Source organism: Tripterygium wilfordii, chromosome 2 (genome assembly GCF_013401445.1).
Source record: "Tripterygium wilfordii isolate XIE 37 chromosome 2, ASM1340144v1, whole genome shotgun sequence".
NCBI lineage: Eukaryota > Viridiplantae > Streptophyta > Magnoliopsida > Celastrales > Celastraceae > Tripterygium > Tripterygium wilfordii.
In genome coordinates, this window is record NC_052233.1 from 8444987 (window position 1) to 8696533 (window position 251547).

A 251547-nucleotide genomic window follows, 5' to 3' on the forward strand; every position below is an offset into this window, starting at 1 on the left:
AAAGTTCATTGTTATGTCTTCTTAACTCTTGTAGCCACCTCAAAATGTCATTTTATTCATTAAGTTTCAATGCATCCCCCCACAAATTTACTCGACAAAAAACTATGTACTCACACCACTCCAGCTAACTAATTATGGATTTCTTGTTCTCTCAGGGAGCTTTCGTTCCAGTCGTTGAAGTTCGTCTCTTTGACTAAAGTTTTCAATAGTAAATGCGTTGAAAATTCAAATTTAACGGTCAACTGTCGTTGATCGGGGTCTGGATCCAAAAAAAGTGAGTTTATTAACGAACCTATGAATTTGTAGTGGGAGGCGATGACGGTGGCGGCGATGATGATGGGGGTGGGGATGTTTTGAAAAAATAAGAAGATTAAACCGAATCGATCGACCAATTCGATTATGCAGTTAATTTGGACGGCCCTCTATGATCCCTTACCATTTCTTTTTCTCCATAAAATTTAACTTTTAGTCATATATGGATATTTATTGTTTAAATATTTCTCAAAGTTAGTCCTTATTTTTATTCTGATTGGTATTGGTATAGTAGATGTACTTTTCAATAATGAGGTTGGTCCCGCTCTTAATGCTGCAACAGAATATCGTACGCAACACAATATCAATATGTATTCATGCCATGGTGCCATGGTGGTGTGGTGGGTCTGCGGTGGTGATCGTGACTTGTGATAGTGGCCCCGTCAGTAATATTTATTATTTTATGTGATATCAGTAAATAAACCTGATTTACGTTGTGTTGAAATCAATTATTAACTAACTGAGTTGGTTTGATTGACAATCAACTGAATTAGATATATATATATGTATATATTCAATGTTCGATTCCAATCATAAAACACAAACGTAATTCTCTGTGACATTTCCAACAAAAAACTAGTTGATTGGAATTTCACTTTTTTTTGGTAAATAACATATTTTATCTTGAACAATCATCATATTTATTCACACTTTGTTTCTTTCTTGCTTTTTTATATTAAAAAGTTAAAATATTCAAAATTTAACACAATACCAAAGGAAAGACTCCTTGAACCATCTACAACAGTAGGATTTAACTTTAATAAGCACGATGACTTGAATGTTCAAATCTACTGAAAGGCATTTGGTAGCATATGTCAACTTGGGGGACCCAGATCAGCATATAAGAGATGACCTGGATCCACAAGTAAATGCCTAATAAAAATAAATAAATAGAGCGATTAATTATTAAATAATATATTTTTTATCAAGAAAAACGAGATTGAGGAAGAACAAGAGAGGATATGACAAGCGAAGACAAGTAGTATTAGGTGGAAAAATGAGATTGAAAATATGATGGAAATACAAAATAGTCAAACAATGGGAAATTAAAAATCGTCTCCTTCACTGACGGACCCCCTCCGACGGGCCATTCCATTTTCGCTGTCTCTTTCTCTCTCTAGATCACGCTAGCTTTCTGTTTTTTTTTTCTTTGTTTCTTAATTATTTCTCTCTGCTAATCAACAACTCGCTTGAAGATCTACCTCTCTCTGCACGCGTAGATCCAATTGAAGGAGAAGGATCTAGAGGAGCTTGAATCAATAGAGGAGAGAACGAATTTTCGTTGGCAGTGGCGGCGGAGGGTTCCTGCGGATCTGTGAGAGCAGATGGCGCTTTCAGGGATGAGAGGTCTCTCCGTTTTCATCAGCGACGTTCGCAATTGTCAGAACAAGGACCAGGAGCGCCTTCGCGTTGACAAGGAGCTCGGTAACATTCGCACCCGCTTCAAGAACGAGAAGGTTAGGCTTCTACTTTTTTTCTTCCGTTTTGTTCATACATTCGCTCTTTATGTATGGCCTACGTATATTATGGATATCGTATGTTTGGATGCATGTTTAGTGCAAGTTTAACGTATTATTTGTCTAAATTGGGGCACTACTGTGAGAGAATTTATAGTCAGCTTGTCAGTTTACTCCTTGAATGAGGTTTGAGAGGTTGAGTAAGTAGGTTTATGAGCGATATTTGGTAATTTGATAACAATTTCCTAAATGAATGTGGAAAATTAGTGTGGAATAGCAATATGGAATATGTTTGATGAACATGGCAAGCAGTAATCAAACCATAGCTTACGAGTTAGGAGGTATTTTTAAGAAGTTTACATGCCATCTATTGAAGTTCAAACTTGCATTGTGCTGAATGTCATAGAAGTTTGTGGGCACAGTCTTCTGAAGATGAAACATGTCTTGAGGAGGGTTGATACTGCACGGCTTGTATTTTATGTGTGGTCATTTGATTGGGAGCTTTCGGGCTCTAGTTGGATGAAATTTGACTTGTAATGTTTGGGGTTTGAAGCATCTGTAAATTAACCAGAACTTGGATTCTTTTCTGATTGGAAAAGAAGTTAAATGAAGCAACAAGGGGATCTAAAATCAGAACTCATTTTTGGCTCATGTGTTAGTTTTCTGTGCTAAGGTTAAATAGTTTGCAGCATGGGGAAAGGAGATACCATGATCATAGACCAGAGAAACCTCTTGCACAAGGCTCCTGCAGCGCCTTCCGCTGCATGATATGTGGGGACTTATACAACCTTATTTAGTCAATAAAGACACTGATTTAGTAGTTTGAATCCATGAAACTAGGGTCATAGTGGAAAAGCCACCACCGCTGACCAGATCAAGCCCCTTTTGAGACAGCAGTAAACCAAAGGGAGCTTTATTTGCCTTTCTATTTATGTTTCTATAAATTATTTCTTATTTTGAAACAGTTGGTGGCAACTGCACGATGTAAGGTTTGGATTAAAAGGAAGGTGTCTTGATTGCTGAAATGTTGATGCAGACTGCATAGCAACTTATTAGTGTGATGGCCAAGAATAACTATGTGAATTCATTTGTCCATAATATATGATGAGCATAAAAAATGCATTATTTCACATAGAGCAATGATTGCTCAAAATTTTGATATGATAGCCCATCATGTACTATTCAAAGAACAATGATGCCTTGTTATTTGAACTTTCAGTTTGCCGTTTTGTTTTCCTTTCAATGCTTCCCTGCTGGGAAAAGTGTTCTATTTGAACTTCGGTCATTTTCATTTGTAGTAGAAGAAAACTGTTGCTCAAGAAAAAAAATTCTTATAGAAGAAACCGAACAAATGAGGTGCCACGTATTGGAACATTTGAAAACAAGATAGCCATATTCCTGATAAATTGCATTGGAGTTTCTATTCTTTCCAAAAGGCATTATGTTCCTTTATGCTGTATTCGTCCAAATTTGCCAAGAAATCGAGCAAACTCAGGCTAAGTCTTGATTCCTTGCTCAATTGTTCCAGCTACTACTGAAGTGATACCTGTTATAAATAAAATGACTTCTCATAGCATACCCACCCATTTACGATGTAAAGTAAGATGTCTTACCTTTACCTCATTTTATCTACATAGGAAACTTTTATTAAGGGAAAAAAAAAGAATAATAGTAGTTTTTCAATTTTTGATGGTTAGAAAATTTCCCATATGATCTTCAAGGCCAACAATGTTAGATCACTTGAAAGTTGAAACATTGCTTTTTCAAACCTCTTTCCATGGAAAATCCTCTTTACCCATTCTCTCGACTTTATTTTGAAGTTATGGAGTAGAAAAGTTAAAACCTTAAAAGCCCCTCCCCTCCCCTCCCCTCCATTCCGAGTGATCCTTAGTCTATTTGTGTGTAGTTACTGTAGTATCAAATTTGGGATGGTGGTAATCTGAAAATAATACTTTGGCAGATCACCTAGATTTTGATATATAAAATGCCTTTCATTGGCCATGTTTTAGGTCTTTCATTTTAGTGCGTCTTTTTGACACTCACTATGACACTGTGTTAATTACCTTTAGTCACTCCAGAGGTCCTTGAATCCTCAAACCATCTTCGTTGTCCTTCCATGTAGATTTCCTTTCGTAACATTGAACTTGTATCGGTTTCCATATTATATATTATAATGCTTTGAATACATTTTTTACTTTTGAAATTCCTGAGTTTGGTAGGTAATAACTGGCACTCTTTACTATTGAAATTCCTGAGTTTTATTGTCTTTCTCAGTGAATTTTTACTCACCTGAAAACTAAATAATGTTAGCATCCTATTAAATTGAATGATTATTTATTGGAACCTTTTTCTTTGACCAGGGTGTGAGTCCTTATGAAAAGAAGAAATATGTATGGAAGATGCTCTACATTTATATGCTTGGTTATGATGTAGATTTTGGCCACATGGAAACTGTTTCTTTGATATCTGCCCCCAAGTATCCGGAAAAGCAGGTAGAATCATTTTTGATATCCCATTTCTTGAATGTCCTTTAAACTTTTAAAAAATTAAACTGGTTTGTGCATGTAATTATGGCAGACCCATTCAAGATTACCTTTTCAGGTAGCCTAATACATTTTTGGTTTCTCATAATCTTGAACTTTGTCTTGATGATAGAAAGACAATTTCATGCATTCCTGAACAAGATATATTCCTCATATTTAATGGAAATCCTAAAACATACTGATGCATTGTCATTTTCTCTATATCTGATAACTTCACTCAAGTGCTTATTTAACTTAATTGAGCTGTAAATGCCTGCAGGTTGGGTACATAGTGACGTCAAGCTTGCTCAATGAGAACCATGATTTCTTGAGATTAGCTATAAATACTGTTCGCAATGATATTATTGGTCGGAATGAGACTTTTCAGTGCCTTGCATTGACTATGGTATGACAACAGGAGAGCTTGTAAAGTTATTTCTATTTGATTGATATGCTTTTGCACAAGCCATATGAATTTCTTGCATTCTTAAAACATAAAGTAAATGAAATATGTTTAATCTTCCTCATTCGTTTGCCTGAGCATAGATTAAGAACCTCAAGATTAGGTCAAGAAACTTAGTTTTCTCTCTTCCACTGCCTTTGGTTGCTTCACGTAAATCATGATGTCTGTCGACTTGAATATCCTTGAAAGTCATTTACCTAGATAGGTTAGATCTGAAATTACATTTCTTTTTTGATATTTGGTCAGATTTAATGGGAAGGGAGAACTTTGTGCCGATTCCTTAAATGTATCAAAGAATTTGACTTCATTTTTCTTTTCTGATTCATCAATTGTTTTCCATTTAGATTTTTTCAAGGATCTATAAACACAAATTTGACGTTGTTTGGTTTCATGTGGCACACTTGCATATTAAATAGATTTACTTTGTATGCCCAATCCCTGTTTTGGACACACTGGTCATTATTTGTACTTAATATTGTTTGCACACCTTACCTAACATGTCGGGGACTCATCTTTAAAGTTGGGATGAGGAGTGGACGGGGAGCCATTTAGGTGGTGCTATATCCTGTAAGATTATATGGTCTTTTATATAGAATATCATTGTACTTTAAGATGGCTACTTAAGAATTTTTTTGGAGAATTCTTGTCCATTTGTTTGTTACTTAGTCCTTGAATTCAGTCTCTCTGTGGTTTTATTTTTTAGTAGATCTCTTGGTATGTACCCTTGTATATCGTATTTTTGCAATCTCTCTAATCTTGTGCTGTGTACTGCCATCTAAAATTCATCCTTTAGGTTGGAAATATTGGCGGGAGGGAATTTGCTGAATCGTTGGCACCTGATGTTCAAAAGTTACTTGTAAGAGAACATGGATTTGTAAATTCCCCACTGGCATATATAGGATATTGCTTGTGTTGACTTAAATTTTTTTTTTATTTTCTCTTTTATCTGCCAGATTTCGAGCAGCTGCAGACCTCTTGTGAGAAAAAAAGCTGCACTATGTCTGCTGCGCTTGTTTAGGAAAAATCCCGATGTTGTGAACGTCGATGGCTGGTATGATTGGCAGATGAATTCCTCACAGCGGCTGTTCCCCTAATTTACTTTTTGATGGTTCTCATTTTACTCGTCTATTTTTCCTGATGGTGCAGGGCGGATCGGATGGCACAGCTTTTAGATGAACGTGATCTTGGTGTTTTGACATCTTCTATGAGCCTTCTTGTTGCTTTAGTCTCGAATAACCATGAAGCATATTGGAGTTGTCTTCCAAAGTGTGTTAAGATGCTGGAGAGGCTTGCTCGGAACCAAGATGTTCCACAAGAATACACTTATTATGGTATCCCATCCCCCTGGCTCCAGGTTTGTATATTCTATTAATTGGTAAATTCACAAATAATAGCTGCAAAATACACTTCCTGTGTGGTTCATTAAGAATGTGTGCTCATCGTATTCAGTAGTCACTGGTGTGAAGTTTTTTGTCATGATTATTTATTTCTGTTTTGGCAAATTCATTTTGTGTTGATTTTGTTTTGGTTGTTGACTAGTAACTACTAAAAATTTGTTTGGAACTACTCGTAAAAATTTGTTTGGAACTACTTGTATATTGATCTATACTTGGCACATTTATGTTGATTCTGTTTATTGTTTGGTGAACACAGGTTAAGACAATGAGGGCTCTTCAGTATTTTCCAACAATTGAAGACCCAAATACCAGAAAGGCACTGTTTGAGGTTCTACTTTCTCAAGATACAAACAGTTATTGTCATCAAATCCTTTGATTCAGATAAAAATTGAATCTATGGTTTCAGGTTTTACAACGGATATTGATGGGAACTGATGTTGTGAAAAACGTTAATAAGAACAATGCTTCTCATGCTGTTCTCTTTGAAGCCCTAGCTCTTGTAAGTTGCAACCTCAACAAGCTTTCCATTGCTTTTGATATGATATTATTTGTTGTTAGCAAATTTGTTATATGCTTTCACCATGTATAGAATAAGATACACATGTATTCTTTTTTTTTTTTCCCCGCTCTTTAAGGGGCTTGTCGTTATTTCTATTGTATCCTGAGCTATGTTTTCCAGGTGATGCATCTTGATGCTGAAAAAGAGATGATGTCTCAGTGTGTTGCCCTTCTTGGAAAATTTATTGCTGTGCGTGAACCAAATATCCGATATCTTGGCTTGGTATGTTGTGAAGAGTAATCAATTTATTTATCATATCATCATTAAGTTTTCAAAATGGAGCAAATGATACTTGATTGAACGTACATTACTCTGTTGCTCTGATGCAGGAAAATATGACTCGGATGCTGATGGTCACAGATGTCCAGGATATTATTAAAAGACATCAGGCTCAGATCATCACCTCATTGAAGGATCCAGATGTTAGGTAATGTGTCACTGTTGCTAGTCATTTTATTATGCGCATCAGTACTCTTTTATGTTTTGTGCTCCATCTATTTGGACTTGTGGAATTTACTTCTGCTAACTTACTGACTATGATTTTGCACTCCAGTATCCGTAGGCGTGCTCTTGATTTGCTTTATGGTATGTGTGATGTTTCAAATGCAAAGGACATTGTCGAAGAATTATTGCAGGTATTAGATGTTCGACTATGTTTTCTTGCTCTGTATATTTTTTTTCATTGTTTCATCTCACTAATGACTAATGAAGAGTTACACAATTATCATGCTACTGACTGTTCAAATTTCAGTATCTGAACACAGCAGACTTTGCCATGCGTGAAGAATTGTCGCTTAAAGCTGCTATTCTTGCAGAAAAGTTTGCCCCCGATCTCTCATGGTAAATCTTTCTTTTCTCTGTAACAATACAGAAATCTTTGATCAAATACATGTGGTGCAAGATATCTAGATTTACCTGCAAAAACTGTGAGAATGAAGAAGTGAGGATACAAGAGCAAGCATGGTTACTGACTAACAATAGATTCTTACATTTTAGGTGACTCTGTATAGACCTTAAGGTAATGTGGGACCTGTCCACATGTTTTTTGCATATCAGGCAGACTTATTTTAGACTTCTACCAAATATGACTGTCCGGCCTCTGTATGACCATTTTGCGTCACTTATTGCAACCTTCTTTCTTTCTGGATTGCCTCATGGACCTGTTAAACATGGGTGTTGGATTCTGAAACCATAAGCTGTTGCAACAGTCGAAATGGAAAGTCATGGTATTTCTTATTGCATGTAACATACACATGTATGTGATATTATTTTTCGTAATATTGCTAGGTATGTGGACGTGATCCTTCAGTTAATTGACAAGGCAGGAGATTTTGTCAGTGATGACATATGGTTTCGGGTTGTGCAGTTTGTTACTAACAATGAAGACCTGCAGGTACAAAAAGTTTGTTGAAATGAGATACTTGGGTTTCCGGCTCAAATGTTCATTTTATTAATATTCTTAACTAAGGTTTGGTATATTTGGTCAGCCCTATGCTGCAGCAAAAGCCAGAGATTATCTTGACAAGCCTGCTATACATGAGACCATGGTTAAGGTATTGTCTTGTGATTATGAATTTATGATAGAACTGCTGCATGAGTTGTATTACATGTTAGATAATATTATATAGGATTGTATGAACTATGAACTATTACTGGCCTCTGCAATATGCCCAGTTGAATGGACAATGTTTAGCTTGAGGAAATTCCTGAGAACTTGTGTGGGAGGTCATTGTCGACCATTATTGTGTTATGGGTGCCATGTACCGCTGTGAATGGGGGCATACCATCTCGATAGAGATTTTGCAAACTTGAACCCCACAATGGTGCAAGAAAAGTTTGGCTGCAACATCCTCGTAGAAAGTCAAATTTTTGGTATTTGTCACTGAAAATTACATTGTCGTGCACCATCTTTCACAGTGGAGAGCTGAAAACAGTTTTAGTTAAGTAACATCAGTGCTTAAATTTTCAAAACTATATTAGTTCACTAGAGATTATGTAGTTACATAAAAGAATTAAAAGAAAATTTAAATATGGGAATATTTAATTTCCTTTTGGTATTGGCCTACATGCAACAGGTAAGCGCTTATCTTCTGGGAGAATTTGGCCATCTTTTGGCCAGACGGCCTGGATGTGGTCCAAAGGAGTTATTTAGTGTCTTACATGAGAAGCTTCCTACTGTGTCGTAAGAGCGGCTAGCCCCTGCCTTTTTTCTCGTCTTCTTATCTTTGTTTTGATTCTGTTTTGCATATCTTAAGTTACTTAGATGTATCCGCAGGAGTTCTACCATTTCTATTTTGCTTTCAACTTATGCCAAGATCTTAATGCATACTCAACCCCCAGACCCTGAACTGCAGAATCAGATTTGGGCAATATTTAACAAGTAAGATTTATCTTTGCATCTTGCCTTTATTTGAACTGATATATTGTTGATTATTCACAGAATACTGCAAGTGTTTATCTAACTCTGTTTGCATCCTATTAGATATGAGAGTTGCATAGATGCTGAGATACAACAACGAGCTGTTGAGTATTTTTCCTTGAGTAGGAAGGGTGCAGCTTTAATGGATATACTGGCTGAAATGCCAAAATTCCCTGAGCGCCAGGTATGTTTATTCTTTTTTTCAATTCGTGTTGAGAAGCAGTAACTTCTTCTGTACTTCCTTGAAATCAGTCAATTCATTGATAATATCGATCTAGTGTTCAATTGCAGAGTTGGTCCCAACTAAAATTTTTTTGTTTTGAATTTAGTCTGCATTGATAAAAAGAGCAGAAGATACAGAAGTTGATACTGCAGACCAAAGTGCTATTAAATTGCGAGCACAGCAACAAATGTCAAATGCTCTGGTTGTAACAGACCAACCCCCAGCTAATGGAACACCACCTGTCGGGCAGCTGAGTCTCGTGAAAGTTCCCAGCATGAGCAGCAATGTGGTGAGTTCTTATTCTTTTGTGAAACCTAGCTTTGGATGTAGTATCCATTTGTGGTTGAATTTTTTCCCGTGTTTTGATTGGGAGTTGATGTGTGTTTGAGTATTACCACAGGATATCAGTTCAGCAGACCAAGCAATGGCCCAGGCAAATGGTACATTGAACAATGTTGATCAAACTCCTTCAGCAGATCTCCTTGGTGATCTTTTGGGACCACTAGCTATAGAAGGCCCTCCAGGGGCTGCTGTCCAATCTGATGATCATGCTGTATCTGGATTGGAAGGTACTCCAAATGCAGTTGATGGAGCAGCCATTGTACCAGTTGGAGAGCAGACAAATTCTGTGCAGGTCCCACATTATTTTTTATGGAGCTATTAGTTTTGTGTTCCCTTGATAAATTATGTTTCATTGTGGCAGTTGAAGATGCCAAGTGTTTCAGATTTTAGCAATTTTCTGTGTCCTGTCTGGAAAAGAAATAGGAGATCGAAGCTGATGGTTGTTTCTGCATATGTTTTCTGAAATTATCGTTTTATAATACTCGGTTTTATCACCAAATGCTTTTTGAGAAATGCTGCATGTTGATTTTCTTTTTGCTATTTTTTAAACTCTGAGGCTAGTGAATTATTGGTTTTAAAAGCTGACTTGTGCTTTAATATATTTGTTGCAGCATTATTATGCATCTTTTGTAATGACATTTCTTTGTTATCTTTCATACTTGCATTTCTTTATTTCTCAAAATTTCTTCCCATTTTCATGGTTTTGATGTTAAGCTTTTCCATCTTTTGTACATTGTTGGTATTTTACATCTGATTAGTCTTATGCGCTAATTATGACGTATCCAATCCACAAATTCTGAAGGAACTAGGCTTCTTATGATTGCAGTACTTTACTTAATTTTATCTCTCTCTAGATTTGTGATATACTGCAACGTCCTGCAAAATGCACTATGCATCCCTCTTCACTGACACTGATCATAAGTGGATGATAGAAGCATGGCGTCTCTATTATTTACTGGTTTCTTTATTCACTCGTGCAGCCCATTGGAAATATCAATGAAAGATTTCACGCTTTGTGCTTGAAGGATAGTGGGGTTCTATACGAGGATCCTTTTACACAGGTTCATTATTTTCTATGTTCTTCCTTGAGTTGTTTAAACTATCTGTAATGATTTTTCAAAGCAACACCTTGCTGCGGTGTTTTAGTTTGGCTTGTATTTTCTAGCTTTCAAAAGGCTCTTTGTGATTCTTCTGTGAAATTTTTACCAGATTGGCATTAAAGCAGAGTGGCGAGCCCATCAGGGGCGTCTTGTTCTTTTCCTGGGAAACAAGAATACTTCTCCACTTGTTTCTGTTCAGGCCCTAATATTGCCTCCGTCACATTTAAAGATGGAGCTCTCTCTTGTACCTGAAACCATACCTCCACGGGCACAAGTCAGGATTACGTTTCATTCTTTTAATCAATATTTTTTATTGATAATAATGGTGGGTTATATTAATATTCCTTGTGGTTGTCTAGGTGCAATGCCCACTTGAAGTAGTGAATCTCCGGCCAAGCAGGGATATTGCAGTTCTAGACTTCTCCTACAAGTTTGGTAGCAACATGGTACTTAATCTTTTTATTGTTGTTGTTATTATTGTCCTTGAGGTTCTATGTGATTCAAAACGCTGTATTGTCTTTGCCTTTGGTAGGTCAATGTCAAGCTCCGTCTTCCTGCTATAGTGAATAAATTTCTTCAGCCTATATCAGTGTCAGGTGACGAGTTTTTCCTTCAGTGGAGATCACTTTCAGGACCACCTCTGAAGCTTCAAGAAGTTGTATGTATATTCTTATTTCTAAGTAGGAATGAATTTTTAATTTATTAGAAAAATCACTTCCCAGGCAATGTTTTGTTTGGGTAAAATTTTAAAAAAATATCAATTTTTTATTTAATTTTGAGTACACGTATTGTTACCTGTATTATCGTATACATTAAGATTTCAGTTAACAGCATTGTTTACTCTAATTCCAATAGAACCTATGGGCCACAATTTCAAATCCTAGAAACAGTCTTTCCACAACATGGGGTTAAGGGTGCGTACATCTTCCCCTTCCCCTCACTTCCATTGGAGGAATGTTGTGCACATGAGTTGTTTTATCTTTTGGACGCCTTATGTGAATTTGTTTCCAGAATTAATCTTTGCTGAATTGCTGTCAAATAATTTAATTTTTGTCGTTACCTAGACCAAGTTATTGTCAAGAAACACTGTTAACTCCCCTATTGAGCAACATAATGACTTACTTTCTCACTGTTGTGGAAAAGGAGATTTGATGTTTGCAAGGAGTCGATTATCAATTTTCGCAGTTGTAATACATTTAGGGCATGAATCCCTCAAAGAAATGTGTCAATATGCATCTGTTTAAATATCTAGCTCTATATTGACATCTATTTCCCATATTTTCTTTATGATTTATGCAGGTTAGAGGTGTAAGACCGATGCCTCTCCTAGAAATGACAAATTTATTTAACAGTTTGCGATTGATGGTTTGTCCAGGGCTTGTAAGTTATTCCTCCATTACGTCTTTGTCTTCTGGCTGTTCATTATAGAAGAAATTTTCACTGTTTGGTATTGTGTTTTAGGACCCAAATCCTAATAATCTGGTTGCAAGCACAACCTTTTACTCAGAGAGTACAAGAGCCATGCTTTGCTTGGTGAGAAATATATTTCTGTTTCTAGCTGTTCATCACGATATGATAAATTCATATTTCGATAAAAATTATCTTTCATATATCGTATTAACGCATGGTACATGAATTTGAACAACTGCTACTCGAGTACAATGCCTGTTCCCCTCATCGAAAGCCAGCTGTTTTATTCAGTTTACTGTTTTATCAGTACACATTTCATCTTTATTTTTCTATTTGTATCAAGGAACTGGATTTTTACATCGCTGCAAATGTTTCTTAAGATCCGTATGCAGATAGAGAACTTAAATTCAATAATGCCTTTGTGCCATGAGCTTTGATAACAAGTGTTTAATGTGGTTGAATTTGTAAAATTTGCTGTTAACAGCCTCTTTTTTTGTTTGGATGAATTCAGATTAGAATTGAAACAGATCCAGCTGACAGAACGCAGTTGCGAATGACAGTAGCCTCAGGGGATCCCACACTAACATTTGAGTACGTGTCTCAGATTCTCAGGCCATGAACTACATTCTTTTATGTTTTTAAGACTTAATGGATTCTGTTGTCCATATATATGCAGGTTGAAAGAGTTCATCAAGGAACAACTAGTTAGCATTCCAACAGCAACACGTGCACCTGCTCAGGTGCAACCGGCTCCACCTCCAGTAGCTCAACCAACCAGTCCTGTGGCATCTTTGAATGATCCTGGAGCTATGCTTGCTGGTCTGTTGTAAGGAAGTACAAGAGAATAATATATGAGATTTGCTTATACACTTGTAAACCTGATTTATACAGCTGGTTCATCATCATTCATCTGCCTCGAGATGGAAAAGGAATTCAAATTGACGACGCAAGGGCTGGTGGAACCAAGGGTGAGCTACTTGTGATCGGCTTAATCGTTGGAGTGGAATTTCTGTAGGGCTTGTTCAGGACTTTAAATATTCTTTCAGCACAACTGCACTTGTGCTGTAATGAGTCTCTTTCGGGGTGAGGGTTTTGTTTTCAGTTTCATTTTTCGCCTTCTCTTCCCAGTTTTACAGGATTGGTTTTTGTAGTGCGATTTGATAGCCTGTATGATAAAAGCATGAATAGAGAGCCAGTTGTTGTAGTTATTTTTTTGTCAAATGGGCATTATAATTTCAGAGGAATTGTAGAGGAAAATAGAGTAGTTTCAATTTATTTATTTTCTGGTTTATATTTTACGAGTGTAGTTTAGACCTGAAAATGGACCATAGGGGACCAAAAGACCTGGACTGCCCAAAGGATGAGGCGGACTCTGATTAAAGTTTAGGCGCAATTATTTTGTACTGAAGCTTGGATTTGCTATATTAAGCATGAGCGTGTCCTGCTTGACGTAGTATTGTTTTTAACATATTTTAGAATTGAGCCCAACTTGGGCAGTGTAGGCCCAATGAAATGGACTTGGGGATGCAGTGACAAAGTAACATTTGAAGCCCGGCCTAAACCGAACTCAAGGTTGAAGCGTGGGCTCAATTGTTGGATTGGGCCATACATGGGCCAGCTCTAGATACAATTATATGGGCCCGGTGGACCCGTCCCAATACAAAACATTTGAAAAGCCCAATAACATGAGTATCAAAGCTTGAGCCCCGGGCCTAACCGATTATTATTATATATTTTTCGAATTGGGCCAGACTTGAGACTAGTGTTGGACCAATGTGGGCCCGATCGGCCCATCACGATAAAATTAGATAATAAAGTTTGAAACCCAAGCTATGCCCAGCCCAAGGTTATTTTAAGCTCAATTTTTCGGGCTGAGTTTCGATTAGTGATTTAGTGTAACAAACTTGAGCCCAGCCGACTTGACCCAGTATCACTTCTGACGTACCCTTGTAGGCCCCATAATTTAGGGCTTTAGGCCTGCCCGACAACGGCCAGATACCGTGAGATAATAATGCAAACTAAAGAACGATGTCTGAGCCCAAAATATGACCCCCAATTTACACGAAGAAGTGTTTGATGTAAAATGAGTCACAGATGTATATTTGTAATCAATGACAATGCCTACTTCACATGACACATAAATTTGGAGGTCATATTTTGGATATGTAACATTAATCCCAAACTAAATGAAAATGTCTTATTGAGTATTTTTGTATTCATAATGTTAGAATATAATCGATTTTTTTTTTAAAAATCTAAATCCTAAATCCTAAACTCTTTTTTTTTTAAAAGATCATGATTTTAACATGATTTTTGAGAGAGAATTGGAGCAAAAAATTGAACCCTATCCCTTTAAAGGCTACAAGTCTCGAACTTAGATTAGATTTTGCTTCCAACTGGGGTAGCACCAGTTCAAGAGGTCAAGCTACTCATCAGCCCATCCCCATCGAACAATTAAAATAAGTAAAAAAAAAAAAACAAATAGGAGCATTTATCACTAGCCTGAAAACATGGGTCAACAGAATCTTAAAATATATGAACCAACAAATCTAAGGGTAACACCTACCTCACATGGTTTAAGTCTGCATCATTGTGCTACTTCGACATGGAGTAACCAAAAACACCTGTCAGTTAGCAACGTAAAAATTTCAAATCACTATACGATTAGCAGCTAACAGATTCCAACGACTCAAGCGCTATATTTCCTTGCCAAATTCCAAAGAGAGCATTCATAATTAAAAAGCAGTAATGTTAATGTTTAAAAAACTGAAATGCAATCAACGGTACCTGAAGATTTAAAGAGAATCAAACAGAATTCCTTTGGGAAGTGTTACCAGATACTTGGAATGGCCTTGGCGTGAATAAATTGTTTGAGAGTTGTTTCCTCTTCATCAATAAGTTTCTTTTTTGCAGGATCCTTTGGTTTAACCTTCCTCTTCTCCTCCAACGTCCACTTGAAAAGTTCACGCTGTTTATCCTCCGGTATTGGTTCGCACCCTTGTCGGCGTAGCAGCTGGATTTGAAGGAACATCTTTTGGAACTTCTTCCTCAACACTGCTAGTTCTTTCTTCTTGGTTCTCGTGAATAGGTAACCTCCAACAGCAATATTGACAGTCAAAAGAATGGGCCAATGGAACTTATAATGGCGGGCAAAAGATTGCTTTGGAGGCTGAGGACCTGAGGTGGTGGCAGAGGTGCAGACCCCCTCAGGTTTGATGCTGCCGTTGATGATTGCGCAGAAGATGCCATAGATGGTGATGGTGAAGTGAAACCTTACCTAGCTGTAGAACTTGGCATCGCTTCAGCTGTGCTTTCTTGTGTTTGTTGGTGTAAAGCTTTGGTCCTTCGCTCATTGTTTCACTGAGATAACTTTCCTCTCTTGCACGCACTCGTCACTCTCAACTATCATAATAAACCACTTGGAAGTTACACTGCCATGATAACTAATCTGTAAAAGAATTTTGCAGGGTGAGCTAGGAACTGAAAAGCGAGACAGGACTAGATGGGAAAAACAGGCTTTAATAAAAAAATATAGAGGCACTTTGGAATTACATTTGACACAATAACTTCAAATGAAATATTAAGTACCTGGAAAACTTAGTGATTTAATGTAACGAAACACATTTCACTTTAAATCATATACAAAGCTCAAAGGTAATATTAATTTACATATAATTTGCACAATACTTTCTCTACAACCTATTATCCCGATGGCACTGGCCCGTAGTTATAATTATATCTCTAGTTGTATGAGGAGAAACTTGACCAAAAAAAGTTAACTATGGTGAAAGAGAGGGTATCTGAATCCAAAAACCGTCTACTCTTCCAAGAACTCATATCTGGAAGCAGAACTTACTTCAGCAGGAGAAAGCATAACCTTACTAAGTCGCTTGCAATTAGATATAGTAAACTTAACTGTATATTATCAGCCTCAGTTACTTGCTGAGAAGTACTTTCAACTGCTCAAGCAATAAGAGAGAGTAAACCGATTGCTAACTCGATGACAGTGAATTACTTTAAACTCATGAGTCTCAACAATGTCACACATTCTAGACCTATCCAAGAAGAACCAATACCACCTAGTAACATCGCAAAATATATATGCATCTTTTTTTCTCGAATGACAAACGATTTTATTGAAGCAACAAGAAGGTGCAGCAGAAATTACAAACAACGCAAACTAATGCCATCAAAACCACTTATCTAAGTTGTAGTTTTGAATGACTGTCTGGGACATGGCAGCATAAATGGAACTCTCTAGACCATTGAAACATAAATGAACGCTTTTCAGTAGTCTCAATCATTCTCCTACAAAATATTTCCATTTGATTTAACAATATGTTTTCACAAACATTTCTCAAGTGTAAATGAAGATACAATTTGTTTCTCAAGACATATAGAAGAACACAACAGTATTCATTTCAAACAGATAACAACTCCCATTGGATTTAATTAGGCCCTATGAGGGAAAAAGTCAAGACCAGTGGCCATGAACGGCCCACTCAAGAGAAACTTCCACATCAAGCGATGTCAGTACACTTTTTTAGAACATATAAACATAACCTAATGTGTATATCTTATTCAAGTAATATACAACAAACTTTCTCTTTTAACAAATTCCAACGAGGGTGCTCCACTACAACTCTCTCTTAATAAAATCCTATGAGTTAGAGCAGGTTAGGATCTAATTAAAGGAATAGAAGGGTTGAAAATTACAATTTAGAAGGACAACACTAATCAGAATTTCTGAAAGGATTTGACCAGCCTTAGCATGGTATGGAGTAAAACGCTCGGTCAATTGGCCGTTTGAACATCCTTTCAGAGGATTATGGAGCTATTTTAAAACAACTTTGTCAAACACTTTCGAACCCTAGGAACTCCCAATACAACACACAAATCCAATTTCAAATATCCAAACCACTAAATAGCGAGATTCCACAACGCCGATAACCATCAATCACTCACAAGAAACAAATCATTACCAATTCAATCATTAAAAAAGCAAAATCCGCAATCAAACACGCTTCACATATTTATCTAAGTTGCCGAAATCTCGATATCAAGGTTCATTTCCAACAACGCAATGCATGACTATAAGTGCGCTGATACTTTTAGGTCATAAGAAGAAGCATCAGGAATCGAAATACTTGCGCTCCAATTTGATATTTAGGGTTTTCCAGGAACAAATTTCCGATAGTTCACGCGTTTACCTGATTTCGATCCAGAATTGAGGCTCCAGTGTGGTTTAGCTGGTGATCGATCTAAAAGAATGGAACAAAAAGATGTGATTTACAGTCGCTTGGGCCAAACATACACGAAGAAATTACGGGGAGAGAGGAGTTTCAGGAGGGAAATATTTTGTTTGTTGTTTCGTTCTCTAAGAACACCTTATCAAAGATCATGGAAGTGTGTGTCGTGTACTCGTGTATGCAACATTTCTACTGGACTGAAGGCCCATTTCAGTCCAGGCCCATTCAACGGCCCATTAGCCCAATTAACTTTTCGAAATTAATTAAATCTCAAATGATTCGTAATTTCGTATATCTTAAGGTACTTCCCAGTAAAATTCAGTATTACACAGGAATACAGGACGACCCTCCCCTCTGTATAACTCCATGCTGTAATATTTCTCCTTGATGAGAGGCGGAATCAGCATTGGATTTTAAGGGGAACTTTGTGCGAGGGTCCAGAGACAACGCCAAACAAAATTTGGGTTCTAACTTTATATATATATATATATATATACACATACTTTTCACCTTATCAAACAATTATCCAATTATCTCGATTAATATTTTATTAGGTTAAGAGGGACATGTATCATCATCTGAATAAATTATTTGAATTGTGCCTATTATTATCAACCAGGGAGAAACTAAAGAGTGAGCGTGGGGTAATAATTCCATATTGATCCGAACCAACCCATATGCTCCCATTTTTAATAAGATTCCGGCTAAAAGCATACAAGTGCTGTAATGTGCCTCTCCTTGAATATCCGGTAAGCATATGTGTGGATGAGAAAAATAAATAATGCGTAGTCAGCATACCATGTGTCACAGGAACAAAGTCTATGTACTGTAACAGTTTCCTAGAGGTGCTAAGAATAAAAGATATGAGAGGATAACTCTCAACTCCCAATAAATATCTCAACCTAACATCCAGAGATGTCAAGAGATCGGGATCATGATATTTGATCCTACCATGACACTCCAGAGACGATAATATCAACATCAATAGTTAGGAAAGGCTTTGTCTCATCACAAGGTAGCTACACCTATTCTCTGATTCACACATGACAATTTTGCAATCATTAAGATTCATTGGGTTTGACACTGTCTTAAGCGGTAGAACTCTTTGAGTTTGACACTGACTTGAGAACTGAAAGGGCCGCCCTCTCTCTTTTTGTAAGGTTATATAATCAACAGCAGCGTGGGCTTGTTGACTGAACAAAGACCAGGTATATCAACAGCAGCGTCCGATATTTATTTTGTCCAATTATAATGCAGTAGAAGATGATTACCTGCTTATTGCATATAGTGGATGTATTTGGGATCACAATGCCTAATCTTTTAAGATTATCGAAAGTGGGAATCGTTTCCCAAGTGAATTCTCAAAGAAAAAACACATCTTTTGTAGAGCATTCGGAATAGCTTTACAAGGAAGAGGTATTGTGAAGCCCTTATTTTCTTCTTGTTTTCTTCTTGGTGGTTGCAGCTAGAATATGAAATGGGAAGCCCACTTCTTGGCCATTCTCCTGTTTGTGATGTATTATTTATCAGGATAGCTTATGACTGAAGTGCATAAACTCCCTTCATAGTCTGTTTTCCTATCCTTCTTGTGTTTTCTCCTTCTCCTTCTCCTTTTCCTTTTCCTCTTGGCATAGAGTAACTTGAGTCAAGCTTATGCTTTGTATTAAAATTAGTTTAGTTTTGCCCACTTCCTTAAAGCTAACTTGCTGGGATCTCTAAATGTTGAAAATATTAGAAGCTCGTGAAAAAGCGAAGCGCCACGTTGTCATATATGGACCATACCCAACGCTTAAAGTTATTTGAAATCCCACCATATACAACCAATCATATTGTCTGTGTTTCGTTTACCGATTCCCTTGGATATATTGGGTCCGTACGATTTTATTCTTCTATGGATCGTCTCACTTAATGGTACTTGAGTATAAAGAAAATGCATAGTTGATTGTAAGGAGATGGGTTTGTCCATATAAACCACTCGGTTGAGACTTACCCAACCGATATGAGATTTATGTTCATAACACAAGTTACAGATCGTCGCGGGTGTTTTCTAAAAAAATAGTATAAAAATTAAAATGCAGATTGATCTCAGCCGATAGGTGTATGGGATCCGGACATAGAGGAAGGAGTTTTATTTTCTTTCTAGTTTCAATTTGATTCATCTCAATGTTCTGCCCTTAATTAGAAATGAAACGCTCAGAGACAAATGGAAGAAAGTTATAGGCACTAGGCTTGCTTTCCCTTTGTTCAAAAGTTGAGAGATCAAGTTGAAAATTGTCTATATAAGTTCACAGACACCAACAGCCAAGATATGCCATACCCTACAAAGATGGTAAGTGGCATTCATATGTTACTGTCCGTGAAAAATTCAGATCATAAAATAAGCAAAAACTTACGATAAATATCGAAATTTATTTTGGTGCAGTAATTACAAAAATCTGGTGTGTATACAATGAATATTTGTCTTATATATATACACCACATTTAGGCTGTTTGGTGAAAATATTCAGTGGTTCTAGTATGATGTGTCGTACGTTGATGTGTTTGTACCAGAATAAATAGCATTGTCATTGTGACATTTAACTGGAGGTTGGTGTCAAAACACGAATGTTTGAGAATGATTTGAAATTTGAATTATAAACTTACTACTTTTATCCCCAACCACCCATAATTTACCATCACCACATCAGCACGTACCATAACATACCAAGACTATTGAATATGGTTGTTTGGGCTTACACGTATTTTTTTTTATAATGGCAAATAAGATTATCTCATAATTAAACTTGAAACAAATATTTAAATCAAATCTTACACATGAGCAAAATCCAACAATAAATTTTTTAGGCCATTTGATCAAGTTATATTAGGATTTGGCAATTTTGAAATAATAATTGAGACATGATTTTGGATAGCAATTATCAAGATATGATGATGTGTACAACAATCCTGAGACATGCATGGTGTTCAGTACACATATATTGAATCGTCTCTATTTATCTCAAGGAAGAACGTACATTTGATTATAGCCATATTTGGAGTGAAATCTCACAAAAATTTCAAGCATTTATGCAGCTATAATTATCTTACTCAGAACTAACAAATTTTAAATGGGAGGAATGCAATTTATTAACGAAAAATTAACAGAAAATCTGTCATTACAATCTCTTAAAGCCAATGAGGCTCGAAAAATGCTCGCTATTTGCAGGGCATTGAAATCCTTAAAGCGAATTGAGCAATAGTATGAGCAGCTTTGTTAGAGCTCCTCGGTCTAATATGAGTGGAATGGATCCTATCCACGTGAGACATGCATGGTGTACAATATATATATACATAATGAATCTTCTATATATTTATCTCAAGGAATAACATTTTATTATAGCCATATTTGGAATGAAATCTCACAAAAATATCAAACATTTATGCAGCTATAATTATGTTACTCAGAACAATTAGAAATGAACAATAATATAAAAATCATGATTCATGACTAGAAATAGAGCACCTAGGGCATTCTTGGAAGATACAAAAAGCCACCTGTAAATTAAGGGGTAGAAGTTGGATGTACATGAATATCGCCAAACAATATTTCCTTGTTGTGGTTCACTGTATTTTCTTTAAAGCCTTTCACCACACAACACAACTGCATCTCAATCGTCTATATACTTGTTATTGAGAGACAGAGAGAGATTTAGTGTTATATACATACATATTTTCACTGAGACCATAGGAGGATCAGGCTTATTGAGTTCCAAACATGACAATCCCAGTACCTCCCCGTGGTAATTTGGACCAGCAATCTTTGGTTTTCCCAGGTCAGTCATTATTTATTTTTTTGAACGGGGAGGGGGGAATTCGAATCTTGATCAATGGTGATCACTCAGGGTGATACACACCATTTTACCACTCCAACTAATGGCGTAGATTGTGCTCGATATTACAACTAATATGTATGTGAATTCAGCATATTGAAATTCTGAATAGACTCGATTTTTTTTGGAAAAAAATGCTTGTTCATTGAAATATATATATATATATATATATATATATATATTTATATATGTTATAAAGAAGTATTAAAAAAGTCAGGTATCGTGACTAAAATTAATTTTTCTCTCTTTAAAATAAATTGGATTGCTTTTTATATTATAGTTTTATACATATATTCGAGTCTTACTCTATCTTTTGCCTTTTATGATTATTAACTTGATCATCCATATGTTTTACTTGGTTCATGGTATAATTTTGTTTTGTGGACACACGCCTGTAATTGGATAGGATTATGGTTTGCGGGCCCATTCACTCTTTAACATTTGTCCTCATGTTGGGCCGGACTCGGTCCATTAAGAAAATCCAAACAACTCGATTGGTCCGAATACTATGTGAAATGTTTAAAATAAAATTACTTACCATAATATAATGTCCAGTCGTCAAGTTGTCTTTTTTCTTCTTCTTTTTTACCGAGAATGATATTATACAAATGTATCTTTTAAACATTCGATGTGGACCTAAACTCTAGTCGTTAGACCCACACGCATAGAAAATTTTCACTTGATAACACAGTAAGTTGAGCTAAAGCTCAACGCGTGACCACAAGAGTATTGTTTCTAATGGGAAACAAACTCAACATCTTCCGAGTCTTCCGAGTCCATATGGTTTGACTCAAGACAAAGAAAAATGCATCTCTCGAGTTCATACAATTTGACTCCAACGAAATTCATCAACTAGACTATTACCCAAATCGCTTCAATCATCAAATTTTCTCCATCAACTTCAATTTGAAAACTTTGATGCATATATCACCGAGCACTTATGATGATGTGGATTCACTATAGCAGCTGCTGGAGAAGACTTTACACCGCTTGTTTTGATGGTGCAACCAGGAGAGGTAATCTGAGCTAGATACACAAATCTATATTAATCTGTGTTTTGTATGTGTGTAATTAATTAACCAGGTTTTGCTCTTTCTGAAGTTTATTTGCCTCTGATTACTTGGCCTGCCTTTCGATTATATGGTTTCCATGATTTATTTTTTTTCCCACTGGCAGGACGTCATTGAAAAAATATCATCGTTGAATCAGTTTCCCGGAACAATCACAGTCATTACTGCGATTGGAGACATATCCAGCGTCGTTTTAGGCCATCCTTCTTGCACTGGTGTCTCTATGAGAATTGAGGTATATATAGCGCCATCGTTAAACCTTTAACCCAATCCAAAATTGTAAAGTTGACTGCATGAATCTATAAACCAGTCTTAATTAATGGTAATTAATTTCTGTAATGTGGCCGTTTATTGATGGATTTCTGTCGTCAAGCAGGGTCACTTTCCAATTCTAATGTTGTCTGGATTGATTACTTTCACTGAAACGGGCATGATATCGCCAAACAATGAGCCTTTTAGAGTTGTTATGGCTAAACCAGATGGAGGAACATTTGGAGGTGCTGTAATAGGACCATTGATTGCCCATACTCCTATTCAGGTAATGCATGCATGCGTTTTAACATTTATTTTCTCTCTTTTATAATGGAATTACATCTTCTTATAACAATTAACCTCTTTCAAGAGACATAACCCATCCAAGTGGTTTATAAGTAAAGTTCAACTCCTCACACATCAATAAAGGCCTTAAGTACCGTTAAGTGAGACAATCCAGAGAAACAAAATCGATATATCCAAAGTGAACGGGTAAACCCAAAGAAAAAAATTTTGTTTGTGTTTTAGCTAGAAATTTTCCAATTATTCTCATATAAACAAAGTCGTACGAGTCTGATGTATCCACAGTGAACCGGTAAATCTAAAAGGATAATATTGTTGGTGTGTTAGGGATGAGAATTTCAACACCCTCTTAAATTTATGTTAAGGAAATGCTTGACAATTTACAGTTGCTGAAAACTTAAATTAGCCACTTGCTATATGCTCATACAACTTCTACCCTATCTAATTTAGGTTATAGTTTTCCATTCAACAAGTACATTGAATTGCAATTATATTAGCAATAACTGCCAAACCTATGTTTTCCTGCAGCTTGTTCTTGGTAATTTTAGTCAAAGTAATGGCAGGGAAGTGCAATCTTCTTCAACTGCTGCAGCTGCTGATAATCCAAATATTATCCAAGACGAACCATCCAGCCATAATGAACATTTCGAAGGAGTGAACCACGTGAGGCGTTAGAAAGAATGCAAAAATTTCATTTTTATCCATATCCAATATGAATGAGAGCAAATTTTGGGTATGGGTAAGAGATCATTTTAAAGCTTTTATTTTTTAAAGAATCTCGTTATATATAGACAATAAAGGTATCGGTATCAAATGTACTTTTGGTTTATGTTGACTAATGGTTTGCTAAGGAATGCTTGAATGGTTTGGAGCATTTTTTTATGACACAAAGAAGTCGCACACAAACAACACACACTAACACACATGCATGATGCAATGACACACTTATAAATATACAAAAATATGTGGCTCGCGCAAGATTTGGATCCCGCACCGTGAGTAAAAATACATGAATGCTTTAGAACTTTAGACCATTTGTTATGTCATGCGTAAAAATGGTGCACAACATATTTTTTTGTATGGATTTTGGATGAAGGGATATGAAGTTAAGCTTTAACTGTTTTGTTAACGATCTTTTGGAAAATTTAGTAGTTTTCAAATGAAAAAATTTAATAATTTTTGAAATTATAAACTAATATAAATGTTGGATTTTAACACTTTATAAGGTGAGAAAACACTAATATATATCACATACATGATGTGAATTTTAGGCAAGTGTAAAATCCTAATTGTTAGAGTACCACATCGGTTGGTTATCACCCAATCATGTGCTATATAAGCTTGTCCAAATCCCTACCACATATAAGAGGTCTTTTCATGTGCTTAAGTACCATTAAGTGAGACGGCTCACGAAAAACAAAGTCGTGCGGACCCGATGTATTTATGGAACCGGATAATTCAAAACGGACAATATCATAAATATCTATAATGTAAGTAGGGCTTCGGATTTTAAAAATCCGACCTCTAACGAGGGATTGTTAAGAGTGATTAATGATTAAGAATATTTTTTAATCGGTTTAACATGTTTTTTTTTTCACAAGTCCCAAGTATGTTGTAGGCACACGTTAGGAAGAATGTTACAGCGAATACATAGTATTTGATACAGCGAAGAAATATTTGTCGATATATAAAATGAGGTAAGAGATGTACGCAATTGATCTTACCTTGCAAAAATTTTCCAAAATTATTTTTTCCATTTTTTAATTAATCACATTTGGCAATTAAAATATTCCAAAATTAAAAGTTCTAATTTTGTCAATATGAGTAGGTTTACACCGAACTTACGTTCCGTGACGCAATACAGAAACGGATCTTTTTAAATTCAAAATTAATTTTGCAAAACAAGCATAAACTAAAATTAAAATTCTACTATTTAATTTTTTTAAGCAAGATAATTGCTTATTTTTAAATAACGTGATTTGTTTAGCAAATGTCAAAAGATTCTCAGATAAAACAAAGAAATTCACCACATGCAATGAACATATGAGTTTGAAATTCAAAATTATTTTTAAAATGAGAGAAAAAAAAAGAACCAACAATAGAATTATTTTTTAGCCATTTAATTGATCATATTTGACAATAAATCTCCCAAAAATTAGAAATTTAATTTTATTGTAATAATTTTTTTTTGGAGAATATTTTATTGTAATAATTATATAACCCAAAAGAAATCAAGCACATATATTATCTTAAATATAATTGATTCTCCGTCCCTCATCACAATAATGCATATTTCAAAATAAAGAAATGATTTTATTTTATAAATTTCCTTAAAATAGCAAAAGCCCGAGAAATTGTCTTTTTTTTATCAAATTCCCAAGGCATTATTGGAAGGCGAAAAAAAAAAAAAAAAAACAAACCCAGATATAGAAGATATCATACAGATAGAAATGTAAAAACTGGACAGCCAAAGAGGAGCGATTCCTATTTCCTGGTCGCCCCTTCTGCATTACTTGAAAACCCTACCACCAACCCCCCCCCCCCCCCACCTCCCCAATCTCCACCTATATAATGCAATGTAATGTATCTGTTCTATGTGTGCCAGTAGAGACCGATCACCACTAGTTTCATTAGGCTTTGATTTTTGTTGTTAAATCGTACGTGTACTTCTAGTTAGTCTGTTACAGTAATGGAAGTGAAAGACAGCCCCGTTTCCGAGTCCCCGGAAATCAACGAGTCTGCCTCTACGGAGAGCCAGTCAACGCCGCACCAGGAGGTGATTCCAACAGAAGAAATTGTGGTGAAACCGACCGTTGGTGATGGCGTTGGCTCTGGAGGAGAAGGATCAGGCCAAGTCAGTGCTGAAATTAGTATGAGAAGAAAACGAGGAAGGCCGAGAAAGTGTGAGATTTCAGGCACCGCCTCTCATCTTTCGGAGCCTCCTCCAAAACGGCGAAGAGGGCGGCCCCGTGGTTCAGGGAGAATCCAATTTTTGACTTCCCTTGGTGAGGCTTTCTTTTTTTCTTTACTTTTTTTGGGTTGAACACAAGAATACAGAGTCTTGTCTTGGAGTTTTTGACTGAAAATTTTGGTTATCAAAAATGATAAAGATTCAAACATTTGAGATCACAGTTATCTCAACTGTTAAATTGGATGCACATGGTTTGGGTGCATTAGTGGGCTCTACATATCCCACATGATGCTTATAATATCTTGTGCGTACAGCTCAACAGTTGTATAACTGGGATATTAGCTGTGCCTGTTGGGGTCCTATCATACCTGTTCAGTTATATATCTAGTTACTGATGTCATTTCTGTGTGATTTCCGCATGAAAACTGAAAAGGTGGATGCGGGTTAGAAACTGCAGGAGGATGCTTTACACCTCATGTTTTGGAGCTAAAAGCAGGACAGGTGATCTTAGATTTATAAAAGTTGGCTTAATTTGTTCTCTTTTCATAAATTTTATATATATATTTCTGTCTTTGAGTATACTTGATCTGCTCCTAACTTAATATTCATTTGCAGGACATCGTACCCGAAATATCATCACTGGCTGTGTTTCCCCGAGCAGCTATTGTTCTCGCAGCTGCTGGAGCGCTTTCCAGTGTCGTTATAGCGCGTCCGGGACAAGCTGGTGGTTTTGTGAGATATGATGTAAAATCCATAATCTACTTTTCTGTTGAAAGCTTGATCATCACCTTTTAAAGAGTTGAGACTTATTTGTTTACTTTTTGTGGTTCTGGCAGGGATATTTTCAAATCCTGTCGCTGAACGGGATTTTTATTTTCAGCGAAGTGGATGGAACTCCCACACCCCGCAATAACGGATACTTGAGCATTGTGCTCGCCCATCCAGATGGAGGGGTATTTGGTGGTGCTGTAACAGGATGCTTGATTGCTGCTAATCCAATTCAGGTAACACTTGGCTTCATTTAGTTTCAGAACTTGTTAGAAAACTAAAAGTTTCTCATTCAGTAATCTTACAGTGGTTTTTACCAATTTTGACAGTTGGTAGTTGGGACATTCAAGCAGACCATCCACAAGACATTTCGAAGGAGGATGTTCCGAGGTGAATCTTCCTCTTTGAATGCTGTTAACGATGGTTTAGCATCAGCCATGGCTGCTATACCTATTCCTGTCATACCGAGTCTAGGCAACAATGGTTCAGCCATGCCAACACCGGCAATGTCCAATGTTTCACAGCGGATTCATGTGGAAGCTGCAGGTCCTAGCGATGCTGGGAGTAACCAATTAGAGAGCCCCACTCCTCTGCGAGTTTGTCGATGCCAGAACAACTCGGAAGCGTCGCTGCCGATGTCTCCAGAGAATGATAATGTTACTCCTCAGACTTTGATGTCTAAAGATGAGAGCGAAAATTGTTGCTGAACAAACTATTGACCGTTGTGGCTTAAAGGATAGGTGACACTCATTCATTGGATGTAATTTTCAATAGGGTCTTCCCTATAATATTACAACACCTAATGAATGAGTGCCACTAAAATGTTTTTTAGATGGTTATCATTTTTGTTAGTTTTATTAGTCAGTTTTCTCTCTTTTTTTATTCTCTCTTCATTGCCCCAAACTGAAATATTTCTCCCGTATACTCATCTTGAAATAAAGACTTGAATCAATACACAGGCTTCAGTTTCTTCATCTTTTTTTTTCTTTCCCGCTCCATTCACATCACAGTTATCATTTGAATACTGACTACTAGTAAGTAGTTTGTTAACAATAATAATATGGACTGTGTTCGGCTATGTCCAGTTCAATTTTGTGCTTTTTTAGTCAATATTTATACACCTAGTCTGGTCAGATCAAAAAGATCCAAACGCGCTTTACTAAATGTACAGAATCAATAGCTAAAGAAACGTATGGCCCATTAAGCAATCGAAATAAGGCTGAAGCTCAATAACTTAAAAGACTGGGCCTATTGATGAGGATTGGCCCATTTAAGAAATTCAAGTGTTGGTGAGTCGGTCCCTTTCATGGTAAATCTAAAGTTCGTCATGTATTAATGTCAAATTGACTAAAATTACAAATGCCTGTTGAGACCACATGGGTTACATTTTTGACAATGGTGTTGGAAAAACCCAATCAAGGGACCTCTTTTGCACTTTCGGTTCAAGTTTGTCTCGAGGATTAATGCCGCTAATGGCGAGACAAGAAGATTTTTCAGTTAGGCCCAAAGACTTGCTCATTATGCTACTTATTCACGAGTGATTAGTATAAGGTAGCGCTTGGATGATAGCCTAGGATCAATGTCTTGAGTTCGACTCTCATTAATATCCTTGTGGGCTCACATTGGATTTTGGATAAACTTACTCTGTTGTTAAGTGAAAATTTTTACGTGCGGGTTTGATGGTCCAAGTTTATGTTCATATTAGATATACAAAGCGTAAATTTTTATGATATTATTCTCGGTTATAACAAAAACAAAAGTGATTGGTATCATTGTACCTTTAAAGTGAAAACGAATAAAATTAGGAACACAAACAAAGCAACAATACATTGATAGTGTCTGCAAGTAATTTAAGATAAGGTAGGTAGATGGAAGAATTGAGAGCATACAATATAAAGATTCCTGAGAATATTATTACAATGAAGAGTGACCCCATGTTGCAGGGATATGGGGCATAAGGTTTTTACAAAAACCTGTATATGGGGGAGTGCAGTGACACAATGAGGGAACCCAATGCATTCAATTATGAATAATTGAAGGTCCTTATGCCCTACCACCAGGGACAGTAATGTGAGAGGACCCATCAACTGACAAACAACTCGTTATCTCTCAAAAACAATTTCTGAAGTGAAAGTGAGAGACCACGTTCATATAACGCCAGTCTTTACACTGAATTGCTACTGTAGTATCATTCCTTCAACTTGGATGAAATAAAATTCTAACATCAGCGTATAGACAAAAGAAAGAGAACTAGGGTATGTTTGATATGGTGAAAAGAATTCCATCGGGGAGAGAAATAGAACATCAAGCCGTAAGCTTCCAAGCAGTGAGAAGAGCCAATGGCTTTGACCACGTGTTTGTTGAAGAATGAGCCAATGATTCATAGGCAGTGGCTTGGTTAAGGGAACTCACCAAAGTCATAGCGAAAGCTATATGTTTGTTTTCTGTTTTTATTTTCTGAAAAACAGAAGACAATTCGAAAAATGCATTTGATTGAACATTTCAGAAAACATGAAAAATAGAAAATAATTAAAATCACCTGAAAATAGAAAACGAAAAATAAACGTATTTTAGTTTCCATTTTCTGAAAAATAAAAATTGAAAATAAACCAAACCTACCCAAATTTCTCATCTATAAGTTTGTGATTGAATAGTCTTCACTTTTATGTTTGACGCCATAAAAAATACTAGTTTTTTTTTTTTTTAAAGGAGCAAGGGCAACCATTAAAAGCGTGATTGGCTTAGGTAAAAGGTTTCCTATATTTGATTTTGATATGCAAGATTTGGAAAAAGAATCGCAGATAATTAAAATGAAAAGCCAGATGCAATAATATTAGGTGACTTGTCATGAACGTCATAGTCATGGAAAAAACAATCTTTTTTAATGATCCGTCTCTTGTGAATTCCATGAGGACTTTTTTAATATATACCAATTTACTGTCAACTTATACTGCTTGTTGTCCTGCTGCTGCAGTTTTGAATGGTAATTAAGCTGGAGCTGCCAATGAATTAATGATATATATCTCTGTGTGTGTCTCTGTGTCTTTGACTTCACAGAGCAATCAAGAAGGACTGATGATGCATGAAAGTTAGCTCAGTGTGTTCTGCCATGTTTTCTTTTGCAAGAAGCCAATCAGAACAAGTTGCTTCCGCTGTTTGTATAGTAATTTATTAACAACACAAAGACCATATTATATTAAGAAGTCAATTATTGTTGAGTCCTTGGAAAGTAAACATTCTCCGTCATTATATATTAGTGAAAGCCATTACTATTGCAGCTCCACTTGACATTATAATTATGCCTTGATCTCTTACATGCACAGATTCAAGTAGTTAACTAACAAAATGGTTGTCTTGGACACTGGACACTTCAATGCCTTGCTTTATAGTTTATAAAGGAACATGTTTAATGAGAGAGATTGTTGGGAATGAGACAGATGATGATGTTGTTTTATCAGCTAAGACAACCCTGATGATTAGTATTTTATCCGGCAGTTAAATTAATCCTAAAGCAATGATTAGCAGATTTGGATATAGTGCACGCTAAGATTTCACTCTATAGGGTTTTTTTTTTTTTTTTTTTTTTTGAAATGTGATTGAGAAATATAATTTTTAACAGAATCGAACTTGAAGACACATATGTCTAACCCAGTCGATTGTCAGCCGAGCCACCTCTCTTTGATACTCTCTAGGGTAATTAACAAAGCTATAAAAAGTATAAAATACGCATCAGCGGGTAGAAGAAAATGATTAACTTAATTTTTGCTCACGAATTCACAATTTGATTCAGCGGCTTATTCCTCCCTCAACTTATCTAACGGATGGAAATCCAGGAAAAAAGAAGAGCAAAATCTCACAATTTCAAAGCAATCTATGTAAATAAATTAAAATCATCTCCTCTCTATAATTCTAATGCTGTGCTGCTTCTGATCCTTATCTGTCCTCGACTCTGTATAAGATTGGGGACCTATTTCTGCTTGAACACTAATCGACGATTTTGATGCATCCAATGTTTGCTTGCAGGAACGCAACAAAAATAATTTGTTGCACAAGAGGAGAAAACGTAACACACACACAGAGCGTCACAAATGGCTGGCAATCTAGTTAAATGATGGTACCAACATAGCCGAATCCGGTGATGGCGAAGGTAAGGGTTTGGAGGAATAGGTATACAAAGTAGTTGTTCTTCCCGTGAACGAAATCGTAACATCCACAGATGAAAAGGAAGGCCGCGAATCCAAGCTCTAACGAGTTGATTCTGTTAACGACACCAAAACAATTAACATTAATAATACCCAAAACATCAAGTCAACAGTAAGATAACCATTGAAAGATGTTGAGTTAGGTGGGGAAGAACATCACTGTATAACAGAACACCACAAAATTATTCTTTAAGCATGATTGATTGGTTGCCAAATACATTTTTTTTGTATAGTTATTATGCTGCTGTATGGATTTTTGGTACAAAATACGAAAACTTGTTCTTTAAGGAGTAGGATTGATAGGTAACCAAATGCATTATTGCCCCATAATTATTTTGTGGATTTAGTTTTAGGTCACTTGCACCGCCATGTAGAAGAAAAAAAAATTAAAAGTATGGAAGGAGAATCAATTTACGACGCTGAATTATTACCTCTCAATGAACTTGAACCGAAGTTTTTTCGCTGCCTTCTGGTTGGTTTTGTTCTTGGCAGCATCTTTGTTCTTGAGTGCATCACCTAGTTTTTCAGTGACAACCCATTCATTAGCCCGTCCTGCTTCGAGCAGACCAATAAACGACGCCTTAGTCCGATGCAATGACATTACATTCTCAAAGAGGATCCAGTAAAATAACAAGTGAATGGACCTGCAAGTAGTTACAGAAGATGAAGCTCTTACTGATACAGTAAAATCCATGAAAATGAGAGAAGCGTTGCGTATTATACATGCTGATATATAATACCTTGGTGTTCCAACTGAATTGAGAATGGTTATAATGGAAGGAATATAAACAGCTCCCCAAATAGGTACTTTAACTTCAGGAACTAAAATGGTCAGTGGAAGAACAACACAGTAGAAGAAAAATGTGACCATATGAGCTATGATCTTCCGGACGAAGAAGAAGCTGTAGATCACATACACTTTCTTCCAAAACCTCACTTTCTGCAAAATTCATATTAAATGTCAAAAATTTTCTCTTCTAGTATATGATGCTGACTTAGAATCCTCAATTACTATTTCGTAGAGAACTAACCTTGTTTTTAATGATCTCCATGGCCATTTTCCTAAACAGATTGGCTGGACCACAGGACCACCTGTGCTGCTGAAACCGAAACGCCCTGAATGTACTAGGAAGCTCACTTTTTACCTGGAGATCACCAAGGTACAAGAACTTCCAACCCCTTAGACTAGCTCGGACAGCAAGATCCATATCCTCTACGGTGGTACGATCCTTCCATCCACCGGCCTCGTTGATTGCGGCAATTCTCCAAACACCAGCAGTGCCTAATTACATCGTCATATAAAAAACATGTCAATTACTAACATGACAGCAGATGTTTGAGACAATTGGAGGTTAATTGATTGTGTAATCACCATTGAAACCAAAGAATGCATGAGTCGATGACCCAACTTCTTGCTCCACAGTGAAATGGTAATCCAGTGACATCTCTTGCATTCTAGTCAACAAACATTCGTTTGAGTTCACTGCATCATCATTACCATTACCATTCTCATTAGTGCATGATTTACTACACTAAATTTAAATTGGCATCACTAATGACTGAAGCCAAAAACAAAACGAAACCATCAAAAATGCTAAAACGTCGTCCCCATATGTCTCACATGAAATTACGTGTGTTCATCCCAATATTTGAGATAATTGAGACAAAAAACGCGGGATATATATGATTGGCTGATTGCTGCGAGACAATGGTACCCAGAGAGCCGTTTCAACGGTCTTCACGTGACAGCACGAGAAGTTACCTATATCCTGTGTAACTGTTTTTATATTTTAGTAATTTATAATTTCTAAAGCATAAAATAAAACAAAAAACCTCGAGTGTCGGCAACGTCAAACAGTGTGACTCTGTGCGGGCCCGACGAGGAACGTAAGATAGCACATGACTGGGGGAGTGGAGCGACAGCAAAACTTTGAGTGACAAATTTGCCCCAGAATTGTCCGTACAATCAGGGCAAAGTCTTTGTTAAAGAGAAAATAAAAAAAAATTCAGACTAAAGGATATTTGGCGCCATACCATGCCAGACAAAAGGATATAATTACGCTATTTCAGGAACCATTACTTGCCAGTGAGATACTTGCACTAAATCTCATGAATACTCCTTGAATTGCAGATTACGAAACAATACTATAATATTAATAAATTGGAATAATTAAGAATATGGAAAACGAAATTAAAATCCAACTAATCTGATATTAATTTGTTTTATTGGAGTGATGGGAGTCGTTAGGGGTAGGTACGGCCTCTCCACGTGGACCCCACAACAATCCCCCACCATGTGTCAATACCAACGGCGGCCAAGTAACTGAAACCACGGTGGTCCACGACCGTGATTGGCGGATTTGTCATGGACCCATATCTGTACTACAGTCTCGCGTCAATGTTGTTATGGACCGAGTACAGAAGTCTCCCATCAATATTGTTATGGACCACCGACAGTTTCCATGATTTTTTCTTCACAAAAAAGAAATTGAATTGGACTAATAATTAATTAGTGGAGATTAAGCTGATTTGCTTACCAAAGATCCAACGAGCCTGAACAAGTGCAATTTCTGGGTTGTGGACCAAGAAAGGAATGGCACGCTTGAGATAGCCAGGCTCAGGCTGGAAATCAGCATCAAAGATAGCCACATATTCGCAGTGCTTAACATAGCTTCTCTTTAGACCTTCTTTTAAAGCCCCTGCTTTGTATCCCACTCTGGTCTCTCTGATTTGGTACGTTATGTTGATTCCCTTGCTTGCCCATCTCTGGCATTCCAGCTCCACCATTTGCTGCAAAAATTATTTAATCCCCCAAACCCACATCACACATTAATTGATAATTGGTCAAAAACATATCAAAGAAACAAAACAATGATTAAAGTGTAGAATTGAAAGCGATTTGTTTTGGTTTCTTTTGGGCACCTTGATAACAGGGTCGGTTGAATCATCGAGGACTTGGATAACCAGACGATCGGACGGCCAAGAAAGTCCGCATGCGGCTCCTATGGAGAGCTTGTAAACCTGTCAGAAATACACAGAGACCCAGAAAAAGAATCAAAAGCTTAGACCTTTCTCCATTATAGACCAACCGACAGAGAGAAGAAGCAGAGAGAGAAGAAGTAGAGACTATAGAGACCTCTCTTTCGTTGAACATTGGGATTTGGATGAGAACGACTGGAAAGTTGGAATTTCCGGACTCTAAATCTTCTTGGAGAGGCTCCCATTTGTAACGTTTGTCTGGTTTCTTCAAAAAGAGCTTAACAAGGATTATAACAACACCCATATAGAGCCTCTCCATGAACAGCATCAGTGACATAACCAAGCAAACATACACACAAACTTGCAACAAAGGAACAATCAATGGTTGCTTTATCAGCTCCCATATCAGCCCAATTTGTCCCGCAATGTCATCTCTGTTTATCTGGAACGACTCTGGTATAAAGATTTTTGTTGAACCGTCGGCCATTTCTGGTTCTCTCTCTGTTTCTACACCAGAAGAAAAAAACAGAGACTGGTACTAGAAGATGACAAGTGGGTTGCGCCGACTCGAAAAGCCAGAAAAACAGTGAATGTAGATCTGGGTTTTGAATCGTTAACAATTTGGCTTTATTAGCCACTCTCGACAAGAAAACTAGTGATTACGCAAACACTAAGAAAAGAAAGGCAATGAGATTAATTCGAATATGTAAAGTTTATGTATCCCTAAAAAGGAATGAACACAAATGCTCTTCGCTAAAGCCCCTCTGTCAGTCAATACTCCACTTGATTTCTGCAAAACATGAAAGCAAGTTTGTGCATTGAGAGGCAGAGTGAGACAGAGGAATTTTGGGTATTTTTTTGTTTGGGTAAATGATAGAGAGGTAGAAGAGGAATAGATAGAGAAAGAAGAGTGGATCTTTTATAGCCATTTTTAGTCCCATTTGGATAAAAAATAAATTACTAGCTTTCTTTTTCTATCTATTATTTCTTCACTGTTCCAACCGCAAATCTGAGAAGTGGGAATTGCCAAAATGTCCTTCATGTTAAATCATCTTACTTGCAACCCAACTCATGATTCACTGCAATCTTGGTACTTTACCATTAAAATTTAAAGGCCATGTCCTTAATTTCTTGAGTCTTAAAATATTTGCAACAGAAGGCCAAAAATCTAGCCGCCCATTGATTTAACAAATCCATAGACTAGCATGAGAAGCTCTAGTTGTTGAAGAAGTAGTTTGATGTTCAACGGAACTTTGGGGAAAAAAGCTTAGATCGATCGATAGATACAAATCTTTTTGTGTATTAGATTATCAGATACAGGAAACCATATTTGCTTTTTGTAGTCAAAACCATCAGAAAAAAGGAAAAGGGGAGAGGCAGAGATTGAAGAGACTGAAAATGAGAAGGGAATCCTGTAATCAAAAAAATTAGGTGCCACCGACACAACAGATACGACAGGATTACTGCAGAGGAAACAAATGACCCCCAAATTGTACAAATGTTTTTGTTTTTTACATAAAAATGAATTTGTATGGTACCATAATCGAAGGAAGAGCTTTGACTTTCTTTGGAATTTATCTACATTCTAGTAATTCCTCCGCTCATGATGCCACTACACCAGGTAGTCAATTTAATTAGCTAATCACGTTAATATTTGGAATTGATTGAAAGCGTTGCTTTTTTAATACCCAAAACCAACATGTCTTTCGAATAACTGAGTGAAGATAAATATCGGGCCATCAGAATAACCCGCGTCATGTTGACGAATGATGATAGATATGATTGGACCGAAACTCACGCGAATAGGGGCCTAATTAAAAGTGGAACAAGCTTGGACATAGTAAATCCTAATTTTAGAGAGATAATCAATTAAGTTATCCCAAATCGTCGTTTTAAGGGTTTGGTTACACTTAGAATGTCATCCAAATATACTTGTTTTTGCTGAACTTAATAGTAGACTTCTGTTTTTAAATTTCTTATACTATTACAACTTTTGTTGACTTCCATAGTGAAAAGTTACTTCTTACTGATAATGTGAGTGATTAATCTTCATATTCCTTCATCTGCAGACATCATATTGGAACTTGAAGTCTAATTTTCTCATAATTAATCAGTCAATATTAGGTCCAATTACTCGTAAATAATTTCATATAAGCCTCTTCCAATAATAAAAGTTTTTCTGTATGTTAATATAAAAAATTATCTGGTATTTATCTACCCTCAGACAAAAATTATAAATATTAAATTGTACACACATTGCATCATCTCTCCTCATTAAATTCACTGAACATATATGTCAGTTAGTTTTTTGTTTTACAGAATATGTCAATTAGTCAAAAGACAGACAGACAGTTTCACAGTTGAAAAAACGAATTATATGTTCAAGAATTATGCTATGCACACTTAAAAATACAAATTTAAAATGCCAATTTTTATTTTTACAATTAATTTGGAAAATATGAGACATAAAGTAGTGGGTCTCACTTATCATTTAACTCATATACATTCTTAAAAGCTTTGTATTTTAATTTCACACTTTAAGTGTACATTTTCGTGACATGTATTCCTAATAAGTTGTTTAAGAGTTGGCATGGAAATCGTATCTGAATCCTATATCGAAAGGGGATGGTTTAGATTGATCCTAACCGGATGATTATGATTTCTTTTAATATATTTTTATAAATATAAATTTTCCTAAATTTAATATACTAAATATTAACTATTTAACTGTTAAATCTTAAAATTTCAAAATTTGATTTTAAATGTTATTTATGTGAAATCTTTGCTATTTTTCAACCGCTACACGATCAACAATCCCTTGAATTTTCATATGCGGATATTCACAAGTTAATAACTTGTGTATCATGTTATTTTTTGAACAAATGGGATCCATTTTTGATTATCTTTTAAAACACTTTAAAAATGAAGCGCACAAGTTACTAACTTTGAGATCTCTGCAAAAAAGAATTTCGTAAACCCTATCAACTCAAGCCTGCCCAATGTGGGGCAGTTGGATTGTACTCCGATGGACAGATATAGAGAAGTGAGCCCATGAAAGGCGTCGGTAGGAATATGTTAGTCATTTGATAATAATGAATGTATTCTAATATTCTATCCATCTTCTCCAATTGTTGAGTATTTAATTATAATAAAGTCTATTATTATAATATATTTTAATAGTTCCAAGCATAGAGTAATCTCAATAGTCTTATTGCCTACCAAGATGACTTGAGCACCGAAGCGTCCTCTTGAGATACACCTCAGGAACCCCAAAACTCACGTTTTGTATCTGTGCAAAATACAAAGAAAAACCTCTTGATTCTTATTCTGATAAATTGATACACCTGCAAATTAAATTGAGCAATTGATTATCAAACAGTCAAGGAGTCTATCCGATTTTAAACGTCATCTCAATAGTCTTATCATCTACCAGGCTGACTTGAGCACAAAAGCATCCTCTTGAGATATACCTCGAGAACCCCGAAACTCACGTTTTGTATCTGTGCATATATAAAGAAAAAAAAAACCTCTTAATTTTTATTCGAATCAATTGATACACCTGCAAATTAAATAGAGCAATCGATTATCAAACAGTCAAGGAGTCTATCCGATTTTAAACGTCATCAATATTCATAATTCATTACAGGTTGAGGTATGAAAGGAACTAAAACTCTACATCGACAACAAGTACGTAAATGGGGGGCGTGTTTGAGGTTTGAAGCCTAGAGCCTTGTGTCACTCTGCACACTATTATCATTATGCTTTTCTTCCGGAGTTTCTCTCCGCCCCTCTTTTCTTTTTGTTACTTTTAAGACCTTTTTATCCTTCTTTTTTCACATTGAATTGATGATTTTCAGAACAGAAGGAAAAAAAAGAGTACAAGTAAGTGAAAAAGGTATTCATGCTTAATTCATTTTTCCATAGATTCACATTCTGCAGCTTATGAGAGTGTGGCTGAGGATTAGGTACTAATTAATTAGTCATTAATTATTTATGAGTTTTGGCTTCATACCACCATGAGTCTCGCCATATTTGAAGCTCCATCTTATATCACTATCATTGAAAATTATTTAGAAACTTTAAGAGACCATAATTTTATAAATTTCAGACAAATAAATATATTAGATTGAATTAGAAAATGTCAATAATCTTTTTGGCTGCTAGTCAAAATGGTTGAGACGCTTTTGGAAAATGAAGCCAATCAAGAAAATAATAATAATAAAATGTTAAAAAATAAAAAATGATGGACAGGGTGAGACCTACCACCACCACCATTGATCTAATTTGTAGATTGTGGAGCCCTCCTTCGATCTTCTTTTTTCTTTATGATTTCCAAGTTTCCTTTTGATACTTTTTCTTAATTATTTTTTGCTTTTAATTTGGTTTAGGTATATATTCCACTTGATTTAATGCTTAATTTTATAAAAACCAGTAAAACATTTTAACTGGGATAGTACTGTTGACTGTTGACCACAAAGGTTCAAGTGTTTCTTGTACCCAAAACCCAAGTATATACCTGAGTCTAGTTTGGTAAAACTTTTTGAAAGTAACATATATACTAGTAGAAATGATGGTAACAGAATTGTTGAACCATTTTAGTAGCAGATATGCTGAATGCTGGATAGGTGTTTGGCATATTGTGACAAATTACGAGCAGGGTTATTAAGCGTTTTAACTGTAGGCAAAATATATAAATGTATATAAACATAAAAGTTTAAATTTATAAAATAAATAAAATTAACGAATATAAAATAAAGATAATTAATTTACAACCCATAATTAAATAATAAAATTGGTGACTACTATTAATTAATTAATTATATAAAGTGTAAAAATTGTGATATTTAATTATATGAGGGTAAAACTGGAATACAGGTAATTGGATGGGGACAAAACAGGGAAAAGCTGATGAAAAGCTAGTGAAATTGTTACAGTTTATAGCATTTTAAAATTAAAGTAATAGAAATGCCCCATAAAAGTGTATTGGAATATGTGCACAAAAATGATTGTTTGGATAACTTACAGCATTTATACTACCAGAAAATGTTCTCCAAACGGGGCCATAGTATTGTTGCAGCTTCTTATACTCCATGGTTTTATCCATATTATAATTTGACTTGCTTGATTAATTTAATTTCCCGATTTCCTTCTAATATTTGTTTGATTGCTTTGTTATAAACAAATTTAATGAATAAAGCTTTATTTACTAACAATCATAGCATCTCAAATTTCATTAATGCAAGTCAATTAGCAATTGAAATAATAATAATAATAATAATAATGTTGTTGTTGTTTGATTAGTTCAACTAGATAGTCTCTATATCGGACATCATATATGAAGCGGTGGGGTAGTTGATGTTCACCAAAAATGCAATTATATATAAGAAGGAGAGTTTGTTCATGAGAACTCCACCATGTATATTGACTTTTAATTTCACTTTTGTGTTGGCAATGGAATGGTAATTAGTTAATTACCCATGCCATGAAAAAAAGAAGTAGAATATGCCCACTCAAATTATATACATACATTTGTGTTATTACCCATTAAATATGAGTATAATTTGGGTGATTATTGCAGAAATTATTTAATGGTCCTGTTATATCATGTTATACGCCGATGTGGTATACTAAAATCATTGGGATGTCGTGTTTTTGAGTGTCATTTTAGTAATGCGCGTTTTTCTTGGTATTCAATGAGAGTTATGGTTTGATAAACTCCAAATCAGTAGTGGTGTGGTTGGGTTGATTTTTCATTTTGCGATATCTAAATTCGACTAATCACCTATCTTCATTCTCAATTATCCATGCATTATCACCGACTATTAATTCCCTTATATTGTTGTCTTTAATTTGTTCCTTGATTAAGTGTCTTTCATGCCCATAAACGAACCTTGATTATGTGATCTCAATTAGTCACCCAAATATTTTACATTAACAAGAATAATAATGTCCTCCTATGATTTAATATTATGGATTTACATTTATCCATTTATTTATAAATTTTTATGTGACGTTAGGTGTTGACTACTCCCCTTTATCACCCACCTTGTGTTGTCTCATGCGTAGACATTTTTAGATTTCTTGATGTCATCGTAGCTTTGAATATCCTTTATTAGTGTCCCCAAATCTCCATATACATGCATGCATACATACATACATACATATATTGGTTGCTTTTGTACCTTTAGAAGCCTGCCACCTTGCGAATTCGTCCAAGCTGCATGTACAGTAGGATACATGTTTACTGGTAATTTTTCATAATGCTTTAATTTTCTTAATTTATAGAGGATGCTCACATATACACGGATAATTTGTACCATGGCACAACAGAAGTGGACTCGGTGAAAGCCTGTGGTGGTGTGACATGGGAAGAGTTGGACCAGTATGGCTACCTCACGTTTGGGCTGAGAGGCCCAACAGGTTGGAGTAATGAAGCGCCCAAATTTCGAGATCTCAGGCCCATTGTGGGGCTAAGGTTACGCACTTACGGCACGTTGTTCTAAATTGTTTTTCTAACGAGCCTGTTGCCTTAACTTACTATTTCAAACTGATTAAAAATGGGTTAATACCACTTTTGTATACTGAAAAATAGTCAGTGTTTCAATTTGCACACCGTTGTTTAAAATGTTTCAATTTGATCACACAATGATAAAATTGTTTCTTAGGTAGGTTTTCTCACTTTGAGACAATCAAATTGTATATGTGGCAATCAATATTTAGACAATCAACGTGCCACATCTGCAGGGACAATCAAACTGTACATGTGCAAATCAATATTTGGACCGTCAACGTGTCACTTGTACAGTTTGACTGCCCCAAAGTGAAAAAATCTACCCAAGAAACCAAATTGAAATAATTTTATCGTTAGATGATCAAATTGAAACATTTTAAACAACAATGTACAAATTAAAACATTAATTATCTTTCAATGTGCAAAAGTGATATTAACCCAATTAAAAATCCATGAGAAAATCTAATTAAAAGTGAAAACCCTAATCGGAAGGGAAGTTGTTCCTCCTATCTTTTTCAAAAAAGTCATTTCTGTTTACTTTCGGGCACGGCCACATCATAGAACGAGCCACGCATAGAAAACTCTTTTCTCTAGAAATTTGGTGTGTTTTGGGTCCGCTCAGAATGGCACTGATCGTTCCGTCTGGGCTGAGCATAAACAGACGCAAGGTACTGGACCAAGCCCAGCCTTCCCGTTGCTCAGCCTCAGATGCAAGTATGCTGTTATGCAACGCCCTGCTCACCAGTTCCGGCTCCATAAAACTAAAAACTGTTATAAAAATGAACATCCCATATAATACTCAAATTTTATCAAACACAAGAACAAGGACAGAACAAGATCAGGTATGGCACAGAATTTATAATACTTTGACATGAAAATAATAAGCAACCACTTAAACAAAATAATAATCCATTTCGCAAAACTGCAATCCATAAATAAAAGTAGAAGGCTACGATACCACTAAACCTCCCTCACTTCAAGTCAATACACACCCCCTAACAAACCATAAATCAAGGCGCTCTCGTCAAAATTTAATCACAGGACCAGAAATGATTAATAACTCCCAACTCTAGTTGGCTGCATGTTTGGCTTTTTTGTGAGATTCCAGACCCACTTCCTTTGTAAATGTCCTGCACCAAAAAACCAGGTTAACTAAAAATACCAACTCAATTCTTTCTCATTGAAGATACCATGAGCAGTAAATGTTGCAACATACCTGTCACAGGAGTTGCATGAGAATTGACCAACAGATTTTGGTGTCTGTGCCTTAGGGTTGGCTCCATTTGCAGGTGTTTTGCCAGCCTTCTTTGAGGGGTGAGGAGTTGCAGTGTGCCCTCCCTTCTTACCATCTGCAACAACAAAAAAAAAAATGCTCAAAGATAGTCTAACTAATCATGGCATTAATAAGATATGCTCAATCATTTCTGACATATAGTTTGCAAAGAAGGTTCAACAAAATATTTTGTTTCTCATATCAAATAATTAAACTAAGTAATACAAACTTAAAAATAGCACAAATGCATGAAAAATAAGCTACTCAGGTTACACTAGGAAATTAATTTAGAAAACATTTGACAAGACCGTAAAAATAATTCAGTTTTCCCAAATGAATTACCAAGAACTGAATAACAGTCTTTGCATGGAACAATTATTTTTCTTTCTCATTTTCTCAAGGAGAATACGAGAAAGAAATGAAGCACCAACAGGGGGAAAAAGAACGATTAAGATGATAGTAAATTCAACTCAAAGAAAGCGAAAATTGCGGAATCTGCAGCATAAAGTATTTAAAATGGAAAAATACATCACACAAATTATGAGGGACATTGACTGAGATTTATGTAGAAAAGCCATTTATAAAATCAACAGAACTATCACTGTACCCACCAACACACACTTAAGAATGTCACATCATAATAATCAATGCATATGCAAAAAATGGCAAAAATTATGGAACAATAAATAAAGAAATCAAGATTGTTTCTATAAGGTGAGTCAATGATAATAAAGTCTCTAATCCCCAAAAATCATCATTGTAATTCTCGTACTTCTTTCAAAATATGATCATACTGCAATCTTATAGAAGGATCTAGTTGATCTTTCAAGGAAAATATTAGAAGATATGCATACCTGTCTTCTGAGGGGTAGCAGACTTTGCCTTCTTAGAAGCTGGAGTCTTCAAAGCAGAATCATTAGGCCTCTTCTTAACCACCTCATCCTTCAAAAAACAGCAAACATAATTGTTTCATTACAAACATAAGCATAATAAACATAATTGTTTCATTACGATCATATGCATGATAAGAAACTAATTTTTGAAGATCATTACACAAATAATAATTACGGTGATACCTTCTTAGGCATTTCTTCTTCATCAGAATCATCAATGTCCTCAGACATCATAAGATCACTCTGCGCGGTAACAAAAAAAGAAAGCCAAATTCAATTTCATTTCTGAAGCAAGAACCAGCATGAAACAGCATCTAACAGTCAATAAAGCAAGCACACTATGCCCTCAACAAGACAGAAGCTTTGCAGGGGATATACATTCAATAGAAGAAGCCAAAACATATATATTAAAATTGATTCACAGAGTCATTTCATCCCACAATCCTCTTGAAATAAAATTAATAGGCATCCAGTCCAAGCGGGATAAAATTTATCCTAACATCATTAATTCTTAAGAAAAATCATTGAGTTACTAAAACAGGAAAAGAATATTGAAGAGTAAGTTAAAGAAAAGGAGATACCCCGCTTTCATCATCTTCATCAGAATCATCTTCGGAATCTTCATCAGAATCATCTTCAGAATCTTCGTCAGAATCACCTTCCCCGAGTTTACTTGGCTCTACAAGTTCAACCTGTTTAACAGAAGATTCGGGCTTGGCTGCTTGGGGCTTGGCTGCTGCATTATCACCCTTTGGCACAACTTTTCCTGAAAAAAGAGGCATCAGGCATCAAAAACATGCAATCATTAACTATAGAATACATCAAATGTTATTCACAAAAATGAATTACCATTCTCAATTTTTGGCAATGGGATCTCTTCCTCTTCAGAAGAGTCTGAATCTGTAAAATTAAAGCAATTGAGCAAACCACAAGAAACCAAATTTCAAATATAAATTCCTTGTACACAATGGAACTTACCAGGATAGTCATCACCCGTGGAATTCAAAAGATGATATGTAGTCAAGGAAGCACAGAAAGGAATTAAATAACTCAGCAACATCAACGTTGACAACACCATATTTGCCATACAAAAACATTGCAAGGAACGAAAGCAAAATATCATGTTCCACAAAAGTTAGTAAGTAAAATAAATAATAAATAAAAAAGAAAAATAAATTACAGAACACTGCTTCCACGCATGGCAGCAAATGTCAAGGAAAAGACAACTTGTTCATACTTGGTAAACATGCCAAGCCCTAATGCCCTATTGCTCAGTTAGCATTCCCCAGATGCTAAAACCGATTCACCAAGAAAGCTTCTATCCCTCAATTCACATTCAGGAAATAATAAGTAAGCCAAACTCAATGGCATCTCTGAAGAGCTTTGGCTTCAAAGTTAGTAAGACAAAAATTATAAATTGGACACATTGAATAAGTGTTCAACTCCCATCAATCACAGGGGAATATTCACAGTAGAAAGTGTTATAAACACAAAAAAAAATAAATTGAAATAACAAATATGAAGGATATTCATCAGGTATGGGAACTTTGTAACCACAGAAGTGCACGCTTCCACCTTTCCAGTTGTGAGAAAGTTCAAACTCTTTCTCAAAAACTAAATCAAATGATACTTGGGGGAAATTTTCAGAAGAAAGAGTTCCAATAACAAGCTTCTGATCACCACACTTGACATACAAAGGCACAGCTTCCTTTCCTTTATCCTTCTTCGACTCACCAAGAGCTGCCTGGATAACAAAAGCATTGCATGGCGTAAGCACTATAGCCCATATATAATACATAAGTAGCAAACAAACTGATACCAACTGTAGTGTATCTAACCTGAGAAACATGTATCAAGGTATCCTCCTCAGGTGTTACTTTCAGAGGCTCCCCAGCCTTGACTTCAACACCTGGTAGTCAGTCAAGTAGACAAAAAATTTAATTAATAAATATTCTACAACTCACAAAATAAGACATTGGAAAAGGAAACATGAACAAAATTTAACACATGGACAAAATATCAACAAGCAATACCAGATATAAATTATCGCAGACAAAGACGAGCAAAAACTACCCTACCAGCGAATGCCAATTTCATAGATAATCAAATACAATGTATATAAATAAACAGCTATTGTTATAACGAAAAACACTTAGAGAATGGCACGATCTTCAACGAAAACATCCTTATCTCCGAATCACCAAACAACTACAACTCTATCACATCACTTGAAAGATACTAACAAAAATAACATGGAATACGCAACAAAAAGACAGAGAATCAGAAAACAGCTACAAAGCAACAAAGAACTCTGGATGCTTAACAATAATAGATGGTCAAAACGAAAGAGACGAGATACAAGGAAGTAGACAAGGGAAACTTACCCCAAAACTCCATTGAATAGGCCATAGTAAACTAGGGTTTTGGGTTTTCGGAAGTACGGGGGTTTTCTGATAGAGAGAGGTGATGATTCAAGAGGCAGAAGAGAGTGGGTTCGAAGACCATATATAAGGGAGTTGCCGCCTGGTCTTTCGATTTGTGAACTAGGGTTTCGACTTTTGAGAACATAATTGGGAAAAGGCCCAACAACAGTCGGTTTAATCAAGTAAACGAATATGGGCTTTAGTGGTTGGCACCGGTAGGTAAATTGTAAAAAGCCCATTGTTCATTCCATTCAGGCGTTCACATCACAACCCAAACTAGCAGAACGTAGTCATCCAATTCCAATCCCTCTATGCACAAGACTAATGAGCCAAGCGTGTGGCCAGTATTTTGGGCCTCATTTATTATGTAGAATTAAATGGAGACCATTTTTCCCCCTTTCCTTTTTTTAATAGGAATATGCTATTTTTGGTGCTAAAATAATGAAATATATATCAATTCTGAACCACCAACCTTAGGCAGTCGGCATTGAAGAGTTTAAGCTACTTTTATGTTTTATTTCTATCTAATTTCTCTTTATTTCTGCCAAATTCATGATAAAACTTCTAATGGGTACTGCATTGTCAATCAAATAGTCTCAATAACCAGGCATACAACTTGAAAATTTTGTAATCCAATCTTATCTGAAACACTTTCTTTGATAATGCTAATAAAGGTTAGGTTTTATTCAAATTGAAAGTGCCAGAAGTTGCATGCCTGTTATTGAGATGATGGAGAACAGATAGATAAAACGCTTTTAAGCCCTCATTTCCCACTAGTTTTTCTTAGGAATCTTTATAAGTTATATGTAAGAGTTTCATTCACTTAATAAGAGGTGTAAAATCTCATAATATTTGAGAGTCCATTTAAGGAGGAAAAAAAACTTATGCTGGGCTTTGGCCCAATGTGAAACAATAACTCAAGTGTTTGTTGGGCCAACCTTTTTTCTCTACAGTAATGTTAGGGAGCCCAAATTTCTTAAACGAAATTTTAAAACGTTTTAACTCTCAAAATACATGTTAAATTTTAAAAAATATATACATATTCATAATCAGCACATAAAACTCTTTCTAACAATATCTATTGTCGATGAGTTCTGTCGGGTAAATCTTAATTCCATTATTTTTTTCAATGGAATTTCTTAATTTCATTGTTTTTTTCAATGAAATTTAAAAAATAAATGAATTCAAAACTAAAACAATGAATTATAAATTGTGTTTTAAAAAACAATAGAATCTATATTAAAATAACAGATTTTGGACAATAAATTATGGGATAAAAGAGTGTAAATAAAACTATTCCATTGATTAAATCAATGAAATAAACTTGTTGGGCTCCCATGAGCTACCAAGCAGATGGATTATGTGTCATTTTCGTTTTCTCTATCCATTTTTCAAATTATTTAATGGTCTCGGAGTCAGGTTGCTGGATCATAAGGACATCCATCCGATGGCGTTTAGGTCACCTATGGACTTTTCATATATGGACCACACACAAGGTGAGTGGCACTACATGATGGATCCTAACTCGTATAGTTCACTTGTTGGATCTCGCATGAGTCCACAAGTGCGGGAGAATGTTAGAAAACTCACACCTATTAAATGTGGGAGTTCCATTCACTTAGTAAGATGTGTCCAATCTCATAACATTTGAGGATCCTTTTAGGAATAAAACTCATACGGGTTTTTGGTTCAATGTAGAATAATACCTTAAGTGTTTGTTGGACCAACATTTATTCTCTATCATTTCTTCAAATTATTTCAGTTTTTTGCTTTCCCTTTGTGTTATATATATTTTTTTCAGTCCTAATTCCAAATTTGGTTTTGGCTTTAAAGTTTTTAGCTACGGTTTTAAAATTCACCTCACTTCACCGTTGCTAGGAAGTCAAATACATCATAATTGTGCCGTCAAATCCAATTAGACCTCCAAGTTTTTATAGGTTCTGTTGTTAATGCTAGATGTTTAGTGGTAATTAGTCTTGTCTAAGTCATTAGTTTCAGAGCCACATCTTTAATTTGGATACGGATATGGATCTTTGTAGCACTAATTGGACTCAAGCAGAAGTCAACGCAAGTCATGAAAAACTCCGGATAATCATTAATAACATTTTTGGGATAGAACGAGAGAACAAAAGTTGAGATGGCCGAGTTGGTCTAAGGCGCCAGATTAAGGTTCTGGTCCGAAAGGGCGTGGGTTTAAATCCCACTCTCAACAATATGTTTAATTTTGAAACTTTTTCACGCTCAGGCCCAATAATTATTACGAACTATCTCAACAATTTAAGGCCCAATAATTATTACGAAATATCTATTTGGAGCCCATTATTAAGAGATTTAAAAGTTTTTTTACCCCCAAGCCCAATAATATTTTACGAAGCCCATTATTAAGAGACATTTCATGGCAATGAGTCTCCTCCTGATCACCATGGGGTCATATCCATAGGATAACTCCCAAACACCCTCAGGAAAGAAGTGAACTCCTGCACCTCCGCCAACGCGTTCTGTGCCCTCAGCTCCGCCATTGACGCCTTGAAATCCACATAAAACATGTAATCGAAGTGCTTCGTGGTACCGAAATTGGCGTCGTCCACCAGCTTGATCGGACTGTTCCGGTGCGGCCTCGACTCGATCTTCGTCAAGCTTATGTTCCGGAACGCGAAAGCTGAGAGCACCTTGAAGAGCACGTTCGTGCCTTTGTCGTTCGCGAACACTATGCTCGTCTTGAATGGCCGATCTTTTCTTGGAATAATTGGCTCCCTGGCTAGCATCACGAACCGAGTCACGTTGCTTGAGTCGTCTTGTATCCCGTCTGCTAGGATTTGCATGCCGTAGAGCTCAGCGGCACGTGCGCTCGCGATTGCCGCGGTGTCTCTCATATTGTTGGTGGCGATGTACTCTGCTGCTCCGGCGGTGTTATCTACAGCCTCCCGGGAGGCTTGGAGGCCGAGTTTGGTGAGTGTGTGCTCACACTGGGCGAGTGCTTGTGGATGAGAAATGACGCGAGTGATGTACTCTTTACGAACTCCAGGGAGAGCGAGGAGGCAGTGGTGGACAGGGAGTTGGACCTCGCCGACGATATGCAGCCGGTGGGAGAGGAGTAGATCGTAGTTCCTGTGGATGGAGCCGCCGAGGGAGTTCTCGACAGGGAGCACAGCACGGTCAGCTATCCAGAGCTCCACAGCCTGGAAAGCGACCTCGAACTGGTCGCAAGGAATGGTCTCACAGTTCGGGTAGGCCTTCACGGCCGTAGCTTCGGAGTACGCTCCAGGGACTCCCTGGTAAGCCACGCGAAGCTCAGAGCTGTGCATAGGCGCCGGAGAGAGATCCGTGATTGATAACGGCTTCTGCGGAGGGAACGCCAGCTGTCCGTTGTGGCTATTAGCGGCGTTTATCTGGATAAGATTGATGTTCTCAACTGAGGTCTTGTGACCATTGACCGAAGTGACGTGGTCAGCGCTACTATAGGACTTGTCGTTAGGCTGCTCTGAGGAAACGACTTTGCTAGAAAGGATAGCGCAGGAGCTCTGCCAATCAGCTCGGCTATAGCCGATTCCATCAGGGAACTGCGCTGCGTCAGATGGAGAGATGCAGTGAACGGAGAGCCGCGCTGATGAGCGTGGTCCGGTGAATTTGTACGGACTTGTCCTCATTAAGGAATTCAGATTGTTAGTATAATAAGCAGGAGAAAGTGTCTGCATTTTTTTTGTCTTTTTTTTAATGTGTGTCGGAAGACTTGGAACGTATCAAATAAGAGATAACAAAAAATGGAGTTCAATTTTTTTGGATTTTCAAGCTTGGAGTTCTAAGAATTACTAAAGAAAGCCAGGCTGAGGAGGAAAAGGAGTTGAGGGGGTTTATATATATATATAATATATGCCCGTTTGGTTGAACTGATTGATTTAAATTTTAATGAAAAAGTTATGAAAAAAAAACTGAGTTTAAAATTGTATAATATGTTATGAGGACGGACTAAAAGGTTACGTTAAAGGAAAATTTGTTGAATTAAAATGTTATAATATTTATTAAAATTAATTTTAAGTTTAAATTATTAAATATTTTTATATTATAATATTAAAATGATTATCTTTAAAATTAATGATAATATATTTTATAATTTTTATTTTACTTATTAACGCATTTTAAAAAATATTAATGATTTTTTAATAAAATTAGTTTTTGTATAATTATTAAGTATAGTAATAATATAAATTATTTTTAATGCAAAATTAATAAATAAATAATAAGTAAAAAAATTGTTAAGTATAATAATAATATAAAATTAATAAAGATATTAAGTAAAAATATAATATAAAAGTGGGGCCATGTCAATTTTTTAAAAACATAACTTTAATATTTATTGATGGGCCTCACGTTAATTTTAAATAAAAAAAAAATCAATGGCGAAATGACAATAATGACTCCACTGGTGTGACACCTCCGTTTGGTGAGGCGTCACCTGCTAGCGGGCCACACAGCAGATCCTCTGTAGGTGACGCCTCACCAAACACACACTAATTATACGTAGGAAGAAATGGAGTAGGGGGAACGGTAAATGTGTTGTTTGTTCAAATCATTTTATCTTAAAAAACAGAAGGAACGTAGGAAATCATCGAAGATCAAATAAAAAGACAACAGACAACATTAATCGTACTCACCCTCACCTTCATAGAATCATTGAATTTAACTTTTTCTAATTCTCATTTTGATGCTTTGTATACCGATTAAATAACATTTATTTGTAAATTGTATGTACTCGGGAGGTTCTAAGTTCGATTTTTATAAGAAGCAATATACTTGTTGTCACTTGCTTGCCTTTTGACCAAATTTACCCTGTCATCAGAGAATAAACTTATGTACGCATGGGCCTAACGACCTAAGTTTAGGCCTATATAACATCGTTCTCGATAAAAAAAAAACATGTTTATTTTGTGACATAAATAAATGACTTCCATTATATGTACATATATATGTATGTATAGTTTATGGGTTATAATCTTATCGGAATTCATAGAATGTCCCCCACCAATTGAGTTAGTGCGTCATAGATAATAAGCTTAACTTTTTAATTAATCTCTGAAATTAGTTTAGTTTTAGTGGACGTGAATCATGCCGTGAAGTAGTGTATTATTGACACAATGATCCCTATACACTATTTAACAAACAACTCTACCAAAATCATCAAACATACACATATAGCTAACAAATTACACGATTTATGTGAATTTTTGAATTATAACACCACCATGAGTCTGAACTTTTGTACTCAACGAATTTGTGCAATAATTAGGTTAATTTGTCTTCTATTAACTGCGATTAAGGCAAGCGGTGCTTAATGCGAGTGTACAACTGAATAATTAGGCAAAGAGCATTTGCATATATATAGCTAACAAATACTCAGTTGTACAAATGCTCATATTATCATTTATGCTAAACAAAACACTCGAGGTTGTTCTACTACTTTTGTGCACAGAGCATAATTAGGCTTAAAATAAGCAACATGATATCATAAGATTCAAAATCTTGATGTAAAGTGTATCTCCATTTTCGATCATGGAATACACGAAAGTTGTTAAAAAATACACGAAAGTTGTTCAAAAAGACAGCAATCCTTTTTTATTCTCACATACCGAGTAAACCTATTCTCAAAGAAATAATATAACGGAAGGATTCGCTAGGTTAAACTTATAAATTACAAGATATTCTTATAAAAAAAATTAAATCAATACTCAATATACCGTCTAAATAAGAATAAAAAAAAGAAAACAACGAAAACTCTAAAATAAACTCCATTTTTAAACTTATTTTTTTGAACTTATAAGCTATATTTTCTGTGGTTTTTGGTAAGAACGTTTGTCCCCAGTTTATAAGATGTACCAAACAAGCTAATACTCGATGCATTAATGCGAATTTGAATCTTACCAGTGAAAAGAGGATATTGTCACTAGATTATGTCTGAATAACAACCTTAATCAACTAGTTTATTGTAGATAAACTGAATCGATAACACCGATCCTCTTAAAATTTGCCTCCCTTGGGGTGGGCCTAACTTTGCCTCATTTGAAACACGATCCTCCAACAAGCTCGAACTTGTAGGAGTGGTTTATCCCTATCTTTAATATTATTAGTAAGCCTAATATTCTAACAAGTAACAACACATAATTTTTGCGACACACTGTCCAGTTAATGAGCAGATCTCCATATTGAATTAAGAAGCTTGACAAAAAACCATGATAATAAATATTTCTCAGTGTATATCTCATCACAGTAGAACTCATAAAAGGGAGTTGAGAAAAACAAAAATACATGACCGAGCGAAAGAATATAAACATGAAAACAAAATATACATACATTAAGAGGATGTTTCCCCGACGTTCGCTTCAACAGCAATCAATCTGACCGACTTCAAAAGACTCAAAGCTAGATAAAAACATAACCACATACCTCTTTGATAATTCCCAATGTACAAGAATGATTCATGCCTACAAAACCTACATAGGCCCGAGAACCGCCCACCGTGTAAGAAAAAAAATCTCTGCTATTTACCATACCAGCCCAGGCGACTAAAATTTAGAACCACAAAGCAGTAAGATCATCCCCTGAGAATGACTATTAATGATGGCCAGAATGCGAACAAGAAGCCCTAGCACCTCAAAGTCCAACCCATTTAACCCATCTGAAAAGCCTACCAACTCTGAAGGGCAACTCATAGTCTTTGGCAACAGCAGGCTCTCTCCTAGCAGTCTCAGGTTCAGACCACACATACACCCCGCGTTCTTGCCGGCTGCCAGGTACGGTGTTGTCCAATACGAAAGCCACAAGGAATGCAATTACCATGTGTAACGAAAGTAACGTGTTCATGAAATAGTTAACCTGCAAAGAAAACACAATTTGCAAAGGTCTTTAATTGCACAGATATCAAAGTCATTAAGATATTTTCAAGATAATTGCATGTATATATTGCTAAGGACCATTTCAGAACTAAATGGGGTTCATGGGGTTGAAAGCAAGGATCACAGAAAAGAATTGAGATGCTATCCAATGCAGTGATATTTATCCAACTGAAAAAAAATAAAAAAAACAAAGTTCAAAGAAAAAAGTTCATTGACATGTCACAGAAAGGGCATTAGATGCATAAATACTACTTATTAGTAGAAAGTACAAGATGCATACCCCTCCATTTTTGCTGCGGAAAGGTCCATGAGAAGCAACAATGTAAGGCACCAGATAACTTGGCACTGACAAATTTGTATTTGGAGACATGCCATATTGCTGAAAGTACGCTGGTACCGAGAGGGAGAAAAACAAAGATAACCCAACGATAATGATGTTCCTAGAGCTTCCAGCCTCACTATAACGTAGATTAGATAAACCTAATGCTGCAAGCATTGCCCACATGAAGCACAGAAGCGCTGCAACCATAACTTCAGGAATTGAAGCAATAAATCCTCCAACTTTACCTGAATGTACATATGGAAGCAATGTGAGAAAATGTAAAAAGAGAACAATAATTGGAGGATAATACATAAACCAAGGAGCTTTTTGCCAATGGAATACGAAAATTTAACTTGTTAACACTCACCGACAAGGGATAAGACGATCAAAACACATGCACCTAACTCTACTGCTCTTCGACTTCCCATTTTTGTCACGGCAATAGTGTGGACATTCTCTGTTAAAGTCGTGGACCCAGTTCCTGTACCCCAAAGACCAGCCAATAAACTAGAAAGACCTTCGAGACCAATCCCTCGGCTAAGAACCCCTGGAGTTGGTGGTCTAGATGCCACCAGCAAGGATGATGCATGGTATGAGCCAACCTAAGAAGTTTAAAACAAAAGGAAATTTAACAACATGGCAATTCAATTAACTCCTGGCAATTCAATTAACTCCCCTGAACGTCATATAAGCAGCACAAATTACACACCTACTTGCTTAAGTTGCTACTTAATTTAGTGAAGAGATGGTTCATCTTTTTTCTCAGGCCACATATAAATTACCGTGACAGGGAACACATCCGATTGACCTAGTTTGAGTGATACAAAAATTTAAAGGTAAATTAGTTAGTGTACACAATTCATAAACTTCCCTGAGCTTTGCAAACGAGATGGAGGTAAATTGAAACTTTCAACTTTCATATAATGTTTTTTGCTGAAATAATTGATTGGGTCAAGTAGTCGAGCGACATTTTGATGATCAAAAGATGAATATTGAGATGCCCCATATATAGAAATATGTTCAGTGATGGTAGATAATCTTTGCCTAAACACCAACAATATTCAATATTCCTACCTTCAAACTCTTCCAACCTTTTCAACCACAATTTAATTGAAATTCATCTCACCAGTCAATGCCAAAAATAATTGAATGACAGATTCTCATGTAACCCTTAGACTAACTTCTGAGGAATTATGCAGGTTTCTCAAGTTTTTCCATCCCCTTTTTTGCAGGCTAGAAGCAAATCCTCAAGTACAAACTCTCAGTAGCCTACAGAGAAATTTATGTCTCTACATCTAAATTTCAAAGATAGTGTAGAACTTTAGAGCTAATATTAATTCCATCACAGACGAAGAGCCCAAAGTAGAATCTCAAACAGGGGGTTAAACTGTAACAAAATAACTGTAAACCATGATATGCATTAGGCAGGAAACCAACCGAATCCACTGATGCAATAATGGACACCACGCACATGACCAGAGCAGTTTTCCAGTGGAAGACGGGAGTTCCCCATTGTAAAGGATAGGGGAACCTAAACCATGGGGAAGACTTCAATGCATGAGAGGTGTCGACTCGGCAGTACTTCATCCTAGAAATATGTTTTCTGCAGTGCTCAGATATTATATTTGATGCAGGTACACTAATATCACAACCTTTGTAGCTATAGGCTCCTGCTTCCGTCAGAAGGAAAGCAGCTGCCCATGTAATTGCAAGACCCAATGGAACCTATAAATTGAAAGGGGCATAAATGCACTCAGAAAAGGTACGTGTGGCAAAATCATAGAATAAAATGAAATCAAAGATAACAAATTGAATAACAGTTGAGATTTGTTAGAACAAACTTACAGCATATATTAGAAAGATGCGATGACCAAAAACAGATATCTTACGAAGGTACTGCAAAAAGTGTGGAAATAATGCTTTAGAAGCCATGCATGCAGTCCAGTAAAAAAATGCCACGATATTAAAATTTTAGATACGAGCTTAAGAAAGGCTAAATGCATGCAATCTTATCACATGTACAACATTATCCAGTATTCAGACAAGGTGAAGCATATATGCACACAGACACGCATAGAGAGAGAGAGATAAATGGTACATGAAAAAAATTGCCCATAATTATCAAGGTAGATTTGCTACACTCACAAGAGAGAAGATGACAACCACTAGTATCTGCACCACCCCAATCTCAAGACATTTACCAACCACCGGGAAACCATAACTATAAAAAGAAAGACCAACCGCAGCAATAGTTGGAGCCACAACCACCGGATTAATCAGCCTGAAAATGGAAATGAACTTTCATAATAACTAAAAGAAAGGGAAAGGGGGAGCTCAATTATAATTATTTGACAGTCAAATCAAGAAGTTAACTGACATAATAACTAAACATAAGGATTAAGTCAATTTAGTCATTAAAACAAGAAGTTAACCAACTGATTTAACAACCTATGAATGAGACGATGATAGGATTGTCCCACATCGAAAGATGTGGGAGCTAAGATGTTGTTTATAGGGGGAAGTATGGGCTTCCCTTAGTACCCAATGTTTTCTAGTATGCGCTCGGAGGCCTTGGGTACAGCTGGCTCATATGGGTGGGTGTCGGTTGGGCCTTGGGTGCTGAGCGTATATGGGCACGACTCTATCAATGGTATCAAAGCATGATCCTGTTGTGCCTTCAACTTGGGGCCACACCTGCGGAGTGGCCGGCCATGGTGCTCGACCCATGGGGGCAAGGGCCTCATACCGGGGTTGGCCATGGTGCTCCACCAACGTGGGCGATGGTCTTGAAGGGGAGGGTATTGATAGGATTGTCCCACATCGAAAGATGTGGGAGCTAAGATGTTGTTTATAGGGGGAAGTATAGGCTTCCCTTAGTACCCAATGTTTTCTAGTATGGGCTGGGAGGCCTTGGGTACAGCCGGCCCATATGGGTGGGTGTCGGTTGGGCCTTGGGTGCTAAGCGTATATGGGCACGACTCTATCAGACGGCTTATCAAAGTAGCTCATAGGATTCAATAATCTAACTTACCTAAAGAACCAAAACCTGCACAAGCCATGTTGCCAAACAAAGACCGCAGTTTTTCATTTAGCTTAGCATGTCTTTTGTTAAGATTTGTTACTTGGGGCGACAACAAATGGGAGTTTAAATTGCAGAAGCTAAGGTTTGAACCAAAGACCTCCCGCTCCAATACCATGTTAAGATTAGTTACTTGTCATTCAACCCAATACCAACCATATTCGATATTCCTACCTTCAAACTCTTCCAACCTCTTCAACCACAATTTAGTTGAAATTCATCTCCCTAGCCAATGCCAAAAATAACTGAATGACAGATTCTTATGTAACCTTTAGATTGAGTACTAAGGAATTATGCAGGTTGCTCAAGTTTTTCCATCCCTCTTTTGTGAAGGCTAGAAGCAAATCCTCAAGTACAAACTCTCAGTAGCCTACACAGAAATTTATGTCTACATCTAAATTTCAAAGATAGGGTAAAACTTTAGAGCCAATATTAATTCCATCAGAGACGAAGAGCCCAAAGTAGCATCTCAAACAGGGGGTTAAACTGTAACAAAAGAACTGTCAACCATAATATGCATTAGGCAGGAAACCAACCGGATCCACTGATACAATAATGGACACCACGCACATGATCAGAGCAGTTTTCCGGTGGAAGACGGGAGTTCCCCATTGTAAAGGATAGGGAAACCTAAACCATGGGGAAGCCTTCAATGCACCATAGGTGTTGACTCGGCAGTACTTCATCCTAGAAATATGTTTTCTGCAGTGCTCAGATGTTATATTTGATGCAGGTGTACTAATATCACAACCTTCGTAGCTATAGGCCCCTGCTTCCGTCAGAAGGAACGCAGCTTCCCATGTAATTGCAATTAAATATATAATATGACAAACCCACCAGCATTATCACTAGTACTACCTAGCAGAAGTAGCAAATCACCAGTGTTCAACTGGAGTAACTGACACGGTGACCCCATTTCATTTTATCAATAACCACACAACACAACATCTGAACCAACTTAATCAGATAAATTCAAGCTTCCAATCATCAATTCTCAAAAGGAAAAGGCATTAACATGAACAATCAATTTGTAAAAGATACAAAAAAAGTAAAAAACATACCTTGAAATTAGAGACATCAGTCCACTATACCCGAGTATGGCTTGAAAAGCAGAAGCTATGATTATAGCCCCCTGTAGCTCTTTCATAATATGCTTGAAATTCTGTTACATTAAGCAATTTCTCAAACATCTAGTCGTAAATTTGACAAAACAAGGAAAAAGTCCAAATTGTACAAGGATCGTTTGGAAACCAAACCAAAAAGGAAAAGGAAAAAAGAAAATACAGAATAATTCCACTGACAAATGTATTCCAGTTTCTTTACTATGGTCAAACAACCTTTTGATGCAGAGGGTCAACTGTTAAGTGCAATATCCGGTTTTCCATACACATGCTCTCTTTTTTTATGGCTTTGAAGATTAACGATTGAGAAGGAAAATCTTTTGAGAATGTTTATCATAGCTATTTACAGATAGATCAAAATTAAAGGATCATATAGAACGAATTTTAGAAAAAATTTAGGAAGGGAATGTAGGATTGCTTCCCAGTAACTAATTAAACCACCAAGTAGTAAGAAAGTCTGTTAAAATTCATTTCCATAACATCCAAAAGAACCTGAGACATATTTTTCAAATTTCTAAATTTTCTGTATGAATCGTAATGAACTTTACCCAGATGTATCGTACCCAACCCAACCAAAAAGAATTTTGGAGAAACAAATGAGGCCTAGACCTTGAACATATAACATCGTGACCACCTAAGTAATGGTGACAAGAGCTAAAAGACAACATTTACTTTTTCCACTCATGCCAGTTTGGTATGTTTTGGATGGGAATGAAAATGACAAAGGGAATAGGGGAGGCCGCTGCATTACAACATCTAGTGCTGCTAAAGTCACGAAAAAACAAAAGAGAAACTGCTAGTTAAGTTTTCCTTCTTATTCATCTTTGATTCTTACAGCACCACATTTTTATTTACTTTCTATTGTGTGATCCTCGGCATTTAACTTTATTATCCAACCATTTTAAATCTCGTTTATAAATCCCTCTCCTATAGACTTCTTCATCCACTTCAAATCTCGCAGCTTCTCTCTCTCTCTCATTCGACTATTTCTTTCAACTGCAAAACTTAAGAAACAGGTTTCAATTTATAGAATTCTTCACATTTCGAATCCAGAGCCATAACCGCATAAGCAAAATGTATCCAAGGTCCACTAAGAAAAAACGGAAGAAAAACAAAGTAGAAGCATACATTTCCATTCAGTCCATGAAACTCTGGGGAATTGATTATTGCCAATGCTGGAGCCAGGAAAACAAATGACGGCCCCTGTATCAAAGGCAACCTCGAGCCCAAAGACGTATGCAAAAGTGTGGTCACACCTGACACAAAGAGCACTGTGGATACGGCATTTGAAGTATCCTCCTACTCCAACCAAACCCCCATTAGATCAAAACTATTCAAAACTATCATTTCAACGAGAGATCACATAATTATATTGAAAAATAAAAATACCAAAAAATCATTACTACTTACATGAGTGCCACCCATTGCAGGAACTATGACTAGCGGAGTGAGAATCAATGAACCCAAAATTGAAAGATAATGCTGGAACCCATAGAGACCAATTGGAACTGAAATATTTTAGAAAGAACACCCGATAAACACACATTCTCATCATAAATCCAACCATAAAGAGACCAGTAAAATTCCAATCATCAAACAAAAGAAGGCAACTCACAGCATCCAATTATCACCAATAATCCCATTAGTGACGCAAACAATAAACAACCACTCAAATCAATGAAATATTAATAACGAAAAATAACTCTCAGCCTAACATCCAATATCTAATGTACACGAATAAAATAAACTCCGCATATACACGAACATATTCTGATATTCTTACTGGATAATGGATATAATTAATTAAGAATCGATACTTAATTCTAATTATGCCGAATAAATCCCAGGAACAGTCCAAAAACCCGTTCTCCCAGCAACCCTCGATGCAACATTGAATCAAGCAAACCAAAACTCACCAAGACCAGGCGAATCTCTTAATTCATACTTCATATGTGCGTGTCTCGCAACGAACCCATCATCTTCTACATCAACAACCTCCTCATTTCTCGCAGGCCTTCTCGGTACCGGCGCTGAGGCAGGTACAGGTTCCGCAACCAGCGCCGTCGGTGCTGCTGCCTGCCCGTTCACGCTCTTTCCCCCCCCATCCGAATCCCGCCTCTTCTTCACCGGCAGCTCCTTGTCCGCCGCCGGAGGATTCCTCGGCGGTCGAGGAGCCGTTTCTCCATTGACAGTAGGCGGCGTAGGGCGGGGGCGTCCTGCCTCAAGATCGGGCTGTACGTCGTTGTCTTTTGGCCTCGGATGAAGAGAAATCTGACCAGAGTCGCTGGCATTGGTCTCGCCGGAGAACTTTGGTCGGAAGCCGGTCCGCTTTGCCCAAGTTGATGGCGGCAATGGAGATGATTCCGGCGCGGGCGGCCATGGCCCTGGCTTGGGTCGAGTCTTATGGTCGGAGTTCGACATTAATTAGTATTCGAAAACTTATGAAGTAAAATATAGATTAGAAGTTCATAGCTCGAATGTGCGAAGGTTGCAGATCTGAAGTACAGAGTTCGAGTTTGAGTGTTTGGGGGTTTAAGAGAGACACTGCTAGAGAGAGAAAGCGAGTAGCAGTAAGCTTGGAGTTCAAGGTCTGAGACTGAAAGTGTGTGCGGAGCGGAGAGAGAGAGTGTGACAAAGAAGAGACAGCTAGCGATTGTGGTGGACTTGGAGGAGCAAAAAATCCGAATTTTTATTTTATTTTTCAATTTCCACCTTTCCTTTGTTTGCGAGATAATTGTGACGTTGTAGTAAACATCATTTGTGAAATAATAAAATTTGAGTTTATAAAATAAATAAAAAAAATAGAGTTTATAAAAACGGAATTATTTCATTTAGCACAATATGATTTTGCAATTTTAAGTAACAAAATAACATAGGTATGTATTATGTTTAAAATTATAAAACAATAAAAGAATATATATATATATATATATATATTTGTTGTATATATTATCTGTTTATTTGAAGAAAAAAAAATGTAATGGTATTAATAACTTGTATGATTGAGTCCATCCGAACGATAAGACAATAAGTCAATATTTGTTTTCAACAAATACGTATGTACAATATAAAATACTTTTAAAATACTAATGTGGTAGAATCATATGCAGGTGAATAAATTAATGTAATTTGTGCTTAAACTAGCTATGAAATAGTCACCGAAAGAAAAACAAATTGACACGAGCCATTGGTAAACCCAAAAATTGTCTGTCGAACATCTAGGGATAGATTAAGGCCTTGTGTGGGAGTTAAGATTTCATTGGTTTTCATTGTTTAATTTAGTTTTGGTTCATTTTAATCATGTGTGGTAGTTTTTTTTAGCATTTTAAATGATTGGTTTGTATTGGTTTTAAAAAACAAGGGAAACCAATTCATGAAGGTTTTGATCCACTTTTACAACCCACCAAATTGGTGGGTTCATGTTGGTTTAAAAATTAATACTCAAATATACCCTCACCTTACAAATCATATGTCAACTTTGCCCTTAACCCTACCAACACAATAAAACATCAATTTTTCAGGTCCTCTTAGCTCAATCATTTTTTGGGTTTGTTTTGTTGTATTGTGAATTTTTATTACTTGCAATTCTTGCAATTTTTCTAATTACATAGAAAATAAAAATGTGTTTGTAATAAAGGATATATGAGTAATTGTATGTTAAATGAAACAATCAAAGCCAATGATGTCTCAAACTCCCACACATGGTTTTAAACCAAGTCAATCATTAATTTCTAAAACTCCCACACATAGTTTCAAACCAATACAAAACAAACTCACCCTAACCAATACTTTACGAACCAACTTAAACCAATAACAAAAAACTCCCACACAGAGCCTAAGGGTTTGAAGTACCAAGGAAGATGTGGGGAGTGATGGGAGAAATTGAGGTGAAGTCTTTCCGAGTTAGAGAGTGAGTCTGCGTTGGAGCTCTGAAGAGCGAGGAGGAGATGGAGATAGCTACTAGATCTAGGTCTCGAGGTTGCTATTCTTGAGAGGATAAATGCATGGAGATAAATTATAATTTGGGAGAAAGCCACAAGATTTTGAAGCAAAGAAAAACCTATAAACACAAGGATTTATTTTATTTATATTTAAAAAATAGAAAAATATTATACTGTGAGTTTATGTTCACTATTTATATTGCCAAATAAGTATTTGTTGACCAAAAATTGTCATTGCCACATAAACAAGAAAACCTGTATGAGACTATATGAAATATGTTTGGATGAGTATTCAAAATCATTTTCAAATATTATGTAATTTAATTGTAACGAATGAACCTCTTGGTGATTGAATTGTAAATAAGTTATATATTTCGATGTTGAAAAATATAATTAACCTAAATTTAACCCTCCTGCTCCCATTTAATTACAAAATTTAATGGGTCCTCCACTCCTCCTAACTTCAATAAAGCGGAGAATTATTTATTTCCATTCACAAAAGCTTATTAGTTTTTAATTTATGAAAAAGTACCTAGTTTTCCGTTGTAGACAAAAGTAAAAAAGGGATAATTGAATTGACCACAAAGGAAATCTCTCAAAATTGAGATTTGGAGGCAACTAATGCTTTAATCAAGGCCTTTGAGTTGGGGATTGGATATGTTGTGTTTTCTAAAAAGACATGAATGGTTCTAAGAAGTTTCATTTAAAGTGTCTAAGATGTTTTTTTTTTTTTTAATTTTTAAACTCAATAGTTGAATACATTATTCGACTCTCAAAATTTTACATGATAAATATTTATTCATTTTTTTGAGATTTAAAAAATATTTGATATGTAAAAAATGTTTCTTATTTTTTAAAAGAGTAGCATACACATCCGTGATTTGCTGCCAAAGATGAAAACAATAGTAATTATTTGGAAGAGTGACTTTAGGCGACCTTGAAAATGACATAAATGTATTTGTTTTTCAAGATGTCTCATGAACATGCAAAGCCCACTCATTTAATTCGTAATTATAAATCCATCATTAAAAACAGAAATTGACTTCTTCCTTCGTGGAATTATCAATGTGTTTCAACCCCTAATTCATGTGGTACGTGGCATATTGATTGATTATATATATATAAAATATAAGTATTCATTAGAAAATAAAACCACGGACTTGATGTTGGAACTAAAAATTATAGAGAATAGACCAAAATTACAATAAAAATTTACGTGGTTCTACCGATCAGGGTGGTGACCAAAATTACAATAGAAATTTATGTAGATCTACCAATTGTGACAACCACCACGAGTTAATTATCCATGTGTTTCAACGTAGCACAATCATCTAAATATTGTATCTTTTTTTAACCCTTAATTCATGTGACACATGATATATCGATTGATTATATATATATATAATATAAGTATTCATTAGAAAATAAAACCACTACTTGGAATGGAAAATTATAGATAATAGGTCAAAATGACAATAAAAATTTACGTGGCTCTACCAATCAGAGTGGTGACCAAAATTACAATAGGAATTTACGTGAATCTACCCATTGTGCCAACCACCACGAGCTAATTAGTCGGCCCGGCATCGTTCGCTATGACACAAATGATCTCCTAACGGAACATTCTGACCAGGACAATGAATCCTATGACAAAACTATCCAGCTATAATTTAAATAGAGTGATCAGCAAAATTGGTAGTTACATGACTTTTGACTTTTGAGTGACCGTTTGGGCCCGGACTTCCAGGTCTTGAAGTGATATGTATACGGCAGACAAGTTTTGATGACGAGCTCCCCAGTCACTGCAAGTTGCTAGCTGGGTCTTTGTGGTGCAAGACAGCACAAAGGCCCAAACAAGGAAAGCAACCGTTGGATTTTTCTGACCAATAAGCCTTGTGTATATATAATATTTTTTAACAGACACCAACCAAAAATAGGCGTTTGAGATTGAAAATGATGTGCTTGAATAACGACCCTACATATCTAATGTGCAAATGCTGAGCAGATGGTAGCTGTAAGCTGTTGCCATGTTGGGCTTGATGTGCCATCTACCGGATGGGTTCTGGGGTATACACGCTGGATTTAAGAGGTTGGGCCCGATCGATCCCACTCTTTTTGCTTTGATGAAGTTGGGCCCAATACTTTCGCGTAATTTGAGGATAATTTGGGTATGCCGAAAAATTCGATTAAACGACAGCACAACTGCCCTAACCCTTCCCTTTGTTTGGTCTATAAACGCAAGCCGCCGCACACATTCGCGGCCTTTCCTCTTTCCTGTAGACCTCTCTTGGCCGGAGGCGCCAGTTGCGGGCAAACCCCAAGCCAGCGGAGCTCCCTTAGCCGTATTTCAGGTACTTTCTGTTCCTCTCTGTCGCTGTTCGGGGCTCTTTTCGGTCGATTGAATTTGTCAAAGACTCGTGCGTTTTATACTGAAATGTATGCTTTTACCTTATTTTCCACTGAGAATTGTAAGTTCTCTTTATATTTCTCGGGAACGATATTCAGTTTGCCGATTGTTACTGCTTATTTGATTACAGTCCGACGTTTTTGGCCTGAATGAAAGAATTCAGAGTTAGCTTATTTCATAGCTGGGTGTTTTTGTGCCCTTACCCTAACCCTAATGACCCGTGTTGAGAAGTATGTGGATTCTCAATTTTTTTTTGTAGATTTGGTGACCTTTTGTTTTATTGCATGTTCTTTTTATGACTGATGCGTGTTTTTGCATAGCAATTTAATGGATTTATGGGTGAATAAGTAATTATGTCAGGTTCTATGTATGTACTGGGCCTTGGTATGTTCCTTTGTCATCCTAGGAGTTTATTAACATGTTAGCCTATTAGGGGATCGCTTAGAGTTTCTGGTGATTATTACTGAACTAGCATCTGGCCCGGTCGTATTATTGTTTACCTTTTTATTGTTGGATGGTAGGAGTCATATAAGCTAAAATAACTTTCAAGAGCTTGAACCTCATAGAAATTCCATATTTCCATGTCCTCAAGTATATTAACAATGGGTGTTTCACTCATTGTTATTCTCAATTCATTATATTCAAGAATACAATGGGTGTTTCACTCAGCAAAAGAATACAGTTTATGTTAGTTTTCTCTAAGCCCATGAGACCGCACCCTATTATTCAATTCATTTCCCGAGACTATCCAAATATATGGCTTTGTTTTAGCACGTGGAAGTGGATTTCTGCCCGAGTCTAAGCAAAAAGAGAGACCAATTGTTCTCTCTAGAATTCATTGCGTTGTTGGTGGGGTAAAATTAATTTAGCTATTTAAATTATTTGTCTTTAGGATATTATCGCCTTTTTTTTTCACTTCTGCCTTTGCATTCACTTTAGCATTTTGAACACTTTGTTTGGCTGAGTAGTATTTGTTATATAACCTTTTTTTTCATTTTTCATTTTTTTGTGTGTCGATAATCAATTAAAAGCATCAGAAGATAGGTTACTTATGAGAAGTTATGGTTGATACTTGTTCAAGCCATGATTAGCATATGTTCTGTTCACTTTTTGTCTCTATGACATCTTGCTTGCTACTGATAAGACTCTTATAATCATCATACTATAAATATCTGGCCTATAGAGTTTGATAACGTTTGAGGGCGGTGCATTTTCTTCTATCTACAATAGACATATCAGCTTGTTTACATGTGTCTTTTATGTGTATAACTGTGTACGTATTTCTTTTGCTTCTGTTTGATATCTTGATTCTCTCTGTCCCAGAAATTATAGGTTGTTTAATCCAATTACACAATGAGGTTGGAGAAATGTTGGTTCTGTTCTTCTACTGTATATCCAGGGCATGGCATTCAGTTTGTTCGTAATGATGCAAAGGTTAAAATTTTCTGCTCTCTTCTATATCATATTCTTTCTATCCCCTTACCTTATTCAACTATGTTACTGTATTCTATCACTGTGTTTCTGGTGGGATCAGTTAAAGATCAAAGTAAAATTGAAATTCAATTTTACTTTTTGCAATCAATATTCCTCAGATTTGGATCTAAATTAGATTTTGAGGATGTGTAATAGAATGCTTTAAACTTATTTAAGTTGTCTAAATTTCTTTGCAGATTTTTCGATTTTGTCGATCAAAATGCCACAAGAACTTCAAAATGAAGAGGAACCCTCGCAAAGTGAAATGGACCAAGGCTTATAGAAGATTACATGGAAAAGACATGACACAGGTAAATGAACTGAGAAATTTTTGTGCCTATGATATGTTTTTTTGAATTATAATTTTTATTGCGCAGGAAAAACTTAGCTCTCAATGTTCTTTCTGCCTCTTTTTATTTTTTATTTTTGCCAAGGATTCGACCTTTGAGTTTGAAAGAAAGCGAAATAGGCCCGAGAGATATGACAGGAATCTTGCGGAGAACACTCTGAAGGCTATCAAGAAGATAGACAAAGTCAGAACCGATAGGGAGATAAGACACCATGAGAAGAGGTTCTTCATCTGCACCTCTTATTTTAAAAAATGAGAATCACAAAGTTAATATGTTTGTGTTTTCCGGACCGTTGAAGTATACTGATGTTCTCTGATAATTTTGGGCAGGATGAAAGGCAAGAATCTCAAGGAGCGGAAGGAGGCTGCGAAGGAATTGGAACAGGGTATCCATTTGGTCAAAGCTCCTCTGGCTCTCAAACAAGAACCATCGCTCACACTACCGAAAATTTCAGTCAAGGTTCCACAACAGCAGACCCAGGAAAATCATGCAATGGAAGAATGAATTTGTGTTTGAGCACTCTTGTTGTTTTGCGCTCTTCTTCCCCCACATTTTGGCGTTGTTCCTGTAACTTTTGAGAGAACTTTTTTCTTTGTCAGTTTCTAAGTGCAGTAAGCATGACCCCCACAATAGTGTTTTCTTTTTCTTTCTTGTGAGGCATTATAACTATGTTTTCAGTTTTGTGTTTGGTATATGAGATATTAAACCTGAAAATTGTTGTTTAGCTCCACTCTTTCTGAGCAGTGATGGATCATAAACTTCGAAAATTTGCTTTTAAATGGATGAAGTGTAATGTGTTTTGTCGTTTAGCCCGGATGAACCACGTGTCATGTCCTTGGGATAGAACAACGGTAACCATACAACAAAATCGCTCAGAGCGAAGCCGCGAAACGATTCATACAATATTCTGAAATCACTTGCAAATGCTGTCCACTGCCGTCACGTCCTCTCTAGTCCTCTACAATCACAATCCAATACTTCGACCTAACTTCTGTTCCTTCAGAGTCCGTTCATCCTCAAGTGTACAAGAGATCAATGAGTCTGTTAGATCAACGGCGGAGGAGAGGACGCTGGGCACGGGGTTGTACGCATCGTTACCGTTCCCGCCGATAAAGGCGGCGAAGCGAGTGGTGCTGGTTAGGCACGGGCAGAGTACGTGGAATGAGGAGGGAAGGATCCAGGGGAGCTCTGATTTCTCTATCTTGACCAAGAAGGGCGAGGCTCAGGCTGAGACCTCCCGTTTCATGCTATTGGATGACTCCTTCGATGTCTGCTTCAGCAGGTCTGGTTTCCTTTTGATTTTCTTTGTGGAAGTTCTTTCTTTTCTAAGCCTAATTCACCTCTCTTTTTCATTTTTCGAGACGAAAATGTTCTATTTGTAGTAAGCTGGTTGGAACCGTAAACTACTGGTTTAAGTGATATGAATTGGATCCTTGTGCGTTGCTCCCGAATCAACTTTATTAATTTTTGTATTTTAATTGATTATCCTATGGTAAGTGGAAATCTCTACTGGGGAGAATTAAGAATCAATGATGGGCATCCTTTGAATTATGCTTCCATATTCACTTTCTCCCCTTTATCTTGTGTTCTCCTAATTATATTTCTTGTTTCATTTTTATTAACTATTTTTATCAGTAGCTTAAGGAAGTTCTTTTTAATCCTTTTCTTACTGGTTTTTGCATTCACTTTACGGGGATATTAATTCAGTCCCCTAATTCGTTCAAAGAGAACAGCTGAAATCATATGGAGCACCCGCAAGGAGGATATAATAACAGATTCTGACTTGAGAGAAATTGATCTTTACTCATTTCAAGTAAGTTACGCACCCCTCCCATTAGTGCTTGACTGCTTGTATTATGTCTTTGTTCTGACAAACTTTATTTTCGTTCAAATTATTCAGCTTATGCCTTAATCCCCAGTTGTATCATGCTACTATTGTTGCTAAGCTTTTTGATAATTTTAGGGCCTCTTGAAACATGAGGGAAAAGAAAAGTTTGGTGCCGCTTTTCGTCAATGGCAGGTAGATGCTGCCAATTTCATTATTGATGATCACTATCCAGTAAGAGAGTTATGGGCACGTGCTAGAAGCTGTTGGAATAAGATCCTAGCTCATGAAAGCAGGTCCGTTCTTGTGGTTGCTCACAATGCTGTTAATCAGGCTCTTGTTGCAACGGCTATTGGTACTAGTTCCTTCTCTGTTGTAAATCTCTTTTAAAAGATCAAGATTGTCATGTTTAATTACCATTGTCATCTTTACCTACATCTTTTCCTTCCCACACTCAGGATTAGGAACAGAGTATTTCAGGATTTTACTTCAGAGCAACTGCGGAGTAAGTGTGCTGGATTTTACCCCAGGAGCTGAGGGTCAGTCTCCTGATATCTGTCTCAATCGGTTGAATCAGGTACATAAACTGTTTAGCTGTGTCTTTCCAATTGTTTCTTTTCAGAATTACTTGGAAGAGTTTTGGAATGACTAGAAGTGAGATTGCTTGGTTCGAATCAGACGTGTATATGGCTTTGTGACAATAGTATATCTGTGTTATGTTTCCAATTATTTGTTCATGGAATTGTCTTTTCTATGCTCCTTCTGTTTCACTAAAAGAGGAATGACTTAAAATTGAAAACAAAACTGTGATAGTAAGCATTCTTTCAACTTCCTCCTGGACACAAACAACGTTAAATTTTGAGGCTGTTATTGCTGACAATAATGGCTATGTTGCATTTAAATCACACTCCAATTTGGTGAAGCATTTGAGAAGATGTAAAGATAGCTGTAAACATCTCATGTAATTGCAGTGTAGTTTGAAGGGTAGTATTAATCACTTCATGTGTTGTTATGTGTTTTTATGTTTTCCTATTATGTTAATTCTGTGCGGGTTATGCTCTACTATTAATGTTATCAAAAAACTGATACAGACACCAAATTCACCCATTGCTTCTGGAACTTCTGGAGGCAGGAAGACCAGTAAGCGGATCATACTTGTCTGTCATGGATCCACTCCGGGTGACACTGAGGTATTGATTGAATGACTTAAAAAGGGTTGTCTTCATTTTATTTATTTATCTATTTTTTATGTTTCATTTGATTTTCATTGATATAGATGTCTAAGTAATAAGTACAAGGTGGTTGATTTCGTTTTCTTATGGGAAATACATGATGACTGAATTTTTGAGGAAAAACAGAAATTCAATATCTACTTGTGCTTGTTATGTCATATTGTCATGTCCAGACAAAGGAGTGTTACTCTTATAATTTCTAGAGCCATTTCAACAATATATTTTGGTGAGGGAGATATGCAATGTTTTCCTAGATCCATTTGCAAGTTTTGCAGATGGGTTGACTCTTGTACAAAATCAACCTCACAAACAGATAGTTGGTTAATGGTAGGCGGTAGCTCGCTAATAAAACACACGAAGTTAAATGTCATTATCTCTTGCTGAAAATCCATGTTTGAAATTAAAAATCAAGTTTGACTTCCCAACAAATGACACTAATTGCTGGTAAACATATTTGTAGGAGAATGAATACTTTTGGATTATGTTTGGATAGTTTAGACAGTCTTTGCATTACCCTCTGGCTATTTCTCTACCTTCTCTTTTTTTAGTTTTTTGGTAAATTAACCATGATATTCCTATTCAATCTTCCGCAGGCTAGTTCTCCTGATTTTGTGGATCAGCCAATGAACATGCTTGGGTTAATACAGGTACATCATCTCTTTCATTCATGTAAGATGGGATGGTCATAAAGTCACGTGTTCTTATTCCTTCATGAGTGCTTGACAGTCCCAGAAAACTGCAGAGCTTCTTCTTGACCTTAAAGTGAGCTCTATTGTCAGCAGCCCCAAGGATGCTTGTGTCAAGACTGCCATGGCCATCTCTAGAGTAAGCTCATTCTCTTTGCTTTTTAAGTTGGTATTTATTGTATTGAGGAAGGTGGTGGAGTTGGGTGGCTGTAGGAGAAAATACATCTTTCTATTAGAAGCAATAGATGAGTTATACCTCAGGCTTGTTCCCTCACTTTTTTAGTGACGATTTGCTGACTTGGTCGTAGGTGCAAGAGGCTGCAGATTGCTTGGGTGCTGATTGTGTCCCACGATATGTAGAGATGAAGCAAATGCAGGACCTTGATGTTGAGCACATCCTTCGGCAATCAAGAAAGGCAAGACTTCTGACATCAGCACCTGATATTTTGAATAATTTCCCCTGTGAATATATAGGATTGAAGCATTTTACATAATATTAGTTTTTCCTTTTGTGGTGTGGCATCACTTTCCAAAATGACTTGGTTTTCACGGGGGCCCTGACTAAAGCCGACAGTTATAGTTAGTCAATGCGACTTCAGTAAATTTAGAGGCCAACCAATCAATTTGAATTGCTGAATTTAACATCTGGTATCAAGTTTCCCCGCATTTTCTTTATTTTAATACTGCTCTTCCCTGATACTTCAGCTGAACAGCTCTTACTATGGCTTGTAGTCAATTATATAGTGAAGAATCTGGGATGACTAGAATATATTAAGAGTTTCTAGAAATCAAGCAGTATACTTCCACATATTGCTAAACGCTTGTCCTTGTTACTTCTTTTTAACAGGAAGCAGCTGAAGTTCCACCGCTCCATCCCAAATGGATAACTGGATTAGAGGATGATGCCATATCAATTTTATGGAACCAGTCAGGGAAAGCCTGGCAATCTATTTCAGATGAACTCTCCGAAGAATCTGAGCCAGAGAAAATTGTTGTAGTAGTTGGTCATCCTGCGATTCACATAGCATTGATGGGGCACTGCCTAAATCTGACAAAAGAATGGATGGGATCGTTTCATCTTGACGCTGGAAGCATCAGTGTCATTGATTTTCCAGATGCAAGAGGCATTATTAGATGTATAAATTACACCGCTCACTTGGGGAGGTGGTCGATTCCTATTACGAGACCAACCATGGATGATGAGGAGTTCTGAGCAGTGAATGTGAATATGTATAGCTTTACTATTAACTAGCAACTTATGTTCAGACTCGAAGTAGTAAAGAACTGTCCGACGGTTAAGTTGATGCTTTCTTGTTGATGGCTTAAATTAACTGGTCTTGCTGTTGTCCTGGGGGGATTTAATAATATCGATAGTTCTGCTAATTATGAAAGGAACTTGTACCCAGCTGAAGTAAAAAATAAATATCTGGGAGAGGCAATTTAAATTAGTTCTAAGGGCATACTGGGAAAATTGTTATCTAACGATCGTGGGCCCATAATTCCTTAAGGTCTGTAGGAAAGGGCCCAAAATTCTAAAAGGTCCATGAGAGTGTTTAAAAACATGGGCCTAAAAGCTTTTGAACTGGATGGTCCGTAGAAAAACGCAATGAGAGTGGTCCGATGGTGTCTGGCGAGGTTTTACAGAGGGTTTAGGGATCTAAGTTCTACATCAGAGAGTGAGACGCGAAAAGCAGGGGACATGGCAGCTTCCATGGCGGGAAGAGCAACACCTACGCTTCTGCGTGCAGCATGGAGAACACCATCGACGAATTCGGTAATAGCTAGAGCGACAACAACGAAAAGAATTTCAGTCTCCCTTCCGACACCTTCGTTGTCGTCGAATCTAATGCTCCGTCAGTCTCGAATCTCCGCTTCTCCTTCCAGGTGCTTCCTCTTCCAATTTTCCCCCTCCTGACAGATTCATAATATCTCTCTGCAACCTAATGTTTGATTTGATTGGAAGGTTGGTACGACGTGAATTGAGCACATTCCTGCCGGTTCATTCTGCGATTGCATCCGCTTGCCTTGTCTCTAAGCTACCTTCGGAATTCACCCCCTCGACTGAAGGTCGGTCTTTCTCCCCCTCTCCGTCTATGTGTGTGTGATTCTCTCGTTATGAGTGATTCATTTGGTGGTTGTTGGTAAGCTCACTGATATATATATATATATAAAGACAAAAGCATCAATAGTTCTACTTTACTCGAGACCTTAAACTGCATCTCTATGTTATTTTAAAGTTTATGCTTGCATATGTGACCTCAATTTGATTATTCGCTACAGGTAGATTTGCCAACTATGTCAGTCCTATCTAGTATGACTGCTAGCAGAGATGAAGAGTTTTCTTCTCTTGTTCTTGAATGGCTAAATATAAGGAGGAAATGGAGATTCAGTTCACACAGTTATTCATATTTTAATTTTATTATTTAATGGCCAGTCTTAAGCCATCGTCTGAAACACTCTGATGAGGAGGATTTTTTTTGTTTCGTACTATTAATATCTTTGATTTATTTGAGGTTTTAAATTAGGATGAAATAGTGCAAAGGATGCCAGGTATGTGCAACTTTTGATATTAAATTATTAATAATAAGTTTAGTTTGATGTATTTTTTTGAATGAAGTTCACTTTAATGCATGAGGATGAAATGAAGCATGTTTCTAATGCTTGTGTAGTTTCAGCCTTTCAGGTATAGAAATCAAAGTGCTTCTTTTTATATTGTTGAACTGATTCTGATATTTGTCCCAAAATATCTGCCACTCTTCTTTTGTGCATGTGTTTAAGTATGACATGGACTAGAGTGAACTCAGCTGCCCCTGATGTGGTAGGAGGGATATGTTGTATCTATACCTGAGATGCAAGATTGGCTACTTATGGAAAAATGGACTAAATATGATGCGTTTTGGATCCTTAACTTTATACTGAAACTTCGAAAAATTATCATAATGCTGCTATACAAATCCTTGAGCCTTTTGAATACTGCAATTTTCTATTAGAATTTAGAACTAATGCCTTGTAATAAAAGATTTGGCTGAACTTGGGCTTTGGAAGTTTTCAGTTGCTGTAGTCTAGTATCAGGTAAAACCTGGTGCTACCTTACACAGAATCTGCCTAGGAATTGGAGTGGTATGCTCCCACATTCTGTTGTGATGAACTGATCATAGGAAGTTGTTCTTACTGGAATTCAGATTTTCATGTTAACCTTTTTTTCTCTGTTAGTGTCTGTCTCTATCAAAGTAAGTTGTTCTTCTCATTGACACATAAACAAGAATGTCTCTATTGTGCAACCTGCTATCCCCAGCATTTGTGTTGTTTGCTACACATGTATGACAGTTTTGCTAAAAAAATTTGTCCTCGTGTTTGAATCATTGTTGGAAGTTGCGGGGGACGCAGGATCGAAAGAGTAACATCGTGTAGTTGATATGGAAATTAAATTTGCAAGGACGTAGTTTTCTAATTTGATCACAACTCTGCCTTTTGATTTGGTTACAAATTCTGATATTACACTGAATATGACCGTGTGACAAATAATTAATTTTTTTCTTTCTTTTCACTTCATGGGGTGGGGGTTTTTAGGGTGAAAATGCAGTTTATGAACAATTATTACTATTAGGATTTAGGAGTCATCTTTTGAGGCTTGATTTAGTAGTTAAACGATTTAGGAGCACTTTATAGTGGTTTCGTGGTATTACCATTGTTGCTAAAAGACTTAAGATGTTGAGAGACTCACTTTAAGTTATTATAAAGGACTGTTTGTGGCACAATCAGGGTGTAGATTTTTGGTACATTTAGTATTGGAAATTCCTATTATATATTAAGTCAGCAGCAAGCCCACATAAATGGCTTGAATAGAGGAGTGGAAATTCATGTGGATTTTTATGGAGAATTGAGAGTAACCAAAGGGATCTGTCCTTAAGGACCTTAACACTTAGTATACACATATATTCTGATTTCTGACAAAAGAAGGAAAATTATGAATGGGACGCATGGAAAATAGGTTTATTCGGTTCTAAAGTATAGCCTTTCTATTGTGCAACTATAATATTGTTGTTTTTTCATTTTGAGAAAAAAAAAATGTTGATGAAGAAACTTCAGTAGCAGGGGATATTTGTAGATAGAGTTACAGCCTGCTTTAACTAACAACACCAAGACTGAATGATGAGGGTTCATTTGGTTTTATATTTTTATTGTATTTTCCTTCAAAACATAAAAACTCGAGTGGAAAATTAGAGAAGAAGACAGTTCTCATTCTGAATCCTTCTGATACCAAGAGCAGGTGTTTTCCTTGTCAAGCCTTTATTGAAAGCATGCTTCCCTCAAAGTTCTTTCACTTTGCCTTGTGGACCAGGAAACTAGTATAGATGTGTGTTCTTAGCATGCTTTAGCATCCGTGCAGGGTTTCATGTGCTCTTTGTCAGGAAATAGTTTCTGATGCATTGATTGATTGGGTACTCTTGTTTAACTAGCTGAACATGCATGGTTAAGTTTGCATTTTTTATATTCAGAACATAACTTGTGTAGGTTAAACAGATAGTGATGCATGATGTGATCCATATGCTGTGGTTATAGATGATCTAAGCATCATATAAAATAGTGAATGGGAATTTGAGTGTTGGTTTCATTGATTAATCTATGTGATTTCTGTTAGCAGGGAATTTGACTTTTAATAACTTCCTATACATTTGTCTTTCTACATGTCCATTAATTAATGAACATGTGGGAGATGCATTATTGTTGCTGTTCATTTAGTTTGTATTTGATTAATTTTTTACCAAAAATATATATTTAAATGAGGTTGTTGGGTTATGAAGAAGATATGGAGAGTGATAGGAAGCTAGTGTGTTTGGGATCATGGAACAAATTTTTTTTTTCTTTTCAGATTTCTACTCTTTTAGTTTTTGGTATTGGATATTATCTGTTTTTCAGTTGAATTTTCTGGATGTTCGTTTTCAATGAGTATTTTCTATTGTTTGGCATTCCTAACACACCACTATCCTAAACAAATGCTCGTCACATCTCATGAGTACATCCGAGGATGATGACCGGAAAGCCTCCATATTCTTTTAGGCTAATTGACGACATCCACTGAGATAAGCTGTGGTTTGAAATAACAGAAAAGGACGTTGGTTTGTATTATTTGATATTAGATTCTTACCTAGTCTTGTTATAATTTGAAGAAATTAGAGGTGAAGTATGAGAAGGAAGAGAGAGAATGGTTTGAGCGAAAACCGCTTTAGGTATCAGTCCACACTTCGGGCTCAAGGCTACCGTGTGACTTTGTCTTTCTAAAATGTGCCTCAAGTGGGAAATGTTTATAATCACATTGTTTGACCTTCATCAAGCGACTTGGGCCAAAACAACTAAATTCTAATTCGTTAGAACGCCAAAAGAGTCTGTCGTGAGAACAACTTTTGACAAAGAAAATATGTTAAAAAAATGGGTTTCTGAGTTGGCAAGGATTTCTCGTTTTGGGTGGGTGTAAAGCCAAAAGAGAAGAATTTTCTAGATTTTGGTTGGATTCCATCTTCGTTATGTTTGTCCCTCTCACGTTATCTGGTATTTTAGGTGCTTAGCGACTAACTTTTGAATATGCACAGCTGTTCTTTTAACCTAAATGTTATGATAATAGAGAAAGAAGCTTGGAATACGTCTTCCTAGGCTGCTAAAGAGTAAAGTTGTACGTCTCAGACCAAACAGATCATGTAATATGTAATATTTATTACTCAATGGTAACAGAACTTACATTAATTTAAACAACTTTGTTGAGGTGTCTTAGGCACTAAGATTAAAGGCATCAAGTTAATTATATCAACAAGCCGCCGGTGGTGGCGTCTTCAATAATGAATTACAAAGAACAGTATCAGATCCCAAAAGCCCTACTAGGGGAAAGTTTCCGGTGTTGTGTATTTATGTGCTAAGGCTCAATTTTCCCACATTAGTTGGCACAAAGCCAATCAAGTGGTTCAAAACTCATTCTTACATGTCAAGTGGGTGTTTTTTTTTTTTTTTTTTTTAGTTTGATGAATTGGGCTTAGCCCACTTGTTAGACTTGGGGGAAACAAAATCATGCGAGCTCGATGTATTCATGGGAATTGGATGCGATCAATATTGTGGATTTTTGATATCATGGGTAGAACACAGAGATATATATTCTCATTCTTCTATGTTGTTCCTTTTCTTATGCCCTGAATCACATATAGGGAGGAACTTTGTTGACTGAAAAATGTACAAGCCTAAAGCATTGCACTTATTCAAAGAGACTCTTATGCCGATGAAGGACAAATTATGCTTGCTATTTATTTTGGACCGTAATGGGGGAACATGCCTTGGTACCAGACTCAAGTATATGCCCCCCCACCCCTCTATTGTATTATTGTACACCAGAAAGAGTAATAATGGTACTTTTGAATTGTTTTGTATTTGTGTGACAGATTCCTCCATGCCCAATCCGTTCATCATCCACCTATCTCATTAATTACACTCATGAGCGACGAATATAGCAGCTCTCACTGAGTGTGATCATGAGAGTATCCATCCGCTCGAAATGCTCGGGTTGAACCATGATCATTGCTCGTAGGGTGAGCTTATCACTGCAACCTCAACAAAGCGCACAGTTGGAGAAGACGCACGGTGACATTTAGTTCACAAATTTCAGCCCAACCAATAACTTGTTAGAAATGATGTAGATAATTAGATATTGACCACCATTGAAAAGAGCCTTAACCAACTGAACTTGTACTATCCTCTTGTTGGTGCAGAGATTTCAATGTTGTTTCTTCTCAACTGCAACCACATGGTGTACCATTTTTATTTATCAAGTCATGCAATAAGTTGGAAATGCATTACTAATTATCTCCACTCAAAATTCAGACTCCAAAATTTATCACAATCCATAAAAGAACTATCTTATCAGACATCAGATATTTCTCTTTCTTTGAAGGTCTCCAAATCTTTTATTTTTTTAATCAACTCTCACAATCCCCATTAACCAAGCTTTCTTTACTTAAAAAAGTCTTCATTACTTTTTGCCTTAATTTACTTTTTTTTTTTTGCTGATATACAGACCAAGTCCAACATCTTATATTCCTTTTTTATTTCCTTTCTCTTTTGGTTTTAAATTATATCAGATGGAACTGCCATGAGAGATTCAAATAGAGGAACATTGAAAGGTTTCTGCTTCTCTCTGCATCAATCTTCTTTTCTTTCCTTTTGATTTGCAGGTTTTGAGGTGAGAGACTGTGAGGAAGAGAACCCATTTCAAATATCCAAAAGACTCTGTCTGGAAGATAGTTTTTCCTTCCCCAGATCTCTCTCTCTTTCTCTCTTTCTTCCTTGAAAAAAATACCCATATTTGGATTTGATGTCCTGAGATTGTAGTACTACACAATGAGGGACATAGGTTCTTGTTTGAGTGAAAATGCCATAAATGTCATAAATGTGTCTCATTCTTCTTGTTCTAGTTATCCAAACAATGCTTGTATTTCTTCTTCAAGCCTAACCCCATCTGTTCAAAATGCTGTCACTTGTGTTTACAAAGTCATTCTCTCCAATCAAAAGCTGTTCATGATCAAAGTCACTTGGTGCAAGAACCAAACCACTCAGAAACTCACCATAAACTTCAACAATGAGACTTCATCATCTTTCAAGCTCAATACAAATTCAAGACTATTCAGGAAGAATAAAGGAACCAAAATGATCGAATCCGATACTTCTTCGAAGATCGAAGTCTCCTGGGATCTCTCCAACGTTAAATATGGCACAGGGCCTGAACCTGTTGATGGGTTTTATGTACTAATCATGGTTGATTCAGAGATAGGCCTTATTTTGGGTGATCTTGGTGAAGCAGCCATGGCCAAGAAGTTCAAAACCAGTAATCCAGCAGCCAAAGTGAGTCTAATTTCAAGGCAAGAGCATTGTTCAGGAAACAGTTTGTATACAACCAAGGCTCAGTTCTGTGACACTGGGATTCAACATGACATTTTGATTAGATGTAGTGGAGAAAATGAAGGCCTGAATTACCCAGTTATGTCTGTTTGTATCGATAAAAAGACGGTGATTCGCGTCAAGAGGCTGCAGTGGAATTTTAGGGGAAAGCAGACAATCTTTGTTGATGGGCTGCTGGTTGATCTAATGTGGGATTTACATGACTGGTTCTTCAATCCTGGTTCAGGATCATATGCTGTGTTCATGTTCAGGACAAGAAGCGGATCGGATAGCAGCCTTTGGCTGGAGGAGAAGTTGGTGCAGAGAGACCAAGAGAGAGTTGAATTCTCCTTGTTGATATATGCCAGTAAGAGTCTTTGTTAATCTCACTTCCTCCCTCTGATTTTAATTTTTTTTTTCTTTTAGATTTTCAATTTTTTTGTGCCTTTCTTCTTGAAAGGATATTGTGACAAGAAAATAACTTGAAATTCGACTTCATGGATTAGTTTCTGACTAGCAGCGTTGAGAGTTGAGAAAATATGGCAATTTGGTTCTCATTAACCATTATCTTTTCCTCCTTTTCTTTTTTCCTTCTTGAATTGGGTTTTTTGCTAATTTTGTTGCCAGTTTCAAATCTATAAAAAAGAGTTATTAAAAACAAAAAATCCCCCATATGAGCTTTTGGGGATTTTGAAGCATATCAATGAAGATTTTGCTAAAATGGCCACTACTGAGATGTTAAAAGATATGAGTGGGGGGAGAGCTTTTATCCATAAATGGACAGAATAAAGTTGAGAATCTCCTTACTCTATGATCAGCTCTCTTTTTGACCATAAAATCCTGTTCATTACAGTTTAAGACTATGTTTTGTAAGAAAACCAACTATTTTATTGGCTAGAAATTTGTCCTGATTCTCTGTTATTACATACAGAATTCTGTACCATTTAATGCTCTTCACAAATTAGAGGTATTCATCCTCTCCTTGATTTGTTTGGCACATGGTTTCTCTTTAAACCATGCAGGATCAACTCCTCAAAAGAAATCATTTTCTTTTACAAAGGATTGTAGATGGAGCTACTACATACATAAACCAAGCTTGCAATGTAAGCAATGAGGGTAGCTAGGGACCATAGGACTTCATTGATGTGGTCAAAGCTTGTGATTAAGGGTGCAGGAGGGCATGTGTAATTCATGAAAGAAGATTTTGTGAACTTTTTTTGTATGAATATACTCATTGAGGCTTGCTTGATATTGGGACAATGGTTTGTTGTAGTCCCCCTTCATGGACCACCTCTCATGTCCTTTGGGCTCACCATTTTATTACTTCCCCCACAAAGAGCCAAATCCTTTTGTATTAATTGACTGGCTGGAAATGATCCATATTGTCCAAGCTTTGAACATCATGTACTATGTTTCATTCATCATGTAAGAAATCACTTCTTACTTTCATTTAAAAATAGTGTATATTTGTTGACTTTACACAATGATCAGTTGGGTACATGTCTGTTCCAAATTAAGAAAATTGAGAAGTTGAAGAAGGTTAGGTGAGATGTTAGGTCTGATTCATGGCAAAGTGTGTTAGGTTAGAATGCTGATGCAGGGCACATTGTTGCAGAATGGATGCTTAATTATTGTTATCTTTGTCAAAGGAAGCTGATCAAAACGATGCCAATGATCAATCCATGGGCATTATTCAAGTTCTTCATTGACATTTTTGTTTCAAATTTTGAATCACAAGCTAGCGTCTTTTGTTGTATGAATCCTTTATATATGATTCTATTATTGCGTCTATATATATATATATTCTTCTTGGCCACCAAAACTAGTTGCCTAATTGGTCAACTTCTTACTTTAACCCATCATCATTTGGACAACTAGTTGGAGTTGGCATCAAAGTTGACAATAATCATCTTGGTGGACCAATAATTATCGACTTTTATCAACACAAATCATATAACTCAAGTTTCTCCATCATTGAAGCATAGCTCAACGTCTTGGGCCTGCTACGTGTGAGAGGTCCGGAGGTCCCAAACCCAATTCTATGTGTAACATGTAACAAGTAAGAACTAAGAAGTTAAGAACAGATCTAATAAGGGCGAAAAGCCCACTGCAGAGGTCTTACAAAGAAAGCCCAATACTACTTTAAGGGCCATGCAGATCAAATAAAGTCCAAAAGCCCACTACGGAGGTCTTTAAAATTACAGCCCAATAATGTACCAAGGGCCACCCATGTTGGGCTAACGTTTTTGGCCGCACTCATATATACAGTATACAGTATACAGTCTTGGAATCCCAAAAAAAAAAATTCAGAAAACTGACCGAGTTTCAAAAATTTCAGGGATGTTTTCCCTCGCTTTGTACAAACAACGAAAGATGAGCGAATGCTCTTGCGCTGATAGCTTGGAGTTTGTTCAATTTCGGAAGCAACTCTGTTCGGCGAGAGTGAATCACATTGAAGACCTAACACTCCATGAAATCTTGTGTTGATTTTGAGCAACAAAAAGGTAAGAACCATCTTACTATTTTCCCTGCGAATTTATGGAATGCGATTTTTTCTAATACTGCTCTTGGATCGAAATTATTCCCGTTTGTACTTTACATAAGCGTTTCTAGGGTAATGCTATTTGCAATTTTCTGTTTGTGAATTGAAAGAAATAAGCAGTTGATCGAATTTGTCTTAGAAATCTAGAATCTGAAAACTCTCAACGAAGCATTGATTCCAAGAGTAATTCTAGGTTCTGGCAGGGTTGAAGCTATATTGCGTTCTTCACTGAGTTGGAAGCATGATCTGATTGTGAATTTTGTGGAGAGCATGGTTCAAGAAATCTAGAATTATTACTTTCGAACTCTGCTAGGGCTGGTAATGATGTTTGGCTCTTACCAAAATAAGGCAAATTATTCAATGAAACAACATTCCAGAGTTATATCATCGATGGCTTGGCTGATGAATTGCGAGCTCCATGTAGTATATGCTCTATTCTCTTTGTTATAAATGTGATCATACGAAACAAAATCGATGCATGATAGGAATGAACATTCCAAGACTTATTGCATCATTGCTTTTTTTCTTTCAATTTTTTTGTGGGAGTTCGTGTCGGAAGTCAGCACAATGTATTACAGATTTATATAGGAGATGCTTTTGTCAATTGCTCCCCCAGATACTCCGGCAATGAAGCGTGGCTCACAAGTCAGGAGAGAACCAGCAGTGGCGGCATTCTGCACAGATGCAAAGGTACAGTAAATTGATGCATCCTTTCTTTTTCCTGCCTGTTAAATGTTAATTGTTGTCTATATGTGTGACCCTGTGATCTTTAATTAGTCTAGAGTAAGCGCGACATATTTTGTTTAGAATGGAAGCACAAATCTAAGTGGATCTGCTGTTTATTTTGGTATGCCATTCCCACGTATGATTGATTGTTCATAAGGCTAGAAACTTATCTATAGGTAAAATGCTGGAATGACAAATTTATCTTAAGTTAATACATTATATCGGTGTAAGCTGCCAATCAAGCTTTCTCCATAAGATTAGCCACAAGAATCAGGTGTCACTATTTAGGCACACACATATAAATCATTATGTAGATCAGGTGTCCTCTCACTGGTAATCACCTCCTTGCTTTGCTTATTAGTCCATTTCCTTTTGTCCTTAAACTTTCATCTTTAAATTATTTCTCCACTTTTGCGCCTGATTAATTTGGACTAATCAGATAGGGATGCGCCCCACCAAATAGACAGGAGGAGACCAATTAGGACACTCAACTGCTTAACAGCAACAATGGAAAAAGAAAGCATGTCTCTTCAGCAAAGGAAGAATTAAATTGTTGCTGTAGTGAAAGAAAGTGCTGAGAAGATCACATTACCAAAAGGTTTTATGGATCCTCTGATAGAAATGAGTCAAATGACCTTATCTCCTGCGAAAAACATCTATTCGAACCAAAAGTTGCTAATAGACGACACAGAACAAATCAAAACCATAAATTTTTTACGCTTGAAGAGTCAAAAAGCTGCACTCCTTAGAGTGGCAGATGCACCTCAGCCGACCACTGCAATTGCCACTAGGCTTTTCGCACTCTTTGCAAATCTCTGGTGCTTGATCTGGAATATCAAAAGATATCCTTGTCTCCAATTCATATCTTGAGTAGTTTGTCTTCCTCCAAAAACCTCCTATAGACCCGGCTGTAGTGTGTGCAATTCAAATCTCTTGGATGAAAACTTTGATCAACCTTAATGCCATACGGAACTAGTACACAAGAACTTACTATTTTGAGTTCCTGTTCATGAATTATAAAAGAAATTAAGTTAGTGCAGTTAGCGATAAGTGGTGACGTGGCACGCCTAATGTTTGAGCAGTTGAAGAGAAGGAGTGAGTTCGGTTGTGGAGGTAAGGGTAAACCAGGGGAGAGAAGTGAAGGAGAGATGTAGTTGAATGGAGAAGAACAAGGAGGATTAGATACGGTTAGCATTCTGATTGAGTAATTGATGCAGGAGACTGGGAAAAGACCAAGAGAGGTTCTGAAATATAGTTTCTGAGATTTACACATGATCATGTGGCTTAGGAGATGCAAAAGTTGAATTTGGAGTCAAGAAAGGAGGTTAAATGGGAATCTTGCCGCAGAAGCTTGTGGTAGTAGCTTGGGTTATGCAGCAGGTAGTCCTGAAGAAACAGAATAAGAGAAGGAGAAAATGCAGAAGATGAAATGGTGAAGAAGAAATGGTGGCATGCTAGGCAAATCAGAGGTTAAAAAAGTAGAGAATCTACCTTAATGGCTTTTCTACTTCCTTTATAGTTTATATTTATCAACTGATAGCAGCATTTTGGGTTCAAACAGGACAACTTTCATCATTATATTTCATTCTCTTTCTCTGGCTGCAATTTGCTTGCCCACCACAGTATTTTATTTTTCCAGACCCTTACGGAGGAATATTTCCTTTCTACTATTTTCTTAAGATTCTGCCTCTTTTTTCTCTCTCTGTTCATTTCCTTGTCTTCAGTATGCATGTTTTTCTTTCTTTCTCTTCTTGGCATGAATTGGTGTTTGGATACAAGTGATTAGAGTTTATTTTACATTTTTACTTGCGATTTTGGGTCTGTGTTAACATTCATTGTTGGCCTTGGACATCTTGATAGTCTTTATCATGTTTTTCTTGGAACATATTTGAGTCTCTTAGGCAGATAAGGAAGGTGTTCTTGACCTATGAATGAAGTAAAAAACAATAATAGATGAAGCATTGAAGCATATCTTATCAGTAAAGTGAAAAGGTTCTGGGATTCACCCCTAAATATTTGAAAAAAGTAAAAAAGTACGAAAGAAAAGTTACTCCTTTATGGACTTCTGGGATTTACCACTATATGCTTGAAAAGGTAAATATAGGCATTCCAAGTCCACAATCAAGCTAGCTTTCTATTTCATCCACGTTCAATATTAAAATAGTGCATTTCAAAATACAATAGCAGATGAACTTGCATCCAGAAAAAAAGAAAGAAGAGGCAGATGAATATGCATACCAACAACTGTGTAAGCAAACACATTATACACAAACTCAACCAGAACATACACATAATATTTCCTTGGGTTCCTTATTATTCATATTAATGATCATGATCATAATCACTGATGGATTATCACTCATAGATTATGCAGGGGGCTTGGCTGGATTAATTGGAAAATCGAGAACCACGATCTTGTCTATGGCTCCTGAAAATGTGGTCGAGTATTCAACGTGAGATGGATGACCGAGAAACGCAGTGTAGTCTTCCTTCTTTTCAAATGTCATCAAGAAGGCATGGGTAAATCCTTGTCTGAGCATCTCATGCCCTTCCACATCCTGTCCCCTGTTCAGGAAATTGGAAAAAAAGATTGGATTCAAGGTTTCAAGACAAACTAGGTACTTTTCTGTGATCCCTATATCTTTCCCTCAAGCATATATACTTTGTTTACATGATATTTCTCTAGTAACCAAACATATATATACTTCCCCCTATTATTGCATCCATAGAAGGAAAGTTCCAAACTTAGGTTCTAGTGACCCTGCCTCGTGGCTGTCAAAGCCTTATTATCAAACATTTAAATTCTTGTTGAAATTCAGTTGGGAGTTTTATTATGTGCAAGATAAGCAAAATGTGCTTGAAATGGAAAATATAAGGGATAGGAACTCACCATTCAAAGGACTTGACAAGTTCATTCTCTGAAACCAGCTTCTCCATTCCTTTCAACATATCCTCTACCACTACATCTTCCTTAAACTTGACAATCACCAAGTGCTTGAACCCTCCCATTGCTTCTGCGTCAATGCACAACCAGATGGGTTAACCTAAACCCTTTATAAATAGAAGCTCGTCCATCATACTTGTACCAAAAAGTTGAATTAAATGGAAAATGAAACACACATTATTTCAGTGTCAACTTCAACAGTCCTCTCTGTCCACTGTCACACACATAAACCAACACACCTCTCGACCCTCGTGTATAATCAAAGACTTTATTCACTGGTTTTTTGGACAGTATCAATGGTTCAATTCAGGGAATGGTACAAGTGACATGGCCTCTGTAGACCCACCAGTCAGCACCTTCTTTGCTGCACCACACAGTATATCTGTCCATTGCCATTGTCATACACACGAATGGGTCCTTGGTGGCAACTTTCTTGTTGTTTTTCTTTTGAAATTTGAATTTCGGGTTGCTTTTATTTCAATATTATCACATGACACTTGACATACCTTTTTTCTTTTTCTTTCTCTCTTGCTTTCTGTCATTACATCCTGTAGTTAGGAACCTTTTCCTGTAATCCTCTGAATTCAAGAATTGAGTACTGGCTCTGAACTCTCAGTATATGTCGCTCACATGCAAATGTGATGCAATGTTTATATTATTGGACTTTAATGCCTCTACCTTATCTTTAAGGAATCTTAATAGGACCTTGCCGTTGTGGGCAACGAAAAAAGTTTAGTTGGTCATCATTATTTAGATTAGACATCATAGTTTCCGCAGCATTAATGCTTGGTTATTCATTTGCACGGCCTGGCAGGATTCAGTGCACCAAAAAAATTTAAAAATGTTATGTGTAGTATATAGCATGACAAATTTAATGGTATATTTTGTGTTGAAATAAAAATAAAATTCATTGCGATCGAAAATTGAATGCTTTGAGTTTATATTCGCTAGCCTAGAATTGTCATGACTTTTTCATGTTATATTTGATTTACGTTTCGAACAAAAAAATACTATTAGATTCCTCATGTTAAATGCATACATTTATAAAAAAATTTCAATATTTTTACAATATTTTTTGGTGCATCGGTTGGAGGATCGGTGTTAAGTGCACTAGTCCTCCCCACCATGATCCCCTCGTAGGCTGATCACATACAGTTTTGTCGAGTAGCATTTGGTGATATCTGATCAATTGATTGTGTCCATTCCTATAGATATGTTAAGATTTTATAGTTCCAGCGGTGTAGCAAAGTCCCAAATTAGGTTTCTTGAGTCAAATAGTTTGTCAAAAAGTGGTAACTTTCTTGTTCCCCTAACTATTTGTTCTTGTTATACTGTGAACGTCAGGAGATTAGATTAGATTGGACTGGACATCGAGATGGAATCTTCTTAGATTTTCTTGTTCAAACTTACTAGTTACTTCCATAAACATTCAATTTCATTGGGATGTGTTTTTTTTTTTTTCTCTTAAATTCCCAATTTACTCTTTAACCTACACCCTTCTGATCCGCTGACAGAACTCCGCGTGATATGAATAAATTAGAGTTTAGAGTGCTCGTCTTGTGTAGCAGGAAAGGTGCATGTGGTGGGTACAGTCGAAGTCCGTGAGCTCCATAGTCCATACTTGAGTCAATGGTTCTTCTGGCCTATTGCCTCTCCAATGTGGGCCAGAGAATCTATTAGGCTTTAGTAATTAACAAGAGTCAAAAGAGGGCGTCGGATAAATGCTATATATTTACTCAAAATAGTGTCTACACAGGCCTTCTCTGCAATCTATACAATTGTCAAACCTCTAAAGTCATCTATGTATGGTGCCAATACTGTGCATTGTCGCTTTTGGTTTACGCCTCTATTGTGTTGTTAGGGGAAGTTCAGTAACTGTTTTGGTTTGTGTCAGTGGAAAGTGGTTGTCTCCTCTGTTAAGAATTAATTTCACAGGGTCGTTGCATGTGCAAAGTAATTGATTTAATGTCTTTGTACGTCTACGTAACAGTCTGTGACACACGTAGCCCATCCAAAACGATTTTGCGATAGAAAAACATACATGATTGTTCTAGTAAAATTCATAATTTTCCGTTATTTATTTGACGGAGTTTTCTTTTACATATTCTCATATAATATATGTTGGAAAAACTTACTATTTTCCCATAGGAAAACTATAGGTAGGTAGCATGAATAAAGCTGAAATGCATGCTTCTGTGTGATTCTTTGTGAGATTGATATTGTTACCTTTTTAACTTTAAGCAGGGAAATTGTTAGGGTTTAGGATTATTCGCCTCTTATACAAGATAATATATTATCGTCGAACAATGCTTAATTACTTGTAAAACTAATACTTTAAAGTAGACCTTCAATTTGATTGGACCGACAGATAGCTACATAAACCTTCGATTAGATTGATAACTCCAGACAAAAATATAGCTCTCTTGCATCCAGCTTGGATGGTTGCTTCACTCGTCGGTCGTCACGCATACCAAAAGGCCATTCTCTTTCACATTAAAACATTGGGAGTACGAAGTACAAACAACACATTACGAGTCAGTTCACCAAGGCAAATGGATTCTTATGACTTCCAACAATTGGGTGTTAATTGTTTGACTCTTAAATCAGAATTCCAGTTTGTTCCACTACAAATTAATGTGACCCTGCTCTGATCTTTAGTGCAAACTTGTTCCTTCCAAACTCCAATTCTCCATTAACGACGCCATCACTAATGTTCTTGATTGTTTTGAAAATAATTGGAAAAGTTGGTTGGAGAAAAGTAGTAGTGTATATTAAACTTTTACGGCTATAGTAAAGACGCAATACAATAACAAATTTGGCTCGTAAGCAGCTTAAACACTTAGCTTATACACTCTTTAAAAGGATAATTCATTGATCAAACAAAACCGTTTGTCATCCTGCCATGCGAACTGACTCAAGCAGAACATGTGGTGGACCTGAAGCTGGACCGGACTAACCAGTAGTACCACCCAAATAAACCTCCGGCAATTAGCTTGACAACTCATCATAATCAGTGATTCCCAAATCCCAAATGAGTTTTAATATAGCCCAAAAAAAGAACACAAGTTTTACCACAATGTTATCGACAGCATTCACGTAGTCAATATTGCAAACCGACAGTTGTTTTTAACAACAAGAGATGTTAATATCAAAGATGTTGACTCGAAAAACCATGACCTCCAGATTTTCTAAGCCGAGAAATTTGCTTACGATGTCTACGGCCTTGTGTGTGCTGTTCCCACTCGTGTGCCCCTCTAAGTACCCTATCTCCACAGGCCTACCAAATGAAGAGTCATAAACACATATGCCAGAATCTCCACCCAAAACAAGACAGCAGATAAAGATATAAGGGAAAGGAAAAGCAAAGAATAACAATTATCATAATAACATCAGTAAGTGCTGCTCACCTCGCATGTGTATTGAGTCCACAAATCTTTTTGGATTGATTTAATTTCAGCGCTGCTAGATCCCTCGAACTCGCACGCCATCCTTGCATCCTCATTAAGGAAAGATCCAATAATTTTCACAGCTGGTCTAACCACTTGTGAAGCCCATACCTCATCTGATTTGCCTGGGAATCCAACAATATTTATCTCTCCAGTAGAACCAGTAGGAACTGTTTGTACGCAGGAAATCTTTTTTAAAGAAAAAAATTACTTTCAAAAAGAACAGATGGGTACACAGAAGGCTTACTTGATATGGATTCTGTTGCTTCAACATAATGAATGTTCCAGCCAAACAATTCCTGAAGTCTGGTAATCCTCCTCTTCTGTAAAACAAGAAGGTTTTAAATATTAATGCTGCTTCCACGCTGAATAATTTCACTTCTGGCTTAACCAAAATCAGAAAACCTTATCCAACTTCATCAATTAACATTTACTAGTACTAGTTTTCATTTTTCAAAGAAAAACAGCCCCAACCTTTCCCCCAATTCAAAAGAGAGGTATGTAAATCAAATCTTGCAAACCACCAAGCAAGTCCTGATATTGTCATGCGAAAGAGGAAGGAAAAAAAGCACACCTAACATCATATCTATCACATGGACCTATCTTTTAGACCATTTAAAACAGGAATCAAACTCCAAAAACAAAACTAGCCTCCACAAACACCAACAGAGATGAGCAATTCCAAGAATTTTGTGTGGATTGCATTGTTAATGCGGGATGTTTGAACTAATTGATGTTTTTCAGCAGAAATTGCTGAAATCATTTGCCAGCAAAAAAACATTTATAGATGAACATGTGAAACAATGTACTCACTTGTCGACGAACAAGCCTTCTGGTGTTTACTTTTACTTTTTTTATCGCTTCCTCCAATTGAACCTTGAGTTTGTTGTCATCAGAGAGAGACAGAATTTCCGTGATCTTCTCTTTGAAAACTTTATCATCCTTATCCATTGATAATAGAAAAAGAGACCCATCAGTAGAATCACTTGCTTCATCATTCCAATTTTGAGAAAGGTAAACTCCCAGAAAATTCTCAAATTCACGGACACCAATGGCTTGCTGTAAACCTCGAGTATAATCAGCATTCGGATTGTAGATATCATAGACTTCATCCAGTAATCCAGTATCAATCATGCAGTCTACTCGTTTTTCAACATATAGGTCGAGTACAGGGGCTGCAGCATCAACACATATAAAGCAGCAGTCAAACCTGGAATTATCTGCTTGACCCCAGTTCTGCCCTGCCACATTCAAGATGTTACTACAACATAAGGCTTTTTTTTTATTCAAACTGATTTAATTTCACCTAATTAAACAAACATGTATATGCATTTAGAAACTGGAGCAAGTTTGATGTCAACATAAAAAGGAAATATTAATTACAGGATGCAAAAACGAAAAAAATCTCCCTTACAAGTATTTTGATGCGTAGATTTCACACTGGAACCGAAATGTCTAATATCTCATCTTAATCAGTCAATAATGATCCAAGAATGAGATTATAAACCAGAAAACAAAGAGAGGGAGCCGAAAACAAAAGAAAGATTGGGAGAAAAAGAAAAGACATCCCCATTGAAGTTTGGCTCTAATTTTTTAGTTGCAAAAAAATACTAAACATATCTAAAAACAAAAGAGGTCCACATTTGAATTATTACTGTGAGGACTGAGGACTGAAATAACCATATGTAGAGTACCAACCTCTGCAGTCTTTTCCTGATAAAATCTGCTAGGGAGAATGCCACTGCGAGCATACAAATTGAGGTACTGATTGATCTGAAAGAGATTGAACCACAGATTTAGACATACAATCTTGGAATGTAACATCATAAAAAATGTACCACTTCTCAAATTCTGCAATGAAGTCTCCAAGAGAAATCAGCATCTTGAGCACCCTTCCCAGCGAACAGATTATGCCGTCCAAAATTAACAATAAGGAAAAAAAATATAGATTATTTTAGATCATAAATTACCAATCATTGGATTGATGAGGTGAACAGAGAGGTAAAATATCAAGTAATTTCTATAATGGACAACATTTCTTAGTCATAACCATTATTCAATCAATTAGGCCCGTGAAGACCACGATTCATGTTCAACAAACCTTTTTTTTTTTCCACCATAATTTGATTCATCTACGCAATTAGTTCCAGTATAAATAATGGGACTGATATGCAGGTAAAGTAGCAAAAGGTGTCAAATCATACCTATTTGAGTGAACAAGATAAGCATAAAATAAACGACTACTTATAACATAAATCAAGGACAACACTGCGCAAAAGAAGCTGGAATGCCTACTTTTCTACAGTCGTTTGGATGAATCCTATTTGCAGCAACTGGATCAAGGATTTTAAGGTCACTGTAGCTATAAGTCAAACTCTCTTCCCCAAAGTCTGACAAATGATAGGTCTCCTCCTCTCCTGTGAACATACAGACTACAGTTATTGTTCTTCAAATTACGAATACTGATAAGTAACAGGGCAGCTATGTACCAGGCGGATCTTCCACTGAATCATCAAGAAGGAATGGACTCACAAGAGCCTGAATAAGGAAAACAAATAAGAGTTAATGAAACAGTAGAAGTACAACCTTTAATTTCCAAGCTTACAGAGAATTCTCTTTCAATCTACCACTGCATTGCTTCATATCACAGAGGTTTACGAAAGAATATTTTGAAAGAAAAAGCATAAAACATAATTTTACTAGATCATGCATCTACTGCAACTTAAACAGTAATAGCCCCATATAAAGAGAGTTGAACATTTTATCAGGTCAAGTGAATAGCGAGAGAAATTTTACATTGAACTCAAGAAAAAGTGCCACAAAAGAAATATACTTAGTTCTACTAACATTCTAATGATCAGAAACCCATGCTGAGTCCATACACCAGGAGGGCTCAAGGCAATCCTTCCATGCTTTTCTACAGCACCTTAAAAAATGACCTATTAGAGTAATGCCTACCTGAATGTAGTAATTCGTACCCCCAACAATAACTGGCAAGCAGTTGCGGGACCATATGTCATTGATACACTGAAAAACAGTCAATCAAGTTAAACACACTACCAAGAATATTCAGCCTTTCAAAAAATCCAAGCAAGGAAAAATTTTCTCCAACCATGCAACTACTAGGATCAATACATAGATACAGCAGCTCAATGTGGTTAAGGTAAAGTAACTTACAGGAATAGCAAAATCCCGAAAATTCTTAGCAGTGAATTCCACATTTGGGCTCACGGACCCCAAAAGATGATGAGGCACTCCTAAAGCACATCACCCGCAGAACAGAAATAAATACAAAAACAACAATTAAGATACTGAACAGTCTGAACTTATGCCCAGTCACCAAAAATCGCGACGAATTCACCAAAAATAAATAAGCGCAATACAGAAGTATATATATACATACACGAGATATTCATCCAATGTTTTTCATATTTTAGCTAAATTATACAAATCAGTTGCTCCGACGAATCCTCATACATGAAGACAGTAATTCATAACATGGATACATCAAGATATCGAAAAACGAAAACAGAAGAGAGAGAGTTTACCTTTCTGCTCATGGAGTGGCACCTTGTTGGTGAGGACATCTAGTCCACGGTAGACCTGCATCGAATCAGCATTGATGATTTCGATGGGGAAGTGCGATGCCAAATCAATGGCCAGCCGAGATTTTCCTGAACCGGTTGGGCCCATAATCGCTACCACTTTCGGCTTTGTTGCTTCCTTTTCCGATCCTCCATTATTAGGGTTGAGCAGAACCCCAACGGTGTCCATCTCTGATCTCCCTCGTTCTCTCTGGCCTTTTCTCCCCGACTTATTTCAAATTTGGCTGAGGCTTTGGAGTTTGGACTTTGGAGTATTTGTTAAGGTTTATGGATTTGGAATTAATAGCCCGTGGACGGTGAACCGCTGCGTTTTCCCCCGAGCAGACTTGGGCCAAATTATAGCCCAACCAACATAACTTTTGCATGTAAATTTAAACCTGGGCCGAGCTACCCAATTTGGCCCAACTCAATGTTACAAGTTCCGATAGTAAGAGCAACCACAATGGTGATTTTTTTATGGGAATAGATAATGTATGTGAATTTGTGTTTTGTTGACGTGGTTGTATTAAGAGACGTATTTTGCTGATGTGATTGGGCCAACAAAATATATTGGTACAATAATATAAATTTGCTAGCTTTATTTTTAGTGCTATAGAAGTGAAACTTAACATTGATTTCGGTGCAGATATGATCACGTAAGTGTTTTGTTGTGGGACCCACTTAGAAAGTAAGTAAGGGAGCCAACAAACCTCCATGCCTCATTGCTTGAGCCAAGAAAATAAAACCAACAAATTGATATTATTGTATACACCATTTCATTTATGGCCGATTAGATTTTCCAAAAAATAGACTTATGAGCCGACAAAATTGCATTGCTGCAATTGCTCTAAGATGGAGAAAACAAATCCGAGAGGATGGTCTAAACAGTATACCTAGCCTAGTACAGAGCAATTGAATTTGTGGCATTCAAAAGGGGAACCGGCTCCCCTACAATCAGATATCCCTGACCGTCAATGTTACCTAAAGGCATTAAAATTGCCACATTATCCATCTATGTTCTCTGCTCAACAATAACAAAATAGTTAAATTACCCTTCTGCAACTTGGGCAAAACTGCTTTGGACTGAATATCAATTCAAGCGATTGTGCTCCAATGAAACTGACGCGATCATCAATAATACGAATCAGTCAAAAGAGGGGATGGTCACCGTTGGACCTTGATGATACAAGGACATTCTTAGGGGATGGTCACCGTTGGACCTTGATGATACAAGGACATTCTTACCATATGTACAAAATCCCTAAATAAAACCATATTCATACCTAAACCAAACATAATACCAACACGGTGTGGGTTAATCAAACCCGTATTCATTGGTACTAAACAACTAACCAGAAAGGTTGAAATGCATTAACGCAAACAATTCGCAATGAGAACCATCAAATCAGAACCCAAACAGCTAAAATCAGTAAGTTAACAATTATATGACAATTTCGACTTAATTTGCCCACCGAAAATTACAAAACCTCATTATCTAGGTATCCAACTACATAATCCTTAAACGTCGAAAACACCAAAAAAGACAAGACGCACATGTAATGAACCAGCAACAATCCTCCTAATCGAAAAGGCTGAAACCCATATCCTGTAGAAGCAGCACAAAGAAAGCAAAGGTCAGGAAGAATTAGAGAAAGAAATTTACAAGAATGAACATATCTCTTGGTACAGAAGCACAGGCCACTAGTAACGAGATTGGAAAATAGTGTAGATTCACAGGAAAAGGTTTGCTTACATCATCAGACTCTTCAACCTTCTCTTCTTTCTTAGGCGCTTCTTCAGCTGGAGCAGCAGCCGCAGCACCACCTCCAGAAGCAGGAGCTGCTGCAACAGCAACACCACCACCGCCACCGCCACCAGAAGGCACTGAAGCCAACTTTTCTCTTCCAGAAGCAATAAGTTCTAATGGATCCTTCCCCTTGACTTGATCCAACAACAACTTAATCATGTCCTCATCAGCCTCGGCTCCAACTATTGAAGGCAAACCAACACCTCCATCAGATCACAAGTGGTTCTAACACTAAACAATATAGTACGAAACAGTAATATGACCTTAAATAATATGAATCATGATATCTTAAGCCTCCATTCCCATAATGTACCAAAATTTTTAAAAGAATTCAACAAGAAAACCAAATAGATTCTAACAGAATTTTCAAAATCATTCCTATAAAAGAACAATCAAGAAATCTGAGATAGAAACAGTACTCAAATATGTTAACCATCACAAAGCATCCAATAGCAAAATATAAAGTCAACAATATCTCTTTAGAAATCAATCACTAAATCAATACTAAATCTAAATGTGAATGAGTAAATCCAATATATACAGGTGCAACAAAAATATGAACAAAGAACTTTGCAGTTTCACATGGAAGCAAATAAGGTAAAAGCATCAACAGGCCAAAAAGATCATTAGAGATCAATACACAGAAAATTCGGGTGACACATACTTAGTTGTTATCAAAAATATTCTCTCAAGTGTGCCATAGCAAAAATACTTACCAGTCTCTCAAATCAAATCATCTGATAATAAGAAATATAATATTCTATCCAAAAATCGAACTACCCAAGCGACTTGCAAAGAGAATCAACAAACATAGATACCAATTAGCTTCCCCATCCGACATTAATACGGTATTTCGATTAAAAATTTATAAAAACCTGATCCGAGAATAGCCTTCAAATCATCGGCTGTGGGGTTAGGGTTACCACCTAACAAAGCGAGCAAAAAAGCGGCTATCACCTTCATATCTGCTTAAACAATGAAATATTACCGAAGTCAGTAACAATACACACATCCCACAACCAATGCTCAAGAAAAGGTAAAGGGAGAGAAGAACATACTTAGCTGTAACGGAGCGCCAAGAAGAAGACCAGAGGAGGCTGCTTAGGAATGTGGTCGCACGGTTCCTAGGGTTTTTAAGGGAATTTGCGATGGAAGGCTATATATATAGTTAGGGTTTGGGCTTCTTCTTTTTCTTATGGGCCTAATATGTAGTCCTTGGGACCATTGGGCCCTTTTGATGATTTTTTTCTGAAGATAGGTAGAAATATCAACTGGGCCGACCGAATGGTCAAATGGGCCTCACGGGAAGCAGGCTTGAAGGTTTCTCGTGCAGTGTCCAAGACTACAAAGTTGATGGGCCCGACATTAATTGGGCCACATCCAAATGAGCGTGTAAAGGTTTCTCGCGTAGTCAACTTTGAAGTTCAAAGTTCAAGATGGGAACTATTTGCACTTCACGTTTTTCCTTTTACACCCTATTTTTCAAAATCATCAAACACGCCCCTTAGATAAACCCTAACAACAGCTTGATAGATTTCACGAAAACTTGGATCTCCGCCACCGCTCTCCATCTCCTCTTTTCCCTCTTCCTCCATCGGAATCGTCTCGTCCCTTTGGGTCCCATCCCTGCCTTCCACAACCTCGTTGTGGCTTCCGCCACCACAGAGATTCGTGACACACAATGGTTCTGGTTGCGGACGAAAACAAGCACAGCGATTCAGTGGCTCCTCTGCTTTCCTCTCGGGACGCGACCCTCTGGCGCGTGTTCTTCTGGTCATACATATTCTACCTCTCTCGATTCCTACATTTGCTCAGAACATTCTTCACAATCCTCAAATACCGGAAACTAAATTTCTTCAAACTTTTCAACAAGTCTAGTTTGTTGTTCATGTCCTTTATCTGGCTCGAATTCTCGCAATCATTTCAAGTAATTTATTGGTGTGCGAATGCCTAAGGAATTTCCAGGTTGGTTGTTGTTGTTGATAGTATGCTTGAAGAGCTTGCAATCTAAGGGGCGTGTTTGGTGGTTTTAGAATATGAGGTATGAATGAGAAAACGTAGAGTGCAAATAGTGCTCACCAAATTCAAACAAGACCGTCATTATTTTCAAGAATATATATATATATAAAGACATTATTTCGTCAACTTTGACTTTTCGTTCTCATGAGTCGCAATTAAAATTTTTAGAAAAAGTAATAATAAAAGAAGTCGTGGTCCAATGCCTACAGGCTACAGTCAAGACTCCAGGGGCCATTATAGAAATAATTAAAGACTTAAGAGTCATGGCTCCTGATAATCAATTAATGAAGTCTTGTTTTGATGTAGATGTAGCATAAAAAATGAATCAAAAGATACGCACACATATAATAATTCTCACATCCGCACTAACTACGTGCATCAATTTTACGCACTCGAAATTTAATGGATATAATAAAACACATCAAAAGTGAGGACCTACTAGCTTAATTTTTAAGATTTTCTTTTAATATATTTTTTATGATTGAAAATTCATTATTACTATCTTTTCGAGTGTGCATTGAGAAAATTTACAAGCACGCTCAATAATCTACAAATTACACGTACAAGGCAAACACATGATAGTTTCATGCACGAGTTTGATAATAATAAATTCACAACCTCTCGATAGATAAAGAAGGGGTAGCTTTAGTCACAACCCAATTTTTCTCTAAAGACACATCGTCAACTGATTTTTATAAGGGGTGGTCAACTTAGATTGAGGTGTCTTTAGAAAAATTCGGAGTGTGACTAAAGCTACCCTAAAGAAGTGTATGAGCCAAAAATCATTTGCCCGAAATACTTAAGCCCACGATGAAAGGCCACGAAGGCCTGAGTCAAGTAGGACCAGACGTTTGTCCGAAGATAAGCCCACGATGGGTGAACTCAAACCCAAATGGGGCGAAGGCTTGTGACTGGAGTAAGCGCAGGAATATACACATAAGGCTCAGAGCTCATGATGCTAAGTAAGTTCCATTTTGGGCCGGAGGCCCAACCAAAGCCCAAGGGTTGAAGCTCGTCCGTACGGTCAGCACATGTTAGTCACATGAGTTGGAAAACTATAAATAGAGGAGGACCCCCTCCTCATTGCTCTCTCCAAAACTTGGTATCTCTCTCTCTAAAAGCTATTCACTTCTCTCTCTAGAATATTTCCCATCGATGACTGACTTGACCTTCGGAGCTTCTCCGTCCGGCACCACACTGGTGCCCAAGCTTCACAGTCAACACTCTATTTGATCTTGCAGGGTTGTCATAGGTCTCAATCAACGATAACAAATTGATTACAGATTTTTGGATCTACAGGAAGGTTCTCTCTTAATCGTTAGGTTATAAGTTGATTCTTATTTTATTTTCTTACTTATACTTGGATGTAATTACATCCTGAATGATTCAGCATCCACAACACCCGCATTATAAGTGTGCATGCTGACTAAGATATACACACACAGAACTCATTATTACATATACGAGGGAAAAAAAAAACTCATTAATAAAGCAAGCTAGATGAGCCCTACACGATTCTATATATAAATCAATCAATGCAACTTAATTAGCATAATAAGTGGAGGAAAATGAAGAAACTAAATCACTGCACGGCTCTCTAATCTCTAAATTCATGTATTAAACTCTCTCTTGATCTCCAATTCTTTTCTTCTTTTGTCGGTCTTTGATGAAAAATTGTCCATTTTATAGTTAATTAAAACAACCCCAACTTAATTTGTCAACTTCAATCTTCATTTCACTATGAAATGATGCACAACCACCAAATTCGGTTGTGGGCAATTCACGTTAGGCTATCTTGAGTTGAAAATTAACCGCATTTTATCATTCATTTGTAATCTTCCTTCACACGTAGTCACGTAGATGTAGATCGTGTGTGTGTGTATATATATGTATATATATGTCTATGCTTATTGTAGCAAGGAATATTAATATCTTCAAAGAAACTAAATAGAATGACTGCGAGAGAAACTATTCGGTGTCCTGGTACGTTACGTGATACGTTGACGTGGTGTATAAGGACCGATAACATTGCCACATCTCATAGGAGATTGATGCAAATTATGGGTGGATGAGGTCCTGAGGATGATTTTAGTACCCAACCACTAATGATTTGGCATCACAACCTATATGAAATATCACAATTAATGTTATCAGTCAAAGTAGACCAAATCAGCATGTGAAATGTTATACCTCCAAGACGACTAAATATTTTATATGACTGTATATATATCAGCAAAAATATCGGCCACAATAATTGAGTGAAGATGTTTTTTTCATTCACACGTTCATTTCTTTGTTGGAATGCATGAAAAATAAATATGACATTTTTATCCAAGTTGAAGTTGATTCACTACAGTATATATAGTAGTGAGTTCCACCATGAGACCAACTGGACGCATTAACCTAAGACACCTTTTCGTAACATATGTCAGCTTCAACTTTCAATCCACATACGTTGCTGTCAATTGGCCAACTTTCATGTCCGGAGAACATATGTTATATTACAAGGTATTTCTGGGCCACATATATATATATGCATGCTCATCTCTTTATCAATATTGTCTAATGCATGCATGTGTATGTATATCATGTGTATCACTCAGAGTTACATCCAAACCACTAGTTAGAATGATAAAGACGATACGTATCATCTTCATCGTAGGATTCGATTCCACCTCTCAGTTTTTTTTTTTTTTAAAAAGGGTTACAGTTTTATGCGAAAACCGTGTCTGTCTCACGGTCTGTCTTGTCCATAAATATGACTTTGATACACACATGTCGCTTTTGTGCTCTCAATCAATTCAAACAATAAGAAAGTTGGACGTTTGGCTACTTTAATTGTTAATTAGTCTGCTGTATTTCCCCAATTAAAACGTGGGAAACAAGCCATACATAACAAGACAAATCATATTACTGTCAAAAGTGCCTACATTAAGTCAGCCAGCCGAACACCAATTTTGTCTTTGAGTGTGTATTTCTTTCAAACGTTGTTACACATCAACAGAAAACACGTGCAAGTTGTGTAATTTACGCATGCAGTCTAGTAGGGGTCATTTCTACCCATGATTGGTGGCTATAAATTCCAGCTGTCAACTCATTTGGCTTTATGATATCATCGACATGAAAAATCAAGGACGAAATTCGTGCAAAAAATAACGTTGAAACTATTGAGCGTTAGAGTCAAGGGCGATACCAAGGGACTACACTAGGCTGTAGCCCCCCAACTCTTAAAAATATAGTACCATATATATGTATACACTACACATATATACTACTACATAATTATATATATATAGGAATTCTCCTATGTGGACCAAAAATTGTGAACCAAGTTTGTGGACCAAAATTCAATCCTTGTAATCAATCACAATATAAATGGGGGCCACACATTTATTATGGGACTCACCACATCTATGGTTGAAAAACAAGTTCACAAACTTGGTCCACACTTTTGGTCCACATAGTAGAATTTCTGTATATATATATACACATATATGTTTGTATAGATTTTTTATGTGAAAATATCTTTTTATGTGTATTTTTTAGTATGTGTATATAGATGTTTGTATAATTAAACAACAATACATAACAATATTTATGTGTTCTAGCTATACATTTATATATTATTTCATCTTACACGGTCTTTATTAATTTTCCTTAATTTTAATATGTTTTTATGTTAACTTTTTGAGGTTACTTATGAGACAAAACATTAAGATGAATGTTTATTAATATATCATTTCAATAAGTTGTATTGTTGTAAAATAGTCATAACATCAATTACTGGTTCCGCCCATGATAAGAGTTGTACTTTCGACCTATCGTATTTACAAGGAGTAACTACAATTATTTTCACCCACACATGTTCCATGTACACACTCTATCTCAGTCGGTCTACTACTCTACTGGGCATATACTAACTTACATGGATCCGGGAGCTCTAGAATTATTGGAATCTTTAGTTAGCATTTGACGGTTAAAAATGTGTCACTTGTTCCCATCAAATTGTTACAAATGTGTTGGTACCACCGAATATTTTCTCAAAGAATTAAAATGTACGTACGTAACTCAAATTTCAACGAAGGAAAAAAATAACTAAAGACTTGTGGAATCTGTAATGTATGCTAGAAAAATAGCATTGCGGCTTGTCCAATTCAATGTACGGAAACAAAAGAGGAAACAAAAAACACATGCAAAACATGCGTAAAACACATGTCGATAGATGTTATCGAAAGAAGGTTGGCAAGTACAAGTTTGTAGGCGAAAATTTCATCTATATATATATATATTAATATATATATATATATATATCATGATCATTGTCAATCGACTTTTCAAACTTAAAAATAAAAAATAAATAAAAAAAGCAGCAGAATTCTTCGTGTTAAAGCTGCATTGTCTGCATCAGATTAGCCTTTAATTCTCTATGACGATAAAGTTTATTTGTTGTTAAAAGAAATTAACTTATAAATTGTGAAAAATATGTTAATTTATAAATTGTGAAATAACATGGCACGTGTTTGGTGAAATTTATCGTTGACGCTAGTTTATTACAAAATATTTTTAAATTAATAAATAAATATAAAAATAAAAATAAAAGAACAAACAAACAAAAGCTGTAAAATAAACATATTCTTATTTTTTTAAACTTATTAGAATTTATAAGCTAATTTATATGGTGGTATAATTTAACCCTAATTTATAAACTCTGCCAAATATGTTAGCAGTCAAAGTAACATTTTTCCTCCGTTTAAAAAAAAACATTTTTTCTTTAAGTCAAAGCAACTTATCACAACAAAAACTATTACTAATTGACGAATTAATGGACTTTGTGTATGAACAAATATCAACTGAAGTCAAAATTAAACCAATTATTCCTAAGTTATTGCCCAAAAATTATATATGAGCTATATATAGAAGCTATTGACAAGTTATTTAAATACATAATGAGGTTTTGATTTTTGAAAAATTATTTTACGAGAACTCGCAGTTATTCATAAGATTTTGATAGATGTAGATATAGAATTAAACTGAATTTATCGATCATAATATATATATAATCGAATTAAGGTATTGGATGAAATTATGATTTCTTTTTTTTTATTTGAGAATTGAATGATCAGTATGGATTGCCATTTTTTGAACACATGTTACTATCTTTCGAGTGTGCACTGAGAAAATGTAGAAGCATGCTCGATAATCTACAAACTGTACGTACAAGGTAAACGCGTGGAAGAAAATGAAGAACTAAATCACTGCACGGCTCTCTAATGTCTAAATTCATGAGTAAAAATCTCTCTTGATCTCTCCTCCTTCTTTTGTTCGTTTTTGATGAAAAATTGTCCATTTTATATAGTTAATTAAATAAAGCCTAACTTAATCAATTAATTTCAATCTTCATTTCCCTATATATGAAATGATGCACAACCACCAAGTTCACTTGTGGGAAATTCAAGTTAGGTTATATTGAACGTGGGTTATATATGTCTTATCATGATTGTCTATATTTGGACAAAAAAACCTAGTCAGATTCAATTGTAACCTTACTTTATCAGATGATATATATGTATGTGTATATGTGTGTTTGTGGGCGCGTTTATTGTAGCAAGGAATGAGTGATATCTTCAAAGACAATGTCGGCCATAATAATTGAATGAAGACGTTTTTTTTCCATTCACACATTCATTTCTTTGTTGCAATGTATTTAAAAGAATGACATTGTGATCACACGTGAACGAGTTTTGACCTAATTTATTCAGTCGTCATGAGGAGTGAAATTTTTGCACGTGTGGGCTTGACGATCAGAATTTAAGCCCATTTCGGATGTTCAAATGATAAATTTGTCTGAATCGTTCTCGGTTATTAAAAACGTATTTAAAAGAATAAAAAATGACATTTTATCCAAGTTTAAGCTGATCCACTACCGTGTTTAGTGCCTCCATGAGACCACATACGTTGCTGTCAAGTGGCCTGACTTTCATGCCAGCAGAACATATATTACAAGATACTTCTGGGCCACAAGTGCATGTTTCTCTCTTTATCGTTGTCTAATGCATATATATGTGTATGTGTGTGCGTGTGTATGACTCAGTTACAGTTTTATGCGAAAACCGTGTCTGCCTCACTATCTGTCTTGTCCATATATATGACTTTGATGTACACATGTCGCTTTTGTATTCTCAATCAATTCAAACAAAAGAAAGTTGGATGTTTGGCTGCTACTTGTTAATTAGTCTGCTGTTATATCCTCAATTAAAACGTGGGAAACATGTCATCTATGACAGGACAAATAATATTACTGTCAAAACGTACGTAAATTAAGTCGGCCGAAAACCAATTTGTCTGTGTGTTTGTGTTTCTTTCCAATGTTGTTACACACAGCAGAAAACACACGCAGAGCCCCCCGGAAACAACTTAAACAAGCTGCTGCTCTTGGCTGTTAATAATTAACCACATAATTGTGTTTTAATTGGTTCTAAGAGTCATTAAACGTGCATTTAATTAACACCAGTTGTGTCGAAGAAAATTATTTCCTTTTCTTTTAGCCCGTTTGATAATGCTTATAAACTAGGGACAAACACTCTACCAAATATCCCCATATAAGTTACCTGATAAATAAGTTTCAAATTGAAGTTTATTTTAGAGTTTTTAACTTTTTGTTTGTTTTTATTTTTTATTTCTACTTTTAATAAGGTAATATTATATTTTTAAATATAATTTTATATATAAAAAATATCTTGTAATTTATAAGTTTAAACTTAAAATTAGATTTAATAAAAAAATATTTATAATAAAAATAAATAAATTTATCATTAAAAAATCATAAAATAATAAATCACAACGATTTATACATTTCTATGTTTTGTGTAATTTTTATTCTATCTTTAACTAAACTTAAATAGATTTTTTCACAACTTATAAATCAATATCAACTATGTGTCTGTTTGGTGGGACATGGGACCGTTAAAGCGACGCCGCTCCACCAAACATATGAAATAAGTCAACGGTACCGCTTGCAAAAACTTAATCTTCAAAATGAAGCTTAAGTTGCTGGACCTTCTGTAGTTTAAAATGAAGCTTTAGTTGGACAACAGTAAAAGAAATATGTAATGTAATATTTAATTTGACCGTTATATATACAATTTTAGACTCTAGATTTATTGAGCAATTATAGAACTCCATAATCCCGTGAGAAAAAACAATAATTCGTGCAATTCCGTCTATACTTGTACGACTAGTACTGCTTTTGATCGAGAACTTCCTGACTTCCACGTTTAATTACAAATGTAAAAAAAATAAAGAAAATGAACAATTCTAGAACCATCTATATGCATATGTGGAAAGATTGTTTCATCTTCATCAGATTGATTCATTTCGCCAACCCCCAATTGCTTGGACAAGGATCCAGCTGTTAAATTTATTTACAAGGAAATCTACTTTGAAAGGGAAAAAAAAAACCCTCACCATTACAGTATTACACCATATATATATACTAATTTATTTGTTCTATGAAGTAAAATATTTATGAAATGAAGGCACTAATGGCAAGTTTTTTTTTTAGTAAATATTAAAATTTTCTAAAAGAGCTGACATGAACTGACGAAAAAAAAACACGAAGTCGTAAACAACCACAATGATAAAATTTTGTTGGGCCAACAAAATTATATTAGATTTTGTGTTTTGTTGAGGTGATTATATTGGAAAACGTGTTTTGTTAATATGACTATATTGGGAGAAGTGTTTTGTTGATGTGATTATATTAAGATTTTATGTTTTGGTGTAGTTTTGTTAGAGATAACATGGAGATATAGAATGTTGTTGGCCTTCATGTTAGGTGAGAATGGATAATATATAGGAATTTGTGTTTTACTGATGTAATTATATTATGATACGTGTTTAACTTGATTTTTTGTATAATAGAGGTGAGATTTTTGTTAAGTCAGCAAAAATGTCATAATGCATTTGCTGTAAGCAATCAAAAAGGTCAGTGCACGTGGTTGAATGAAAGTGACGTTGCAGACTTTCAAGGCCAAGAAGCATTTCCGCACGCGTTAAATATGCTCAATCTTACACCGCACTGTCTCAACATAAATAACACCCAACCACCACTCCATTCCCTCAAAAATCTTATACCAATCACCACCATTTCAATCTTCCTCTTTTCTTTTTATTCTCTCTCTAAGATTCTCTGGACAATGGCTTTCGAAGCTTCCTTGTTGGAGCTCATGTCAATGACATTTGGGTTCTGTTTCTTCACCTTCACAATCTTGTTTTCTCTGTTTTCTTTGTCAATCCTTGTGCTGAGGATGAAGCCTTGGTGCAACTGCGACGTTTGCCAAACTTATCTTACTTCGAGCTGGACCAGAGATTTCGATAATCTTTGTGATTGGTACACTCACCTTCTTCGCAGTTCTCCCACTGGAACCATCCACGTTCACGTTCTTGGAAACATAATCACCGCAAACCCAGATAACGTCGAGCACATTCTCAAGACCAAGTTCGATAACTACCCGAAAGGGAAGCAGTTCTCTGCAATCCTCGGTGATCTTCTCGGCAAAGGTATTTTCAATGTCGATGGTGACACGTGGAGGTTCCAGAGAAAGCTGGCGAGCGCTGAACTGGGTAGTGTTTCAATACGGTTGTACGCATTTGAGCTTGTTAGAGCTGAGATTAATTCGCGGTTGATTCCTCTCTTGTCCTCGATTGCAAGTGATCAAGATAAGGTTTTGGATTTACAAGATGTTTTTAGAAGATTCTCGTTCGACAACATTTGTAAATTCTCGTTCGGGTTAGATCCTGGTTGTCTGAATCTATCGCTACCGATTTCGGACTTCTCTGTCGCATTCGATGAGGCATCGAGATTGTCGGCACAAAGAGCACTCGCATCGTCGCCGTTGATTTGGAAGATGAAGAGATTCTTCAATATAGGATCGGAAAAGAAGCTTAAAGAAGCCATTGATATGGTTAACGAGCTTGCTGAGGGGATGATAAGTCAACGGCGGAAAACAGGTTTATCCAACAACAAAGATCTTCTATCACGATTCATAGGGTCCGTAGATGATGACACGTATCTTCGAGACATTGTGGTTAGCTTTCTATTGGCTGGTCGTGACACGGTGGCTTCTGGGCTCAGTAGCTTAATGTGGTTAATATCACAAAACCCAAAAGTCGAGGAAGCGATTCGGGCCGAGTCAGACAGAGTCATGGGGACGAGTCAAGATCTTGAAAGCTTTGAACAGCTTCGTGACATGCATTATTTAAATGCGGCAGTATATGAGAGCTTGAGATTGTTTCCCCCTGTGCAATTCGACTCCAAATTCTCTTTAGAAGATGACGTACTACCTGACGGCACATTTGTCAAGGGTGGCACTCGGGTCACTTACCACCCGTTCGCCATGGGTCGGATTGAACGGATTTGGGGCTCCGATTGTCATGAATTCAAACCGGAGAGGTGGTTGAGTAATGGGGTTTTTGTACCCCAAAACCCATTTAAGTACACGGTTTTTCAAGCAGGAGCAAGGATTTGTATGGGGAAGGATTTGGCATTAGTAGAGATGAAATGTGTAGCCCTTGCACTTATTCGGAGATTCAATATTCGGGTAGCGGATCCGGATTACGTGCCCCGGTTTTCTCCGGGTCTTACAGCCTCTTTAAGAGGTGGGTTGCCCGTTGGGATTGAAGAAAGGGAAGTTATATGTTCGTGAGGAGTCTTTTTTCTTTTTTGGATTAATTTTGTAGCGGTTGAATACTGCACATACAAAATTAGAATATTGAAATAAATTTTGTTTTAAAATTGAATTCACATGTTCAAAAAAAAGAGAACGAATGCTTTGAAGCGTGTGGGACCACACCTCAAACTATTTTCGTCCTCTCGTTACTTTTTGTCTTAGGTTAGTTTACGTATCTTCTATTCTTCTTACACGTGGATAATTGGGAGTTGGGTAACCACTAAAGTTAAGAAACGGTTGACTGGAATTCTTTACTTGGATTAATTATTCGAGGTCGTGGCCTAGTGGCACGCTCACTTACATCTAGGGGTCGCAAAAATTATATGAAAATTCGGGGTGAAATATAAAAATATTCTCTAGTTTAAAATCGAGTCCGGATTCAAATATAGAATTTAGTCTGATTTATTTGTCCGGATCCTAATTCGGATCAGGTTATTATGCGATTTACTTGTTTGGATCTAAACCAATCCGGATTTGATCAATTAATTACGATCAAAATTCAATCTGGGTTAGAATATGAACATGTAAATATTTCGTAAACACTTGCTATTGTCCAATCCATAATTGATTTTTTGTCACCCCCACTTACATCTACACTTAATCTGTTTTGCAATATAACAAATGAGTAAATTCTACTCTTTTTTTAAACCAAGAGTGATGTCGTATAAATTTGTCTTTTTAAGTTTGATATAAATCCAAATTCGGGGCATTAAATCCGTGTACGTAGAAATTTCACACACAACAATAGGGTAAATCAAAATAAACCTAGAGTGTTAGGGTTGTCAAAAAACCATGTCAAACTGAACCGACCTCTAAACTAACTATTTGATCGGTTATTATCAAATATATTTTAATGAGAATTGATTAAAAATAATAAAAAAAATGATCAAACTGCCAATAACTAATAAAACAATCGATTAAATTTATGTCATATAATTCAAAAAAAATAAATTAACCGTAGACACCCGTCCCAGAAATCAATGGGTGTGGGGGACACATTACTTTGGGAAACTCATTACCGGGGAAACTCACGTGTTTTGTCTCCGTGAAATGCACTAATTTTTTAGATGCACATGGGTATTGATGGTTCTTGAATGCATGGTCGTACCAATAACATAGTGGATAAGGGCGGCGGCTGCCCACTGATTTATTTATATTACTACAAAATGTGCTTCTGACAAAACAGAACATGATTTGCAGTCCACGAACTACTCTGTTAGATACTCTGGCTCTGCATGTGAGCTGTTTAATTATTCTGTCCATTTGTCGCCTAGAGATTAGTTACATGTAAACAGTTTCTACTCTCAATCCAGTTCAACCATGCTGCGCTGGCCTGGTTAGAAGCATGGATTCACCACTTCTTAGTTACTCCCTTTGTGGGCTAAGGGCCTGCTTGGATGGACCAATGTGTCTGTGGGCTGATCCATATTTACCAAAACTTGCAAGGGTTGGACTAATTAGTCCAGAAACTGAGCTCCATGTATTGGGCTTTCTAGGCCTAGATAAGAAAATAGGGCCTCGAGTTCATTAGGATGCTTACAGATGATCGTTCATCAATTCTTTTTGGGTACATTGTTCATTACATAATTTATGGTAGGCAACGACAAAAGTTAAGGAACTATAGCTTTGTTGCCTTGTACACACACGATTATTACCACCTTATTTTGCTTTAGAACTACGTAGTACACTCATCTTCCTGTTATAATTTGGCAACATACTTTAAATGACCAGGGATATGAATGTTTATGACGTAGTCTTCCCAGTTGATGGTAGTACTTAGTAGGATCAGAGTTACATGGATCCAACTCTGCACTACCTTCTCTTGCGCGCTGCCATTCGCAGTTTCTGATCAGTGTTTGTATCTTCAAAGCTGCACAAATTTGTACAGTTTCGATTGTTAGATGATTTATATATATTACTGTCATTTAATCTATTTGGGGAAGCTGAATAATAGAGGTAAAGTTTATACATACATGCACTTGGAGAAGACGTAAGGCTTGTAAAGTTCGACCAAGCGAATCAGCATTAATGAGAGCTTGCGATTCTTGACTTTGTAAGCATCTATATAATGCTTACAAGATAATATATCCACCAAACCAAGTACCTTCAAGAAAGAAGCCAAACTTCAATACCCGCCAGAAGAAAATGTCAAGGCTAAATAATCCACATCGGTTTGGCTTAACCAAGCTAAGTGATTTATAAGAAAAGTCTGGCTCCACTCACACGCTAGACACGTTTTCTAAGCCCAAGTACTAGTGATGATAGCCCACGATAAACAAATTCGTGTTGACCCATAGTCCAAAGAACGAATAATATTTTAATGTGTTTGGGTTGAAATTTTAACAGAAAATCCAAAAAAGAATCACAATAGCCAGCCGTGCGACAAACCCTACCTTAAGTGGTAGGATATATCGGATTGAGATGTATGTGTGGAACTTGTCTTTGGTGGTCAAAAGTGTGAATTTTCAATATCTAATTGGCTTCCAAAAGTGTTGGTCCCCAGAGCAACATCGTATCTTGCATAACTAAACAAGAATTTCAAAAACATGCGAAAACAAAACTGGCATCATCATTAATTAGCTATATTAAGCAATGGCAAATCAACCATGAGATAACCTAGTTCGTTATCTCTCCAGACTTAGAACCTATGACGTCTGAAATCGAGAGTTTAAACCAATCAGTTGAGATATTTTCTTGTGAAATCTTGGTTCCGAGGGCTTATCGATCCCACTTCCTACCCGTATGGGTTTCTTACCGGTCGCCAATGTGGTGGGAGCTGTTCTGATAACCAGAGGTTTACCCCCACTCAGTAGTCCAAATGACATGTTGGACTGGGTGGCTACATCGTTACTGAAAAAATAATCAATAAATTACGTACCTTTCATCAAATCCGGTGGTTGCAGCAGAATTAATTATGAAGTCTACTTCTTCCCATATTTGTTTCTTTAAATTTGAATCTTTTAGTCCCAAATTTTCCAACGACACATCCCCAGGGACTGCAATCACTTTTTCCTTTATAAACATGTTCAGGTTTCCACCACCCCATCCTTCTCTCACAACTCTGAACAAATCTTTCTCGAAGACCTGGTCAATTAAATTTTAAATATAAAACATTAGTTTAAGACATTATTTGGCAATTAATACACAACAAGTTAATTAAATGAAATATCACACGTACCTCGTCGTGCAAGCGCTGCTCAGCTGACCATGTATTTGCGGCTCTTAGCACAAGATAGAGCTTCTTCACATTAGGTTGGATCCTCATCATCTTCTCCAACAACACTGCATGCACACATTCTCCTTTGTTTGTTGTTTTATCTCTAACACCAATCAACAGTATTATTGAATACTAATAATAAAAAAATTAGTTCTTACAAACAAATGAAGAATTCTCCTTTGTTTGTTTGTAAGAACCGGAAGTATCACGCACTTATCCATGCGGATTCCAAAATTAATATCCAAAAGTGGAGTGTGAGTGTGAATCACTTCAAGGGTGTTCCAGTCGATTTCCCCCCATAGCTGGAGAAAGAAGAAAGTAATACGGCTTTGGATACCCAGAGAAAGAACAATTAAGTGAAAAATATATTCCCCATATTATATGTCAAATAGAAGCACTAAAATCTCATATACTAATAAATTGCTATTTTAATATGGCATAAAAGGATAATATATGCTTTCATGTATTCGTATCGGCTAGATTTACGTTTGGGCTTTTCCCTCTGCGGGCTTTGCGTTCCCGACCTGGCTCATTTATTTTTAATGCATGATATGTGGGTGTTTCTTTTCATTAACGTACAGCGGATATTCAGGAGTCAATAAAGGGGACTCCCAACTTTAAAACATCACACTCAGACTCGGAAATTCGGAACTAGCGGGAGTATTTCCCGGAGATGTCCCGGTTCCATGGGTCTTGCAACCCACTTCGGAACAATTTCGGCCCACTTACATACACGGACTTTGGTCCGGTTTAAAGTGCCCATCATCATAGTGTAAGCTATGACAGTCAGACTTGGGTTTAAAACTGACCTTGGGCCTTGCAGCCCACTTCTAGAAGATTTCCGCCCACTTATTTACACAGACCCGGTCTAAACCATCCATCATCGTGGTGCGAGCTGTAACAGTCAAACTCGAGTTTATAACTAGCCCAAGAGTTACAAAGTGGCCATTAGGCTAGTCAGATTTAATGAATAGTTCTACTTCCTGTGATTCCTCCTCCCCAGCTATACATACAATGATACAGTCATATAATGTTACTCAAAACGGTAAATATTATACAATCAAACATTTTGACTTGTACTTTCTTCAAATATGGTCCACCATTCCCCATGTGTGAAGGCCAGGCCGCCAGGGCTTTGTGCTCCATGAACAGATAAGCAGATAACTGATAGTAAAACAAAGTAACAAATATTCCTACTCTGGAAACCATAGAAACTACACGTCAAAACAAAACATAAATATTTAAAAACAAAGGTGGTATTGAAAACAAAGCCTAGAGGAAGAGCTATAGCCTAAAACATAAGACACCTAACTCACATTTACCCAAGGATGTACAGGAGATGAGATGATTAAAGAAAGCTATGATTATGAAGAAATTCAAAATTCTCTAGAGCCTACTCAAAAGCTTCTTTGTTATACATCCCCAGATGCTGTTTCAAAAGAAAAATGTCAAGTGATACTCCAAACAGAAAGAGCCTTGTCACAGCAAAATCAACCTTAAAATTACAGTATGTACCTTTTCTTCAAGTCAGAAAATCCATGTACTTGGGGTTTCGCAATTGTATCACACACTAACTCGGAAGGGTGAGAAACTGCAGATGTCAGGGTTCAGTATCTGTATTTTCCAGGACAAGATCAGCCTTTGCCGTCACTGTCGACTCCATAAGTACATCATTATCAGTGGACGTTGGAGTAAAATTAGTGAGATCACGAGTGCCGGTGGCAGAGTCCTCGTGGGCTGTAGCTGGTGGGGCAGAGTTCAATTGATCCGCAACAGGTAATTCAGAGTTCTTTGGTTCTGCTGGTGGTGGGGAATGATCTACTTGATTCACTCCAGGAGGTGTCGTCGTGTCCATTTGATCTGTCACTGCTGGCAATGGAGCTGGTGGTGGTGGGGAAGGATTCTTTTGGTCCAGGTTAGTTTCAGAACCATCATATTCGGACAGGAGATCCATAAACTCGTTGAGCAAACGCTGGACTTTCCGATTTGATGCCATTGCTGGAAGAATATCTTCTCTTAGAAGCTTATGTTTTCTCATTCCCTGCAGAAACCCATCCAAGTGAATAACTCTAGTTTATTTGCCACACAATAAAAGCAAAACCAAAAGCAGATGCCAAAGAAGAAGCGTTCTTAATTAATCAAATGAAAATCAGACAGAAACATTAACAATGAGATTTGATGCAAAAAAAAAAAAAAAAAAAAAAAGGAGTTTGGCAGGCTACCAAACACATGGAACCTTCGAAACATTTTGAAAAAAAAAAAAAAGACTTACAATCACACATGGATCCCAAGCAAGATTTTTCAAATCTGAAGATGTGGCTTCAGCCATCCCAGTTGGAGGTCCAAGAAAATTTTCACATACTTCTCTTAGACGAGACTCATCAGCTTCTCTGCAACCATAAAACCCGTAAATCGAACCCCAGTTATGAGTAGTACTATTGGAAGAAAAACAAAAACTCTCCAGGTGTGGGAGATGATTCTGTAGCATTTCTGTACATTCTTGTATCAACAAGCAAAAAGATATCTGACCATAATGGTCTGGGTCCACAAGACCCATAGGTAAAATATTGTTTCTATCATTTATACATGCACAAAAATGAGGAGAAAAACAAACCTCGCAAGGAAGCGGATATATGATAAAAGGCACTGTCGATATTCATTAGGAGACTCCAAAGCCAGAGCGGAAGCCAATTGAGCCTCCAAATGAGCACGTGTCTGCACTCCGTCATCAGTCACCCTTTAACAAAAAGTGAGCACATGTCAAACAGTAGGAGAAAAACACAACATAAACTTCATGAGTTCAGGCTTTATCAAAAAGAAAAATCAGGCTTCAACACTCAACAGTAACTGACATGATGGAGTGCATTAATACAATTCAAAAATCTATTGCAAGGAGTGAGGCATAGATAGAACTTTTAAGTGAGAAAAAAAAGAAGAAAAGGTCATGGATACTATAAGACTAGTATAGAGCATAGCCGTTTTTCTTTTTGAGAAGAAAAAAGTAGAGAGCACAATGTTAGACAGGAGTGAATAGTGAAAGAGAATCCACGTAGTCAGTTCCAACTAATTCAACTAATGGATTCATGTACCAGACCCCAGAACATTTTTGCAAATAAAGCTAGAGAACAGCAAATACCTGCTCCAACCTGGCTTTCTGGCTAAATATTTTCTAACATCAACCTGCAGTGCAGCCAGCTCACCACTTTGAATAGAGCCCAAATTCCAGGAGCTAGAAAAATTTGACGCAGGGAAGCAGTCATCTGCAACCCTCAGCCAACACATGAGGTTCGTATCAAAAAGGAAAGCGTGGCGTGTGGCCAGAACAACAAGAGGAGCGCCAGATTTCGATAACTTTGCAGCAATAACTTTGATAGTGCCTGGGAGAGAATGGAAAACACAACTTCCAGTTTAAAGACTCAATTTTCCAATATGAATACACAGTTGAAATCCAAAACAAGAAATAATTTATGGGCTTGGAGACTAATAAAATTAAACAATAGTCCAATAACTGTGATGCTAGTTCAAATTGTACAAGTTGCATGCACCTTTGCTAGATGAGTTTGGGTCTAGAGTAATTAAAGATGCCAACGAGTCGTGAAGAAGACATGTCCCATTCAATAGATCCCAAAGATACAGGGATCCCTTCCTTGTAACCAATAATAACTTCCATGACTCATCACAGTCAATTAAGGTAGCTGCAGAACCCAACATCATGCTTGGCAAGGCACGTCTCCCACACTTGGTGTAAACCTTCATAAAACATGAAAATGGAATTTATTAATAATTTTTCTATTCAACTTATGGATTCTAGATATAAATATGACCACATGTTTAGCAATATATAAAAGAAGTTCTCTTCAACTCATTAAGAAAATAATACTCTTCGCTTGTCACCAAGAAGGAATGCTTAGGATGGGGGAGGGGGTACATGACATCGACTTACCAAAAAAAAGGGTACATGACATAGTCCATTAGAACAAACATGAGTTGGAGAATATTGTAGAAATCTACTGTGTCATAAGAAGAAATACAGAACAAATTTTTTGATAGTTGAATTGTTAAAATACTAGTTATAATACTTGGAAAATTTTAGTGTGCTATATTCTTAAAGAGAATCCCCACTACTTTCTTCATCATGTGAATATGTGACAACCCTATGCACATATTTCTTCACAGTCAGCTACCTGTGCAGAAATCTTTTATGTTTTCTAGCCTCTAGACCCAGCAATCCAAAACCATGACTATTGTCATCATCTGGCAACCAGTCCTTCATTGTAACAACAACCCTCATTTTTAATCCATGAATCAAATTGCCCACCACAATGACATCATTAAAGCAAAACGGTGACTATCCTCTATTAATCAAATTATTCTCCAGCAGCCATCAAACTACATATTCTTCATTGAAAACAATGATTCCTTGAGGTCATGAGGTTTGAAAAAAAGAAAAGGAAGAAGTTGTTGACTGTACTTCAACCATACAAACATAAACATAGCAATGAACATGATGAGGTGAATTGGCAAAGTATAACCAGTCAAATTGTTATATGAGAATTTTTATTTGAGTTGGAAAAGTATAAGGAATTGCATTGAATAAAAACAGACAAGACAACAAAAGAACGAAGGAGAAAGAAAGGATAGACAGGTAATGTCAACTAACCTGCAAACATCCATCATCGCACCCAACAGCCCAAAAATTTGCATTTCCAGCTAAAACAGTGACTTTCCCTGATATCCTGTCACTCCAAAGGGTTTGATCCCCTCGGGAACAAGAAATTTCTGTCTCTTTCATAATGCTCGTATTTCCCACCCCAAAAATGTCACTTACAGTATGCTCCCTAGGACGAGCTTCCAAACTAATTGGGATTGTATCCACCCCTTCTCTCTTATCAAATACTCTTATCGAAAGTGGTGAACCAGCAGCCAAGGAACTAGAAGAAGCCTTTACACTTCCAGCCTGCTCTACATTGATGCTTCCATCTCTGCCAGAAACTGATACCTTTTCAATTGTAAGGCTCTCAGTGATGGTAGCTTTGGCAGTTATCCCAGAACGGTCCTTCCAATCAGAACTTTTAGAAACCGTTTCCCTGACAGAAGCTTCTCTCATGCCATCAGCAAGAACCATCCTATTGTCTTCCTTCCTCTGATCAGAAGTTGCACAAGGGCTATCAAGTGCTAGAGATTGAGCACCAACATCAATATTTTCTGGCTGAACAGGTACTCCGACCGCTTCTGGAATGATCCTCTTTCTGCCATCAGGACGCCGGTATTCCCTTTGCTTCACAGGACTAGAAATTCTAGTAGAAGGTGATGATTTATTCAATCCCTCGCTAGAAGCTCCTCCCACATCCTTCTTCCCATTATCAACTTCGGGATCAGAAGCTTTTGTTGTAACACCCAAAACAACAGAAGATTTTGCCTGTATCTGCTTCTGTTGACCGTCTGAAACTGTTCTTTTGCTTGCACTTTGCTTAACTGAAGCTGCTTCAAGCAATAATTGTGCAGGACTCTCGGCTAAGGTTGCCTGTCGACCTCTAACATCGCCATAACGACTTCTCTTTAGCTCATCAAGTTCGGTATCACTTAGCCTGTGACCAAGTTCTTTCACCTCAAAATGAAAAGTAGCCACTGTCCCATCCAAAGAACATGCAAACAGTGAATACCCATCTGGACTCCTGTTTTGCAGAAAAAGAAAATTAACAGATTAGGAAACTAGGAAGCAGGGAGATAAGGACAAGAGTAATTATCCACACTCAAAATTAAATATACAAACTAATACCCAAAAAATCGCATATTTTCTTTAATGAAGTAATGATAATTTATACCAGGATAAGTCCACAACACTTTGAGTAAAGAAATGCTTAGCCACAAATAAAGGACGGGGACTTGCAGTCGTCCATACGGTTATCGTGCGATCCTGACTCCCAATAGCAATAACATTGTATGGCTGTGATTCTTTCCCTCCAAGCTTGGAAGACCCATTAGCCCACCCAACAGGAGCAACTTTTGCTTCTGGAGCACTAGCAGAATTTCTTCTAAACATTGAATGATTGAACTTCACCACAATAACTGGGGCATTGTGCCCTAAGAAGTCAAATGTCGCTGCCCATTCCCCCCTCTCCAGAACAGGGGCAGAGTGCCTTGGCTTCTGAAAACCATGGGTGGTAGTTATAAAATGACCACATGGGGACCATCCAAGCCGCCTAAAAAATGTGGATCCAAGCTGAAAAGCACAATCTTCCATCAAAAAGGAGAAGGCAGATGCAAATAACCATAAGTTCACCAAAAAAGAAATGACATACTGATTTTGCCCAGTGCCCATCTGTCCTGTGAGCAAGACTCCAGTCACTTGTTCGCCATATAATGACTGTCTTATCGTCAGATTGACTCGCTATAAAGGAGCCAATGGGATCCCAAGTAACTCCTTTAACCAGGCTAGAGTGACCCCTCAGAACTGCAGTGCAGATGCCATTGCTCATATTCCAGATGTGTACGGTATTATCCAAACTCCCACTAGCTAATATTGCGTCATCTGGAGACCAATTAAGATCCACCTACTTTAAGCATCAAAAACCAGCTCTCCAGTTAGATCCCCGACGAAAGGATAAAAATTGACACACAAATTAATCTGGAATTTAAACTAAAAAAACTTATATCTTTCATTTGTTTTTATCTTGGAACTCATACCTTCAAGAATTTGCAAATGCAAATAAACATTTACAGAATCACCTTCAGAAAATAAGTAACTTCGAAATGCAAATTCAACAACGAAATTTTTGGTGTGGTGTCTGTACATCCCAAAGGGAAAAAATCATTACCACATCTGCAGTATGTCCTCTTAGAGTCATTGCAACTTTCCAATTTTCAATATCGGGGGCCTCTCCACTGCCAAACTCAGTAGTTCCTGAACCAGGCTTCCTCTCGTGAATTAAAATTGCCTGATCATCAGATCCAGACGCAACATATCTACCATGCTTAGCCCATCTAACACAGTTGACAGATCCAAAGTGATCACGAAGGGTTGCAAGAAGCCTTTGCGAGGAATCACTATTTTCTAGCTCCTTGCCAACAGAATTCATATTCCATATTCGAACCTGCAATAAATCGAGGAGGTATAATAAATTATTCCTGCTGGTGAGTGAGCCAACAATAAGACAAGTTTTTTGAGCGAAAAATTCCTCCTTATGGTATCAGATATACTATCAGATTTGAGCCTAATGCAGGGTGCCGGACCTAGCAGGTTGAGAGCGTAAGACCATTTGACATAGTTGTATCCTTGACATCTTCCTAAAAGCTTGAGCTTTTGAATAGGATGGTCCTCCAACAGTTGTAACTTGTAACACATTGAGGAGGACATATCTAGTAGAAGTGTAGAACTATATATCTATCAATTTGCACATGTGTGCCAAATTAGTAACTTGTAACACGTTGAGGGGGACATATCTAGTAGAAGTGTAGAACTATATATCTATCAACTTGCACATGTGTGCCAAATTAGTTAAAATCTTTAAATGAACATTTCTTATTAAATCTACTTCTACGAAGAATAATAACTCAGATAATAACATGCCTACAGAATGTTTCTATCAGATTCTCTTGAAACCATATGGGTGGTTTCCGCCTTAAGGAAGACCCCCATTAAGGAAAACAGTTGATGTGCTTTGTGATGGGGGAGAAAGAGAAACTGTCCGATTATTTTATATTCAACAAAGCCAATCAAAAGGCTTCAAATTAGTGTGTGCATTGAACCGATAGAATTCATCAAATAAAATCTCTCTTTCTCCCTATAAACAGAAAACTCTCTCTCTCTCTCTTATGCCTTAATACCACCATCTCATGCCTCTTTATCTCTCTTTTCTCTCCCAATTTTTCTCAACCTCTCCTTCAACAACTCTCTCAGTCTCTTCAAAATCCACAACTTTCTCTCTGAACACTCCATAACAAAGCATCATTGGTTTTGAGTCCACTAACATTCAGATCATTGTGCAATGCCATGTTCTATCAATCTAAATTATACCCTTTACTTTTATGTTAACGTTGATATAACATGAAATGTGCATCTAGATTTTAGAAATATCTTTAGGCTAGGTTTGGACAGGTTATTGTGATTTAATTCAATAAAATATTGCCAATATTTGGCATTTTGGCTTTTTGTTAGAATGTTTCCACATCCTGTAAATGGCGTTGAAAATTAAAGTAGTTGCTTTAAAACCAATTTTGCTTTCAGAAAGATGCCACAGACTCAATAATCGATTAACAGCGTCAAATATAATTGCCAGATTTCAATACATTAAATCGTTCTAATGAGATTAAAAGGTTCTCAAGATTAATGAAAATTTATGCCAATAAGCTGGCAATACACCCTATCACTCTGAGTCCCCATTCCTCTCAACAGCCAAACAAAGCATAGTTATAAAATAAAACAATTAGTGTGTTCCGGCTCATTGGAGTTAAGAGGTAGTACCTTATGGTCACCTCCACCAGTTGCAAACCTAAGCCCACCAGGCTGAATGTCGATGGAGAAAATCTGCATTCCCTCGTGCCGAATCCAACTGGGTTTCTCTGCAATCATATTTGCTTCAATTGCTTCCCCAACCCAAAACGGGTCCCTTTACTTCACTATGTTACTTTAAAACCCACTATAAGGCAGTTAAATTCAATAGCTTTCTGCACCAAAAAGGCCCTCGATCGATTAATGAGAACTACACCAATTTAAATAAACAAAGTAAGGAAAACCACTAGTTTCTTGAGACATCACCAAAAGGCTCTTCAAATTTGATCTAAAATCTATATACCGTAACAGTAAGAACCCACAAACACCGAAGAACTAAAACCCACAAAAGAAAAGGCTTTTGAAGCTGATTCGTGGACAAACTCAAAGGATATGCAATTTAGAGTGTTTTGAGCAAGTAAACACTTAAATTAAAGAACCAGAAGTAAAAGCTATAGAAGGGTGAACCGGCAAAAAAAAGATCGAAAATAACACTTCTATTGCTTTCTATCGAAAACCCAATTGAAGAAAGAGCATGACAGTTCTGGGTTTAGAGCACACGACAGGACCAAATTGAAGAGTGAGCAAAAGCCCTAGTCGGAGTTGAAGAGAAATCGAGGGAATAACTTCCTTTTCTTTAACGGTCAAAATCTCCCTGGATATAAGTGCAGACAAAAGGGAAATCGAAAGTAAAAGAGATGAGTGAGAAAATAAAGAGGAAATAGGGTTAGATTAGATTTGACCGGGACACGGAGAGGCCTAATAAGCATCAGGAATCTCCAGAATTGGAAGTTTGTTTTGTATTTATCAATGGGTTTTTACCTTTTTGATTTAGAATCGTTCTCTTTTCTGCTTCAAAAGTGGTTCACGATTTTATTTTTTTTTATCCGAAGGATTCCCAGTTTTTCACTTTGTGATAGCTAGACTAGATTCAAATCTCGGGTCACCAGCTCACTTTGACAACGAATTTCATTAGGCTTATCCACTATTATCGTGATTTCTCTTGTGAGAATATACGATTGAGGGAGCTTTTGATGGGAGTATAACTTGTGAATGATAAATCGTAAAGTGTTATATGGAGAGTTGAATTTGATCATGATGACATCAAAAAATAGAATCGATCCTCTCGGAGGGTAGATTCCCTCAACATTTCTCTTCAAATGGGAGTTGGACCCTGTTAAAAGTTGGTGTCCTATTGGGACATTAATTCATTAAAATTGTACTTCACCTCGGTCGGACGGGTTGGATCTACCATGGTTTGGTAGTGATGATGTACGTCGGTCGATAGCGAGCGAACATGCTCTTAATTTGAACAATGCTGAGGAAGGTACTTTGGTCGGTTCCGAGATACTTCCTCATTCTTGCCTAACTAGTTTACGGGTGCGACATGACTATGTATAATCGGTTAGTTTATTTTGATATTATTAGGTCCTGATTATCTCCAACAACTGAGGCACCCTAGATGGTTAGGCTTAATTTCTCTTTATTCCTACTAACCCACTTGACGGCTAAGCATCATATCTTAAAATGGGATCCCACCAACCTACTTATTGATTGGATTGATTCATCCCACACAGGTGTAATGATATTTTAACATAAAAAATATATATTATTTTCTGAAAAATTTATAAAAGTGCAGTGTTGGATATAACAAATCTAACAATATATTTTTTTAAACAAAAATTAAATTAAATATAAATAATGCATAACAATTTTAAATTTCAGAAAAAAATTCAAAATATTCTATGTTTGGATTGTGATAAATTAGTTTTTTTTGTAGACAATTTGACCAAGTGCTACACTTTTATTTATTACAGGAACCCGGCAACCCGTAACATATACCCGCAAACTGCCAACGTAACTCTTGCCTTGAACTCGAACTAACGCAAAATGTCTACAAGCTGTCACTGGTCTTTCTGACCAAAAATGTCTCCACTATTTCACCAATCCATCTTGTGTGATGATGGCAATAAATTCTATCATCATTTTCACAACAGCTTCTTTTGTCTTTCTGGGATTGAAAGAAATTCTCTCTTGAGACGTTGATGCTTTTTGCACAACGTCGTACCCTGAAATCAGAGCATCACTCTATACCTCTCCTTCAGATCTATGAGAAAACCCCAACCACCGCATATACTCAAAAGCCCATTGTTCTGTCTTTCATACCAAACTTATCCACCCCTCTCTCAATGTACTGCCGTACTGGAGTTCTCGGAATCGCCACTCATTCTGCACATGACATGTTCGACAGAAGTTCTCAAGAAAACTTCTCCCAATACAACCATTTACTTTTTGATCTTTCTCGTGATTCCCACAATAATGAAGCTGTTAAACTCTTTTTGAACATTCGACAATTGGGTTTGGCAGTTGAACAGTTGACCATTTCTTGTATTTTGAAGGTATGTGACTACTTTTTTGATCAGTGCACTATGGTCGACAAGTGCATTTGTTATTGTATAAAATGTGGCCTCATTAAGGATGTTAGTGTTGGCACTTCTCCTGTTAGCATGTATATGAAGAAGGCGAGTGTTGAGGATGGGAGGAGAGTTTTTGATGAAATGGGGGAGAGGAATGTTGACGGACTTCATTACTCACAGGTTATGTGCAGAATGGAATGAGTGGCAAGGTATTAAAATTGTTTGATATAATGAAAATGGAGGGCATTAAGCCTAACCCCTTCACATTTGCCACCATTCTTGGAGCTTTAGCAGACAAAGGGATGTTTGAAAAGGTTATTAGAGTTCATGCCATGGTGGTAAATAATGGTTTTGAAGCAACTAGGTTTGTGTGCAATTCTTTAATTAGCATGTATTTGAAGTCAGGAATGGTTAGAGATGCTAGAGTGTTTTTGATGGAATGTTGGATAGAGATGCTGTTACATGGAATGGTGTGATTACTGGTTACGTAATGAATGGGCTTGATTTTGAAGTCTTGGTCAGAGGTCTAATTGAGTCTCGGACTTTTTCTTTGAATTTGCTGTTAATACAAGTTGTTTTGAGAGATTCGTGATGTTCACTTGAGGTATTCAATAATTAAGTTAATATATACTCCGTTCATATATGAAGACAATTTCTTGCAGGTAAAATGACTAACACTCTGCTGATATGTGATGAGCTGACCACAGCAGGGCCAGGAACCGGATATATTCAGAGGAATACTGAAGTCTGAGCATTGTACAACTTAGAGGTAATTATGGACAGCATCCAACCTCAAGGATATTCTTTGTAGAGTTTACTAATGCCACAACAAACCTTAGAGACCTTAGAGACAGTATAGTACTATTCGAGCTATGAACAACTGTAAAAGTTCAAACAACTGAAGCATGAGAAACATATAAAGTAAGAGGATAATTATGCTGACTCAATTGAATCTTTCGCTGGATACATTATAGAGTCCTGGATTAGCATTCAACCAGATAAACTTAAACTTTTATGGAACTTCAAATTTGAAATACATGTGATGCATACAATTGTTTCTACACAGATAGCACATTGAGACCAATAGGACTCCTCACTCTCTGCATTCCATTAGTCCATGTCAGAGCCCCAAAAACAAAGCTTCCGTTACTGCTTTTGACTGGTGTCAGATCAAGCCTGAATGTTTTTTTCTCCCCAGTCCTAATAAACTTTAGCTTGGCAGGTTTAACAGTAACTTTAACTCCAGCTGGAAAATCCACATAAGCAACATAAATGGTTGGTTTTATGCCATAATAGGTGACTGTTCGATAAACAGATAAACTTCCATTCATGTTTGACACACCAATTGAGGGGTAGTTAAAATTATAGGATGGTGGAGGAGGGTTTTTGCAGTAAGTTAATTCCCCTGTGAGGTTCTTCAATTGCGCATTGCTTGGACCACTGTTGCAGAGGAAGTCTATAATGTCAATGGAATCGAAGTCATAAATGAGTCCAGGATTAAGTGCTGCCACTGGGTTTATGTGCCCAGATCCGTAGTTTAAAGGTGTTGTCTGGTTGTTATTTGGATCTCTTCCAATCAGTTTTCTGGTGTTATCCAGGACCGTAGCTGTAGCCAAATATACATGTACTGAAATATTAGGCTGACTTGTTAGAAGAACCAGAATTATAGGATACGTTTTCATGTATAAACATCTAACCTGTTGTCATCATTGCAGATTTTATTGCTGCTGGACCCCATGAAGGTTGATGTGATTTCAAAATTGCTGCAATTGCAGTAACATGTGGGCAGGACATGGAGGTTCCAGAGACTATATTATAGTCAACTGATCGCTCGGCTGCGGTTTCAGTTGCCACAGGAGACCATGCTGCCAATATATTCAGACCGGGTCCTGTAATGTCCGGCTGCAAATAGGTACGTGTTAAAAAGTTAGTTATGGGGTTGGAACTCTAAATGTTCCAATTGAAACCAGTATCACCGCCCTTCTTTCCCTGAATATGCAATTCTGAAATGGAATTTTGAGGATTTCTATAATACAATGCTTGGAGATTTCTGTTGGAAAGTTTACCGAACTTACTTTAATTATCTCTGGAGTTATGACATTTGGTCCCATGGAAGAAAAGGCAGCCATTGCTGGGGCAGGTTTTGTTTTCAGGACTGTTACGGTTAGGGAGATCCTGGCAATTGGATTCCTGAAGTAAAAAGATGCATCAAATTACGTAAATTCAATATACACAGCAACTAACTGTTTCATTTTCATTTTCTCAACGTCGAAAACTGCATTCACTCTTTTCTTTGGTTATTTATGCTGCAAAATCCCTGAGAAAATAAAGCACAACAACTCACTTTTCTGTCGTCATATACTTTTGAAGCTCTTGTGCTTCTTCTTCACCAATCACAGTGGCTGGAAGGACAAACTGAAAACCAACACCTATAGCAGGTGGATCAACGAGTATCATTCCAACACCTCCTCCTTGTCTCACAAAAATGCTTTTCTCTCTTCGGACGTCAAAAAACGTCTCGCTGGTGCATACCACAATCTTCCCCTTTATTAAGGTAGAGTCAAGAGTGTTGTTCTTGCAAAAACTGATACACAGAGAGGAGGAGCCATAGCTGTTAGAAGTAGGCGACCTTTGTGAATTTAAAAAATTGTGCAAAGGACGACTTTCTATTGTGATATTTGAATGACTTGGAAGCTAAAATGTCTTAGGACTCGAGCTAGCAAACAAACATTTTCTTGTTATGTTGGCATTTCAAGCTTGTGTAACACTCAGGGTTTGTGTGTGTGTGTGTGTATGGAAGTGATTGAGTGACTGAGGTTTCCTAAAGCAAGTGGGGTAATAAGGGAAAAAGTAAAAGAAAGAGGAAAAACAGAATAAATAAAGATTTTCAATTTACAATACCATGTCTTACTGATAAAGCCATTTCAGAGCATATATTACAGTGTGTATATCCTCTCAAAAAAGAAGAAAAAAAAAGTTTGTATATGGTGAAATGAATATGTAGCAATGCAATGGTCCGACATGTAGTCAGTCACAATGTTTTAAGATACATAGATACCTTGCATTCTTTGCTGGAATGCCTGGTGCAGCTGCATCTCTAGCATATATTAAACCATATGAGGTTTCCATATCCAGAGGATTTATGGAGAAACCCTGAAAGGAAAGAAGTTTTTTTATGTATCTTATTTTATCCCCTACTGATGATAGAAGTTTGACGATAAGGACGGTTAGAAGCATTCATAGGAAAATATTCTCCAAGTTACCTTCAAGATCTTTGAATTTCCAAGATATATAAAGGAGTAGAACCCCCTGTCCACAGAGCTTGCAGCAACAGTAACGATCCAAGGAGCAACATTGGTTGCAGTCCCTGGGAAACCGGCATTTCCTGCGGAGCAAGAGACAAGTATTCCTTTCTGGAATGCATGGAAACCTCCTATTGAGATTCCATCTTGGAAGTAAAGAGGCTGTGGAGGGTCAGGGCCAAGAGAAAGAGAGAGGATATCGACTCCATCCTTAATTGCATCATCCATGGCAGAGAGGACATCAGCATCATTACACAGCCCATACCAACATGCCTTGTAGATGGCAAGCCTGGCATTTGGTGCACCTCCTCTTGCCGTACCTCTGGCCATCCCAAACAAGCTAACATTGGCCACCACAGATCCAGCAATGGTTGAGGCTGTATGGGTTCCATGGCCTTCGCTGTCTCGAGGTGACCGAAAGAAAGTAGAACCAAAAGATTCTAAGGACCTGTATTCTGCTTCAAATCCTTTGAAGTAGAACCGGGCACCTACAATTTTCCTGCAAAACCCATTCTACACCGTTGAACTTGTGATCTTTCTGTGTTCATGTTTTATGCTTAAGATATTTGATATGGAACATTCTGTGTTTCAAGTAATTTACTATTTTTTTTCTTCCCGTGCTGTGAAATGGTATCATATCGTAAAGAGAGATTCTGATTCCTGGGTTCAAAAATTTCGGGGTACCTGTTGCAGTTGGCTAATGTAAAATTTTCACCAGGAACACATTCTCCCTTGAATTTCTTGGGCACAGGACCTAGGCCCTTGTCACTGAAGCTCTCAGACTCGGGCCAAACTCCTGCAAAACAACAATTAAAGGCACATATTCGATTGTAGAATGAGACGGTGCTAGATGAGGAAGATTACTTAAAAAATGAGTTTCATGATGCATTACCAGAGTCGATGACACCAACAATAACGTCGGATGTTGAGCCCATTGGCACTTGGTTGTGTTGATGAGAAGAGTCTATCCCTAGAAACTCCCATGAATGTGTGGTCTGGATCCTGTTCATCTTACTCTCGAACACTGAAACCACTGAATCGCTTTCTGCAGGATGGATGTAATTAAAAGAGAGGAAAATTTAAGTTAGAGTTGGTTTCTTCACTAACTTTTCTGCAAGGTTAATAGTAATATTTTTTCAAATTTTTTGATATTCTTACTTGATTTACATATAATTTCTCTTGTCCTGCTGATTTATAAGGCATTTCCGGTGGGTTTTGTACTAACAGTATGTCCACTTTAGTATCAAAAGTTAGCTCGGAAACACTCGTACCTGCAAGTTTCTGAGCTTGGTCTGGTGTAAGCAGGGCTGAGAAGCCTCTAAAGCTTTTACTATAATGGTGAACTGTCATTCGCTGTGCCTCATTGAAACTGAAAATGAACAGAAGTTTTAGTAATATATTGATTAGCTATTAATGTTAAGAGAACTGATTTCCAATTTGATGTTGTCATTTTACAGTATTCTCTTGCCTTCCAGTGATTGATGTTAGCAGCTCATGGTTTGCTTTTATCACCGATTCTGAATTTGGATGCGAGTGCTCTCCCATGTAAACAATGTAGTGCTGCAAAGACCAAGGAAAAGTGAAATCAGTACTTGGATGGTAGCGACAAGTTCTCTTATGTTACTGCTTTGCCATGCATATACAGATTCCAGTGCAATGACAGGTGCTGAACTGGTTTTATATGGGAAGTTAACAAAAAGAAGCATGTACATTCTTATATACTCCCTACCTTCTTGTTGATAATAGCTCCATGCAGGTACCCAATCGAGCTGATGAAGAAGAGAAGAGTAAAAACTTGGGCAACTCCCATGATTTGCAGGAGCCCTAGTATCCAGTAACACAAAGTGAGTGTAGTATTAAAATGAAGAAAGTCTGGTGATATTGCAAATGAATGATTGCCCTATTTATATAGCGTGGAAAATTCAAGCTCCACTATCAGTGGCATCTAAGTTCCGGCTTTGTTCAAGTAAAAACATACATATATACATAAGCTGAGATATTTTTTTGACATGGACATGCTTCTTTACATCGCCGGCTTATGTTTTACTCTCAAGTTACTTTACTTCATCCCAGACTTGAAAGGGACTTTTTTTTTTCTCATTGAAAATCATCTTGTATTGGAAGTTGGAACTTGGAAGTATTCCACACAAGCATATGCTTAATCAAATACGGCAGTTCTATATACCTATTTGGGTTCTTGTATAAACGATTTAGCTGATCAGATAGTTCTAGCTTTGTTGTATTATATTGTTGTTGTGTTGCTCAGATTTGAGGAAGTAGCTTTCTCGTATAAGCTGACCCCAAATTCTTTTCGATAAAGGCTCGGATGATGACGATGCTTTCACGTTTTTGACATGAAGTGCTGATCCATCAATCTTCAGATGATCCCAGTAGAGAAAACAAGGCAAATGGTAAGCTCTTAGGTAAGATAGCATACACGACACATTTCCAGCAACCTAGATTTAAGAAAAAAAATGTGACTTGAGCTTCACGAATGTCAAGTAGGTTAAATTTGAGAAGTAATTTAAGAGTAGAATACAGAGTGCCGGCTATGTAAACAGTAAACCATATTGAAGAAACATGAATAGTAGCTACTATTTCTTTTGGCTTGCACTCGGATCCTTCAAACTTCAAAGGATGGATTTGTACTAGAAGTTACAAAATAGAACCTTTATTTTTGAATAGAAATTTTTTTATTAAGGATGCAACCATACCTGGCAGCTTTAAGGTAGAGTTCTGATAATGAGAATCCTATAGTTGTCCAAGAAACCTTGCTTACTACCTTGAATAAGATGATAGAAAAGAAAGAGAGGATATTGCAGTCAAGGTTGACCTAGAGAAAGCAAGCATATGATCGGCTCTCATGGGAATTGATGAGAGAAAGCTTAATGGACTTTGCCTTTCCCAGTTTCTGGATAAATCTCTTATGCTTTCACTAACCAATCACTTATAGACTTTGACTCCGTACCACTACTGGATCAATCTCATTATTGAAATTATTAGCACACCTCGCCCCGAATGTAAATCCTATGGAATGGTTAAGTCTCATCTCAAAAGCTTTACAAGCAAGCGGAGGGTTGAGAGAAGGAAAAGTCTCTCTCTCTTTCCTGGGAGTCGTTGAAAGAAGGAGGCGACGATCTAGACTCAAAGTTTTTCATAGCCCTAGTTGACCTTTCCCTAAGCCATTTCATTTGAAGTACACAGACAGGGATGCTTATCCGTTTTGGATCAATTGATATTTCATTTGGGGGGACTTTCATAGGTTGTTCGACGAAGGGCTTGTTTGCGAATCAGATCTGGGCAGCTAGACTTTGCCTGCTTTACTGCGTCGACTGCTTTACCGATCCTGCTCGACTTCTTTACCGGATTACCTTTTGTAGGAATCAAATCGAATCGGATGACGGTTTAATCCAAAGTTAATTAAGAAGTCGAAGTTAATTAAGAAGTCAAGATGGAGCCATTTCCTTTCTTATCTTAGGGGAATATGCTGCAGTGGATGCGGCATTAGCGGTCTAGGCTGAGAATGAATCCCAATCAGCAGTTTTAGCAATTGAATCAGAAGAGGAAGATTTCCATCAAGCCGATTACCCCATCAAGAACAAACCAGAATTACATTAACGAGATCTGAGACTATCAAAAATATTGGCACAATTCCACTCAACCAAAGTTTGAGCACGGGAAGCCAACCATCCAAAAAGACCCCAATCGAGCACTCCGCGTCCTGAATATACAAGTTTAACATGTTGATGATCTTTGATGAGAGGCAAAAAGTGTTTGACAGTCAAGAGGAGTTTGCAAAATTGTTATGCAGAGTCGCAGATTCAGTATACTACCAGTTCCACCTCCTAAATCAGCCTCCCGAAAGCCCGAACCTGGGAAAAAAAGATCATGCACATCCAGAAGCACCACAATGTCCTGAGACACTTGAAAAGCATGATTAGTCAAGCAACAAGCCAGACGATGTAAGCAAACTGAGCACCACATATACATCATCATGTTGAAATTCTTGTGTTAATTCTTCTTTACACAATTTTAAACAAGCAATACAATGAGGGTTCGAAATAGAAGTTCCTTCTGAATATAGAAAAAGGGCAGCAAGTCACCTTCCCCATTTGACTAAGTTGAATAAAAAGGATGCAATCCACTGAATCCAGCTGGTTAATATAAAATACAAGTCATAGTTGTTGCACTAACAAGTATGGGCGGTTGCGTTATCATGAACCAAAATGTTCAACCTTCCTCTCCAAACTCCTTTGTGAATCTCTCATGGACCTCTAGATCGGCTTTGCCCACTGTTGGTCTTTGCCTAGCAAGAACCTTGTCAAAACCTGTTTTTGAAATTGGGGGTGGAAGGATCTGCACTAACATTAAAAAGGTGAATTTAAGTGGCATAAAGACTAGAGGATATCTAATGAAAGGAGAAAAATGAAACAATTGAAACACGAAGCATACTGTCTCCTGATTGTCAACCTCAACAATTCTACTGCTGCACAACATGACGGGAGTTTTCCATCCCAAATTCGCAACTCAAATCTTTAAAAGACATTCAATTTTGTGATCTGAAATTTTGTCTGTCATTCAAGAGTCTAGACAATTAAGAATGGACTCTCTTAACTTTCATCACAATGTCCCCATTATAAGTTGATTACATCTTCAGCATTGTGTAATCGTATAGTCTCATTCCTAGCACACGTAGATACCCCCCCAAAACAAGATAACTAAAGGTGACTTCACTCATATCCAAGCAATGAGACATACCTTCGACGCAAGTCCTTTTGCTGCCAGCTCCTGCATGGATATTTGAACAGCACCTTCTTGCTTTGGCCTGCCTGGCATCCACATACCATTAGGAGTCTTAAAGAAAAACATGGCATCTTCAGTTTTACGGACTGGTTCAAAGAGGACATCCTTTACCTGTAAAAGAGAAAATCAAAGCCAAAGCCATGGTATTTCATGAACACTTCATCTCACCACTAACAAATAGAGACCAGAAGAAGTAAAAGAAGTACCACTAGGCCTTGTACCTACACAAACGGAAATATCAGAACCCGAAAAGCCCTCCGTTCGGTGAGCTAAGGTTTCAAAATCACTTTCAGTTAAGTTGTGAGGAGTGTCTCCTAGATGCACCTATCCAAATTTGCAAAGCCTCAATAAAATAGCAAGAACTTCATGCCAACTATACAGAAATATCAATATTTACAAATTGATTTTCAGTTTTCTTTCATAAATTAAAAAATAAAATAAAATCAAGGAGCGGCTTTGAGTACCTTGAACATGTGCTGCCGAGCCCTCAAATCTGGGAGAGGTATATAAATACGCTTGTCGAAAGGCCGCCGGATAGCCTGAAGGCACTATTGATCAGCAACAGAACACAGAATTACAGTGAAGTCAAATCACAAAATCCTTGATCGTATTGCCCATCACCTGATCAAGAGCATTTGGAGTATTCGTTGCACCAAGAACAAGAACTTTCTGATCACTGTGTCCTACACCCTGAAATGTAAGATGAGTAATTTTCTCCTACCCCTTCAAACGTAAAAAGGATATGGCAAACAAAGATATAGCATGATCATCACTACAAAAACATAATAGAGTGAAATGCTATAAATTGTAACAATAACTTTGAAAACTAAAATCATAATGCTAAGAAAATTTTCAAACTTTGCATTGATTGGAACCCATTCTGGCTTACTTTTGCTTACTACACATCTGTTGCAAATTCTCATCTCTGCCATATCAATATTTGAGCACACTGTCTCTTAGAACCAAGTGGTTGGTATCAAGATTTTTCATAACAGGGAATTGCAAGGATACAACATAGGTATGATGCAAAATGGATCTTGTTCTATCATGGATTAGAGATTTCTCTATGAAAAAATAAAAATACGAATCAGAGTTTGAAGAAGTGGTACAATTCTGAAAACATTCTCCCCACATATTATGTGGGGGTAAGGTCTACATACATCTCGCCTATTCCTGACCTCGTCCACTGCCAGAGTCTTGTGCACGGGTGTTGTTTACCTTTTTACCATTAGCATTATCATCCTGAAAGGGGACTAAAGCCTGGCGTTTAACTGCGGTTCAACTGTTCAAGTCTTGAGCAGCTACCACTAGGCCAAGAGCTCCAAAAATTATAAGGTCTCTACAAATATTATTGACCACAAGATTTAATCCAATGATGCAAAATATAAACAAGCGCAAGCAAACAGAACTTGAAGCAACAGAAAAGAATTTACAGATTTAAGACATAGAATAAGCCCAGATATAAATTTGCGAGAATACTGGCAATATTAAGTGAACAAATACCTGCATCTGCACAAGAAGTTCTGTTTTAATACGTCTAGAAGCTTCACTTTCATTGCCTTCTCCGCGTTGGCCACACAAGGAATCTATTTCATCAACGAATATGCTTGAAGGAGCACTTTCACGGGCCATCTCAAAAAGACGTATGAAAGCTCAATACATCTTTACTAGCTAGGAAAAAATCTAGGATTTTAGTTTTGTTGAGGCATAAAATGACAAAGGAGCATGATGATGAATACTCACCTAAAGAAAGTAGACTCCGCTTCGGTTGCAACAGCCTTGGCCAAATATGATTTCCCAGTTCCAGGAGATCCATACAACAAAAGCCCTCCATGGTCGTCTCTTCCCTAAAAAAGCCACAAATATAATAATAATAAGGCTTGCATGTAATATGCTAATCTTAACATTAACAGAGAAGTTGAATTCAGTAATATAAACAGTGTGGTGATGGAAGTCCGTTGAGTTTCTCTACACCTCAAAAGAATTGGTAAATAGACCAGTAAATAAACCTAAAATATTACTAAAGCAACTGTAAGTCTCCTTATGCACGTATTAGATTTCTTTCCATGTAAATAGTATGTCACAAAGAGGTTAAGACCATGATAGTCTTCGGGGTCAAAGTCCAATTTAAATCCAGATCATGGTTATGCCCTTCAATAATGAACCCATATCTAAATTATCATTCAGCAATCCCATAACCCCATCACAATGCATTAAATCTGAAACTCAAACCAAAACCAAACCAAAAACTTGAAGTGATGGGTATTTTCAGTTTCTCCACGAAAAAGATAGACATATTTAGATGAAGTTAATTTCCAGTATAACGTTGTACACCATATCGTCTGCTTCAAACGAACAAAAATTGCACATTCAACCATCAGATCTAGGCAACAGACCTCAAAGAACCAGCATGTCTAACGCAAGCTATTAAAAGCGTTCCTTCATTAAAAATTGGGTAAGTACAATCTAATGCAACTAGTCTCGTCTTGTCTACCAAAACAAAAATGTCAGGTACCCAAGTCCTAAGCCTAAGACACCCAAGAAAAGTTCACACACACAAAATCCTGTGAAAACTCACCCGTGAAGAACTGCGGAAACTTGACAGGCAATACCACGGCCTCCTGCAAGGCCTGCTTAGCGCTCTCAAGTCCAGCTACGCCGTTCCACTTAACGTCAGGCTTCTCCCTAATAATCGCAGAGTTAAGCCCTGCCCTCAGCTTGGCTCGCTCGGGGTCCTCCCCGTCTCCTCCATCGCCATCCTTGGGCTTAGTCTTTCGCCGGGTGGCTACAGCCGCGTCTCCGTTAGATGCAGGACCTGAGCCACCATCGTCGAGAACGGCGCGGATCTCCTCAGCCCGACGAAGATACTCAATAAATTTCTGTGTGATAGCCTCTCTGATCTTAGGGTTCTTCTCGTACTTGAGATGTGTCCTGAAGTATTCGAGAGCATTCATGTAGAGAGGGAAGGCCTTGCTATAACACCCCGCATTGTCTTCTTGAACCTCCTGCTTCACGTACTCGATCGCCTGTTCCTTAAAATTGTTCTACATCTCTGTTAGCGCGTCGTATGTCTTAATCAACAAAGAGATCGCATGAGGTAATCGGATTATATGGATTGCAATATTAGAAACCCTAGAACTGGAACTCAGATTGATTCATCATTTACTTGATTCATAAGAAACCCTAATCCTTATTTCGTCGGGAAATGCGGAATAAAGAAAAGAAAGGTTTAGAGAGAGAATAATATATATATATATATATATATTTATTTATTTATACAGGAATTTTTTCAGTTAATAAGCACGGAAAAATAAGAAAAATATTTTTATTACATATTATTTTTCAAGAAAAATAAAATATTTATCTTTTTAATTATTTTTTAAATTACCGCCGTTGGTTAAGAGAAATAGAAAGGAGAGTGAGTTTGTTGGCGGCGGAGCAAACAGAAGGGGGGAAATGGGAAAGAAAGAGAAGAAAAACAAGCACCAGCAACAGAGAGGCTCCCGCCGAGGTGGAGCCGCCTCTTGCTTCGACGCGGAAGACGATGACACATACCCATCAAACCCACTCTCCTCTACTCTGTCTGATGAAGAAAAAGAAGCCTCAGAAGAACAAGAAGTTGATGGCGATTCTGAAGAAGAGGAGATAAACGACCTAAATCCATCATCAACCGATATGCCCTCCAAATTCCTTCTCTACCAGCAATCCGTACAGGTCAACACTTTTTTCTCAGTCTTCTGTTTGATTTCCCGGATAATTGGGAGACTGAGAAAATTCAATTACATCATGGCCATGCTTTTTCATATTTGTTTTTGTAACTGCAAGGAATGAGAAGTTAAAAGCAGAAGGAAACCAAGGAAACCAACAGAACTGAATTTGGTTTAGCTGATTTGTGAGAATAGGATATTTATTGTTTTCTAAAATGCCTATTCGGTTCCTTTAATGGTATTTTTTGTGGATCTTTTGTTGCAATGCAGTCGCCGAAAGGAGACATAAGCTACTTGCAGAAGTTCTTTTTGATGTATGTAGGTGGAAGGATGCCTCTCCATTTTCAGGAAGATTTCTGTGGCACTGCTCTTCTTAGGTAAGATTTAGCTGCAATGTGAAGTCTAAATAAAGTATTTGATACTTAAATTTTAGAATACTGAGCGTTCGCCTCTGAGGAATCCCATTTTGCCATGTTAATATTTAGAATAATGTAAAAGATGGATTAAGGGCTTGTCGGCTGCCGTGTTTAAAGGGATGATAAGGGTTAATGTAATTCAGGGTTGTCATATTTGATGTTGTGACTATTCAATCAACCCTTTTGTTATATCTGTGGCTGTCTTTGGATTGTATCAAATGATAGTAACAGTGAATATATTCCTTTATGGCTTATTTATTGCAAGTTCTTTAATCAAAGGGTGAAAATGAATGCTGATGTTGAATTGCTGATGATTGGTTGTAATTTAACGATTGATAGGATGAGATCATTTTTTCATATGAAGATATTGCAATTTAGTTAACCCTATAACGGTCATAAATCCTGAACATAGTGCTACACGGCTTTCGATGGAATTTTGTAGTAATGGTCAAATTTACATCCTTTAAATTATTCAGACATTGGCTTATTATAATATAGCATTAAGTCATTAAGCTTCATTCTGATTGCAGTCCTGGGCACAGCCAGTAGCATGAATCTGGCTAAATCTATTATTTTGTTTATCACAGTACAGAATGGCTCCGAAGTGACTCGAGACGGACTGCAGTAGGATTGGATTTGGACCTTGAAGCACTAAATTGGTGTATGGAAAACAACATAAATAAAGTTGGGGGTGATGGGTATTCCAGGATATCCCTCTTTCATGGAAATGTCCTGCAACCCATCGAGGCCAAACTGATTGAATTTGATCCACAGAAACTGATAGGAGATATCAAATTGGGAGAGAGTAACGAGAGTTTGCAAAATGATGGCCTGGAATCTACCATGCAGGCTGCCTCTGCTTCATCTGTTGTCAACAAGTGCATGAAGAACACTCCGCTGCACGCAAGAGACATCGTGTGTGCTTTTAACTATAGCTGCTGTTGTCTACACAAGCGGGCAGAATTGGTTTTGTATTTTAAGCATGCTCTTGATGCCTTGTCTAAGAAGGGTGGTATTTTCGTGATGGATTTATATGGTGGCACATCATCAGAGAGGAAACTACGACTTCAAAGGAGATTTGCCAATTTTACGGTATGATCTTTCTGCTATGATTTTGTTGTTGACAATTTGTTATGCAGGTTAAAGATTTTTTTGGCAGTATGGGCTTAATTACTTACTTTCATGATTCATTCAAATTTATGTGACTGCAAAATCGCCTCACCCCAGCTCTAACTGGTTTCAATCACTCTATCTAACCGGCAGCTTTCCGGAGGCAGGCCGTCAGTTAGAATTAATGAATCAATGCATAGTTCAACCAGAAACATTCTCTATGCATGCAAAACTAATATACACAGTTGAGAAGAAATATTTGGTCTGGCACTGTAGATTGTGACATACTCAACGAAGGATAAACACTAGTCATATTCACTTCAGTTTGTTTAGATAGCCGCAGTTTATTTGAATATCTTCCACTACATGTCCACTTATCAAATGAAAATATGTCGCTCAGAAGAACTTTTTCTCACTGTAAAGTACCGTCATCGGAAAGTTAATTATGTTATAGCTGTACCTGAGTATGTTCTTTTCATGTAAGTCATGTATTTAGGCCATCAACCTAGGAGCTGTTGCATCCACACTTTCCTTGCCGATAGTTTCCTTCTTTGATTTCTTATTGCTTTCTCTGATTAGCTTTGTACCACTTCTGGTGAAAATTCTGAAATTTAGCTCTCATTTAGCATAATCAAGTAATAATACTCCTCGGAGAATATACATCGAGGTCTAATTTCCCTTCAGCATGATCTCATTAATAGAAGGAGCACCCTTGCACGAGGCTCGATTGTAGCATATTATTATTTCATGGTTAAAAGAGCTGCTAACCATTTTATGCTCAAAAGCTAGCCCCTATTAAGTCAAAAATTTAAATGGTGTGTAATTCTAGCTTCTTTGTGCACAAACTTCTGACATTATTTGAATCTTCAATGTGTACAGTACGTTTGGGAGCAAGCTGAATTTGACATCATTGAGCGTAAAACGAGGATTAGTCTACATTTTCATCTCCAGAAACAGCAGAAAAAACTTCGCCATGCATTTTCATACAGCTGGAGGCTGTAAGTGTTCTCAATTTTCTTCAAAGTTGATTTCACGTTGAAAATGATGCGTTGAACATAAGAGTTTATTTTTTGGACATCAATGTATCCTCCTTTTTCCTGCGATTTATTCTTAAAACTAGAATATGCTGAACTCATGATTAGGTGGTCATTGCCCGAGATCAAAGACTGCTTAGAGGAGGCTGGATTTCAATCTGTACACTTTTGGGTTCGTCAAATGCCAGACACGGAGAAAATGAGGAGTACAGAAGGATTTGGGGTCGGAAAGGACGTGAAGTACGAGGAGGTGAAAAATTTTCCACAAGAGGATGCATGGAATGCATATATTGTTGGTGTCGCAAACTGTTTGTAGTATTCTGCTATCTGATAGGATGCTGCACTGATTGATACGACGAACAGATCAACAGCAACGGTAAAGCATTGATTAGGTGAATGCGAGCTATTTACATGGTAGTAAACTGCATTTAGTTTTGCGGCTTCCATTGTATTAATCAAATTCTCTTGTATGGTTTCCAGCTTAATATCTTTAATAACCCCAACCCAAGAAAGGTAGTCCGGTGCAATTGAAATGGCACAATCCTTGTTGATGGAGATTTTCATGTGGTTTCTAAATAGGACAAGAATAATGGGATTTGAATGGTGTAATTTAACATATTTAGGAATCTTGTTGCTTAATCATTCTGTGAAAATTGTCACCTGTCACACGTTTTATACCAGCCCAACTCACGGAAGAGAGACCGGACGAGGGCCCTTCACGTCTGTGATTAAAATTGCTGAGAAAATGTAATGACAACTCTTTCCCAACGGGATAGGTGTCACTGGTTCAATTTTTCACTTCGCAAAATTGCCTTGCAATGGATTAAGAACGTCATCTTAGTCTCAGTCAATTCAATGTAAGAACACAGCAAGTGTTTTTTCTTTTGCACGCAAGAGAACTAGGCTACACACAACATGCAACTAAGCAAAGTCATAGTTTATAGTTCACAGGAAACTCTAAGGATCTCTAGGATACAAGAGTAAGAACACACTCACAAAATTCGTCCTTCCCACAATTGTCTAATGAAAGACTAATAAAACATCCTAGATGCAACACATGCATGCGCCATAGCACATGCATAGCAGCTAAAAAATCCGTAACTGCTTGGGAGACATAACCAACTGCCTAGGTGTAGAAAATCCCACGATGGCACAATCCAGAGCCAGCCTTCCTACCATCTCAGCCCTTTGGGCCGTGGCAGTTCCCAGCCCATCCATTTGGAAAAGGCTGGACACTGAGTTGAAGACTTGCACCAGCTTATTTGCTGGACACAAGATCCCTCAGTAACCGATATGGGATTTTACCCATAACACTCCCCCGCACTCGTGGACTGGGTATCAAAGCCCAAGGCCCAACGAGTGGACTTCGATTTTATCCCTAACACTCCCCTGCACTCGTGGACTGGGTATCAAAGCCCAATGCCCAACGAGCCACCATCTCAGCCCTTTGGGCCGTGGCAGTTCCCAGCCCATCCATTTGGAAAAGGCTGGACGCTGAGTTGAAGACTTGCACCAGCTTATATGCTGGACACAAGATCCCTCAGTAACCGATATGAGATTTTACCCATAACACTCCCCCGCACTCGTGGACTGGGTATCAAAGCCCAAGGCCCAACGAGTGGACTTCGATTTTATCCCTAACACTCCCCCGCACTCGTGAACTGGGTATCAAAGCCCAATGCCCAACGAGTGGACTTCTTATCAGGGACGAGCGCACACCTGCTTCGATACCATGTAGAAAATCTCATGATGACACAACCCAGAGCCAGCCTCCCCACCATCAGCCAGCCTCCCCACCATCTCAGCCTTTTGGGCTGTGGCAGTTCCTAGCCCATCCACTTGGAAAAGGCTGGACACTGAGTTGAAGACCTGCACCAGCTTATATGCTGGACACAAGATCCCTCAGTAACCGATGTGGGATTTTACCCCTAACACTAGGGACATATAAATGCCTTGTCCAAGCCAAAACTGCCAGCAACTGCCCATTCAAATCTACCAAGCAATTGCCATTGTCTGAGCAGCCCTCCAACTGTCGGTTCTAAGCCCTCTTGTTGGCCACCAGCAAGCACGAATCTAATTGCTTGTTACCGAATCTCCCGCATTCACCTTGTTGTGTTGCACGCCTTCCTCATGCGCGATGCACGCCAATGCTGTCACATATCAAACCAACTCACGTAGGGGCAAACTATAGGGGACTATAATTACTTTATTCAAATCTGCCAAGCAAATGCTGCAAACTGTCATTGTCTGACCAACCCTCCAACTGTCTGTTCTAAGTCATCTCTTGTTGCCCACCTGCAAGCACGAATCTAGTAGCTTGTTACCTAATCTCCCGCATTCACCTTGTTGCGTTGCATGCCTTCCTCATGCACGGCCCATCTCAACAATCGTTGGTGCAAAGTGCACGCCAATGCTGCCGCATATCACATATCGCATATCGAACCCACTCACGTAGGGGCTAACAATACAATTCCCGAATCCCCCAATGACTTTAGCTGTAATTAGTAATTACCCCTAATCTCCCAAATTACTTTTTTCTTGCATATTTAAACCACAGTTAATTAAAGTTGCATCATTAAGAACAGTTTTTGACGAGTTGGACCTTGAGAGTCAATATCGAAAACGAGCCCACATATAATGAAAAGGGTATGCAACATAAATTGTAAGAGTCAAATATCGAAAACGATCCCACATATATGAAAAGGGTCTGCACCATAAATTGTAAGCAGTTTTTGAGGAGTTGGGCCTTGAGAGTCAATATCGAAAACGAGCACACATATAATGAAAAGGGTATGCACCGTACTTTGTCAAAATCCAATTGTCGACCTCAAACTGAAAAAGTGTTGGTGCAATGAAAAGGGTCTGCACCATAAATTGTAAGAGTCAAATATCGAAAGCGATTCCACATATATGAAAAGGGTCTGCACCATAAATTGTAAATAGTTTTTGAGTTGGGCCTTGAGAGTCAATATCGAAAATGAACCCACATATAATGAAAAGGGTCTGCACCGTACTTTGTCAAAATCCAATTGTTGACCTCAAACTGAAAAAGTGCACCATAAATTGTAAGCAGTTTTTGCGGAGTTGGACCTCGAGAGTCAATATCGAAAACAAGCTCACATATAATGGAAGGGGTCTTCACGGTACTTTGTCAAAATCCAATTGTCGGCCATAAATTGAAAAAGTGTTGGTGCAATGAAAAGGGTTTACACCCTAAATTGTAAGAGTCAAATATCGAAAACGATCCCACATATATGAAAAGGGCCTGCACCATAAATTGTAAATAGTTTTTGAGTTGGGACTTGAGAGTCAATATCGAAAATGAGCCCACATATAATGAAAAGGGTCTGCACTGTACTTTGTCAAAATCTAATTGTTGACTTCAAACTGAAAAAGTGCACCATAAATTGTAAGCCGTTTTTGCGGAGTTGGACCTTGAGAGTCAATATCGAAAACAAACCCACATATATTGGAAAGGTCTGCACTGTACTTTGTGAAAATCCAATTGTCGGTCTCAAGCTGAAAAAGTGTTCGTCCAATGAAGCCACACCCCATCTAAAGCCCTGGTGGCACGGGCCTGTTATCATTCCACCGTCAAGAGAGGGGAGTTTTCGACTTTTCGTTGCTTTGTGAAACCAGTCTCGCCAGTAGAAGGGCCGAAATCGTGTTCCAACACCTTTTATGTCCCCACCTAGATCACAAGCCCGCGTTGCTGAACCCGTCGCCCAGCGAACGATTCTTGAGTCATTATAAACTGTTCACATTTTACATTATTTAGCGATGTGGGACTCTTTGTATACCGAATATGCCTACTCTCCCAAAGCTCACTTTGCCAAGCATTCCCGTATTTCTACAATCCGGAATACCATTCCTTGTATCCCGTTCTTCTCTCCACCAGCGGCGTCGATGACAACAACAGCATGTCGTAGAAGGAGATAAAAGGTGGAGCCAACGACCCACTAAGACTAACGTATCTACAACTACATCCCCGAGCGGCAGTCAAACGGAGGCGTGAATGCAAGATGCCAGCGGAATGATCGGCCGGACAGAGGCTAGGGCTGCTTCCTTCCCACCGCGTCCTCCCTTGTGTGTCGGAGATATAAAGCGAGTGCACCGGAAAAGAACGGGAACTGGGTCGATCTATTCTATGGCAAAGCATAACTGCACACTCACACGATCTTTGCCGAGAGATAGGAACCGACAAGTCCTTGAGAATTTTTTTCATTTGGTCAACCCTGTTAGGCTGTTACTATCTTTTTGTGTGGATTCATCTTTTGTCCACTCTGTTTGTTGTCTGATTATGGGTTTCGAGTTAAGTCTTGTTTGCAAGTTCACATTACTAACTAGCATATGTGATTGAACCTTCGCGATTGCTGCTTTCCATCCAAATTCCTGGTGTGGTTATGGTTTAGGCATGATTCTGCAGCCCCAATAAGAAAATCACAGTTAAAATTTCACTAAACATAGTACTTGAAGAAGACCAGAAGATTGATGCAGAACAAATCCGACTTAAATCATTAACTTACGCAGAATTCTTATAATGTTGGAAGGAGTGCCTGTTACGTTCAAGGTCATCCTGGTATTCGAACGAGAAAATAAAGCGATTATAAATCTACAAGTACGAGATTTGTTTACCTTTTATGGAAAGTTCTAGTCAATTGGGTTTCTTCAACACTCGAAACTTCTTGTTTCGGCTTCAGGTGCTTTATGGGCTTATATGTTGGGCCGAAATTAACTAGCTTTAAGCGGGCCCTCTATGCGGCTTCTGACAACTCATGGATTATTGGCCTGTTTAGCTTCGTGGGCTCTATATAAACAGGCCGAAGACACAGCAAGCTCCTTTGGTCAACTTCCAGTCAACCAAAAGTCCCGGTGGATCCCACGTCAAGTCTTCACACGTAAAAAGCAGCGTATCTCATCCCCTCCAAATCTCCAATATCAATATCACGTAGAAGCGACCCCACAACGTCTCTGCACCAACAAATCCTCACACATATTATTATACTCAAAAAATAAAAATATAATAAAATAATAGGCCGGCCAACTTGAGCTTCTTCACCAGCGCTTCTAGATTCAAGGGCTTCTTCTCAGATCTTTCATCAGGGTTTCCTTTTAACGGCAACTCTCTGCAGCCTCTACTTCCCAAGCCCAATGACGAAATCTTCACTGTTTCATCGAATCTCGCACCCCAATGTTATTCTCATTTGTAATTCCTCATATTTCATTTTCTTGTAGCGTTGATCTCAACTAGGATTCTAGTTGTGTGGTTTCTGTAGATGCGTAAACTTGTTGGAGCTGGAGAGACTCAAGATGGATCTACTGCGTATGTGTTCGTGATCCGTAAAAGTAAAACCCATGTGTTTTCTTGGCCGTTTGTAGCGGCGTCTATTACCCGGTCTACCGCCGACTTTGCTGCGCCAATGAAGCGGTCCGTTCGTCCTCTGTTCAGCATTCTGTTGCTCATAGCATTTGCGGTTATCTTGACTTGTCGGGTCGCAATCCGACGTCGGTTTACGCAGATTGAGCTCGAAAGCAAGGTATTGTTAGAGACTGCAACTCCGACGGTGTTCAACTCTACCTTACTGAAAATGGCGGCCATTGATGTGGGGGAGGCGAAGTCGAAGCAAGAGATAGAGCAGTTACTGGAAGGGAACTTGGCTAGCCGAGGGAGATACAGGACGTTCGCCTCGTGGAGGAAGTTCAATAACCACGATAGTAGATCAAGCTCGTCGAGGGGAATCCAGGTAATGCTTAGGTCCCCGGAATTCTACCGGCAATGGCTTGAATTTAGGAGGGTATTACGTGATTGGGCGCGAAACAAGAGGTATCAAGCCGAGATAATGATGGAACTGGTGAGACAAGTAAAACATCCCATTGACAGGCACAATGGGTTAGTGGGTTCGGATTCCAAGTATGCCTCCTGTGCGGTGGTGGGGAATAGTGGGATCTTGTTGAACAAGGAATATGGGAGTTTGATTGATAGCCATGAAGTGGTGATTCGATTGAACAATGCGAGAACTGAGAGATTCGAGAGGAATGTGGGAGCTAAAACCAGCATTTCCTTTGTAAATAGCAACATATTGCATCTCTGTGCGAGGAGGGAAGGGTGCTTCTGCCACCCGTATGGAGGGAATGTGCCCATAGTAATGTACATTTGTCAACCTGTGCACCTCTTGGACTATACAGTGTGCAATTCATCCCACAAGGCACCTCTGCTCATTACTGATGCAAGATTAGACGTGTTGTGTTCACGAATTGTCAAGTATTACTCCTTGAAACGGTTAGTGGAGGAAGTAGGGGAGCCGCTGGAGAAATGGGGCTCTGCCCATGATGGTGCTATGTTTCATTACTCCTCTGGAATGCAGGCTGTGATGCTAGCTTTGGGAGTTTGTGAGAAAGTTAGCATATTTGGCTTTGGGAAATTGGCTTCGACAAAGCACCATTATCATACTAATCAAAAGGCTGAGCTTCGATTACATGATTATGAGGCAGAATATGCCTTCTATCATGATTTGGTGAAGAATCCGCTGGCAGTACCCTTTATTTCAGACAAGTTCAAGATTCCGCCTGTGGTAATTTATCGGTGATTTTGACTGACTTAAGATGTTCTGTTTTTTGTGGAATTACTTGATTTGTTTGTCTTGGGAAGTTGCTTCATTGTTGCAATTAATGTAGTCAGTAAACACACACGTTACGAAAAAATAAGAAAATCAATGTTATGGCCGTCCAACAAAGTTGCGGTGATACTATTTGTAAGATTGGATTCTAGGAATGCAATCCCACGGTTTATTTTCTCACTTGCTTTTGGTGATTATATTGGATTCTTTCTCAGTTTTGTTTATAAGTTTTAACTAACTTCATGAGTAATTTCCTTAAAATAATTTCGCATGCCCTTTGTGATGCTTATTGAAGGGGTTTTTGACATTTGCATATTGGGAAAGTTGAGTTTATGGAAGGTGTACTAATAAATTGTGAAGTTAAAAGAATCACTACGTTAGGCCTTCAACCTTCTATTTTCTTGGTGAAGTTAACAACAGTGAGAAATTACTAAAAATTGTGTTAATGATTTTAAATGCGTATAAATTGGAACCTGTGGACATGGTCCGTAGGATTGTTATTATATATATCCCATTAGATTTTATATTGCCACCAAACATGATGGAGAAATCTCAGGTAGTTGATTTGGCTGTCATGCTCGTCCTGCATGTTATTCTAAAGGCTATTATTGGAATTCGATTTTCCCAAGTGTGCCTGTTTCATGGAATTCCGGAGGAGAAAGCTGTTGGAATTATGAGAGAATATTACGTTTCTTGTAATTATGGGTTGTAAATATTCCCTTTAATTACTTTGATTTAGTTTCCTAGAATTAGGTTGATTTGATTGATTTAGTTTCCCTAATTTAGGGCTCTCAATGTAACTATATAAAGTACAACCTCACAACATGAATATACAACACAAATTATTCAATTCTTCTTGGTATCGGAGCCTTAGGGTTTTCTTTATCATCACTGTTCACGGCACTGTTCATCGGTGCTATCCAGACTGTTCACGGCACTGTTCACGGGCAGTTTTCTCGGTTTTTTTCTGGCAGCACGTATCTCTTTTGTTTTTCATCGGCTTCGGCAGCTCTTTATCTCAAGCGTGACTCTGTTCGCATCTGTCTCTTTTCGCACACATCTATCTCAAACGTATTTGTGTGTATCTGTCTCTGCGCGCACCTGTCTCTCGTCGCGCGTGTCTATCAGCTTCTCTTAGCGAGTTGCAAGTATCTTTGTTGGGTTATCTTTGGCAAATCTCTGTCTCGGTGTATCTCTGCCAGTCGTGATTATTTCACGAATTTATTCGACTACAGCCTAACTTTGGGTAAAATTTTGCGATTTCTTGGCTTGCACTGCGGCAATTTACTTTTGCCGAGATGGATTATAGTCATCTTTCACCAGATTTGAGCCAGCTCCAGTCCCAGATTGCTCAACTCCAGTCCCAGATTGCTCAGCTACAGTCATCAGCTGTTATCGCTGCAGGTACTCTTACTGCTTTCCATGGTAAGTCAGGGAATCCCACTTGGATTTTGGATTCTAGGGCTAACAACCACATGACTGGTGAGCTTTCCACCTTCACCTCTTCTGTTACTCCTATCAACCAATCTGTCTGTATTGCTGATGGTACTTCTCTCCCAATTCGTAGTCAGGGCAGTGCCCGTTTGTCTCCGGATATTACTCTTCCTTCAGTTTATTATGTTCCTAAATTTACGTGTAATCTTCTCTCTGTCAGTCGCCTTGCCAAGCACCTGAATTGTGCTGTTGTCTTCTTATCTGACCGTTGTTTTTTACAGGACTTGACTTCGAAGAAGATTTTTGGCAGGGGGTTTGAGCATGACGGCCTCTACTACTTTGGTGACCCACCTTCATCTGATGTCTCATCGTCTAGTCTTCAAGCTTCCACACTATCGGTTCTAGATCCTTCTACTTTATCTTCCTCTATTTTTTCCCTTGCTACTGTAGATTTGTGGCATGCTCGTTTAGGCCATGCGAACTTTCAATATCTATGTTCGCTTTTTCCGCCTTTGAATAAAGCGTGCAAAAATTTTAAATTTCATTGTGAGGTTTGTGAATTGTCCAAACATACACGCACTTCTTATATTCCTCGCATGCGTCGTTCTCCCGCTGCATTTGACCTTGTTCACTCTGATGTCTGGGGACCATCTCCCACTACTGCTTTTTCTCAACATCGTTATTATGTTACCTTTATTGATGACTACACTCGATGTACTTGGGTTTATCTTATGAAAAACAAATCTGAAGTCTTTGATCATTTCACTAATTTTCTTCACATGGTTAAAACTCAATACAATACTGTTGTTCGTGCCATTCGGTCTGACAATGGCGGTGAATATCTCACCAATGAGTTTCGCACTCAACTTGCTCAAAATGGGATCCTTCAACAGCTCACGTGCCCCTACACACCTGAACAAAATGGTGTCGCGGAACGCAAGAACCGTCACATCATGTCTGTCGTTCGATGTCTTCTTCGAGGTATGAATGTCCCTAAAACTTTCTGGCACTTAGCTGTTCTTACTGCCACGTACCTTATCAATCGTACTCCGAGTCGGGCACTTCAGGGTGCAACACCCCTTCATGTCCTTCGCCCAGGTACTACTCTGTTTTCTCTTCTTCCTCGTGTGTTTGGTTGTACCTGTTTTGTTCAAAATCTTAGTCCCTCCCGTACCAAACTTGAAGATAAAGCCATTCGCTGTGTTTTTACCGGGTATTCTTCCATGTCTAAAGGTTATCGATGTTATGATCCCATTTCTCGTCGCTTTTATCACTCTTTGGATGTTACTTTTTTGGAGACTATTCCTTTTTTCTCAGGTAGCCCTCTTATATCAGAACAGGCCGTGGAGCCTTCTCTTACCATCCCAGATCAATCATCACCTCCACGACCGATTTTGTTACCCGAGTCTTCCTCTCCTTCACCTTCTCCTGACTCATCATCTACTCCTAGTGCACCATCTCTCGTTCCCTTTGATCAGGTCTATACTCGGCGCCCGTCTGCTCCTGCCCCTCCGCCAACGTCTTCTCCGGAATCAGGTACTTCCATTTCTCCTGTTCCTGTTCCTCGTTACCCCACTCGTGATCGTCATCCCCCTTCCCGTTTTGGATTTACGAGTAGTACTGACCATCCCATTGCCAAGTATTTGTCTTATCATTGTTTTTCAGATTCCTATAAGACCTTTCTTGGCAAGCTTGACTCCGATTTGATCCCTCGCTCTGTCCACTCCGCTCTCCAGAATCCTATGTGGGTCTCTGCCATGGAAGCAGAGATGGATGCCCTACAACGTAATCATACTTGGGACCTTGTTGATCTTCCTTCTGGTGAGAGCACTGTTGGTTGTAAGTGGGTGTTCACTATCAAGTATCAGGCTGATGGTTCGGTTGATCGCTATAAGGCTCGTCTTGTGGCCAAAGGATTCACTCAGATTCCCGGCAAAGACTTTGGATGCACGTTTGCTCCAGTTGCGAAACTTACTACAGTTCGTCTCCTTGTTTCTCTTGCTGCTACATACTCTTGGCCTCTCCATCAGATGGATGTTAAAAATGCGTTCCTCAATGGGGACCTTTCCGAAACTATCTACATGGATCCTCCACCAGGTTTTCACGGCCAGGGGGAGTATTCGGGGAAAGTATGTCGTCTCCGGAAATCTCTTTATGGCCTTAAGCAGTCTCCTCGGGCATGGTTCGGCCGCTTCAGTGAAGTTGTGCTTGCTATGGGGTTTGTTCAGTGTCACTCGGATCACACATGTTTCATTCGTCGCCAGTCTCTGGGCAAGTGCATTATTATCTCAGTCTATGTTGATGATATCCTTATTACTGGAGATGACTCCCCAGGTATTGTTCAGGTAAAGGATGATCTGCGAAAATCCTTTGATACTAAGGATTTAGGTCCCCTCCGATATTTTCTTGGCATTGAGGTTGCTCGTTCTCGCCGTGGCATATTTTTATCCCAGCGGAAATATGTTCTTGATCTTCTGCAGGATACGGGTATGCTTGGTTGTAAACCTGCCTCTACTCCTATGATTCATAACTTCAAGCTATCACCAGACTCAGGAGATTGTTTATCAGATCCATCAATGTATCAGCGTCTTGTGGGACGTCTTATTTATTTGACAAACACAAGACCAGATATCACGTTTGCTGTTAGTGTTGTTAGTCAGTACATGCATTCTCCACGTACTTCCCATTTGGATGCTGTTTATCATATTCTCAGTTATCTCAAATCTTGCCCTGGTCTCGGATTATTCTATGCTTCTGGAGAGATGTCAGGTCCACCATCTAGTCTCTCATGCTATATACCATCTGATCTCTCGGGCTACACTGATGCTGATTATGCGGGTTCCATAAGTGATAGGCGTTCTACCTCTGGCTTCTGTACTTTCCGGGGTAATCATCTTATCTCATGGAAAAGTAAGAAGCAAGCAGTTGTTTCTCGATCATCAGCTGAATCTGAATATCGTGCTATGGCTCAAGGTACATGCGAAATCATGTGGCTTCGTTCTCTCCTCACTGAATTGGGTATTTCTGTAACAGACTCGTCCTCTTTATTCTGTGATAACGAGTCTGCCATCATGCTATCATCCGACTCAGTTCTTCACGAAAGAACTAAGCATATAGAAGTTGACATCCATTTCATTCGGGAAAAAGTTCGGTCTGGCATTATCACTCCTAGGTTTGTTCCTTCATCGGCTCAGACTGCGGACATGTTTACTAAACCAATAGGTCCTTCTTTACTTAAGTCATCTCTTGTCAAGCTGGGTCTCGTCAATCTCTTCGCACCAGCTTGAGGAGGAGTGTTGGAATTATGAGAGAATATTACGTTTCTTGTAATTATGGGTTGTAAATATTCCCTTTAATTACTTTGATTTAGTTTCCTAGAATTAGGTTGATTTGATTGATTTAGTTTCCCTAATTTAGGGCTCTCAATGTAACTATATAAAGTACAACCTCACAACATGAATATACAACACAAATTATTCAATTCTTCTAAAGCTCCATTACAAACACACATTCCCATGACCATTTTTACCAATTCTTGTGTTATTTGTAACTTTCACCCCAAGTGAGACCTGCTGAATTGTAGATTTCCCAATTCCCTACCCCAAAGACATTATGCCTGAATGCCTGATATATTGTGCTGGAATTGGCAATCTTCTGTCTGATGATTCAACTGCTTCATACAATGATTTGTGGATTGCTGAATCAAAAAGGGTCACTGGATATGAGCAAGCACTTCTCTTTACCTAGCCAAGCAAAAATATAAAATTGTCAAGAAAATGAAAGAAAGTACATTTTCCTCTTTATATCAGGTAGATGTTTTTGGGACTCCAAAATTTGTGCAACTGAGTGCATAATTCATTTGCTGAGATGTTCACATTATTTAACTGTGATGCAGGCATCCGCACGATACATCGTTGTAGTATATCCATGCAACTTCCTGCAGCCACTTGGTACATGGTCATGCATATATTACTTGTTAGACCGAGCTTATCATAATAACTCATAATACTCCTGGTTTTATTTGGCAGTACACCTGTGATTTTGATGAAAGATTTTTGCTTATTAACTTGATCTTCTTTTCAGGAAAAGAGTTGGAAGACCCACATCTACCAACAAATCCAGCCTTGCTCTTCCGTGGAATGAAAATAACCCTAAATCAACAAGACCTGATGTCGGCAATAATACTTCTCAGATATAATTGAGTATTTGATAAACTGAGAAGGGTCTTATTTCACTCCCTCCTGTCAAGAAATACCTTGTGCTCCCCTGCACCGGTCAGGAGGTTGTGCCCTGCTAAAGTAAACAGATGTAAAGAAACTTTATTATATTCCCATTCCTTCACCCCAATCTTCTTTTCCTTGTGTTAAAACTGAAATTAATTTCCAGGTGCCGCTCATGTTATGTGAGTTGTGGATAATAAATTTTGGCTTTGGACAGTACAAGAAACCTTCAGGTCTTCGAGCATCAGAACAGACGAACAGGATATCTCAAATACCATTTGTGTAAGTAAGGGACGAAGAAGGATGGATGTTTCTGCCATCCATATGGGGATAATGCACATTGCTTGGACGGCAGGTTTGGCACCCCTCTGGTATGCAAGCTGTGGTTCTCGCTTTGGGAGTTTTTAACAAAGTTAGCTTATTTGGCTTCAGGATCTGCTTCTGCTAAACACCATTATCAAATGGCTGAGCTCTTCTCATTACATTATCATGAGGTGGGATACTCCTTATATTGTGATTTGGTGAAGAATCCACATGCAACACCGCACATTTCACACAAGCCCAAGTTTCTTCCTCTGGTATTTTATCAGCGAATTTGGACTGATTGTTTTAAAATCTAATTTAAGACAATTCCACAAGTTTTTTTTTACCATGTAAAGCCTACAGCAGTGGCTGGATACGTTGGAAAAAAGAGAGGAAAAAGAACAAAAGGCATCGATACCATCACATCACACAAGTTTACAAGATCCGGCAAGCATCTATCCACCAGCTCTTCAAACAAAAAGACTCACCATCCCATTTACAAAAGCTTACACTAACTTCTACACCCCCCACATCATCTCCTCAGAAACAGGCCTTGCCGCCTTGGGACAAAACATACGGAGGGAGGGACAAAAAGTAGTAACCTACAAGACCTTTTCTTTGCTATTTTCATTCCACAGTGTCCATCACCACCCCCTTCTCTTCATATTTGACTCCCACCAAGAACCTTATGCTCGCCTGCAATTGCCACAAACATGATGTTCAGACTACAAGAACCCTGCTTTTGAGACTTTGGACAGTTTTATACCTTTTTTGGGTCGTAGGTAGCGTACTCATTGTATTCAAGAGGGCTGTCTTTGTGACCTGATGGAACCAAACGGCCACAAGGAACCTTGATGTCATCTCTCCAAACAGTATGTTCGGATTCATCGGTTTTCTTTCGTCCCCATCCCTTCACGCCAATCTTTTTCTCCTCCAATGTCTGTGTGTCCTGTGATACCATCAAAAACTGCAATTAATTTCCAGATACAATGTATGTTTAAGCTGAGTTGTGGAGCAACAATGGTAACTTAACAGCCATGACTCAACATACCTCCGGTGGGCTGTCAACCTCGATAATGTCTTCACCCATAGAGACAACGGCCAACACCAAGAAACCTTCTGGTCTATCTACAGCTGTAAAACCATATCTGGCAGCCTCAGCAGCAGCATCAGAACAAACAATTGCCCTGCCAAACTGCAAAGGCCCAATATTATCAGCAAGGAAACCTTAGTAATCATTCTTACAAAATGGGAATTCTGTGATCATCTCATACCATGTAACCTGGAACTGGAAGAGAACAGATAGCTGGCAAGAATCCTTTATGCAAGTGCCTCAACAGGTTAGAGCTGCGAGTACCTGAGACTCGGTATCAAATAGAGGGGCCATCAGTGACTGCCAAGAAAAAGAAAAGTTCACCACAGAAAAATTAAGATCTAGTCTTACCACACCACAAGAGAACCTTGTTAGGCAACTTCCTAATTTCATCCAGTGAAGGACATGCACTTGGTTCGACCGCGTAGATATAATCAACAGATATCCCATATTCCTGAACCAAAATCAAGTTAGCTATAATGAATACCAGAGTTGAGTGAATTTGGAGAAAATGGCAGGTGGTGATGAAGTGCTCTCACAATGTCTCCAACTTTAACAGGTTCATAAGTCTTCTCAAGGTAATCAAGGATCATACTATAGTCATCAGAGTTCTTTTCCAGCACTGAGATTGAGCAGCCCAATTTTTTGTAACGATCAGATAAAGGATCATCAAGGGTAGACCCACTCATGTCTCCTATAAGATGTGAAGCCACAGTTATGTCTCGAACCGTCTCCAATGCAGCTGAAGCCTTTAGTTTAGGAAAAAGATGGAAGTGTCAAAGAAGCAGTGAAGATAAAAAAAATTAACAAGAACACCCACAGGTATATAATGACCTACATAATCTCCAAGATCTTGGTAGTCCCTCAAAACAAAAGGCCTGGTGGAGGGCACTAGAGTGAACCATCTGTTGCTAAAATCTGTCCAAATAGCCTCAGCTCTCTGACCCGTCTCTTTCATCGACTTCCCTTTTAGAACGAACTTGATGAGAGCCTCCTCACCTGATGCATCAATCTGCTTTATTCATTCACGTAGAAGGGTTATATCTGGTGGTGAGAGGATAGAATTTCTTACATCTATTCAGGTGGACATCGGTAAGCATTCCTATTGGCAGGTCTGGGGAGTCCAATCCCATCTCAGTCAGAGCATATCTATATCAAATACAAGGCTTTAAATATTCATCATTTATAGAAATAGAAGCAAAAGCAGGCGATCCATAAGAAACCATACTTGTAAATTTCTTGACTGCACAAAACTTTAATAAATTTTGTAATCATGGGTTCAAGTTTGCAGTGTGCAGCTACAACTCCTAGTTGCCGGAGACCAAGGCCCCCATGTCTCACTTCAACTCCATCATCCTGCGGGCAAAGATAAAAACCAGTTGAAATTTAAGTTAAAATAAGCCAACTTAGAACTGCTAGATTGATAAACTTCCGCATTGCCTTTTTCCTTCAGTTTTTCCTTCACTACATTTTGCTGACACAGATTTATCAATCCAATAATATGATCCACATCAAGAGGAAATATCCTCATCAATTGGAAGGGAAGAGAATGTACCATGTCAATGGGATAAAACTTTAATGGCTTCTTTTGAAACTTCTTTTCCCTTTCCCATGGTTCAAACTCATTACCAGTCATTTCCTCAAAAAGCCTCACAAATTCCTGTATAGCATTGTTTGTGTTCTCCCACTCTTCAAGCCTCTCCTCTGCCTTTGGATCATCTCCTATTCTTCCTTTCTTATAATACAGGTGCAAGTGATTATCTGGTACTGTAATCAGTTGAATGATACAAAAGCTGCACAGTATCCACCAATTAGTACCAAAGAACATAAAATCACAATTTGAAACTACTAAGCACTGGGTCCGGGTATTGTATTCCTTACTCATTTAGTCCTCGCCCTCTATCACAAACAGTGAAGGCACAGTTGTACAATATCCCATCTTTCTCGAATATCTGCCCACCTTGCTCCTGCAATTTGGTATCCTTGTGGACTCCTTGCTTACCAAATAGCTTGAGCTGTAAGATCAAGCAATCAGGATAATACTCGAACACCATATTTGCATATCATACTGAAACAACAGTGAGAGACTATACCTCTGCTGAGAGGGATTCAATAGCCTCCTCGCTAGGATCCATCTTATCCCATGGAATTCCCTGGCCGCTGACTATAAGGTCAGCAAGAACTTCATAAGCTTCAAGAGGCTGAGCCTCCTGTTTCTCAATGCTGTCATACAACCAAGCTTCACTCCCCACTGGTATGTCCCTCTCCCTACATATGAAAGCTTGAATTTTAGGTTACAATGTTGTCTTAACTCATGCTAAATAGTTTTTGCTCATCAGATGGAGTAATTTCCAAAGCTGCTTTGTCTTTTGTTCAAGAATGTGTTAAGTCATTATAGGCGAGGCACCGCTGCAAGCCTTTAAGCTAATATTTCTCCAACAAATTCTCAAAAGCCAACAAATGAAAATTTTCACTGCCTAAAAGACTATTTAACTCACAGAGCTTCTGCAAGTTTGATAGAGCCACCCCGGTCTCTCTCAGCTGGTGATGTAACAAGACAAGTCACTCCTGCAAGATAGTTACAACATCAACTTCCTAAGAATAAGAGAGGGGGAGGGAGGAAGAACCAACTCTGCACCCGGTTGAAAAGTGAGAGTTTAATTACCATTAACTGAACTGGAAAACTTCCCTCCATGTTTCTCAATTTGTGTTCTCCAGTATTGCTAAGTACATCAACAAAAGTACACAAGCATTAACAAATAACAACATAGTTCACGTACAGAGAGTTTCAATCAATTCCACTAACTAAAAGTGATACATACATGTGTTCGAGAAAGACGACCTGACAATGAGATCACCATTCCAGTAAAAGGTTTTGCTGGGGTTGCTGATTCCCCAGCAGGCCGGCGACTTGGGTCCTGATATTTCTTTACCAACTGTACACCACGCAGAGAGGGTGCTCAATGTTAATTGCTAGAGTTATACTTGAGACTGAAAATTTTGGGCATAAAAATTAATTGCTAAAGTTATACTTTGAGACTGAAAATTACATCTGAAACTGGAGAATTTAGGACAGAATCTGGAAGCTTTATAGGCTCCTCTTTTCTTGGTGGTGTTCTAGTACTGAATGTGCAAGTAGACCACTCACTGTATGACCCTTTGCAAGAATATCGCTTACCATCAAATTGCAACTTGCTGCCACAAACTGGGCATTTCTCCAGTGGCCCATAAAACAGCAAATCTTGGCTAAAAATACACAAGAACAACTTAGCACCAGTACCTAAAAGCACAAGTACACAAGTGGTCCAGCACAGCTCATTGATACTTCAAAGCAACAGACTTCTCATAAACAACTAACTTGGAATTCAATAGTAGTAGATAGTATGTAAAAACATTTTCAATATTCAAGTTATAATATATGTTTAGAGAAGTTGCAGCACTAAAAAGTGACAAACTTTTGTTCAACAGTTTGGTGCTATGTTAGTGCTTGCTTCTAAGAACAAAATTAAATGGAGTTCAACTGACCATTTGAAGGCAATTTCATCTTCATTCCCAGATGATTCTTGGTCATTAGCTTCAAGAATTGCTCTCATTTGCTCAACTGACAGGTTCTCCCTAACAACTTTACAAAATTCTTGAAACTCTTTTTCAATGTCATCTGCAGACTTCCCATTCGGATGCTCGTTTTCATTCTCCTGCTTAGCCTTCTTTGGAGAATTCTCTGCTTCTTTGGACCTGCTCTCTGCCTTCTGCTTCCTTGTCATTACCTTCTCTTCATCTGCTGATTGATGTGCTTGAGACCTTGTCTCATGTACCTTCACATCTCCAATACATGCCCAATTAATTCATTGTGCACTTTTAACAAACATATCTAAGCCTTTCTCATGTCCATAAAAACTATACAAGGAAGAAGCAAAAACAAAACCCACAAAAAAAAGAGAACCAAAACGAAAAATAAACTCAAAACCCACCTTCATCTTTTTCTGTTCTTTGTTTCTTGTTACAAAACCAGAAGAAAATCTACGATCCCCCAACAAACTGAATCAAAACTCTCTTTAACTATTATGGTTTTCGTATATACGAAGCTAAAGCTTCCTTGTAGTAAGGACTGCGAATTATAATGCCACGTTAAATGCTCACCTTGGAAGGTTCTTAGCTGCTGTGTGTGTGTCGAACCCATAACATAACATCTGTTATTGGGTCTATATGGGTAAGCCACGCCAACATATACATACTGTTCGCATCTTAAACCGGCGACAAGTGGCGATCGAACAGTATAATCCAGTTCTTTAGAACTTTCACACTCTGTTTGAATTGGTGGTGGATTGAACTCTGAAAGTTCCATTCTCTCTTTCTGCAACTTGTCAAGTTCTAAGCTCACCAGACTAACACCTGGGAACTCGCAACGCAGAGACTGTAATTTACAACATCGCAGCACGCAACATTATGCGAATTGAACGACTTTCGTGACGTTTGTTGAGTAATCAGACGGTAGGCACGAGTTTGATGATGGGTTTCAGCGATTCCAATCGTACAAATCTTCGGGAATCCGGGCCTTCTCCGATCATGCAAATCCAATTTTATAGGAGCGGTCGGTGACACCTGGTTTCTTCGGGCTTGACTTTTGGGCTTTAGGAATTGGGTTGGGCCTGGTTCAGTTCCCAGAAAGTCCACTTCATTTATCCGTGGGGACACCTGGTTTCTTCGGGTTCGAAGTTTGGGCTTTAGGGCATTTATTTGGGCCTGGTTCAGTTCAAATAAAGTCCGCTTTGTTTGTCGACGATGGGGAGTGTGGACACCTGGTTTCTTTGGGCTCTAGTATTGACTTTCGGTATCCACGGAGACAGAAAGAAGAGATTGTGTTAGGCCCATCTGGTCCTTTTTTGGAGGCCCATTTATAAAGGACCCTTTTTTTTATATTCATATTGTAACTCGCTTAGTCAAAGTTGTAATAGTTATAGAAGTATCAAACTTATGAGTAATGCATTGAAATTTTGAGAAAGAGTTGTGGAAGACAGATTGAGATAATTGATATCTATAATAATGACAAGAATCGAGATAATTTATATACTATGTCTAATAAATAAGGAGGAATACCTAAAAGACATAACTTTCACTAGTACGAAAGAATATCAGATCGGTTCAATATGAATTGATAAAAGTATCAGCATAAATAAAAATATGAATGAAGAAACGAATGACAGTGGCCCAGTTTGTAATTTCATGTAACCGATCTCAAACGTAACTATAAGACTTATTTGAAAGTTCATCATTTGCTTCTCTTTTGGCTCTGACGTAACTGTACTAACGACACACGTGAAAGAATTCGAAAAAAGAAGAAGAAGGAATATGAGTCGTTTTGATAGGAAAATATATGCTCAGTTTTACTACTATTGGTCGATTAATGCCTAGATTCCTGAAAGGACAGTGTCCTTCGTAAATGAGCTCTAGAGTCTTAACGGGTCCCCCACCCCCCAAATTTGTCGAAGAAAAATAAAGTACTTTGTGATGTTGTGTAAAGTTATGATGATTCCTATACATGTGGGGCCTGTTCCTTGTAGCGGGCCTACTTTGGCTGCCCTCTTCATCAAATATCAGGGTATCACAGGGTGGTACCGTGCGCAAAACAAGGCGGTACCACTCTTCCAAAAAAAACTCCCTATGAGGTGGTACTCTCAAGATATCCATCATCGCCGGAGTAGGCGTTTATATCTTTTGGCGTGGGTTCCATACTTTTGCATGGGTCCCACGCCAAAAGGTATTCTTTTATTTTTTAAATATTTTGTTGTGGGTCCCATGCAAAAACACCAAAACATGATAGATATTTTTTTAAAAAAATTTTCCTGTGAATTTAGGATTTTTTATTAAATATATTTAAATATTGTATATTGTTAATATAAAATATATTTATATTTATATTAAATAGATTAATTTAATAAAATGAAATATTTATATTATAATGAAATTAAAAAAAAATACAAACAACTTATATTTTACATAATTTAACCGCTAACAACAGTTAATAACTCTACCAAACACTTCACAGTTTATTTCAGAGTTTTAAGTTCAGTTTTTTTTTCACAGCTTAAGACCATCCACAACAGATACTCTAAACAGAAACTCTAAATTTACAATAAAAGCACATTTTTCACATATTTGCAGTTTCTCTAACAATACCACCACTCAACAGATATTGTAAACCATACTCTAAATCATTTAAATATTCATTTATACTATCAATTTTTATTATTTAAACTGAAGTCTTTTTACATTTAAATCAATTAACATAATAATAAATCAATTGATATTTATATATTCCAAAAATTAAATATATATTAACAACTAATATTTGACAAATTAACAAATTTGGAATCATAATTGATAAAAGCCAACCGAAGACCACGTCATGCACATAGAACCCTCTATTTTAACTTTAAAAAAGATAAAAAAAAAAAAAACAGAGAGTTCACCAGTGAGAGGTTCAGAAAATGAGAGAGCAAGAAAAAAAAAACAAAACAAAAAAGAGACAAAATAAATGGATATTTTAATCAAAATATTATATCCAGTATTGAACAGTGAAACAAGACATCTACCGTTTCACTGTTCATATATGCAGTTTTAGAGTATCTCGTCCAGTATCTGTTGGAGCATGATTTTTTGTCAAAAACTGGAAATGCTACTCTAAATTCACAGTATATACTATTTTACGGTAACTGATAACTGTTGGAGGTGCCCTAACAATTAGCGTTAAAAATCAACACAACTGCTTTATCAAACACACGTGATTTGAACTAAATTAACTATAACACTTTGATGAGAATGATGTCCATCATCACACTTACATGGCACCTGAGTCACAGTTGAAATAATAAGAATGATGTCCATCATCTTGATAATCAAGATTCGAATCCCCTCTTCCATTTTTTTTTAAAAAAAAAAACTATAACAAGTTCATGCCTTTTATTTATGCCTGTAAATGGGTTGGATGTGAACCGTATAGAGGCCTATCGGAAGCCGAATTCGTTATGTAAGTAAAGGGGTCGGATACGGACTGGAGAGGGTCTATACGAATCGAGATTCGTAAGGCCAAATATAGGAAAAAGGAAGAGAAGAATGAATAATAGACTGAGAAAGCAGAGACAAAGTGAGAAGACTTGCGTGCGCACTTACTTGAAGAGATAAGGATGAAAGAAGGAAATTGCATGCGAAGCCGAGACCCTATTCCCTTATCTGTGAAAGGCATTTTACACGCGTCATTGTAGTAACGAGGGTACCCCGCTCCTCTGAAAAGCTTCCTTCTTCTGCTACTGCAACAACTGGAATTGGCCTTTCCAAGTTTCAACTTTCTCTTACCAGTTAAGGTCATGAATCACAGATTTCAGCAACAGTGTTTCTTAGATTTTGTGTTTAGGGCCTATATAGGTGCAGGGGGCCCAGTCCATCCTCATAGAACACGGAGTATGAGGCCCCCAACAATAGATGAGGTTGGGGCCCCGGGTCCGATGCAGTAAAACTACAGTGGACTTCGCTGTAATGGTTTTTAAAGCCACTATAATTTTATATGAATATTTTTTGATCGGGTTTAATATTCTAAAGATATGTTTTTTTTTTTATTAAACAAAAATCATATTGAATGTAAAAAGGAAATAATAGTTTGAATTTATATTCAACAACTCATAATTCTCATATCTTTTTCACATTAAATTTGTTTTGGATAAAAAAAAAATACACACACCATTGAGAAAAATGAGTTGACCAATCTTTTTTTTTTTCTTTTTTTTCTTTCTTTGGTCCTTGGTCCTTGGTCCTTGGTCCTTAGTCTTTACCATATTTGTCATTTACATATATACAGAAATATCCTGTTTATTCACTGTTGTTGACTGTTGAGCTGTCAAATTTTGTGAACAAGTACAGCAATGTGGCTGAGGTCTAACAGCACTCGTACTCACCATCCTCTGGAACCATCTTTTTAACACAGGTCGAAACCAAATATATCACCAGATCTCTCTTTCATCGAGTGGTCAAATTAACATGATTGCGCTTTTGATCATTGGGTTCCTTATTGTACTAGGGGGCCTCGTCAAGTAGACTAGGACTTAATCCTTAATTATCATGCATGATTGACTGCCTAAACCAGAATTGATACAATATAGTCTTTCTCAATTCTCATATGCAATTTTAACTAGATTTCTTTGTGTTTTTTTTTGATAAACCTCACATATATTAACAATAGCAAAAGAAACAACAACAACAGGGCAAAGATGTGGATGGCATGAGAGTTGAGAGAAGACAGAGCATGAAAAATATAGAAACAAAGCTAGCTAACAGTTGTTGGTGAGGCCAGCTAACTCTAGATGGCAGAACTAAACTAGCTACTGGTATGTCACAAGAGACGTTAGCACTTGTTTGTTAAACTACAACCAAGCGATATGAGTGCAATGACAGTGAGAGCTTGACGATGTTGGATGGACTGCGATGCAAGCTGACAGTTTAAAATATCAGCATTCATGCTAGCTAGTCTAAAATACATCATTAATTATGGAGCCGTATCTTGTGGTGTCCAGTGAATAAATGCAACCCTGACACGAATTCTGAGAGAGAGTCTGAGTGTGTTTGGTTAGAATTTTTAAAACAGTTTTTTATTTTCAAAAATTATTTTGGTTTTGAAAATTCATTTTGATGGAGTTCTTATAAATTATTTTGTAAAATTGAAAACTGTTTTTGGTTTTCAAAAATCAAAAAACCAAAACTGTTATTTAAAGTTTTGTAAAATTATTTCTTGTTTTCTCTTTAATCTTTGCTCTTTCTCCGTGTAAAATCCTCTACCAAATAAATTTTGTTTTCTTCATTATTTCTTAAAATTGTTTTCAAAATCTAATCTTAAAATCTGTTTTTGAAAGCAAAAAACCAAAACCATTTCCAAATACATCCAGATTGTTTATTTCTTTTCTTTTTTCTTTTTTGTGATTGTTGCAAGTTACAACAATGGAGGATTACAGCTTTTTTTCCATGTCTCTCAACTACTCATGGCAGTTGAGTTAGGAGATGGGTTGTTACTAGATTATTTAAAGTTTTAGGAGAATCGGTGTTCTATGTATTACTTTTACTGGATTTGAGATTGATGTTGTGGGCTTTGGCTAGTACTAAATATTCTAAAATTATTGTAACAATCCAGTAAATAATCACTGCATTTATAGAACAACCCATAATATTTGTATACAACAAGCCAAGCCAATATTATAGAAGCATCACTAGGTCTTGTACAACAACAATAAACAGATCACTGCCAGGGGTATTTGGTCTGCTACGTGCAATTAATAGAGATTTATTACAGAATTGCACTGTATTAACGATGGAGCTTAGTTTAGTAGAAATTAAGCTAGGTTATTAAATATTATTATGCATGATTTCAACGTCTTCTTGCAGCAGTTTCTCTCTGAGCATTGAAGAAAACAGCAGCCACAGGAAGGCCAAGCTCGTTCTCCTCCGCGAACTTTCTAGTATTGAATTTGTCCCTTGAAGCTGGTGCCCATATCACTGCTTGTCTGCGTTTCTGCTTAAACAGAAGGAACACAAACCTGTGTATTCCTATGTTTGGCCTTGGCATCTCATAGCTCACCACCTCTTTTCCTGTACAAAATAAGACAAAACCCATAAACCATATATTACCACTCAAGCATTACAAGTTTTTTTTTTTAAAAAACCGAGAATTTCCAATCCCCAATCCAACACACCCACTAGACAGTTGATCAGCTCTAAATTCAAGCCGCCAATTCTGTCCACTCCACTCTAACAATAAATAAGACCGAACTGAAGCTCGTGCGAAGAGAATGAGACTTAAGCTCACAAAAAAGAGAGTTAACTCTAGAAAACCTCTCATGGGTCTTGGACCCATACTTGATAAGTTGATGGCATACCAAATGTATCATCTGTTGTGCCTGGGATGTCCGTCACTATCCTGTAAAAATGAATCCAAGTTCAATCAAACGATGAATAAATTTCTAAGTATGTGTTAAAGATGTTGTTTTTTAAACCTTGTGTAATTATGGAGTTTTAGTCTTTCAAAGTATTTCATACCAGTGCAGATGCTCCCTGAGGTATGGATCACTAGGACCTGGAACATCTGGGTCAGTCATGACCTGCAAATTGTCATGAAATTATGACATATATTAGTGCCTGTAATATACACACACACACATATATATATGCATGTTTATATATATGTAGAGAGAGAGAGAGAGAGAGAGAGAGAGAGAAGGTGTAGATGGATGGATCAGATGAATCTAGCTATGTTACCAGGGTAAAGAAAGATCTCATGTCACCACCATGAACTTCAAGCTTTGGTTTTTGAGTGACAGCTGAGGGGAAGAACTCATGTCCATTAAAGACTTGTTTGTTGGAGGTGTAAGTGACACCCATTTTCACACTGGGAGTGAAGGAGTCAACAACATCTCCAATCACTCTTCCAATCACAAGAGATGACTCTGCAGACATCTTCGCCATCAAATTAAACTAAATAATTAAGAGCTAAACAACAAATTTGAAACCCACAGCTTGGTCTTGTAGGGCTTTCATGTGAAACCCCCTTTATTTATAGTGTTCATGAAGAATCTTTCTCTCAAATTAATTAAGCTACGTGGAAACCAATTAAGCAATTGGATCCAACTAAAAAGAATAAGTTACATATATATATATATAGATATATATATATATTTGTGTTTTGAGTTAATTTTTTTTTTTTCAAAATTAGGTTGAGATCACATTTTCATTCGTAGAAAATCATCCTTTAAAATCCGAGGTGAGTTCCTTAAACTTGGGTCTTTCCAACACCAATGATTCATTCATGTCTAGCCACCTTGACCACCCTTACAAAATCATAATCGAATTTGAACAATCGATCAGTTCAACCGGTTGAACTAAATACTGGTACGATTACACATAAAATCGATGTTATACCAATTTTTATACAAATATAATATGTTAAAAATACTATATATTGGTGAGAACTTAGATACTCAAGTAGAAAATCTCTAAGTCTTTACGAGCAAAACAACATTATTTAATTTTGTTACTTTTATCCTCTGCAGTATATGTATTAACCTTTTTTTAAATGGCACATCCAATATTTAAAACGCTTGATATGAAGGTTTCATACACAATTTCCTACATATAATAATTTAATATAGCCTTGCAAGACTGAAAAGTATGACCATATAGTGTGGGTCCCCACTCGTATTTTCACATAAAGTTCCAAACTTTAAAAAGAAAATAAAAAAATCAGCAGATTCTGCATGCTAAGACATTCCCTAGATAGGTTTTTTTTTTTTTTTTTTTTTCTGGCACATTCCCTAGCTAGCTGGGAAGAAGAGAGTACTCCTCCAATACCTTTTTCTTATAATGGTTAATTAACAGAAGTTGGAAACTGATGAGTTGGGTGTTATTAGAACCTTCCAAATCTAGCCAAGCACATACATACATTCTCCATTATATAAATCCAATTGTCAATTGGCATAAACTGAGTCATATATCCACGACAAAATTAAGAAAATTAAAAGAGGGGCTGGCTGCATGCAGCATGATAGTGCTGAGTGGTCATTTCAATATAAAGAGAGAGAGATGAGAGAGATTCATTTCTTTTCTTGGTTCAGTATATTGGAGGGGAGTGGGCTTCCATTTATGGAAAACTCAAAGCATATCCTTAATTTCCTCCATATTCCTGCGTTTGATGTTTCAGATGATAATATAGATTAATTTTAGCGTTACTGTTTGTTTTTAAACTTCTTTCTGTCAGTTCTCAGCCACTAATGCCAGGTTTTCACATTGTTTCAAAGGCTAATGCAGGCCTTTTGGTATCCTTTATATATAAAATTAGTTTTTCTGTTTTTTTTTTTTCTTTCTTCTCAAAGGTGGATGGAGGGGATGGCTTGTGATTTCAAGATTCACTAGCATGAGTATACAAGCCGTTACTAGTGGAACACTTGGCACATCTACACGCATGGCTGCTTTGATACGACAATAATGTTGAGAATATGTTAGGAATCTCTGAAAAATGTGGAATTCCGTTCAACTTATTAGTGGTGTCCAACCTTCAAATACTTAAGGGCCCTTTTAGGGACAAAACTCACATGGACCTTTAGCCCAATGTGGGACAATCCCTCAAGTATTGGTTGAGCCCAACCTTTCTCTTTTACCCATTCTTCAAATTATCACATGGTATCGGAGCGGTTGTTCGATCCTTAGAACCTCCACCCGATGGCGTTTGGATCACTTGTGGGCCTTTCGGATATGGATCACCCACGAGGTGATTGGTACCACATGATAGGCCCTAACCCGTCTAATCCACTTGTTGGGCCTCATATGAGCCCACAAATGAGGAGAGTGTTCGGAATCTCATATTGGAAAAATGTGAGATTTTCATTCAACTTATAAGTGGTGCTCAACCCTTAAACACTTGAGGGCCCTTTTAGGGACAAAACCCACATGGGCCTTTGGCCCAATGTGGGATAATACCTCAAGTGTTGGTTAGGCATAACATTTATCTTTTACCCATTTTTCAAATTATCACAAAATATGAGTGTTTTTAAAGCTATCCTAAATATTGAGAAATGCCGGGCGTATAAGTGGTTTTGGTAAAAAACCACTTTGGTGATAACCTGGTTGATGAATATCTCTGAGACCAAATTGTATGGGCTTAAAAGGTTTTGAGTTTGATTCTCATTGTGAGCAATACCCTTATAGTTCTAGCCATGCGTTAGGCTTTGATCCAACGTACATTGTAATCAGGTGTGAAATTTTTATACGAGCATGCGTGTATATTGAGTATCAAAAGGACAAGTTTTTATGGTGTGGTTTTCAGTTATCAAAAAATGGTTTTAGTCAAATCTTTAGAGTGGGATGTGACGGAAGAAAATTTAAAAATATGGGTCACTTAACAGAGGCAGTAAAAGTGAGTGGATGTTTCTGAAATTTACTTATTATTAAGGGATTAATTCCCGCCAAAATAAACGAACGGCTCTGCCTCGGAGGCTATTCTAACAGGGTTAGGTAAACGTATTGCAAGGCAGGCCCACTGTCCCTTCTTGTGAATGCGAACCCAACGGCTACAATGTTGGAGAATTGCAAAACAATGGCCGAGATACGCCAAATTCACGCTCACATGATCAAGACGAACCTTGTCAATTGAACCAGCTCTTGCTGTCTCCATGGTGCATTAGACTACGCTTCTTCGATTTTTCATCGAATTGATACCCCATCCTTTTACATTTTCACCCTACTAAAAAGTTTTTTTTTTTTTATGGTTCTTGGAATCCATTAGAGCGTTTAATTTTGTATCTTATGCTCTCTTCTTTGAATAGTCTAGATGGTGTCGAGTTTTCTGTTCCTTCTGTGCTTGAAGTGTGCGGACAATTGGTGCATTTAAGGATTCTGTGAAAATTTATGGCCAATTATTGAAAACCCATTGGTATTCTGATTTATCTATGTCGAATTCGGTGGTTAGGATGTTTTGGAACTCGGGGAGATTGGGTTGGTAAGAAGAATGTGTGATAGAATGCCCAAGAGAGATTTCATTTCAGGGAATTCAATAATTACGGGTTACATGAGGGCAGGGGAGATTGATTTGGCACATGAGATTTTTGATGAAATGCCAGAAAGGGACTTGGTTTCGTGCAATGCAATGATTGATTTGTAAGGTAAGGGTGGAAGGTGTGAGCTTCCCGAGGACCTTTTTGGGATGATGCCCCTGCTATTACTAGTGTGCTTTGATTTGGGTTTTGTCGAGGAAGGAAAATGGGGGCATTCTTATATATCTGCTAATAATATTAAGTTGACTTATGGATTCATTGGATCTGCTCTGATCGATATGTATGCTAAATGTGGCTATATAGAAGATGCATATGACGTTTGTAGAAGTTTATATCATAGGAGAAACTTTGAGGACTGGAATTCTATGATCTGCCCTTGCCATGCATGGGCTTGGTCAAGAGGCCATTGAAGTTTTCCTCGACATGGAGAGGATGGAGATCAGCCCTGATGATAACTCTTTCCTTGGTTTCTGAAGTGTTTGTAGCCATTCAGGTTTAATTAATGAAGGTCAATTTTATTTCAAAATCATGCAATAGAAGTACAAGATTATCTCTAAGATTCAACGTCACGGATGTTTAATTGATCTCTATGGCAGAGTTGGACTGTTAGAAGACGCTCTTGCTACTATACAGCATATGCCCATGGAAGCTGATGTTTAAGCCTGGAAAGCTGTTCTCAGTCCCAGTGTGAAGTATGGTAATGTTGCGATCGGTGAAAATGCTGCCCTCAAAGTGATAGAACTGACTCCAGCAGACGCCAGTTGTTATATTCTCCTCTCTAACATATCCGCTAGGTCTGGTTGATGGACATCTCCGCTAGGTCTGGTTGATGGGATGATGTGGAAAAGGTTAGATTAATGATGAAAAGGTTCCTGGATGCAGTTCAATCTTTGTGAATGGGAAATTTCATGAGTTCACGGGTAAGGAAATGGACATGAATTATGGTGGTGAGGTTCCTCTAAGACAAAGGAGGTAGTTTCTTTGTTGAATTCAGAATGCCATGAGCCTGACCTGATTCAAGTTTTGCGAGATGTTGAAGATGATGAAAAAGAAAGCTTGCTTGCTTGGCTTTCAGAGTGAGAAGATGGCCCTTTCATTTGGGATTATAAACAAAACCCATGGTGCTCCTCCTATTCAGTTAGTGAAAAACCTGAGAATTTGTAGTGATTGCCATTTGCCACTCCTTTATGAAGTTGGCTTCCAGGGTTCGCAACTGTCAAATTTTTGTGAGAGATAAAAATCGGTTCCATCATTTTAAGGATGGCATTTGTTCTTACAATGATTCTTGGTGAGATGACTTAAAAGCCTTACGTTGCATAATGCAGGAATGTTGGCATGCAATCCAGTGCAAAGATATAACAACACCTCTGTCTATTGAGTATCCATGCTCAGCCATGTGCAGTGGTCAATGGATCAGTTCATGGAATAAGACTTGGAGACGTTGGAGCCTGGAGGAAGAGAAATAACCGAGGGAACCCTATGACTTTTATGGTCATTCAGGACTCAGCAGGTATACATAGCAGTAAACAAGATACATCCCAAAAGTAGAAATTCTAGAGCTGTTTTTAATGCACAATATTAATATTGTTCTGGACTTGGTATCAACTAGCCCAATATTGGTCAAGTACTATAAGCCCAATATTGGTCAAGTTTTCCCCCTATTCTCCCTCTATCATGGACCATGGTCAATAAAACAAAATAGGTTTGTTTTTAACATTAGTCTAGTAGGAATGTAAAAAACAGAGCTTTCCCATTTTTTGCATGCTTTATTTCAACAACATTTACGTCCACGTGTATAAAAATGTATGAAAATCCGAACTTCAAACCCCACCACCCATATCCCCACCAGAACAACCCACAGTTCACAGCTACTTGCCATTTATGCACTTCTTATTCATCATTCTATAGTGCTTGAAAATATCTTGTGTCATTTTCCTGTGGCTCCTATCAGGTTGTCAGTACAAGTGACATTTTGTCCTTTTAAGTGGAATAGCAGGTGAAACAGGGCCGGATCAACTTCATCTGCAAGAGCTCACACCAGAAGAAACAGGGCCGGATCAACTTCACTTTTCTTTTCCTTCAGGTGGGTTTTCTCTCTTTCTCTGAATCTTGTCCCGGTTACTCTGTGAGCATCCTGATTTGGCTGAATTTGATGTAGTTTCTGCTAAAGATTATGAGTTAGGAAGCAAGTTTATAAAAAAAGAAGAAGAAGAAGTTATATCGATCTGGTACCTCTGCTTTGTCAATCTACTAGCCATTTTACCCTAATTAAATTCATTATATACTGATAAAAATTGATGTCATGTAGTCACTAAAATTAATAAATAGATTCATATTGTTGCTTTTCATATATATAAATAATGAATATCTTGTTGTTAAATAGATGTTTAGTTACACTCTTATATACATTTATTTATATACAAAATTAGAGTTGTCGGTATTAGGTATAAAAGTATACTAAAAAAAGATGCATAACATTTTGAAGAGTGTAAAAGAAAATGAGTAATGTTCAAACTTCAAAATTTTTTGATAATATTTAATCTATTACAACTTTTCTTAATTTCTTTTCTTGTATAAGTTTCTAAATTAATCAACTAGAAAAGAAAGTAATGAGTAATCCATCCTACATATGTTGATTTTTTTGCGATTTTTTCCCCTTATATAGGTGTAAATGAATGTATATATTCTTAGGAGACTTAGGGAGGCCATGGCCACGCCAGTCCCCATTCTCTTAACCTTGTAGATGATCTGGTTTTATTGTCTACAGCAATGTTTGTCCCAATTGTTATTGCATTGGCGGTGGGTTTTCTGGGATGGGCTTATCAGTCGCTAAAGCCTCCCCCTCCGAAAATATGTGGAACTCCAGGTGGTCCTCCGGTCACTTCTCCAAGAGTCAAACTCAGTGATGGAAGGCATTTGGCCTATAGAGAAGCAGGAGTTCCCAAGGGAGATGCCAAGCATAAAGTCATTGTCATTCATGGCTTTGACGGCTCCAAAGATAAGAATCTTCCCGTCTCTCAAGTACGAATAAATCAACCTCCCTTAACCTCTGTACAATTTGCTATAACTTGTTGTGTAGTTGGATTGTGATTATTTGTGAGTGTTTAATTGATTGTGAGTAACATGATGGGTAACAAAAATAGACACGTTACAGCTTCAAAAGTTCCATGCACCACTATTAATTCATGTTAAGGTTGTGGGGTTTTCAGGAATTTATAGAGGAAGTACAAATATATTTTCTGTACTTCGACAGAGCCGGTTATGGAGAGAGTGATCCTTATCCCTCACGCTCGGTGAAGAGCGAAGCATTTGATATTCAAGAACTGGCAGACCAATTGCAGCTTGGTGATAGATTTCATGTGCTTGGAATGTCGATGGGAGGCTATCCAGTTTATGGTTGCCTCAAATACATACCACACAGGCAATTCACTTCACATATTTTTCGCTCTCTCACCGTCTTTCTTTTCTCGACATTTTGAGTGATTTTTTCATGTCTCTCTATTTACAGGTTGGCAGGAGCTTCCTTGGTAGTTCCATTTGTGCACTATTGGTGGTCCTCCCTCCCTGCCAGTCTATCAAGACAGGCCTTCAAGAAGCTTCTTGTTCAGGACCAATGGTCGTTCAGAATCGCACACCATGCTCCCTGGTTATTCTACTGGTGGATGACGCAAAAGTGGTTCCCTTCACTGAGTATAAAAGCAGGAAACATGGCAATCTTCAGTCCTCGAGATTTAGAGATTATCAAAAAAATGTCTGAAACTCCAAGTGTTGGTCAGGTTGGTTATTTCTAATGCATTTCAGTACTCATGTTGAGAACAGAAAGCTCTTTGTCGGAGACTAACGAACGGTCATGTCTAACGCATTTCAGTGATCTTACATCTGGTTTGTGTTTCTGAATACAGGAAAAGAATAAACAACAAGGCGATCATGAATGTCTACATCGAGACATAATTGCTGGCTATGCTAAATGGGAATTTGATCCACTGGACTTGGACAATCCTTTTCCTGACAATGAGGGCTCAGTCCACATATGGCAAGGCTGCGAAGACCGGATCATTCCTTCTGAAATAAATCGATACATCTCAGAGAAGCTCCCTTGGATTCATTATCATGAAGTTCCTGATAAGGGGCATATGCTTATATTTGAGAGAGATCCATGTGAAGAAATCTTGAGAGAACTTTTGTCAAAGTAAACTGCCTGGTTTGTACTGAATAAACCTTTTGTAATGGCTCCCTTATATATGTGTTATAAACCATTCTGGCATAGCATTAACATGTTTAAGATGCTATGAACCAGAACTATTTATTTTACGAGAATCACAAGTAGTTCGTATGACACTCATGTGTGTGGTATCTTATAGAGATCTCGAGATCGAGCCTCCTCCATCCCATTCCCATATATTCAAAATAAAAAAAAAAACTATTTATTCTATAGTTATTCAAGTTCTTAACCGCTATACATTTTGAATACATGCCGTAACAAATTTAGGTGAAACCTTTTGATGATGTTAAAACAGATGTCAAGGATGTTAGAGCAGATATTCAGGATGTCAAGGAGAATAATCGGGACACACAAAGTTGACTGAAGATATGTTTGTCATGACGTTGATTTGTCCACATTAAGCCGTCATTTTAGACTAGGAAATGTCCACATGTGTAGGCCATCATGGCCGTCATTTTAGACTAGGAAATGTCTACATGTGTAGGCCATCATGACCGTCATTTTACACTAGGAAATGTCCACATTAAGCCGTCATTTTAGACTAGGAAATGTCCACATGTGTAGGCCATCATGGCCGTCATTTTAGACTAGGAAATGTCGACATGTGTAGGTCATCATGGCCATCATGACCTTACTTGTATATGTACCAGCACATAGACGAAGAAGAAAATAATAACACCAAAAATCGTGTGTTTGTCCCTGTTTTCACATGCTATCGGAGCAGGTTCAAGAACACACCACATAAACAAAACCAGCAACAAACCATCTTCTTCTATCACTACCAACAGCACCAATGGCCAAGAACAACGACGGCACTCCAGAAAAATCTGAGATGACCAAAGTTCAATCACACAAGTATGACGACCCAAGCAATCCTCTCTATCTTCATCACTCGGATCAACCTGGTCTTGTCCTAGTGAATCAAACACTAAATCAAGACAACTACTCTCTTTGGAGTCATGCGATGCTCATGGCTCTCATTGCAAAGAACAAGGATGGTTTCATTAATGGGACTGTGACTAAACCACCTGCAGAGTCCGTAGTGGAGATGAAACAATGGATTCGATGCAACCTTCTTGTCAAAGGATGGATCCTCAACACAATATCACCTGACATTGGACAAAGCGTCATGTATAATGAAGACGCGCACGATCTTTGGAATGAGTTGAAGGATCGACTTGGCCTTTCCAACAGTGTATACTTATTCCAAATTGAACAACAAATTCATGATTGCCTACAAGGTAACATGACCATTGGTAAGTACTATACTAAATTGAAAAGTTTATGGGATAAGCGAGATGCTCTATGTCCTATGCCATCTTGCAGTGGAGATATCGCCAAGACGCTACTGCAGTACCAACAAACACAACGTTCCATCAAGTTCCTCATGGGACTCAATGAGGTCTACGCAGCCGCACGTGGACAAATTTTACTCATGGAACCTTTACCTCCAGTCAACAAAGTGTTTTCCCTCATTAACCAGGATGAAAAACAGCGAGTCGTATCATCCCAAGTCTTGGGAAAGACACCGGAAGCAGCAGCCTTTGCTGCCAGGAATAGTTTCAGTTCGGCTGAAAAGAGATTCTCAAAGCAAAACAACAATGTGCGTTGCCACCGCTGCAATCTCATGGGGCACACTGCTGAAGACTGTCGTGCACACCTTAAGTGTGAATACTGTGGTCACAAAGGACACACTGTTGATATTTGTCGAAAGTTGAAGCGAGCCAATAATCACGGTGATAGGAACAACCAATCCAATGTCAATTCCAATTTCCGCTCAAAGGCACATCATGTTGATTCCCAATCAGAAAGAACTGATACACCATCCACTCCTTACAATCTCACGCAGAACAATATCATGATCTCATTGCCCTCATAAATCAAAACAAAATTGGAAACATGGCAAGTCAAGTGAGTGCAGCCACCACCATGAGCAACATGTCAGGTAACAAAGTTTGTGCAAACAATTTTATTCCAGATACCCAATGGATTTTTGACACAGGGGCCACCGATCACATGGTACGTTCACCGACCTTTCTGACCACCAAGACACCAGTCCTTAACCAACATGTACATCTACCCAACCATGCACTTGCTCTTGTAACACACATCGGGACCATCCGCCTTTCAGATACATTCGTTCTCTATAATGTACTCTGTGTTCCTTCATTCAAACTGAATTTAATTTCCGTAGCCAAACTTGCTAAGACCTCCTTATGTTGTGCAACGTTTTCTGATACATCTTGTTTTGTTCAGGACCAACGATCGGGGAAGATGATTGGGATGGGAACTGAGCGCAATGGGCTTTACTATTTGGACGTTTTGAAGATATTTGGGTGTCACTCTGTCTCCACAGCAGCCTCAACTTCCTCCAATCTCTGGCATCAACGTTTAGGTCATTTGTCCAATAAAAGCCTACATGCTATTTCCTTGTCTACCAAGAATATTGATTTTTGCTCTATTGATGATTGTGTTATCTGTCCCCTTGCCAAACAAACTCGTAAACCTTTTCATTTAAGTTCTATTACTACAAAAATACCATTCGAGTTAATCCATGTTGATATTTGGGGGGGCTATCACATTCCAACATTCAATGGAGACAAATATTTCCTTACCATTGTTGACGATTTTTCTCGCTGCACATGGGTTTACCTTTTGCATGCCAAATCAGATGCACGGAAATTCCTTGTTTCATTCATCAATTTTGTTGAAACACAATTCTCATCTTGCATCAAAATTATCCGTAGTGACAATGGCCCAGAATTTTCAATGCAAGATTTTTTTTCTAACAAGGGAATTTTACATCAAACCAGTTGCGTTTTCACTCCATAACAAAATGGAGTCGCCGAGCGCAAGCATCGCCACCTTCTAAATGTTGCCCGTGCACTATTGTTTCAAGCCCAACTTCCCAAAACATTTTGGGGGATTCCTTTCTTACAGCTGCTTACCTTATCAATCGGACACCCACTACTGTCCTTCAAGGTAAAACGCCATATGAAATTCTCTTCAAGAAACCACCCTCCTATATGCATCTGCGCGTATTCGGTTGCCTATGCTTTGCCTCCACACATCACCATCGCCCTACTAAATTTGATGTCTGTTCCATCCGTTGCATATTTCTTGGATATCCATATGGGACAAAGGGGTACCGAGTCTATAACTTAGAAACTGGAAAGTTTTTTATCTCTCGGGATGTCATATTCTATGAACAAATATTCCCTCATTCCACTTCCGCTGCCATTCCTCCCACTACTTCACCTTTATTTCCTTCTTCATCCGATACTTACCAAGAACCCCATCCTTCTCATGCAAACATCCAGCCACCGACACTTCCTATTCATGAGCAACAACTACATTCCTCTCCTACACCTGAACCTATTCCACCCAACACCACCACATCAGAATCTACTTCCCTACAGTCTCTGCCTTCCACTCGATCACAACGCCCAACTCGTGTACCCAGCTATCTCCAAGACTACCATGTAGAAGCTTCATTGCCCGCTCGATCTCCACCAACATCAACCTCTTCATTGGCTGAACATGCAGGTATTTATCACTCCCTTTCTCATGTTGTTTCCTATAATCAGTTGTCTCCCTTGTACAGAGTTTTTGCTACTTCCATCTTTGCCATCAAAACACCAAACACCTTCTCCCAAGCAGTTCAGGATCCTCAATGGCGTCAAGCTATGGATCAAGAACTTCGGGCCCTTCAAGACAACAACACATGGTCTCTACAATCCCTTCCCCCACACAAGAAAGCCATTGGATGCAAATGGGTCTACAAGATCAAACTTAATCCTGATGGTACTGTTGAACGCTACAAAGCCAGATTGGTTGCCAAAGGGTACAATCAAGTTGTCGGCTTTGACTACCGTGAGACCTTTGCCCCAGTTGCCAAACTTGTTACAGTCCGCATTCTACTCGCTGTGGCAACCACCCAACACTGGCATCTTCACCAACTTGATATCAACAACGCCTTTCTTCATGGTGATCTCGAGGAAGAAGTTTACATGTCTTTACCTCCGGGATTCGGACGAAAGGGGGAGACTCGAGTATGTAAATTACACAAATCTTTATACGGATTGAAGCAGGCCTCTCGTCAATGGTTTATTAAGTTGACTACTGCACTCAAATTGGCTGGTTTCTCTCAATCTAAATCGGATCACTCATTATTCATCCGAACCCGAGGTAGAAGCTTTACTGCTTTGCTTGTTTACGTTGATGACATAATCCTCACAGGAAGCAGCTTACAAGACATCGAAGAGACCACAACCGATCTCATGAGACAGTTCAAACTCAAGAATCTTGGTGCATTGAAGTATTTTCTAGGAATAGAAATTGCTCGCTCCAACAAAGGGATTGCAATTTCACAGCGTAAATATGCCCTTGAGTTACTGGAAGATGCAGGTTACCTTGGTGCCAAGCCAGTTAATACTCCTATGGAACAGAATTTGTCACTTAGCAAGAATGAAGGAGAGTACATCAGTGATCCCACTTCCTACCGAAGACTAGTTGGAAGATTGATATACTTGACGATTACTCGACCGGATCTGGTATATGTTGTTCATATACTTAGTCAGTACATGGACAAACCACGTACTCCTCATCTGGAAGCAGCTCACCGAGTGTTACGTTACATCAAGCAGGCACCAGGACAAGGAATTCTATTTTCGGCAACCAGTCTCATGCAGATTAATGCTTATTGTGATTCAGATTGGGCAAGGTGTCGTGACACAAGGCGCTCAACTACGGGATATTGTGTCTTCCTTGGACATTCACTAATCTCTTGGAAAACCAAGAAACAACAAACGGTTTCACGATCAAGCGCAGAAGCGGAATATCGCTCGATGGCATCAGCATGCTGTGAGATAACTTGGTGTAGTAACCGGTTTTCGTCCGGCCAAAAATACAAAAATATAAAATATATATAAAAAAAACAAAAAAACAAAAAACAAAAAAAAAAACAAAAATGGAGTAGCCGAAAGTGGAGTAAAAAAAAAGAGAGAAAGAAAAAAAAACAAAAAAGAATGAAGAGGAGAAGGTGAAGTGGAAGACAAGAGAGAGTGGGAGGGGAAAAGAAGTGGTAAAATTTAAGGAAAAAAGGAGAGACAAAATAGAGTGGGAGGGAAAAGAAGTGGCAAAATTTAAGGAAAGAAAAAAATAAAGAGGAGGGGAAGGGAGGAAGGGGAAAAGAGGGAAGAAGGAAAGAAGAGAGAAAAGAAAACCGAGAGGCCAAAGGAAAGAAAAAAAGTAGAAGGAGAGGAGAGGCGTGTTGGGCAGAACGGCAAGAGAATCAGCAAGAAGAAGAAAAAGGTGACGATTCATACACACTCTCATCTTTCGTTTTGATTTCCGTTTTTGTGTATGCTTCAATCTCTACAAATTTTTGAACATCTATTTGATATACCCATGTGTTGCTTCCTAGTTCCTGCCTTCGTGCTTAAGCTGGTTTCATTTCTTTGATCCATACCAGTGTTAATTGTGTCATACCAGACCCTGTTTCGATACCCCTGGTTCTATTCTGATGTATTGGATCTATAATATGTATTGGATTTCAAAGAAACATATTTGCTTGTTCTTTGCTGTTGATGTCCGGTTTGAATCCGTTGTTCACCATGGTGATGTGCGTTTGAATACTTGGCTTAGTTTGTCTGTATATGGAGGTTGCTATTTGTATGTGGATTGTGGGTATATATAACTTGAATAAAACCTGGTCTATGCAAACATTTGCTTGTTCATATTGAACCCAGTCCGTGAATATATATGGTTTTGGGTGTTCTAACATTTGATCTTTAATCTTTGGCTTGGAATTGGATTGCGAGCAGATATTTGGTGTATTGATATTCGGTATGAGTGCATATTTGGCTTAGGTTTTGATATTGATATAGGTTTGTACGTGCATGATATAGAATTTGTATATACATGCATTCTTATAATGTGGTTTGAATGTATTGATATTCGGTATGAGTGCATAGTTGGCTTAGGTTTTGATATTGATATAGGTTTGTACGTGTATGATATAGAATTTGTATATATATGCATTCTCATAATGTGGTTTGAATTAATCTGAATTCTGATTATATTTGGGCATCTCAATTTTTCATACCATTTGACCCCATTATGTTTGTGTTTGTTGGGTTTGGATCGGGCTTGTGACCGCTTGGGCCGGAGGGTATACCTAGAGGATTTGGGCCGGATTGGAGCAATGGGTCTCAAGGGCAATATTGGGTTTTTGTACATTTGTATAAATTTCGTTTTTGTCACGTATCCTTGTAGAATGTAAATCTTTGTAATAAAAATAGTGGATGTAAAATAGAAATGCATACATAAATATGTTAGGGTGCTAGAAGCATATAGATATTAGGAGATGATTTTGTGAATGATGATTGCATTAGAATGCATGCTTAGGATTTTGATATTTCACATTATGCCATGATGCTTAAACGTATGCTAGGATTATTTGAATGCAATGAAAATAAGTGCAACGCGTTAGTCATTGGATTAATCCAAGCCGTCTCACATTAATAAAACACATCAAGATTAAATTATGGAATCCTTATGTTTTGATTAAATACCAAAGAGCCTTCAAGATATTGGGGTTCCATTGGCATTCATTGAAAACATTTGGATTTCGTGGATCCGGAAAACAAATGTGTTTTTAGGGATTAGGAGAATTTATTTACGGATTCAACGGTGGGTTCAAAGATATTTGGCCCATTCAATGAGGCATAAATCGATTCTTTCTTTTCTCATGAAAAACATAATTGTGAGTAAGGCTTGAATTGAACATTATTCTTTGATTGTGGGCCCTTTTGGTACATCAACCAAGTCCCCAAAAAATCCTTTTTCCCCAAATATCCAAACCCACTCCAAGTGGTACCTTATCCAACCTTTGGCCAAGCCGGGAATGGCCCCAATGATCCCGTGCAACCCTTTTTTTCAAATATCCAAACCCACTCCAAGTGGTGTTTTCTCCAATCCTTGGCCAAGCCGGGAATGGCCCCAATGATCCCGTGCACCTTGTTCTCCAAACCAGTCCAAGTGGATTTTTCATTTACATCCCAATAAAACCCATCAAAATGGGATTTTCAAAAACAAATTAGAGCCAAATAGGAAAACATTCAAAGGTAACCGTTTTCGGGAGTTGTGGGGTGCCTAACACCTTCCCCATGCTCAATAGACCCCCTTGCCCATTTTTCTCGTAGACCAGAACGGATGTCCAATTGCATCCTAAAAATCAATTGGTGGCGACTTCATTGTTTTTCAAGCCGGTTGCTTCACTTGGGTACGATACATTTTACATGACCTTGGTATTAAACATTCACAACCAGCTAGGCTGCATTGTGACAACCAGGCAGCCCTACACATTGCATCAAACCCTGTGTTCCACGAGCGAACCAAACACATAGAAATTGACTGCCACCTTGTGAGAGAGAAGATTCAAGCTGGATTGATCAAAACTTTCCATGTTCCAACTTTGAAACAGCCGGCAGATATTTTTACCAAATCCATAGGGATTTCACAATTCTTGGCCTTGATTAACAAGTTGGGAATCATCAACATTTATTCCCACTTGAGGGGGAGTGTTAAAACAGATGTCAAGGATGTTAGAGCAGATATTCAGGATGTCAAGGAGAATAATCGGGACACACAAAGTTGACTGAAGATATGTTTGTCATGACGTTGATTTGTCCACATTAAGCCGTCATTTTAGACTAGGAAATGTCCACATGTGTAGGCCATCATGGCCGTCATTTTAGACTAGGAAATATCTACATGTGTAGGCCATCATGGCCGTCATTTTAGACTAGGAAATGTCCACATTAAGCCGTCATTTTAGACTAGGAAATGTCCACATGTGTAGGCCATCATGGCCGTCATTTTAGACTAGGAAATGTCTACATGTGTAGGTCATCATGACCATCATGACCTTACTTGTATATGTACCAGCACATAGACGAAGAAGAAAATAATAACACCAAAAATCGTGTGTTTGTCCCTGTTTTCACAGATGAACAAATCTTCTTCTTGTGATCATTTGAATAGGGTTTAGTGCATATAGGTGACTAAAGATACCCCGTTTGCAATTAGGTCACGCAAAGTTAAATTTTAATTTGGGTCACTCAATGTTATAATTTTAAGCAATTAGATCACTCCGATCTAATTTCCGTCAATTTCTTATCGGAATTTGTATACATGTCAATTAGGTGACACATGTCAAACATTTTTGATGATGTTGATGGGTTTCAAGGCCTAAACAAATAAATCTTGTACCATTAAATTGTTTAAATCCTAACTTAGATTATGCTATTGTCCGACTTATTTATCGGATTTAAATTAATCCGAAATCCAATCAAAATCAGGATTCTAACCATATAAATAACCCATTTTTTGCACTCCTATAGTTTAAAAAACGGGACGTTCTAATGCTATTCGCTATGTCGGTACAAAATTTAGCCAGCGCGCGAGCGTAAAATTACTGACGTAGGAGGGTGTGTGTATGGTTCTTAACAGTATATATACACGTATAATCCATCTGTACGATTTTCCTCCCGCTTTGAGTTCTTCTTAAGACAAGAATTGCTGGTTTGATCGGCGCTTTACCTCGTTCAATTGTAGGTAATTTCGTCTACTACCTATGTAATTCGACTTAATTTGTTTCAATTTCGCGTAATTTCATTTGTAACTTCTCAGTTTTTGCGTCTTCTAGGGTTTATTGTTTCTCGATTATCTTCGGGTATTTGGGATGACTATGCCCTACTTTTTGGTGCTCAGATTTCCGAGCTATAGGAAAAGGGGAATTATTTGAAAATTTGGGACTCCATTTTTTCCTTTTGGTTTTGTTGCGATAATTGTGAAAAAAAAAAAAAAATCTCTAATGACGAGAAAGAGAGACGGGGAAAGATTTTTTACTCGATGGTGGAAACTTTATTTAGGACTATTTCATTTATACCTATCCCCTTTACTTCTTATTTTATTTATTTTTATGCTTATGAAAAAAGAGGGGAAGAAACTTTATTTTGGTTGTCGATTGCCAGAAAATAAAGTAAAATGGACTAAGAAGGTAGCATTATATGGAATTTAGGTTTAGGGTTTCTCTAGAATCTTATGTCTCTTTTGCTGTTACTAATTACCGTATGAATTTGGTTTTTAGCTAGGATATTTGGGTTAGTTGTCAGTAGAGCAACTTACTAATGATTTGTTGTTTGTTGGATGGTATTTGGGAGTGAGAGAAAGTTGACTGGTTTTTGCAGTTTCAGTAAGGAGACTGATAGGCCAAATGTTTAGTCCTGGGAATAATTTAAGCCGGGGAAGCGCAGTGCCATCGGCGGATATACCATTGTTGCCCCAGTGCTTACATTTGGAACCAATTACATTAACTAATCAGAAATATACCCGTTCTGGCGAGCTGAGGAGGGTTTTGGGAGTTCCTCTTGGAACTACATCTGAGGACCATTCTTTTAGAGTTGCGCATCCTAAACCTCCGCCTCCAGTGGCAACTGAAGAGTTAAAGCGCTTTAAAGAATGCGTGCAAGATGCTTCGAGAAAGGCCAGGTATTTTTGTTTCCTTATTTAACTAATTTATTTCGTATTTGTCATTATTCTGCACAAAGAATCGTACAATGTTAATCTGTGAAAATGACTTAGCTTCACAATTGAGCATTTTCGGGATTGATATTCACAGGATGATAGTTGTTAGTCCGACTGGAAATTCCAAAATATTCCTGCAGGATGAGTGGCATGATTCCGGATTGTTCATGATCCACGACATTGGATATATTCAGCATCAGGGAATGATGCAGTTTGTGATGAGAATGATCGATCGTTTTGACATTGTGACACGTTTCTCATGCAAACATTTTTTTCTTTGCCTTTTTTCCTTTCAAAATGTAGAAAATATTTCTAGTCCCTGGTGCGTAAGTTGAGATATGTAAATTGACTTATTACTGTCTTCCATGGATAGATAGTAGACATGTTTTTTGAATTGGGGTATTAAAAGTGATGATGACTTATCATAAAAGAGAACAATACAAACGTAGATTGCGGAAGTAAGGATAAGACTGCACACGCTTGTTTTTTTTTTTCTTTGGCTTGTTTGTTGAAGAACTGGGAAGACCCATTGCATTGTGAGTCATTATTAAAGAGCTAGTGTCTTTATATCAGGGATCGGGCCAAAATTTTGGGTGAATCTATATTCAAATTGGAGAAGTATAAGGAGGCCTTAAGCAAAAAGAAGCGGCACAGAAGTGATCTTTCATTTGATGAGAGGTTAGTCAGAACGAAGCTAGCAAAGGTGGGAAACCAGAATCCAAGAAGCTCTCATGACATTTCTCCTCAAAGATTGGAGGACAGAGCTAGGAATATTGGGCTAAACAAACGTGTTCGTACGTCAGTAATGGATGTGCAGGTTTGTATTTAAATAATTTTATGCAGAATCAGTTATCCATGTTTCTTCTTTAAACCTTTTTTAGCTCATGTTTCTTAAGGTACTTTATTGAAATGTGACATTCCATGGCCTGATGATAGTTTCTTAATTTATTTTTCTCGTTTTATCTACTCCAAGGGGCAATTACCTAGCACAATTTTAGTTTACTATATTTATAACCTTGTTGTGCCAGGTAATTGCCCCTTTGTTGCGTGTGTATACTAGATGTGCTAAAAACAGAGAGGCATCTGTATGAGCCGCCTCTAGTTTGTGGGTCAGACTTTGACTGAGAAAAACTATTAGCAGGCGTATTCTGAGGCTTTGGTTTTTCATTTCTCTCCTTTGCTCCATTATTTGTTATTAATGATGGATTATGCCTTCATTTGTCTTTTCCTCTTAAATTGAGTCTGATGTGGTGGTTATGGTTACACTGTAAAATTTTATGTAATTTTTCTTTGTGACATTTGATTGAGCAACTAAATATTCAACTGCTATATATTTGTTTATTTTAATGCCACCAGACAGACGGTAGGTCCATCTCTACCTTGCGGCAGCATGCGGTTACAGAAAGAAGTGGTGATGCACTCCAAGATGTTGGCAATGGCTCTGTTCAACTTGAAGAAAAGATCCGCAAACTGCCTGCTGGAAGTGAAGTATGGGATGCTAAAATGAAGAAGAAACGGTCTGTTGCAATGGTAACTAATAGAGCCTTGAATGCTGACCGAGATATTAAACGAGCTACAGATCCTAAGCTGAGTGCTGACTCTAAACTGCGATCTTGTGATACACAAGGTTTCAGGTATTTTTTGAATGCTTACTGGATTTTCTCCCCCATACCCCTCTCCTCCTCCCCTATGTTTTGTAACTCTGTTAATTGTTGAAGGTCTTCAGCATTGTATTGTTGACCAAAGTGACTGCTATAGTACTTTTGTCCAAGCGTGACATGTGACATTTGTTATTGTGTCCTTTTGGCTTAGTCAATCTTGGGATGCGTCTTTCAAGTTTTTATTTTTACCTCTGGTTCACTAGCAGCTATACTGAAGGGGTGTGCCACTCCTCTTCCCTAACCACCTACTCAGGGTAAATATGGAATTGGACATCTGGAGTGACACTCCATCACCTAGGCTAGTTGGTGGCTTTTTTGGCCGCTGGTTAAAATTGATTTTGATAAACTCTAAATGATTGTCAGCAAAAGGGATACAGTCCACCCCACCCCCTTATTTTATTTTATTTTAATGGGCTTTTTATATGTTACAGATTGAAATCTTCTCTGAGAGTTAGTGGACTAAACAAGTCGGATGGTGCTTTTGAGACTGCTAGTACAGATTCTGGTTCATTTCCCAGGATTGCAATTGAAAGTGCACCTGCTCGCAAGGACCATTCTGCTAGGTTAGAGAAGAGGGTAGTGGCAAAAGCAAGCAAGCAGTATGTTTTTCTTCTAGTTAGCTCATTATGATTCTTTGATTATTGTGTAGAGGGTAATTCATAATGCTACGCTAAAGTCAAATTTATATCATCTATATTATATATATGTATACTTCTTTTGGTTGTTATGATGACTTGTTTATTTGATATTGGATGCTTATGTCAGGCCAAATAGCCATGAGATCAATTCAGCAAGCAGTCCTAATTCAGTTGTGAAAGGAAAGATTTCTAGTGCACCTCGAACTGGCTCCATCATGTCTCTAGACTCATCTACGAAAATTCACCCATCATCTGGAGGCTTTCAAGGTCTAAAACTGGCTTTAATTTCAAATAAATTCTCAATATCTGCAGTTGTGAGGATCATAACCAATGACGCCAATATCTGCAGGTTCGTCACCACACGCCATAGCTCAATGGGGTGGTCAAAGACCACATAAAAACTCGAGAACAAGGAGATCGAATTTAGTTTCTCCTGTTTCAAGTAAAGTTGAATCTCAGTTTCAGGGCTTTCCATCTTCTGATTTTAGTTCTAGAACTTCACCTGTTGGGATCAATGGATCACTGCTTGCAAGCACTATGGAGAACAATAATAGCCTAAAGATTAAGACAGAACTTGAAAATGTCTCGTCTCCATTTGGGCTATCTGAAAGTGAAGAATCAGGAGCTGGAGAAAGCAAAGCAAAGGAGAAAGGAACCTATAATGGGGAAGTTGCCCTTACCAGTACTCAGAAAATCGGGGCTTATATGTTGTCTGGTAAGAAGAATAAAGTTCCTATTAATGAAATTGGAGATGATGTGCGGAGACAAGGGAGAAGTGGAAGACATTTGTCCTCACCAAGGCCAGCCATTCACCTTGTGAGGGAGAAAGTAGAGAATCTACCAACGACAAAGCCCCTTCAGATCGTGAGGCCTGCATCTGATAAGAGTAAAACGTGTGTATAACTTTTATCTTTTTTCCCTTAAGGTTAAAACATTTCGTCACTACATATGCTGACTGTACTTAATTGTCCAATCATATACCTTTTTGGTAACTCAGCAAATCAGGTCGTCCGCCCACAAAAAAGTTGAAAGACCGCAAGGCTGCAACTCAAGTTGGCCAAAAGCAGAATGGTGGCTCTTTAGATTTTGCAGGTACTATTTATCATATCCATGACGCTTTTGCACTTTTATATTAGGATTTCATCATTATCCTCCTTTGCATAGCGATATAGCTTTTTCCACACTTTTATTAGGATTTCATTATTTTCCTCCTTTACTGGTCATTTAAAATTTTCCCCTAGATCTATTTTTTGGATGATAGATACTAGTATGTCAAGTTTTTGTTACATGTAGAAAAAAAAGCATTATGCATATTCACTTTCTTGGATGTTTTCCAATACTTGAAATCAATGTTTGAAGTAACTCTTGTGCTTCTGTTCTTGTTACATAGCTTTATTATCATTCATGGAGCATAACACAAAAATAGGTATATGTGTGTCTACAGATGCTGATAGATATTATCTTGAGTTAACTGAAATCTGAGATTGGCTGCTAATTGAGGAATGTTCCATGTAATTTCTTGACAGCATGCAATACATCACTTGCTGGCGAATCTGATGATGATCGTGAAGATCTATTTGTGGCTGCCAGTTCTGCTCGTAATTTTAGTGGTATGCATCGTGATCTGACTTCTATGCTACCTCATTTCTTTTTTGTTGTTTTAATATATAATATGATCCCTAAACTAGTAGCTTGTTCCATAGATATTGCTTGTTCTGGTCCTTACTGGAAGAAAATGGAATCTCTTTTTGCTCCTATCTGCCCAGAGGACATGTCCTACTTGAAACAACAGGTAGTTAATGGATTACCCAGATAAGTTTTTTTACTTCATTGAGACTGTTTTTTTTGGATCAGTAACGTTTCAACTTTTTTCATTTTTTGATTTGTTATTGGATCAGCTAAGTTTTGCTGAGGAGCTTGATGGGAGTTTGTCTCAGATTTATGGAGGCGAATTCGACATTTTGGTACTTATCACATTACTATCAATAACTTTCTCAGCCGTCTAGAAAAACAAAATAAAGTCTACTTCTGAGTACTGTCTTTGTTGAAGGAATGCACAATTAATTGTGAATTATATATAATCAGGGTGGTGTTGCACAGAAAGAAGTTCCTAATCCTACCGTTGAAAAATTAGTGGGCCGTTACAGTGAAGGATCAGCTAAAATAGGTTCCCTGTGTGGAAAAGTTGATGCAGGAAGGTTTAACGAGGGTACTCCACTTTACCAAATGGTTCTTTCTGCTATGATTGAAGAAGATGAAAGTGAAGAAGTTTACTTACAAAGTGAAGGGAAGAATACGGCTTTTCACTATGCCAGTGATGATTCTTATTGTGGTTCATGTAACCAGATAGACATGGAACCCAAAGATAGGGAGAGAGTGGATTGTGAAGTAGAATCAAAAGTGAATTTTCAGGCACAGAGGAATTCTCTTTTAGACAGATTTTCTTGTGTTAGGAGTGCTGCATCTAGTACTCTTAGGAACCCAAGCACATCTAATTCTCTAATTAGCAATGGAAGATGGCTAGGAGACGATGATTATTTGCATTTAGATGTTGGCCATGTAAGCGAAATATGTTCAAGTGATGTGGGTCTTCTGCAGCCGACGGAAGTTAATATTCCCCACCTTTCTTCCTCTGATTGTCAATATCAGCAGATGAGTCTGGATGACAGGCTTCAACTGGAGTTACAGAGTATTGGATTATGTCCAGAACCTTTGGTAGGCTTCTTCCTGATGTTGTTTTCTCTATTAATTGTTATATCAGTTACTTTACTCATATATTCTTAGCTTCATGTGCTGTATATTTTTCCATGACGCAGCCTGATCTAGTAGAGGGAGAGGACATGATTGATCAAAATATTATGCAACTCAATGAAAGGCTATACCACCAGGTTAGATGAAATGCATTTTTCTGCATTTTGCAAATCCATTTAATATTCATCTTATGTGGTTATGTTTGCTTTGCATGGAGTCCTTTTTCTGGTTTCTACCTATTTGTTGTTATTTTTCATTTCCTTTTATATCCTATCTCTCATCTTTCGTGACAATTTTGATTGATTGATAGGTTGGGATTAAGAAAAAGAATTTGGGGAGAGTAATCAAAGCTATTCAGAGAGCAAGAGATTTAGAAACAAGGTGAGTTCCATAATGATTACACTTATGAAGAACAAAATGGTCCTGTAAGCATTGAGGTGAAGTACTAATATGTAATCCTTGATATAGTTGCACTTTTTTAGATCAAAAACGGAAAAAGTTCAGCTAAGAATTACATGCATCACTATGCAGGAACATTGAACAGGTTGCAATGGATCAACTTCTTGAAATGGCATATAGAAGACGAATGGTATTTGTTTTTCTCCTCATATTAAGCCCTTCTTTATGTTGGTTGAAATCTAAACCATTGAATCCAGTGTTGATTAGTGTTTAGCTTTGCCATCTATCGTTTTGCCTTGCTTCTTCATCCATATTTATACATATACATGGCTTGTGAGTGTTTTTCTTCTTTCATACTTTTTTAAATGATATCAAAGTGACACATTGGAGAAAATAAAGATACAGTATAACCTCTATAAAATAATAGCCTTGGGACTAAGAAAAATTATTAATTAAGCTATGTATTAATTAATCAATAAATTAATAAGTTATTTAAGTAATCAATTAATTAATAAACTATTATTTTATGGAAGTAACTACATTCCATGTACAATACATTTACTTTTTTGTTTCTTTCTTTCGCTAGATCCATTTATATATTATTTCCAAATACATTGTACACATTGTTTAATGTATTACATTATTACATTTTATGCAAATTTAATCAAGCAAAAACTCTATAGTATCGGGAAATTATTAATTTATGTGGTAGGTGGGCCTTCAATCTTCTATAATGTATTATCTTATAAATTTAGCAATTTATTAATTTAGCACGTTGGCCCCAAGTCAGGACCGGCCAAAAATATTATTTAAAGGAGGTTATTAATTAATCGAGTATTACTTTATCAAGGTTATATACGTAGAAGAAGCTTTATGGATGTCAACCAGCCTTCATCGCAGGCATGCACTTCTGTGCTGTTACTTTGTGAGATTCTGATTCTTTTAAAACATTAAGCTTGAAGAATAAAGAAACATGTTCAGGGGCTAATTGTTCCTTTATCTGATGAATGGTTTGTGCTGAGGTGTTTTTATGGTTATAGACTATTAATTTTGGGTATTGCCAATTTGTACAGGCATGTCGTGGGAATAATTCCTCAAGAAGTGGAGTCCTTAAGGTTCCGAGACAAGTTGCATTGGCTTTTGTCAAGCGTGTTCTAGCAAGATGTAGAAAATTTGAAGATACAGGCATTGGTTGCTTTAGTGAGCCTGGGCTGCACAATGTCATCATTGCTGCTCCTCTGTGCAACAATGATGCCAAGTCCATTGAATATGGTTCTGGGACTGCTAGTAACATATGCAGTGAAGTTTCTGACCATTGTGCTAAAGCCAGGGTACTAGGTAAGTTTAGTTGTCCATGCACGTATCTTTGTTTATGTAAGTGAGTTTCGTACGTCGTATGGTGGGGATACTTAGTTGTCCGAGTTATATTTTTTTCACCTTGGTAGTGTCATTTTTTATTTCATGGTGGCCCAAAGAAAATGAACAACAGTCAATAACTTGATGATAAGATATCCTCCGGTGATTGTCATATGGTGGGCTACTTAGTTGTTTTGAGTTATATTTTTGTCAGCTTGGTAGTGTCATTTTTTATTTCCTGGTGGCCAAAAGAAAATGAATAGTCAATAACTTGATAATAAGATATCCTCTGTTGATTCTTTAGGCAGATTAAATGATTTATATGCACTCGTGTGCGGGTACTATTGTTCATGTCACCATTTCAAGTACTTTTGAAAGAGATAATTCTTAGTGTGTGTATTTTTACCAGGTTCTTCAGATGCTTTCCAAAGTGTTGAACCCACATCTGTTCGAGCTTCGTCCAAAACATCTGTATTGAACAGGGTGAGGAAAAGGGAAGTGCTGGTTGATGATGTTGTTGGCAGCGCATCCTCGAGAGTGATGTCAACTTTTGAAGGCAGTCCTGTAGGTGGTGTAAAGGCTAGGAGAAGTGAGAGAGAGAGGGATCAGAGCAGAGATAATTTAAGCAGTTCTGTCTTGGGAGCGGATCAATCGTTATTGAATGGGTCCAGAAGTGAAAACAGGTTGAAATCGAAGCCCAGACAAAAGAGACATAATTTGTCTACTACTGGAAATAAGCCTGGAGCAGCAGCACAGCGTGCTTTGCCATCAACAGCTCCTGTGTCTGGTCAATCAGTGGCTAAAGCTAGTAATAGAACCGAAGTATCTTCGTGTAGCATTCCACAGGATTCATCTAAGGAATCAGTCAACCCCATTGATTTTGCAAACCTGGATGGACTAGATTCAGTGGAGGGTTTGGGTTCGTGGTGGAACTTGGATGAGGATGGTCTGCAAGACCATGATTCCATAGGTCTCGAAATCCCTATGGACGACCTATCGCACTTAAATATGCTTATGTAAAGAGACTCCCCAGTCAATCGTCCGTTCTGGTGAGTGTAGGAAATTTTGAAAGTGGACCGAGTGTAGTCTGATTACAATTGCAAATAGAAAATTGTAATTATAGTTCATTCAGATGTATATAATATCTAAGGTTGATCGTGCAACCCCAGCAAAATCATTGAACCGTACTCTTAGTAGCATACAAGGTTTCGAAATCTACTGGAGATTTCTGCGTACTCTGTTTTGTAGTGTGTTGTAGGCCAAAAAGTGTGTTTGGTAGAACACATCAAAGAACGCTATCATTGGCAAGTACTTTGAAAATTGCCCTGGGAGGGATAATGGAGGAGAATTCATTGGCAGCATTTAAAATGCCTTGGAAAATTTTCCTCACGTGTTTTTTTTTTTGAATACAGGGGAAGGGGAAGTTTAAACTCGAGACCTCATAGATATCACACACATGTTTAAGTAGGATGTGAGTTGCCAACTATTTTCTACATTAAGGCAAAGTTCATATTCGTGTCCAGTTTACCTGTTATTTGGATGCGTAATGAGACTTTCATTCTTATTTATCCCATTTATTCCATTGTCAAGAAAGTTCCAAGAAATTCTGTTTGGAATGAGATTTGTAGTAGCGAGAAACAGTAAAGTCTTATATTTTCTAAAGATTTGAACCAAGCATGGCTCAGAACAGTAGGGCTTATTTTGTGTCCAGGCTCGGCCCATAGCAAATTAAATTGTTGGACCCAGGCCCATCAACCTTCTCCATAAACCCCAGTCACGTGGACTCATTTTCATTGGCTTCCACGTAAGGCTTAGGGCGACTGTGCGGTTGAAATTCTAAAATCTAAAGAGAAAAAAAATTTAATTTTATATATCCACTTATATAAAAAGTTTTCCTAAATCAAAATTAAAACCCCAAAATCGTCTTTAATTATTTCAACACCTCCGTCTCTAGTCTCTCCAGACTCCAGCCCTTTCTATCTTAGGGACGCATTCCACGGTTAATCCGTAGTAGTACAATCGTCCTCCTATAGTATCGGGAGTCCATCCGGCGAATCATATACATCGCCGTCGATACACTACTGAAACCCCGGCCGGGTAAACGACGGTGTTTTTGAAAATTATTGTTTTAGCCGCCGGCGACCGGGGCGCCGGTGTCAATTAAGGTGCGCACTATCCTTAAACTGCGCACCTCCCCGTCTAGCTTCCTAAACGTGATTATGCGTACTCTGTTTCTTATCGTCTTTCTTCATACACAGAGATGCGCGCATTTTGTATTTTTTGAATCATTGCTTTTTGTTTTCACGTAGAATTTTTAGTGTAGGTATAATTGCTTTTGCTTTGAGGTTTGGGATTGTTAAGTTTGGCTCGTTTTTGGCGGTTTAGGGTTCGTAGATTGGAGTTCATATGGGGGTAACGGTTCAACTTGATTAGATTTCCTCTACGCGACTATGGATCTGCTGTTTGCTCCGTTTGATTTGTTGGAATACCTTTTCTCGGTTACTGATGATTGTTTTCAGTCACCGGCATCCTGCTTTGCTCCAAGACGTGATGGTATGTGTGTTTGTTATGGATTTAGTTCTTTTGAGTTTGTGTATGCTATCTGTCAATGTAAATTGCATTTGCCCCCTATGTTCAGTTGTTGGAGTTTCACTTTGGTGTCTATGATTTCATATTTTAATTTAAGTCGAAACACTCCTCAATTTCTGTTTTCTTTTCTGGAACACTTGTGCTGGCTTGCTGGGATGCATACTGGAACGAAAGAAGCATACCTGTTGGGACTTTAGGACATAAATCTTTGTTTTTTAGGGCTTGCCCGTTTGGAGGGTTGGGGGGTGTTGGGTTAGGAGGTGTTCCGAACACCTCCCAACCCTTGACCGTTTCAGGCGTTCAGGACTGTTGGGACAAAACCTCTTTATAAGATTATATATAAAAATCCCAACACCTCCCAACCCCTCCCAACCCAACACCTCCCAACCAACACCCCCCAACCCTCCAAATGGGCAAGCCCTAGTTTTATATTTTGTTGCTTAGAATGACACCTAAGTTGAAGTTAGGCTTGTCACCAAATAGTACATCACGTTCTTAACTTGTACTTTGAGTCTTCCATTTTTTTTATTTGGAGTATTTTCAAGATCAATGGCTTCACTCACAACCTGATTAATAATTTAATATATGATACATCCAACAGGGTCTTCACTCTTCAGTCTTCTGGAGAGATCGTAGACTTCTTTCTACTTGGATAAATTGTTTCTTGTGGTTATGATTGAGAAATCATCTTCTTAGAGCATTCATGTGAGAAGATGGCCTTTTTTAGGAACTATTCAGGTCGTAAGGTTGTAACAGAAGATAAAGACCAGGAACATGGCCTTGATGGAACTTGCAGCTCAGTAGGGAATGAGTATGTAGATGTAACTTCTAGTGATAAAGAATATGACATGAATATGGATCTTCGGTACCAAAGTGATGGTGAACCAGATGAGTTCGGTGCCCTGCAAAGTGAGGCAACTGCTGAAAATGATGCTGCTGTTGTGAGTAACTCAAATTTGCAGCCTTCTGGCAGAAAGTCAGCTCTGCCTGGAAAATGGGGTTCAACATTTTGGAAGGACTGCCAACCTAATGGATTAGAGTTAGAGGAGGGTGGTGGGAAGACTGATGTGGGCAAGAGTCGGAGGGACCACTCTGATGTCCCAGCAGATGAGATGTTTTCTGATGAATATTATGAGCAAGATGGGAAACATCACAATGATTCAATGCATCCCAAGGGTCTTGATAACTCTATTGGGGTGAATTCTCGACTGCCTTCAAGGCCTGCCTTTGGTAACAATTTGTCTAGGGGTTCAGGATTTTTAAACAAACATTATAATGATGCCAATGGTGGCGATGACGACAACAAAGGAAATAATGATGGGGATGCTGCTGATTACGAAGATGAGGATGATCAAGATGGTAACGAATATGTTGAATTTTATGTTGAAGTATCTCTATAGCATGTTTATATGTCTCTTTTCTCCTATATTTACTCTTTTTTTGGTAAGTACCCGCCCTATATTTACACTTTGCAGCAAGAAATAACATATTCTTCTACTATGCTGTAGTTTTTATTTTTGGCTTCATTATGGAAAATTCTGGGTCTGAGGTTTCATATCAATATGCAGAAGATGACCCGGCTGATGCAGATTTTGAACCTGATTATGGTGTCATGAGTAGGCGTGCAGGGAACAAGGTTAATATCTCTGCATCACAGTAATTACTTTTTCATGCAGTTATGCAAACCATATAACGGTATCAAATGGCAGCCTTGTCTGCATTTTTCTTCACTCTATATGTAAAATATTGGCCTGCTCTTCAGATTTTTAAATTGACAGCTGTTGAGGATTTGGTCCAAGAATCAAATTGCTCTTTCATATGTCCTTCCAAATCACTCAGATGTGATCTGCCAAACTGTGTGATGCACCTATTGAACTTCTTCTTTATGTGTTGTTTGGAGATATTATGTTTGTGGCTCCACATGGATATGTAGCATGCTGCATTCCTAATTCTTTATGTGCTTCTCAATGATTCCAGGATAAGGTTTGGGGTGGCGAAGACTCTGATGAAGAAAATAGCAGTGATGATGATGATTTGGATGTCTCAGATGAAGATAATTCTTATTACATGAAGAAACCCAAGGGTAGGCAACAAGTTAAAAGTGGATGCAATGTACAATCTTTTAGAGAATGCAGATCCCTTCATACATCCACTCGACCAATAAAAGGGAAGACATCATGGGCAGGAGATGAGTATTCGGCAGAGGACTCTAGTTGTGACAGTGATGATGATTTTAAGAGTTTGACAAGAAAAGATGCACATCTGCGAAAAGGTAAGGGTCGGTCCACCTCGTACATGAATATTGGTGCTCAAAACAGTGAGGTTCGCACGTCTAGTAGGTCTGTTCGCAAGGTATCATATATTGAAAGTGAAGAGAGTGAAGATATTGATGAAGGCAAAAGGAAGAAATCCCAAAAGGTGCAGTGTACTTTTCTTAAAAATCAAATCCATGGAAATGACAGTTGTTGCCTTAAGCATTTTATTTATTTATGTATTCCTGAATTTGAAGCTTCATGGGACCATGTCATGAATTAGACGTCCAAATTAAATTATTTGGAATTGTTTAGATAAAATGAGATGATTTGGAGGGAAGTAGTAGAAAGCTGATTTATTTGCCATCCAAGAGAGCACATAGTATAAGCCCAGGGGGAACATTAGAATGCAGTGGAAGTAACTTTTTCCGTCTTCTTCCAATTAGTCAGCTTATGCTGGAAATAATTTTTTTCCTTCTGCATTCTTGAAGTTTCTGCTACTTTGTTGTGCCCTGAATTTTCCTTCCTTTTAAAAGGAAGAAAATGAAGAGGAAGATGGAGACTGCATAGAAAAGGTGCTTTGGCATCAGCCTGAGGGCACAGCTGGAGATGCTTCTAGGAACAATAGATCAACAGAACCTATTCTGTTAAACCACTTGTTTGATTCTGAACCAGATTGGAATGAGATGGAGTTCTTGATCAAGTGGAAGGGCCAGTCACATTTGCATTGTCAGTGGAAATCATACTCTGGACTTCAAAATGTATGCCTCTCAAGCTCTGTTGCTTAGGGCCTGGTTAGTTGGCTAGCAGGTTTATTGTTGGTATTCAACTTCATTTTCTTTGGATGCCTTCCTTGCTTTCTGCTTGCAGCTAAGTGGTTTTAAGAAGGTCTTAAATTATACCAAAAAAGTGATGGAGGATGTCAGGTACAGGAAGACAGTCTCACGTGAGGAGGTATTGTTTGCCTCTTGCTACTACACAGTAGTCTCTTTAGGGCATAATTCTTCATTATGCCATAGATGTAGACAGTGAAATGCATGTGCAGATGTTCAGTGGAAGTATTTTCATTTGTTTGCTAGGGCTTGTTTGGAATGTGAGTTGTCTTTTTTTGCTTGAAATGAATGGTAACATGCATGTGCAGACATGTTATGAAAAACATTGACCATTTGCTCTGTGTTTCCTGGGGCTTCTATTGAAGTGAGATACCCATGCTTGAACGACAGTTGTGTACTTGTATGAGTGTGTGTGCTGTGTGTAAGAAATGTAATAGGTAGCTCTTTATGCAGCATATCTGTACTTCACTCTAATGGTTTATTTATTGTTGGATTGTGAGTAATGATATTTGTTTTCATTTGAAATAGGTTTATTACTTGAACTCTTTATTTATTTATTCTTGGTCTTTTTATTTTAGCTCGAAGTCAACGATGTAAGCAAGGAAATGGATTTAGATTTAATTAAGCAACATAGTCAGGTTTGTTTTCTTCTTTGCCTCTCCGCCCTTTTCAGCATTGCTATCCGGTGCATATTTACTTGTTATTTTTCAATTGATTCAGTATGCTTCGATGCACTCAGTGACTGGTTCATCATTTGTATCTTCAGGTCGAGAGAATAATTTCAGATCGAATTTCTACAGATAGCTCTGGTAACGTGATGCCTGAGTATTTAATAAAGTGGCAAGGTCTATCTTATGCTGAAGCAACATGGTATGTTAAAACTATGTCATCTCTCTGTCTACTCAGTACTTTGCACGCATGTATGGTGTGGCTGACTGGCTGTACCGTCTATTTTCTCTGTGAAGTGTGATTCAAGTCAATTTATGATGTCTATGATACCAGGTTAATAAACTTAACTTATCCCAGAATAGTCTAATTTTTCCCATTCAAAAAAGAATAGTCTAATTTTCCCGAGTATTGAACTGCTTTGATGCATTGCAAATTGGACCATGTATGCAGTGTTGTTGAAGGCACGCCCAAGATGCAGCAAGGCACAAGGGTAGCGCCTCAAGAGCTGCTCTTTAACTAGGCTTTGCCTAGACACGCGCCTGACCTGAGGCGCATGGGTCTCAAGGCCCTAAGGCGTGCCTCTCTTATTCTGCAATATGGATTTTTTTTTCTTGGCCTAAACTTGCACCTCAAGGCAATTGGAGGCCCTTGTGCCTTGCGCATTTAACAACACTGCGTGTTTGATAGTGTTTATTGACCTCTGGTCAGGGAGAAGGATGTTGATATTGCATTTGCTCAAGATGCTATAGATGAGTACAAGGTATATTATTTAATCAAATTCTATTGGGTTCATTTTACTTATTTTTCTTGGCATGCTCGACGGAGTACTCAGTATGCGATTCTTTGTGCCTGAATTATGTTTGCCATATTTCTTTTCAATGTAAAATTTCACACATTCTATTATTGTTTATTGGAAATGGGTTGTATTCCATAACATGGAGACAGAAGTTTTCTAAGTTACCGTTTCTGGTACAAATGAGAATTGGTTTTCTAATTATTAATCCACCAATGATTAGCCTCATGGAAGTACTGTTAGCTTTTAGTGGGTTTCACAAATTTTATATGAACCTTTAACATTTGGTTACAGAATTTATAGTCCGGATTTCCGCCTTGAAGACAGGTATATGAGAAATTATTTGAGTTACTGACACAGGGAAAACGTTAAATAATGCTAAACCAACGTTCAAGCTAAAGAAGACTGGAATCCACCAGGAAAAAAGGGAAATTCTCTAAAAATTTTTTTAAATCAAGTTATCAAGTTATGCTTCTAATGGGGGCTACAGTCCTACACCCCATTATAAAGGAAAAAAAATTCTATGCGCAATATTAAAATGATTCCTATTCTAAATAAAAACGAAAAACTAAATCCTATTCAAAATAGAAAGAAATTAAAAATATTAATAAACAACCTAATTCGACTATAATTCCTTATACCGACCAAAAATAAAACTCCTATTGATTAAATATGAATGACTCCTAATAATATTATAAAAAAAATTAAATCTTGCCCCATGGCAGATTCCTCCACTTGGAAAATAACTCGTCCTCAAGCTAATAGTTGAATAAAAATATCCATCTCCAAAAGTAAATTCACGTATAACCAATCCTCGAGGTTTTCATGTTCACTGGTTGAAATTGCATTTTCCACTCCAGAGAAATAAGTATTTTCGAACAAGGTGGTTGCTTTGACAGGCACATGAACTCCATGAATTGCAATGTTCCAAAAGTCTTATTTCTCAACATCAAGCTTTGAATAAATTTCAATATTGAAGAACTGATACTGTAATTAGAATATTCAATCCCAATAAAATCAACATGTGATTCCTCCCAATTTGTTGAAAAAGAATATGATAATGAGACTTTTGATCAATGAGATCTTCAATCGAATCTGTATCCTTAATCTCATTAGTGCTCAGAATCTCTCTCCTTCTGTATTTTTAACCACAATAATCTCATTTTTGTTCTGCATAGTGTCCTCTTCAATTTCTTCTTGAACTCCACTTCTGATTTTGTCTTTTGTATTTTTCAAACTCTCAACATGTTGTGTATTGCTTACACAACGTTGAAAGTCTTTTACTTCATAATCTGACTTAACCACTTTAACATGCCGAGGACCCAACCTATGTAGAATAGGATGTACAAGAGGCTAGTTCTAGCCTTCTAGGCGACTCCTTGAACTTCATTCATTTTGACTAGTTGATTCTGGTTGACGGGTGAGTTGCAATCCTACAAGCAACTGACGGATCTCATCCAAAGCCTGCCTTTGGGAGTCAATAGCCTCCCAAACGGCATCGATCCCATGATCACTACCGTTAGGACCTCGGTTTCTCCCTTCGTTGTTCGCCGTCGAACAAGGCAAAATCCTTGCTCCGATACCAACTAACATAGGGGAAAAAGCGAAATAAGGCCAAACCAATGTTTAAGCCAAAGGAAACTGGAATTCACCAGGAAAAAAGAAAATTCTCTTAACTTTTTTTTAAAATTATCAAGTTATGCCTCTAATGGAGGCTACACCCCTATTTATAAAAGGATAAATCCAATGTACAATATAACTAAATCCTATTCGCAATAGAAAGAAATTACAAACTATTGATAAACATCCTAATTTGACTATTTCCTAATACCGACCAAAATAAAAGTCCTATTAATTAAGTATGAATAACTCCTATTAATTAAATATGAATAACTCCTAATAATTATAAAAAAATTAAATCTTGTCCATGTTATTTATCTGCATTTCTAGCATGGCTGAAAACATCCTGTCATAAAATAAGGAGGTCCTATTTTTCCTAAAACTTTTTGAATCTTAAGAAAAGATCCTATAGCTTCCTCATGGTTTCTACGACTTCTATTTCATTATGGAACGCCTTTGGCTTGGCATCAAAATTCTGGTGTGTCGTGCTTCATGTTTTGCTGACTCTGTAACTTTCAAACTTTTGTTGCTCAAAGCATTTATTCTTGAGTTAATTTGGATTTTATCTTTTGCTTTTAATTTGTTAGTTTATTTTGCTGAAGTGTTAGTGTCCTTTCATCTGGTGTTTACATATGTATGTTATGTTTTTTGTGCATACATGCAAATAAACTGCTTTTGCATTGGCTTGCCTTTTATTTTTGTTTTTTTTTCTCTTTGATTAGTTTTTTCACTTGGTAGAATTGTGTCCATTCATCCCTTCACCAGAGCAAGTAAATACAAAGTTACAATTATGAGGCTCATGTTTTGCATTATTGATTATTCTCATAAGCCATTGCATTGAAATGATTGTTCTGCCTGTTATCCATGTTACACGTCTCATGTATCTGTAGCAATATAGAAAGAGATTAACAATTTCATGTTTATAATTTTTGGTTTTGTGGGAGTAGACTCGTGAGGCTGCCATGGCGACAATAGGGAAAATGGTGGATCTCCAGCGCAAGAAGGGAAAAGGTCTGTCCTTGTGTCCCTGTATTAAGTTACTATTGTCTTCTGCAAGATTGCTGGTTTGAAGAGCTCTCGCTACCCGGTTCTGATTCTTCTGTGATATAAGTTGTCCAATTTTACATAATCCATCTAGGGATGGTAGTTTCAATGGTTTATACGACCTATAACTTGATCATGACCTGCTTGTCATCTAGGTTGCGCAGGTACATTCATAGCTTAAGTAGTGGTACCATGAATTTCACTTGCCTTTTAATGCATGTATTGAGTTTGGGTAGGAGAAGACGATGAAGGTGCTTCAGTCATAGCTGATTATTTTATTTTGTGTGAAAAAGATGGAGCAAGTTTTGGTCATTATTTGTTCTGCTACCATATTTCTTCCCTCTCCCTCCAATTTTGACAACCTACTTTTAAATATGAATTAGGTTTGTCGTATTGTGCAAATAAATTACCTGATTTGGGACTTTTCTTTTGTTGTTTAGCAAGTTTACGAAAGCTTGATGAACAGCCTGATTGGTTGCGTGGAGGAAAACTTCGTGATTATCAGCTTGAGGGTTTGAATTTTCTTGTTAATAGGTATGCTTCTTGTTACTGCTGTTGTTGTTTGCTGAAACGTGAGTTACTGAAGATACAAATGTATACTCGCAGCTGGAGAAATGACACGAATGTCATTTTAGCTGATGAAATGGGTCTTGGTAAGACTGTGCAGTCGGTGTCCATGCTTGGCTTTTTACAGGTAAACTTTTATCCTTCTTTTTACCTAGTTCTTATGAATTTTTCTGTCCCAATTTATTTTTGGGTTAAAAATTTTGTTTCTTCTTCCCACAGAATACTCAACAGATTCCCGGGCCGTTTCTTGTTATTGTACCATTGTCCACACTGTCTAACTGGGCTAAAGAGTTTCGGAAGTGGCTTCCTGATATGAATGTTATTGTATATGTTGGTACACGAGCAAGTCGTGAGGTGAGTATCACTTCATTTTTTATTAAAGAAAAATAAGACAGTTGTTGATCTTTTGTGATATGTTGTTTCCTTTCTTCTTTCGTTTGCAGGTTTGCGAGCAATATGAATTTTACAATGATAAGAAAGGTGGACGACCCATAAAAGTTAATACCCTACTGACTACTTATGAAGTAGTTCTGAAGGACAAGGCTGTTTTATGCAAGATCAAGTGGAATTATTTGATGGTTGATGAAGCTCATAGGTTAAAAAATAGAGAGGCACAATTGTACACAACTCTGTCGGTATGTTTAGTCTTATAGAGGATTAAACTTTTTAATATAGGATGTGATTGGTCCCATTTGGTAATTAACAGATTATGGCTTTCTGTTTCCACAGGAATTTGGCACCAAAAACAAATTGCTTATCACTGGCACTCCATTGCAAAATAGTGTGGAAGAGCTTTGGTAATAACTTATGTCGTTAGCATTATCTATTCTGGTCTTCTGAGCTTTAGAATATAATTTTCAGTTGTGCTTCAAAGACAAAGGTTTATGAAGTCTTGGTGTATTGCCAATGTAGAAGAACTTCTTGGGTTGCACCCTCTTGGTGCCTTTAATAAATTTCTTTTGCATTTGAAAAGTAAAGATTTCTATTTAATATGATCTTTACCATTTAATATGGGCTGTCTGCTGATGAGATTGTCATAGCATTCCATTTATCAAAATACTAGCAACATTCTGCACTCGCTTAAGAGGCTGATTGACAGGGTCTAACATTGTAGGATTTTTCTCCTCAAATCATATTAATTCTTCAACATTTCCCCAATTTGTCCCCCTCTTCAACATTCATGGTTAATTATTTTTGCTTTTATTGATAGAGTTGTGTTTTTTGGAGGTTCGATGGCGAATAATGTTTGGATTTGTTCACTTTTTACTTCTATTTTCAATTTTTTGTAACTCTTTTGATGTATTTATACTTCGTCAATTGATCCTGAATATGCACTGCATCTTAACTAGCTTTCTGGATTTTTTTGTGTATCTAAGAACACAAATTAGAACTAAAAGGGGCACGAAGGAGGGAGGGGGTTGCCAGCCATGTACAAGAACTAAAATATCAAATTTCAAAAGCTCCTAACACGACTTTTACATCAAAAATTCTGCTACCATTGCTCCAAAAGCTGATGGCATGAAACCAGTTTTCAATGATACTTTCCTTGTGAAAATCAGTGCTCTTGAAAACCTCTTGTTATTAAGATTTTATTTATTCTCTATCTGAAATAAGATTTTAGGGGTTTTGCATTTGTGTTGGTTGAAGATTGGGCTGAAAAGAAAAAAGGTGAGTGATTGCAGGTTTTCTGGCTCTCTTTGATGTGTGTACCATAATTTGCGAGTGGTTTTAGGTTTTCAAGTCCTCTTTCTTTGTGTTTGTGTGCGCGCACATGATAAGTCTTTTCTCATCGTGTGTATTTCTTTTGTACTGATATTTACAGGGCTCTACTTCACTTTCTTGATCCTGATAAGTTCAAGAGTAGGGATGATTTTGTAGAAAATTACAAGAATCTTAGCTCATTCAATGAAAATGGGGTATCATATACACTCATTTGCATTGTCACTTTACGATATCCAGCATGTCCTCCCATGCCGTTTTTTTTTTTATTGAATGTTGAAATATTTGACCTTAGATTTAAAACATCTGTGTCGGATTTTCTGTAGCTTGCTAACCTTCATATGGAATTGAGGCCTCATATTCTCCGAAGAATTATCAAGGATGTAGAGAAGTCATTGCCTCCTAAAATAGAACGGATACTTAGGGTTGAAATGTCCCCTCTGCAGAAGCAGTAAGAACTATAGTTAGCATCTGACTATGTGATATTCTGTTTATTATCATAATGAATCGAATTTTTTACACGTGCCACTGCTGCATATTAATTATATAGGTACTATAAGTGGATTTTGGAACGCAACTTTCATGACTTGAATAAAGGAGTTCGTGGGAATCAGGTTTGCGTTTGTATATGACATTGGCAATGTGTAAACTTTTTTTGGGATAAGACATGTGATTAGATTGTCAGTTTTTAGAGGGAGGGGGAATCTAACCTTGCACCTCATGCAAGTGATGAAGCGCAGGCTTTCACTAGACCACAGTAGCTCCTCTGTTGATGTGTATACTTTTAGATCTATTTCATACCTTTTGGCTATGCCTAGTGTTTCATTATCCTATTTTTATTTATAATAACTTACCAGTTACCGCTGTGGTCAATGGTGCTTCTTTTTGTTTCCGTTTTCTGTTTTTTATTTATCATCTGTAAGATTTGATTATAACTATTATGAGGTAGTCTTCCCTTAAGAGTTAGTAGAAGCTTTTGTTGAGAAGAGTTGAACAAAATGTTGGTACTCACAAGAGGTCTTAGGTTGCTGAAAAGTTGAAAAATGTGTACCCAGAACTGAGTCATTGGACACAAAAAATATACGTTATTAATGTGCCTATTTAGCCCTTGCTATACTGTTATTCTGCAAATAATTAAAACTGGGGATGTTTATTGATGTTTTCTAATTTTCAGGTCTCCCTTTTAAATATTGTCGTAGAGTTAAAGAAATGTTGCAACCATCCATTCCTATTTGAAAGCGCTGACCATGGCTATGGTGGGGACATCAGCACCACAGAGAGCAGTAAACTGGAAAGAATTATCTGGAGCAGTGGGAAGCTAGTTATTCTTGACAAACTTTTTGTCAGATTACATGAGACAAAGCACAGAGTCCTGATTTTCTCACAGGTCTATTTTAAAAGTCATTGCTTGTATGCTCCTTGCAATTGTGCACACCTGAGGTTGTTAGGTGGCATGATCATAACCATTGATTGGTGTCATTCTTTTATAAGACGATTAATAGTCGTTGAGATTAAGTTTCCTGGAATCTTGCATAGCTTTCTTTTTGACAATTTTATAGCAACATGGTCAAATTGTTTTGTTAGTAAACCGATCTAGGAGTAGATAATTCTTGAATAATGACTGTCAGATTGACGCCAATTTGGGAACTGATTTCAACTTTGTTTTTCATCCTTAGCTTTCAGACGCCATTTTTATTTTATGACAATAAAACATACCTAGGCAGTTTGTAATCTAAAGGTATCATATTGGACTGCCTTTGGAAATATTTACTGAAATATCAAGGTTGAAGAAAGCGCCTGATGATATGATTTTCTTTATTAGCTGTGTCATTCGTTGATGGGATTTTTTAGTATGGCGTGCATGGTGGGGATCACATAGGGTATTGACAATATGTTCCCCTATCCCAGTCACATACTGACTAGACTCGTAGAAATCAATTGGCATGTCAATGCTCTTTAATGTTCATGTGTGATACATCCGGTATACCAAACAATTTTATGGATCGAGATGTAATATTTATTTGGAAACACATATCTTATCAATGTCTGATGGAGATGTAATGTTCATTCATGCTACATCCTGTATACCAAAGAATTTTATGGATTGAGAAATCGAATGTTTAAGGAGTAAGTCACCTACGTTTCTTATTTTTAATATATGTGACAAGCAGGATTACTTTTAAGAATTTTGGACTTTGATTAGCAAGTCTATTGTTGTTATTATCATATGGCTAGAAACCAATCTGATTAATTGATGACTCTTAAACATTCCAGATGGTTAGAATGTTGGACATACTGGCAGACTATATGTCACTTAGAGGTTTCCAATATCAGAGACTTGATGGTAGCACCAAAGCTGAGTTACGTCAGCAGGCTATGGATCACTTTAATGCTCCTGGAAGTGAGGATTTCTGTTTTCTTCTTTCAACTCGAGCTGGTGGTCTAGGTATTAACCTTGCGACCGCTGACACTGTCATAATATTTGATTCAGATTGGAATCCACAAAATGACTTACAGGTTTGAAGCAGAAAACATTTTCTCCTTTGAAAGAATCGTCCTTTTTGATGTGTTTCCAGTTTCTAATTTTATTTTGAAGGGAAAGAACATGAATCCTTTTGGCAGTAAATGTTCCATAATTTTCAGGCAATGAGTAGAGCTCATAGAATTGGACAACAAGAAGTTGTTAACATCTATAGATTTGTTACAAGCAAAAGTGTCGAGGAAGATATCTTGGAGAGAGCTAAGAAAAAGATGGTAAAGTACACAAAATTCTTTTTTATGTTTTTTTTATTACTCTATGTATTTACCTCCATGCTCATGAACTTATATTGTCTGTGCTTGCTATCTGTATTTTGGATATCTGTGCCAAATTCACATCATCTTCATTTTGTGTTTGGTTCTTATAGGTCCTTGACCATTTGGTGATCCAAAAATTAAATGCAGAGGGCAGATTGGAGAAGAAAGAAGCGAAAAAAGGGAGTTATTTTGACAAAGTAAGGACTAATCTGGAAATAATTATTTTCATTTCTACCTTGTTTCGCACTCTTTGATAGTAACATGTAAACTTATCTCAAGGATTTCTTTTATTGAAATTTCTTTTCTTTTCTTTTTTTGATTTTATTGTGTTGCTTAAGTATTTTCCACGAGTAGTTAGTCCAATTTTTGTTTCTTTTTAATTGCAGAATGACCTTTCAGCAATCTTAAGATTTGGGGCAGAGGAACTTTTTAAGAGGACAAAAATGATGAAGAAAGTAAGAAAAGGCTCCTAAGTATGGACATCGATGAAATCCTAGAAAGGGCTGAAAAAGTTGAAGAGAAGGTAGAAGCTGAAGCGGATCAAGGAAGTGAACTATTGAGTGCTTTCAAGGCAAGTGAATACTTTCATGTGTGCTGATGGAATCTTTTCTTCTTCCTAGGTTGAAGAAGGCGAAATGCTATTATTATTCTTTGCTCTGTTTTCCCTCCTTTTGGAGTTGGGGGCTTTGGTTCTACTTGCTGCGGCAATTGTTCATGCAAATTTAATTGATTTTTTTTTTCTTCATAATACTAGGTTGCCAATTTCTGTAGTGCTGAAGATGATGGGAGTTTTTGGAGTCGATGGATAAAACCAGAAGCTGTAACTCAAGCTGAGGTATGATAATGGTTTTTGTTTCAATATTTTAATTTCATTGAGTTCTTAAAGCCGTCTCTTTTTGAAATAATGTTACAGTTGGAGTGATACGTTTAAGATCATTTTCTTTCTTTAGGAGGCTCTTGCTCCCCGAGCTGCTAGGAACACCAAGAGCTATGCAGAGTCTAACCAACCAGAGAGAAGTAAAAGGAAGAAGAAAGGATCTGAACCCCAGGAGCCTCATGAGGGAGTCCAGAAGCGTCGTAAAGTAGATTATTCTGTTCCGTCAGCACCAATGATTGAGGGAGCAGTTGCTCAAGTAGGAGGTTGGTCTTACGGGAATTTGTCGAAGAGAGATGCATTGCGCTTTTCTCGTGCGGTAGGCCTTTAATTCTTATTGAAAGTTTATTCAGCTTTGGTTTTGGCCATTACTTCCTTTCCCTCAATAAAATTTGTAATAGGCATACAAACATAATAAAAAGAGCAAGAAAAAGGAAAAGTGAAGGCTGAAGAGAATTAGAGTTATGGTTCAAAATTGATTTAGATCTTACTTGGATTTTGATGCAGACTTTCTAGTTAGTTTCAGTCTTAATTTATGTTTCTTTAGGTTGGATAGCCGCTGGTCTTATTTTTTATCGCAAAGAAGGATTTATTAAAAGATATTGCATGGGGATGTCTCCCACACACAGACAGCCATTTGCAGGAAATTAAATCAAACCTGTTAAGAAAAGAAGAGGACATTAGATTAACACATATAACATGACATTTGATGAATCTTGGGGTCAATATTGCATTGTAGCATGACATTTTCTTGTTATAGGGTTGCAAGATTGCTTTTGCCAGGTACAAGAACAGCTGCTGTAGTTGGCTCGGACAATAACTAAATCTGGGCGAACTCTAGAACTTCTGTAATATCAAAGTTAATTTTTTGTTGTCTGGGGTATGTCACATGGATCTTGAAAGTTTTGACAGCCCTTTTAAAGGCTTGAAGGGGAATGTAATTAAACCACAAAAAAGAATATTCTTGGTTAGTGGAAATCAAATATGAGCATAGAACTTGTCCCTATATTTGAAGGAGCACTAGGCTTCATAAGGACTTTTGTCTTCAGGTAAGCTTGGGCAGTGAAAGAACTGGTCCTAATGAACTTTTAATCTATAACCACTGAAATGTACTTGCAAACTTTCTTCTTTCCCTTTTTTAGCTTCATGTGTCGTGAATTGTGATACTAGTGTTTGTGAGGTTAGGATGGGCCTTAGGAGCTATTTTTGTGGAACAGTGATAATGTCTTTTTCAGAGAACGTTGAAGTGAGGGCTGGAATCAAAATACAGTGAATGGAAACTAACTTGCTTTTACTACCTTGTCAGTGCTCCGGCATCAGCTGCATGTACCTATCCATTTATTGATAAAAGGAGGTTAATGTTCATCAGTTTTTATACTTTCATCTTTATCGCTATGCTTATGGTATTGTTTGTTTGTTGTCTTTGAAAATGGGTGAATTGAAGCAACAGACATCTAAGATACACATCAAACTAAGTGGGGAAGGGATGGAATGTTATTCCGTTGCCATAACTGTTTCTTGTACCTTTTCTAATTATAGAATTGTGCCATAAATTTATGTTTTTCACCTTTAAAACTTAGGTAATGAAATTTGGGAATGAGAGGCAGATAAGCTCCATTGTTGCAGAGGTTGGTGGTGCAATTGCTGCAGCTCCTCCTGAAGCACAGATTGAGCTCTTTGATGCCTTAATTGATGGCTGCAGAGAGGCTGTAGTTGAAAATCTGGACCCAGAGGTTGGCCTTAAAATCTTCTTCAAATTCTCCGTGTTGATTCTATGACACAAATCCTTCAATGCCCACTGGGGGATACTCTAAATTTCTCTCAAAATAACACTACATATGATTATATAGGGTTCTGTATTGGATTTTTTTGGCGTCCCTGCGAAGGCTAATGAACTACTCACCCGCATTCAAGAACTTCAGCTCCTAGCCAAGCACATTAGTCGGTATGCAGATCCAATGGCACAGTTTCGAGCTTTGTCATACCTTAAGCCTTCAAATTGGTCTAAAGGTTGTGGTTGGAATCAAAGTATGTTTTTTCCTTCATTATTTCCTGTTATAATACCTTTTTTGGTGTTTTTATGTAACTTTTGTTGATGTATCTGATTCATTTTTATTCTCTTATGATAAGTTGACGATGCAAGACTGCTACTGGGAATACACTACCATGGCTTTGACAGTTGGGAAAAGATAAGGTTAGATGAATGCCTTTGCCTTACAAAGAAGATTGCTCCTGCTGAACTTCAACACCATGAGACGTTTCTACCGCGCGCTCCAAATTTGAAGGACCATGCAAGTGCACTTCTAGAAATGGTAAAAGATTACTCGCAGTCCAGCTGCACAGAGATGAAAAGATTCATTTTCTGAAAATAACATGCACATTGTTTGTTGATAGATTTTTATTCTCTCTTTTCCATTGTCCTTTTTCCATCAAGTGCAATGTCTTTTTTGTGGGCCATATTTGTCTACCTGTTGTCTTAACTTTTAGCGAGGAATATCTCATTTTTCATGACTTTCGTAATGACATGCAGTTTTTAAAGTACTCTCTCATTCAGGTTAATACTTAGTAGTGGATGTAGTAATCATTTTCCTTTTATGCTAACCACCTCTTTCTCGCGTACTTGCCACATGTTTTGAGGGATGTTAATGGAAACAAGGAAAGTGACTCAGATTCAGTGTATCCTTATGATGCAATTAAAATTGCCTCTCTTTGATGGCCTTCTCTTCTTTAACTTTTTTTATTGGAGCTTTCTCTTCTTTAACTTCCCTTGGACTTATCCTTGTGAGCTTCCTTTTGAGGACAAAACAATGAGGTTTCTTGGACCAAAGCAGACAATACCAACCTTTGAGCCTGGTCATTAGAAAAGGTCCCAAATTCCAACCTTGGATGTGGGATGAATAACTCTATATTATACATGGACGGTTTAGACTTGATCTTGTAGTGCATTTTGAGGGAAAAACCGTGAGGCCCACTTCTACCATAGATGACAATACTTCGTGCATTTTGCGTCTGGTTCTTATAATCCTCGTGCATAATAAGTACATGTTTAAGTTATCCATTCCATTTTCCTCACCCTCTAGATTGACTAGTCAATTTTTTTTGATAATTTTGTAGAGGTTGCAGTCGTTTGTGTTTCTTTGTGTACTTGTATGCTTGCATGCTTATATCTTTCAGACACTTCTACCATATTTCGTGTTCTAAGTTGATACTCAACGTATAGGCAAGTTAGCAGCAGTTCAATGATTTTTATCTGTTATAGACTGCCCAAACCTGTTCTAAGAACAACATTTTACCAGGAGCTAGCAGCTATTGGTGGAAAGGGAACAAATGCTAAAGCCCGTCGTAAGTCTTCAAAGAAGGTGAAAGAAAATAATTCAAACATCTCGATGCCTCGGAGGGAGAAGAGAAGAAATTTTAATTCTCCTATTGTTGTCCAAACTAAAGACAGACCAAAGAAAACCCGGAAACTTGAACCTTTAGTGAAAGAGGAGGGTGAAATGTCAGACAATGAGGAAGTATATGAGCAGTTTAAGGAAGTGAAATGGATGGAGTGGTGTGAAGATGTCATGGTTGATGAAATTAGAACTCTGAATCATCTTCATAAGTTGCAGACCACCAGTGCCAATCTTCCAAAAGAAAAGGTATGTTTTCCTTCTTTTACATTTGATTTATTTTGCTATAGAACCATATCTATGTTTAAAATATATATTTTCTTTCAGGTATTACCAAAAATTCGGAATTATTTACAGCTTATTGGATGGAGGATAGACCAAATTGTTGCAGATCATGAAGAGGAACTTTATAGGCAAGATAGTACATTCTTTTTAACCTCTCATCTGCTTGATCCATTTTCAATAATCTGTGTCTTTTCCTATCTACTCCATACTCCCTGATTAGGCATGCTGCATGCATTATTTTTTTGTTCTCTATTTCTTATGTTACCTCAAGTTTATTTTCTTATTTTTCTTTGTTTCCCCTCATAAATACCAAAAATGTTGTCTATTAACGTTGAACATTTAGAGCTGATTTTATTGTGTGCACTTTTTAGTCTTAATAGACTCGAGGCTCCTGCCTCTTCCGAAGTCAAATAAGAGTAGTGGAGTGGATTTGAACTTGCCTTTTTTCTATCCATTTTCCAAATTTGTATGCTTTGCACTGGCATTTGCTAATTTGCTTATTCTTTTACAGGGATGACCACACGATTATGGAAGTATGTCTCCACATTTTCAAATCTCTCTGGGGAGAGGCTTCAACAGATCTATTCCAAACTCAAACAAGAGCGGGAAGAGGAGGTAGGAGTGCTAATCATTTCATGCGGCAAAGAGGGTACAAGACCACCTATCAAATGACAGAACCATTTCGTAGGGGTCGTGATACTGGGAATTTCGAAGCTTGGAAACAAAGAAGAATGGAAACTGATATCCATTCTTCTGTTCAGCCTCTGCCTCCAGGACCTTTGAGTAACGGGACTCATTTATCTGATCCAAACTCACTAAGGATTCTTGGAGCGGCACCATCTGACAGTAGAAGTTTAGGTAGTCGAATGCGTCAATCTAATTTTCCCCCTCGACAAAACTTCTCGTCAGGAATCGATTAGTGATTTTGTATGAAAGGAGAGCTACTGATTCAGGAGATTGCGCTATCTGCTCTCACCTTGTGGCTTCACTGCTTCAGCCACTGAATATTTGATGGAATTCTTTTTTGAGCAATGGAAATAATAACAGCTACACAACCTTATTTGGTTTTGAGTCACTGATTTCAGTGAACTGGTGAACGTGAATTGCAACGTTGTAAGAAAAATGCTGCCGAGGAAAGAAGTACGCGGGAATCAATTGACAAGAAGACTACAGCAAAAAGTTCCAACTCAAAAGTAAACATTTTTGAGGGGCATATATACTTGTATGTTAGGAAAAATTGTACATTATCAGTTTTGCATAATCTCTAATAGGAGTGAGTTTACTCTGGCTGCCAAATTCTGGTTGCACTGATTGACAATTAGTTATATTCTTTCTTAAATTATTTTGTGAAAAAGAAGACTGTAATTGATTAATGACCAGGTCCCAATAACTATTTGGTGCTAATTTATACGCACTACTACTCTTTGGTAGAAAGTGGGCAAGTTTTATGCTCCATAAAGGATTGTGTACTCTCTTTACATTAAACTTATGTTTAATCTGTCTGGAATGATGAGTCATTATGCTTGGCTCTCTCTTTTATCAGAATATGTTCTTTTGGTTAATTAAAAGAATATGTTATTTTGGTTCATCCATATGAGAAAAAGCATGGGCATCTAACTAAAGCTAGAGAACGTCATCTCAAAATCACGAGTAGTTCAAATTGTACTCGTGTATAGTATATTTGAACTCGTGTATAGTATCTCGAGAAGTCTCAAATTTGAATCTCCTCCATCCACTATTCCTGTAGTAAAAAATAAAAAAATAAAAAAAGGTAGACAATGTGATCTCTTAGAGCATTGTCCAATGGGTACCCCAAGAAAACCATCTCGTAGAGCATGACCAACGGGAACATCTAAAATCACTTTTTCAATATAACTGCTACTGTAGGTTTGAAGTTTGAACTCCATCTGATTAACATTAATGAATCTTCAAAAGCTTGAATTCAACTCGAGTGTGATCTTGCTTTTAGAAGAAAGAAATTTTTAGTGCCATCCTTTAGGTTAGGGGTTGGTTCAGATACATAATGCATAATTGATGCAAGCAGAGTAGGGGTCTTCAACAGCACAAAGAAATTGGTCCAACTAACAGCTGATATATATATATATGTGGATAACAATTCCAAAGGAATTACAAGACAGATAACTCAAATACAACCAAGAACTGAGACTCTCTCTCAGGAAGATGAGATTCACTCTCATGAAAGATAGGTCGAGAATCACTCTCAGAAGGAAAGCTAAACAGTAATAAAGAGAACGAAAATTCAAGCATCATCCAAAGTGCCCTATTACCAGTCTTCAGGTTGCATATATTGCTATTAGCTTGGACTGGGCTTGGCTTCTAGAGAAGCTTCATGGGCTTCTGACTTGGACCCATAGCAACTCCTATTCCAACTCCCATCTGCATCATTCCCTCCCTCCCAATTGAATTCGACTCCGTCGAATTTGGACTGCAAACTCCGCCGGGGTCCCATTGTAGTGTTCCAGGAATGAGAAACTTTAGAGATAGAGGAAACATACCCATAATGCCATCAAACTCACTATCAAGAACTTCACATACAAGTTTCACGCCATGATGGCCAATAATCTTGATAGGTACCTCCGATTGACTCAGCATTGTTGGGAAAATGATATTTGCAGTGATCCTCTCATACACTTTAGGAAAAGCCTCAAACTTAAAGAATGAAGCCCACAAGTGAGCGCTACTGATCAACAGTCTCGGATTCCTAACATAAAGAGTAACAACAGCGCAAGCCCTTCCACTTGGGCTTCCTATTTGCACCCTTCCCACCACCCTTGAAACATTCGTCTCCGGTGATTGATAGTCAAGATATTCACTAAGCCATACTTCGATCGGACAAATGCAAGGCCTCAACAGAACACCACCACCCAAATCAAAAAGGAATGTGTTTACAGCCGCGACTTGTTTCACCAGATTATGAGAAGCACCAACTTGAACTTGATTCACCCATTTGGGTTTTAAAACAGAGCTATGTTTCTCTCCCAGAAGGCAGACTTGAGTTCTATGATGATGCACCACCTTGTCTTCACTGTACACACAACGCCTCACTTGTGCAAACCCCAAGTACCTTTTTGGTGAAGCAACAACCATAAACATATTTGTTGTAATAGCCTCACTCCCCTCAAGAAAAGTATTAACACTTTCCATTTCCCGGAAGTACATATCAAATTCAAGAATGAATTCTTCACAGCTACAAGGTAACACCAACGCACCACATTTATCAATTCTTTCAAACAAACCAACCATATGAGTGGTCCCTAGAGAAACCACAAGGAAAGTATGACCACTAACATAGCCACCAAAACATGCTTCCAGAGTTGCAAGCCTTCCACTTTTGCCTTCAAAAAGATAGTTGGACCATGGACTCACGTCCAGGACATGTAAATTCTCATAATTTGCAAGGTATGGGATTAGTTCCCCACATGTGTAATATTCATAAGTCCAAACGTTGCCTCCTGGCTCCCATTGATAGGATATCATTTCATCCAAGATGTGAAGTAGACCAACGAAACATAGATCAAACAAAGCCAAATTGACTAACAGATGGGTACCATGCATAGTCATGCCATACTCAATCATACAAGGATCTTCATGCCTTATGAAAACAGCTAGAATAAGGAGTGGGTTTAGCATGTTCTCAGAGTTCAAGTCATCTCCAGAAACAACAAAGTTCCAAAGAACTAGGACTTGATAAAACACAGAGCCGGAAGTAAAGAAAACACATGGATGCAAGGCTAACTTGTCTTTCCTAAGATCACATGCAGTCCACTTCTTAATACCACTTGTAAGCAATGCTATTTTGCCTGGAGCAGGACCCACAATGCTATTACAAGCAGCTGCCAAAGATATTGGCTTAGCCGGCACAGACAAGTTAGTAATCCCAGAAGTACTTGACTCAACATAAGTAGATATCCCATTACTTTGCAACTTAAGATCACAACTTAAGTCAACAAATCCGTCACAAATAGTATTTACACCAGCAAGGATTCTTTTCTTAGGTTCCCTAGAAAGAGGATATATCACCCACAAAAAATTGTTAAGAGAATGGCAGAGTACCGTACTGGTGCTTTGATGAATGTTTTTGCTATTGATGACTGTAGCTTCTGTCCAAAACAAAGCAAAAATTACACCAATCTTGTCAAGAAATAATGCGACCGCCTCCCCTATCTTCTTAGTCACAGTAACATCAACTTCATCCCCAATCTCTTCAAAGCACAAATCATAAGAGAATGCGAAAGTCCCACTATAGGCGAAGTTTACGAATTTTCCCACAAGCAGCAATGTCATGGTAATTAATTCTCCACCAAATAGAAAATGAAAATAAGTGTCAGATTGCAGAACCTCAACCCCCAATTCACCTAAATTTACTTCCTCCCCAACAATACGGCTACCAAGAAACTGTGTTAAGTCCTTTGTCCTAAAAACTTGAAAACCTTTTGAAGAGGCAACTTCACAAACTATTAGCACTAGAACACCCTCTAGAAACTGGTTCGTAGCGTGACAGTTCTTTCGTCGAGAAATACTTTTTGCAACATTTTCCATGGCAGTTAAAAATTCTGAAATTGGCATTATCAAGTGCAGACCTTCAACATGTATACTCATGAATTGCAGCCAACGTTTGGGGATATCGCATTTTGCTTGTGTACCAGGATCAAAAGTAGGGGGTAAGAATCCTCTTTGACCCTCATATTGCACATAATACATAAAGGAAATTGTACAAGGTTTCATACCCAGTTGAGGCCATTCGTCGAAAACCCTGTGTGCACTTGGTAGCAACTCAAAAGGTAACTTAAAACATTCAAACTTTTTACCGTGATCTATTGTTAGAGTGGTACCTCGAGTGTATGCAGCTTCCAAACGGTCCTTCTCACCATCAACAAAAGGTGTACTAAACCCCTCATTTGGAGAAGAAAGCTCATCCTCAACGCTGCCCCCTTTTAGTTGAGTGGAGGACTCCACCGCAAAATCTTCATGGAGCAATGGACCTTGAACACCAGAGGCAGAAGGAAAAGTATGCTCCCATAAAATGTCGACTTTTTCGGACAACAGGTCCAGTCGTCGGACCAGGGCTTCAAGGCGCTGCTCAATGTGCAAGTTGTTTGCGTCATATGACCAGCTGCGGCGTGTGGTACTCATGGCAAGCACACGCTAATGCTCCGATACCAAAATTGATGCAAGCAGAGTAGGGGTCTTCAACAGCACAAAGAAATTGATCCAACTAAAGCTGATATATATATATGTGGATAACAATTCCAAAGGAATTACAAGACAGATAACTCAAATACAACCAAGAACTGAGACTCTCTCTCAGGAAGATGAGATTCACTCTCATGAAAGATAGGTCGAGAATCACTCTCAGAAGGAAAGCTAAACAGTAATAAAGAGAACGAAAATTCAAGCATCATCCAAAGTGCCCTATTACCAGTCTTCAGGTTGCATATATTGCTATTAGCTTGGACTGGGCTTGGCTTCTAGAGAAGCTTCATGGGCTTCTGACTTGGACCCATAGCAACTCCTATTCCAACTCCCATCTGCATCAATAATGCATAATGCATAATGTATAATGCATAATGCACAGTTCAAATTTGATTTAATCAGATCCCAATGAACAATCATTTACATTCTCATTGAATCTCAATACCCATTCCAACATATAATACCAGAACCTTTACTTGATCGAACGATCCAAGATTTTGTTATGTCATCAACTACACCAAACAATCTTTCAAATCGCTCAATACTCCAATCTCCACGGAAGACGAATTGTTACCTCATTGAACGTGCTTCGTTAATAAGCTCTAGATTCAACTTTGATCGTTGTGGACTAGTACCAGGAGCTAGTCTTGGACAAAGCAGAGAAGATAATTCATGGATTTGGCTAGGAAGCATCTACCTCAATAGTCCATAACCTTCCTATCAAAAAAAAAAAAAGTCCATAACCTTTTCCAGGCTGCTTCGCACAGAAAGAAAGCAGCTTCAAAAAATCATTTGACCATTATGCCTTCAACAGCTACAACAATAGAACTATACCTGCAAAAGCTCGGTTTTCTCGAGGCCGCTTGAACTATTAGATGAAGGAGACAACTGGGGTCTTGCCTTCAGCTATAAAACACAAGAAACCATGGTGACGAAGCAAATAATAGCCACGAAGATTTTGGAATCGGTCACATGGTGACATCAGCATACTACATAGAGAAATATTACAGAAGATTGAAATCTACCTTAAGGCTTAAGATTAAGAATAATACCAGTCCAGAAGTTTAATTAACCTTCATAATCATCTAAATGTGGCCTGGAGAGCACATCCCATAAATAGTCAAATAACAAAAAAACAAATAACATGCTATAAAACAGGGGAAAGAAAAAAATAACATGCTCACCCGTAACTTCAGGAGATTGCATATACATATAAGTTATCTGCCAAACAAGAATGATAAATCATCAAAAAGTTTTAGGCATGACAATGAGAATTTTAAAAGGGAATCAAAAAACAAATAAAAGATGATAAAAGGTTCAACAAAATTTCAACACATCCTCCAACATTATTAAATTGCTTTAATTTTTCTATGAAGGGGAAAGACAAGCCAAAGTTAATGCCTTACTGAAAGTTAGAGCTCAGAAAAACAGCAATGCTCATAATTTGGGTGGCATTTAAAAAAAAAAAACGTTACCAATGACGAAAGCCAAATATTACCTTGCCCAAGAAGTAAGATACCATTAGCAGCCAAAGGCACAACATCTTGAATCTTCTCACCAGCAAATATTGCTTGGATAACTATCAGGCAGAGCATAATTATTTTACTCATGTCCCCAAAAGAAAACGAAACTCATTCAGACTACATCAGTACATTATTTTCCTTTTGATTCTCCAATATATATATATACACACATAATTACATGTGAAACAGACAAACATTGGAAGTTAATATATTCAAGGATCAAATAGAGGATCGCAAAACCTGATATTTGCATTAGCTTGTCCTTGCATTTACTGGCATCATTTTTATGCACGGCGGGTCCCATGTCAGACACACCCAGAACATGGACAGAATGGTATAAATCTGACACCCAAATAATTGGCGTTCCTGCAAATGAAGGCAGTATGAGGACAGGGCCATTAATCATTGAAGCTGATACCATAAAGAATACTCACACACTACATTTTTTAACTTTAACTTCATTTTAGAAGACAATCCACTTCTTAATTTCAATTCACCCACATGCCCTGAGACAGGCTATTCATGCCAAACCCACTCTTTAAATTGCAGAAACTACAGTTCCTGTACTTATTGCTACACATGCCAACAGTCCCCCTATGATCACAATATATTCAACAAGCTCCACAAAGCCAATGGGCATGGAGCCTCGCTCAACTTGAAAGCAACTAAGGAGAATAATAGAACAAACAAAAATAGGTAAAATACTTGATGAAATATCAGGAAGAATCGCCAGCTTTTGAACTTTAACAACGTGAGGCAACTGCCTCATATGGTAATTAAGGTTTGAGCCCAAAGCATGGCTTGCCAGACACAGGACATGTAAATCTCCAGTCGAGTCCAAGATGATAAACTTTTTTGAAGACAGTGCTTGAACTGAAACTGCCTTCACAGATGCTCTCATGGATTGCAAGTTGCCTTCCTCCTTTCTTGTAAATGTTACAAAGCATTCACCCACCTCAATAGAGTTCTGGGGGAATCCAATAGACTTCTGCTCTACTGCAAATTAAAATAAATAATCAGCTCTAAGGCAATGGAAACTGAAGATTTTCTTAGATATTCGAATATTGAATGACATTGTAGCAACTTCAAACTCAAAAGAGAAATTGGCATACAGATGCCACAGAATAATCTTCATAAAATAAACTCAAGGAGAAGATACTGAAATTGTCAAACTCACACTGTTGCTTAGCCGCGCTCAGCTTATTGATCTTCCCATCGGACAAATCATTGCAAGGGACCTCTGAAGACCCGTTTGGGGATCCTCTACCATCATCATGTCTCCCATTCAAACAATGGTTTTCACTCACATTAGAAATCGAACACTTCACTTTCTTTGCTTTGCCTTTGGCCAGTGCCCTCAAATTGAAGACCCTAACCCCATTATCCTCCCCCAGAATCAAGAACCCAAACGAGACACTCATCGACCAGACATGAGTGCAGCACTCAATCACAGCACACCTCATCAATTTCACCCCAATTTCATCCCCACCAACCATTTTGACACCAAAAACCAGAACTTTCGAGCTCGAATTCAAACACAACGCGAAATAATTAATCCCACCAGCAAGCTTAACCGAAAGCCCATGATTCAAATCGAGCAGAACCCCCAATCTGGGTTCAAAGCTAACTCCCTTCTGAGTGCAAACAACCTGTGCCCTAGAGAACAAGTTCTTACTCTCATGCACAATATAGAACCTGAGAAGAATCTGGGAACCACCTCTATGTGGGCCGGCGACAATGAACAGAACACGAGGGGTAGTGTTAGGGTTAGAACTCTGGAGAGAGAGAAAAGATGAAGAGGAGGAAGGTGGGGGGATTAGGGTTTGCGGGGAGGGAGAAGGAAAAGAGGTAAGAGAGAGAGGGGAGAGAGAGGGATAGAGAGAGATGGAGGAATCAGAGTGGATGAGAGCAAGGGAGAGAGAATGGGCGTCAAATTGAAGTGATGTTGTAGAGGAGAGAGAAGGGTTTGTGAAGCTAAGCTTGGAAGCTTGAACAACCACCATTGTTGTTATTGATTGCAAGGACATAAACACTGAGCTGCCATATAATTTAGGAGAGAACCAGTTACGACGGAAACCTTCGACGGAGAGTTTAGTGTGCCAATGCCTGTGTGGTCGTCAGCGGTATGAGCTCCGATGAGTGTTCGGTGGCCTGAACGAACGGAGATTCGTTCTCCGCAATTCTCAAAAAAAAATGACGAGCTCGCGTGTCGCGGTATAAAATATAAACTAATAAAGAAAAACATTTTGGAGGCATTTACATTATGGGCCCTGTTTTAGACTTAAACTCTGAAAATCCCCTCTAATTATTTTTCCGTCCAAATACTCCCCAAATTATATATATTTTTTTTCCATTTTTCCCCCCAAATTGATAACTTTGCAGAATTTGGTACTTTTGGACATTAAACCTGCCTATATGACAAATTAACGTTAAATATATTATTTATGTGAAAAAGATTTTCTTTTGTATTCCTATTCTTGTTTTCCTTTTTTTTTTTCCGTGTGAAACCAAATGAGTTGTAAGAAATATTAGAATTCGATAGTCTAAATATTAACGTTGTCTTGTTCAGAGCTGGCTCCAAGAGGAGGCCAGACAAGCAGTTGCCTACGACCTCTCATGGGAGGGGCCTCACTTTTTATTAAGTTGTATAGTTTTTTAGGCGTGTACAGACAGTACAGTGCACTTATCAATTGAATGAATTGATATAAGAAAAAAAATATCCTAATCTTTAGCAAATTAAGAAAACAAGCTCATTAGCCCAAACACAAAATGACAAGTGAGGGTCATAATTGTAAAATAAGATTAAAGAATTGAAAGAACAGTAGTAAAGACCAAAGACTAAGAGAACTTGTTCTGCACTTCTGTTGTTTGTCATCTACGGTCTACTCGTCTTATTGAAAAAAGGTTTTGAGGTTTTTGAGAGAGAGTCAGAGATTGAAAGAGAAGGGAAGCCATCGGTAAATCACCTATCATATATTTCTATTGCTTTTGCCTTTTTTGGCACACTTAATTAGAAATTGTAAATTGTTATTTGTTTCTCTAAACCCTAATTTCCTTTTTCTTTTTTCTGTTAGGTTTGCGTGTGATTGGGAAATCATGACAGGTAAAAGAAAATTCGAATCGGGAGAGGTTAACAAAACCAATTGAAGTGTTGGAGTATATCAAAAATTTACGTCTTGCTTTTCCTAATGCTTGGGTAGCTTATAGGATAATATTGACTATACCAATTATAGTAGATACTGCAGAAAGAAGTTTCTCCAAGCTGAAGTTAATAAAAAACTATCTTCGATCAACTATGTCACAAGATAGATTGAACGGTTTAGTCATATTGTCTATCGAGAAAAAAATGACAGTTAAACTTGATCACAACGATTTATTGACAATTTTGCACACCAAAAGGCTAGAAGAGTATCAATCATTTCTTCTTAGATTTAGTTTAGCATTATTTGGTTTCATTTGATGTAATAAATTTATAAGTTTGAGTTGCTTAATTTATTGGATATTGGTGATAATTTATGTGTATTCAAGAACTAATTATATTGTATTTTGGATTTATTAGATATGCTGGATTTCAGATTTATAAAAAAAAAAATTATTTCGGGGGATGAGGGCCTCATTTCTTAACTTGTCTAGGGCCTCCAAAATGCTAGAGACGGCCCTGTCTTGTTTGTTGACATATTTTACGATCAAACGAGAGAACCAGGTTTATTAAATAAATACAATTATATATTTAAAACTAAATTTAATTAAATGATTGTCCTAAATTAAATCATAAATATTGTTCTTAAAAAGTTAAGTGGCATTCCCACGTTTTGCAAAAAAAAAAAAGAAAGTATAATGGAAAATTTATTGGATTTCTTTCTTATTATATGCTGATTTTGGAAAAGAATTTAATGGGGAGGATTTGAAGGATTATAAGCATGGGAGAAAAGGGCCAAAACAGGAAATTCGAAAAGAGTCTGGTCCAACAGGTTATTTGAAGGAAAGAAGCGAATGAATGTAAATATTTAAAAAAGGGAGGAACAAAAAAAACAACTCCTCTCCTTCTTTTCCTTTTTTACGTTCTAAAACCTCCTAATCCCTCCAATTCTCTGCCATATCTGATCAGGATTTCTATGTTTGCAGTGATTACAGTCACGTTCATGCAACGCAGGGTCGATAGACCCATTTTGCATTTTCTTCTCTTCATGCTTATGCTTAAACGAGTTTCTCTTTCTGAACCAAAAAAATACAGGAATTCACAGTGAGAGAGAGAGGGTTGCCAGGAAATCAAAGACCATGGAAGGTATAATTTTACTTCTTCTTCTTTTTTCTCGATATATGATCACTTCATGGAAATGGGTTTTTTAATTTAAGCTGTTTTGGGTGCATTGAAATGTATTACGGTCTCTTTGTCTGCCATTAATAGTTGAAATTGTGAGTAAGGAATTTTGGCGCTAGAGAAACCTGGGAAAAGTTGGGATTTCGTGTTAATATTCAATTTTTCTTGTTCATTATCTTAGTAATAGAATTCAACATTTGAGTCAAGATCTTTGTTCATGCTGATATCTATGATGTTTGTTTACTGGTTACATTGTTTATTTTTCCTTATATCACATGTTTTACTTCTACTTCCATTCTCTATTTTCTGGTTATCATTTCCCTGTAATGTTTTAAAGGCTATTGTTCAGCTTCAATATAAGTGGATTCTATCTACTTATAGTTTATTTTTTGCTTTTGTAGTGGATAATTTTGTGTAGATTGTCACAGTTTTATTATTATATGGAAGAAAATCTTTTATTGATTAACTATTTGAATGATTTTGTATTTAGCGAAGCAGAACTTAAAGTAAGAAATAATGTTACATATATTACCGTTTATGATAAAGCAACACATGGTGCTTAAGGCTCCCAAAGCGGAGGAGGAGACAGGAAGGGCAGCTGTTGCAGATTTATCCCTACATTGTGGAGAGATTGTTTCCATAGTTGGGACCTATATATGACTTCTGGATGGTGAGCAATTTCACCAATAGGCCAAGCTTTGCCCTTAAGTATGTCCTATATGTTACGACTACTGTGGACATTTGTGTGTATTTTTTTATTAACCAAATATGGTATCCTGAGTTTCAGATTACTGGTAGCCTCTGCTCGACTATGCAAGAGTGAATAAAAATGAAGCAAGATGCTTACATTTATGTGCAAATTCAAGAAAATACTGAAAAGTACTTAAGATTTAGTTTTTACAAGTAACTTTGGTCTCAATTGTGGCCTTAGAACTCGGCTGCAATCTTGGTCAATGCCATTTTTTGTAGTTGGAATGTTCATCATATAAGAACTTAGCTGCACTTGTTGGTGTGTGGGTTTGATACAATGAACCTGCCCGTTCAACTTCATAGTTTTACTTGTAAAAGCTTCATTTCCTATTTTCCGAATATGATATAATCCCTTGCCATTTATAGTTAGAGAATTACTGTTATTGTGTCATCATGAGGTTGAAGGTACCCTTATATTTGCAAGGTTTCCATATCGAAAACAAGTATGAACTCTTGGAAATTACTAAGGTTGTGTTTGTTATCACTTCCAAAAATTTTGAAAACAAAAATAAAAAACATAAAACATAAAATGAAAACATAAAATTGAAACTTGTTTGGTTGAACATTTAAAACTGAAAGCATAAAACTGAAAAGAAAAAAAAATGTATGTTTATGCTTTTATTTTCATAATAATGGAATATATCCACACCATTATATTTTTTATAACTGTTGCATTTGCCGTGTTTCACCATTGAAAACATCAGTAGAAAGGAAAAAAAGATAAGAAATAAAACAATAACCCAAAGTATATTTGATTATTGTCTTCATATCTCTATGCAATTTGCAATCTGAAATCTTAAAAAAAGTACAATTTATAATAAGTGTAACTAGTTATGTTTCCAAAACTTTTAAAAACCTTTTTTTCTTGTTTTCAAAAATTTTGAAAACCTGTTTTTGGTTTTCATAAAAACCAAAACAGAAAATACAAACAAATAATATTTTTTGTTTTTATTTTCTATTTTTTGAAAACTAAACAAAAAACAAGAAACAAAAGTAATACCAAACAGACTCTAGGGTTTCATTTTATTGCTCGATTTAGGAGATGCGGACCGAGATACTCAATTGCATGTAAGAAGTGTCTTCATTGGTTATCTTTAGTTATGTATGGATATAGGGGTTTGACAATTGTCACTGTAATGGAGATTTTGCTTAAGGCTTTGTAAAGCGATCAAAATATGCCTCTAATCAATTGCTTGCTGTTAGCCAGTTCAATTGGAGGTCACCAAAGAGAGAGCTAATGATTCAGTTCAGCACAAACCCTAGCTAGTTTCTGAATTGAAGCTTTATTGTCTTCCTTGAGCATATGATAGTGAAAGAGTATCGTAATCCATTTATTCTAAAGATGAACCTGGAAAATGAAATGAAAGTAAGTTTGATGCTTTTGTGAATCGCTGGCAACCTTAGAGTGCGTTTGGTTTGTTTGTTTTCTATTTTCTATTTTCATTTTATGTTTTTCGTTTTATATTTTCTATTTTTTAAGAAACAAAAAACATGTTTGGTTTGTAGTATCTAAAAATTATTTTCTATTTTTTATTTTCTATGTGACATATGAGATAATTATTGATTATAAATATATATCTAGAGCCCGCTTTGTGTATGATGATTGCGTGTGTGTCTCTATGTATATGTGTGTGTGTATATATATATATGTGTGTGTATATATATCTCAGTGTGTAGATATATATTTCTGTGTGTATATATGTATATATGTGTGTATATATATATATTGTAGTACAATCCAAATCTCTCTTATAACTTGTATATGCGAATTTCCACCAACTATTCTTTGGCAACGGAGCAATACAGCTCCGCGTTTTCAAGTGAAAACATGATTTTGATGTTTTCTAAATTTTCCAGAAAAAGAGTTTTCCTTTTCTGAAAAATGAAATTGAAAATGATTAACCAAACACCATTTTCTATATTTTCTATATTTTTAGAAAAGGAAAATAGAAAATGCTTAAACCAAACAGCCTCTTATATTCGCAAACACACACACACTTGCATGTGCATGCATACATGAATAAATATTTTCTTGATGTTTTGGTTGAAGGTTGGAAAATGAGTCAAAGCTAAAGTTACACACAGATAATGCGGCAAAATCATCAGGTATTGATTTGGCAAGGTGAGTTGTTAAGATAGCATCAATTTTACATTGTTGACGGCATATCTTAATTTCATTTTTCACTTTCTGAACTCTTCCCCAATCTTTTGGTTGGCACATCCCTTTTATCATTTCTGACTGCATTTTATTTCATCCAGACCTGCCATGAACATCCCATCAAACTTAAACCATATACGCGAGATTGTACAGGCGAATATGGAATATTGGAACACAGGGATGGTCATGGAGTATTCACAACCAAGGTAGGAAAACTAGTTTCAGGAACCAAAAACTTCATTATTTCGTTTGGCAAGCAGTTGGGTCCTTTTGCTAGCCCTTAAAGGTTCTTGGCATTTCATGGTGGTTGAAGTATCTTTCTTCTTTCCAAAATTTGAACTTTCATTCCTGGTTTATGTCATCAGCCTGGCCTGATTAGTAGTAGAACTGTTTAGCAATAGCTGATTAAGATTTGAAAACCCGGCATGCTGTACGACTTTCTTCATCTTCAACTATTTTTAAATGAATTTATTGCTGAACTTTTTGCTTCTAGTTCATGTGCTCATGGGAGCAATATGCTTTGTATCAACTTTGTTTGCCATTGACGCTTGTCTGAATGATCTTTATCTGTTTAATAGTAATGAAAAGTTTCAGTTTTTGCCAATTTTGGATAAATGGGGTATTGTCACATTAGTCTTGAGCCTTGATAAAGGATTCCTGTTCAGACTCTGGGGCAAAAGCCCAGTTGAGCAGAAGCTTGGCCCACATGAGAGCCCAGAAGCCCAATTAAGGATTGTCACCTTGCTGTCATGTACTCATGTTAGTCTTAGTCTCTTAGCCTTGAGTAAGGAGTCATTTTCACTTTTCAGAGGCAAAAGCCCAGTTGAGCAGAAGCTCTGCCAACATGAGGGCCCAGAAGCCCAATTAAGCACTGTTCTTCACCAAACATTTTGTTGGCATGGATATATCCAGATCATTAGAGTCGTATAGCTTGATAATACTGTGTCAATTATTCTCAAAAGGTCATGGAGAAGGGAACAGAAATGCTAAACTTGTGTGGCTAATGCTCACTGCCTTTTTCTTCCTTCCTTCTTTACAGTGCACACATCTTATGGTGTTGGTCTTAATCAGTAAGGTCAGGGAAAAGGATGGTTCTTGTTAAGGACGTATGTGAATCCCAAGCCATCTTTGCACATGCTTCTTTGGTCTTCCTACCCAATTTTTTACTTTGTGTTTGGCAATTCTCAACGGGTATCCAATAAGTGACCTAAAGGCTTTGTTGGTTCTTTGCCACATACGTTTTTTGTGTGAGAGGGGTAAGACTTTTGCTTATATGTCACTCGGTTGAATTATGTCAATCCGATATCGGATCGTAAGTCTTAACACCTTCCATTGATTTTGTTAAAGATAGTTTAAAAAAAAGAGAGAAGATAACACTGTGTTGCAGCATCAAACTAGAAAAGATAAGATGATTGATAATGGTGGTGGTTAGTAGAACAAAACTTCATGGCTTGAATTTCGTTACCAATTATCCATTATCGTTAACCCTCAAACAAAATTGGAAGAAAAAATAGTGATTTTAAATGGACTTGATTTTGTAACAAATAAATATAGGGAGGGAAAATGTACGTTAGAAGCTATTTTCTATATTATATCTCAAATATAGGAGCAATAGAAGTAGGACTATTAAAAAAAAATCGTGAAAATTGAAACCGAACAAAATCGAATTGATTGGTCATTTTTTACTAAAGAAATTTACACATTTTTCTATTAAAAATCGAACCGAACTGAAAAAATCGACAAAGTCGACTGCTTAGTCAGTTAAATTTATGTCAAAAAAAGAAGAAAAAAATCCGATCGAAACCGACCGTAAACACTCCTAGTATAGTCTATAAGACAAATTTTATCTCAAATATTTTTTTTTTGAATTACTGCTCTCAGAAGTATAATTCTCATTGGAATCGAACATTTGATACACATATGTCTTATTCAGTCGATTGTCAATCGAGTCACATCTCGTTAGTAATTTCATCTCAAATATAGTTGCACTAGAAGGCAAAATTTTTTATTTATGCATATTTAAAAATAAATAAAAATGGAATTTTGACAAACCTCTCTCTAAAATTCTTCCACTTTAGGCGGACAGACGGACGCCACCAAAAAGAAGCAGGCAGCCAGTGATGATCAGTGTTGTTTACTGCTGCGATAAAGCGACTGTCAAAGAAACAAACTGTCGAATTACCATTTACACACATAAAAATTCGGTGTGTGAGTGCGTTATCCAAACACCTTCTTCACTTTCCTTTCTCTCTCTTCTCATCTCCAATTACAGACAGACAGACAGAGAGAGAGAGAGAGAGAGAGCTCGTATACCATACACACCGTGTTTCTACGCTTCCACTATTTTCTACTCTGCCAAATATATCACGCTGCTGATCAGATCACACAATTTTCCCTCACTTTCTCGCCATCGAACTGGCAATCATCTCAAATACTTTTGAAGTTTTTTTGTTAGTTTGATTTTTGTTGTTTCTGTTTCAAAGCTCTGAGGATTTTACTTCAACAGCTTTGAATTTAGCTCTTCAATTTGAAGAAGCGCTGACTGAGGTGTTGGATTTGGAAGTGATGGTGGAGTTTGGTTTCTGTGGCGGTTTGGAGCGAGTGATTTGCGTGGATTTAGGGTTCATAAGGTGAATGGAAGGGTTTGGTTTTGAGAACGGGTGAGCCAAAACATTGCTTGTTCTAGGACTCTTCTGGAGGAGATCTTTCCATCTGAGGGAGAGTCTGTCTTTTGTTCTCTTCTTTCTAGATGTCGCGGACCAACGGGATGGCTTCGGATCTTAGCAGGTCTGGCGCCGTCGAAAGGGATACTGAGCAGGTATTTAAGTGTATTTCGCTTGTTGATTTATTCTTTCCACACTTTTTGGCGAGTTTATTTTGTTGTTAGACGATTCTTTTACTAGCAAATTGAACTCTCTTGGATTAAAAGCTTAAGAGGATGCTACTTGATGAGTTGATGTCTTCCATACATTATGAGCACATTATTCATATATTCGGAGTAATTGAGTGGTGCTTTTGGTTGATTGTATAATTCATTAGGTTGGGATGGATGAAAATGCTTGATGCAGTTGAATTTCAAATGCAGAATTAGCTAAAGCATGGTTGATGTATATCAGTGTACCATGCCATTCATACTTGAAATTGTAGCAGTATTAAATAATATCTGGTCACAAGTGTTGGTTCTCAGGGATGTGATAAGATAGGAGATGAAAAGAGTCTCGTTCATCTTGATAAGTATGGTCACACACACACAGTGGAATAGCAAACAATATATATGAACATGTCTCATCATATTATGTTTACATCAAGAATTGGCATTGACACATGCTAAGTTTCTGTAGTCATGGACAAGCTTACAAGATCTATCTTGGAGGAAGTACCATGGTGTATCTTATTTGCCGAAGATATAGTCTTAGTGAATGAGACTATATCAAGAGTTAATTTGAGTTTGAAATATAGACATACATCTTGGAATCTAAAGGCTTTAGATAATATATGTTGTGCAATTTAATCAATGCTAGGAGAAGAGTTGAGGATTCTGTACAATTGGATAGGAAGAGAGACCAATGAGTTGGATTTGGAATATCTTGGTTCAATAACTCAAAGCGAAGAGAGACAAAGATGTTTCCCATATAGTCGGAGCTAGTTGTATGAGTGGAAGAATGCATTTGTTGTCTCATTAAACCAAAGAATACCCTCGAAAATAAAATGTAAATTCTATAGGTAAGTTATAAGTCTTGCAATGATGTCTAGCATGGGAGGTAGGGTTATTAAGTGACATCATGTTCCTTTTACTTGTTCAAGAATCTCCTCCCTTCTTCCTCCGAAAAGTAATTTTTACAAACATATGTGGATCCCACCATGATCAAAAAGATGAATGTATTTCCATTTTAAAAAAGAAGATGAATGTATCAGAGATGAGAATGTTGTTCTGGGTGTGTAGCAACACGAGTAAATATGGGACAGGAAATTGGGTATTCACTCTGAAATAGAGGTAGCTCCGATTGAGATAAGATAAGAATGTTGCTATAGTTGCTTTCTGATTGTTGGTGCTGATATGGATTTCATGATTTTCCCTTCCACCCATTCTATCCCAACTATTCTTTCTCTAGAATACCTACAACCTTTCATTGTTTCTCTTGATAATTTTAATATTTACTTAATCTTCAGCCCTATAATTGTTATGATATTCTTAAAGTGTAATCCATAATTTTAAGTCTACCTGCAAGTATGTTGAGTGCTTGAGTGTTCTCAAGTTAGGTTTTTGAATGATTTCTACAACAGGCTATTACTGCTCTCAAAAAAGGTGCATACTTGCTCAAGTATGGAAGAAGGGGGAAGCCCAAGTTTTGTCCCTTTCGGCTTTCTAATGTAAGTTTACCCTAGTATTTTCTTATTGTTCTTACTATAACCTTTTAATGACCTTGACAGGAGCTGCAACAGAATATAGTTGTCTCTGACTGTTGTGAGAATTCATAACCCTTATTTATATATTTAATCCTATATTCTTTTAGATATTTGAGGATCAGGGTCAGGGATATTGACTACAGAGAAGTTATACATGTATACTGTTAGACAGACATCAGGATGCCAAAATTAGATGAGTTATACTGTATTATGTGTTTTGCATGTAATACTGTGATTGTAGCATCAACCAACCTTATGCTAATGCTAGTTGTGGTTTTAAACTCAGAGACAAAGTGACAAACAAAATGCATGGTTTAATTGCTCTATGTTCGACCATACAAAATTCTTGGTATTTGTGGCCACTGGCCATGTGCTTGTCGATCCAAGAATTATAATTGCTGGCTTGAAGGTTGTGTTTTAATTAAATCGAATTCAAGTTAATCTTTGTCTAGCTCGTTTGCTCAAGGATTTATGTTTGAACTGGCTTAAGAATCATTTATAATTGAAGCTGAAATTTGCAGTAATGGCATAATTTGCGACGTACAGCAAGATGGTGGTAAAAGCTGTTAATATCATTCTTTTCTTAGATTTATGTGGTTTATTGCTCATTGGTGATGATTTAAAGTCATATCCTGCCCAATTCAAACAAAAGCGTAGAAGGCAGTTTCCCAGTATGTGGAAATTTAATGATCTCTAATTTAAAGCTATTTATATGCTAATCCTTCTGTGTTGAATCGTACATATGTTTGTAATTTTTTTAACTAATCCTCTATTATGGACTTCTCACTCTTATAAATGGGTTAAACCATTATGAATCTGCCAAGACTGTGATCAATATTATCTACTCTGACAGTAGTGATGCTCGATTAAAAACGAGAAACGGATAAACAAACAAACAATCAAGCAAGTATCATTTTTGAAGTTGAAATGCATCTCAGGAATGTTTTGTATACCACAATAACAAGTAAAGTATTCTGAATGTGAGATTCATTTTTTCGAGCCAAAATAAAGCTTAAATTGGTATAAAACTATCATGAGGATATGCTCAGATTTATGAGGTGTAATGGATAATATAGTTACAGGTTGGATGACTTCATGCACTAACATATTTTAACAACATCACAGGTTCACAATCTCAGGCTTCTCTGTGGCTCTTTATTCCTTGCAATTTTACTTGCTTGAATATTTAGGAGTCATCTAACTGTGACTACTAATATCTGTTATCTTGAAATGGTTTCCTTTAATCTGATACAAATTGTAATTGTAGATTCTTCCTAAAAATTCTAAATGGGGAATGTGTTATTGCTTTCAGGATGAGTCAGTTTTGATATGGTTTTCGGGGAAAGAGGAGAAACATCTCAGACTAAGCCATGTGTCCAGAATTATATCTGGGCAGCGCACAGTATGTATCTCCATCAAGTTAATTTATTTGTGCAGCTAATAGCTATTTTATCATATTTTACAATAATGTGTCTGGAACTTGTAGTTGTTTTTTTGAAAAAAAAAATGTGATTCATTTGATCTCTCTAATTTATTGTCGAGAATGTAGTTTCATGTTTGCGGCTTGTGATAATTATGAGATACATTATCCTCTACTTTCCTTTTTCTATCTCCTATTTAGAAACTGCCACAGCTTCTCCAAACCAGACAGCTCCATAGAGTGGTCCGATATAAATCATCATGCTAAAGTTCGGCTTGCTTATTGCATTTTTAGCTGTCAGGGTCTCCTCCTGTTGAATCACCCATAGCAACACCGTAAATGATAACTGTACCTTTTGGAGTGCCTTTCCTATACCCCCCTTTCTATGGCTTTCTTTCTCTCTCTCTCTCTTTTTTTTAAAATTTCTGCGAGCAAGGGGGTGAGATTTGGGTGTGCATGTTGCCAGTCTATGTTGACCTTTCAGCTTCTGCGTTTTGATTATGCTATGACTTTATTGTATAATTTTTGTTTCCATTATGTGCATTCAAAAAAAAAATCTTGTTTCCATCGTGTCTAATTAAACATGACTAATCTTTTTCAGCCAATCTTTCAAAGGTATCCACGGCCTGAAAAGGAGTACCAGTCATTTTCTCTTATATATAATGACAGGTCACTGGATCTGGTAAGACTTTCCTTGGCTGTACTCATACACTTTCGTCGCTGTAATAATCACCATATTATATGGGATAATCATCCTTGGATCCCGTTCCCTTTTTATCATATGTAATGGCATGTTTAACTCTGTATCTGTTACAATGGTATCAACCTGGAGATCTTTTCCTTGTTCACTAGATCTGCAAGGATAAAGACGAAGCTGAGGTTTGGTTTACTGGTCTCAAGGCATTGATTTCCCGGAGTCATCACCGAAAATGGAGAACAGAATCACGGAGTGACGGTATTCCATCTGAAGCAAATAGTCCTAGAACTTACACCCAGAGAAGCTCTCCTTTGAATTCTCCATTTGGCAGTAATGGGAGCTTGCAGAAGGTATAATTCTCTCATTCATTTATTATTTATATGAGTATATGGTAGGCATCATTTGCAGTTGTATAAATATTTACTTCGCATTAGGTGAATATATAAATTAAGGGACTGCTTTTTCTATACTTCAATCCAGGACAGTGGTGATCACCTGTGCCTTCATAGTCCGTATGACAGTCCCCCCAAGAATGGTCTAGATAAGGCATTTTCCGATGTGATCTTGTATTCTGCTCCTCCAAAAAGTTTCTTTCCGTCAGATTCTGCTACTGTTTCACTCCATTCTTTGTCATCAGGAGGCTCAGATAGTGTACATGGTAACATGAAGGCAATGGTGATGGATGCTTTTAGGGTAAGCCTATCAAGTGCTGTTAGCTCATCGAGCCAAGGTTCTGGTCACGATGATGGTGATGCCCTAGGGGATGTGTTCCTCTGGGGGGAAGGCACTGGCGATAGTGTTCTTGGGGGTGGAACTAATAGAATTGAAAGCTGGTTAGGTGTCAGAATGGATTCTTTGCTGCCCAAAGCCTTAGAATCTGCAGTTGTACTTGATGTTCAGAACATTGCTTGCGGTGCTCGACATGCAGCCTTAGTAACCAAACAAGGAGAGATTTTCTCTTGGGGGGAGGAATCAGGAGGTAGGCTGGGACATGGTGTAGACTCTGACATTATGCATCCAAAGCTTATTGAGGCCCTCTGCAATACTAATACAAATATTGAGTTTGTAGCATGTGGTGAGTATCATACATGCGCTGTAACACTTTCTGGTGATCTGTATACCTGGGGAGATGGCACACGTAATTATGGTCTTCTGGGTCATGGAAACGAAGTCAGTCACTGGGTTCCTAAGAGAGTCAATGGCCCCCTGGAGGGCATACATGTCGCGTCTATCTCTTGTGGACCATGGCACACAGCTGTTGTAACATCTGCTGGACAATTATTTACATTTGGTGATGGAGTTTTTGGTGCTCTGGGACATGGAGACCGGAAAAGCGTTTCGATACCAAGGGAAGTGGATTCTCTTAAGGGGCTCCGTGTTGTGCAGGCTGCTTGTGGTGTTTGGCACACAGCTGCAATCGTTGAGGTCATGGTTGGTAATTCAAGTTCCAGCAACTGTTCCTCAGGGAAGCTTTTTACTTGGGGAGATGGAGATAAAGGTCGACTTGGGCATGGTGACAAGGAAGCAAAACTTGTGCCTACATGTGTTGCTGCCCTCGTGGAACCCAACTTTTGTCAGGTTGCTTGTGGACATAGTCTAACAGTTGCACTTACCACCTCTGGCCATGTCTACACTCTGGGCAGTCCAGTTTATGGCCAGCTAGGAAATCCTCAAGCTGATGGGAAGCACCCCGCTCGTGTTGAAGGTAAGCTTTCCAGGATTTTTGTCGAGGAGATTGCTTGTGGTGCTAACCATGTTGCAGTTTTAACTTCAAAAACTGAGGTCTACACATGGGGCAAAGGAGCAAATGGTCGGTTAGGTCACGGAGACACAGATGACAGAAATTCCCCTACATTGGTAGAAGCCCTGAAAGATAAACAAGTCAAAAGTGTTGCGTGTGGCACTAATTTTACTGCAGTTATCTGCCTCCATAAATGGGTCTCAGGTGTTGATCAGTCAATGTGTTCTGGCTGCCGTCTGCCGTTCAATTTCAAAAGAAAACGCCACAATTGTTATAATTGTGGACTTGTCTTTTGCCATTCATGCAGCAGCAAGAAGTCTCTTAAGGCTTCAATGGCACCAAATCCCAATAAACCTTATCGTGTTTGTGATACTTGCTTCAATAAACTAAAGAAAGCCAATGAAACGGAGTCTTCATCTCAGTCTTATACAAGTAGAAGATCTGGTATCAATCAGGGGTCCAATGAGTTCATTGACAAGGACGAGAAGCTAGATTCTAGATCTCACTCACAGCTTGCTAGGCTCTCGTCAATGGAATCCTTGAAGCAAGTGGAAAGCCGGTCCAAGAGAAACAAGAAATTTGAATTTAATAGCAGCAGAGTCTCACCCGTTCCAAATGGAGGCTCCCAGTGGGGGGCACTCAATATTTCTAAATCTTTCAATCCAGTATTTGGGTCATCCAAGAAGTTCTTCTCAGCTTCTGTTCCTGGATCAAGAATTGTTTCTCGAGCGACATCACCAATATCAAGAAGACCTAGTCCTCCACGTTCAACTACACCCACACCGACTCTGGGTGGACTGACTTCACCTAAAATTGTTGTGGATGATGCAAAAAGGACCAATGATAGTCTTAGCCAAGAGGTTATTAAATTAAGAGCACAGGTACATGATCTCCTTTTCCCTTCCATCACCAGTCTGTCTAAATGTTCTCACTTATTTCATTGTGTTACAAAACTTTCTTGTTCGCGGTGAGTGAACACTGAGAGCACGTGTATGTGTTTTTTTTTAAAAATGTTCTCCTTATTGACAGGTAGATAATCAAACATGGCAAAATGTTGATTTACATTCTTTAATATCCTTAAGCTATGTTTGACAGCATATTTTAGATTTCCTTTTCCAGGAGATATTGACGATGGAGAAAAGAATTTTGTTGTTATCTAAGCAAGAACATTTATTCATTTGATTCCGAAATTATATCTGAAAACCCAAAAATAATAATTTCTGTTGTTGAAATAGGGGCTTTAGAAGCTCATTTTACGAAAAACTGCTAATGGAAAGTGTGTCCTCAAACAAGTCAACTTTTTATTTTTATTTTTTCTGTTTGAGAGTGGGAGGTGGTTTTAGAAGGAGGAACCTGACTTTGTGGCGAGTTGATTTTTGGAATGTCAAACGAAAATACAAGTTACTTTGAGAACTAATTTTTAATCTCTAACTTAGTTTTAAAGCCATATTCAAACTGTTTGGCGCACGATGATTTAACTATTCTTTTCAACAGCCCAATTAGATTTTTTTGTGTTGTCATCTTTATGATGTGTTGTGCTTCACCAATCCTTTCCTCTCAGGTTGAAAATCTCTCGCGCAAGGCACAGCTTCAAGAAGTTGAGCTTGAAAGAACAACTAAACAACTTAAGGAGGCAATAGCCATTGCAGGGGAAGAGACTTCTAAATGCAAAGCGGCAAAGGAAGTGATCAAGTCACTTACTGCTCAAGTAAGACGACATTTAACATTTACTAGCATGGTAACTCGTTTAGTGCCGTGTTGTTACCATGTTAACTTCTGTGCACTGCTTATGATTTCTAATATATTTAGCAGTTAAGGATGTTCCATTGTACCTATGCAGTGAAGCAGTTGATTGAGTGGTTGAAGGATTTGCTTTATCTGCTATTCTGACTGGAATTTTTTTTATATGAACTGTAATTTTATTAAAAGTGCTATCTAACGCGATATGATGCATATGACTTTTTCATTTGAATAGTTAAAGGACATGGCTGAAAGGCTTCCCGTGGGAGCATCCTGCAACTTCAAATCACCTTCCTTTACTTCCTTTGGTTCCAGTCCTGCAGCACATGATGTTTCCAATCTTTCTATTGACCGATTGAATGGTCAAATATTCCAAGAACCTGAATCAAATACATCAAACAGCCAGTTGCTTCCTAATGGTTCCAGCACTGCCACTACTCGCAGTTCGGGCTACAATAAACAAGGCGTATCAGAAGCAACCGTTCAAAATGGAAGCAGAACAAAAGATGATGAATCTCGTCATGATGCTGAATGGGTTGAGCAAGATGAGCCTGGTGTATATATAACACTTACCTCTCTCCCAGGTGGTGGCAAGGATCTTAAGCGAGTTCGCTTCAGGTGTGTCAATTTTCACCTAGTTTAGTAACCATTCAATTCGTGCATATCCTAGTAATACTGTAATAGTAGTGGTAGAAGATTGATTATTGTCTTCATTGAGTTCTTGAAATGAATCTCCTCTTATCACTTTAATTTGTACGCAAATTTCAAGTGCTTTGTGATTTTTGAATGCAGTCGAAAGCGGTTTAGTGAGAAACAAGCAGAAAAATGGTGGACAGAGAACAGAGCAAGAGTATACGAGCGATACAATGTGCGAACAGTTGACAAGTCAAGTGTTGGTGTTGGTAGCGAGGACTTGGCTCACTAACATAAGATAAGCAATTTACAGATTTTACAGACTTGTGAGGTCATGTTGATTAATTCGAGTTGTTTTCCATCTCTTATTAATGGTTTAGGGAAGCAATGATTGGTAAATAGGGGACAGATCTAGGGCTTTGATTGTATTTTCTGGTTTTTTTTTTCTTTGATTTCTTTTTCCCCCATGATTTTGCTTTCGTTTTTTGGTCCTTACATGGACCCATGTGTGGGGTTGAAAATGAGAAATGTATATTCTTAGTAGGTTGCTGGCCATTGTTGGGAAAAAGAGACTGCCTTGTAAATTCATAAGGAAATCAGTTACAGGTCTTTCTTCTTTCTCAAGATTATTAACTGAGTGCAAGTTCTGTTGGAGTGCTTTCTTTTGAATTGCCCAAATTTCCCCCACTTCATCTTGACCAACCTTCTTCTTCAACCACTGGTTTGATGCCGCTGCTTACATCTGCATCCAATTCACTACCATCTTCAACCCATTTTCACATTCAGATCATATATCGTATTCAGTAAGAAAAACTTCTTGATTTCAGAGAGGTGACAAAATGAAATCCATGCCAAAGAAAAATAATGTCATCCTGAAAAATGAAAGACAGACCTACTAAGGCTGCAACCTCACCGGCAGTAATTATGCTTAATCAATAAAACCTCCATAAGAGTGTGTTTGGATTGAGGGATTTGGGGGGAGGGGAGGGGAGGGGAAGGGAAGGGAAAGGGAAGGAAGAGAAGGGAAGGGAAGAGAATGAAAGAGAAAATATATTTCCCTCTCTCATGTTTGGATAGATAAAAACAGAAAGGAAAGAAAAGTAATTTAATTTACTAGTTTATCCTTATTTTTTATGTTTAAGTGTTATGTTCAAGGGTAAAATAGGTTTTAAACTTTTAAGTAACTTAATTAGTAATCTATTCCCTCCAAATGACTCTATTTTGGGAGGAAAGAATTTTGACAAAAATTTAATGAAATATTCCTCTCAAATCCTCTCAAATCCCTCCCTTCAATTTTTTATAAACTATCCAAACAAGAGAATTGGAAGGAAACTCTCATTCTCTTCTCTTCCTTTCCCTCCAAATCCCTCAATCCAAACACACTCTAAGTATCAATACACAAATTCAAGATAGGCCCTCCCATGGGAAAGACAAAAGGGAGTGCGAGGGATCCTTGTATATTGCTAATGTCAAACGATTTCCATGTTCCAAATAGCACAATATCAATCACTAACTTTCCGGATTAAAACAACACTCAAGAAAAAATTAATCAATGCAGCACATCAAGTCCAGGTCAAACCATAGTCCATTTTAATCAACAAAAAGAGCGCAAGAGAGAAATAGAGATCAAACTTACTATTATATCTACATCCTTCAAGTACATACAAATGTGCATAATAATGCTAATATTCATTACTAAAGTGTAGCTATTTAAAGTATATGCATCACAAAGAAGCCAACAAGTCTCAGGTATCTCACACGTTCAAAAGACACCAGAATCATTAGCTTCTACATATAGGGTATATTCGAGGCAATTCAGAGAAATTAACAAATAATACTGTCTTAGGACTAGTTTCAGCAATTTCCCCCAAGGGGAGCCACTAAAGATGGTAGCTCACTATTTATATGATCCCTGGTGTATTTTCAGACTTATTGAAATTTCCAATATCTCCATTTCACATTGCTTAGCCAGCTGAAATTGGGCAAAGGTTGCCCAGTCTGCAGCCTGACCAACGTGTTTCGGTATGGTATTAGAATATTCTTAAGACCTGCAAAACATGAAAACACAAAATGGAAAGCTTATCATCTTCATCATTACAAAGGACAAGCCATTGACATTTTATCTTCTTTATTTACTAACTCTACTTCTCATTATTATGGAACAATGTACCTGTTATGCACATGGTCTTATAAAGATGAGCAATATGAGGATCTCCCTTTACACTACCATGTTGCCTCTCCAAGCACTCAAGAAATGATAAGTCAGCTTCCAGCAGCTTGGCCTGATCATGAGTGTCATAACCAACATCATGGCAATAGCAGCAAAAATCCAACCAATCAACAGGTCGCTTGTCCCAAAGAAGAGACCCACCATCTTTGCCACTGGACCAATTTGGACCGCAATAATGGCCATACCGTGGAAATAGCTGAGATAGGAAGGCTCTTGGACCTGTATGCCATGGAACCTTGGACACATAGGGTCTAAAGCGCAAACGGGTAATCCCACCATTACTCTCAACAACCCCGTGTGGCTGCGCACGCTTTTTTAACCTTCTATTTATGGTGGAAGGTCCCTGTATTTTTTCTCCAGCATTCATGGCCCAAGGAACAACTGAAAGGAGGGACCAAACCCATATCTTGATATCAAAGACAGCATTTGGCTTTGATTGTTCTATGATAATACTTTTAGATTCAGGGATTGTCTGCAAATCCCGGTCTGAATGCTTATGAAACCATGGGAGATTTTTCACAAACCCAAAATTCATTTTTGAGGAACACAAGATTTCACTCTGCTACACAAATAACCCACCATAGCATCACAAACTGTTTAGCAACCTGCAATATTAAGTCAGCAGTATATGAGAAAGTGGATCTTCTGTCTTCAAATATAGATGGGGAAAAAAGACCCAGGAGATTCTGACCATATGGAAACTTGTTGAGGTGACTTTTTCACTCAGTACCATCGACCGTGGAGGAAGACCTCCGTGGCTCTAACCCCTTACTTTTATGCGGGGCTGAGGTGAGACTCGAACCCCTTACCTTGTTAAGGGAGGCGAGAGCCACATTGGTGTAATGGTAGTGGCTCTCTTCCACTCCTACAAGGTCAAGGGTTCGATTCTCATCACCCACATACGTAGGGTGGAGTGCAGAGCCATGGAGGCTTCCTCCACTGTTGGTGTCGGTTAGCGCTCAAGGGCCACCGAAAACCGCATCAACAAAACTCAACGAGCTTCCCTACCCCAACCCCAACCCCAACCCCAACCCCAGACATACCCAAAAAAAATATATGAATATTGCAATCCGCTCATCATGGTAAGCGTAATTTAGATAATAGAATCCCATTAAACCAATGAATCAAACTACGTGTAGATGAAAACAAACAGTAAGACATCGTTATCAAATGCACTATGCCTATGTCAAATCCCGCATCAGAACTGAAATCTAAGACACAAGTGATTGAACAAATAAGTAATTATTTGCTGCCGAAGCAAAATTAGGGGAAAAAAAACCAACAATGAGTTCCAATCGTTCGATTCTAAGGAGCCAAATATCACAGAGGCTCAACCCCTCACGACGGCTCTAAATTCGACTAAACTACAGGCAAGGAAATTTGTAACTTTCTCCGGTCAGAAAGATTAACATGTAAAGGAGAAATATAAAAGAAATTCAAAAAAAAAAGAAAAGGAAAGAACAATTAGATGCAACAACTCACCGGATTTCGAAAAGCTGTTCACGAATACGAAAGAGAGAAGATGCAATCACAAAATAAATATGAGGGAGAAGAATTTTCTCCAAAAGAAAAAAGCAGCAGCTGGAATGTGTGTGGAGTTCCTCCTCTCTTCTCTCTGTCTCAAATCTATATGACTGCGGGACCCCGCCATCGGAATCCAACTTATAAAGTGCACACACGTCTCACTCTAACTGGTTCCTAAGTTTCGTGGTTAGAAGAAGCCATGAGTTTGAACTCTCGGAAGCCCTGGATTTTACTAAGGTCCACCTCCTTCAAAAGAGTGGATGGTCCACCCCATTAGAATAAGAGTGTTAAAATTATATGTGAAGGTTATGATGGTCTTTTCTAAAACTTATATTTTAAATCGAACGGTTTTTAATAAGGGTGGATTAAGGGTGGACTAAGGGTCGGGTGGACGTAAGACGGTCCCGGAAGCCCTAAGCTTTATCCGTATCTTTATATTATACCATTCACATCTGGTTATTCATTCAAAAATGTTTTTTTTTTTTAATAATCACGAGTAACTCAAATGACAATATGTGTCTCATATTTCATAGAGGTCTTGAATTCGAATCTCCCAATCCCCTCTCGATTTGCATTATTCTAATTTTTATAGTGATATCTAATTTTCTCTTTTTTTTTATTATTTATTCAACTTCAAATAAAAAAAATTACACACTTGATTCACTATAATAAGGGGATGGTGTATATTATCCTCGTCATCATAGTGGGGGAAAAAAATTAAAAAATTGAAGAGTGACCCCCAAGAAAAAGTCAAAAACAGAGAAGCACCGAGACATTAATTGGAATTATTGGATGATATATGTCATTTTACTGGTTAGGGTTGGTTGAAATTGTTTAAAAAAAAAGGGTCAGAAAGAGAGGAGAAATAAAAAAAATAAAACCCTCAATTTATCGAGCCGTAGAAGCTAGAGAGAACAAGGAATTGAGAGAGAGACTGAGACTGAGACTGAGACTGAGAGAGAGTGAATTCAAAAGAAGACGAAATTGAGAATGTTGAGAGCTTCACCAACAGCTCTCAGTAGCCTGAGACAATCTCTACTTCCTACTCTTTCGCTTTCTTCTTCCTCGTCTTTCCTTCACACGTTCTCCACTTTTCCCTCTTTTTGTTCCTTTCGCTCCAAATCCCTCCAACGCAATTCGGTTCGTCTTTCTTCTCTCTGCTTCGGGCGGCTCCCGTCTTTGATGGATCCTTCATGCCCTAGACGAATAACACGAGGTGAGTTAATACCCTGTTTCATTGCTGAGGGGTTTGTTAAAGAAGAGAAACATTGATCTTAAATTATGTTTCGTATTCTATTTTCTTCTGATTTTGGTTTAAAATTGAAGATTATTCTGTCATAATTGAATTCTGAGTGAAAACTTCTATTTGCTTTCAGCTTCCTTTAGTGCTGCTGAGAGTAGCTCAAAAGGCGAGATAGAATTACTGCTGCAGCACTTGCTTGTTAAAGAAGATGACCTTAATCTTTTGTTGGATATTCATCATCGTGTTGTTAGAGGTTTGTTATTGGCTTAATTTTTATGCCCTTTTTCTTGTGAATGGAGTACGTTTGTGATTTGTATAGTGACTTGATTGGCGTCTCCTAAATTTTCCTTATGTTTTTCTTTTTGAAATTTTATGTATCTAATGCTATGAGATTGTTCTTTGTTTCTTTGATGAAGGAGAGGATTTGGGTGACCTTGCTGTGGAGTACTCGATATGTCCGTCCAAAGAAGAAGGGGGAATGCTTGGATGGGTTAGAAAAGGGCAAATGGTACGTTAGTTGCTTACATGAAGTTTTTTTTACTGTTTTAAGATTGGGTAGAATGTTAAAGAATCTGGATGACCATGTTGCTAAATGTGTCCTTGGTCATGAAATGTCACAGGTACCAGAATTTGAGGATGCTGCATTCGGTGCTCCTCTAAATAAAGTTGTGAGATGTAAAACTAAATTTGGGTGGCACTTGCTGCAAGTTTTGTCTGAGAGGTATATCTTGGACGCTGTTGCTATGCCTTGTTGAACTCTCACTTTGGGTGCGCTTGTATCCTTTTTAATCTGCATTTCATGTTACCAGGGAAGAATCAACGCTTCAAGACATCCCACCTTCTGAACTTCATGTTAAAATGCAAGACCCCCAGTTTGTTGAAGAGGCCCAATTGATTGATGTTCGAGAACCTGAAGAAGTGTATTCTTCATATTCATTGCTAGTTCTTGTTTCTTTTGTAGCTAGATTTTTTATCTGGCTTTTATTCTTTTTTCAAAGACATTTCAATGATTAGTTGCAGCTCATGTCACGTTTGGGTATGATGGTGGAAAGGAAACTGCAGGCTAAGCGTTCTTTAAATATATTATTTGCATCTGTTTGAGCTGCTAAGTCTGACCTTTTCAATGTTTACATGAATCACATCTGCTAATTTTCCTTGGTAGTAATATGTGTTTTGTTTGCATCACAGGGCCCAAGCTTCTCTGCCAAGTTTTCAAGTGCTTCCTCTCCGCCAATTCGGAAGCTGGGGGCCAGAAATAATGAACAAGTTTGATCCTCTGAAGGATACGTATGTTATGGTGCGTACAATTTTTCTTATTTAAGTTCTTTTATATTATTAATGAAGAGAAAGACTGTGGAGGTAAGGTCTTTTATATTACCATAGGCGAGAGTTGAAGTGGTGCAACCTAGAGGTTATAGGCTCAATTCTTGAAAACAATTTTCCCACATATTATGTGGGGGTAAGGTTTGCGTACATCATGCATGTCCCGAAACCCACCCATTGTGGGAGTCTTGTGCATGGGAGTTGTTTAAAAAAAGAGAGGAACCATTGATAAGTACCTGCCCACCAACTCAGCATAACAAGGGTCCCACCCCGGCCCACAAGGAGCTGAGCAGTTCCTGGGTCACGCCCCCAGACAGACGGACTGGGCTTCGAGTCCCCAGCCTAACTCCCAAACCGAAGGCCCACAGGCCCTGGCCCAATATACCCTTAGGTATCCTTTTCTTTGGAAAACCCTTGGTACCATTTGAAGGTGGCGGCCCCCTTATAAACCGCACTTCACCCTCACTCCCAACCGATGTGGGATTCGTATCAATACTCCCCCCTTCGAGACCAACGTCCACGTTGGTCAAGCACCATGGACCTTCTGTCTATCTTTAGACAGGCACTTCCATGGCTGGCCACTCCGCAGAGCGCTGCCCCGAAGGGTAAGGCCGAAGCCCAAGAGCACAATCCTCCCCCCACAAGGCCCAGAGTTAGGCTCCGATACCTTGATAAGTACCTGCCCACCAACTCAGCATAACAAGGGTCCCACCCCGGCCCACAAGGAGCTGAGCAGTTCCTGGGTCACGCCCCCGGACAGACGGACTGGGCTTCGAGTCCCCAGCCTAACTCCCAAACCGAAGGCCCACAGGCCCTGGCCCAATATACCCTTAGGTATCCTTTTCTTTGGAAAACCCTTGGTACCATTTGAAGGTGGCGGCCCCCTTATAAACCGCACTTCACCCTCACTCCCAACCGATGTGGGATTCGTATCAATACTCCCCCCTTCGAGACCAACGTCCACGTTGGTCAAGCACCATGGACCTTCTGTCTATCTTTAGACAGGCACTTCCATGGCTGGCCACTCCGCAGAGCGCTGCCCCGAAGGGTAAGGCCGAAGCCCAAGAGCACAATCCTCCCCCCACAAGGCCCAGAGTTAGGCTCCGATACCTTGATAAGTACCTGCCCACCAACTCAGCATAACAAGGGTCCCACCCCGGCCCACAAGGAGCTGAGCAGTTCCTGGGTCACGCCCCCAGACAGACGGACTGGGCTTCGAGTCCCCAGCCTAACTCCCAAACCGAAGGCCCACAGGCCCTGGCCCAATATACCCTTAGGTATCCTTTTCTTTGGAAAACCCTTGGTACCATTTGAAGGTGGTGGCCCCCTTATAAACCGCACTTCACCCTCACTCCCAACCGATGTGGGATTCGTATCAATACTCCCCCCTTCGAGACCAACGTCCACGTTGGTCAAGCACCATGGACCTTCTGTCTATCTTTAGACAGGCACTTCCATGGCTGGCCACTCCGCAGAGCGCTGCCCCGAAGGGTAAGGCCGAAGCCCAAGAGCACAATCCTCCCCCCACAAGGCCCAGAGTTAGGCTCCGATACCTTGATAAGTACCTGCCCACCAACTCAGCATAACAAGGGTCCCACCCCGGCCCACAAGGAGCTGAACAGTTCCTGGGTCACGCCCCCAGACAGACGGACTGGGCTTCGAGTCCCCAGCCTAACTCCCAAACCGAAGGCCCACAGGCCCTGGCCCAATATACCCTTAGGTATCCTTTTCTTTGGAAAACCCTTGGTACCATTTGAAGGTGGCGGCCCCCTTATAAACCGCACTTCACCCTCACTCCCAACCGATGTGGGATTCGTATCAACCATCTTTGGTAATAAAAATGAATATCGTACGTAGGATAGTAGATGTGTATTCTTCTTATCCCTGTGTGACGACTTCAATCTTTAGATTCTTTCGTTGTCCTTTTCTTCTGTTATATTCTGCATCATCTCGAGAATTTAGATTATACGATTTTTCAGTGCTGGTTCTCTTGTTTTTGCTTAAAACATCATGTTTTTATCACAGGAAGGTTTGGTTATCGAAGAATTCAACAATTTTAATATATTTATTGGCTAATTTAGTTTTAGTACTAACACATTTTCTATGTGCAGTGTCACCATGGCATGAGGTCCTTACAGGTTGCCAAGTGGCTGCAGACTCAGGTAAAACCCTTTCTGCTGCTATTTTGTTGTACAGAAGAATCACCTTAGAGATGGAAGGATACGATCAGGAATTGAACATTTTCATTTTAATTCAAAAGAAACATATCATGAAACCCCTAAATGAAGAAAGGAAATTTTCATCTGAACGTGCAAGATAAATTTAGTCAAGTGCACCTCTCTCTAGTGCCTGATATAATCAATCGTAATTCTGTTTTTTTTTTTTTTTTGTCCACATTTCTTCCACTGAACCCTGAGTTGATTAAATTGGTTATGCTTGTTCAGGGTTTCAGGAAAGTTTTTAATGTTGCCGGAGGAATACATGCATATGCTACCAATGTCGATCAATCGATCCCGACTTACTGAGAAGAGAATCTCATTACCTATTGTTGTTGAAGTCAGATTCATAGTCTTCTGTATTGAAACATGAACAAGTTATGTGCCTTGTCAGGGGAGTTTTTGGTGCGACGTATGTCCCCAGATGTAGTCAGTGATAATTAAATTCGTGAAGAAAGAAAGTTGAGCAATGTTAATCCATGTGTCATGTAGAATATTTTCTTCAATGATTTTGTTAAAGGTGGTACTGCAAGATAGATTATGCCACAGCTGCTCTGGTTTGATGTTCTGATGGTTCTAAATTTTGAGGAAATGCTTGCAAGATCCAGTGCCTATAAGTCAATGAAATCAGGTTCTTGGATAATTTTGACAGATCAAACCAATATTATCCAATGTCTCCATACCCTTATCACCACAGAAAGTAATAAATCTTGTTGATATGGTTTTTTTTATTTAGAAAAACAAAAACAAAAAAATCTGTCACAATTAACAGTCATGGGAAGTTAGTTCAAAAGGGCCAACTAACATAGAGGGAGAAAATATTTCCCGCGAAATCCTCTGAACCTTTGTCTTGAAATGGTATTGCCCTCACAGCTCAAGAGCATGAATGACTGTTTCAATCCTCCCCAAATTTCAAACAGCCAAATCCACCCTGTTTCCTATTCTTTTCCACCCTTTTTCTTCCAATGTCATTCTCTCTTCATTCAACACCCCCCAATTCACTCAAAACGCTCCCTCCTCCATTCCTCCATTTTCCCTCTCCCTCCTCCCTTGTACAATAATGGGCAATTGTTGCTCTCAAGGCAACACCGCCACCGAGGAAGATAAGGGAGAACCTGCACCAGCGAATCCTCCTAATAATGGCAACAATGCTGCCACCACCCTTGATGCTTCCACCGCAAAAACTGCTCCTCCTTCCCCTTCCCCTGGAACATCCTCCAAGCCTGCCAAGACCTCCCCTATCGGCCCCGTCTTAGGACGGCCAATGGAGGATGTGAAATCAATTTATTCAATTGGGAAGGAGTTGGGTAGAGGACAATTTGGGGTAACCCATTTGTGTACTAATAAGAGCACTGGTGAGCAGCTTGCCTGCAAAACGATCGCAAAGAGGAAGCTTGCGAATAAGGAGGATATTGAGGATGTTAGGAGGGAGGTTCAGATAATGCACCATTTGACAGGACAGCCTAATATAGTGGAACTTAAAGGTGCTTATGAGGATAAGCATTCTGTTCATCTGGTGATGGAGTTGTGCGCAGGAGGAGAGCTTTTTGATAGGATTATTGCTAAAGGGCATTACACAGAACGCGCTGCAGCATCACTGCTGAGGACGATCGTCCAGATTGTGCATACCTGTCATTCCATGGGAGTCATTCATAGAGATCTCAAGCCTGAGAATTTCCTCTTGTTGAATAAAGATGAGAATTCACCTCTCAAGGCCACTGACTTTGGTCTCTCTGTGTTTTACAAGCCAGGTTCCACTCTTTCTACCCTATTTTTAATCTATCAATGAAAAACCACTCTCACATATGTAATAACAACACCTTCATTGTCCTGCCAACAGGAGACGTATTCAAAGACATTGTTGGCAGTGCATATTACATTGCGCCTGAAGTTCTGAAGAGGAAATATGGACCAGAAGCTGATATATGGAGTGTTGGGGTCATGCTTTATATCCTTCTCTCTGGAGTTCCTCCATTTTGGGCCGGTACGTCATTTCCTCCTCCTTTTCTTCCATGAGATTACTGCATATAAAACTAGAATGAAAGATCAGTATATGATAATTGGAAACTAAGATGAGATAATTGGGTTAACAGAATCGGAGCATGGGATATTCAATGCTATTCTACGAGGACAGGTTGATTTTACAAGTGATCCGTGGCCCTCGATTTCTCCTCAAGCAAAGGATCTTGTAAGGAAGATGCTGAATTCAGACCCCAAGATGAGGTTGACAGCTCAACAAGTTCTAAGTGAGTATGCTCAAGATTTCAGTTTGCACAAATCTTTCAAATCACAAAAGCATTACAGAAATTTGTTAATCATGAAGTTTTCTTCTTTGTTCACTAGCTCATCCATGGATTAAGGAGGACGGAGAAGCACCAGATACTCCTCTTGACAATGCAGTTTTGTCTAGGCTCAAACAGTTCAAAGCAATGAATCAGTTCAAGAAAGTTGCTCTTCGGGTATGAATTCATAGTAAAATGTTTACTGATAAGAATAAGCCATTGATAAATAATGATCTAGATCAGTAAATCAAGAGTTTGACATATAAAGTTGCTATAGGTCATCGCAGGCTGCCTATCAGAGGAAGAGATCATGGGATTGAAGGAGATGTTCAAGGGCATAGACACTGACAATAGTGGTACAATCACACTAGAAGAGCTCAAACAAGGACTTGCTAAGCAAGGCACAAAACTCTCTGAATCCGAAGTGAAGCAATTAATGGAAGCTGTAAGTTTCTTCTTTACCTTAAAATCAAAGATGATCAACTAATAATTCCAACAGTTTGTTATTAACCAAATATCATTTGTTGGTTTCTTGTTATTTTATAGGCTGATGCAGATGGTAATGGAACCATAGACTATGATGAGTTCATCACAGCTACAATGCATCTGAACAGAATGGACAGAGAGGAACATCTTTACACCGCCTTCCAACACTTTGATAAAGATAACAGCGGGTACAAATTAATCTTCTTTAACAAAATTGTGCAGATATATATACATTAGTACTGAAGTTACTGGTTTATTAGTCGGTCTCAAGCTATATATATGTTTATATGCAGATACATTACAACTGAAGAGCTGGAGCAAGCACTCCATGAATTTGGTATGCATGATGGGAGAGACATAAACGAAATCCTCTCAGAAGTCGACAACGATAATGTAAGCATCGAAACAAAATCCATGACGTCAATCTTCTGCTAGCTTAATTGCACGTAGATCTGATAAAATAATAACTGCTACAATTGTTTGCAGGATGGCCGGATCAACTACGATGAATTTGTGGCAATGATGAGGAAAGGAACCCAAGAAACAAATCCAAAGAAGCGGCGTGATGTGTTTGTTTGATTATACTGGTTATAGTACATTGGTGGGAGGAGGGGATGGGGGAATACTAACAAAAAAATATCATCAGTGATTTAAATTTGATCGTGTACATTAAAATTTGTTAGAAACGTGGAGCAACTGGGAGGGGAAACAGATGGATTAACAAGAACTGAAGTTTGTATACATTGTAATCCAAGGAGTACTCGTGTTTTTACAGATGCTTAGGAATTCAAAATGGGTGTTTGTGTTTCTTAATCTATGTATTTATACTCGTCTCCCTCTAGATATAGACAATACTATCCTTGTTTATGAGGCTTTCATGGGTAAATGTTACAGGCCCTTGTCACTAAAATAAATAAACAGTAGCAGCTACAAACTGGAGTTAATTATAAAAGCAGAAGTATAATGCAGTAGAAACAGACATAAAATAGAGTAAGCAGGGAAGCCTAGGTGGAGGTGAAAGTCAAAAGTGATGGGTGGTGAGTTGATAGAAATGTTCTTGATACTAGAAAAGTCATGGATTTGCTAGAACTGAGGATGCTCACAAATTCTTTTGCCGCTATCTACAAAGTAATTCCTAGATATACTACACAACACACACTATCCATTACTCAGATATGAAAAACTTCCCAAATTTCTAATAGAACGTCAAATTGATTCCCAGTTCACCAAATTCTTAACATCAGAAACTGGATATTCCAATATAACATGCAACATTACCTTCACAAACTAACAATATTGGGAACTTAAGAACAGTAATGTTTTATACACATCTACTTATCTTTAGTGGATACGCCGTACTTCGCCTGCAGCTTTGCAATCTCCTCCTCCTCCTCCTCGGCATCGAATTTCTTACTCATCTTGGCCTGCAGGTAGTAGAGGACCATTAAGTACCTGTTAGCGACGTTAAACCCGGAGAGGTTATCGACCGCGGTCCTGGCATCGTAGATATCCTCATAGACGACGAAGCCGGTGCCACGATAGTCCCTGCTGGTTCCTAAGCGTATCTGCCCAATGGCCCCGTATTTCCCGAATATGTCGTACATCTCCTCGCTAGATATTTTGAAGGGAAGGTGGAAGACGAGTATTGCCCTTGCGAATGCCGATCGTGGCCATCGTCGGATTTAGTTGTCGGTTATCTGGTTCAGGAAGAGTACGAGAGAGCAACAAGGAATTTTATGACGATCGGGATTATAACGGACGAATTTGGAGATAGGGGTAAAATAGTCATTTGGATGTCGGTTTGTTGGTGTAATGGATGGGCCCTGAATAGAGTTGGGTTAGTCTAGTTATGTGTTTTGGAAAACTTTAGTCACACCCCACTTTTTACTAAAGACACCCCGTCAACTGAGTTTTACAAGGGATGGTCAACTCAAATTGGGGTGTCTTTAGTAAAAGGTGGGGTGTGACTAAAGTTTTCCATGTGTTTTTCCTTTCTTCTATAGACAAGGCCCAAAAAAATAGGCTAGGCCCAACAGGAGATGAGCACAAAGACGTAACCCTAGAGATTTTTATTTTTTTTGAGAAGCGTAACCCTAGAGATTCATCAAAGCAGAAACAAACTTTTGTTTTTAGTGTTTCATTCTGTGTGATTAATGCTCTGATTTGCTATACTGTGTTTATTTATTAATTCATGGAAAATAACAACAAATCAATGATTAACCAAATGACGCTTCTTTCTAATCCCATTTACACTTGTTGCATTGCAAGGGAAAAAATGGGATAGGGGGACTGGAATTATTCCAGCCAATTCCATCAAATATCCACCATTCAATGCAATCATGTATTGGATTTGACAACACCACACTCGGTGCATTCAATGGTGCAGATCATGTGGAATTGTTAAAATAATTCCAGCAAATCCTTCTCTGGAAAAAAAAAAAAGTATTGACCTACATTAATTTTTCACATCAGTCTGACATAACTCAACCGAGTGATTTATAAGTAAAATACACTCTCAAGTCCCAAACATATCAACAAACATATCAACAGTCTTTTCTGAGCTTAAGTATCATTAAGTGAGACGACCCAAAAGAACAAAACTGGGCGAGCACGATGTATCCAAAGTGAATTAATAAATCCAAAACAGACAATATTGTTGGTGCTAAACCCAAAGCGGACATGTGTTTTGAGTGAGAATTTTAACAATATTATGCCTTGGTTCCCTTAAGACAGAAGCCAGCTTCCTAACATCCAACCCCACCTTTACCGTACTCCACTAAAGCGGTATTTATTTGTCTTCCAGCAAAAGACGGGGAAAAAACTAAAAGCTTCTGTAAATGTAGAAGTATGCTATATCTATTATTTTCAAATCTCCTGTCAACTAAGAATTAAAAGATCGTAGTTGTAACATGTATGTACATCTATAAAAACATTTATACATACATTTCTTAGAGCTAGACACAGAGCCATTAAGAAGACAACCAATCCTTATTTTTGTTCAAACTTGACCAATGTTTTGTGCCCTTCTACCACTTCAAGTTAAAAAGGAATAGTGCCTTCAAGTGGTGGATTTAAAACGCTTAACCGGAGCCCGGAGAGATGATAGGTACAAAGCATCTGCCTTATCAAGTCCATGGAAAAGATAGCTGAAAGGAGGCGTTTTAACGTATTTTCCCGAGCCAGGAATAACCTTAAGTTCATCATTTTCCCAAACAACTCTTCCTCCAGAAATTGTCACGTCAACCTTTCCCTGAGCAAAGTAGCAATTTCTTTCAAGCATAGGCCAAATACCGGGTTGCTACATAATAAGTTTTTGAAAACTTACAAAGAAACACATATTTCAACAAAATACATAAGGGAACTAATACACGCCAAGATTAAAAAAAAAAAAAATTTAAAAATTTAATGCAATACCATGTGGTAAAATTGCATGACTTTGTGAAAGAGAACCACAACTTAAGAGCTTCAGTTAATATGCATGTGGTCTATCATAGTATATGAGTAATGAAGTTATTAATAGGATGCGTACAGAGTCATATTTGGCATATCAAAGTGAAAACAAGAAAAGAAAAAAGAAATTACCTTCCCTTCTCTACCCTCGTAAACATTTAAATCAGATCTAGAGTGGTGAGAACTTGCACTTATTTTGAAGCTCGAGTTGGGGTTGAATATGATTATATCTGCATCAGATCCAACGAGAATTGCTCCTTTTCTGGGATATATATTGAAGATTCTAGCGCTGAAACATGCCATACAATTTAAATCATTTTGCAGACTTCGGTAAATAAGGATCAAATTGCCAAATGCTCACTCCATATGTACTCTTATATTTACCAGGAACTCATTGTGGAGATTTTATACTCTATTTAACATAGCAACATGTAGACATACCATTCAGTGCTTGTTAATCGCACGTAATCAGTGACAGAAATTTGGCCCGATTCCTATAAGATGCTCAGAAATTTAGGATGCCATTTTATGGGAATAGTTATTTTAGTTCAATCAGGTTTATAGAAACCCAGAGTCAAGTATCTAAAATAACTCACCACCATGGTATCCCACACCAGATGCATCCTTTCTTCGATACCTACATTCCAGAGAGCCACATGATATAGGCCTCAGAAAGTAGATTGACTCACAATGGGCCACTAGAATAAGAAAGGGAATATAGGAGACTTGGAAAATGGAAATAGAAACTAATCTTACCATTGACACCATTTGGGATATTCCGGAAATCATCAATCCCAAATGCTTTTTGAGTGGAGTTGAACACACAGTTATCAGTTCCTATAAGCTGTAAAATGTAAGAAGTACAATGGGAGTAAGATAATTTCCAGTCAGCATATTAAGATAATTTCCAGGGATCTAAAGGACAAAAAATATTGTGCCTAAAGATTAGACTTCAGCATTTTGCTTATAAATCAAGTTAATAACTCATAACACGATTGTTAGGAGATCAACGCGTTGCTAACATGGATAACAACTTTCATACCGCCAGCTTATCAACCTTGAGACAGAATTAGTTGCAAGGAACTTAAAACTTAAGGAGTTATACATGCACCATATAACGATTGATGAGAGAAACACCTGGAGAATTCCTGTTGAAAGAGCAGCCTGTAGAGCCTTGTTATGTCCTGATGCCCGGATGGGGGGACTCATCACATATCTGAGATAAAAGTAGAACACATTACTTGACATGACAGAGGAAACTCACTGCTGTTCATTACCATTCAAAGTGAGTTCTCAGAAATTCCTAAAAGAAGAAAAATTAAATTTAACAGGAGTGTGAGTTTACTTTGCTGCAGTGGTGAAGTCAGGGTCCCAAAGCCCAGAGTCATCAAGGAGTAACCCAGAAAGTACCGGCTCCCCAATAACCTTTTGCCCTGCAATTAGAAGAAGTAAACCCCGAGTTTTCAAACTACAAACATCAATAGACAAAACAGTTGCCCCATAAACAGCTTAAAGTATATGTTGATAGATTAACATCTTATAAATCAGGAAATGACAACTTCCATTCTAGCTTCATTTCATGCTAGACCTCCTTTCATATGTTGATTTATTAAATCTTCACGACATTTAAGAAACCTTCTTAATTAAGATTCAGCATATGCCCAAGTAAAAGAGAAGCAACAGAAAATCAGAGAAATTGGGATAGTGGAATTAGTTTCTTCTGAACTATAAAGTACGACAATCACAACATGCCTGCTGGATTAGGTCTATGTACTCTTGTATTTAGTGAAACTATGTACAGTCACTCAGCTCACCTCAAGTATTGGTTGAAGTGTGAAGCTATGTATCCCACTTGTCTACAATTAATGGTACTGAAGACGATGAAAATATATGAAATGAAGGCAGTTTTTAGTGGCGTAGTTAGCAGTGTACAATAGCATGAAATGTTTATGATTACAATCTTTGGCAAAATTGTAAGAATTTTGTTTAAATGAGAATATTTACCCAATTTTCGAGCCTTAGCAATCTCTTCCATAGCATCGATGCTCATGACATGAACTATGTACAGAGGTGTGTTCACAAAAGCTGCCAAACGAATTGCCCGAGAAGTTGCCTCCCCTTCCAGCTGCTTGTGGATAAAACAAAGAACCAATCAATGCAGTACAAATGTTAACAATCGGAGCTCAGAATAAGACGTATCTGCTAAAAGGCATAAATATTTGCCAACCCAATGTAAATAATTTCACCAGCAGAAGGAAGCACCGACAGGGTGTTTCCAAGCTAGTACTGAAATGTAAGCCCAAAGTTTTGAGAAAGATATTTACACCATCAAAATTAAAAGACAAAACAACTCTGCGTGTGAAATATACATGAAAAAATAATGAAAGCCTTTCTTCTCACACTCTCAAGGCATCTTACACACGAGTCACCAGAAGAAATTTCTTAGATGACAAATCAGGCTGATAAGAGAAGTCAAATAATGAGAATATAAGGTAAGGATAAAGATCATTTTTGTAAAAGCCCTTGACATTGAAAAGAAAAAATGAAAATATTCAGTGTTTTTTAGATGAAAACAAAATAGACGGTGTTAATATAGATTTGAGGGCATGGAGAAATATACTAAGAATGAGAATATCAGCAGGTAACAGAACTTCAAAAAAATGAAATAACATAGTGCAAGAATTACCACTGGGGGCCTCGAAAGAGCATGTCCCTCCGGTCCAGTAATACCAAGTTCTATCATTCTTTTCTGGCCTTCATATACGGCATCTCCATTTTCTGCATGGACCATAGCCAAGGCACCAAGAGACTTGCACTTCTTCAATCCTTCTAATAGAAGCTCATCACTGACCATAAAAGAACCCTTATATGCCATGAAAAACTTGAAAGAGTTGATACCTACAGGACATTTTAACAGATTGAAATATGTGTATTCATTGCGCATGCAAGCCTCTAAAAATTTAAAGGAAGCCATTATCAACAGTCCACAAGTGTAAGCCCAAATCACAAATAGTAACCAAGTTTGGCTTATAAAACCTGAAAATTAAGTACAGTTACCTTTTTCCTTAACCATAATTTCCATTTCCCTTGAAACAACTTCATCCCATTTAGTAATTGCCATATGGAAACCATAGTCCATACATGACTTCTTAGCTTTCTTCTCATAGACTTCAAGGCCTGCCGTTAAACTTCCATTAACTGGTAGAACAAAGTCAATGTGCATTGTCGTGCCACCAGCTAATGCTGCAGCCTGACCACTGAAGAAGTCATCAACTGTCTCTGTACCCATAAACTCCATAGCCAGGTGTGTGTGAGGATCAATTCCTCCTGTTTATTTACAAGGAAAAACAATTGTTGCAGCAGACCCAGATAAGATCCATATGATACGTTGGCACTAGAAATGGTAGAGAACAGAGTAGTTTACTTCTGGACTGAGATCAAAAGCAAAGCAAAATGCTACATATTCATGATTACTTTTTCATATAAAGAATAAATACATGCAATGTGGGGAACAGGGAGTCTCCCGACATTTAATAAGTATAACATGCTAAGAAAAGGCTAGGATTTGGCATTATGAGATCAATGAAATCAGGTTTATCAATTTGTTCAACATAGATTGTCCTGACAGGAGCTGGGTAAAACACACAAGTACGGACATTTAGGCATAAAATTTTAGGTTGATCGTGGAGCGATAGAGAGAACAGCCTGTTTGTGCCATTCAATTCTATAACATCCTCATGCCGAAATGCATTGAAGAGGCAAAATAAGTCATTGCTTTTTTTCTTTTTTGATAATAAACTAGGTAGTGCTTTTGAAGTCAGACCATCTTGAAGATTATTAACCATGAACATCATGCAGTCAAATGTGAAAAGTTAACCTGGCATGACAAATTTCCCGGTGGCATCAATTACAGCAACATCATCACCAACCTGCGAATTGCACCAAACATCAAAAACTTAACTGGTAAGAAGAACGTAAGGCACTATGTGACGTAGTTTTTTATCCTCCTGCATCACTATGTAAGAATGATTGATTCATCAAATAGACAAATTGGGACCAATTAGTTTGATAACTCACTAGCAAGTAGTTTAAAAGAAAAGGAAGAATCAAATAAAGCAACCGCAGTTTATCAAAAAAAAAGAAGAAGAAGCAATTGCAACTTCCCTATCACTGTAGCCCAGAAAAACTGTTTTAACATTTAACAACCATTGTCAGCATAAAAAATACTCGCGGAATCAATTCAATTTAATTAATAGGTAAAATAAGTATACCTTGATATTAGGCTCCACAGCTACAATGATTCCATCCTCCACATAAACATCAGCATTCTCCTGCTTGTGAGCATTTACAACAGTTCCTCCCTTGATCAAGAGCTTCGTCGAAGACCGGGACGATATGCCACATTGGGACTCACCATATCCAATTCCATCTTCACAGAACTGCTTCGATTGAGTAAAATAAGTAAGGTAATTTCCAGAAGATGAACACTAATTATGCAATCTGGCTACTAACGTGAGTGCTCTAAGAAGCCCTCCTCAATAAGATTATTTCTCATCGGAAACCACAATTTTCTTGGCAAGCAAACAAGATTTAAAGCTTAATTAGATTTTTTTCCTCTAAAGAATCTCCAATCGAAAATATTATATTGACAACACAAGTACACGAGTAGAGAGATTATATTGAGTACCTGGTCCCGTTGGGAGTTCGAAGGAGAAGTGAAGAAGAAAACTGATAGGGATAAGAGAAAGAAGAGTCGTTGACCGATGCGCTCCATTCCCAGTACACAGAGACCTGCTTGATCATCCGCCCCGCTGCACAAATCTTGATTGGGCTTGACGTATGTGGCGATGTTATTGCTTGGTTGAAGCTAAAAACGGTGTGCTCAAGGAATCTGGATCTCTGCATAAAATATATTCGGTTTTAGAGGAAACTTCGTCACTGGGTTGGGCGGCCTGTAAGTTGTAAGGTAGGTGTTTTTTGTGCGCGTTAGTGGACTGACGTCGTGAAATGGTGGGCCGGGCCCCTCGGGGGATACTGCATATGTCGGCCAACTCCGATTCTGGGCTTTCCTTCGTGGGCTGACAGGCCCATACGAGAGGGATTTTTTTTCTTCTAACCCAGTGTAGTGTAGTGTAGTGTAGGGCAGTGCATGGTAGTGTGGATAATTGGATATAGAAAAAGGTCAAAAAGCATATGAAGTAGAAGTTCTTTCCATCTCCTTTTTTGGATCAGGGAATTACTTTTCCAATCCTTTATCAAAGTTAGACTTGTATTAATTGTTGTGTTGCCTATGGTGAAAAAGACATGCTCCTAGCCTGGTGATCTCTAAAGCATATTTTGTCTTTCAAGCCACACACATATATCACTAAGACTATCTTTTCAACTTTATCTTTTTGCAATAATTCAGTCTTTGATATATATTTCTCGAGACTCTCCAAACTTTTTTTTTTTTTTCTCCCCTTGGATCCTCACAATTCTCCCCATTAATGGAGACTAAAATGAACAGAAAGTCCTCTTTTTTTTTAAGTTTCCTTTTGCTTATTTATGCTTGTTATAATAAATAAATTATAGGTAATGTCATTATTCTTAGCTAGCTAACTATGTGCCCTTTAAGAGTAAATTATAGGTAATGCGTAGAGATTTGTGCAAGTACAAGACAAAGCTAGACTAACACAGTAGTACTCTTTTCTCTCTCACTCAAAGTGGTGAGAAAAGGGTAACTAGTGTCACATGCATGGGGGAGATGGAAGAGAGACCATGTGATGCAATGCATAGGCATAGGCATAGGCTACTGTAAAAAAATTATATTATCTCTATTTTGATCGGTTTTATGTTGTTTGTGGAAAACAAAAATCAAATTAAATTTGTAAAAGACATGACAAGTTTGGACTGCTAGATATAAACCTAAAACGTTATATATATATATATATATATATATATATATATATATTTCACGTTTAATTTGATTTTTGTTTTGAATTATAATATAATAAGTTATAACCAAAATAAAATTAAGAATTTATAATAGAATAGTTGTTTTCATTTGATTTCTCAGAGCAAAAAATACCTAAGATCATTATGTATAAGGCATGCACAACTTTAGTTAGGCTAGCTTTTGACCTATTTTTCTTATTGGGTAAGGAAAATGAGGCCAACTTTCTTCTTTAAGAATCTATCCTACGTAAAGGAACGGAGGGTTTTGGTCAAATTAATGACAAAAATGGGAACTATAATGCATATGATCATCTGATCTTTTTGTCCAAAATTTTATTTTTCTTGGGCAGATGGATAATATATACCATAATACATTAATCTAATGTGTCCTAACAGTGATTGAAGCATCTAAGTCACGGGTATGTTTTTGGAATATTGTACACAAAGAAGAAATAAAGGTCAAGAATGTTCCCCATGTGCTAGTGCTACTCTCTTTTTGGCTTTAGTAGGCCAATGTTACCACAAAAATCCTACAAATTAATACCCTCTATAGTATTCACAATATGCCAAATTGCTTTGATTTCTCCTTACAAATAAATTAAATAACTAGTTGCATGCTCGCGCTTCGCGTGACACATAATTAATTTAAAAAATAAAAATTTTTGATAATTTTTCGATACTTTATTATCATGAAGAACAACAGAGCTTGAATTATAGAAAATGAAGATATTTGTGAGATGAACAAATAACTACAATACTTTTATCTCAATATGTTAATAAATAATTTTCTAAGAGGGAGCAAAAAATTTGATGCATAAGGAAAAAATATGCTCAGAATTTAACAATTATTATTTGCGTTGATTTTTTGAACAAAGTTGTAAAATAATTAAAAAAAATCTCATAAATTCTAAATTCTATAGAAAATATAACGCACCTCCTTTGTCTCCTAGTTTTTACATCTCATTTATTATTGCTTCTTATGTCAGTAAGCCACAATTTTTCATATTATGTCAATAAGCATATATAATATATAATTTGTTGTACTCTGTATTTTACATTTGATTAAATTCTTCATTTGTACAATCATCCACTAAGGGATTATCTTATACGGAATCATTGGGATCATACTCTATGAAATTTCCTAAGAATGCATCATAAACTGCATCTTTTTCATCATCAGAGTTTATTGAATTGTATAATTTGGTTGTTGTTTGACAACTAATTCAATGATTAGTAGGGTCATATCGTTAGGAATTTTGTTGAAATAGTTCATTTTTCCCATGAAGTTTTTGTAGTATCTCTTAGAACTTTATTGTGATCTTGTATGTTTTTATGTGTTATTTTATACCTGTGAATATGTTTCATTTAAACTTTTATCTTTTTGTTTTTCTATGCAATTAATAGGTGATAATTGAAATGACTATTTGTTGTATTATTAAATATGATTTTAAAATTATTTGTATATTATTAATTGTATGTTCTTGTGGGTCTTAAAGTTATTCAATATATTTAACTTTTTCTTTTGTCAGCTACTTTTTGTTTTTTGTATAGGTTTTTTTAGAGGCATCCACGTGGCACCAAGGAGAAGCCTTTTGGATCCTCCATTATATATATATAGATTGATTTCGACCCAAACGTTTAAAAAATTCAAGTTGTATAGAAGAATATAACGTGCATGCTCAAAAGTATACTTTTATTTTTACAAAAATGAATCTTTTGTAATATTTTTTTATAATAACAAACTTGTATTAGATCAAAGCCGCACATATATATTACATGATACTAGAAACATAACAAAAAAATACAAATCCTGTATCAAGAACAAAGAAAAAAATCCAAAATTATAACGAGAACAAAGAGATATAACTCTTTTTTAGAAGTAGGTACAGCGGCTTTGGTGCAGCATAATTAGCACTATAGGGCATTGTCATGAAAGCTCCTCAAATGACAAGATTGGAGGAGCATACGTTGAAGTCTTGAGACATTTTCTTCACAATATTGAACAAAACCACCAAAAGACAAACGTCGTCGCTAAACAAAACCCACATCAACATCCAGAAAAACCATATCTGAATGAGAGAGGGAGAAAACCACAAGATTGGTGAAGGAAAGCATCATATTCATATCAGAGGAGAAAACCTAAAATCTAATGGGATTCTGGCACTCATTGTCATTGGATCTTAGTATATATAGAATAATTCTATAAATAATTAAATGAATGCCTATTTTACTGACATGATCATATGCTTCTTGAAGTTAGAAACTACAGTGGAGAGAAAAGAAAGAAAGAAAGGACAGCTTTAAGCTTTTATTTTAGGGACATGCACCAGGTCAGGTCATATGTTTCTGTTTCATAAAGCCATAAAATTATAATGAGAGAGAGAGAGAGAGAAGGAGATGTGCTTTTAACCCTTATTGATATTGTTAAAGAGGGGAGTGGAGAGAGTGTTAATGGAGTGGTACTGATGGTTTTGACGAGGATGATTAATGCTGAAGAAGAGATGGTGTTCTCATCAGTAGAACAAAAGGGAGTAACTGCACCAGCGCCATTCTTGAGCAAGACATACCAACTGGTAGATGATCCTCTCACTGACCACATTGTGTCTTGGGGTCAAGATCACACCTCTTTTGTTGTTTGGAGAGCTTCTGAATTTGCTAGAGACGTCCTCCCTAACTACTTCAAGCACAACAACTTCTCAAGCTTTGTTAGGCAGCTTAACACCTATGTGAGTGCATCAGACATAATCCCCTCCCACTTTTTTTTTTTTTGGTAATCGAGAATTCTCCATTCCAATATGCATGTCCACCGAACAGCTGAGTTCACGCTGATGAGCGTGAGAGTTGAATGAAAGACCTCCCGCATTTACAAGGATTTACCATAATCAACATCGATCACCGTCTCAACCAATGCTGCTTTGTTTCATTATCTCACACTCTCTCTCTCACAATCATTCTGTCGTTTACTTTTGATTCTGACATTTTTGTGTGTTGGGTAATGTAGGGATTCAAGAAGGTGGTGGCAGATAGATGGGAGTTTGCAAATGAGTATTTCAAGAAAGGAGAGAAGCACTTACTGTCTGAAATCCACAGAAGAAAAGCCCCTCAAAATCACCCCCACCACCACCACCACCAATGCCATGAACATCTTCAATTTCTTCAACCAAATCAACAACTTTTTGATCTGATTGATTCTTCTCCACCATTAACGCCATCACCAAAAGCTCCAAAACCCAGTACTGATCATGAAATTCTAATGGCGCTGACTGAAGATAATCAACGGCTAAGGAGAAGAAACTACATGCTATTATCACAACTCACACACATGAAGAGCCTTTACAATGACACTATCGACTTCATTCAAAGCCAATGCGAACCAGCTGCTTTGACATCCTATGATCAGCATCACAAAGCTTATAATGTTAAACCAGCAGTACCTAAGCTTGTTGAGTTGGGTTCGGAGCGATTAACCGACCAAGCTAGCCAAAGTAGTGATGGTTTGAGTAAGTTTGTAATTGATGATGAGCCATGTGCTAGTCCTGTGAAGCTTTTTGGGGTCCATCTAAGTGGCAAGAAGAGGCTGCACCCAGAGGTGATTGATTAATTGATCATATACAAATATATATCATGTATGAATTTGCTGGATATAAATATATATATATATATCTTCATATTCAGAAAAATATATCATATGTTAATTAATTTTCTTTCTTTTTTGTATATATTCATTCCTATTTCATTATGATGTCTATATTATTTACTTTTTCTAGTGCTTCTTCATTTCAATCATTTGATGATTAATTTTAATAATTGATATATTGCTCCTTTATAACAAAATCACAAGCCATGATCCATTATATCTACATATTTTTACAAGCTACTTCCAACCCAAAAGTGCTCTATATACATGTTTAGTGAGAATATGTTAGAAATATTATCTGTTTTGAGCCACAGATTTATTCTTCATGATCATCGTGATTGATCCTTAGGCCCACGTAATTACACATTCAACGTGAAAGGAGCTGCGTTTTGATGGGTTATAGATATATACACCAATGATGGCATATATATATATATATAGTAGACTACAAGCTAGTCATCTTTTATTTTTCCACTCTCTCTCTTCTATGAGCAACTCTCCTCTTGAGAGGGGCTCTAACGACAATGAGAAAATTGTGGGTTTTGTGACTTTGTTGGCTTCGAAATTTGTGCTTTTATCAAAGTGAACCAGTTCACTGTGTCTTTCACCTAAGAATGTCTGGTCTTTACTCTTTTTGTGTACGTCTCTTTTCAACTCACCTAGAAAAAGGCTGAAAGCGTGCATGCCAATAATAATTCGGTGGTATTTATTTTATCCAGAAGGTTCTGCCATTTTGTGCGTGCAAAATCAATTAATTAAATAATAGATAAAAAGGCCATCCCACCATGATAAAAAGGCCTGTTAAAAATCATGTTTTCAGTTGGCCCATTTGATCACAAAGCCCACTCGTAAACTATAAAGCCCAGATACAAGATATTGCTTCGGGTGTTTCAGTGGGCCCATTTGATCATACGAGGCCCAATGGTGAACTATGAAGCCCGGTTGCAAGATATTACTTCGTTCTACTCATAAGAAATAATTAATAAACTTAGTCTAAAGTCTAATCTTAGTTTCAAATTAATAATAATCATAATCAATTGACTCAATTTGCTGTGATTACTACTGGCAAGTATACCTACTGCCCTTCAATTCGACCAAAATAAGTCCAATCAGAGACCATTTATGTGGATGAGTTGCCCAAACTTTAGGAGACAAAAATTAATTAAAGCATCAAAAAGATTAATTGCATGCAATTTATGTGGATATTAAATCTGGAATCAAAAGGGCATATTCCTCCTCCATATCAAACACATATATATTATAGATGAATTCTCATATAAAGGTTTAAAGTAAAGATATTATGTTTACACCATCAATTTGAAAGTAGTGGGATCAAAAACAATAAATCTCACTCATCCACAGCATTAAAAAATGGCCCCTTACTTTATATCATCATGTGAAATTTATATATGTGGGTGTTCGCGCATGAATTTTTTAGTGTCGATTTATAAGGTAGACTAGAAAATCTATGTTGTTTTTTCACTTTTCAACATTTTCAAAACGTAATCTGCTGCATTTTAAGTCTGCACCTGAAATATAGTGCAATAAATATAGATATAGGATAAGATTTGGAGGTTTCTTGATGATGACAAAGCATATGCACAGATTGGGTTCATATAGAATTATATTGAAACATGCATGCATCATATCTAACTTGATTTTGGAGGAATATTTTCAGATTTAGCATATGATATTGAGCAGTGACCATAATTGCTCATTTGATATGGATCTTGTTGAGCCACGTAGATATATCCCCACTCTTGACCAACCAAATAAAACGATATGATGCCAGACAAAAAAAAAAAAAAAAAAAAACGATATGATATGCTTTTCAAGGTGTCAATCTTAAGAGCCTATGCATGCATGTCTCCTCCTATATATATATATATATATATATATATATATATATATATATATATATATATATATATATATGTATATGTATATGTATATATATGTTATAGTGTGTCCATGGTGGGTCTAACCTTATCCACCGACCATGATACAACAACACATACACCCTTCAAGCAACTTCTATTCTCAAATTTATATATAATAATCTCTAACTAAAACATGTCTATCATCTTCAATTTAATAATTTATGCTTTGAATAAACTAGTTAATGGAACTTTCTTTTATCTCCATTTTTTAAGAGTAATTGTGGGTATTTTTATTCATATACTCATCACTTTATTAGGGATATAAATTAAAATTGGTAAAATGCATTGTGGGTATATTTATTCATAATTCATAAATTAGATATTGATGTAATGATGTGTCATCAATTGACACTTTTGGCTATATATTATTTTAACATTGTCAATAAATTAAATTAGTGAATATATATATATATATATATAGGGTTGAAATCCAAATTCAATGTAATTACTTATAATTAAGTGGTTCACTATATCCTTAAATTAATGGGACTAAAGCAACAATTACATGTTTAATTTTGTAGTTGACTTGGCGATGGTTGGTATCGCTAATTAACCCAAAAGTCATACTATATATTTTAATTAATCTTATGGTAATTAATCAACTTTTAGTGACCCTAATACAAGTCTTTGCAAAATAATAAATTTAACGAGTTAGTGTAAGAAAAGTAAAATGAAACCATGGAAAAAATAATTAATTAATGGCATATCGCGAATCTCTCGAGCGTCAAACTATATGGAATCGGAAGGTTATGAGTTCGATTATCACTGAGAGCAATATTTATGCGGCCACACACTGAAAAATTACGTACACATGCATATAACGGTTCGAATTTAAACTCATATCCGATATTTAAAGGACAAAGTCATATTATGGTGTAATTCCCGATTTAAAAAATCATTGTAGCCATGTGGGATTGTGAGCATCCATTAATTATTTTCATCTTCAGTGGGAGACAAAGACAATACAGATTAACACACACTAACACTATTCATTAAAAGCATATACACTGAATTTAGCAACAAATTGTGATTTCCATGTTAATTTAAATCCAGATAAGATTTGATTATCTTAAAAGAATTTCTTACTATCTAATATTTAATTATTCGTAGTTAATTTCATTTATTATAATCTCTAATCAATTAATTTAAGTGTTAATTTTATTTATTGCCAGATACGTTATGGCAAAGCTAAATATTAGCACAGGATCGAAAGTCAGAGTCGTTTAACGTCAACTACCCGTAAATGCCACGTGTTTCGTGGGAATTGGTGAAATTTTTTTAAAATGGTTTTGAATAAGAGAGAAGTGAGAATCCTCTTTGATAAACGTTATTTACACCCCATTTTTTTACTAAGTACACTCCATTAATCCTTTAAAAAATAAAAATACACTAAAATATGGTATACTTAATAAAAAATGAGGTTTAAATAATGTTCATCATCATCTTTTTCACCCTGACTCTTCCATTTTTGTTTTTATTTCCAAAGCGGTTGTAAAGTAAGACTAAACTCATTAGTTTATTATAATAGGTCATAACAGGAAAAGGTAGGGCTGTAATTACAGCTGTAGGTCCCAACAATATATATATTTTTTGTATCATTAAGATTTAGGAATTGTTATTTAGTGTTTATGGTTGTGTATGATTTAAGGTTTAGATTAAGAGTTTAAGATTTAGAGTTTATGATTAATTTTTTTTCAAAATCAGCTACATTCTAACATTATGATGATCCAAAATACTAAATAAAATCACAGAAAATTTTTAAAAAATATTATTTGGAGATTTGGGAGATAAAGCTGTAGTAACTACAACCTCTATCCCATCATACCAAGTTGATAGAATCCCTTTTTATGTCCCTCTCACGTGTGGCGACATGAGGCCATAAAAAAGAAAGAGAGGGATGAGATTTCTCTTGCTTTTGGTATCGCGGGCATCAACGG

General features: G+C 37.5%; 31 protein-coding genes, 1 long non-coding RNA gene, 1 other non-coding gene and 3 pseudogenes across 57 annotated transcripts; 18 read left to right on the forward strand and 18 right to left on the reverse strand.

The window, feature by feature from the left end:
• The first annotated feature begins 1343 nt into the window (after positions 1-1343).
• LOC120014590 (AP-2 complex subunit alpha-1-like) lies at positions 1344-13461 on the forward strand. The gene is made up of 27 exons (XM_038866583.1): positions 1344-1769; positions 4130-4261; positions 4572-4697; positions 5548-5610; positions 5708-5805; positions 5901-6108; positions 6408-6479; positions 6558-6650; positions 6831-6932; positions 7040-7137; positions 7264-7345; positions 7462-7550; positions 7998-8103; positions 8198-8263; positions 8786-8892; positions 8986-9090; positions 9193-9313; positions 9459-9641; positions 9753-9986; positions 10675-10755; positions 10904-11068; positions 11154-11240; positions 11327-11452; positions 12094-12174; positions 12256-12327; positions 12716-12795; positions 12881-13461. Exons 1-27 carry the CDS (start codon positions 1638-1640, stop codon positions 13032-13034), a joined length of 3063 nt encoding a protein of 1020 aa, XP_038722511.1. The 5' UTR covers positions 1344-1637; the 3' UTR covers positions 13035-13461.
• A 1099-nt stretch (positions 13462-14560) lies between these two features.
• LOC120011622 lies at positions 14561-17595 on the reverse strand. 2 transcript variants are annotated; one of them, XR_005471077.1, is made up of 3 exons: positions 17415-17595; positions 14992-15652; positions 14561-14828 (listed from the first exon to the last, which is right to left on the reverse strand). It is a non-coding gene; the product is annotated as an uncharacterized LOC120011622 (long non-coding RNA). The 2 variants fall into 2 exon arrangements; XR_005471071.1 differs by having other exon boundaries at positions 14561-15652.
• A 3612-nt stretch (positions 17596-21207) lies between these two features.
• LOC120010837 (AT-hook motif nuclear-localized protein 9-like) lies at positions 21208-23622 on the forward strand. Its single transcript, XM_038861724.1, has 5 exons — positions 21208-21265; positions 22286-22338; positions 22499-22627; positions 22769-22930; positions 23476-23622. Exons 1-5 carry the CDS (start codon positions 21208-21210, stop codon positions 23620-23622), a joined length of 549 nt encoding a protein of 182 aa, XP_038717652.1.
• A 2014-nt stretch (positions 23623-25636) lies between these two features.
• On the forward strand, positions 25637-27333 carry LOC120010843 (AT-hook motif nuclear-localized protein 11-like). The gene is made up of 5 exons (XM_038861735.1): positions 25637-25952; positions 26292-26359; positions 26474-26602; positions 26695-26862; positions 26956-27333. Exons 1-5 carry the CDS (start codon positions 25637-25639, stop codon positions 27331-27333), a joined length of 1059 nt encoding a protein of 352 aa, XP_038717663.1.
• Positions 27334-30361: 3028 nt separating this feature from the next.
• On the reverse strand, positions 30362-34705 carry LOC119981353 (glucomannan 4-beta-mannosyltransferase 2-like). Its single transcript, XM_038824448.1, has 8 exons — positions 33965-34705; positions 33751-33849; positions 33366-33618; positions 32201-32311; positions 31860-32110; positions 31569-31768; positions 31260-31472; positions 30362-30884 (listed from the first exon to the last, which is right to left on the reverse strand). The coding sequence occupies exons 1-8, from the start codon at positions 34292-34294 to the stop codon at positions 30731-30733; spliced, it is 1611 nt and encodes a 536-aa protein (XP_038680376.1). The 5' UTR covers positions 34295-34705; the 3' UTR covers positions 30362-30730.
• Positions 34706-41111: 6406 nt separating this feature from the next.
• On the reverse strand, positions 41112-45023 carry LOC119982973 (histone deacetylase HDT1). Of its 2 annotated transcripts, XM_038826600.1 has the most exons (10): positions 44869-45022; positions 44323-44393; positions 44014-44228; positions 43463-43479; positions 43334-43384; positions 43066-43250; positions 42668-42727; positions 42446-42533; positions 41535-41667; positions 41112-41448 (listed from the first exon to the last, which is right to left on the reverse strand). In XM_038826600.1, exons 1-10 carry the CDS (start codon positions 44891-44893, stop codon positions 41388-41390), a joined length of 906 nt encoding a protein of 301 aa, XP_038682528.1. In that variant the 5' UTR covers positions 44894-45022; the 3' UTR covers positions 41112-41387. The 2 variants fall into 2 exon arrangements, with proteins under 2 accessions (XP_038682528.1, XP_038682538.1); XM_038826610.1 differs by lacking the exon at positions 43334-43384 and having other exon boundaries at positions 44869-45023.
• A 2015-nt stretch (positions 45024-47038) lies between these two features.
• On the forward strand, positions 47039-47119 carry TRNAL-AAG. The gene has a single exon. It is a non-coding gene; the product is annotated as a tRNA-Leu (tRNA).
• Positions 47120-47184: 65 nt separating this feature from the next.
• On the reverse strand, positions 47185-48654 carry LOC119981512 (arogenate dehydratase/prephenate dehydratase 6, chloroplastic). The gene has a single exon (XM_038824667.1). It carries the CDS (start codon positions 48600-48602, stop codon positions 47325-47327), a length of 1278 nt encoding a protein of 425 aa, XP_038680595.1. The 5' UTR covers positions 48603-48654; the 3' UTR covers positions 47185-47324.
• A 2464-nt stretch (positions 48655-51118) lies between these two features.
• Positions 51119-58973, reverse strand: LOC120016150 (nucleobase-ascorbate transporter 12). The gene is made up of 10 exons (XM_038868783.1): positions 58233-58973; positions 57727-57824; positions 57445-57615; positions 56257-56357; positions 54262-54397; positions 53962-54012; positions 53554-53841; positions 52484-52718; positions 52075-52361; positions 51119-51774 (listed from the first exon to the last, which is right to left on the reverse strand). Exons 1-10 carry the CDS (start codon positions 58735-58737, stop codon positions 51553-51555), a joined length of 2094 nt encoding a protein of 697 aa, XP_038724711.1. The 5' UTR covers positions 58738-58973; the 3' UTR covers positions 51119-51552.
• A 3477-nt stretch (positions 58974-62450) lies between these two features.
• LOC120016483 (probable ribosome biogenesis protein RLP24) lies at positions 62451-65217 on the forward strand. The gene is made up of 5 exons (XM_038869282.1): positions 62451-62608; positions 63988-64098; positions 64335-64448; positions 64572-64708; positions 64817-65217. Exons 2-5 carry the CDS (start codon positions 64018-64020, stop codon positions 64989-64991), a joined length of 507 nt encoding a protein of 168 aa, XP_038725210.1. The 5' UTR covers positions 62451-62608; positions 63988-64017; the 3' UTR covers positions 64992-65217.
• A 55-nt stretch (positions 65218-65272) lies between these two features.
• LOC120016475 (probable 2-carboxy-D-arabinitol-1-phosphatase) lies at positions 65273-69621 on the forward strand. The gene is made up of 9 exons (XM_038869269.1): positions 65273-65769; positions 66195-66300; positions 66451-66667; positions 66771-66889; positions 67404-67502; positions 68138-68191; positions 68271-68369; positions 68539-68646; positions 69078-69621. Exons 1-9 carry the CDS (start codon positions 65411-65413, stop codon positions 69441-69443), a joined length of 1527 nt encoding a protein of 508 aa, XP_038725197.1. The 5' UTR covers positions 65273-65410; the 3' UTR covers positions 69444-69621.
• Positions 69622-69821: 200 nt separating this feature from the next.
• Positions 69822-70832, forward strand: LOC120016491. Its single transcript, XM_038869293.1, has 3 exons — positions 69822-70114; positions 70194-70297; positions 70511-70832. Exons 1-3 carry the CDS (start codon positions 69837-69839, stop codon positions 70540-70542), a joined length of 414 nt encoding a protein of 137 aa, XP_038725221.1. The 5' UTR covers positions 69822-69836; the 3' UTR covers positions 70543-70832.
• A 4458-nt stretch (positions 70833-75290) lies between these two features.
• LOC120005497 lies at positions 75291-77634 on the forward strand. Of its 3 annotated transcripts, none has more exons than XM_038855147.1 (2): positions 75291-76514; positions 77170-77634. In XM_038855147.1, exons 1-2 carry the CDS (start codon positions 75611-75613, stop codon positions 77259-77261), a joined length of 996 nt encoding a protein of 331 aa, XP_038711075.1. In that variant the 5' UTR covers positions 75291-75610; the 3' UTR covers positions 77262-77634. The 3 variants fall into 3 exon arrangements, with proteins under 3 accessions (XP_038711075.1, XP_038711096.1, XP_038711086.1); XM_038855168.1 differs by having other exon boundaries at positions 75293-76514; positions 77079-77634; XM_038855158.1 differs by lacking the exon at positions 77170-77634 and having other exon boundaries at positions 75296-76800.
• Positions 77635-79685: 2051 nt separating this feature from the next.
• LOC119982267 lies at positions 79686-81105 on the reverse strand (annotated as a pseudogene).
• Positions 81106-81527: 422 nt separating this feature from the next.
• LOC120008968 (stress-response A/B barrel domain-containing protein At5g22580-like) lies at positions 81528-82489 on the reverse strand. Its single transcript, XM_038859382.1, has 2 exons — positions 82306-82489; positions 81528-81980 (listed from the first exon to the last, which is right to left on the reverse strand). Exons 1-2 carry the CDS (start codon positions 82422-82424, stop codon positions 81782-81784), a joined length of 318 nt encoding a protein of 105 aa, XP_038715310.1. The 5' UTR covers positions 82425-82489; the 3' UTR covers positions 81528-81781.
• A 2674-nt stretch (positions 82490-85163) lies between these two features.
• Positions 85164-89659, reverse strand: LOC120007284 (tRNA dimethylallyltransferase 2). 2 transcript variants are annotated; one of them, XM_038857488.1, is made up of 10 exons: positions 89354-89659; positions 88983-89062; positions 88764-88832; positions 88295-88343; positions 88101-88222; positions 87504-87578; positions 86619-87041; positions 86053-86128; positions 85767-85930; positions 85164-85636 (listed from the first exon to the last, which is right to left on the reverse strand). In XM_038857488.1, exons 1-10 carry the CDS (start codon positions 89577-89579, stop codon positions 85508-85510), a joined length of 1413 nt encoding a protein of 470 aa, XP_038713416.1. In that variant the 5' UTR covers positions 89580-89659; the 3' UTR covers positions 85164-85507. The 2 variants fall into 2 exon arrangements, with proteins under 2 accessions (XP_038713416.1, XP_038713415.1); XM_038857487.1 differs by having other exon boundaries at positions 85767-85975.
• Positions 89660-90696: 1037 nt separating this feature from the next.
• Positions 90697-92377, reverse strand: LOC120008686 (60S acidic ribosomal protein P2-like). Its single transcript, XM_038859071.1, has 4 exons — positions 92255-92377; positions 92072-92161; positions 91143-91378; positions 90697-90995 (listed from the first exon to the last, which is right to left on the reverse strand). The coding sequence occupies exons 2-4, from the start codon at positions 92157-92159 to the stop codon at positions 90969-90971; spliced, it is 351 nt and encodes a 116-aa protein (XP_038714999.1). The 5' UTR covers positions 92160-92161; positions 92255-92377; the 3' UTR covers positions 90697-90968.
• An 8954-nt stretch (positions 92378-101331) lies between these two features.
• Positions 101332-103097, forward strand: LOC120006386 (cytochrome P450 94C1). Its single transcript, XM_038856412.1, has one exon. The coding sequence runs from the start codon at positions 101411-101413 to the stop codon at positions 102917-102919; it is 1509 nt and encodes a 502-aa protein (XP_038712340.1). The 5' UTR covers positions 101332-101410; the 3' UTR covers positions 102920-103097.
• A 4278-nt stretch (positions 103098-107375) lies between these two features.
• On the reverse strand, positions 107376-115467 carry LOC120015515 (protein HIRA-like). Of its 2 annotated transcripts, XM_038867977.1 has the most exons (10): positions 114625-115467; positions 112979-113254; positions 112463-112714; positions 111986-112383; positions 110821-111835; positions 109706-109910; positions 109297-109537; positions 108775-108897; positions 108433-108550; positions 107376-108201 (listed from the first exon to the last, which is right to left on the reverse strand). In XM_038867977.1, the coding sequence occupies exons 1-10, from the start codon at positions 114730-114732 to the stop codon at positions 107761-107763; spliced, it is 3177 nt and encodes a 1058-aa protein (XP_038723905.1). In that variant the 5' UTR covers positions 114733-115467; the 3' UTR covers positions 107376-107760. The 2 variants fall into 2 exon arrangements, with proteins under 2 accessions (XP_038723905.1, XP_038723909.1); XM_038867981.1 differs by lacking the exon at positions 114625-115467 and having other exon boundaries at positions 112463-112717; positions 112979-113120.
• Positions 115468-117985: 2518 nt separating this feature from the next.
• On the reverse strand, positions 117986-123795 carry LOC120012453 (subtilisin-like serine-protease S). Of its 2 annotated transcripts, none has more exons than XM_038863886.1 (13): positions 123085-123795; positions 122556-122745; positions 122100-122194; positions 121839-121930; positions 121642-121739; positions 121263-121415; positions 121055-121166; positions 120332-120869; positions 120127-120221; positions 119413-119652; positions 119144-119258; positions 118766-118970; positions 117986-118674 (listed from the first exon to the last, which is right to left on the reverse strand). In XM_038863886.1, the coding sequence occupies exons 3-13, from the start codon at positions 122178-122180 to the stop codon at positions 118127-118129; spliced, it is 2277 nt and encodes a 758-aa protein (XP_038719814.1). In that variant the 5' UTR covers positions 122181-122194; positions 122556-122745; positions 123085-123795; the 3' UTR covers positions 117986-118126. The 2 variants fall into 2 exon arrangements, with proteins under 2 accessions (XP_038719814.1, XP_038719809.1); XM_038863881.1 differs by having other exon boundaries at positions 122556-122826.
• Positions 123796-124331: 536 nt separating this feature from the next.
• LOC120012469 lies at positions 124332-128403 on the reverse strand (annotated as a pseudogene).
• Positions 128404-128580: 177 nt separating this feature from the next.
• On the forward strand, positions 128581-132066 carry LOC120012464. Its single transcript, XM_038863892.1, has 5 exons — positions 128581-128887; positions 129151-129257; positions 129884-130388; positions 131286-131404; positions 131549-132066. The coding sequence occupies exons 1-5, from the start codon at positions 128630-128632 to the stop codon at positions 131754-131756; spliced, it is 1197 nt and encodes a 398-aa protein (XP_038719820.1). The 5' UTR covers positions 128581-128629; the 3' UTR covers positions 131757-132066.
• Positions 132067-136484: 4418 nt separating this feature from the next.
• LOC119982041 (beta-1,6-galactosyltransferase GALT29A-like) lies at positions 136485-138235 on the forward strand. The gene has a single exon (XM_038825207.1). The coding sequence runs from the start codon at positions 136717-136719 to the stop codon at positions 138025-138027; it is 1311 nt and encodes a 436-aa protein (XP_038681135.1). The 5' UTR covers positions 136485-136716; the 3' UTR covers positions 138028-138235.
• A 6176-nt stretch (positions 138236-144411) lies between these two features.
• LOC119982029 (protein ADP-ribosyltransferase PARP3) lies at positions 144412-149636 on the reverse strand. Of its 2 annotated transcripts, none has more exons than XM_038825194.1 (18): positions 149248-149636; positions 148633-148922; positions 148158-148353; positions 147930-148043; positions 147773-147830; positions 147606-147675; positions 147201-147375; positions 146989-147122; positions 146663-146900; positions 146336-146463; positions 146180-146256; positions 145946-146106; positions 145647-145856; positions 145459-145561; positions 145289-145371; positions 145066-145209; positions 144781-144963; positions 144412-144710 (listed from the first exon to the last, which is right to left on the reverse strand). In XM_038825194.1, exons 2-18 carry the CDS (start codon positions 148869-148871, stop codon positions 144642-144644), a joined length of 2382 nt encoding a protein of 793 aa, XP_038681122.1. In that variant the 5' UTR covers positions 148872-148922; positions 149248-149636; the 3' UTR covers positions 144412-144641. The 2 variants fall into 2 exon arrangements, with proteins under 2 accessions (XP_038681122.1, XP_038681115.1); XM_038825187.1 differs by lacking the exon at positions 149248-149636 and adding an exon at positions 149079-149198.
• Positions 149637-154282: 4646 nt separating this feature from the next.
• LOC119981573 (CEN-like protein 2) lies at positions 154283-155655 on the reverse strand. The gene is made up of 4 exons (XM_038824680.1): positions 155404-155655; positions 155185-155246; positions 155025-155065; positions 154283-154737 (listed from the first exon to the last, which is right to left on the reverse strand). The coding sequence occupies exons 1-4, from the start codon at positions 155608-155610 to the stop codon at positions 154517-154519; spliced, it is 531 nt and encodes a 176-aa protein (XP_038680608.1). The 5' UTR covers positions 155611-155655; the 3' UTR covers positions 154283-154516.
• A 4962-nt stretch (positions 155656-160617) lies between these two features.
• On the forward strand, positions 160618-162956 carry LOC120011893. Of its 2 annotated transcripts, none has more exons than XM_038863070.1 (5): positions 160618-160773; positions 161458-161711; positions 161900-162111; positions 162199-162466; positions 162593-162956. In XM_038863070.1, exons 2-5 carry the CDS (start codon positions 161460-161462, stop codon positions 162881-162883), a joined length of 1023 nt encoding a protein of 340 aa, XP_038718998.1. In that variant the 5' UTR covers positions 160618-160773; positions 161458-161459; the 3' UTR covers positions 162884-162956. The 2 variants fall into 2 exon arrangements, with proteins under 2 accessions (XP_038718998.1, XP_038718989.1); XM_038863061.1 differs by lacking the exon at positions 160618-160773 and adding an exon at positions 160802-160918 and having other exon boundaries at positions 162593-162919.
• Positions 162957-171406: 8450 nt separating this feature from the next.
• On the forward strand, positions 171407-180540 carry LOC120017088. 4 transcript variants are annotated; one of them, XM_038870166.1, is made up of 18 exons: positions 171468-171531; positions 171623-171709; positions 172167-172467; positions 173077-173320; positions 173860-174137; positions 174596-174763; positions 174930-175069; positions 175152-175695; positions 175800-175894; positions 176329-176412; positions 176506-176594; positions 176701-176766; positions 176888-177517; positions 177619-177690; positions 177864-177934; positions 178085-178142; positions 179026-179290; positions 179718-180540. In XM_038870166.1, the coding sequence occupies exons 3-18, from the start codon at positions 172193-172195 to the stop codon at positions 180326-180328; spliced, it is 3690 nt and encodes a 1229-aa protein (XP_038726094.1). In that variant the 5' UTR covers positions 171468-171531; positions 171623-171709; positions 172167-172192; the 3' UTR covers positions 180329-180540. The 4 variants fall into 4 exon arrangements, with proteins under 4 accessions (XP_038726087.1, XP_038726110.1, XP_038726094.1 ...); XM_038870175.1 differs by having other exon boundaries at positions 171492-171527; XM_038870159.1 differs by lacking the exon at positions 171623-171709 and having other exon boundaries at positions 171407-171531.
• A 671-nt stretch (positions 180541-181211) lies between these two features.
• On the forward strand, positions 181212-200271 carry LOC120008650 (protein CHROMATIN REMODELING 5-like). Its single transcript, XM_038859043.1, is given in 33 exon segments — positions 181212-181475; positions 182508-183256; positions 183466-183533; positions 183875-184315; positions 184686-184910; positions 185020-185103; positions 185561-185620; positions 185749-185852; positions 186360-186411; positions 189012-189075; positions 189549-189642; positions 189715-189802; positions 189895-190029; positions 190119-190310; positions 190405-190472; positions 191498-191591; positions 191721-191845; positions 191945-192008; positions 192569-192781; positions 193669-193911; positions 194038-194148; positions 194301-194387; positions 194577-194619; positions 194622-194761; positions 194945-195025; positions 195141-195383; positions 196645-196797; positions 196915-197092; positions 197195-197376; positions 198361-198705; positions 198784-198877; positions 199253-199363; positions 199366-200271. Coding segments are annotated over 32 exon segments (5124 nt in total). The 5' UTR covers positions 181212-181475; positions 182508-182610; the 3' UTR covers positions 199662-200271.
• Positions 200272-204323: 4052 nt separating this feature from the next.
• On the reverse strand, positions 204324-207666 carry LOC119981791. 12 transcript variants are annotated; one of them, XM_038824962.1, is made up of 9 exons: positions 206656-207666; positions 206184-206474; positions 205719-205844; positions 205454-205534; positions 205140-205176; positions 205008-205051; positions 204790-204861; positions 204700-204709; positions 204324-204668 (listed from the first exon to the last, which is right to left on the reverse strand). In XM_038824962.1, the coding sequence occupies exons 1-5, from the start codon at positions 207503-207505 to the stop codon at positions 205148-205150; spliced, it is 1377 nt and encodes a 458-aa protein (XP_038680890.1). In that variant the 5' UTR covers positions 207506-207666; the 3' UTR covers positions 204324-204668; positions 204700-204709; positions 204790-204861; positions 205008-205051; positions 205140-205147. The 12 variants fall into 12 exon arrangements, with proteins under 12 accessions (XP_038680890.1, XP_038680908.1, XP_038680904.1 ...); XM_038824980.1 differs by having other exon boundaries at positions 204700-204712; XM_038824976.1 differs by having other exon boundaries at positions 204981-205051.
• Positions 207667-214792: 7126 nt separating this feature from the next.
• On the forward strand, positions 214793-223972 carry LOC120012337 (PH, RCC1 and FYVE domains-containing protein 1-like). Of its 2 annotated transcripts, XM_038863722.1 has the most exons (10): positions 214793-215367; positions 215457-215525; positions 216992-217078; positions 218427-218516; positions 219136-219216; positions 219387-219581; positions 219712-221853; positions 222534-222680; positions 222948-223330; positions 223505-223972. In XM_038863722.1, the coding sequence occupies exons 2-10, from the start codon at positions 215457-215459 to the stop codon at positions 223635-223637; spliced, it is 3327 nt and encodes a 1108-aa protein (XP_038719650.1). In that variant the 5' UTR covers positions 214793-215367; the 3' UTR covers positions 223638-223972. The 2 variants fall into 2 exon arrangements, with proteins under 2 accessions (XP_038719650.1, XP_038719658.1); XM_038863730.1 differs by lacking the exons at positions 214793-215367; positions 215457-215525; positions 216992-217078; positions 218427-218516; positions 219136-219216 and having other exon boundaries at positions 219424-219581; positions 219717-221853.
• Positions 223973-224956: 984 nt separating this feature from the next.
• Positions 224957-227306, reverse strand: LOC120007158. The gene is made up of 3 exons (XM_038857357.1): positions 227058-227306; positions 225516-226180; positions 224957-225393 (listed from the first exon to the last, which is right to left on the reverse strand). Exons 2-3 carry the CDS (start codon positions 226108-226110, stop codon positions 225275-225277), a joined length of 714 nt encoding a protein of 237 aa, XP_038713285.1. The 5' UTR covers positions 226111-226180; positions 227058-227306; the 3' UTR covers positions 224957-225274.
• Positions 227307-227968: 662 nt separating this feature from the next.
• On the forward strand, positions 227969-232444 carry LOC120007606 (rhodanese-like/PpiC domain-containing protein 12, chloroplastic). Its single transcript, XM_038857946.1, has 8 exons — positions 227969-228315; positions 228476-228595; positions 228759-228850; positions 228963-229063; positions 229152-229262; positions 229531-229639; positions 231777-231827; positions 232110-232444. Exons 1-8 carry the CDS (start codon positions 228090-228092, stop codon positions 232188-232190), a joined length of 891 nt encoding a protein of 296 aa, XP_038713874.1. The 5' UTR covers positions 227969-228089; the 3' UTR covers positions 232191-232444.
• Positions 232445-232513: 69 nt separating this feature from the next.
• LOC120007619 (calcium-dependent protein kinase 34-like) lies at positions 232514-235962 on the forward strand. The gene is made up of 8 exons (XM_038857971.1): positions 232514-233632; positions 233722-233865; positions 233975-234127; positions 234225-234340; positions 234441-234608; positions 234710-234837; positions 234943-235042; positions 235136-235962. The coding sequence occupies exons 1-8, from the start codon at positions 232768-232770 to the stop codon at positions 235226-235228; spliced, it is 1767 nt and encodes a 588-aa protein (XP_038713899.1). The 5' UTR covers positions 232514-232767; the 3' UTR covers positions 235229-235962.
• On the reverse strand, positions 235826-236323 carry LOC120007612 (annotated as a pseudogene).
• A 1164-nt stretch (positions 236324-237487) lies between these two features.
• LOC120007590 (dihydropyrimidinase) lies at positions 237488-242970 on the reverse strand. The gene is made up of 13 exons (XM_038857923.1): positions 242787-242970; positions 242371-242538; positions 241977-242028; positions 241157-241426; positions 240786-240997; positions 240104-240224; positions 239445-239532; positions 239237-239315; positions 238856-238943; positions 238696-238736; positions 238541-238593; positions 238232-238388; positions 237488-237899 (listed from the first exon to the last, which is right to left on the reverse strand). Exons 1-13 carry the CDS (start codon positions 242871-242873, stop codon positions 237708-237710), a joined length of 1608 nt encoding a protein of 535 aa, XP_038713851.1. The 5' UTR covers positions 242874-242970; the 3' UTR covers positions 237488-237707.
• Positions 242971-245821: 2851 nt separating this feature from the next.
• LOC120007600 (heat stress transcription factor B-4b-like) lies at positions 245822-247657 on the forward strand. The gene is made up of 2 exons (XM_038857934.1): positions 245822-246759; positions 247035-247657. The coding sequence occupies exons 1-2, from the start codon at positions 246406-246408 to the stop codon at positions 247632-247634; spliced, it is 954 nt and encodes a 317-aa protein (XP_038713862.1). The 5' UTR covers positions 245822-246405; the 3' UTR covers positions 247635-247657.
• Positions 247658-251547: the final 3890 nt, after the last annotated feature.

Excerpts from the sequence above, each read along its gene's own strand:
- LOC120014590 (XM_038866583.1), top strand. The coding sequence starts at position 1,638 with ATGGCGCTTTCAGGGATGAGAGGTCTCTCCGTTTTCATCAGCGACGTT. Across the intron at positions 4,262-4,571 it reads CCAAGTATCCGGAAAAGCAG|GTTGGGTACATAGTGACGTC; the intron begins GTAGAATCATTT and ends AAATGCCTGCAG. Across the intron at positions 5,806-5,900 it reads GTTGTGAACGTCGATGGCTG|GGCGGATCGGATGGCACAGC; the intron begins GTATGATTGGCA and ends CTGATGGTGCAG.
- LOC120010837 (XM_038861724.1), top strand. The coding sequence starts at position 21,208 with ATGACAATCCCAGTACCTCCCCGTGGTAATTTGGACCAGCAATCTTTG. Across the intron at positions 22,628-22,768 it reads GTGTCTCTATGAGAATTGAG|GGTCACTTTCCAATTCTAAT; the intron begins GTATATATAGCG and ends GTCGTCAAGCAG. Across the intron at positions 22,931-23,475 it reads TTGCCCATACTCCTATTCAG|CTTGTTCTTGGTAATTTTAG; the intron begins GTAATGCATGCA and ends GTTTTCCTGCAG.
- LOC120010843 (XM_038861735.1), top strand. The coding sequence starts at position 25,637 with ATGGAAGTGAAAGACAGCCCCGTTTCCGAGTCCCCGGAAATCAACGAG. Across the intron at positions 26,603-26,694 it reads GTGGTTTTGTGAGATATGAT|GGATATTTTCAAATCCTGTC; the intron begins GTAAAATCCATA and ends TGGTTCTGGCAG. Across the intron at positions 26,863-26,955 it reads TTGCTGCTAATCCAATTCAG|TTGGTAGTTGGGACATTCAA; the intron begins GTAACACTTGGC and ends CAATTTTGACAG.
- LOC119981353 (XM_038824448.1), bottom strand. The coding sequence starts at position 34,294 with ATGGCCGACGGTTCAACAAAAATCTTTATACCAGAGTCGTTCCAGATA. Across the intron at positions 32,111-32,200 it reads TGCATTCTTTGGTTTCAATG|GCACTGCTGGTGTTTGGAGA; the intron begins GTGATTACACAA and ends CGATGTAATTAG. Across the intron at positions 31,769-31,859 it reads TGGAGATCATTAAAAACAAG|AAAGTGAGGTTTTGGAAGAA; the intron begins GTTAGTTCTCTA and ends TGAATTTTGCAG.
- LOC119982973 (XM_038826600.1), bottom strand. The coding sequence starts at position 44,893 with ATGGCCTATTCAATGGAGTTTTGGG. Across the intron at positions 44,394-44,868 it reads CTATTCAATGGAGTTTTGGG|GTGTTGAAGTCAAGGCTGGG; the intron begins GTAAGTTTCCCT and ends ACTGACTACCAG. Across the intron at positions 41,449-41,534 it reads TCATGCAACTCCTGTGACAG|GACATTTACAAAGGAAGTGG; the intron begins GTATGTTGCAAC and ends TTTTTGGTGCAG.
- LOC119981512 (XM_038824667.1), bottom strand. The coding sequence starts at position 48,602 with ATGCAGACACTTTCTCCTGCTTATTATACTAACAATCTGAATTCCTTA.
- LOC120016150 (XM_038868783.1), bottom strand. The coding sequence starts at position 58,737 with ATGTCGAACTCCGACCATAAGACTCGACCCAAGCCAGGGCCATGGCCG. Across the intron at positions 54,398-56,256 it reads CTGATGTCTCTAATTTCAAG|GCTGATTAATCCGGTGGTTG; the intron begins GTATGTTTTTTA and ends TTCCATTTTCAG. Across the intron at positions 51,775-52,074 it reads TCCGCAGCAAAAATGGAGGG|GTTAACTATTTCATGAACAC; the intron begins GTATGCATCTTG and ends TTTTCTTTGCAG.
- LOC120016483 (XM_038869282.1), top strand. The coding sequence starts at position 64,018 with ATGAGGTTGGAGAAATGTTGGTTCTGTTCTTCTACTGTATATCCAGGG. Across the intron at positions 64,099-64,334 it reads TTGTTCGTAATGATGCAAAG|ATTTTTCGATTTTGTCGATC; the intron begins GTTAAAATTTTC and ends ATTTCTTTGCAG. Across the intron at positions 64,709-64,816 it reads ATAAGACACCATGAGAAGAG|GATGAAAGGCAAGAATCTCA; the intron begins GTTCTTCATCTG and ends AATTTTGGGCAG.
- LOC120016475 (XM_038869269.1), top strand. The coding sequence starts at position 65,411 with ATGCTGTCCACTGCCGTCACGTCCTCTCTAGTCCTCTACAATCACAAT. Across the intron at positions 68,370-68,538 it reads CTGCCATGGCCATCTCTAGA|GTGCAAGAGGCTGCAGATTG; the intron begins GTAAGCTCATTC and ends ACTTGGTCGTAG. Across the intron at positions 68,647-69,077 it reads TCCTTCGGCAATCAAGAAAG|GAAGCAGCTGAAGTTCCACC; the intron begins GCAAGACTTCTG and ends TCTTTTTAACAG.
- LOC120016491 (XM_038869293.1), top strand. The coding sequence starts at position 69,837 with ATGAGAGTGGTCCGATGGTGTCTGGCGAGGTTTTACAGAGGGTTTAGG. Across the intron at positions 70,115-70,193 it reads ATCTCCGCTTCTCCTTCCAG|GTTGGTACGACGTGAATTGA; the intron begins GTGCTTCCTCTT and ends TTTGATTGGAAG. Across the intron at positions 70,298-70,510 it reads ATTCACCCCCTCGACTGAAG|GTAGATTTGCCAACTATGTC; the intron begins GTCGGTCTTTCT and ends TATTCGCTACAG.
- LOC120005497 (XM_038855147.1), top strand. The coding sequence starts at position 75,611 with ATGAGGGACATAGGTTCTTGTTTGAGTGAAAATGCCATAAATGTCATA. Across the intron at positions 76,515-77,169 it reads CTCCTTGTTGATATATGCCA|GATCAACTCCTCAAAAGAAA; the intron begins GTAAGAGTCTTT and ends TAAACCATGCAG.
- LOC120008968 (XM_038859382.1), bottom strand. The coding sequence starts at position 82,424 with ATGGGAGGGTTCAAGCACTTGGTGATTGTCAAGTTTAAGGAAGATGTA. Across the intron at positions 81,981-82,305 it reads CTTGTCAAGTCCTTTGAATG|GGGACAGGATGTGGAAGGGC; the intron begins GTGAGTTCCTAT and ends TTTCCTGAACAG.
- LOC120007284 (XM_038857487.1), bottom strand. The coding sequence starts at position 89,579 with ATGGACACCGTTGGGGTTCTGCTCAACCCTAATAATGGAGGATCGGAA. Across the intron at positions 86,129-86,618 it reads GAAGGCTTGTTCGTCGACAA|AAGAGGAGGATTACCAGACT; the intron begins GTGAGTACATTG and ends CTTGTTTTACAG. Across the intron at positions 85,637-85,766 it reads GGACTCAATACACATGCGAG|GCCTGTGGAGATAGGGTACT; the intron begins GTGAGCAGCACT and ends TTCATTTGGTAG.
- LOC120008686 (XM_038859071.1), bottom strand. The coding sequence starts at position 92,159 with ATGAAGGTGATAGCCGCTTTTTTGCTCGCTTTGTTAGGTGGTAACCCT. Across the intron at positions 91,379-92,071 it reads GAAGGCTATTCTCGGATCAG|TTGGAGCCGAGGCTGATGAG; the intron begins GTTTTTATAAAT and ends TGCCTTCAATAG. Across the intron at positions 90,996-91,142 it reads AGGTTGAAGAGTCTGATGAT|GATATGGGTTTCAGCCTTTT; the intron begins GTAAGCAAACCT and ends CTGCTTCTACAG.
- LOC120006386 (XM_038856412.1), top strand. The coding sequence starts at position 101,411 with ATGGCTTTCGAAGCTTCCTTGTTGGAGCTCATGTCAATGACATTTGGG.
- LOC120015515 (XM_038867977.1), bottom strand. The coding sequence starts at position 114,732 with ATGATTGCAGAGAAACCCAGTTGGATTCGGCACGAGGGAATGCAGATT. Across the intron at positions 112,384-112,462 it reads ATGGGCACTGGGCAAAATCA|CTTGGATCCACATTTTTTAG; the intron begins GTATGTCATTTC and ends TGTGCTTTTCAG. Across the intron at positions 109,911-110,820 it reads GCGATGATGGATGTTTGCAG|GTTTACACCAAGTGTGGGAG; the intron begins GTTAGTTGACAT and ends TGTTTTATGAAG.
- LOC120012453 (XM_038863886.1), bottom strand. The coding sequence starts at position 122,180 with ATGGGAGTTGCCCAAGTTTTTACTCTTCTCTTCTTCATCAGCTCGATT. Across the intron at positions 120,222-120,331 it reads GAAATTCAAAGATCTTGAAG|GGTTTCTCCATAAATCCTCT; the intron begins GTAACTTGGAGA and ends CTTTCCTTTCAG. Across the intron at positions 118,675-118,765 it reads ATCTGCAATGATGACAACAG|CTACGGTCCTGGATAACACC; the intron begins GTTAGATGTTTA and ends ATTTGGCTACAG.
- LOC120012464 (XM_038863892.1), top strand. The coding sequence starts at position 128,630 with ATGGGAAAGAAAGAGAAGAAAAACAAGCACCAGCAACAGAGAGGCTCC. Across the intron at positions 129,258-129,883 it reads TGTGGCACTGCTCTTCTTAG|TACAGAATGGCTCCGAAGTG; the intron begins GTAAGATTTAGC and ends TGTTTATCACAG. Across the intron at positions 131,405-131,548 it reads TTTTCATACAGCTGGAGGCT|GTGGTCATTGCCCGAGATCA; the intron begins GTAAGTGTTCTC and ends ACTCATGATTAG.
- LOC119982041 (XM_038825207.1), top strand. The coding sequence starts at position 136,717 with ATGCGTAAACTTGTTGGAGCTGGAGAGACTCAAGATGGATCTACTGCG.
- LOC119982029 (XM_038825187.1), bottom strand. Across the intron at positions 146,901-146,988 it reads AGAGGGCGAGGACTAAATGA|CTTTTGTATCATTCAACTGA; the intron begins GTAAGGAATACA and ends GATACTGTGCAG. Across the intron at positions 146,464-146,662 it reads AGTTTTATCCCATTGACATG|GATGATGGAGTTGAAGTGAG; the intron begins GTACATTCTCTT and ends CTTTGCCCGCAG.
- LOC119981573 (XM_038824680.1), bottom strand. The coding sequence starts at position 155,610 with ATGGCGAAGATGTCTGCAGAGTCATCTCTTGTGATTGGAAGAGTGATT. Across the intron at positions 155,066-155,184 it reads CTCAGGGAGCATCTGCACTG|GATAGTGACGGACATCCCAG; the intron begins GTATGAAATACT and ends TCATTTTTACAG. Across the intron at positions 154,738-155,024 it reads CACAACAGATGATACATTTG|GAAAAGAGGTGGTGAGCTAT; the intron begins GTATGCCATCAA and ends TATTTTGTACAG.
- LOC120011893 (XM_038863070.1), top strand. The coding sequence starts at position 161,460 with ATGTTTGTCCCAATTGTTATTGCATTGGCGGTGGGTTTTCTGGGATGG. Across the intron at positions 161,712-161,899 it reads AGAATCTTCCCGTCTCTCAA|GAATTTATAGAGGAAGTACA; the intron begins GTACGAATAAAT and ends TGGGGTTTTCAG. Across the intron at positions 162,467-162,592 it reads AAACTCCAAGTGTTGGTCAG|GAAAAGAATAAACAACAAGG; the intron begins GTTGGTTATTTC and ends TTCTGAATACAG.
- LOC120017088 (XM_038870159.1), top strand. The coding sequence starts at position 172,193 with ATGTTTAGTCCTGGGAATAATTTAAGCCGGGGAAGCGCAGTGCCATCG. Across the intron at positions 177,691-177,863 it reads ATGAAAGGCTATACCACCAG|GTTGGGATTAAGAAAAAGAA; the intron begins GTTAGATGAAAT and ends ATTGATTGATAG. Across the intron at positions 179,291-179,717 it reads TGCTAAAGCCAGGGTACTAG|GTTCTTCAGATGCTTTCCAA; the intron begins GTAAGTTTAGTT and ends TATTTTTACCAG.
- LOC119981791 (XM_038824967.1), bottom strand. The coding sequence starts at position 207,505 with ATGTCCTTGCAATCAATAACAACAATGGTGGTTGTTCAAGCTTCCAAG. Across the intron at positions 205,845-206,183 it reads TCTTCCTGATATTTCATCAA|GAACGCCAATTATTTGGGTG; the intron begins GTATTTTACCTA and ends CTTCATTTGCAG. Across the intron at positions 205,535-205,718 it reads CAAGCTAATGCAAATATCAG|TTATCCAAGCAATATTTGCT; the intron begins GTTTTGCGATCC and ends TCTGCCTGATAG.
- LOC120012337 (XM_038863722.1), top strand. The coding sequence starts at position 215,457 with ATGTCGCGGACCAACGGGATGGCTTCGGATCTTAGCAGGTCTGGCGCC. Across the intron at positions 217,079-218,426 it reads GTCCCTTTCGGCTTTCTAAT|GATGAGTCAGTTTTGATATG; the intron begins GTAAGTTTACCC and ends TATTGCTTTCAG. Across the intron at positions 219,582-219,711 it reads GTAATGGGAGCTTGCAGAAG|GACAGTGGTGATCACCTGTG; the intron begins GTATAATTCTCT and ends ACTTCAATCCAG.
- LOC120007158 (XM_038857357.1), bottom strand. The coding sequence starts at position 226,110 with ATGAATTTTGGGTTTGTGAAAAATCTCCCATGGTTTCATAAGCATTCA. Across the intron at positions 225,394-225,515 it reads TAAGACCATGTGCATAACAG|GTCTTAAGAATATTCTAATA; the intron begins GTACATTGTTCC and ends CATGTTTTGCAG.
- LOC120007606 (XM_038857946.1), top strand. The coding sequence starts at position 228,090 with ATGTTGAGAGCTTCACCAACAGCTCTCAGTAGCCTGAGACAATCTCTA. Across the intron at positions 228,316-228,475 it reads CCCTAGACGAATAACACGAG|CTTCCTTTAGTGCTGCTGAG; the intron begins GTGAGTTAATAC and ends ATTTGCTTTCAG. Across the intron at positions 229,064-229,151 it reads CTGCAAGTTTTGTCTGAGAG|GGAAGAATCAACGCTTCAAG; the intron begins GTATATCTTGGA and ends TCATGTTACCAG.
- LOC120007619 (XM_038857971.1), top strand. The coding sequence starts at position 232,768 with ATGACTGTTTCAATCCTCCCCAAATTTCAAACAGCCAAATCCACCCTG. Across the intron at positions 233,866-233,974 it reads AGTTCCTCCATTTTGGGCCG|AATCGGAGCATGGGATATTC; the intron begins GTACGTCATTTC and ends TTGGGTTAACAG. Across the intron at positions 234,838-234,942 it reads TTTGATAAAGATAACAGCGG|ATACATTACAACTGAAGAGC; the intron begins GTACAAATTAAT and ends GTTTATATGCAG.
- LOC120007590 (XM_038857923.1), bottom strand. The coding sequence starts at position 242,873 with ATGGAGCGCATCGGTCAACGACTCTTCTTTCTCTTATCCCTATCAGTT. Across the intron at positions 238,594-238,695 it reads TGGTGTGGGATACCATGGTG|GAATCGGGCCAAATTTCTGT; the intron begins GTGAGTTATTTT and ends AGCATCTTATAG. Across the intron at positions 238,389-238,540 it reads CGATTAACAAGCACTGAATG|CGCTAGAATCTTCAATATAT; the intron begins GTATGTCTACAT and ends GGCATGTTTCAG.
- LOC120007600 (XM_038857934.1), top strand. The coding sequence starts at position 246,406 with ATGAGAGAGAGAGAGAGAGAAGGAGATGTGCTTTTAACCCTTATTGAT. Across the intron at positions 246,760-247,034 it reads TTAGGCAGCTTAACACCTAT|GGATTCAAGAAGGTGGTGGC; the intron begins GTGAGTGCATCA and ends TGGGTAATGTAG.